At 38.6% G+C, this 240061-nt stretch overlaps 4 protein-coding genes and 1 long non-coding RNA gene across 14 annotated transcripts; 3 read left to right on the top strand and 2 right to left on the bottom strand.

The window, feature by feature from the left end:
- Positions 1-3872: 3872 nt before the first annotated feature.
- On the top strand, positions 3873-72188 carry LOC127634117 (protein FAM102A-like). Of its 5 annotated transcripts, XM_052113525.1 has the most exons (14): positions 3875-4115; positions 4301-4374; positions 4460-4757; positions 35410-35530; positions 36040-36069; positions 62970-63164; positions 65524-65574; positions 65723-65877; positions 66847-66971; positions 67158-67192; positions 67295-67350; positions 67843-67955; positions 68447-68606; positions 71213-72188. In XM_052113525.1, exons 3-14 carry the CDS (start codon positions 4615-4617, stop codon positions 71664-71666), a joined length of 1638 nt encoding a protein of 545 aa, XP_051969485.1. In that variant the 5' UTR covers positions 3875-4115; positions 4301-4374; positions 4460-4614; the 3' UTR covers positions 71667-72188. The 5 variants fall into 5 exon arrangements, with proteins under 5 accessions (XP_051969497.1, XP_051969485.1, XP_051969498.1 ...); XM_052113537.1 differs by lacking the exons at positions 62970-63164; positions 65524-65574; positions 65723-65877; ... (4 more) ...; positions 68447-68606; positions 71213-72188 and adding exons at positions 44614-44730; positions 46189-46235; positions 46522-46673; ... (3 more) ...; positions 48805-48874; positions 49428-53198 and having other exon boundaries at positions 3873-4115; XM_052113538.1 differs by lacking the exons at positions 62970-63164; positions 65524-65574; positions 65723-65877; ... (4 more) ...; positions 68447-68606; positions 71213-72188 and adding exons at positions 44614-44730; positions 46189-46235; positions 46522-46673; ... (3 more) ...; positions 48805-48874; positions 49428-53198 and having other exon boundaries at positions 3879-4115.
- On the top strand, positions 57143-59479 carry LOC127634214 (uncharacterized). The gene is made up of 3 exons (XR_007969333.1): positions 57143-57350; positions 57673-57762; positions 59431-59479. It is a non-coding gene; the product is annotated as an uncharacterized LOC127634214 (long non-coding RNA).
- Positions 72189-73446: 1258 nt separating the features above from the next.
- Positions 73447-97310, top strand: LOC127634161 (endophilin-B2-like). 6 transcript variants are annotated; one of them, XM_052113580.1, is made up of 12 exons: positions 73447-73576; positions 75307-75448; positions 78205-78333; positions 79810-79943; positions 81939-82031; positions 84358-84420; positions 88013-88036; positions 89121-89210; positions 89314-89414; positions 92065-92079; positions 95216-95462; positions 95682-97310. In XM_052113580.1, exons 1-12 carry the CDS (start codon positions 73514-73516, stop codon positions 95787-95789), a joined length of 1209 nt encoding a protein of 402 aa, XP_051969540.1. In that variant the 5' UTR covers positions 73447-73513; the 3' UTR covers positions 95790-97310. The 6 variants fall into 6 exon arrangements, with proteins under 6 accessions (XP_051969540.1, XP_051969566.1, XP_051969557.1 ...); XM_052113606.1 differs by lacking the exon at positions 84358-84420 and having other exon boundaries at positions 73499-73576; XM_052113597.1 differs by lacking the exon at positions 88013-88036 and having other exon boundaries at positions 73499-73576.
- Positions 97311-98290: 980 nt separating this feature from the next.
- On the bottom strand, positions 98291-104390 carry LOC127634204 (uncharacterized). The gene is made up of 4 exons (XM_052113667.1): positions 104260-104390; positions 103554-103587; positions 101158-101235; positions 98291-100960 (listed from the first exon to the last, which is right to left on the bottom strand). The coding sequence occupies exons 1-4, from the start codon at positions 104359-104361 to the stop codon at positions 100536-100538; spliced, it is 639 nt and encodes a 212-aa protein (XP_051969627.1). The 5' UTR covers positions 104362-104390; the 3' UTR covers positions 98291-100535.
- Positions 104391-111507: 7117 nt separating this feature from the next.
- On the bottom strand, positions 111508-237544 carry LOC127634110 (multiple epidermal growth factor-like domains protein 9). Its single transcript, XM_052113518.1, has 6 exons — positions 236912-237544; positions 197863-198061; positions 162268-162404; positions 145954-146103; positions 118576-118845; positions 111508-113850 (listed from the first exon to the last, which is right to left on the bottom strand). The coding sequence occupies exons 1-6, from the start codon at positions 237423-237425 to the stop codon at positions 113408-113410; spliced, it is 1713 nt and encodes a 570-aa protein (XP_051969478.1). The 5' UTR covers positions 237426-237544; the 3' UTR covers positions 111508-113407.
- Positions 237545-240061: the final 2517 nt, after the last annotated feature.

The following is a 240061-nucleotide window of genomic DNA, read 5'->3' as shown; positions in this document are numbered from 1 at the left end:
CCATCCTGTACAATTTCCTGCAGGTGTGATATTCGGATGTACCGATCCTGTGCAGGTGTTGTTACACGTGGTCTGCCACTGCAAGGACGATCAGCGGTCCTTCCTGTCTCCCTGTAGTGCTGTCTTAAGCGTCTTACAGTAAAGACATTGCAATTTATTGCCCTGGCCACATCTGCAGTCCTCATGCTTCCATGCAGCATGCCCAAGGCACGTTCACGCAGATGAGCAGGGACCCTGGGCATCTGATCTTAATTGTCTACCGTCTGTAAGCTGTTAGTGTCTTAACGACCATTCCGCAGCTGCATGTTCATTAATTGTTTATGGTTCATTGAACAAGCATGGAAAACATTGTTTAAACCATTTACAATAAAGATCTGAAAAGTTATTTGGATTTTAAATTCTTTAAAATACAGTTTCTTTTTTTGCTGAGTTAATATATATACATATATATACTATAGTGTAAGGTAATGTGTTCTTTCTGGACATTCTGGACATTAAAAAAAGTTATATAAACATAAGATACACAAATCAGTGTATTATTAACACCAGATTTGAACACTATATTTTATTAGTCTATCTTATGTAGACAAAATACATTCTACTGTAAACTAAAAACTGAGGTCTTTTTATGAAAAATAAAATATAAACGTGACAAATTGAAGTAATTTCTCTATCATTAATGTAATATGCATATCAAATGAACATGTGAAAATATTAACTATATCATTTAATTAGGATTCTTTTTTTATTAATGCAAAATTACAATATTTATCTGCCTATTATAAAATTATATATATATATATATTGCAACAGCTCCCGAGTGTTCTCTGACGCATGGAATTTACGCCAGCGTCTGAAATCGCTCACTCATTTCGTTCAGTCACTGCTGAACTATTGTGCACTCACAGCCATTCACTATATAGGAAATAGTGAATGAGTGAACGAGTGGGCGATTTCAGACACAGCACACTCCAGTTTCTGAGCTGGGGGGAAAAACATGGCGGAAGGCTTACATTTTTATTTTAATAATCGCTTTTTTCTGATTGTCAACGGCGGATCACTTGCTTATCATGGATATATAGAATCACTTTTAAGTCTGATGTGTAGAACCTGTTCAAAAAGTTGTTTTATTTAATTTTCCAGAGATGTGGAATTACTCCTATTCAATTTATTGTTTTAGAATAAGAGTCTCTTAAATATCAAGACAGGAAAGAATAATATAATGCACATTTCTGTAGCTTCTAAGATTGCTTATATTTATTGATATAGCAACATTCGGTCTAAATGTGCAATGTATACCTGCTGAAGTGTGGCTGTGTGTAATTTATAACTATTTTGCAAATATATGTTGCTATTGTTCTTTCCAGGGGTGCTGCCAGGAATTTTGGGCCCCATGACAAAAAAATCTAATTGGGCCCCTTCTGCGCAGCTGTTGTCACCACATCTCTAGGGCCTAACTTTACATAAACCATCAAAAAACCATCAAAAGCTTTACATAACTCTAATCAAAGGCTTGCAACTGTCTTGTTTCTTGTAGTTCAATACTAGTACTAGCACAATATTTACTGCTAGTGATTTGTAAATGCAAGCCTGCATACAGTATGCAGTTCACTCTTTGATGCAAGATTAAAAGCCACCGTAAAAAAGGCAATCCTTTACAGTCTCAATGTATTTTTATTGTAAAATTAATGACAGATTATATAAAAAAAGAAAAAACTAAATATATATTAACTTTTTATTCAAAGTAAATTAACATCATCATCTCAAAACAATGAAAACAGCAGATTTTTGAACTTAACTGCACATATATGCCAACAACAAAATAAAGTTGACGTGTAAAATGGAATTTTCACATCAGGGTTATTATAGTGCTACAAAACAGATCAATTGATCACTAAATCAATAGGTTTTGAGGTTTGGAATATGGTCATAAACTTAAACTACATGAAATATAGGCTAACTACGGAAGAGGATTAGGGCCAAGCAATAATAAAAAAATAAAACCATCTCGAGATTAAAGTCATTATAATGCGAGATTAAACTCGTTAAATTTCGAGAAAAAAGTCGAAATACAATCTTGAGAATAAACTCATTAAATATCGAGAATAAAGTCATTATAATGCGAGATTAAACTCGTTAAATTTCGAGAAAAAAGTCGAAATACAATCTTGAGAATAAACTCATTAAATATCGAGAATAAAGTCTTTAATCTCGAGATGGCTTTATTTGTATTTATTATTGCTTGGCCCTAATCCTCTTCCGTAGCTAACACCTGCAGCTAGCTAACTTTTTTTTTTTTAGCTAGCTAGCTTATTTCACTAGAGACTAGCGCAACGAGTCATAATCTGAAGACCACGCCCACAAACCGTTTTTTGGTGTCGACAGCTTATAAAAAAATATTTCTGGGTTATTTAGCTTGTTTGCTGTATACCTTGTCACACAGCAGCTTTTAGACATTGTTTTGTTTTTTTGTTATAAGTCATAAATGACAAGGAGGCAGTCTCTCGCAATGCAAAGTCAATGGAGACGGTTGGATTGTTCCGTGGCCGCTCTGTCTCTATGGACAACAGGTTAATACCACTCACAGACTAAAGGCTACCCACCTTTCTTGGTGAAAAACTGGGTTACAGATTGACACCATTTCCTTTGTCTTTCCTCTCTCTCTTTTCTCTCTTTCCTTTTTTGGAAACCAGATTTTCTTATAACTATTCAACATTGTAATCTGTGTTTCTGGCGCATCGACTAACCGTCATTCACTCACTGATGAGCGCGCTAAGGCAGGACCAAACCATTTCATGCAGATACAGGGGGATGGTCGGTCAATATGGATGTTTACTTTTTGGTCAATGGGGATATTTAACTTTTATTGCCAAAATAAGTAAAATCAAAGACATAATGAATTTTATTATTATTTGAAATATACTCAATGATGATGGTTTATATAGTGTATAATATAATAAAATAAATTTAATTAATTAAATTAGTTTTTACCTATTTGTTGGGGCCCCTGTCATTCAGGGGACCTTGGAATGGTTCTAACTTTTCCCCCCTATACGGCGCCCCTGGTTCTTTCTATACATTTTACTGTGTTCTAATATTTATTTGTTCTATTAACTAAAGATATCAAACAATGGAGTTTTGTTGCTACAGTCATATGTGCACTTTGTTTTTCAGAGGTTTTTCATTATTTAATTCTTTTTTTGTCAGCGTGTTGCTTGAATTTATTTAATAAAAACAAATATTCAATGGTTAGTTTAAAGTGTTTTCCTTTACCCTGTCTGTCAATGCCATGACTTTTTAAAATAATAATCTGTAAAACTGCATGTAAATAAAACAAATACTGTAAAAAAAAAATGCGTCATCTGCTTGAAGTCTGTCCCAAATGCACACTTTTACCAATCATGCCCCCTCATGGACTTGCTGACAAGTGCCCCATCGGTCTGCCCGCACTCAGAGGAAGAACACAAGGGCGGATACATTTAATCAGGACCACAACCGATGAAAATATTGTGGGTACAGTTTTTTTTCAATGCCACGGGATGGCGCTATGTTACTTTTAGAACAAAACGCAAGCACATCTTGTTCTGATTTAACACATGCGTACAAATTAATTATTTTTGATGATAATTGTGATCCTTTAAACCCTCAACACTCCTTAAAACATTTATTTCAACCGTCCTAAAACCTACTCCCAGTAAATATAATAGGCTATCGACCAATCAGTAAAGCCAGAAAGATCACCTGCTACGTCATGACAAATATTAGCAACACGTATGAACTAAAAACTAGTTAATTGTGTGTGATGAGTTTAAATGTCGACAATGTGGATGTAACGGGAGTTAAAAACGGTCTATGTAAATTAGTGGCTGGATTTAGTGAAATCCACGCATCCATGGAGGCGGCGCTTCATGAAGTTCAGTTCACTAAAGTGCCAGAGGTTACAGTTTCAGTCAGTCTAGAGCAGTCTGGCTTTGATTCGACGCTTAACTCTTGATTTTTGTGCACGGTTAGTTCTGTCGATAGGATTAACATCTGATTAGTATCACGGGTTGTTTTGCGAGTAGTTTCGTCCCGGTGATTTCAGTCCTGCTGCCACATGAAAACAGTTCATCGACGTAAGTATCTTATTCAGAGCCTTATTTAAAATTGGTATGATCATTTTGCGAATGTTTTCGTAAACTCTCAAGGATCCCACTACATTTTGCGCTGCTTTATTGAAATGGTGCCGTTGGGTTCACCTGTATTTTGCTCACGCCTGTATATAATGGACTTCTCACTTGGGAATGTGTTTACATCTTAGGAGAAACGTATCCTTCCCACTGGGCTGCACAGAGGAGAGGCAGACTGCCTTTACATTGGTTTTAGGGTTTTAAGGTATTTTCCCTATTTTCATGTGTCTGTCATATGTGTCTGTCTGAGCAACATGGGTTTGATTTTCTCTGACTGTATTTCACCTTAGGTTTCTTTGGACATATGAGTTTTCTCAGAAATGTTGAACCAAAACACATACATTGACAAGGACTTCCAAGCACCAGATTAAAAAGAAGACGCATCCATATCCTTGTATTTGTCTACCTCTGTCTTCATACAACCAAAGTCCAGTGTCAAAGTGTCATGGCGTTTTTAATGAAAAAGAAGTTCAAGTTTCAAACGCACTTCACTCTGGAGGAGCTCACGGCTGTGCCGTTTATCAACGGGATGCTCTTCTGCAAATTCAGATTGTTGGATGGAGGAGACTTTTCCATTTCTTCATCCAGGTAAGATTTGATGTAAACCGCGCAAACATTTACTACAGTAAGTAACCATAGTTACTGCCTATATATATATATATATATATATATATATATATATATATATATATATATATATATATATATATATATATATATATATTATTATTATTACTATATATATTATTTATTATTATGACAGTTTTTTTTTTTTACAGTTTTCGTTAGGGGAATCATTAAAACAAGTCTATAAAATGTCAGATTCTTACACCGTTTGAAGTTAATCCCATATTAAATTAAAGGAATATTCCAGGTTCAGTACAAGTTATGATAAATCGACACATCGCGGTACACCGAATAACGAAATAAAGCTACTCCAAAACATTTAAAACTGTACGATACCTTTTTGTTAATTTTGGTACCATATTAAAGTATGCTGCCATTAGCTAAATGTAATATGAGATATTTTAAAATAATAAAAAAACACCCTTGATATGGCCAAGTGATTAAACAGCAGGAGGATGTAATTTAATAAAATAATATACAGTCACATGTGCTGCTTGCCACAGAATGAATGAGAGGCTCTGCTCCGTCATCTCCTTCACACATGCAGGCGCGTTCACACACACGCACGCAACACACACTACTACTGCTTGATATTCATGCAGTGTGTCCAATAGTATCCATCTGCAGAGCCGCAGAGTGTTTAGTTTATAAACGTCTGTGAACTCTTACATTTTTCACTGGAGATTTCAGCTTGCAAAATTAAGCTCTCAGCTCTCGTTTCAGCAAGCTTTATTTAACTGGATGCGTGAAATTGAGGACATTGCAACAAATCAACATAGTGGCAATAATACTCATAATAATAATAATAATAATAATAATGTTATATTATTAGTATATTATTAGTGTTGTTATCTGTAAGCAATATAAAAAAACCTGAATACTGGTACTGAATATTAGCATGTTGTGATTCAGCCAAGGCAGCTTCTGGTAATCAGATTGTTTTCATTAATACTGTAAAGCTCTGTTGTGCATCCTTTTTTTTTTTTTTTAACCAAAAGTAATTATTTATAAATTATTATATTTTCATTTGATCAAAGCTGTACAGTATGTATTTGATTAAACATAACTTGATCATAAAATTTAATTGAAACATTTAACATGGAATGCAGAAAAATTTAAACAAAGTTTTTTTTTTGTCAATCCTTTTCTGTGTAATTTCATTACACAGTTAGTATCGATACCGAGGTACCAGGGCTGGTATCGTACCGAAGCCAAAATTTAGGTATCAGAGCAACCCTAATTGACAGCATTTGTGGCATAATGTTGATTACAATATAAATGATTTAAATCGTCCCTCCTTTTCTTAATAAAAAGAAAAGATCGATGTTACAGTAAGACACTTACAATGGAAGTGAATGGGGCCAATTTTTGAGGGTTAAGGCAGAAATGTGAAGCTTATAATTTTAGAAAAGCATTTACATTAATTCTGCTGTTAAAACTCATGCATTATTTGTGCTGTAAAATGGTTTAAATAATTTTTTTTCAGTCATTTTAGGGGTTGTTGCCATTACAACGTAACGAAATTGTAAAATTGGCTATAACTTTAGTTAGTGATTTTTATCACACTTGAATCATGTTAACATGCATATTGTTTATGTCTTGTGGTTATTCTTTTGAAATGGTGAGTATTTTATTGTTTACGAATTGGCCCCCATTCACTGCCGTTATAAGTGCCTCACTGTCACCTAAATTTTAGCTTTTTTTAAAGCAAAGGAGGGGTAAGTAAAATTTTTGTGGTAATCAATAGTATGCTACAAATGCTGTCGACTGACTTGTATTGAACCCGGAATATTCCTTTAAGAATTTACAGTAGAAAGATAGGTGACATGACATGTTAAGCAGTGGAGAGCTTTACCTTAGCCCATAACATATTTCTTTTCTCTAATTCTTGAATAATATTATGAAAGAGTTTGCATTCATTTTAATTGAGAGACTGCGTTGTATATTTGTGCTTGAAATAGCTAAATCATGATATTAACTTAAAGGTGCTATATGTAATATTTTTACTGTACTAAATCATAAAATGACCATATAATGTCATTAGAGGATTAGGAAACATGCCAAGTTGAAATACTGGCTACACTGATAACAATGCTACAGCCACTATATTCTAATTTGAAGTTTCCATTATGGCCGGCCAGCTAAAAAAACACCATGACCAGAGGCATAGTAAAACAAGGATACATATTGGAGATGCCTTTGGAAGATGGAGACACCTTAAAGCCCAGAAATCCTGTAAAAAGGATGCTGAGTTGGCTAATTTGCATGTTCTCATTCTGGGAACCCGCATGAGGTTTGAATCTGGGGAGGGGCAGACAACTCTCAAATATTTAGAATTTTGACTGCAGTACCCATTTCAAATGCTTGTTGTCAATCTTGCCTATAGTGCCTTTTATGCCCATGATGTTTGTCAACTTCTCTGTACCAATAACTGAAGTAACAGGTATTTTGGTGGAAACAATGGTTGCCATGCTAAATGATTTTATAAGGAAGATGGTTGGGAGAAGAAATGCTCTTTAAAGCCTTTTTTATTGGTGTCTTTTAGTTAATCTAAAAGTGTAGATTAATACTTGTTTGAGATGTCATCTTTGGAGTAGGTTTCATGAGGAGCTCCCCTTTAGACCATTAGTCCGCACCAATGGTCTTTTTATTTGAGTCCATAAAATGCACTTAGAAGTCCACAAAGGTTGTAGGTCTCTTCACCAGCAGATCTCTCATATTTTTTTCACAGTCAGGGTCAAACCATTATGCCATTCTTTTTGTTGTTTACACATGGTAAATTTGCTCCTTTAATCACACAGACAGACTGAATTCCACCAAATTACATCCATTTTCATAACATTAAGGTCAGATTTGGCGATTTCTTTAATTCCATGATACAGGTAAGTCTAAAACGGGGCTGCAATGCTCTGTGGAATAAGATGATAACAAACAGATATCAGCCATACGGCTGTTTATAAATAGAGTTTTAAGTCCTTTGTAGGTTAGAGACACAGATGGGCAAGTCTTATCAGATGCAACCCAATTACAACAATGAAGGTTTTACATGTAGTACGTTGAGTGAATAAAGCAGTCCAATGAGTTGAAATTCCTGCATGGGAAAGCAAAAAAAAAAGAAAAAACCTTTTCATCATTTGCAGTGTGCATTTCATCATTGTATGATCAAATTAAGGTTTTATTCTATCAAAACTCTCACAGTTTTGTAGCCATGTGATATGGTTGTTAAGAGCACCAACAGCTAAGCTTTGACAATAGAATGTCCTCCAAAGAGCAAACAAAAAGCAATAACTCTGACATATTTTTGGACTCTAGTTGTTCTGAAGTTATTTTTAGTGGCATATGACTCGTGGTGGCGTATTGTATGGGCGCATTGATTAACGGTGCCAGGCACAGGCCACAGTGTACAGTGAGTGCTTGCACTGTGATGCCCTCTGCATTCACTGTGCACAATGCCTTGTGGGTCTAACATGAGGCAGAAGAGTGTTATGTCATGAATGTTCCAACATCACTATCCCTCAGATGGACAGAGAGAGGGAGAGAAAGAAGTTAGACTGGATAGAAGTTGGAACAGGTTGTGCATTAAAGTCAAGGGAGAATAAAATGAAAACTATAAGACAGGTATAGAGATAGGAATTGGAAATGGAATGCAAGATTGATGTGGGCAATGCATGAAGGAGAGAAAGAGCAGAATAAGATGGTGCGATAGAGAATATGAAACACAAGACAGAGGCTTCAGTGATAGTCTAGACAGAGAGCTGTTTGTCTGAATAAGCCATGGTCCAGTTTCCCTCTGCCCTCCTCTTCATTGTTTTGTTTCTCAATCTCTCACATTTCTCCATGCTTCTCCCCTTTTTATCAGTGTAGCTTGAGTTGATGGAGAGCTTGATTAACTAGAGTGAGCTCTCCAGTTGCAGTGAATTTATAGATATCCTTACGGGAGAGATCACCGATAGGTTCACGGTTTAGTTTACAGCAAGTAACCAATAAGGTACAGTTCTCTTCATCAGAATGTTGCAGGTTTAAGGAACGTTCCAGGTCAATACAAATAAAGCTTAGTTGACAGCATTTGTGACAAAATGTTGCTAACTACCAAAAATAGTTTAGACTTGTTCCTCGTATAAAACAATTAAAGAAATCGCAGAACAGTATGGCACTTGCAGTGGGGATGAATGCACAGTAAAATGCACAGTTTCAAACGTATAGCCAAAACACATACGTGGAAACATGATTTAAGTGTGATTAAATCACTTACTAACCTTATCTAAGTGAAATTATATCCAATATTACAACTTTGTTGCTGTGACTACTTGACGTCAGTAAACCCTGTAATCCCAGTAGGGCTGTATGTAAGTGTATTTTGCATATAAGTGTATTTTTTTCACTTGGTTAGACAAAATATGCTTATATTCAAGATCTATGCGTAAAGCTGCGTATTGCCAATTTTTCATGATAAGAAATGCACAGTGACATATATTATAATTCAGTAAATCGTGAGCCACCACGTTATAATCTAGCTGCATTAAGCATGCGCTCAAGGAATGAGCGTACTCGTGATAGTGTTCATAAGCCGGGTGCAGTTTCAATCTCTCCCCCTTTGATCGGGACACTTCATGTGACTCATGAGAAATGCCAGTTTTGGAGTTTGTACATGATCTCCTTCTGTATTATTTAAACTTTATTAAAGCAATAATGCATTAAATATAACTGCATTAAAGATGTAACAAGGGGATGCTTCCTTTAAAAATGCTTGACATGCAAGTTTGCTTCAGCTGAGCAGCAGCTCCCGCTCCACTTATTCCATAACAAGAGTGCTTCAGTATTTACTTATTTTGTATTTTTGCATTATAATGCCATCATACTTTGCTATCTTGCATCAGGACTGTGAGCTGTGTAATTAATTCTTCCTCTCTTCAGTCAGGTGCGAGCTGTAGTGTTGCTCTCGCGCATTATTATTAGAGTTTAATGTCATCTCAAGTTACGTTAAATGAGATCATCAGATGACTATTCGACAACGGAAATTGTTGTCGATAATGTCGACTAATCATTTCAGCATTAAATCCCAGTAAGCAGTTTTATCACACAACATTTTTTTTTCCATGTATAATGTTTACTTCTTGTGACTACATTTTAGAACGGTTTGTTTTTGAATGATTATAGACTGGCCCATTTCACTTCCATAGTAAGTGCCTTCCTGAAACTGCTTTTTTTTGTTGTTGTTGTTGCCTTTTTTATATTTAATATCTTTTAAAGAAACGGGGGACATTCGGAATTATTTTCTGTGGTATTTAACATTATGCCCAAAAATCAATCGATCTTAACTTGCACTAAAACTGCACATTCAAAAATTAAATCTGATCAGTGAGCTGCTTTTGTTGTTAGTTTAATGATTTGATAGCTAAATTTGATCACTGATGTTGATTTATTAGTTTATACATTAAATTGTTTTTAAAGATTTATGCATTTCAGTTTCATAAAAAAAATCCATCAAATTGAATAGAGTAATCTTTTCAAATTGTTCCCTTGGGAAAAGACTGTTAAATTGCAAATTTGTTGGATTCGCTTAATCAATGAGGTTAGATGTGACAGATTTGCAATTTATGAATAAATATCAATGGTTGTATTATGGGACTTTTCCACTGCACTGTACAGCTCTACCTGACTCTGCTTGCTTTTTGGGGCATTTCCACTGTGGATAATACCTGGTACTTTTTTAGTACCGCCTCGGTCGAGGTTCCAAGCGAGCCGAGGTGATACTAAATGTGACGCCAAAACCCTGCGAGAATCGTCACTACCAGCGTCAATGGATTTGTGACATGGGACATCAACCTGCTAGTTTTAAAGTTAGCAACAGCAACAGCAGTATCATTTGTTCATGCAACTTTCCAATTGTAAAAAGAAATGGCTGTTTCGCAAAACCACGCTGTAGTCAATAAATGATTTGCAGACCTTCCTCTTGTTAGCGACGAACAAAATGACGCGAAACGAAAAAGTCTCGGACCTACCAACAGTGTAGGGAAAAGTAAAAAAAACATTTAAAGTGACTACAAAACCATCAAGGACCACAACAACCGAAGTGGTTCAAACAGAAGAAAGTGGAAGTGGTTCGGCCAAATGGATGCTATCTATGGCAAAAGACCGGCGAGCAATGGGAGGGAGAGTGCCCTGGACTCGGCCAAGGCGGAGGATGATGGTACGTTTTGTTACGTTAAATCTGTATTCTGTTTGAAAGCTTCACTTTATTTAGTAGAGCAGCTATTAGAAAGCTTGATTATAAAACAACCAGGCCAATTTAACTGTTACACTTGTGTAAAACCATCATGCAACATCTGCTTTATTCAGCACAATGAGCTAGCCTGGTTTTTGTTTATGGTCAGTAATGTTTGTGTCACGTTATGATGATATCACTGCAGTAGAGGCTGCACAACTATGACGATCATCCTATAATCCCACCCATGTTGAGGCGGCAGTAAACTGCAGTGGAAAAGCAAGCTCAGAAAAGTAAAGCGAGCAGTCGAGCCGAACCAGTACGTGCAGTGGAAAGGTGCCATTACAAGAACTAATATTAAACCATGTTATACAGCATCAGTATAGAATTACTATCATTGTTTAAGATCTTGCCTCTTTAAGCTAATCTTGGACTCGTTCTGCAGCATTTCTTCAATTTTGTTTGGATCCGGTCTGGGAGAAATTGGATCAACATGATGATAAATTTGAGGATGTGAACACAAAAGCTATTTCTTTCCTGGGGCTGTCCAGGCTTGCTGAGCGGACAGAGGGCAGTGGAGCATGAAGGAAAGGGGAGCTGATATGACTGCTTTTTAATGATAGGCCTGCACAGAGGCAGGCACATGCAGTTCGTTATAAATCCAATTAATATATAAAAAAAACACTATAGGTGTAATGCATCAACTTATCACCCAGTAGAGAGACGGCTATAAACCTTTATTGCTGCCGCTGGCTGGCCATCAAATATTTGGGTGTTTTCTATTTGTTATTAGAACCAGAACCCTAATGGATTTTGATGAAAGGTTGTAGTGTGAACAACACATCATTCTTGTTGTGGATTTTCCTTAACCGTGTCATTATTGTGGTTCATGGTGATAGAGGTTCTTGGAGAAGTGGTTGCTAAGGAAACTGTTGTGTGTGAATGAGTGTGGGTGTGCCCTACCCTCTCGATTCCTGCCAGTTTGTGATAAAATTGCTTATGTAATTTTAATCATTGTAGGCATGCTGCTCTATTACTTCCTGTTCTGTACCTCTGATTTTGACAGATTAATCGGTCCCTGCGATATATTGGTTGACCACTAATTATCGGCCTATTTGACTGATAACAGAAGTTACCCTTCTATCTGTTCCAAAATCTACAGACAGCTTTTCATTGTATAATTGTTTTGTTTTCAAATTTGAGTGAGTTTTGAGAAAATTATTTGTTTTTATGGCATTATAATGACCATCGGCCACCTTAATCTCTAATGGCATCAGCCAATGTAAAATCCATGTTGATGTCGATGACTGCATTATATAACCATTTTTATTTGTAATAATTTAATGCTGATTTGCATTCTTTAATGAACAGAAATAACAGGGCTAAAGAGAGCATCCAGAGTTTTTTTCTGCTCCGTGTGGTTTATGTCGGCTTTGATAAATCAAGCTGAACCTCATTCCTGAGATTCCACTGGAAGAGTTACACCCCAGAAGAGACTCACTGATTATACTAATGGGCAATGTGAGATTATGAAAACAAATTATTGCTTTTATCACTGGCTAGAACCCATTCATGTTCTTTAATGACTGTTTGAGTTCAGTTTCTTAGCAACAGATTATCAAATGAAACCTTTGAGCTCTTGGAAGAATTAGCAGCAATTGTGCTGCACAAGTTAATATGAACCTGTGAGGCACTTTATGTATATACCACATGCATGAACGCAGCCATAAAAATTATTACGCAAACGCACACCCTTCAAGGGCAAGTAAGTTAGTAAGATGTGTTCCATACCTTGTGTGTGTGTTGTTTGTGAGATATGGCAGAGTGAATGGCTAGTAAATCATCATCTCAGGTTAAATCAAAATTAGAGCCCCATTTGACCCTTGGCTAAGCCCCACCTTAAGTTCATCTGCCCAATCCTGTTTAGCAACTGTTGCTCTGCCGCCATTACTCTGACATACATTTGCTATTTTTCAATGACAGCCTATGCAGTAATGTGTGTGTGTGTGTGTGTGTGTGTGTGTGTGTGTGTGAGTGTGAGTGTGTGTGTGTGTGTGAGTACTTTTAAGTGGGATTTTATAAAAATAATAATAATGATAAAAAAAAAGTTGTTGCTGGGTAATTTGTAAAAGTGTCACGAGTTACCCAGGGAGGCTACGCACATTTATTTTTTTCTTTTTTAAATCTTTACATAACTCCAGAGAAGAGCATGTTATGGATTAATCGGTGTCAGCCCTCATTTCCAAATGAATTTATAACATCTGCAGTGGCACCTACATTTGCTCCAAGGTAAATTAAAGCCAATAACTGAATGTTAACTCATTTATGTATTGATTCAAGTCATAGTTAATGTGTTCGTACAAACAGTTCACAGCATCAAAATAAATGTGTTTTATGAGACATAATAAAAAGCTCTGTTCACTTATGCTACTGTTATTGGATGTGTAATCTCTCTTAAATGAAGTTTGTCTTTATTCTGATACACAAGTCTCCACAGTTTTTTTTTTTTTTATAATTTTTTTTTTTAATTATGGTGTAAGTTAACAATTTATTTGACAAAAAACTTAAAATAAATATGCATTACAATGCCACTCTTCATATCAGCTCATGTAAAAATATTATCCATTTTATGAGAATTTTGAAAAAACTGCATCTTCACGGCAGTCTCCCATTCATTCTAATGGGGAGTTCTGCAGAGTTTGTCAGAGCAAGCAACAGTAACCAAGGGGGGCAAAGCTAAGTGAAGGGTCAATAAGCAGGATTTAGGCTGCAAGTTGGTTGTGGTAGACTAGTGTTTTCAACTAACTGAGAAGTCTTTCTCTGGCTGTTTTCCTGGATTTCTCATACACCCAGAATCACATTTATGTATCAATTACATTTATATGATATGTTATATGTCTTCTCTGAAATCCCAGTTGCTGCTCATTCATTTTAATTTCCCCTGTTGACCAACTGGGCATAATGGTATGAAGTGCTTATATCTCGCCACAATGCGCAAACAAACACACACAACCCAAACAAACTCAACACATGCACAACCCATGCATCGATGCTAATTAAAAAAACATTGCAAATTATATTTACACTCTCTCACATTTCCACGCTAAATAGTGTGTTATTTGCATTATGGTGTCAAGAATGGCGATTCTCTCGTCACATATTATGTTCATTTTTCTTAGCACAAAGATGTTGATTGACTTTGAGCAGTGCATCACACACTTGGATGTACACATGCAGTTACATTTTCAAATGGTCCATGAAGATCCTGTAAGATCGGTATTGGGGTGTTGCAGAGGGCATCTAAAGTTCAGTGCTTATGGTGAGTAGTTCAGTTACTGCCATATGCTGCTGCCACTGCCTTTGGCCTGCTTACACAGCACACACAGACAGAAGGGCAAGGGTCTCGTCCTGTCCAGGCCAGCGTGTCATTGGGCTGCAACTGCTCAATGAGATAGCAGCTGAGATTGAAAGCAGTGCACCTGCTCTCAGCAGGGGCAGACTGAGCCACTAAACGGCCTCCTGTAAACACTCAATGCAACCGATTGCTGGAAACCAAACAGATGTAGATAAACTGTTTGGGCATCATGGAAGTAAACAACTGGACTTTGCACTGTCCCTCTTTGGATGTCGGCTACTGTTTTACAGAGATCGCTTATTACAGTGACATTTATGACTTGTGCTTTCTAAGGCATGTAACTTATCCTGCAACGGTTGTGCTACAGACATTGAGACCTCAAATCATGAGGCTTTTTTTTTGGACAGGTGTACTATTACTTTTCTAAGCATGTCAGGTTTGTTATTTTCTTCTGGAAAATGATAAAATGGGACAAAATAATCAAGTTGACTGAGGTAGCTGAGGCATATTTAGGGACCTGTACAGTATGTAACCACCTAATATTCACTCAGAACTGTCTAACAAACACCTAGCAGAGGTGAGCTTTATATGGGCAAGCACCACTCATATTTTCTTCAGAAGAAGTAAAATCTTGTTCTGCTATAAGCCTGGTTTATACTTTGGAAGGAGCAAAACGAGCGAACGAAGCTGGCATTTATAGTCGTTTTAAAACTATTTTAGGGTGATGTCAGTGTGTTTTAATGTGCTCTTCCAGCCACAATTAAATCCTATAATGCAGGTTTTTCTGTGGACCACCGCTTTTAGCGTTGTTCCGCTTATTTGCTTTATTAAACTTGTCACGGCCCCTTTCACTTTTAAAAACTCCAATCTCTCTACTCATTTGCTGTTGCCGTACCGCACTGTCTTTGAGTCTGTGTTGCAAATCATGTAAAACATCTCAGCTGGCATGTGCAATTGTAAATAAAAAATGTCACGTTCAAACCACACCCACGATTAGTTTTAACTAATCATCAACGCTCTTTGACCAACCAAGTTCTTATAGGTCAAGAATTTCAGAGATCTGCGTGAACAGGACTAATATCACCAAATTATCACATTGTCAGAACATAAACGTCACTGCATTTCATAATTTTTAGGTGAACTAAGCAAAGCCTGTTTGCCCAGTAAATATAAATGCGCCTTTACAGGTGTGTGTTCTTTTGTTTATCCATACACACTCATACTAACATTCTCTTCCTTTATATTATTTCTCTTTTTTTTTCTTTACAAACACAAATGTGCCAACACCATAATTATTCACCCATGCATCTTCTTTAGTTGTGCACCTGAGGTTATTGTTCTACAGTTAAGTAGAAGGTTGTTTTTTTTTTTTAATCATGCAAGGCGCAAGTAGTAAAATTTATATTTTTAAAGAAATATAAAAAATGCAAGGTCTGACATCTATCTTTTCAGTAATCCTGGTCATCGCTATCCCTAAAAAAATCCTCACTTCATCTTCATCTCACTTCATTCACCTCACGTTTTTATTTTATATCTCATTTACTTATGCGGTCATGAGTCTATGGTCTTATGAAAAAAAATAGGGAAGAAAGGGAAGACCGAAAACAATGCGAGTGCCATCTGGAATTGAGTTCCACACAGAAGTAGGCTAAATGAAGTCCTGAATTAACAGGAGAGTGGAGAAACAGATAGATATGAAGAGAGGATTTACTTCACAAAACATGACCGGCCCTTTCCCTTTATCACTCAAGAGCTTTTTAGGAGAGTGTTTTGTTTGTTTTTAGACAAACTTCAATTATTACTCACACTACCTTACACTACAGATCTGTCTGTAAGACTTTACACTGTTTAAAGAGTTATGGTCTCATAGCTCTTTCACAGCTATATTATGCTCCCTGGTTTTGCATGGTCATGTTTCAAAGTTCAGTTTTCAGGTGTTTCAGGGTTTCACAGATAGAGCTTTGAGAACATCCAGTTTTTCCACTTTGATTACAGACACACTTGTGCATACAAATCTCCACACTTTGACCACTTAATAAACACATTTCCCATCCACCCCATGAGTCCATGGCTCTTATCATGTTAAGTTCTGAAATCTTTAGTCAGCCTGTTTTAAAACTCTGTCAAACTCAAAACCTTAAAACATGATCTCTGGCATATGTCTATACATTATACAAAGTATAAATTACAATCCTTGATATTGTATAGCCTAATATTATGTTAATGTTGCCACACCAGCGAACTGCTTTGTTTTTTGTAAGCTTAGGGCAAAGCTCATATGAAATGTACAGTCCTGAACAGGCAGATACATGATATTGTTACCATTCTGGTGATTGTAGTACATTCCTTGATTCATTTTATTGTCGTATTCTTTATATCAGTGTGCTTGGATAGACATTTTTAACTATAGTGTAGTAGGGCTGGGCGATATGGCTTCAGAAATGATATCTCAATATTTTTCAGCAAATTGACGATATTCGATATATGTATATCTCGATAAATATGTTTTTGCTCTGAAATGGGGAAAAAAAAGTGCATTTTTAATTTTTTTTTCAACCATAATTTAATCTAACAGCCAAAAGTAGAATTAATATTTGAAAGGCTTTAAATATCTATATAAAATTGAACGCATGTTTCTCTCAAAATTACCACAAGGGTGAGTAAAATTTTATAATTTTCATTGATTTGCACATTTATGCTTATATTTAACATACAATCATATATAGGAGCTTAATACAATTCTTATTTGTCTTCATATATTTTTATTCAAACATTTTTATTTCTGAATGAACCAGGTGTGCAGAAACCAGATGAATATTGCATAGTACACCGTTATTACTGTGGATCCCAATTAAGTTTAATATTATAAAAAAAATACTGAATTATTATTTTCAGGATAAGATTTGTTAAAGATAAATTCATATTGTAAAGGAGTTAATATAAAGGAGGAGGTGAGAACCGGCTTGACAATATAAATTATATTTTAATTATAAACTTAGGGTGGGGCCGGGTGTGCGGAATCACGACCAGGCCCCGCCCTCCGCCCTACCACTTAGAAATATATTTGTGGCAGGGCGGAGGGCGGGCCTGGTCGTGATTCCGCACACCCGGCCCCACCCTCCGCCCTGCCACAAATATATTTCTGTCCTATTTACCTCACCCTATCTTGGGGTTTTTATTTTGACACTGCAAGTGCAGTCTTGTTTATTTCACCTTCACCAGGAGCTTTTATTATGAAATGGAAAGTGCATTGTTTGTTTGACAGTTATGAGTTTCGCATCTTGTGAACTACCGTCAAACTCTCCTTTAGTGTTCCGCAGATGTAGATATGTATTATAATGGTTACTAGCAGTTGGAATTGCACGAATGCTTTAACCTGCTGTAGTACTTCACAATGCAGGTGAACTGCACTAAAACATGAGTCCATGAGCCCCCGTGCATGCATACAGATCAGCGTGTCGCCGGTTCATCCTGAAGCGCATACAGACTATGTTTATCTGTATTTAATCGCAGCCTTTGGCAGTTAATAATCACATATGATCATATTGCCATTGTGATGTTATTTAGATTAATAATACAGCCCTGAAGGATCATGAAATTAGTTTACTGATGCACTCTATGAAACTTAAAGGCCAAATAAAAAGGCTCATTAAAATAATGGCAATAGTCACAATATTGTTGAATTTTATATCATCAGCAACATTATTGCGATTTTATATTGTGGATATTCTATGTATCGCACAGCCCTATAATGTAGCTCTAGCGTAGTGTTTGTGTGTCTGGAACTAATGCTGTTTGAAAGATTTTGATTATTTTAAATGAATGCTTGTACCATCAAAGCACAGCGCAGGTGTCTTGATATTTCATCATTCGCACTGAGCCTCAATCAAAGCCTTTTTTCAGGGAGTACCTGCCACAATATAAAGAAAACTTTTGCTGATTTTATTGGCCTGACTTCTGAAGTGCCTATTTCTTCATCTTATATTTGCATTCTGGCTCTGAGACACTGAAGGAAAGAAATTACAAGAGTGTACCCCACTGCTCAACTAAAAAGCAGGATGTTTTGTTTAAATGACTTGTTCGGTTCTCTATACAGATTTTGTTTCCATGACTGTTTAGACTTGCCTTTTTCTCACCCCCAATGATGCATTTTGTGGTTTTACTTCTTTCTGCATGTTAAGGCTGTAATCATTGTGCTTTATCTTGTTTTTGTTCTTTAATCCATTACTATCCACTTCAGATGCATTTGATGTCATGCACAACGGCTGTGCTCTGATTGCTATCTAAGAGCGGCAAATCCTCTGTGCTACTCAGAATTTGGACTGTGCAGCGAAACATTAATGGACAAGCATAAGATCAAAGGTCAAATTCTTTTAAAGGCATGAAATCGGCTGCTGCTCTTCAGGGTTGGTCTGCTCAATTCCTCTTTACCACTGAGTCATTATCTCAACCCGCCACCATGACTCCTCATACATCCAATCATAGACACATGTTAGCTTGTACCTGGCACTATGTTATGTGAATACTATGTCTTTGCAAAGTACACACATGTGCCATTAAAGTTGAACTGTGTAATTTCTGCACCACTAGTCACCAAATAGGGCTGCATAATAATTATGGGATTCAAAGAGGTTTTTGGAACACTTCCCCTCAGTCAGTCCTGCCTAAAACTCAAGCCATTGGTTTACCAGTCGTCCTGTTTCAGGCTGCTCATACAAACAGCAATATTTTGAATGTGCTACATTGCCACAGTACATTTACAGTTATGTACATTTATTCATTTGGCAGACGCTTTTATCCAAAGCAACTTACAAAAGTGGAAAAATATAAGCGAATCATCTTAAGGAGACATTGGTATGAAAAGTGCCATACTACAAAGTTTCACTAGCATCAAAATAGTATTCAAAACAGATTTAAGTGCAAAAAGATTTTTTTTTTTATTTTTTTAAGTGACTGGATAAGTGCTGATGGAAAAGATGTGTTTTAAGTCATTTTTTGAAGACAGCGAGTGAGTCAGCTTCACAGATGGTGTTGGGAAGGTCATTCAAGGGGAAGTTGGGAAAGTCAAGTCCGGGATAGTGTTTTGGTGCCTCTGTGTTGGTAGGCGACGTTCCTTAGTCGACTGCAGGCTTCTGGTGGGCGTGTAGCTCTGCAGCAATTATTTTGGGTATGCTGGAGCAGACACGGTGACTGTTTTGTATGCCAGCATCAGAGCCTTGAATTTAATATGTGCATCAACTGGCTGCCAGTGGAGAGAGACAAAGAGTGGTGTAACGTGCGCTTTCTTTGGTTCATTAAAGACCAGACGTGCTGCTGCATTCTGGATCATTTACAGAGGTCTAATTGCACATGTAGGGAGGCATGCAATGAGAGAGATACAGTAGTCCAGCCTAGTTATGACAAGTGACTGAACAAGCAATTGTGTGGCATGTTCAGAGAGGAAGGGTCTTCCTGATATTGTAGAGTGTAAATTTACATGATCTTGCGGTCTTTGAGATGTGGTCTGTGAAATTTATCTTGTTATCGATGGTTACCCCTAGATTTCTGACCGTTTTGGAAGGCAATATTGTAGTTGTACCCAGCTGCATGGTGATGTTCTGTTCAACAGCAGTGTTGGTTGGAAAGACAAGGTGATGTTCCGTCATCCAGGCCGAGATGTCTGCCAGGCAGGTAGCGATTCGAGCAGTCACTGTGGTGTCATACACTTATGACCACAATGACATAAGAACACTTGGATCCTTCTCTAGATCACTAACAGCAACAACAACAACAACATTAATGCCTTCTGAACAAAAAAAGCTCAACAGTTTCTCAGGAATATTAAGGGAACCTGGGAATAATCAACCAGTTGCTTAAAGTGCAAACTGTTTGTATCCGTCAACCCCACACTCCCATTTTGAGCAGCAATGCTCTTCTCTCCACCCCTTCATTTTCTTATTTGTTTTTCTTTTTGGGTCTCTCCCTGTTTTAGTCAGCTGAGAGAGCCTGAGTCCATCCCGCTCCAATCACAAACACATGAAAGAGAGAGGAAGGGAAAATTGGCCTTCACAGGCTATGGTGATATCAATAAAAATGTGAATAACATCTGGAAACACTGAACGTCTCTCTGGTTGCTATAAAGATGGAGAGTTGGTTTAAATTTTTAAATATTCCAGATTTCAATTTGGTCTAGTAACTCTGAACATATAACTGTCCACTGGTTGGTATTGGTTTTCCTGAAGCCTTTTTTTATTTTAATTTAAATTGAAATCAGTTCAGTCTCACATTTGTTTGTTCTATGAGACCAGAGCGCACACAGTATTTTATGTTTGGCTGTTGTGTGTGTATTTGTAAATTGTTTTTATGAGAGTGACATATTTCCAATAAAGAGTGAGTTTCACATCTGCATTGGTTTATGTTTCTGGCTAAGCTCTGAGCATCTGGTCTGTTCCATGTGTTCTGATCCATTCCAGTGGAGTGAGTGATACTCTAGCCGTGACTGTGAAATCTGAAAGCACTTGGAGCCTGTGAGAGAACCTGATTGATTTCTACTTAATTATGCTTTGACAGAACAACAGTGATGTGGACAACAGCTCTGATCTTTCTGCGCTGTATTCTTGAATATTGTTCTCTAGCACCAAACATGCATAATATCTGCCCTGTCCCGCTCCGCACGCGTTGAACCTTTCCCCTGCATGTGTGTAGACGTGAAGCGCCGCATGAGTTAATGTTGTTTCAAAGCACCTTTTAGACCAAAAAGGTTTTCCCTTCTAAATGTATCTTTATTAATCAGTATGTTACGAGCCTTTAATAATAAACAAATCGATTTCTGTTCTAATTTTGTGAAAATTAATTAGATGTCTGGAATGGATAAGGAAAGACTAAAATTACTAGTTGGTAGACTAGTCTCTCACTTTAATGAAAATATACAAATGTTTTTTAAATAAAAAAAATAAATAAAAAGTTTTCAAAATGTTCCCTCGGGACACCCCTGAACCCACATTCAGCATCATTCCACAGTCACAAGGGCTTCTATGCCGCCATACTTGGGTATTTGAATATAAATAAATATAAAAAATATTTAATTTGAATGTAAAAATATTCCAACAAATACTGGACTGATGTAACTATGCTTCAGAACAAACAGATGATCTTTTAACATTCAATTTCAATTGATAATTGGTAAATTATCCCGCAGACCCCACTGCTTTGGCCGTCTCTGGACCCCCTGTGCAGATTTGTAGAGACTATTTTGACCGTTTTAGAATTTTTTTTTCTTCCATCAACTTTGGAAAAAAAAAAAGAAAGTAAGTGCAATGTGTAAATGTATATCGTGATAAATATTGAACAATATGAAAAATATTATCGTGATAACATTTTTGACCATATCACCCTGCCCTATGGTCTCCATGCCTACCTGTGTCTCTTATGTAACAGCCAAACACTGATAATGTCAAGAGACACCTGGCTAGTATTTGCATATCTTATCAGAGAGTAAAATAACAATCATAGAGGGAAAGAACCAAAGTTGAATGTTCCAATGTTCAGTTTGTGTGAGAGTCTGTGTTGCCATAATTATATAAAAAAGTCTGTTTTGGAATTAAAAGAACAGTTTCCTTTTGTACATTTTATGTTCAATTCCTGTGTGTACATGTGGATGTCTGTGTTTTTATGTGAATGATATCTCTGCGATAACAGTGCAGCAGGCTGCATTACATCAAATACTGTATATCTTAATGTCATTCTTGACAGTCTTCTCTAAACTAGAAGATGAAGGAGAGAAAGACCATGTTTGTCTCCATCTACTCCAGGGCTACTCAACTTCGGAAAGGTCAGGGGCCACAAAGCTGGATCCCTGTAACCTCGAGGGCTGAACTCTTAATTATTTTATGATTAGAGCATCTCCAAAACGACAGGTCTTGTGGAGTGTTCAGAGTATGCGGTGGTTAGTACCTACCAAAGTTGGTCCAGGGAAGGACAATGGGCTCCCAAGTCTCATTGATGCGCATGAGAGAAGTCTAGCCCGTCTGGTTTGATCCCACAGTAGAGCTACTGTTGCACAGACTGCTGAAAAACGTAATGCTGGCCATGATAGAAAGGTGGCATAACACACTGTGCGTCGCAGCTTGCTGCGTAAACGCAGACTGGTCAGAGTGCCCATGCTGACCCCTGTCCACTGCCGAAAGCATTGTATACATGGGGAAGAGATGGCAGCAGGATGCACTATAGGAAGAAGGCAGGCCGGCGGAGGCAGTGTGATGCTTTGGACAATGTTCTGCTGGGAAACCTTGGGTCCTGGCATTCATGTGGATGTAGATTGTTGCAGACCATGTACACCCCTTCATGGCAACAGTTTTCCCTGATGGAAGTGGCCTCTTTCAGCAGTATAATGTGCCCTGCCACACAGTAAAAATTGTTCAGGAATGGTTTAAGGAGCATGACAAAGAGTTCAAGGTGTTGACTTGGCCTCCAAATTCCCCATATCTCAATCCGATTGAGCATTTATGGAATGTGCTGGACTAACAAGTCTGATCCATGGAGGCCCCATCTCGCAACTTACAGATATTCTTCTAAAAATCTTAATTTGTGTTTTGCAAAAGAAAGAAAGTCATACACACCTGGGATAGCATGAGGGTGAGTAAATGATGAGTGAATGGTCATTTTTGGGTCAACTACCCCTTTTAGTAATTATTTTAAACATAAAGGGTGTAACAGTTCGAGATCAGATCTGTTGTCTCTGTGATTCTCAACTAACAAACACAATGAGTGTTTGTTTTACCAGAGATGTGTTCAATCATGTTACTTAATTTTGTTATTTTGTTTTTATTTAGCTTTTGTATATTCTTTGTATTTGTGTTGTAGCGCTTTGATTGTGAGAAAGGCGCTTTATAAAGTAAATGTTTTATTATAAAATCAAGAGCGATTATATCCAATATTAGCACCAAAATTCCTTAAGTGACAAGTCATAAAGATTTGTTTACCCCCCCTTAGCGTTTTGCGCCGAAGTAACGCAGATCTCAAAAAGGCATTTGTGTGATTTCAATGGCGTCGCTGCAGAAAAAACAAATATTTCGTAAATACTGTTGTCATGACGAGTACATATCTCTGAGATATTCAAGAGATCGGACAGACTTGCGCCGGGTTGACTCTGAAGTGAGCGTGCATGTTTGATCGACAGACCGTACATGAGCGTACATGTCTTGTGTATGAACGCACGCAGATCGACTGCCAGGTTGTTGTTGCTGTACATCAACTTGTAGTTTTCCATCTATTGTGATTCAGCAATGTAGAGAGCCAGCATAAATTCTCATGAAAATGAACACCTCACAATTCATAGAGAATTTGAAAGGCTGCTGATACATATATCTGTTCTACTCCGGCTGAATGCTGCCAACAGCCTTTCAGTGGTCATCAGGTGTTGGATTGATCATTACAATAATTTCGTTCAAATATGGAAATATGCATTTGCAGTATGTAAGCCTAATATGGATACAGATACAAGGCTTTATTACCAATTAATTAAACTCCTGTTAGTTTTACCATAAGTGGCTAATTAATTCTAATTAATTAACCTTTGACCACTAATTAAACTGAGCTGCCTTTGGAACAGAATAATCCTTTTATAACTCAATGTTATTTTTAATTAAACACATGGGTTTGTGTGTTTTTGTTTGTATTGTTTAATAAGCTCTGAGATCTCAGAAGGTAAATTAACTAATTAAGTTCAGTGCAAAGGGGAGTTCATTTGGTCAGCCAATACCATAATGGCATTTACAATACACCTTTTCTTTTCAAGGCAAGTAAATACACATGACATGCTTTCTCTTTCAAAGCGATGTGCATGGGTTATTCATAAAATTTGAAATGGATTTTAGTTCCACTTAGGCCAAAATAAATTCTTCTTTTAGATACAATCTTGCAAGTCCATTAATCCTGACTTTTGCATAGCTGACTCTTAAAAAGATAGGTTAGAACTTGTTTAAGGTCATTGCAACTGGTGCGGGAGAGGTAGATTTGTGTTTTGGTTGTCCCCCCAAATGGTACTTGATGCCAGCATTCATAAAGTAGTTTCTGGGAGTATGGATTACACAACCACCTTCTTCTTGGACTTCTTCCCCTACCACAGGTAAAACCTAATCGCAGTACATGAAAGATTTCAGTTGCAAAGAGATTTTGACAAACCAGTTACATAATGCAATCAAAATGCACAACCTTCTGTAGGATGTAAAATGATTTAACCTTGTTACATTTTGTTTGAGAGGACTCCACTTGGTATTTGATCTCTTAGTTACTCTTTTCTGTCTCTCACGTTAGTTTCTCTATCATACTGTCTCCGACATGCTAACAAGCAAAGAATGTTAATGTAGAAATTATTGCCATCAGTCTCCAACATAAAGACAAAAAGTCCTGTAGTAAATAATTCAAAATTACATTAGTTTTTTTTAGCTATCTAAATGGGGACACACCAAAGACACCAAAGAGTAAAAAAATCTTAATGAGCCTACATATTGGCTTCATTTTCTATATGCAAAATATATATACTTATTTGTGTCTTCCTTTAACACAAACCCTAAATGGAAACTTGTTTAGCTTTACTTTTCTTTCTTTTTTTATACTACTACATACAAAAGGGGTCCAATAATCTTTATCCAGATGTTTGTGTGGATCTACAGGAGAATGGGATTTAATTACTGGCCTGGATTAACTCTCTATCCAAAAAGATGGGCCCAGAGAAATTCATGGGTTGGAATTTAGGCTACAGCGGAGTGTGCAGAAATGGCGTAACCAATAATACACTTCATTCAGATGATTTTGAAAAGCATTAGTCTCTGTGTTTACTTAAAAGGGCAAAGATGGAATGGCACCAGGGAGATTGCTAAATAAAGTCTCATTTTCAAGCATTGATTCTACTGCAGCTCAGGATGCTGTCACAAGGTGAAACCCATCTAAACTCTGAAATATGCTTAACAACCAGTGTGGTTAATAGCACTATACCATCATCACTGTAGTCTTTGCATTTTAACACAAAAGCAATAACAACAGTGTTCATCGTGGGGTTGAAAAGTCACTGTGTAGGTGTTTGTGAGGAATTATCTTAACATTGCAGTATTTGCTCTGGGAGAAGATGAATGATCTCGTTGGAAAGACTGGAATGCTAGTTCTTAAGCCAAAAGAATGTCATACCTCACACTTACACTCGAGTAGAGATTTCTGTGACTGTATCTAGAAAAAATAAATAAATATCAATAATCCCCAAAGAATGTACATTTTTACACATCTTTAACCAAATGCATTATTTTCATAATAAAAATCTTCCTCCTTATAAATAATTTGGATGTGTATCGAAATGGCATTTAAATGTAGATGTGTCGTTCTTTTTGAGAAAGCAAACAAAAGTTATTTTGTAAAAAAAAAAAAACTAGCATTTAAACCCTTCAGAAATCCTTGCCCCATATATTTCCATTGTGAGTGCATTACTGATAACATGGTTTTTGTTTGTTTTTACAAGATAACTGAACTTTTTTTTGTGGATGATGCTACTGTTGGTACTAGACAACCTGTATTGAACCCAGCACATTCTTTTATGTTTTCCTGTGTGCATTTCTTTCATTTGAACCTCCAGGGTTCCCACAGTCGTTGAAAACCAGGAAATATCAGGTCATTTGAAAATTGTGTTTTCCAGGCCTAGAGAAGCCATGGGAATTAATACATTAATTGTAGATATAATCGTATAGAGTAAAACCTTCTTGCTACCTTTAGTAATGTATGATTTGTCAGTGAATCATTATTTGAAGTTATTTTTATTCTTTGCAATGAATAAGTCAAAATAGTGCACAAATTGGTCTAAATGATTTTTAAAATCTTTATTTTTAAAATATGTATCCTGCCATCACAAACTCCTGGAAAGGTAATTAAACATAATTGAAATTCATTGGTCAAAAAGAGTGTGAACCCTATGTAACTCGGATACATGAGTGTCAATGAATGTGCTCGCATTCAGGGATCACCCTTTTTTTGGATGCTACACTAAACTAATGAGCGCTGTACGTTGATGAAATATAGATATCAACTAGGGCTGGGGGATATGTCTTAAAAAAAATTTTATATCTTGATATTTTTCAGCCTATTGACGATATTCGATATACATCTCAATAATTATGTATTTGCTCTAAAATGGATAAAAAGGGTTTTGGATTTTTTATTTTTATCAGAGGAACCATAATTTCATCCAAACAGCCATTGTAGCCAAGTAGATTAAATATTTTAAAGACATTTAAATACAAATTGAATAAATGGTGTTTAATTAAATAAATTCAATCATTTTCATTGATACACAATTAATATTTCATACACAATGATGCATAGTACATTAATAAAAAGCATTATCTTCAAATGTTTTTACTAATATGTTTTTGTGTACAACAAGGTGATGAACAAGTTGTGCAAAGCTACTTCACTTATTTTTAAAACCCCAGTTCATAATACTAAATTATTACTGTGGGACACGTCAGGATTATTATTATAATATAATTTTCAATTATCATTATTCTGATTTAGATTTGTGTTAAAAAAAAAAAGTAATATATTTCTGTCCTGTTTACTTCACCTTCAACTGGGGGCTTTTATTTTGACACCAAAAGTGCTGTCATATTTACTTACACTTCATGAGCTTTTATTTCGACACAAAAGGCAATATGCATTTGAAAGTTTACAATGTTCTACATTTCCTGAAATGCCATTATCTCCTCTTCTGTTATTCTGTGACACATTTTTAGATTTGTATAATAATTTGTAACTGTTACTAATATTTGGAATTGTGCGAATGCTTGAACTCGTGTTACTTTGATTACACAATGCATGTGAACTGAGAGCATCGCTATGCGCATGCACACAGATCAGCACATCACCAGTTTGTTCTGAATCTTTCTTGTGTCTTTCTTTAATCACAGCCTTTTGTGGATTAATAATCACGTGTGATTAACTTGCCATTTTTGTTATTTTGTTTTATTGTGCAGCCCTGAAGGATCATGAAATTAGTCTACTGATGCGCTCTTTATGAAACTTAATAGCCAAATGAAAGCACATTAAAATCATGGAGATATTCACGATATTGGTCAAATTTACATCATCAGCAAAATGATCACGATTATATAGTTAATTTTCAATATATCGCCCAGCCCTAATATCAACCACACACGTTTTAAGATGCAGCACGTGTCTTGTATCCCACATGCTGTCACAGAATGAAACGGACGTTTATTGAAATGCTGCAATAGTGCAGTGGTAATAAACCCCAGGCGCAGCTAAAGAGGCAGGTATTTATACGTCTCCTCAACGTGTGGGCAGAAACCGTTTCCAAAAAGAGACTTGCATTTCCATGAAATATATTTGGGGACCAAATATCCCCACAAGTATACCAAAACCCTACCGCTAATCGAAATCGTAACTATAACAAATCAGGTAGAGCTTTCCTCATAAATATGAGTGAGTCTTCACCTGCTATACTGCATTTTGGAAATCCACCTGCGTTGGAGACGAAATGAGGAAATAAGTGATCTTTAAGAATTTCATTATTTGAGTAGTTTCTTTCTCTTCTCCTTTACCGTTTGCCATGTCAACAAGATTGACCAGAGGTTGTTTTGCGATCGACATGTCAATCATGATCGACGTAATGTGCACCACTGGATTAAAGGTCCCAATAGTTTCTTTTTGGAACTATCGGTTATTGGCAAAAATCTATGTGGATGATAGTTTAGTTTTTTCTTTCTCATCAATAAACCTCATCTGGGGAAATGTGTATTTGTATAACTCTTCATCTGGTGAAATATATAAAGCTTAATTTTGTAAATGCATAAGAGCATTTTCAATAGAGCCAAGTCTGTATCATTGTAAAATAAGATGGGCTTGTTCATATTTAAAAGTCCTGCTTTATACACAAACTCCTTTTTTCTGATTATTATTGGGATTTTGGTTGTACAATATAAAAAAACTTATTTTCAAATTTTTCCATTTTGGAGCCTCCGTGTCTGTGCCCTTCATAGTAAGAAAAGACAAAAAATAAAACAATCATTCTACAAATCGGCCGATTAATCAGTTATCAACCTTTTGCACCACCTTAATTATCGATATTGTCTAAATCCACTTCACTAAAGGGTTTCTGTTTCGGTTATGTATAGGGGTAAGGTTGGGGGATAGAAAATATGATTAGCTCAGTCAGTACAAAACAATAGAAGTCAAAGGAAAATATAATATAGAAATACAATATAAAAATACATACAAGTGAATGTGAGCATATTTTATTAATACACCCACCATTTCGTGCTCTAATTAGACCCTACTAGTGAGCTCACCTTACAAGTGATCACCACATATCCACGTCATATCCATTGTTCTGCATTACCGCAGTGCACAGAATGATGTTTGTATATCACTGAAGTAGGTCATCAGATTGTTCTGATCGAATGTGGTTTAATTATACTTGGGTTCATGTTTCTCATCCCTCCCTCTTCTTCTCACGGATGTGCTCTGTTATTTATTTCTTACTGAATGTTTGCACCTGTTTTTGTGGATGTAAGTAAATGTGTGTTCTGTATTACTCATATTGTCATTCTTCTTTCCAGCTTGATTGCCTCCTTTTATCATTTCAGTTCTCCCTTGATTCAGATGAGAAATGCATCTGTTGCCTCTGTTCGCTGTTACAGATTTTACACTGATGTGTGGATTATTTCTGTGCATCCATTTGCATTCAGTTAAAGTTGACATAGTTTCTGAGCAGCGCTTTTGACATACAAGAGTTCACTGTATTATGTAGACTACTAGATATGCTCTAACTTTCAGAACTCAAAGTTTTTTTACAATACGATGCACATGATGGAACATAAGTTTAGCATCCATCGTTTTTTCATTTAAGAGTAAAGGTGTTAATTAGGGTTTTATATTTGTTCGGGTTTGAAATTATCATAGTACTTGTCAATGGGGGTCATTCCATCTTGTCCAATAATTGTAAAGTTGGTTGTTTAACCATTTTAAATTTTCTTTGCGTGATTACCTCTATGTATTGTTATTGCAAAACTACCAGTTTTTATTTATACAGCGGTTTACGTAAATCTCAAAATATCAGCTCGGATAGTCCTAGCTCCTTGGAACCAAAACTGATCTGCGACTTGAACCCTTACCATTATAAATTGACCCCAAATTGGAAAGTATGAGAAATTGAGCATACCATTAGGACTTAAGTATTAAGTCTAAGGAACAAGAATGTGCAAAATGTATATTTATTTACATGCACCTTGCAATGTGCTCTAGAGGTCAGTTTTAGTTCAAAGGAGCTAGGAATATCCTGAGCCGAGATATTGAGGTTTACGTAAACTGCTGTATAACCAAAATGTGTCATGTGCCATGGCACAAAGATGGCCGTTGTGGTTAAACCAAGTAAAATAAAAAGAATACTGATGGTTTTTATATAACAATACATAGAGGTAATCACTCCAAAATTTTTTTGAAAATTATAAATGGTCAAGCAAACCTCTATTGGACCACTTTTGATGGGCTGACCCGATGTCGAATGTACAAAAGTGTGGAATATGCCCCCTTTTAAAGCTGTTTACTTTCTAAACCTCTCCCTTTCAACAAATGATCCGTGTCTTCGGAAGCTGTTAGCTGTTATTTACATTGTTTCTTCACATGCAGGTGTCTTAGATGTTCTCTGTTGTGTTTCGTAATGTCATCAGTCTGGGCTCATTCAGAGCCTTTTTGCACCTGTCTGCATGCTTTGAAGTTTTTACAATTTTGAGAGTGTGAGAGAGTGTGAGAGAGTGTGAGAGAGGTAGGGTGTGTCTGTTCTTAGGTCATCAGTTTGTTTCTGTTTGCTTTGGGTTCAATGTCTCTTGTTGGCATCCACATCACTTAGCATGCTCATGCTTCCTTCATGGGCAGCAGTGGAGTGGAAACAGGAGTTCAGATTATGTAACATTGACTCAGTAGTTCAACTTTCTGCATTGACATGACAAATCACAGTTACACCTGTGGGATTGGCCTTGCATATCAATAGAGACTAACTGTATTTTGTGTGTGTGTGTGTGTGTGTGTGTGTGTGTGTGTGTGTGTGTGTGTGTGTGTGTGTGTGTGTGTGTGTGTGTGTGTGTGTGTGTGCGTGTGTGTACGTGTACAGAAAGATAAAAAAAAGTAAATTGTATTGAAATTACTTTCTATTTGAAGTTTTATTTTAATTTTTCTTTACTATTTTTCTGTTTCCTTGGTTTACAGCATTTTATACACTACATTTATATATGTGTACACTCTGTGTGAACGTATAGAACAGTATTTCAGTGTTGCTCAGTATATGGTTGTATTTAAAGAAGGCCTGTGTCAACAGTAACAAACCTGTGCATGCTTTCTCTGTTTACTTGGATAGAAACCAATGGAATCGAGCCAATAGTGTGAAATTGAATTTGCATATAAGGTTAGAGGCCATATGGAGCTTTATTTCCTGATGGTATTTTACATCAGTTCAGAAGTTTTTGATCGGATGTCATAAGCCACTCGTATCGGCTTTCACAAATAATTTTTCTTTTTGGCTCAGTCATTTTCAGCTGCAAATGCGAGGGAAATGCTCACATTGTAAAGCCCTGGTCATATAATCACCTCTCCAAATGTCCATCTGATTCCTAATGTGACTTAGTGGGACCAAGTATATTTGTTTAGAGCTTGTCCAGATTTTGCAGTTATACTGTGTGTATTATGATATGTTCGGATTCACATGAATACCTCAATTTGGTAAAGTTATGTGATCAAGACTACTGGTGAACAGTATTGAGTCATATTCCCTTTCCTCTTGCCTTCTCTTATGTTCATTCCTTCAAGGTCAACTCTACAACTCTGCCTTTCCGTACATTGTAGGAAATGTATTGCCATCATATCAACACTTCTAGCCAGACAGGTAGATTCAATTTGCCCCCTTTCACAAGCAAAGGTTATTGCAAATGGCAAGAAGTCTTACTGGAGCAACAGTCCTCTTAAATCTGAATTTACTGAGAAAATCTGAGCAGTGCTTTTCCACCATCGGGCTGAAGGGTTCTGATCATGGGGAGTAATCATTCCAGTATCATTTCCACTTGAGCACGGATGAGTATGGTACGATTACAAATGGTTACCGGCCTGGAATTATCTATTTTCATCCTGATTTCGCAGCATCACCATAGAAAAAAGAAACCGTAATTGTACCAGCGATCCCAGAATGGTATGGAACGGCACAGTTCTGCAACAAGGACAATTAGTGATAGTGGACTGATGGTGGATGTGGCTTTGAGGCAGGAGACACAATCCTTATAATACTGTATTCATAGCATTCACCAGTAATTTAATGTAATTTCACTTTGAATAAAATACTTCTTGGCCTTTAGAAACCCTTTGAATAGGGGAAGATATTAAGCAAACAAGTCTTCGTTTGGCTTAATAAAGCAACATCTGCAGAGGAATTCAAACAAAAGGCATGACACCAGACCGAACTACACACCACAGATGATCAAGGCAGGGATTTCAAAACACGTCTTCAAAGAACGACCTAATGATGTAATTGTTTTGTTAATGAGCCGCAAGTCCAGAGAGGGCAAATTCTTGTTTATTGAACTTTAATTTGGTCTGTGAGGGTTTACCATTGAATGCGCTGGTTCTCATTTGATTACGTTGTTGAATGCCTTCATCAGGGGGGACAATGGTCCTAGCTCATCGGCCATCCATTGTAGGAATTAAACCTACAACTTATTAGTTACCAGGTCAGATCTTTAACCATTTTGTCACATCACACCAGTACATTTGAGTTCAACAAAGTTCCAATTTCTATTGGATTTTATGGTTTGTTAATTACAGATGGCCATTTTCTCTTTTATCAAAGTTTATTTGGAATTAGCAACATTATTTAAAAGCAGTTTTATGAGCTCCATTATAATATCATAGTCTTTAATATCTTTCAGGCAGTTGTTACAGCAAAGTTAGATTTTTTTCATTGTGGCAAAAGTGATTTTGCAGACATTTATCACTTGTGAAGTTACTCATAGTACATCTAATGTGTGGTTCGTGACAACAGCTTTGTAGTGGCTCTTGTGAACAGAGTCATTGGAGTTCTATAATGGATCCTTGTGGAACAAGAGGAAACTTGAGCTCTAATCAGCATCTAAGAGGAATAGAACAGGTGTCTCGAGATGCACTTTTAAAAGTCAAACTGTTTTTAACTTCATGTCTGAATGTGCTGTTCAAGGGTCAAGAAGCAGTAAGATACCTCGCAATGGTCAAAGACGTCCATCTAGTGCAATTCTAAGTAGAAAAACTATGAAAAAAAAATTGCTTATGAAAAATAACAATTCTGTGTGAATGGCAACTAAGAATGTATGTGTGCCAGAAAAGAAACCAAATTAAAGACATTGTTACAAATTCATTGAACTGGACATAGCTTTATCCTTCTGTCTTGTGCTCTTGCTCTAGTTTAGAGCTTTAGTATCACTGAATTCAAAGTTACCAGGAAACTCAACTGTACTGCCTTTCAAAGCTCTTATCAGAGTTAATTGGTTTGTATTTCCAGTCATGCTTTGTCACAGTGGTTTTACAGACTGCTATTAGCACTTGTTTTGGCAATAGACAAAGAAAAAGATGGAAAACATGAAGACTGAAAAATATTTGGCTAATTAGCCACAACTGTAAAAAAAGATCATGTGCTTGATCAACCCTGTTTTTCCTCATGGGTCTTCCCATCCCCTATTCCACAGGAACTGTTTTACTTCTGACATTTGGAAATGAAACAATGTAATATTCTTCTCAGATCTTCATACAACCAGTAAAGCTTTGATATGATCTTTGAGTCATTTGCAAGCTGTGTGCAGAGAGGTGCTTGTGAGTGTTGCCGAAGACCTTGTGAAGTTCTGGTGTTACTAAGAGAACAGAAAGGAAGCACTTTCTCACTCGATTGAACAAAAGAATGGGATGTTCTTCAAGCTCTTACAGAACTTTGAGCCAGGTGCCATAACTCCAGACATGTCTGTATGCCATGTGAAGCAATTTTGGAAGACCCTCTCAGCTTAAATTTTGTAATTGATTTAAAAACCAAAATAATTTGGTTTAGCATTATTAACAATTTGCTTTGAAATGTCTCTGATAGACGATCTCATTCAGATAACTAATGTTGTATTAACTGTTTAGTCTAGGATACAAATGTAGGAAACCATCTTTGATATCAGAATTATCTAGTTGATTCTGACGTGACTTGTAGCCCATGGATACTTTGTGTGTGTGTGTGTGTGTGGGGGGGTCAGCCCATTCAGGGTCACAATCCAGCTAATGGATATGCCATTATCCGCACTCTTTTTCCCTGGCACGCTGGCGGATATCAGGGACAGATGCCTTGGAAACAAGCCCAAGGTAAAGAAAGGACAGAAAAATCTGCCTTCAAGCACCATAGGATATGAAGGATAACAGTGTGAAAACGGCAGTTCAAACCTTAAAATCAAAGAGCTTATATCTAGTGGGTCAAAATTGCTTGGCTTTGTGATTGCAGTCTACATATTAAAGGTATAGTTCTTTTTCACTTTTACATCTGAAAGTCACATGTGGTGCCTGTTTAGTTTCACATTTGAAAGTTAGCGGAGATTTAGAGTAAAAAAGGACTTCAATATTGTTCTGTTTCACACCCACACCTATCATATTGCTTCTGGAGATATATATTTAACCACTGGAGTCATAAGGACCTACAGACCTGAGAAATTCTTCTAAAAATCTTAATTTGTGTTCTGCAGAAGAATGAAAGTCATACTCATCATTTACTCGCCCTCATGCCATCCTATATGAGAATAAAAAAAAAATGTGGTTGAATCTTATGAATCGCATTTCATAAGATTATTGCATTCAGCGCCTTTACTATATTAAAGTACCAAAGAGGACCATTATGTATGTGATCTCAAGACATAGTTACGTCGTTGTCTTCCAGGGCTGGATATTACAACTACAGAATATAAATTTGTTTACAGATTTTGTTACGAATCCAAGGAAAAATGTCTAGTATATGTGTACCATTTACTAAACGGAAAATTCTACAATCACGGAGGAAATTATGTCATTTGGGCTTGGGAAGATATAAGGTTAGTAAATGATGACCACATTTTTATTTTTGGGTGAACACTTCCTTTTAATATTCTGAAAAGTGAGAAAGACCCTTTGGAAAGTTTTAATGAAAATGAGGGAGATGTAATGGAGCTGCAGAATGCCGAAATAAAGGAGGATGTTACTGAAAGTAAAACAGAAAGTGAAGGGAGGGAATTAGGGGACACTGACCCACTTTCTTCGAAGGGTTCAGCAGAAGAGGGGATGAAAGGATGAGAATGAGGATCTTTGGCATTTCGTCACACTACAGATGACTTCTGCCACAGTACAGCTTCGTCTGTGAATGAAGGCTCATCAGCTTCTGTATTCTGATCTTTAGGACTTTAGTGTTCTGGACAAAGTTCTGTTGTTTCGAAAAGATGGACTGTTCTGAAAAGTGATTAATCCCAGTGATTAGTGAAGATTGCACAACTATTCAGCATCTATGGTCAGTCTTTCGCAATGGGTTGTGACCTTTTAAACTTGCCAAGCCACTTGTGTTGTTCATTTGATTCATTGTGTTATTTGTTTCATCTGAGGTCTCCTCAGAAATATTCCACTGACTGCATTTACTGGTGCTGTTTATATGTAGGCCAGTGTGTATAATCACAACTCAACATAAGTGCAAATTCTAAAAAGTGCCACAATGAAGTGATCGGAATAACAATTCTTTTTCTAGCTTTTGTTTATATGCTGGCTGCCACACACATACACAAATGAAACCATCATTCACAGTCTCGAAGAAACGTACAGTATTTACATTGTCACATTTTGTGACTTCTACAAGGATTGGTGGTGTACAGTTGCATCATTCACATAAAGATGAATTAAGATTTCTTATGACATTTGATGAATTTAAAACATTTATAGAATGATTACAGGAAAATTATATTATTTATAACAAACCTCTCCATTCATATCTCTCCTGCTCTTTTTCCTCTCTACAGGCAAGAGGTACAGGAGAACTGTGTTCGCTGGCGAAAGAAGTTCTCCTTTGTGTGTAAGATGAGTGCCAGTCCTACAACTGGGGTCCTTGACCCCTGCATTTGCAGAGTGTCTGTGCGTAAGGTTAGTTGTATTCACCCACAAGATATTATGAAACAACAACACCCGTCACAGCAATACTACCTTTTATAAATGAGCAAAGATTAACCAGATGTTTTGCCAAAAGTCCTACAAAGAAATTTAGACATTGATTTCTGATATATTTTCAAAGCCCTCTGGGTATTTGTCTTTATTGAAGGGATAGCTACTCTTAAATAAAAATAAAATTCTGTAATTTACTCATGTTAGGTATAATGACAGCCTCAGTCACCATTCACTTTCATTATATGGAAAAAAAAGAAAAGTTGCAATATAAGTGAATGATGACTGATTTTGGGTGTCCTAGCCCATTAACAAACAGATTATGCAGGCATTAGGTGAACTCAGTTGTTTGGTTTAACTAATTGAGGGTAGCTGCTATCTCATGGTTTCCTTTGTTCGCATGAAACTTAACTCACTTTGCCTCAAAGCATCACCATAGCAATGGCAAACATATTGCATAACAGATCTCTCCCTCTCTTTTATCCTTGTAGGAGCTTAAAGGTGGAAAGACATTTTCAAAGGTAGGAGCCTTTCTCCTTTCTCTCCACACACTCGCTTCTCTCTTGTTTCTTTCATTTTCTTCTCTTTCTCTACACATTTTTTCTTTCTCTCATACTGTCACTAATGGAAGGCCTTGTATTCCATCACAGAATTCTCTCTCATGCTCTCTTAAGAAAGGTCTTCTTTTCTTCTCGGGGCCTTATTTGTTTATAAACACAAAGCTCTAATGAAACCCATACATAAGCACAAGTATACATACTTACAGATATAAGCAGGGAAACCACATATACAGGAAATACTGCATAAGCAAGTAATGCTTATAATGGGTGTAATGCAATGAGTGACTAGTTTATAGGAGGTTAGTCTCAGGGATTTTTGCTACACAGGTAAGCTATTCAATGATCTGACCCGGGCCTGTCATCAAAACAGTCCCCACCCAGGAATCCAGAGGTGTAAGTCCAGTATTTACACATTTTGTAAATATACAGAAGCAGACATTCCTGTTGTCATCCTAAAGTAATAGTGCAAAATATTCAAGCGATCAAGGATTATAGCTAATAGCTCATCACACATTTCAAATAATTAGAGGAACAGCTGACATAGCCTGTACATCTTGTGTGTCAACAAACAATGGATGTGGGACAAAACATCCCTTAACTGTTTCACCCTTCAAAGCACTTTCACAGCCCTGAGTCACCTGATGTTTCTGTAGAACTACACCTTTTGCTGAAAGCCTGACTCAAAAGGTGATTTTTATTTTTAATGATGATAAGCAAAATATACTGCACTTAACCTTTCGGGACATTTTTGTTTTTTTGATCATTTTGGCTGTGTTTAATGCCAAAGGCATACATTTTGCCAAATGTGTGTGTTTTTTGGGGGAAATTTTTATATTTCAACCTCAATTCCTATAATACATTTATAATGCACTGTGCTCACAAAATAGTTATTCTCCGGACCTTAAGGACAAAAATGTCAAATTTGATCCCAGTGCCATCAAAGCATAAAATCATGAATTCTATGTTATTATTCTTTCATTCCGGATCACTGGCTTTAAAATTAACATTTTTTATATTTTCCACCAGTTGCACCATTTTCCGCACGTTTAGCCTATTGAGCAAATACATGCTTTTTTTTCTATTTTCTGTTTGCTGTATTATAGAGCATTGCAGGCCAGTTGAGTAAATGATTGTGAGAGTGAGTGAGAGTGAGAGTGATATTTTTATGGCAGTATTTTGATCCTCTAAGGTTCTTGGTGTGTGTTTTTTTTATTTTGTTTTTAATATTTTTATTTGAAACTGCACAGAAAATAATAATGCATCAAAATCAGTGTTGTTGCTAATCATTGACATATCCCAGACTGTGATAATCCAAAAAACAATTCCCCTTAGCATTTAGTATATGGAAAATAATATTTAATTTATTTTTTTGTTCTTGGAAGGCTGCTCAAGCCTTACCAAAAATAGAAACACATAATATAGAAACCACGCAGTGACTCCTTGATTGAGGAGAAACATGACACTCATACTTGGTTGTGCTGCTGGTTGTTTATACATGTGATATACTGTGATGTTGCTGACACAACAAAAGGTATGGTCATCATGGCCAAATTACTGCAGAGAGATTTGTATGTGTAATGAGTTACAGCAGAATGTTTTGTTTGGGATGGTGCATCCATGTCCTATTCTCTTGATTTACTGATCCCTTACATCCTTGCCAGGAGAAGTGTCACAACACTCTGCTGACTCAGGAAAATCAGGGAATGAGGGAGGTCAAATCTATGGACTGTATCCGGGAGTGAGGGAGAATCACAGGAAGGAGGGGGTGGATATGACCTTTAGGGAAAGTGGTAGCCATTTGAATGTTACATCGACAGTTGTTTGCTTCTTTATTTATTGAACTCATTGAACTGAAATGAGTTGCAGTTAGGGCTGTCAATCGATTCAAATTTTTAATCAAATTAATTACATGGTGTCCCGATTTAATTAATCGCGATTAATCACATATACCAATATTTGCTGAGAAAGCCCCTCATATAACAATAACTCTATATATATATATATATATATATATATATATATATATATATATATATATATATATATATATATATATACATATATATACATATACATACATACATACATACAGTGGGTACGGAAAGTATTCAGACCCCCTTAAATTTTTCACTCTTTGTTATATTGCAGCCATTGGCTAAAATCATTTAAGTTCATTTTTTTTCCTCATTATTGTACACACAGCACCCCATATTTGACAGAAAAACACAGAATTGTTGACATTTTTGCACATTTATTAAAAAAGAAAAACTGAAATATCACATGGTCCTAAGTATTCAGACCCTTTGCTGTGACACTCATATATTTAACTCAGGTGCTGTCCATTTCTTCTGATCATCCTTGAGATGGTTCTACACCTTCAATTGAGTCCAGCTGTGTTTGATTATACTGATTGGACTTGATTAGGAAAGCCACACACCTGTCTATATAAGACCTTACGGCTCACAGTGCATGTCAGAGCAAATGAGAATCATGAGGTCAAAGGAACTGCCTGAAGAGCTCAGAGACAGAATTGTGGCAAGGCACAGATCTGGCCAAGGTTACAAAAAAAATTCTGCTACCCTTAATGTTCATAAGAGCACAGTGGCCTCCATAATCCTTAAATGGAAGACGTTTAGGACGACCAGAACCCTTCCTAGAGCTGGCCGTCCGGCCAAACTGAGCTATCGGGGGAGAAGAGCCTTGGTGAGAGAGGTAAAGAAGAACCCAAAGATCACTGTGGCTGAGCTCCAGAGATGCAGACGGGAGATGGGAGAAAGTTGTAGTAAGTCAACCATCACTGCAGCCATCCACCAGTCGGGGCTTTATGGCAGAGTGGCCCGACGGAAGCCTCTCCTCAGTGCAAGACACCTGAAGGACTCCAAGATGGTGTTAAATAAGATTCTCTGGTCTGATGAGACCAAGATAGAACTTTTTGGCCTTAATTCTAAGCAGTATGTGTGGAGAAAACCAGGCACTGCTCATCACCTGTCCAATACAGTCTCAACAGTGAAGCATGGTGGTGGCAGCATCATGCTGTGGGGGGTGTTTTTCAGCTGCAGGGACAGGACGGCTGGTTGCAATCGAGGGAAAGATGAATGCGGCCAAGTACAGGGATATCCTGGACGAAAACCTTCTCCAGAGTGCTCTGGACCTCAGACTGGGCCGAAGGTTCACCTTCCAACAAGACAATGACCCTAAGCAGACCGCTAAAATAACGAAGGAGTGGCTTCACAACAACTCCGTGACTGTTCTTGAATGGCCCAGCCAGAGCCCTGACTTAAACCCAATTGAGCATCTCTGGAGAGACCTGAAAATGGCTGTCCACCAACGTTTACCATCCAACCTGACAGAACTGGAGAGGATCTGCAAGGAGGAATGGCAGAGGATACCCAAATCCAGATGTGAAAAACTTGTTGTATCTTTCCCATAAAGACTCATGGCTGTATTAGATCAAAAGGGTGCTTCTACTAAATACTGAACAAAGGGTCTGAATACTTAGGACCATGTGATATTTCAGTTTTTCTTTTTTAATAAATGTGCAAAAATGTCAACAATTCTGTGTTTTTCTGTCAATATGGGGTGCTGTGTGTACAATAATGAGGAAAAAAAATGAACTTAAATGATTTTAGCAAATGGCTGCAATATAACAAAGAGTGAAAAATTTAAGGGGGTCTGAATACTTTCCATACCCACTGTATATTTATATATATATAATTATACATAGTTATCTTTAAATTTTTCAAAATTATATATATATATATATATATACACACTCACCTAAAGGATTATTAGGAACACCATACTAATACTGTGTTTGACCCCTTTCGCCTTCAGAACTGCCTTAATTCTACGTGGCATTGATTCAACAAGGTGCTGAAAGCATTCTTTAGAAATGTTGGCCCATATTGAAAGGATAGCATCTTGCAGTTGATGGAGATTTGTGGGATGCACATCCAGGGCACGAAGCTCCCGTTCCACCACATCCCAAAGATGCTCTATTGGGTTGAGATCTGGTGACTGTGGGGGCCATTTTAGTACAGTGAACTCAGTGTCATGTTCAAGAAACCAATTTGAAATGATTCGAGCTTTGTTACATGGTGCATTATCCTGCTGGAAGTAGCCATCAGAGGATGGGTACATGGTGGCCATAAAGGGATGGACATGGTCAGAAACAATGCTCAGGTAGGCCGTGGCATTTAAACGATGCCCAATTGGCACTAAGGGGCCTAAAGTGTTCCAAGAAAACATCCCCCACACCATTACACCACCACCACCAGCCTGCACAGTGGAAACAAGGCATGATGGATCCATGTTCTCATTCTGTTTACGCCAAATTCTGACTCTACCATCTGAATGTCTCAACAGAAATCGAGACTCATCAGACCAGGCAACATTTTTCCAGTCTTCAACTGTCCAATTTTGGTGAGCTCTTGCAAATTGTAGCCTCTTTTTCCTATTTGTAGTGGAGATGAGTGGTACCCGGTGGAGTCTTCTGCTGTTGCAATCTTCACAAATGCTTTGCTGCATACCTTGGTTGTAATGAGTGGTTATTTCAGCCAAAGTTGCTCTTCTATCAGCTTGAATCAGTCGGCCAATTCTCCTCTGACCTCTAGCATCAACAAGGCATTTATAAATACTCAGACCGGCCCGTCTGGCACCAACAACCATGCCACGCTCAAAATTGCTTAAATCACCTTTCTTTCCCATTCTGACATTCAGTTTGCAGTTCAGGAGATTGTCTTGACCAGGACCACACCCCTAAATGCATTGAATCAACTGCCATGTGATTGGTTGATTAGATAATTGCATTAATGAGAAATTGAACAGGTGTTCCTAATAATCCTTTAGGTAGGTGTGTGTGTGTGTGTGTGTGTGTGTGTGTGTGTGTGTGTGTGTGTGTGTGTGTGTGTGTATATATATATATATATATATATATATATATATATATATATATATATATATATATATGTGTGTATATATGTATATATGCATCATAAACCTCGTGAAGACTGGCTAGTAATGTCTAGAAAGGAGAAGTGTGCCAGTCACAGAGGAAACCGTTTGTTCTTAAGGTGGTAGAGGATATGCATATGCACGCTAGATAAGGGCTCTCACACATGCACAGATCCATTAGAAGATGGGGGGAAAATACTACTAATGTACACCATAACACCTGGGTCTGCTTGAAAAATATTTCTGGGGTACAGTTCGATGCTAATATGAACGCAATCGTAACAAATCGCGGAAGTGAACCTCTATTGATGACATATAATTTGCATCTTTGCAGGCTCCCGATCTCAACTGTTATGTTTAATGCATTTCTCATACCAGCTTGTCCAAATAAATCCCTTCAGAGAGCAGCTCACATTCTTCACATCCCTTGCAACACATTCGCGGGCTTGTAGCAGACAAACACTAATATTCTTCACATCATTGCACATTCAACGCATCTGTGGCAGACAAACATAATTGTTGTTTTGTGCATGTAAAGTTTTGTTGGAAAATCCAAAGAGATTAATACTTTAACACAGCGAAGCTGATGTCTACTTGAGTTGTTGCCTAGTTCCAGTGCTAAACCGCTGCCGCTTGTACTCGTGTTGAAGATGTAATCGGACCATGGTTCAGAACCAAAAAATATTATGTGAAGAGACTAGCGGGGACAGGGGGAGGGCAGAGGATACAAACTCTGGTTCGGGCCAAGAAATCGAGTGTGAAAGCACCCTAAATGTCTTTTGAGGTTCAATGGATTAATGATCTGGAATGCTTTTTTTTTTTTTACCATGAAAAACACATTTTGGTTTGTATAAACCATATTTTTAGTACCTTGCATATTGTGTGTTTTTTTTTTTTTTCTTCATATTTTTTAAGGGTGTCACAACTGATCCATGCTCACGTTTGTTTATTTGGAAGCACAGCTATGGAGGACTAAACCTGCATAAATAATAAATGAATAAATGTAATAATCCAAAAATAAATAAATGAATAAATGTCTTGATAAAACAAATATAATTAGTTTTTAATTAAATTTATTCCTGAATTTATTATTGTATGACTTTATTCCTTTATTATTTTCTATATTTATTTTTATTCTTTTTAGCTTTTAATTATTTATTCATTTATTTTGCATATTTTTTTATTTATGTGTTAATTTATTTTTTATATTTATTTATTCCCACATATATTTATTTCCATATTTATATATTCCCATATATATTTATTTATTTTTACTTTTCTGTGTGCAACATGTAAATGAGGGAGGCGGTCCTTGCGGAGCTCCAGTGCATCATTGGTTAAGAGCTCAATAGTATTATCGGAAGCAGATGGATGTCCCACCTTAACACACCCTGACTCGCACAGATTTAGAATATGCAGGGAAACGTTTTGCAGAGAGTTTAACAATCCAGGATGTGCTTCTACATTCATACCGGTATACAGCTCTCCTAAAACATCAATTAGCACATCTACTCTAAATGAAACAGTCATTTGATGCGTGATTATCCACTTCATTCGCATGTCGCGCTACTCTCTAGATATGAAGCGTCAGCTATAGATTTATATACATACATAAACGATCAGGGAAATGAAGCATGGTTGTATCTTTTACAATGAACAATCATAACAACAGAAAACAATATTAGGGATTTGCAGATATCAAAATATGAAGTTATATACACAGAAAAAAAAGAAAAGGACAAGGTTAAATCATATCATTTATGAAACTTGCTCATTTTGTGGATTTGTTGAAGAAACCGCTCCCCATTTATTTTGTTATTTTAGTATAACCAATAAATCTTGACTGAAGCTGTTATGTTTATAGCCCCACAAATAGCTATAGTTTACACGCGATATAGCTATGACCTAGTGTCACATCAAAACAAGTCAAGAGTAATCGAGCACACGCTTCATATAATAAGCCAATGGTAAGCAGGAGCCACCCACATCATTATCATACAAGAGACAGAAATGTAAGAATAAATACAAAAATAAATACATGTGGGAATATTTAAATATAGAAATAAATACATGTGGGAATAAATAAATATAAAAATAAATGAATGCATAAATAAATAATAAAAAAAACAAATGAAAGAATAATTTTTTTTTAAAGAATAAAAATAAAAAGAGAAAATAATAAATAAAGGAAAAAAAAGTCATACAAAAATAAATTCAGGAATAACTTTCATTAAAAACAAATTATATTTGTTTTATCAAGACATTTATCCTTTATTTATTTTCTTATTATTACATTTATTTATTTATGTATTTATTTATTATTTTTGCATGTTTAGTCCTCCATACACAGCCTTTGACATCAAAGACAAAAGATATGGGATGCGTTTTCTCCTTTTTTTAAAAGGTTGATAAGTCCATATTTTGCTGTCCGGACTATGCACAATTATATGGTTATTTGCATTTAGCATTGCTTCCATAACCATATTACATCAGATCTGTGACCCATTTTTTGGTTGCGACCCATCAGTTGAGAAACACTGCAATTCCACAATTTTGACATTTTAGTTTGCACATTTGATAATAAAACATCAGTCTGTGAGTGATATCATATGGGTCTTGTGTGGATTTATGTGGTGAAATTCTTCTTCCCTTGAATTTGCTGCAATATCACACATCATTGATGTTTTAAGGCCAGTTGGTCATGTGCATGAGCACTGACTGTGTTTGTGTAGGGCATCTATCTGTTAAAGGAATTGTATTAATAACCCATAAATCATTAACCAAAGGATAATGGAAGCTTTTGAGCAAGAACCAGTGAGAAAAAAGAGACTTAAAATAAGATCAGAGAAATATATATATATGTATATATAGAAAAATATTAAGAGAAAAAAGTGAATGCATGGGAGTCATGTGATGGACAATCCTTTATTGACTAAGAGAGCAGAGTGATATTTCATGCATGATTGACTCTGCCAGCTACATATGCCTTTAGTTATGTAAGAGCACTCTTAATGTTAACTCTTTCCCTCTGCTTCATACACAAACCCTCACAGCAGCATAGCTGCTTTCACACAGAATGATTGCACAATTTAACAGTCCTCAGATCTTTATCCAAGATGAACAGCTGTTCCTTGCTTTTACTCAGAATAGAATGTAAATTGTCTACAAATTGGGGAGAAAAGCTTGATATAAAAGCAAGATTGCTTGGAAAAGCACTACAGTGTTAGAAAAACAATGTTATTTTAAGCTCCAGATTTGTATCCAAACTAATTATTGGTGTCATGCTTGGTGAACAACTTGGTTCTGGAAAGTTTATGGCTCATCTTTTGTTGTATGGCTGAAATCATGCTTTAACAATGCTTTATGTTAGAGCTGTGGTGCAGTGGGCTGCACAGATGCTCAGCATAAAAGAGCTCTTTGCCTACGGGGGCCCAAGTTCGAGTCCAAATTGAGTCTTGTCAGTATCCCGCTACCCCTCTTTGAACGCTACATTCCTGTCCACACTCTACTGTCCTATAAATAAAAGGCTTTATATTATTCTCCAATCTCCAGCTGGGCTTTGCTGACCTCAACTTGGCAGAGTTTGCTGGTTCAGGCTCCACTGTTCGCTGCTGTATACTGGAGGGCTACAACACGAAGAACACTCGGCAGGACAACTCCATACTCAAGGTGTGTATGCAATCTGTTTGTGTTTGGTGCAGGCTTGTGAGTGTTGTGCGATGTCCATCCCTTATCTAATTTCAAAAGGAACACTTTGAAAACCAGTTTGATTAATGATACCAGCGTAGATGTCCTTTCCAGTTAAATTTCAAAACAAAATGCAAACAGATGTGTTCTTATTCATGATATACATCCAGTTGCATACAGATGCAATCGTTAATAAAAGTTACAGTATTAGGGCAGATTAGAACATCGAGCTCCTTGTTCTAGATGCTAAAAGTTTTGCAAAAATTTGACTCCTCCATATATTTATCTGCTGACTAACAAAATATCAGGTTAGAAGGATCAAGTCGGTAATTTTAAAATGTGAAATATGTATTGGATGCTTGAACTGAATCAAAACAGTAGAAGATTTTTTGACATTTATATGCTCCTAACCTAATTAATATTCATGTGTTTCGGGAGCCTGGGTATCTCAGCGAGTATTGACGCTGACTACCACCCCTGAAGTCGCGAGTTCGAATACAGGGTGTGCTGAGTGACTCCAGCCAGGTCTCCTAACCAACAAAATTGGCCCGGTTGCTAGGGAGGGTAGAGTCACATGGCGTAACCTCCTCGTGGTCGCAATTAGCGGTTCTCTCTCGATGGGGCACGTGGTAAATTGTGCATGAATCACGGAGAGTAGCATGAGTCTCTGCTGTGTCATGCACAACGAGCCACGTGATGAGATGCGCGGATTGACTGTCTCAGAAGCGGAGGCAACTGAGACTTGTCCTCTGCCACCTGGATTGAAGTGAGTAAACATACAACCACGAGGACCTACTAAGTAGTGGGAATTGGGCATTTCAAATTGGGGAGAAAAGGGGATAATAAAAATAAATTGCCCCAGTGCCCCACCCTCACCCAAAAGTGTCCCCACCACATTTTAAAACAAAGTCACAGCCATGGAAACCAGTCATGCATTAACAAGCCATCCTGACCAGTTGAAACTCTGAATAAAACAATGCCTCGTTCATCTTAAAGGGCCATCAACCACTTTCTCATTCCTAGCTTTATAATCACCTTTTTAGCCTATTATAAAATGAGGCAGGACAGCAGAATTGGCAGTGTTTAAGGAGATATATAGAACAACAAGCACAACAGTCATCTAGAGCAACTACCCTGTGTGTGAGAGACATGTGAATGGCCAAACCCTGTTATGAGTCCTTTTAATGACAGACTGACTCACTGTCTCTTAAGACGTGTCCGTTGGAAAGAAAGAAAATCAATAAAAAAAAAAACATGTGAAACATTTAATCATGGATATTTTTGCTATTTTTACTCATTTTGAACTACATTTCATGTTAAGGTTCCCATGTGCAGTCTAGTTATTATTTTAATCAGAATGATTTAAGATTTTGATAAGCTAGTTATTATTATAAATGATTGAGACTGTGATAATTTATATATTTTCTCCTCTCTTCCCAGGTTACCATTGGTATGACTCTTCTCTCTGGAGATCCCTGCTTTAAAACGTGAGTGTGTTTCATATCACTCCAAGCCGGCTTCTCATCTAGGTTCAGTTCGATTACTGAAAATGTTTATACTTTTCTAGAATACCCTTCTAAAGTTTTACTGGATATATTGGTTCTCTCTAGTTGAAAGTGCATGGTGATGGGAAATTTTTGGAGTCTCAATCCATGTTCAGTGTTTATCACCCACTCCTCTTTATATTTCAAACAGTGAGGGGTACATATCTTAAACATTAATTAGTAGAGAGAACATGTACTTGCCTCCTGACATATATCTCATCTTCCCCAGGCCTGTGAGCACAGTTAAGACAATTGCCATAGCCGGACAGGACCCTTCTCTGCAGCTGGACCGCAAGGGAGAGGGCACTGCTGATCACTCTGTGCCAACTCTTGCTAGCAACTCTCGCCGATCGCTCAAAAACAGACCTGTGAACAACTCTGGTAAGACACCAGCAATTACTGTACCTTGGCCATTGTGACTGAGATCTTGATTATTTAAAGAACTTTAATATATGTATGTATGAATGATTTATCATTTTGTTTTCGATGAAATTGGAGAGGTAGACTACTGCAGATTAAGGCAGACATATGTTATGAGTACTTTTTAAAGACTATCTTGAAATTAGTGTTCATTTTTTACTATTACTCTCTTCTTAAAAAGGACGAATAGTACGGCTTTACTCAGATTTGGAGGACTATAATTGTAGCGTGTTGAGCAGAGACTGTTTGTTTTCAGGAGGCCTTCAGGAGGGGTTGGAGGAGAACCTGTGTAGTCCAGAAGAGGTTTTCCACACAGGACACTCGCGGAACTCTAGCTTTGCCAGCCAGCAGAGCAAAATCTCAGGTGGGATTCTGAGCACGATCAAAACAACATCAGGTACAGATTATAGATGATTACGGTAAAACAAACAGCATTAAACTACACTTCTAACATTTACGTTACGGAGTGGTGGTGGCAATGTGGGCTAAAGCACATAATTGTTAATCAGAAGGTCGCTGGTTCGATCCCCACAGCCACCATCATTGTGTCCTTGAGCAAGGCACTTAAATCCAGGTTGCTCCAGGGGGATTGTCCCTGTAATAATTGCACTGTAAGTCGCTTTGGATAAAAGCGTCTGCCAAATGCATAAATGTAAATGTACGTTTAATCATTTAGTGGATGCTTTTATCCAAAGTGACTTACAAATTTGGAAAATCACAAGTTTATTTGAATTCAGTGAAATTCTTCAGTTTAACCTCACAACCTCACACTAAAATTTTTTTTATATATTTTTTATTTTATCTTTTGTTTATTTCTTTCAACTTTTCCTAAATTTAAAGACCAGCAAAGAGATTTTCAGGCCGGAAAATTTGTTAAATCTTAAAAGGCAATGGAAAGTCAGGGAAATAGAATATACAGTTTTATAGATATGCTCTCTCTCTCTATAACATACAGTATTTCATTGGCTGGAAATTGCTCTTTGTGAGTGTGATCTCTAGAAAATTATAATTTTTTAAATCCTTATCCTGGAAAAATCTGACAAAATCATGGAAATTCATTGGTCAAAAGGTGTGAGAACCCTGTAAAGAAAAGAACAGCTCACATTCTTTTGTTTGACTTTACAGAAAAAAATATACCTGCACAACTTAAAATGCAACCTTATTTATTTACCTATGTTTCAAGGTATCTTGACCACTGAAGTGTCTGTTAATAAATAAGCTTGGATTTGGAGTTATATATTTTTCTGTATTTATGCCATAACTGCACCTCAAACTTTTATGTGTGCCTTTACTTTAGTGTCTTTTCTAAGGAACTTTTGTTAGTCTCTCTCAAAACTGCTGACATCAAAAGTAGTGACTTACACACTGTCTTGTGGCATATACTTGTTCTCCACACAGGCTACAGCACAGAGTACTCACGCTCATCCAGCCTGACGGATCTCTCCCAGTACCGGTGCAACCCCTTAACCAGCAGCAGCAGCAACACATCAGGATGGACGGCTACAGTTATTGAGAGCCCTGTAGTGTCTGATAAAGAGCCTGTAAAACCAGAGAGGCCCCCACGTCCCCCTCGCCCTGCTCTGCCCCCAAACAGACTCCCAAGGTGTGGAGTTAATGGCAGCACTCTCACAAGTTACTTTGCTGCTGACAGATATATCATTGTAAATGTATAACATAATTACAATGGTCATTCATGTAATTTTTTTAAATAAAAGATATTAGATTGGCAGCAATCAGAGTCTTGATTTGAAATATATTAAGCATATATGTTCCAAATAGGAGAAAACAGGACTCTGTGGAGAGCCAGCCCTCCTGGGTGGATGACACACGGATTGATGCAGATGATATTGTAGAGAAGATCGTCCAGAGTCAGAACTTTTCTGATTTCAGCAACAATGAAGGTGCATTAACAAGCAATCAAGCAGTATTTGATAATAAGTGTTACTTTATTAACTTCACTTGGCCCAGCCCTCAGTTTGTAATTAATTTGCATTTAAAGCACTGATACAGTTGCTGGGCATTACCAACTTTATATGTACCATTGAAGAGTTCCCATTTCTGAAGCTGTTTATTCTGTCACTTCCTCTCACAGACAGCAATTTAACACTGTTCATCAGTAGGGATGGTACCACAGCTCTAAGTGGCATTCAGCTGGTAAACAGGTAAACTGATGCTTTATTATGTCCGCTATGTCTTGTTGCAAAGAACATATTGTTAAAATATGTGACTCTTAAAGGTGCAAGCGATTTTAGCGTTCTGAAGCTTTCACATAACCGAGCCATTGGATTAGCCATGCCCACTTATTCAAAACCTCCGCCCTCCAAAGATAATTTTGAGACCAAGACCAAGCAAAAGAGTAGGATTGTTTGTTCCTGAGGCTGTCAAATTCAACAGTGGCACAAACATTATGAATCATATCCTAAATGATCCGCTTCAAATACAACACTACGAGAACGAGCAAAATTATTGACAGGTGAAAAGCGTCAATGTCCGCGGTCCGCCGACAACTTTTTGTTTGCCGTTTACAAAGTCTACAGCTGTCATAGAGACTGGTGAGATATCTCAAGAGACTTATTTCATTAATATCTTTTTTTTGCACACTTACAGTTTTTGCAAAGTTTTCCATGAAAAGATTTGCTTACAGCACTTTAAGTTATTTGAGTATCTACACTGGAAATTGTAAGTCTGTGTTTTATTCCATGTTTTTTTTTGCAGGGTGTCTGCCGGTGTGTTTGAACCAGTGGTGATTGAGAGCCATTAGGTCTCTGGAGGGTCTCTGGAGGCACTGCCACGCTTTTTTTATTTTAAAATGATGGCGAGAGTAAGACAGGAACTGTATGTCAGACTGGGCATCTGACTTCACATCTTGATTTTCCTTTCTTATTTCAACTGATTTTAAAACAGTGTACTCACATATTGCAACATTAACACCCTAATCATGCATTACATTTGCTGAAAACAGTGGTGGGTGCTTTCTTTTAAATAGAGTAGCTCTATTTAAGAATGAATCTTCATAAATGTTTTACAGCTGATTCTATGAATATAAACTACTTGATATGCCTTAAGAAAATGAGGCACGATGGGAGCTTCAGTCTAACACTGTGAAATATAATTTGAGTGGAGTCCCAAGGGTTTAGACTAAAAATATATTGTTATATTAAAGCTAGTCTTTCAGATCTTATTTAATTGTTTTAATGTGGAATGTTTCTTTGCCTTTTCTGTACAGTGTAGTTCACACCTGTATTATACACTCAGTTAAGGTTAAAAACCACTCAAATCTATTTGCCCTTGCACACTTTGTAATACTGATGCAGTTTTGTCCACTCTAGTTAGTAATCAGTACATTAGCCTGTGTTAAACATATATGCCGGAAGTAATGTATGGCTGGCCATACAAACTTGTCAGGCTAGGAAATTATGTTGGCCATTCCCCCAATACTGACCTGTTTTCAGTGTTCTAAATTGATGTGTTTGTGTGTGTGTACATGTTTATACTACATTGTGGGGTAAATTGATAGTAAAACCTGAGATCACGTACCTTATGTGGCCCATACAGCGGTCCCCATGAGGGAAATGGCTCATTAAACATATTTAACTAAAGGAAATTGAAAATCAAAAAGGTTTCTGTGAGGGTTAGGTTTAGGGGTAGGGGATAGAAATTATAATTAGATCTGTATAAAATCCATAAAAAGCATGGAAGTCTATGGAGAGTCCTCACAATGATATAAAAACAAGTGTGTGGGGTGGGGGGGCTGAAGTGGGAAATGGTTCACATGCATGTTCCAGCTGGACTGGTGAACAAGACAAATATACAGCTGACTTTCTTTCTCTTTCACTTTCTTTCTCCCTAATGTTCTACAATTCCCAATTTGTTTCTCCCTGTGTGTCTGCCTTTCTTTTTCTCTGTCAGTATTTTTGTCTCTGTGTGTCACTGTTTAAATTACTGTGCTGAAGGTTCATGTGACATTGAGTTTCAACTATGACAGCACTGCATTGTCGCTATTAACATACAGCTTGATGCAGATGAATGTTTAACAGTAAAGTGAAGTTATTTATATAGTATTCTCTTGATAGGGTCTTTTCAGTATCACAATCTGTTAGTTACAATCCAGAAATACACTAAGTGCATTGTGTGGCTTATAGCTAAGTGGCACTGAGAAAAGACTATCTTTTATCTAGCAGTCGTCCTGTATACACGTTACAGTGCATAGCTGTGAAAATTAATAGTTTGTAGGGTTAGATCAGACACTGGCTCATAGTCATGCGACTGTCCTTGGTAACCTCTGTATTTCTGGCCATTACCTAGTGAGGGTTTTCCATTTAGTGTTTGTATCATGTCCAGTGTATTGCTTGTTTGTTATCTAGTTCGCTAGCCATGTTCTTAACCGTAGAAAGGAATCTTTCTCAGTTGATCTGAGAGCATTCAGTAGATTTAAAAAAAAACTGACGTTGTGAGCTCTGCACACATTTTGTTGTCACTTGAGAGAAAAGTGCAATGTAGGCCTGTTCTTTTGCAAAAGCCCATTTTATTGAATACATTCAGGGAAATTAGCCCTAAACGTATCATTCTGTCTAGTGCCTTCAAATTTCATGCATTTTCAACTAAGATTAATTCTTAATCCGAGTCTGTGGCATGAGCCCAGCTGCTTTACTGCAGGATTTTAAAACAATAGCTGTTATTTTAGTACTCCTGAAAATGCCAAATAACACTATTTTTGAAAGGGCAAAATAAATGACTGTCCAATAAAGCCTAGTGTTCTGGATGTTTCCACTTAGCTAGTGTAAAGGGATTCTCTGAAGACACTGAAAAACAGATCTAATTGTTTTCATTGTTTACTCTTTGCACCTCTTTTGTCTACTTTGATATATAAAATTTATTAGCAACTTCTTTTAACTCTTTGTTTTTCTTCTTTTTTTTTTTTTGCATTTTCAAACCAGCAGGCTGGTTCATTGGCATCTTTGTTCTTTCAGGAGGGATTTTTTGAAACCTTGTTGTTGAATAATTATATAATGTCTAACATTGTGATGGCATGCAAACATTATCTATGATTGTTATTGTCTTTCTCTACACTCTCTTAAAAACACTTTTATAATGTTAAAGTTTTTTTTTCCGCAATTGAGTGTAATCTGTGATTTTTCTAATGCGGAGGAGTAAATACAGTATACTTGATTTAAGGGACAATGTAATTTAAAGTTATATGTACATTTCAGCAATCTGGAGCTTACATTTTTTTTTTTATTTAAGTGTGTGCTACACTTCAATCTGCACACAAAATTTAGCAAACATTTTTATTTAAAATATATTTTAAATGTTTTGATATATATATATATTTAAAAGAAACACCACACAGAGCATCACAGACATAAAAATACTGAAACCTCAGGTGATCTACAGTGTGCGTGCATGTGTGTGCGTGCATGTGAGATATAGATAGATAGATAGATAGATAGATAGATATAAGTACTGTGTAAAAGTTTTAGGCTCTTGAGAAAAATGTTGCATAGTGAGGATGTCTTCAAAAATAATGACAAATAGTTTTCATTGATCAATTAATGTCATACAAATTCCAGTAAACATAAAAAAAGCTAAATCAATATTTGGTGTGACCATCTTTGCCTTTAAAACAGCACCAATTCTCCTAGGGACACCTGGACACAGTTTTTCTTGGTTGTTGACAGATAGGATTTTCCAAGCTTCTTGGAGAATTCACCACAGTTCTTCTTTCTATTTAGGCTGTCTCTTTATGTAATCTCAGACTGACACGATGTTCAGTGGGGGGCAATGGCATCTGTTGCAGGGCTCCTTGTTCTTCTTTTCTATTTGCAAAGTAATGTTTGGGAGTCTAACATTTATATTTCCTATTGACACACTAAAGCTAAAGATAAATAACCATCTTAAGACAAATGTTTTTGTGAAACATCTTCAGTGCCTAAAACTTTTGCACAGTTGTGCGTACGTGTGTATGTATATATATGTATTGTGTGTGTGTGTGCGTGTGTGTGCGTGTGTGTGTGTGTGTGTGTGTGTGTGTGTGTGTGTGTGTGTGTATGCGTTCACTACAGCAGCACTTAAGTAACTAATGGCACACATTTTTCAGAATGTTGATCATTGTTTCTCCTTTTGCCTTTGTGAAGTTTGCAAGCGATGCACTTAAGTCTCACAGAAAGACTTCAGCATCCATATTAATTACAACAAAATGGAAAAACAAAATTCTGGAGATTTCTTTCAAAATGTTTGACATAAATTAATTTACCACTAAAGTACTATGGAAATTAATGTATTTTTCTGATATCGTGACAAATATTTATATTTTAAGATCACACATGAGCAATGTGATATTGCTCTAAAGTTTTGTTGGTCTCATGTTTGGTTTAGGGCATGGAGTGGAAAACTGAATTTCATTGGACCTAAACTATATTCTACACTCAATGTGAATGTTTATTTAATGTAACTGGCAGGGGAAGTTATCTATATATGTTATTTTGGAGAAATAAATATAATATTTGTTTGATCATAATACATCAGTGTTGTGTGACTTATTTTGGTAATGATCTCGCAACATCCTGTGACTTATCCACCTGAACTGTGATTTACTTCATTATCAATTGTGTATTATGCATTGTAAGCACACAGATCACATTTATCCTAAGCCTACATATGAAAAAACAATTTTTAGATCAGACCAAGCACTGATTATACAGTACATTCATATTTCATTTAGCAAGTGATGAATCCATTAGAGAGAAAGAATCCACATAATAAAGCTTAAAAACATTTCTGTTATTTACAAATAAATTCACGGAAACCCGATGTGATACACACACACACACACACACACACAAAAAATCCTGTTGTTTTTACAAATATTTTACAGCTGTGGTTGCCAGAATAATTATGTAAAAAATGCAGTAAAGATTTAATAAAACTTTACAGAACAACCTGTAAATGTTACAGTTTAAAACTGTTTACATGACCACAATGGCACTGTAAAAAGAAAAAGTTAAATTTACAGTAAGAAAATTGTCATTAACCTTCTGAAACTGTCAAATCTTCTTTTCTCTCTATAATGTATTGTTAATCATCATACTAACTACAGTAATGAGGCTATCCAACTCATGAACAGTTAAACTGCCCCGTTGAGCAATAATGATGTGCAATACACAGTTAAGTCTCTTTATATTATCCAACATATCCACTTCTGCCATTACATACTTTGCTCTGTACATAATATACTGTATTTTTGTTCTTTATATAACAGATTGGTAATAGATTAGCACTACGTGTGTGTATGGGGGTATGTATGAAGGTGAGTGTATGTATCTATATGTATAATTACAGGTGAAACTCGAAAAATTAGAATATCGTGCAAAAGTTCATTAATTTCAGTAATTCAACTTAAAAGGTGAAACTAATATATTATATAGACTCATTACAAGCAAAGTAAGATATTTCAAGCCTTTATTTGATATAATTTTGATGATTATGGCTTACAGCTTATGAAAACCCCAAATTCAGACTCTCAGAAAATTAGAATATTGTGAAAAGGTTCAGTATTGTAGGCTCAAAGTGTCACACTCTAATCAGCTAAACACCTGCAAAGGGTTCCTGAGCCTTTAAATGGTCTCTCAGTCTGGTTCAGTTGAATTCACAATCATGGGGAAGACTGCTGACCTGACAGTTGTGCAGAAAACCATCATTGACACCCTCCACAAGGAGGGAAAGCCTCAAAAGGTAATTGCAAAAGAAGTTGGATGTTCTCAAAGTGCTGTATCAAAGCACATTAATAGAAAGTTAAGTGGAAGGGAAAAGTGTGGAAGAAAAAGGTGCACAAGCAGCAGGGATGACCGTAGCCTGGAGAGGATTATCAGGAAAAGGCCATTCAAATGTGTGGGGAGCTTCACAAGGAGTGGACTGAGGCTGGAGTTACTGCATCAAGAGCCACCACACACAGGCGGGTCCTGGACATGGGCTTCAAATGTCAAACGTCTTACCTGGGCTAAAGAAAAAAGAACTGGTCTGTTGCTCAGTGGTCCAAAGTCCTCTTTTCTGATGAGAGCAAATTTTGCATCTCATTTGGAAACCAAGGTCCCAGAGTCTGGAGGAAGAATGGAGAGGCACACAATCCAAGATGCTTGAAGTCCAATGTGAAGTTTCCACAGTCTGTGTTGGTTTGGGGAGCCATGTCATCGGCTGGTGTTGGTCCACTGTGCTTTATTAAGTCCAGAGTCAACGCAGCCGTCTACCGGAACATTTTAGAGCACTTCATGCTTCCTTCAGCAGACAAGCTTTATGGAGATGCTGACTTCATTTTCCAGCAGGACTTGGCACCTGCCCACACTGCCAAAAGTACCAAAACCTGGTTCAATGACCATGGTATTACTGTCCTTGATTGGCCAGCAAACTCGCCTGACCTGAACCCCATAGAGAATCTATGGGGCATTGCTAAGAGAAAGATGAGAGACATGAGACCAAACAATGCAGAAGAGCTGAAGGCCGCTATTGAAGCATCTTGGTCTTCCATAACACCTCAGCAGTGCCACAGGCTGATAGCATCCATGCCACGCCGCATTGAGGCAGTAATTAATGCAAAAGGGGCCCAAACCAAGTACTGAGTACATATGCATGATTATACTTTTCAGAGGGCCGACATTTCTGTATTTAAAATCCTTTTTTTTTATTGATTTCATGTAATATTCTAATTTTCTGAGATTCTGAATTTGGGGTTTTCATAAGCTGTATGCATTATGAAATAATCATCAAAATTATATCAAATAAAGGCTTGAAATATCTTACTTTGCTTGTAATGAGTCTATATAATATATTAGTTTTACCTTTTAAGTTGAATTACTGAAATTAATGAACTTTTGCACAATATTCTAATTTTTCGAGTTTCACCTGTATTTATTTTTATTCTTTCTTTTTTTTTTTTTTAATTACCCATGTCTTGCTGCTGTTTTTGTATTGTTGTACACTGGAAGCTCCTGTGACCAAGACAAATTCCTCGTATGTGTAAGCATATTTGGCAATAAAGCTGATTCTGAATAGTGGCGCTTCTGGAGCGATGTCCAATACATATGTGGAGACATCGCTCAGTGTCACTCACACAAACACTAAACACCATCAGGGTAACGCATGTGAATTTAAACTATAAATAATCATTAACTAAACTACATCAAATATAACACTGAACACCAGAGAAGTATTAAAATAAGAAGAAACAACTATTCCCATAAAATATAATTAAATGTGATGGGTGACACAGGGAATTCTGGGAACGCCCAATTACTGTTTTTCAATTTACTGTAAACACATGTACTCTCTTGATAAGCATAATGTACATTTCTACCATAGATTATACAGGAAAATCTTACTTTTAACATTCTATTTTCAAATCTACTGTAATGTCTTTTAAAATATATCTAAAAATGTACTGTATATTTTACAGTTAATATCCGTTAATCAATTTACGTTTTATTTCTGTAGCATTTTTTAAAAGGTTTATACTACCGTTAAAATGACATATAGTCCAAAAGAGAGGGGAAGCTCGCACACAATGTTTAGATTTGTTCCAGTATTTTTCAGGATCATCCGCTCTTTATATGCACATTATCTAAAAATATTCGAGCTTTTTAATTAAATCAGACAGTTTCACGTCATATAATAATAATGATGGACGATTATAGAACGGGACACTCCATCAGAAAGAATCCCGATGGATATTTCACTCAAAATCTTTACATCCCCTGGGAATGAAAGAAGATTTGTCCCTCAGCTGTGTTGAATCGTGGTATATTTGCAAATATAACTATGCACAGTTTACTTTTGGAAATACGTATACAGTTTTGAATATCGGGTGAATGTGTCAATGTGTCTATAACATTTCGCAAATTGACATTTTAAGTCAATTATATTAGGACAAATACGGTAAATACTCGTTGTAACTGGAATCAGGTGCTGGTGCTATTGTTAACGGGACAGTGATGACGATGTAAATCGAAAACTGTGTGTCTTTGGACTTTTTAGCTTCTCAATAAACTAACATTGTAAGGTTTTTTCTGCACATTGTGTGCGAGCTTCCCCTCTCTTTTGAACTATAGGATTTGTTTAGCTTTCGCGCCAAAGCTACTTGGAAATAGGCTATAAGCTCTTTCAGTATTTGGCACGGACCTCTACAGCTTTAGCTCTGCTGTTGGTTTACTACCGTTAAAATGACAGAAATGTTTAGTGTAGGCTATGCATGGTTAGCTTTATTGGAATAACTGCCATGTAGCGCCCTCATCTGGTGAATAATATTAATGCAGTCGTTAAATGAAATAAAAATACTACATTTCCCAGTACAACGTCTCTTGTTACCAGGAAGCACAGCTTATAACCAGGAAATTGTTGTTGCAGGGGAAGTGGCGCGTTCATTATGGTAAGAGTGAATACAATTGAAAGTGCTTTGATCGTTGTAGTTTTCATGCGAAAGCAGATATTAAACCTGTTAATATTTTACATATTTGTAAGTTACCGTGTAGTTCGTAGTTTTTAATTTTAGTTTGCATACTAACTTTCTAGTAAAAATAAAGAATTTGCTACGTTATAGGTTACACAACGGCATATTATTCCTTCTAAAATCTGTAGAGTCCGTGAAGTCAGGTAGACCAAAAAAATCATTCACTATCAATTATAGATATTGATAATTAAGTAGCGAACACTGCTTAGTGTTAAAATAATGAATAAGTAGTCCTGCAACATACATCTCAAGACCAGTTTTATTGACAGCTCTTCATATACACTCCATTAATGGGAATTAAATGGGAGATTGATGCTTGCATGAAACACTGTTTTTCTCAGTGTGGACTACATTGGGCTGACAAAACATTATTTTTACAACACATTTACATTTTGTTTTAGATGCATTCAGTCATATTCGCTTGTATATAATGTGTGCTAACTCTGAAAACAACATTTCTTTTAGGCAACCGGGTCAGATCAAGCTGTTGGTTTTGGACTTGTCAGCTTTAGTCTGTTGCTGTTTATATACTACACCATTTGGGTCATAGTCTTGGTAAGGATTTTTAGAATGGAGTTACTATTTGCACTAGGTGTAAAGATGGTGTAAATTTGCTTTTTGTCATGCGGACAACCTGGGCTCGATTCCCTTTTTTTGTCTCACTTTTCTCCATCCTGTTTACTATCTCCACTCTTAATATTTCCTTTAATTTTCTATTTATGATATACACTACCGTTCAAAAGTTTAGGGTCACTTACTCATTCATTATTATGTATTTATTTTCACATTTTATAATAATAGTAAAGTCATCACAACTATGGGTAAATAGAAATAAATCAAAAATGTGTTATATTTTAGCATCTTTAAAGTGGCTACACTTTGCCTAGAATTTGCAGAAATGGACTCTTGGCATTTTCTCAACCAACTTCTTGAGGGATCATCCTGGGATGCTTTTTAAATTGTATTTATTATATGCTGGGCACTTAGTGGCCGCTTTTCTTAATTATTTGATTCAAGTGATCCATTTCAAAACCCAATTTTAGTTTTGTAATTAAATTAATATGGTGGCACAATTATATTTTTGTCTACAAAAGTAATTTCAAACATTTAAGCATACGCCTTCAGATCAAAAGGTTTTTAAGATCATGAGAAACATTTCAGACAAAATAACCCCAAAATTGAGTGTGTGTGTGTGTGAAATATAAGGTTGAAAATTACCAATGGTTTTACTATACTAATACCGTATTAACCATGTTTTTGGCGGAATCCATAGTTTTAATACTATTAACCATGGTGTTACTACAGTAATAGTGTTAATATAGTAACCAGTGGTTCTACTTAATGATTTTACTACAAAATGCCATGGTCATACTATATTTGTATGGGAAGGTTAGGGTTAAGTTTAGGTGTTAGTGTATGTTGTCTGTGAAATAAACACGCTGTAGTGGTGCCACTAAATTGTATGTTTGTTTTTCATTAAGAGTGCCAATAGTATCTGACACTTAGTGGAAAGAAGATGCTTTTTTCACAACATTTAAATGCCAGGAAATTACTCTTTTCCAATGGCTTAACACATTTCCTAAAACCTATTATGCAGTTCTCAAAACTCTAAACAAAACCACAAACTCAACAAAATAAAACACTTCATTCAGAAGTACATTATTTCCTTTCATCTAATCCAAAAAACCTCAAACTTCTGACTGGTGTATGAGCAGTTTTGCATACTGGTTTTACAATGGGGAGGATTGTGTGTAAACCGTGTTAGGGCTATAATGACATGATGGTTTTGAAGCTTCTGCTTTCCACCAAACACCCTGTGTAAAATGCTGAATTTGTGCTTTGAGTTGTGAAAAATGGGTTTAACAGATTTGCAACTTAAGTGAAGCACAGAAATAGTGTTTGTAGTTTTGAAAATTGCATTATGTTTTATGATTCTTGGCTAATAGATTGTATTAGTGTGAATTATTATGTAATCAATTGAGAAACTGATGTTCACTTTTTGATCTGGAATCTTAAATGTAATTTTTGGCAATGTAGGAGTTATGAGTCTCCAGAGTCAGGGAGTAAACTCCTAGCAAAGTTTTATTCTGTTTATTATATTATTATTATTTATATGGAGGCACAATAGCTTAAACACTGTTGTACTGCTATATGATTTCAATGAAAGTAGCTTTGTGTACAAAACACTGGACATTGACAGGAACTCTTCTGCTCTAATTCCAGCCTTTTGTAGACAGTGACCATATGATTCACAGTTATTTTCTTCCACGTGGATATTCAGTCATCCTTCCTGGAGTTGCAGCATTAATTCTCATACTTCTTGTTGGTGAGTAAAGCAAGATATATGTATTACAAAGCATGTGTGCAACATTGAGATTTCATTTATTTCATTCATTTACTCTAAATTTAATGTTATCATCATTAATGGCCATCATTTTAATACTTCAGTTACTATCTGTAAGTCTACTGTAGTAACCACATGTACCCCTTTTTTCAGGCACTTTCATAGGGATTGTAACTTGGAAGATGCAAAAGCCTAAAAAAGTTGATTAAGACACTCCAGGTTGTAGTTTTTCATCTGATCACAAGAACAAATGGTGTTGGATTCACTCATGTACCACTTCCTGAACAGAGCCACGCAACAATGTATTCCAAAGCTTGCTGTTCTACACTCTGGGCTCCAGTCAATCTGTTAATGAATATAATTTCATAAAACAATCAGGGCATTTTTAAACATGTAGTTACATTTTAGTCAACGGGGTATTGCACATTCAGTGGTCATAATCTTGACTTAAGAACATACTAGTCATGAGATGCTTAACTTTGGAGAATTCTTTGTGTAGTCAGTGAAGTAAAATAACAATTTTAGCACCTATTTGGGAAAGACCTGCGTGCAGTTGAATGTGGATAAAGCATAATGGGACAAGGGATGTTTTTTTTGTCATGCTTGAAGTTTGGGAACCATTGAAGCCAATATTTAATTAGATGCATTTTCGAAAATGCTGTTCTCTTTGTAAATAGACTTAATTTTAAAGGAAGAGTGCTTGAATGCAATTGCTAAATAATTCTGGACAATGATTAGAATGCACACATTTTTGTTATATCACACATAATCCAGCATCAAATTAAACAGGACATATGCAAACACTTCTTTAGTTTCATGTTTTCTTTTTCTTTTCTTTTTTTCTAGTTCTGTCATTTGTTTCATAATTACATTTGTATGAAGTTTTATTGTCATAGATAGATAGTATATTTTGACATGCACACTACAAAATGTTACAATATATGTATTGACTAAATAAACATGTATTAGAGGAATATTCTGGCAGTTGAGCTCAGTCAACTGCATTTGTGGCATAATGTTGATTACAACAAAAATTAGTTTCAACCTGTCCTTCATTTAAAAAAAATAAAAATAATAATAAACAAAAACTCTGGATTACAGTAAGGAGTAAGCAATTTACAATAGAAGTGTGTGGGGCCAATCCATAAAGAATGTAAGAATTAAAAGTATAGCCACAAGACAAACAATATGTATGGAACTTTAAGGCACAAATAATAAACTCGTTCTAACAGAGGATTTAATGTAAAATGTACGTTTCAAAATGTTTGCCTTTAAACACTCCAAAATTGTTCCTTTCATTTCTTTCTTTTTTTTGCAATATTATGCCACAAATGCTGTCAATTGAGTTTTTGTACTGAACTCGGAATATTCATTTTATAAGGCATCTTAAATCTATTACATTTGAAATAATTTTACCCTATGCTCATTTTTGGATTCTGGCCCATCAGTTGCTAAAGTGCAGTGCGGATCTGAGCACAGGGGTTCACTACATTACAGACTGTGGGATGGGCTGCTGCAGTCGCCTCGCGGTCACTCTCATGAGAGGGGTTGATCGCGCGAACTCATCTGTCTTTCTGCCTCACTCAATGTTTTTCAGCAACGACCTGCAGAGACTTTTACATGTATGAGCGTTTCCATCATGACTCAAACTGAGGTATGTACTCATCATTTTTTTTTAAGACGAACGGTTGTTTCTTTCATTGTCGAATCCAAGGTAAACTCACGGGCGATGTCCAAGTTGCTCTGATATCTGATGATGATGAGCTCGCACTTTTCCTGTTTGTATTTACTGTTCATTTACAATGCACATCAGATACAGATCTTGCCAGATTCACATTAATAAAATTCGGGGTGAAAAAGAGTTCAAATTAGATTGAAAAATTTAATTTGTTCAGGCAAAGCAGCTGACTGCATAACTGAAAACAAATAATCTTCTGTCCGATTAATTCTTCTCAGTCACTATATATATATTATAGACTGGTAAAAAAAACAAACAAAAAAAAACATTTAGCTAGGAGGAAACACCAAAATGGGTATTTGTTGAACTGTAAAAATGAGCCAAAGTTATCTACAGTGGTTTACAACTATGGTTTCCTTATGGGAAAACGACACACTGGTGGCATAAAGGAACAGTATTTTTAATTTTTTTTTGTAGCTGATGGCATGTCAGATTTGTGCTGTGCTCTCATAGTGCTGCACTCTCTGGTAATTGGGGGATTTAAATAACTAAGTATTTTCCTGTTCGGTACAGACGATCTCTGAGGCACTTGAAGAGAAACATGGTTCCCTCTTCTGTTGTTAAGAAGACATACACTGTGTTCAAGATCTCCTGTTTCAAATCACATGTGCTTAATATGGTGACAACAACTATGATGACAAATACATCTGTCATTGGTAACATCATTGTGACAGAGCGGGGCCGGGTCCTGATTTTACACATCAGGCCCCTTATCAGGCTAATCAAGCCTCCAAGAGGGGTAAAGGCCGACTGCAGACGGTGGTGAAACCGAGAGATAGAGCGTTTATGGGCAGCTGTCCATCCGATGTGTGTTTGTGTCTTTTGGTTTCAGTTTTACATTAAAATATCATTTACATTGTCAAGCCGGTTCTTGCCTCCTCTTTTCCAAAATATTCCAATTTATTTTTTCAAGAGTTTCAGACTTTGATATGATGGACAAATGCTTTAAAACAAAATTGTTTCACTGGTTCATTTAAAAAAAAAAAGAAAGAAAGAAAACACAATAAAGCTTATTCAAAAATACTTATGACAATGTTTCTTTTTCCAAGAATTCCAGCTTTTAATGAGACAAATTAATTAATAGGTTTTTTAATTTAACCCTCTCCAGATGGTTACAGCACATTTTTGATTGTTTTGTATTGTACACTGTAAGTATTGTAACTGATTGTGTGAACTGCTTTTTAATGTATTTTTGCTTTTTGCCCCTCGAAGGCACAGGAATCTTGTAAACATGTATTTTATTTGATTTTTGTTTCACTGTTGCCAAGCAACCATTTGTCATAAAATAAAATTGAGGTGACAATTTACACACTATATTAGAGTATAAAGATAATTAAAGATTTTGGGAAATCTCAATTGATGAATGCAGTTTTCTTTGCCATGTTGACATATGTTCTTTTTCTAAACAGGAAGTTTGGGCAACACATATCGAAGGGATCATCACCTTTTATTTTTTTCAAATAGCCACCAGGCTTTATATACGTCACAGCCATGAACCATGGCATTAGGGGGAGGGACATTCTCATTCTAGAGAGCATTTAATTGGACCAAAATCTGTGTAGTGCAAGATGAGTCATCAGTATTTTTGGTCCATTTTCACAGAAGAAAGAGACTGTATGGGTCAAGGGATCTAACCAACAGGTGTATTCCTTACAAATACATGAATATCATGTGTTGCAGATGGAAATGTCAGGGGCAAATGTGAGCCGACACAGCCGCACAGTGAAGAGGAGGCAGTGGGGAGGGCTGAGGCAGCAGTGTAAACTGCTGGGTCTGTTTGAGATCGACCAGCAGCATGAGTTCTACAGCCTCACCTGTATGATGAAAGAAGGACTGTGTGCTGCTGTGCAGAACACAATTGACAACCCTTTACCCGTGAGTATACCCATGTTTATCAACCGATTCAGTCCCTATTATATAGCACTTCCATCTTCAAGAAATGATTACAGAGCAAAGACTGTCAAAACCACTGTTGAAATCACTGGTTTTAAAAAAGGAAATTTATAGAGGACTTTTAAATAACCATAAGAGCTATAAATTAGTCTAGATTTTCAGTGCCATTTTCCTTAACCTTTCCTTGAATAGAAATGAATAGAGTTGAGATCATGCAATAACTATACTTAATATTGAAGTGCTAGTAAAACAAAAGATGAGAGAAACAAAAAATCTTTGGGATGATCAAAGACCTCCAAGGATACAGACATGTTCCATTTACCATGAATTGGTATGAAGCTCCACTGAAAGGGCCATGTTTATTTTGGTATGTCCATGGAGACTGTGTGTTTGTGGTGGTGAAGGTAGAACAACACTTTGCTATGTTTTAGTTTGATCAATGCCATTTTTATCCTGGTAATTATCTCTGGAGTATTTAGGTTACAAACACCATTGTATTGCACACATTAGGGAGGAGGGACAGAGAATTCAAACAATGCACTGGACCAAAGAGTGCATGGTAGTACCACGAGAGAGGCCACAAAATGTTGTAGCAAAAATCAGTAGTTTTTATTAATCATAAAAAAGGAGAATATGTTCAAAGTAGTTTTCTAAACAAATACAATTAAGTAATAAGTTACAAGATTGTGAATATAATCACTTCAAAAAGGGTAATGTTATGCACTCAAGTGCTTTACTGCTGTTATTAAAAGGATACTACATAAATATCACCAACAAATTAACATTAAAAGTTATTTTATTAAGTAACTTCCTTATTTAGCACCATCCTTCCACTAAAATATTTATTCCCTTGATAGAACCAGTTCTCTAAGGGTGCTTCATAATATTGTACAGTATGCAGTATCTAGGTGAACACTGTGGATTTTAGCAGGGCTGTAGCAATGTTTTGACCAATTATCCAGGACCAGAACTATCAGTGATTTAATAACAAATAATACACAATATGTACAGTATCTATACAATGTTTTCTGAGATATAGGGAAAGTACATTTTAACTATAAACTGAACTGGTATTTCTAAGACATTTGTTTTTTCACACATCGAAACACGTTTCTTAATTTTTCACAAATCATTATAATGTCTCCCCTAACAAAACTTTTGAGTTCTGTCAAACATGATGCGAATGTTATGCAAGCATGCTGCAAACTTGCCACAAATTCGCTAATCACTATTTTCACATGCAACTGAGCTTGGCAGTAAACTCTTTACTGTCGTCAAAGGTTTGCTACTGGTTCACCGCTACGTTTGAAGAACTGCAAACTTCTGGCAAACATTTGTGGCGAATCCAAGCTCATTTGCGTATGAAAATAATACAATTCTGGAAATTCACGGTACATTTGCAGCAAATTGGTCAGATCTCTATATTTTTTGTAAGGGTCTCCCTGCACCCCTGGATATATTTCAGTTTAATGCACTTAAATATAAAATTAACATGTTTAGACATAGAGCATTGACTATTTACACGCTTTTGCTTTATTGGCATTACATATTGCTAAAGCATAAAACAAAAGGTAAATATAATTATGATAATTAGAAATAATAATAAAAACAATAAGGAAATAAATAAGTTGATGATAATAATAATAATAAAAGGGAAATAATAAAATGGGGAGGGGGGTATAAATAAAGATACTTTATACTTTATACCCATCAAGTAGTATCAAGTAACAGATCAGGTGGTGCATAGTGGACATGTTCACTGATTGTGTTCTCTAAATGTATGGCACTTGTGCAAATGATTGGCCACTATGGAGGAAGTGGTTCCTTCACCAAGTAAGATTTTAAATGGATATTTCTCATTGAGTGATTGAAACTCAGGGATAGACATTTGTTAAATTTTTTGATAGATGTCCCCTTTAAAGGTAAACCTTTCATGTAGCTTCCTATTGCCATTGTAAGAGATTCACACAAACGTTTCCAGGCCTGAACCTGCCATTGAGGCAAACTCGGCAGCATGCCCTGATTTTCATCCCCTCAAACTTCATATAATATGGTGTGGTTGCACTCATAGTCATGTGCTTGTTTGCTAACATAAACACAGACACACACAGAGATGATTTTGCAGACCCCTGAATCTATTGAATTCAGTCTGCTTATGCAGCAGTATAACTCATGAATGTGCTGCCTGTTGTTTGGGGCTTAAAGCACTTGTTACAAGTATCTCACTCAACACTACAAAAATAAAATCACTGTATCTGATGCCTGCAAAAGTATGTTATCCACTAAAATCTAAGTATCATTACTTAGTATCACTACTTCAAATTGTATCCTTTATTTTTAGGATGAACTGTCTGAGGATGACTACAATCTTGAGGTTACACAAATCTATAAGGTACGTTAAAGGTAAAAGTGGAAACTGCTTACTGCATTTCAGGATATTTACTGTACTGGTAAAAATGTGACATTATGACTAAGCAACTGTTGATCATGTTCCTGTTTGCATGCTGAATTTGTACTGTTGTATTCATGCCTTTGTGAAGGACTTCAGGATGGAGACGTATGCTGGGCCGGTGTTCGCCACTATGCGATGCTCCCTTGGGATGACAGAGAAGGAATATCAGCATTCCCTCTCCTCAGAAGGCAGCTATCTGCAATTCATCAGCAATTCCAAGAGCAAGGCAGACTTCTTCCTAACGTGAGTTGCCTCACACGCAGGGAGCTTATGCACTACAGTCTGTGTAACTAGAAAAGTAAAGAGACCTCTCATCGAAAAATAAATGAGAGAAAATGCAGTGCTCAATATGGTGGCTGTAAGAATGGAAGTCCCACATTATAAGCCAGTTAAAAGAGCCAGTTGCCTTTTCGATAGAGACATAAGCCTGTTTAATTTACTCTTAATGTGCATTAGTTGGACCAGCCTAAAAAAGCTTTTAGTGTGATTTGTGCTTAAGAATAAAAATGTATGGTACCACTGTTGTCAGATTTTATTGCTGAATTTAAATGCTATTGAAAAATAATTTTGACAAAAATATCTGGAGATTTCGTTCTTTCCCAATTCATTTATGACTGGAAAAAAAAGCTGCCTAAGACATAGCCAAGATGGCCAGATAAACTGACTTCCCTGAAAGGGACTTTGATATGCATATCATAACTCCGATTTTATCCTGATTGCGAAGTGTTCCACAATTCATAACGGCAGCCTATTTTCGCTTTCCGGTCTCCAATGTTTTCATTTGCATCAGCTTGTGTTTTTAGCAGATAGTGTAATGTTTAGCAACTTAAATTTGTAAAAAATTGCCTTAAAGCAAGTTGCTCCATAGTTACGATACTTGAACAGTTCCAATGACCATTTTTGACAGTGCGTCACCTGTCAAAGTTTTAAGGAGTGGGTGGATGATGTGAAGCTTTGGACCCAGGTTAGTTACATTGATAAAATAAACTACTTCAAATTGTTATGAAAGCCAAGAACTGCACAAGTTGAACTAATTTTTATACCCTAACCCAATACCAAGCATTCGCTATCTGAAATGCTTGAATTGGTTGTTGCATTGCTTCTTATGATGTACGGAGCCAGAAAACAATCCAGCGGCAATTTGAATCATTATGGCAATGCCCGTGGTTGGTCAGCTCTTTCTCTCTTTTCATGCCTCACCTCTCTTCTCAGTAATGACAAGCGGTTCTTCTTAAAGACACAGAGTAAAAGAGAAGTGCGATTTCTCTTGTCTAACTTGAGAATCTACATGGAACATCTGGAGAAGTACCCACACTCACTGCTTGTCAAATTTTTAGGTGAGAACTCGAGAGCCGGTAAATTACCATTAGACATTTATTGATATTACTGGTCATTATAATATATTATGAATGAAAGATTTGCAGGTATAATACATGATCATTTACAAGAGAAGGCTTGTAACCCTAAATGCTTAACCTTTTATTATGTCCATTTAAGAAATCTTCGTGCTTTTTAACTTACAGGTGTTCACAGGATCAAAATTCCACATCAGAAGATGGTAGCTATTTTATTTAGCTTTAATTTCCAGTGAATATCATTAATGCTTTTAATGGATTGTGAATATACATGTTATAAAACTGTATTTGTTTTCTGTATGTAGAAGTACTTTATTGTGATGCAAAGTGTTTTCTACCCGGATGACAGAATCACTGCAAGGTAAGACTTACAAACTCAATCAATGCTTCTTGTAATAAATGGAAAAATCACTGTGTCCATTTAACATCTTTTAATTATTTAATGAAATGAGAAATCTCTCCATCACACTTGAAGAGATATTTGAGGTTCATCTTGACTCACTAATTCACATTCTTTCAATAAGTTGTCATAGAATTGCTTTGCCTTTGAGCTGTTTAGTCTTTAGTCTAATGGTGAGCATAATGGTCCCCTTGAATTTGAACTATGCTTCCTAACCTTTTGTCTCTTCCTCAACAAAGAGTCGCATTAAACATCCATTAGTCTCAAATGATTAGCATGTAAACTTTATACTTACATTGATCTAAAATACAGTTTCACAAGCCTCTCCTAAAGTAGATTAGATCCAATCCATCTTCCACTTAGAAAACGTATGTGGCAGAGATTCCACACACCTCCTCATGTAAACCACCCCATAGCTCCATTAATACTTTATTTCTCTAAATGTTTCACTAGGTATGATATTAAGGGCTGTGAGGTGAGCCGGTGGACAGACCCAGCCCCTGAAGGCTGCCAGATCATTGTTGTTCTGAAGGATGTCAATTTTGAGGGGCAGTTCATTAAGCTTGGTAAGCTCTATATAATTTTCAGACTATTTGATGCAATTCTGCTGGGAGAATACTTCTGATTTCTTAAGTCAATGGAGCTTTACAGTCATGACATCAATTTGAAGACCAACCCAGGTGGCCAGCCATAGATTTTCCCCCAGCCCTAAGGATTTTCATTTGGGATTTTAGAATAGCGGTCTTCATTTAATGAGAAAAATAAAGGTCTGTGGTTAGCATTACTTGAAGAGACTTTCATGTTTTGTTCTACAAAATAATGTAAACACATTTATACCGCAAGTTGCTGACAAGTTGCTACATAAAGACTACAATGGTTGTTCAATTTGTCAAACATGAAAACATCCTTTTTGTAGTTGAGAATTAAAATTCTCTTCTGGGTTTTATGATTACAAAATAAATTGCTCAACAAGAGATTAAAAAACTTTGGGCTGGAACCCTTTTTAAGTCAAAGCTGATCAAAGAAATTCTGATGATTTTCATTGTGTATATGGCAGATCACCAGCGTCCATGGCTCATTCGCCAGGTGGAACTTGACACATCCTTTCTACAGACGCTCAATGTGTTGGACTACAGTCTTTTGCTGGCCCATCAGCCCCTCCACCAGGATGAACGCCAGAGTCTATCTTTCCCAACACTCATCATGCGCACCAAAAAGTGAGCTTAAATGTGCTAGATCATGCAATACAACAGTGAAAATATAAAGATTCTTAAGTGTAGTATTACTGCCTCCTAGCTCTAAATATGTCATATTGATCACTGTGAATAGTGAATAGAAACTTAAGGTGATGCCCATGTTATGTTGTGCTCTTAACACAATATGCTCTCATTATATTAAAAAAGTACTGTATATTGAATTGAAAAATAATAATATTGGGATTTTTGAATAGAGTGGATATAAAAAGTCTACACACCCTTGTTAAAACAGCAGGTTTTTGTGATATAAAAAATGAAACAAAGATAAATCATATCAGAATTATTGCACCTTTAATGTAAAAATTACAACCTGAAAAACAAAGTGACACATTTCAGAGAACAAAAATAAAAATAAAATAGAATAACTTAGAATAACTTAACTGCATAAGTGTGCACACACTTTTATAATTGGGTATGTGGCTGTGTTCAGAATCAACCAATCATTAAGCTCATGGGAATAGCACACACCCATCTTCACCTGAAGTGACTCTTATTACCTCCAAATAAATCTCTTCTTGGTTGCATGCTACTACAAGAGCCATGGGCCACAAAGAGCATACAAAGCATTAATGGGATTTCATTGTTGAAAGGTATCCTTCAGGCTACAATGTTCTAAGGCATTAGCTATACCATGGAACAACAGTGAAGACTGTCATCATCAAGTAGAGAAAGTATGGCATAACAGTGACATTATCAAGAACAGGAGGTCCCTCCAAAATTGACGAGACGACAAAGAGGAAACTGGCCAGGGAGGCTGTCAAGATGCCAACAGCAACATTAAAGGAGATACAGCTCTTTCTGGCAAGTACTGGTTGCTACATACATGTGACAACTATCTCCCATATTCTTCATCTGTCTGGGCTATGGGGCAGGGTGGCAAGACGCCAGCCTTAAGACGACAAAAAAAAAAAGGCTGGCTAAACTTAAAAACCTGCAAAAACCTATATCCAGTCTCCCCAAACCATGTGGAAAAATGTGTTATGGTCTGATGAGACCAAGATTGAACTTTTTGCCCAAAATTGTAAAAGGTTTCTTTGGCACAAAAACAACACAGCACATCAGCAAAAGAACACCATACCCATAGTGAAGCATGGTGGTGGCAGCATCATGCTTTGGGGCTGCTTTTCTTGCATCATTTTGAGAGAATCATGAATAGTTCCAAGTACCAGTCAATTTTGGCACAGAACCTTCTGGCGTCTGCTAAAAAGCTGAAAATGGCTTCAGCAAAAAAAGATTAATGTTGGAATGGCCCAGCCAGAGCCCAGACCTGAATCCTATAGAAAATCTGTGGGGGGACCTGAAAAGGGCCGTACACAGGAGATGCCCTCACAATTTGACAGATCTGGAACGTTTTTGCAAAGAAGAGTGGTAAAATATTCCCAAGTCAAGATGTGCCAAGCTAATAGACTCTTGTCCAAACAGACTTAGTGCTGTAATAAAACAATGGGTGCTTCAACTAAGTATTAGTTCAGGGATGTGCACACTTATACAGGTTATTTTAAGTTTTTTTCTTCTCTGAAATGTCACTTTGGTTTAGAGTGGCACTGCATAGTTTGCCATTTTTACATTTAAAGGTGCAAAAATTCTGATATGATTTATAATTTTTTACTTTACATCACAAAAACCTGCTGTTTTAACTGGGGTGTGTAGACTTTTTATATCCACTGTACATAGTTGGTATCTGTCAACAATGGCAGTACGTTAGAATCCACAAATTTAAATGGTAGTTCACCCAAACAATGAAAATTCTGTCATCAACTCACCTTCATTTTGTTCCAAACTCTTGAATTTTGACTTACTTTCTTCTGTGGAACACAAAATAAATTGTATTTATTTTTCTCTGTCAAGGTCAAATATAGTCTGACTCTTATATACAGTATAAGATGATCAGCACAATCCCACCCAGTCAACTGAATGCAATGCATGTGCTTGCATCTACATTTTGTCAGTATTTTAGGCACACACAGAATATGACATGAGAACTCCAGAATATTCATGTTTGATTATGCTTTCATGGTTTCTTCTGGCTACCTCTTATCTCAGTTTAGTATTTAAGGATAACAAGCTTCACCCTGACTGTGACTTAATGTTAACATTAATTATCATGTTCACCTCTGTTTTCTGATCCTTATTTTTCTCCTCCACTCAGCCAATGGCAGGGAGTCATGTACGTTAAACAACATCTAGCTTCAATATCATTGTCAAATTATTGACACAAAGAAATAACTAAATTACTAGACTAAACTACAATCAGGTAAATAACAATGAGACTAAAAATAAAATGTATGCTTTTAAAATGCATTTGTCACACAGCAGAACTTTTTAAGTTAACTGCAAATAAGCTTAGAATTTATTAAAATGTAAAAACTTTACTCATATCATCTTGTATATTTACCCATCACTCAAAAGCATGGAAAGTCCAGGTGAATTAATCTGCTGTAGAAAAACAGCAGTCGAAAAAGAGCTTTAACCCAGAAATAATAATATGTTCATTTGAATGTAAAGAGTTAGCTAACATACGTTGTTTTATTCTTTCTGTTCCTCTCACCCTCTCTGGCTGGCTGTAGGTCAGTGAATGCAGCCTCCAGTCCAACACATCCCACTACACCCACTGTTCCAGAGGTGGTGGCAGAGGAAGACGCCGCTCTCCTCTCCTCAGAATTAAATTGTGCTACAACAGAGTGTCATATAACAGAAACACATTATGGCAATGGTGGAACAGACAATGGAAGTCTTACAATAGAAAATATTGCCAATCTACAATCTTCAGCCGATCTACAAGTGTTCCAGGCCCAGAACCGGAGACTGCTTCCTAACTTCAAGAACCCACTTCACGTCATTGATGGAGCAGAGCAGCGTTACTTTATTGGGATCATCGACATCTTCACTGTTTATGGATTCAAAAAGAGGCTTGAATATCTGTGGAAGAGACTGATAAACCCAGGACGAACATTCTCCACAGTCAGCCCTCCAGACTACTGCCACAGGCTATGCCAGTGGGTTCAAGACCATACCAAATAGCATACCAAATAAAGACAGACAGAGTGAATGACGGAAGATGTGCTATAGTGCTCTCATGCCTGTGCCATACGTACCTCATACGCAAGCACAGGATTACCAGAATGTACATTTGAGGGATATGTTTGTACTCTAAATGGTTTGTTCACCCAAAATGTTTTATTCTGTCATCATGTACCCTCACTCATATTGTTACAAACCCATATTAATTTATTGCTTCCATGGAACATCAAAGGAGATGTAAATGGCAGAATGACTACTTCAGTCACCATTCTCTTTCATTGCAGCTTTTTCCATTCAATGATAGTGATTGGTGACTGAGTCTGTTGGTCCCTAACATTCTGTCTAACATCTTTTGTATTCCACAGGCAAGAAAAAAAAACTTGTATACAGTAGGTCTGATAACATAGAGGTGAGTAAATTATGATAGACGTTTAGATTTTGGGTGAGCTATCCTTTTAAGACCAGTTCAGAGTATCTGTATTTGATTCGCTTGTTATTCAAATAAAGATAATGCGATTACTCCTTGGAACAATGTATTTCCTGAAAAGTTACAATTTTTAACCAACAGTTGCAGAAAAAGTATGTTAATCTTTTGGATTTATGAGATTTCTCCATAAATTACTCATTAAACTTGATCTGCTCTTCAACTAAGTCACAGCAATAGACAAACACAGTGTGCTTAAACACCTAAAAATGCCTTCAGAAGCTATATGATAGGTATGGGTGAGGAACATATCAGTAATAAAGTCCTTTTTCCCCCATTATAAATCTCCACTTTCCCTGAATCATTCTAAATGCACATTGCCACCTGGTCAACGCTGGAGATTTTTAGTAAATAGAGACTTGAATATTGATCTGTTTCTCACCGACACCTTTCATGTTGCCTTTATATGCATTTTGGACCTTCGGAGTTCGGGCCACCATTCACTTGCATTAAATGGACCTACTGAGCAGATATATTCTTCTAAAATCTTTGTTTGTGTTCTGCAGAAGAAAATCATCTAGCATATACACAAACATTTTATATTGGACTATGCTGTACTATACTGTACCCTGGCTTAGATAAACATCATGTGAATAAGTATTTTAGATGCTTTGTCTATCACAGTATGCACTGTGCATCTGGGGAAAAAAGTAGCTTAAATGTAGCAAGCTAATTTTGGCCTGTAGCTTGTAGTGTAACTTGATACTTTCTCTCAAGTGTAGCTTTTAGCTTACTGTAATGCATTTTTTCTGTTGAGCAGTTGGTAGCTTAGACTGCTACATTTTTGAGTAGCTTGCCCAACACTTAGTAGGCCTATGAGCATGGGTAAATGATAAATGATGAGAGAATTAAAAATGTGTTTATAGGTGAATTATCCCTTTAAGGCCATCTAGTTGTCTTGTCTGAGGAAAGTATTGATAAAAAATGTTGTGGAGCTGAAATCTTTGACTACATGGTCTTCTATTTAGTACTAAGTTGTGAGTTCCAGAAGATTTACAAATAAGAAAGTGGGGAGTAATAAGGGAAGGTATATGATTTGAGAAATGCCAAATATATACTAATTTTATATTTAAACGAAATTTGAAAAATGTTGCCCTTAATTATTCATTTAATTCATAATTATTATATTATATTATATTATATTATATTATATTATATTATATTATATTATGTCACATTTGACCATGACTAGAACGGAACCGAATCCAGGCAGAGTGGAAGATGTCCGATGGAACTGATGGTACGCTCATTAAACTCCAGGCTGCGCTGTCGATACAATCTCTTCCAGCACAATCGATCAGGTTGCAGGGGCAATCAACAAGCTGATGTAGCTGAAACGAACAGGAGTGAAAACGCTGACACGATGGATTTCAATGTCAAGAAACTTGCGTCGGATGCAGGTGTCTTCTTCACTCGTGCTGTTCAGGTATGAAATGAGTCGATGCTTTCCCACCGTTACTTTACGTTTGTTGTCTTCATCAGTAAGTGACGTGCGTCAGGGGATGTGCGCAGCGGGGCTCGAGCGAATGAATGAACATCTTCGCTCTGTTGCCCTTTATAAATCTTTACGAGAACATTCAGAACAGCCGCTTGCTGTATTTATTGATCATAGTTTAAGCGAACATTTCCTATGTCATTTCGCGACGATCTCTATTTTCCTCGCCATTGTAAGCCGATAGACGCAAGCCAAGACCGTATCCATTATTAATGGCTGTTCATGTGATAGTCAGCTGAATTTTCCCTATTACTGTCCAACACACAGCCTGGTTCAAAACCCTGATCGCTAGACAACCTTTTATCAGTTCTCTTATTCTATACTTATTTCATGGGAGTAGAAATCTCCCCTTGAGGAATATGTTATTGTTGGACAAAAAAATTATTAATCTATTAAATAAATAATTGTAGTCATTATTAAAGTGTATAACAAAGACATTATACCAACTTATTTAAAAATTATTTATTATTATTATTATTATTCGTTAGTTAATTAATTAGTTCATTTATTTATTATTGTCCAAAAATTAAGCGTAGGATATCAAAATATTCCCACATGTGTACAGAGCACTGAAAGATGTCTTGTCAGTGCTGGTGTGTATGTTTACATGTTTGCATGTGGATGCTCCACATAAAGCATAAAAAGTTTCCAGATTTACAATTCATTTTCTATTCCTGTTTCAAGGTGTAGAAATAATAATATAAATAATTTTCTATAAAATGTAGCTTACACATAAAATAAAATATACCCACTTGTCACAAGATACTGTTTAGTGTTGTTATTGTGGTGAGCTCCAAAAGGCAAATTAATCTGTTTTCAACAGAATGCTGTTAATGCGAGTTCCAGCTCATGGATGACTTGTATTCAAAGCTATTTTTTTCCTTCTCAAGATTTTAAGTTAAAGTTTACAGAAGGGGAGGTATATATTGTTGGTGCTGTAACTGGTCACCATTGAGCTGTAACTGATCACACTCATTTTTAAAAGTACAAATATGCATATTCTCTTAAGTTAAATTGTATGTGTAATCATTCTGAAAGAACAGATTTTTTAATTAACAAAAAAAAGGAAAAAAAAATCTTTCATTATAAATTAAAATATTAATTAAAAAATGATTTAGATGAAGCATAGCATGACTCACTGCATTTCACTGCTGTCATTACATTTCATGTCAACTATATTTGATCACATCTTAGATATAGGGATAAAATGTGGCATGTTTTAGAAAATTATTCATGTTTTTCTGCACTCAAATGTGGTGTGTTTGATTTACGGCATTTATTGCTATTGAGTTGAACTGTCAAAAGGTGTAAAAATCAATACCCAAAAGGAGAATGTCATTGTTCCATGAATAATCATCAGAGTTCTTCTCTCTGTCTTGCTGAGAATATTCAGTCTCTGAAGAATACGAGAGCATACACATTACCAAAAAGACTTGAATTAGAATTTGCTCATTAATTGTTGATGGGTAAATATTACACTTTTTGTGTAGCTCTGTGAGAAATCACTTGAGTCATTCAGAAAGAGAAAAATTATGCATGTTTTCCAAATTGAGTTGCTGATATTCTAGTTGCTGTTGCCTTTGTGTATTGAAACATTTAGAGTGATGCTTGTACAGTGTTATACAGTGCAGAGAGATTTAATTGTTTTGGATATTTTCCAGTACACAGAGGAGAAGCTTGGTCAGGCAGAGAAGACTGAACTAGATGCCCACCTGGAGAACTTGATTGCCCGAGCAGACTGCACCAAAAACTGGACCGAGAAGATCTTCCGACAGACTGAGGTGCTGCTTCAACCCAACCCAAGTAAGACTTTACATAGGCTTTATTAGAACTTTAAGATGTGTGGGGGGTCCAACCTAAGCCCATGCATTGCAATTTCAGAGGAAAAATGTAATGATACAATTCTTAAATTGATGTCGGTTTGAAATGTGTGGTCTTCTTGACTTGTCAACATATGCTACAGTATGTTTAGAAATGTCTCTTGTTGTTGACATTGCCATTAACATTTACTTGTGGTATTAGGACCAACACATTTTGAATGTTTGTTGACATCTAAATCAATCCACATCAAATTGACCATTTGCTTTGATTACACCACTGTGTCAGAAAGAAAGCAAAGACACAATTTAACACCTGTGAAAAAGTCATTAGTTTTATTTGAGAATGTCTGCATAACCGCTCTACAGCCTGCTAGTGAAATATGATGCCACCACTAAACATATTAAAACAGTGTCACTGTGTTAGGTAACATGTTATGTGAATGTATTTTCTTTGTTGTTTTGTTCTTTTTTTTCTCTCCTTTGCCTCCAATCAATGTGATAAATTAAGGTTAATTTACTGCCAGCCGTCAGTATTGTGAAATAGATCCTGACAGGGTGATCAGGACTTGCATTATTTTGCCTATTATGTTTCAGACCCTTTAGCAATCTTGATGAGACTCTGGAGTGCATTTCACATACTTAAGATTTTTGATAAGTCTTCAAGGTACTTATGGTCTAGTGATTGTGTGCTAGTAAGAACGCTAACCGTTTTTTTTTTTCTTTTCTAATTCTCTACATGCTCCAGTTGACCAAACTGGTAAGTCTGTCTTTACCCCCAGTGACATGTGCTTTGGGTCACCCAGATAATCCTTTCTCCAAATGATTGATATTTAGTATTAGAGGAAACTTTTGGAGCTGGTTTGTTTGCAGACTTAGGGTGGATATCTTTGTAATATATGATAATTCTTGATGTAAATATATTATGCAAATGTATTTGAAAAGGGTTAGTTCACCCAAAAATTCTAACTCTCACATAATTTACTTACCCTCATGTTGGTCCAAACCCACATTACTTTTTTCTGCAGTAGACAAAAGGAAACAGAATGACAGAATTTTCATTTTTGGGTGAACTATCCCTTTTTGGTATGATGCTCTTATAAGTTTGAAACTTGTAAGCTTATTTGTTAAACATTGTCAGGTTTTAGCCAGACTGACTACGCTCATACTTCTGTTCTTCTAACGTCTTGACCACATGTTCATAGTTGGCCTCTTCACATCCTGTTGGCAACACTGTGTTCAGATTTGGAAAGGATTGAATACTGACAAAGAATATTATTCTTAGTCATTTTGCCATTAAAAAGCCACATGGATTTTTGTGTCTGCATCTGTGATATCTTCTTCAAAGACATCTGTTTTGTTTGATCTGTGAGTGCTTTGTTTTCTGAAACACCAGAATCAATTACATTTTTAGGGGGGAAAAAAACGCATGCTATGCGCAACGACTGTGCACTATGTCTTATCCAATTTTCATGAGAGCACTAATTCTGAGTGCAATTATAATGCCTGTGCAAAGCGCAATTGGGTATTGGTGGGAGTGTTTGCAACATCTGCAGGTGTATGTGTGAAAACTGTGGGTGTATTGTATGTTAATGAAGTGGCGTAAAGCGCAATTTGCTCTTTTCCTGAAAAATAGGTAATTGCGCTGAGAGTAAGATGTTTCAAAAGCAGGTCTGTTTTTAGCACAAGCCTAAATTCAGTTCCAGCGTTTGCATTTTGGAGATTCCACGAGCAGGTTGTAATAAAGTTAATGTCCAAACTCTGGAAATATTGTGGAATACCACATTATGTCCCAGAAAATAGCCATTTTATGTTTTGTTTTGTTTTGTTTTTTAGATTTGTGTTAAACTATTTATAGGTCATGGTGTATTTTTTCAATAAGTATTTTTATATTTATATTTACAAGTTGGTGAGGGTAAAATATTTGGATTTGGTATGATTTTTATTGTTGGTTTGATGCTTTATTATTTTGATTATATTTTCATTTAGTCTGAAGTGAAATTTGAATTTAGAAATATTTTTGGTGATATTTTTTTCACGTTTCAATAAATGAATTCATAGAAAAATCCCAGACATTCAACAAGAATGCAGATAATGCACAAAAGAATGCAAGTTCATTTTTCTATTCTGCTGGTCCATTTACACTACCAACTTCTTATGAATGTGCGGTCTTTGTTTATATTGCTTGTGCTTGAGGGAATGGACTAATAGGACACAGCACTAACCTTTGGATCCTCTGAATTTAATTGTACTTGACCCAGCCTATTAGCGCTTTGCACGTGCGATTTCACCAAATCCACTTGCGCCAAGACTTAGCGGATGCTTGCACTGAAATACCAAAACTTCATGGCCATGCCCACTGACTTTGCATGTATGACTAATGGCAAAGTGCTGTGCTTAGTGCTAGCACTCTTAAAATAGGGCCCTAGATATTTGTGATACTATGATGACAAATTCCTGAGTTAATTTTCTGTGCAATCAATACAGAGCAGTCATACTGTACATCCCTGTGTATTTAAGAAATCAATTGTCTTTCTTAATTTTAATTATTGGGGTTTGGTTTCTCCCCATCCCCCTTTTACCCCCCAATTTACTGGTTGTTGATTATTGGTTTCAATTGGTTAAACCTCTTGAGGGGCAAGATTCTTGAACTCTTGGGGTTCGTACAGTATGTGGGAATAAGTTTATTGGAGGCTTCAATAAACCATGATGTCCTTCTCACTAATGTGAATCTTTGATTAGGTGCCCGTATTGAAGAGTTCTTCTATGAGAAATTGGACCGAAAGATTCCATCCAGAACCACCAATGCAGAACTGCTGGGCCAGTATATGCAGGATGCTGCAAAGGACTTTGGACCAGGAACTTCATATGGTTTGTACAATCATCCAGAACAGCAAAATAAATCACTGTGACCTTACTCTGAAGGAGGTAAGGAGTTACATGGTAAAATGGCTAGTTAAAAGAAGCTTCGAGGTACTCCGTCATGCTGTATTGTGAATATAGTCATTAACTGTGGTATTTTAGCAGGACTGGTGTACTGGATTGACCAGTCAGCATCAAGAACCAGACCTATCCATTTTACAATACAATATACACAATTTAAAGTGACTATGGATCACTTTGTTACAGAGTTTGTACATGCAGTTACACTGAGACTTCATCAATGTTTCTTTGGCTGTTATGGGAATGCCTCATGCTTGTCTCTGCCTATACCAGATATACAGTAACATACTCTATGTCCTCCTTATTCTCCTCTCCTCTTTTTCCAGTTTCCTACTGTTTGGATTCTAGCATGATGACAGAAAAATTCTCCGTCCCTTTGTATGTTCTTTTTCCCCACCTGTGTCTATGTTGACCAAGTAAAATGGATAGATTAAGCGTAATTTAAAATTGAAATATTTAGTTGTCACTTTCTCACCCTCATGTTGTTACAAAAAAAACCTGTATGAGTTTTCCTGTGGAACACAAAAGAAGATGTTAGTCAGAATGCTGTCACCATACACTTTAATTGTATGGAAAAAAGATGTGTTGAAATTGAAGGGTGCCTGAGGCTATTATTAGTTGTAAGATTCTGCCTAACATCTCCTTTTGTGCTCTGCCCATTTCCAATCACTAGATGGCACACTTGCCATGTCTTAACAGAGATGAAGCATATGATGGACACAGTAAATTGTATTTAGGTTGTCCTGACAACTGACATGTGACTTGTTTTTGTCTAGCCCATTTCTTTGCAATGGCATGATTTGTAATTAATTAGTATACCACAAAGTCAATGTTCGTGCCAAACATCTAAATGAGATGCTTGTCGCGCTAAGTCTCAAAAAAGTTAATTGAGCTAAATAATGGGGGCTCTGCGAGTACTGATGCTGATTACCACCCAAATTTGCCCGATTGCTAAGGAGAGTAAAGACACATGGGGTAACCTCCTTGTGGTCGCTATAATGTGTCGTTCTCGGTGGGGCACGTGGTGAGTTGCGCGTGGTTAACGTGGAGAATAGCGTGGGCCTTTACACGCATTACGTCTCCGCGGTAATGCGCTCAACAAGCAACGTGATAAGATGTGCAGATTGGCGGTCTCAGACGCGAAGGCAACTGAGAGTCATCCTCCGCCACCCAGATTGAGGTGAGTCACTTTGCCACGATGAGGACTTGGAGTGTATTGGGAATTGGGCATTCCAAATTGGAGAGAAAAACAAACAAACAATTGAGCTAAAAAATTATTTGCCGCTGTAACACCTCAATTCTCCACAGAGAATTAAGTGCTGTCCTGTTCCATCCGATCCCATCCTATCCTACAATTTATTACAAATTAGTAATGTCCTTTTTTGTGAATTTTTATGGTTTCAGGCAGTACTTTGATCACTGTGGGAGAGTTTCAGAGGAGATTGGGTGCAGCAGAGAGGGAATTCCTACAGACATCAGCCATCAACTTTCTCACACCTCTGAGGAACTTTCTAGAAGGTGACTGGAAAACAATTTCGGTGAGTTGTGCAATTCTCAGATGATCAGTGGAAGATGATGGAATCATGCTCCGATCTCATTGGCTGGCTCCTACACAACATGCGGAGTCAGGGTGCGCATATTTTTATCAGTCCGTCACGAAACAATATTTGTAGATTTACATCAATGAAATAGTTGGTGCTTATTAACTTTAAATTAAATTAAGTTCTGAACACAAAGTTTAGGTGTTGTATGTACAATATTAGATGGAGCCTATTGCACCATTATTTGAATGGGCTTCCTCTTTGTTGTATGCAGGTCTGTCTTTGTTGTGCCTTCGGTTTCAGATTTACCTGCACCTACGCACTTATGATGGTCCCTTTATATTTAGCCAGAATAAAGCTACAGTGCACCAGACTTTATGGCAATAGTCAGAAGTCTCACTTGCAAGACTTGTGAAATTCTCAGCACCAGATTTTGACAAGCTGGTCAAAAAACATGATTTAGGAAAACTGCTGGCTTCCTGAAATGGCTGACAAGGAATATACAGTATATTCCTATATATGTGGGATATTACTGATCAGTGGACCAGCACAAAGTGTAAGCCACATAAAGTTTCAGGCTTTTGTTGAGATGATCATCATGCTGATAAATAGATAAAGCAGAGCACCGCATGTAACATCATAGTTTCCAAGATTATACACATCAAATAAAAATTAAAAGATATCCCCAAAATAAGGTGACCAAGTCTAACTGTACGTTCACACCAGAAGCGGCGAGAGCGTCAAAATTCGCTCTGGCTGCCCTGCCTTCGACGCTCAAGGACGCTCGTGGACGCTCTGGCGTAGTTGAAATAGGCAGCAACGTTTGTTCAGAATGCTTTGTTTTGTGAACTATATTTAAAGGGGCCGCAATTTAATGATCCAGACATGTCGACCATTTACTTTTTGCCGACCTATCACAAGTAGCGTATATCCTCATGTACTCTTTAAAATGTGAAAATAATTAATCGATCGATGGCAGTAAGTAATTAAAATTATAGTTGTTTGTTATAAAAAATAAAATACATTTGTAGTAATAACTGTGGTCTTGGTCATATATTACAGGGAAACCCGTCACGGCAATAATTAGTTTCTCCTCCATTTTATCTTCGAACGAATGCTTGGTGGGAACCAAAGTTTACACGGTTGTGTTCTCTAGACTTCGCTAGAGCGGAGCACTTCTATATTCCAATAGGTTGCCGCCGAACCGCGTCACAGCTCATTACCATAATGTTGACTGCACTTGAACTTCCATCTGACACCCACGCCGCCCAAGACTCGCCGCGCCGCTTCTCGCCGCGGAGAGACGCTGGCTGTCATTGAAAATGAATGACTTCCGGTCGATTTGACGCTCTCGCCGCCTCTGGTGTGAACGTACGGTGAGAAAATCTAGAAAATTACATCAGACACTAGGGACAAAATCATAATTGTTGATTACTTCCTTTTTGATATTGTAATTGCAATTATTGGTAACGCTTTGCAATAAGCTTCTATTTGTTTACATTAGTTAATGCTTTGGGCAACTTATTATGCACAAAATATTTTACAATATTTTCTGGTTAGTGTTAATTTACAAAATGCAATGTTTCATAATTATTTCATGTTACTTCTTAATGCATTGAATAATATTACCATATACAACATTTAATTGAATTAAATTAGGATGTGTTATTGAAATTAACCAAGATTAAAATTAAGTTAATTTTAAAGAGTTACCCAATTATCAATTTTGAGTAACAGAATTTGCGTTCAAATACTGACTTTGTGTGGATCAACTGGATGTCACATTATTTATGTAGGCTACATGTACAGGTCAAGTATTGCTGTTTTTACAGATGTTCATCATACATGACTGATAAGCCTAAATACTTTTATAAACCCCTCTGATTTGCCAATGCATTCATGCACATAACAGAAAATAAGACCATTATCATTGGAAACAATCAAGCTTGTGTCCCAATGGATTTTACACAAAGCGTTGTGTTTTATTTTCAGAAAGAGAGAAGGCTTCTGGAGAATCGGCGCCTTGACCTGGATGTTTGCAAAGCCCGGCTCAAGAAGGCAAAATTAGCTGAGGCCAAGGCTGCTGTAAGCTTTATTTTCACATTCTTTATGAGCCTGTGCCTATTTTCCCCTCTTGGTCCTTTCGCCAGTCCCCTAGCCCACTTTCTTATTTTAATCAATCCACTAATTGCAATCTCTGAAATTTTAGGTAACACTTTTGTGCTATGAAGCACTCAAGGATTCAGAACCCTTAAATGACAAATTAGCAAATACCTATACATCCTAAAGAGTGCACACCTGGCTGCGGTTAAAACTGAAGCCTGAGGTTATCCCGTATACCTGATTGCCTAGATTACATTTTTTAGGTCACAGGGGTATTTCTTATGGGCACTCTATATTGGTAATTATTGCACGTGAAGGAAGGTTTGAATTCTGTCAGGGGAAGCTTTGAGTCAGCGGGTGAATATAAACAAACATGATTTACAGATAACCCCTTTGTTTCCTTTCATTTATGTTTTTGGTTCCATTTGATCCCTGCAGTGATTCAGGATTTTTCTTTTCTTAGTAGTTACTTAACAGATGGGTCACAGGCCCTTTTATCGTTTTAGTTTTCTTAGTTGATTGCTTGTGATTGTATGTTTTTAGGCCTTGTAGGACAATGGGTGATTTCCCCTTTGTGAAATTGTATTTCCATAACATGTTCTGATATTGAAGTGCATTAGTTCAACATCCTTTGTTGAAACTATTCAAATGTCATCAGGAAAGCAGCAGTCTGGGTACCTCTCTATAAATCACTCAGAGTAACCTTTGTTCTTTATGGGTATGAATATAGGAATAGTCTTATGACTCAACCATGATTTTTTTCTGCGACCTGCTAAAGGTAAATTTTTGTCTTTTCAGACTTTTTCTTTTTCCTTGTGTGCACTAACATGTCTTTCTGTTGTCATTTGCACAGTGTGAGGGAGATGTGAGTATCCCTGTGTCTGTGTGTGTGTGTGTGTGTGTGTGTGTGTGTGTGTGTGTGTGTGTTTACTCAACTCTTTCATTTTTTGCTGCCTCCTATTAGCAATCACTTGTAAAGATGTGATATTTGGCCCATCTGCCTCCTTTGTGGTGCCTTAAAAAGCAAACAGAGGAATTATTAATGGCACTGTCTAACCATGACATGTCAAATAACAATAGCATGTTTTGGTTCAAACTAAATGGATATATATAATTTGTACATAACATGGTGTGTCACAGTATAGAGCAGGGCTTTCTATCCGGCCAATCACAGAACGCCAGAGATTCATGATGGAACTGCAGGGGTGGTCGTGAGATTGTGATACTGCTGCCAAATTACATAGATGATTATATTTTGAAATAAAATGTGTAAAAGGAATAACAAAATATAATTGATTATTCTGATCTTATATAGAAACATTTTGTATTTTGAATTTGTAATACATAATATTTGATCAAAGGTTTTGTAATTTCAGGGGGTACAAGTAAAAAAATAAATAAAGTGGGAATCACACATTTGGGAAACCTTGTTTATAGAGTATGGTGTAGTTTATACTTTTTAAAAACATCAAACCCCATTAGTCAAATGTGTTATATGTTTCAATTCATTCTATTGATTGTGTAGATGTACTATTAATAACATTAAACTCTCAAATGCTTCAATTAATAAGTGAAGGGGAGTGTGTTTGTGTTTAACATATTGGGAGTCTATTTGATGAAGATTCAGTCCACATTTAACAAGAATCTTGGCTACATTGAATCCGTATTGCAAAATCATTTATCTAAAAGAGCATGTTAAGACACATTGCCAGCAGAACATTGTGATCTTTATGATAGTGCTGCAGACACTACAAATTATTATAAAATCTTTGTTTTTTTTATCTTATTTATACTATATGACTATACTATACAGAACTAAATATTAAGTGTTTTGAAAAACATTGTTTTTAACAAACATATCTGAACATATTTGGGGAAAGTTGTGTGGGAGAAATTATTTCACTTTGCAATTTTTTCCACTATATTTGTAGACATGGAAAAATAAAAACAGTGACTCCTCTAAGATGAATTATCTTACAAAGGGAATCATTATGTTCTCATTAAAGAAATTTACATCTCAGCAAACAGTGTTGGGAAAAATTACTTTTAAAAGTAATGTGTTTTACAATAATGCTTTATTAGTTAGGGGTTGTTATACAGTAGTCTAGTTTTTTTTTAATTCTGTTTCTATTTTATTATCAAGTTTCTCTTTCCGTTTAGTTTCATTAGTCATTAGTTTTCACTCTCTGATTTTTAGTTTTATTTGATTTATTATCACTAATATATTTTAATAACATAATTGCTCTGAGTTAGTTTATGTTGAGGCATGATTCTTTGTAAAACTTTGTTTTTCCCCCTTCACCTGTAGGCAGCACCTGACTTTCAGGAGACTAGGCCACGCAATTATGTTCTGTCTGCCAGTGCATCTGCGGTAAGAAGGCTGCAGAACCCTATCATTAGAATTCTGGGTGGGGGGTGGGGGGGTTATTCCCCACATTCTTTTCTTATACATGACCCTTATGTGCAGTTATACTTCTACCAATATTTAAACAAAACAAGGAGGGAATTTGCATTTTTAAAATGTATTTGCATTGCAGAGGCACACTTACAATACAAATATATAGTCCGTTCTACAGGGGGGGTGGTGTATCCCAGTGGTTTAACCCCAGCTGGTAGCAGAGAGTTTAAAGGTTAAAACCCTAGGGCTGTCGCTTTAGGTAAATAGGCTATATACACACACACACACATATATAATATATATATATATATATATATTCTGTAGTATAATTTTTTTTTCCACAATACAGAATAATAGAAAAGTTATCAAAACTATGGAATAACCTAAATGTAAATATGGGAATTAAGTTGTGACTAAACAAAATCTAAATTGTGTTATTTTTTAGCATCTTCAAAGTATTCACCCTTTGCCTAGATTTTGTAGACATGTACTCTTGACATTTTCTCAACCAACTTCTTGAGGGATCACCCTGGGATGCTTTTTAAACAGTATTCCCATCCATGTTGGGCACTTATTGGCTGCTTTTCATCAATTTCAAAAACTAGAAATTTTTTATAATGAAATGAATTAATGTGGTGGCACAATTATATTTTTGTCTACAAAACAAATTTCAAACATTTAAGCATACACCTTCAGATCAAAAGATAAAGATCATGAGAAACATTTGACCGGTTGTGTGTGTGTGTGTGTGTGTGTGTGTGTGTGTGTGTATGTATATATATGTATATATATATATATATATATATATATATATATATATATCACACACATACATACACACACACAACCGGTCAAATGTTTCTCATGATCTTTATCTTTTGATCTGAAGGTGTATGCTTAAATGTTTGAGCATATATATATATATATAAAAATAAAATGACAATTCAAGAAAATTATGGCATAAATTAAATCTACATACAGCATGTCAAGACTGCATAAATAATATTTTGCCATTTTTATTGTGAAGCTGAGAGGTAACATTAGTAAGACAACCCATAATATCATATTGAAGTCACATTTCTTACACAGAATATATACTGTATATATAGATACACCGATCAGCCACAACATTAAAACCACCTGCCTAATATTGTGTAGGTCCCCCTCGTGCTGCCAAAACAATGCCAACCAGCATCTCAAAATAACAATTTCAGATTATATTCTTCTTGCCACAACTGTACAGTGTGGTTATCTTAGTTACTGTAGACTTTGTCATTTTTAAACATTTAGGCCATTCTCTGTTGACCTCTCTCATCAACAAAGCATTTCAGTCCACAGAACTGCCTCTCACTGGATGTTTTTTGTTTTTGGCACCATTCTGAGTAAATTCTAGAAACTGTTGTGTGTGAAAATAATCACCAATAATCATGCCTCGCTCCAAATCACTGAGATCAAATTATTCCCCATTCTGATGGTTGATGTGAACATTAACTGATGCTCCTGACCCATATCTGTATGATTTTATGCACTGTGCTGATTGGCTGATTAGATAATCCATGGATAATTGTTGGTTCCAGATGGGCTGGTTTAAGTATTTCTATAACTGCTGATCTCCTGGGATTTTCACACACATCAGCATCGGATGATGCCAAAAACTAAAAACATCTAGTGAGCGAGATATATATATATATATGACTGTATGGACATCAACTAATGGAGAGAATTGTAGTATGGTCATATTTTTTGTGTCTCTGCAATGCAATTCAGGTCTGATGAGTTAAATAATAATAATAAAAAGAAATCCCCACTATTACACCTAACAGCTTTGTGCCCTGTAACATCATCTACCCTTTGAAATTTGTAGAGAATCCTAGGGAATGATGGTTAAATTGTGCAGATGATTTTTACCATCAATGAAACGTTACTCTCTTTCTGTTGCCCCACCAACTTACTTTTTCATTCCTCACAGTGTGATAGTGAATTTGGTGAATCAGAACTGATTGACAGAATTAAGGTTTGAATTTGCAGTAAAGCCTTAATTTAACCCCCTTATAGTGTAGTGTGCATAAAGAGGTGCTATCTTTATTGTCTGTGCTTCAACATAGATCAGAGATGATCGCGTCTGCTTTGAAATATTTTCTGTGATGTCCCAGTTTTCTTTAAACTAGTCCTTTGTAAGTTTTCTGATATTGTCTCTTTTGCATTTCCCTTCTTCATTGTTTCCAATTTTAAGTGGTGTGTGTGTGTGTGTGTGTGTGTGTGTGTGTGTGTGTGTGTGTGTGTGTGAGTGAGTGAGTGATTTAAATGTTTTGGTGATGAATGATGCAATACATGCATATTCAGTCCCTATAACATTGATGACCTATAATAATGGTTATATGTTGTTATATACAGTACCAATCAAAAGCCTGGACATACCTACTAATTCTTTATTATTATTAGGAAATGTATCAAAAGTGTAAAACAACACATGGAAGAACTGGGAAGTATAATATATATGTGTGTGCGTACTGTATATACTGTATATATAACCGCATATTTTAGATTCTTCAAACCTTTGCCTAGATTACAGTTCTGCACACTCAAAGCATCTTCTCAACTGGCTTCAAGTATTCAGCAGGGATTCTTGAAATCTTGAAGTTGTTCTCATATATGTTGGGCTCTTGTTAGTTGCTTTTCCTTCACTCTCTCTGGACCAACGCATCCATTTTGGGAAAAAATAAAAATTTGTAAAGAAAATCATGCATATGTTTTATTTGTAATAAAAATGAAGCATTTAGCATTTAACCATAAGCAAAACCTGTCAACGTTTGATTGGTTCTGTATGCTTAATTATATAGTTGAAGAAATAAGGTTTGCTTAAAGTGTTCTGAATGCATACTGACTTCATGTATTGTGTTAGTCGAAATGTGAAAGTCCCCTGCAAGGAAAATTTGCAGGTGATTGCAAAATAATTGGCATCTTTTATTCTTTCACTTTTGTTTTAAAGTAATTTGTGTAACCATTTTTGATCTTATGCCATTGTAGCGTTTGTATCATTAGACATTTTATGGTCTTGACATAGTGACTTCAGGAACCTGTGGTGCCAGTGTGTCTAATTACATTCAAATGTCTCTTTATATCTCAAGATCCCATGGAGGTTAGCTACACACTATTTTTATTTAGTTAGTTTTTAAGCAAAATATTTAGTTGCATTACTTTATATTGAAGCCATTATTTTCTTCATTTCAGGGTTCCTATGGAAGTAAAATAAAAAATAGAATAACCTGAAAATATCAGGGAATTTCAAAAGTTATGCTTCTAGCTCTAGAATATTTATCTGCTAGAAATTGCTCTCTATAAGATTGATGTCTATTAAACCATTTTGCTAAATCCTTATCCAGTATTGAAAAATGACTTTAGTCATTGAAACTAATTTATCAAACAATGTGGGAACCCTTTTGGAATTTAACCTACATTGAGAATTAGCCAACATGGGTCTATTTGCAAAGAGTGAAACGGACAGACTCGCAGTATGTATGATGTCATCATTGTTCTTCTCTTGTCATTATGCTGCGTGTTCCAGCTCTTGAGTGCAGAAGTGGATAAAGTAAGTATAAGGCACATCTTCCTTTTTCACCTGTTCTCATACAACAACAGATGCATGACTCTATTTTACACATGCAATAGTTTGCAGTATTTCTCAGGGAGTGAATAAATTTCTGCGTAATAATTCACGTAATACATTTTTGTGTAATTATAAATGGAATCATTCACGCTCATATGATGGTCTTCTGTCTCCCACCTCTCCATATTTCCTTGTTTACACAAATCTATCTATCGGTCTATAAAAACTAAATCTGATGGCCTGTGTGAATGACTACTCTGTTAAGCACCATTAGTGAATGTCAGATCGAGATTTCACTCTTTAATTATTTTATGTTCTTTGCAAAAGCTTAGACTCATGTTTAATGTATGTTTTGCATTGGCATTAATGTCTGATTAATCAGTAAAGTTAAGCAGTTTTCATCAAATGCTGAATAGTCTACTTTAGCCAATACAGACATCTTTGTCACAGCAACACAACTACAGAATTTAGCATTATTATAGTTTTCTTTCTGTTTCAGGGGAAGATTTCCACTTAGCTAGAAATTCTATATTTTCATCCGTAGTATGACTGGTTTTAAATGAATACATGCTGTATATTTTCAAATTACTTGACTTTTTTTAATTACTTCGTTCCATCTTGTGACTGACAAGAAAATGTAGAGCCTTCACAGGCTTTGTCTCTTGCAGCGTTGATCACCAGCTGAAATCCATGTGCCATGTCATTCCTAAATAATTAAAAAAAATTCATGAATGTGGTGACATGGCTTAGAGGTTAGAGCACATGCAAAGCACGTGTTGAGCCATGGTGGTCATGTGGGTTTGCGTGTGGCCTGCATCACATGCTGATTACATTCCCCCATTCTACCCATGATTTCTTCTACTGTCTCTATCAATAAAGGATAATAAGAGTGAAACAATGACAAATACAATTTCTTGTGTTACTACTTGAAATCTTTTGTTCCCAGTTTTTTATTATTTTTTATTATTATTTAACTCTGCTGTATTAAACAATTTGCAGGCCACTTTTTAGATGATGTGCCTTATTGTTTTTCTTTTTTGTGTGTGTATGTTTGTGGCTCCACAAGGCAGAGCACGAGTTGCGTGTGGCTCAGACTGAGTTTGACAGGCAGGCAGAGGTGACACGCCTCCTATTGGAGGGGATCAGCAGCACACATGTGAGTACATGTGGTCCACAGACTAGAAACAGGGTGGACATTATATCTTTGGAGTGCTGGAAAACTATGAAATAAGAGACTGAATGCTATCCTCCAATTGCAGGTGAACCACTTGCGCTGTCTGCATGAGTTTGCAGAAGCTCAGGCTGCTTACTATGCACAGTGTCACAAGCACATGCAGGACCTTCAGAAAGAGCTGAGCAGGTAAGAGACCAACTGAAGGGTTGCAAATATTGTCATACATTAGGATAGTTGATCATAAATAAAGGAATTTGAAACGTTTTTATTAAAATGTGGCTGCATACTACCATTCCCTCAGTGAAATCTGCTGGTGGTGAAATCTTTACCCCAGCCATTGATATTAATAATGCTTTTAAAGAATTCTATCTGGAACTTTATAGTTCCATGTCTTCGTGGAAGATGTTAGAAACTTTGTGGAACCATTAGAACTCCCTAAACTGACGACTGAGCAAAAACATTCTCTTGATTCTGAGATAAACTTGTAGGAGCTTGGTGAGGTAATTAAATCTCTCGCTGTAGATGTCCCCCTCTCTTATTTCAAGCAATTTGATAGCATAGCTAAGTCCTTCATTTGGAATGGTAAACGTCCTAGATTACATTTCAATAAGTTACATAGACCAATTGACAAAGGTGGGCTAGGCCTACCCAAGATTTTGCTTTATTATTATGCATTCGTCTCAGACATTTGGCTGATTGGTCGCTTCCACCTGAGAGACCCCTTCCACCTGAGAGACCCCTTCCTTGGTTTTGTATTGAACAGGAAATTCTTGCCCCAATTTTGCCATTGCAAAGCCTTTCTATCATACTAACCGGAGAAGTTAAGTTACACCCCGTTACCCTCGCATTTGCACTCATTATGGACAAAAGTGTTGAGTGTTTCATTCGGATGTTTATTTAACCCTTCTTGGTCTAAGGGGTCTTAAGTCCGCCTGGCATTATTTTGATATTTTGGCTTCTGGAATGGTCAATTTTCATAGCAGAGTGAAGAGAGTCATATTTCTGGATTCTATAGATTCTCATCTACAATGTGGATGCATTGTAAATACACTTCTTGAGACATTTGTACATGTTCTGATGTGATATATCACCAAAAAATACAAAAACGGAAATTCAATTTTGTTGTTTTTATTATATAAAAAATATTAAACATAAATGAATAATGAATTTTACAACAAATATTTATTCCTCAAAGGCTTTAGAACAACTTCAAAAGAAATTGGGTGAAAAAATATAAAGAAACAAAACAACTATTTACATTTCTGTGACTATAGTCACCATAAGTTTTTTTTTTGGTTGAAAAACATAAGAAAATATAATAGGGAAAAAAACGTTCATTTGACTGGAATAGAATCTGTATAAATGGAGTAATATCCAAAAACACCACAAGATGGAACTGTTTACTGCATTTGAATGCTTGATGTGCTTTTCATCAGTCATTAGGTGCCACAGGCTCTGGCTGTAGGAATTTCACACCCCTCCCCCCTTTTACTCCAATGACATCTGACAACATCATTCTTTGTTTTTGGTCTGTGATTGGTTCACACACACACACACACACACACACACACACAGGTCTGTGACTGGTTCACAAACACACACAGCTCTGTGATTGGTTTACACACACCAACAGCATTTTATATCATTAGATAAAATAAAGTACAATGTCTTTGTTTTGCGGTAAAATCTATAATAATAATGCTATAGATTTGCACTAAAATACGGAAGGCTTATCATTCGCGGAGGTCAACACAGTCTATGCAGTCGAATGGCAGCTTTGTCATAAAAAAAAAAGTAAGTTAATACCTTGATCCATTCCGAAGTTATTAATAGATATGTCAGGGGTGCGCACTTTGACGCTCTAGTGCGTCAGGCGACTTTGAAGATGTTGTCTCGAGCATATGGCTGAGCTCCAAATTACATATTCCCCTTTTTGCTGGTCAGAGTGGATCTGGTGAGGGGAGTTACTACACTCGGTGACCTATGTGAGAGTGGGGTGTTGAGATCCTTGCTCCTAAAGCAGCAGATACTCTGGGAGTGGTGATTACTACTTTTGGAAAAGGTCATGAGTCATCAATGTATTACTCCCTGTTAATTCAGAGTCTGGGGGATGGAGCTTTAACTTCTATCAAGAGAGAATGGGAGAAAGATTTAAACTTGGTATTGGAGAGATGTAATGGTGCACCTTTTGCAATTCAATTGTTTCTATTGGACCCCCTCTAGATTGTATAGGCTTGGTCTTAAAGACACACCCACCTACTGGCGATGTCAATCAGAGGATGGAGTGTTTTTGGGGTGTGTTAAGATCCAAGAATTTTGGTTGAAGATTCAGAGTTTTAGGTGTGTGGTATTGGGCACTTACATTTTATTTTGCCCCAGCCTCTGTATTTTAGGTGATGGTGCAGTCATCAATATAGAGAATAAGCACATAAAAACTGGGTTTATATATATATATATATATATATATATATATATATATATATATATTAGGTAAAATAGTGGTGGTTAAAAATGTATTCTGTTTATGTTTTGCTTTTCTTTGTTTAATAGATGAATCATAAAATAATGTTAATCATAAAAACAAATGTGGCAGCATACTACAAGATTTGTATGAAATTTCACTCTCTATCGATTTGTGTATTTTTAATATACAAGTATGAATATTTTAGGTATGATATATGATGACTTGTGGCAAAAAGCACTATAAGTGAACAAAATTGTCACACGTAGACATTATTATTTCTAGTTAAGGCAATCACAAGACTTTCTGTGCAGTTTCCCATTCATGGATCCACTTTGACCCGATGTTTCTGCTCTTTCTTTCCTGTGTTGCCAGTGCAAACAGAGATACGTAAGTAACTGATTCCATCCCATTGAAAAAGGAAGGAAGATTACTGACTAAATTTAAGTGATTGCATTCATGTAACAAAGTGTGTTAAAGTTACCTTTCATACAGTTTCATGATGAATATGTCCCCGTATCGACTTTTTGCCTGCATCATGAAAATGTCATTGTCATGCCATTCTCACCTTCTGTCATAGGCTCACATGTGTTCGACCACAATATGTTTCATTATATTATGAGTATATATGTTTAGTTACATTATGCTATTGTAAAAATTATTTTAGATCCCCTAACCCATGCCCACCCTAAATTTAACCAATAATTTAACAATATAACTAACTAACAATATAGAAGACGTAACAAGCAGATTTAAGTACAGTCATCATTTATTTCAACAAATAACAAAAAAAAGCACTATGAATGTATTCTAAACAACCTAAACGAAAGTCCTCTAAATAGAGCAGTGCCCCCCACGGCACCTCAACCACTGAAAAATAGATAAACAAATATGCAAATAAAATGTTTAATATTGATGTAAATATTAACAAATTAAAATACTGTAGACTTCGTGTTCAAAAAGCACCTTTAGTTACAAAGGGGTTTACCTCTTATACTAAACCTGAGTTCAGTTAGTTATGGTATGGTATGATACTTGCAATTGCCTTGGCTGTTGAGAGAGCTTGGATGCAGTCACAGGAGAATGTCCTGATGGTTCCTCGAGTCGATGGTGTTCAAATTGCAATCAATTTCTTCCGTGTTAATATAAGAAATTATGATGAACCGTGGTGTTCATTGACTCTATGGTCGAGGTAGTTACACATGGCTTGATGTGTTGAGGCCTGCCGGGTGGTCCCGGTCCCACATGAACAGCATAAGAGAGTCTGGGGAAAGAGAGTGAGTAAGAGGCTGGACGTGTCTTTTAACTTCTGATGGAGGTCCCTCCTCTCGAGTCTGGCTTGACCAATGAGAAATGTGCAATTTCCAAGTGGGACATTTTCCTTTTGTTTCCATTTGCATGATTGGAGTTAGTTTAAGCCCCTTTATGCTCTGATTAATATAGCAAGGATACAATGCATGCTGTCAGAATTATATATATTCCATTGTGCAGGATGTCACACAAGGATTCATTTGGTAGGAAACATGATACTAAATAATTTTACAGTAGCTGGTAGTCCTGTCATAAGTCATGCATAAAACAGTATACAGTAAAATACAAGACAGTGATGATCATATATACAATGTCCTGGGGATATACATGTGAATTTATAGTTTCTCTATAAATGAATGAAGAAAAGTCTGTGTTCTGGGCTTTATGCCCATTTCCTATGGGGTAAAGGTGTGCTCTAGGATGCAGCTAACCTCCCCCGCTTGGAATGTCACTTGATGTCCACTAGTTGCTGGACCTTGTAAAGACAGTGTAAAGGCTTGATAATGATCAGTGGGGGAGCAGACATAACGGAGCTTGTGCCTACTTGGACCTTTGCTTGTTAAAGTATTGAGACATCTGTTGGCTTATTCATTAAATAATGAATAATTGTGTGTCTGATTGGTCCAAATGCTACATATACACACTTTCAAACATTGTTGTCCTATAGAGGAAAGCGAGCGACGTCAAAGGTGCAAGAAGATCAGACACGCATCCGTCACCCAAGGCTGGAAGGCTGTGGTGGACTCCCTGGTTGTTTGTGCCTCCTGGAGTGGTGTTTGTGCCATGGCGGATGATGTAGACAGTTGCAAGGTTCAGGTTCCTAGGCTTATGCAGCAGGTGTCAAGGCAGCAGGTGCCTTGGCAGTGTCACCTTTCATCCTGAAGTCAGTTTGTTTGGGACAGGTGTTTGTTTGTGGTTGCAGAAGATGGTTATGGAAGTTGTGTAGTATAGAGTTTCAGACTGACCTAGTACTGGTGGCAAGAGGGCCGCAGGTGGTTGTTCATCCTCAGTTCTGCGCCTAGTCAAGAGGCTTCTGAAGTCTGCAGTGACACTCTACTCTGCCAGCGGTGCCGACTTGAGCTTGCCCGAGTTGTGTTGGGCACGGTGTCGGAGGTTTGTTCTTCCCAGTGCTCCTCTGGTGAGTTCTGTTCAAGGAGCTCTTTTGCTAGTGTCAGCAGCACCTGCAACACAGAAGTAGGCATGTCCTGCTGTCTCTCTGCAGCCTCCGTTCAGCACTGGTGTGAAGGGTGTGGATGGGGACGCTGTGATAGATGGCTGTGGGACATACTGTGGGGTTTGCAGGTTGAGGGTGTTATTTTCCATGGCTCCTCACAACAGTTGGTCTGGTACCTGGATCTGTTGCCATGGTGACTGTTCTGCCCTCTGCTGGCAGCTTTTTGTTGAAGGGTCTTGCATTGTGGCAATGCAGGGTGCCTTCTGGTGCCAGCACTATTTTTAATTGTTGGTGTATGTAAACAAGCACTAGCTGGACGTCTTTGACCATTTGGATGCGTTTCTGGCGATCTGCGCCTTAGCGCACCTATGTGTGTGCTTCTTATTTCATTGTGCTATAGACTGTGTATATGCAGATAATATCTATGTGGACTGCTTGTGAACCTGTAATAATGCAATTCAAGCTTTGCAAAGGAACTGTTATTAAAAAATGGGTTAGTTAAAAACACTTGGACTTTGACCGCAGTAAACCGTGAGTATACGGTTTCATTTATTAATATTTCAAATGTCATGACTGTTGGAAAGTTTATGGTGCTGATATGCTTGAGTGAACAGTATTCGGATGCAATGTGTTGGGTGTAAATTATGTGTTAACCCTGAAAAATTTGTTTTATAATGTTGTGGAGAGCTTGTTTATTCTTTTCCGACTGTAAATGGCTGTGTTTGAGGGGCAATCAGAACAGTGGCCGTTAATGCTGAGGTCAAAACCAAGCGTTTCAGTCAGAGGGCCAGAGATAGGTGGAAAATTATTATTTGTTATTAAACAATGACAGTTTTGGTGCAAAAAACCCTTAATGACATTATCAGTGGATTTTAGGGAAGATTATGAAATTATATTTAAAATAAAATAGCATTTCATGACCCATTTAATGTCTGCATGTGCATTTGTGTAAATTTATTTTATGTAAATTCACATATATTATCAATAACTAGGAAGTCAATTCAAGATATACATTTGATAGTATGTTTGTTTCCTTTCCAGGTTTCCTGATGCTTTTGCTGTTAACGCCTCTACGTCAGGAATGTCACCAGCACCTGCTCCCCTTCCCACTGCCACCCTGCCTGGGGTTTCTTCACCTAGCCGTCCCCCCAATGGCTCCAATGCTCTTGAGTCCAACACGCTGAAGATTGAGGAGGTGAAGCCACCAGCCACTGGTACTCGCAAGGCCAAAGTGCTTTATGATTATGATGCTGCAGATACAAGTGAACTTTCCCTTTTCGCTGATGAGGTAGGAAATTATCAAAATATAAAACCTATTTTCAACATTCAACAGTCTGTAACAATTCATTATATGAGTGTCTGGGGAAATTTAGTAATGTAGTTAGAGTACATTAATGGCACTCATAGTGTGATTAGATTGGTTAGTCTGAGCCACCGCTTCCCATTGTACCCATTAGTCAGCCCAAAGCACAATGTGTTCATTTGTTTTTCCTCTATTATTCCTTAGCTGATTACTGTGTACACTGTGCCTGGCATGGATCCAGACTGGCTTATTGGAGAACGAGGCAACCAGAAAGGCAAAGTACCTGTTACATACCTGGAGCTCCTAAGCTAGATGCCCCCACTCTTGACAGAGTCATATTGAATTATGCATGAACAAATATACAAGCACTCCTGAACACAGTGAATTTGTCTTTTTTTTTTTTTTTAAATACCTAGATTTATATCTAGGTCTGTCCTGTTCTGATGTTACAGTGCTCAAATACTGATTTCTGTTTTTGTAGGCCCTGATTATGTTCCATGTATGTTATTTCATTTGAACTACCTTGCATAGTTTCTTAAATACCTGTTTTTATTTCTTCAATGATCCTGTCACTGCTAGATTTTTATGAAGTCTTTATTACTCTCAAAGTGTCTTCAAAAGTTAGGAAGAAAAACAAAAGTTAACACATTTTTTTGTTTTTGTGTTGGTGATTGATGTGTGTGTGAGGACAGTATGTGTGTGAGAGTGTGTTCTATTAGATCATGTTCTTTAAAAAATATCCTGGCTTCACGTGTTTATTGTATGTAATGTCTCATTTACCATGCTTGTATTCCGTGGTGGCTGCATACTACAAACTGAGGAGGTGGAAAACTGAGGCATTTATGTGTTTTGTTGATGGTTGACAAGTTTGTAAACGTAATGAGTCCAGTTATATTGTGATTAACTGTGATCTAATCATATTCAGAAGACTGGTTTTCTTTTCCATTAGGACTTTTCATTCACATTCACTCAGTCGGCGCATTCCCACTTTCATATCCGTGTTCTATGCTTGTTCAAAATTAGCGATGCATATTGAATGAATAAAACTTCAATATAACGAGTAGTTTTACTTGGTCTTAAACTAAACTCTTTCTAATTGGGGTTGCTGTCCAATCACTGCACTGCAAGTTGTCCAGAGTTATTCAGTCAATACAGCTATGAGAAAGACATTAGAGTGACTTGGCAAAATACACAAGGTCATGTTTTTCTTTAAATCATTATCTGCCTGTTAATGCAAGAAAAAGGAATTTCTTTGATTTTGTTTAAAAATTGTCCTGAGCAGTGAGAGCTATGTATGAAAATATTTGGAAATGTACAAAATTTAACTTGATGAAAAGGCTTCTAGTGGATTGAATTTAACAGATTTTTTTTATTTCTTAAGTACGCGTCCTTCAGGTCTACCGCCTCGAACCAATCTTGATGCTGGATGCACGTCAAAATGTGCTTCTGCGTCAGCATCTAGAATGATGAAATAAGGTCTGTGAAACCAGTCTCATCTCGGCTGGAGGGACAGGATCTGTCACGCCCTTCCTTATTAGGAGGACCGAGAACACAGCAGAACCGGAGCGGGACTAATCGCATAGCGGAGTCGAATGGTTCTGGCCAGCCAGCACTACGGGTTGGAAGTGATGAGGCGGCCGCGCTGAGGGGACCCTCAAAGCACTTAACTTACTCTGCGCACCCGGCATAATGCGGCCCGATAACTGAGTAGGAGGGGTCTCAGGCCGAGAGATTCATCACCTGGGGTGTGGTTTGTGTGGTTTGTGTGTGCGAAAGCATGTGGGCCACGTCCGTGATGCCCAGGCTGCGAGCACCAGGTGTCCAGTAACCGCAGGGGTGGGGACCGTGAACGCTGTGACCAGAAGACAAAGGAAACTGGGGGGGGGAGGTGGGAAGGAAACAAGGTATTTACCTCCCGGCCCTCCTTTAGGGGAGGTCTGGTTACCAGCTCCGAAGTTCAAGCAGATGTCTCAGTCCTCTGGTGGCCATCTCAGGGGTGCTTAGGAGCCCCCTTGGGGGTCTTCGCGGCCAGCCGAGAAGCAAGGGGGGTGTCCCTCTCCGGCGGGGGGCTCTACTCGGGGCCGAGAGCAGTTTGCTGTTTGCGTCACCGCAGGGGAACGCCCTTGGCGGACAGATGGGATACGGACTCTTGAACCGTGCCAGGGCAGGAAGTGCTGGATCACCTTTGTGAAACACCATTATCACCTTGTCTGTTGTCTCACCACTGAGAACTGCTGGGCAAAGTGCTCAACGGTGTCGCCAAAGAGGCCGACCTGGGACCAATGCTTCGTAGAGTGGTGAATGGATGGCAGTAGTATTCAGCTTGCTGTTAATACAACCGCTCGGCTCTGAAGAAAAAGTCTGAATGAACCTGCTTCCAATCTCCCCTTTATACCCGTATGTCTGGGGGGTGGCAGGCAAATTCAACACACCAATTTCTCATTGGCCTTTTCTCAAAGATCTGAAGGTGAATCGGGTTCCCAAGAGTGACCCCTAGTGTCACTATTCGACACAACGTCGAAGTGAGTGACAGAAGGGGAACTGTCTGACAGTTTGTCTAAGAACTTTGGTCATGCCTCACAGAGATGTATTTCTCTTCACTGAAAAACATATTCACCGACATATTTGGCTTTGGCACAAATTATTGTGACACATTTACACATTTTTAAAACATACAGTACAGCATTTAACATTGTTCAGGTGTACTAGGGCACTGTGCTGTTAACACTGAAAATACACTCAAAGATTACAGTCACAAACGCCTCACCATCAGAGTCCTTTGCTGTATAATGAAGGTCAACCATTGCAAACATTGTTTTTTCTTTGTGTACTTTTTATGTTAACTACATTATGTTAAGATCTCTATGAAATTAACAGGTGGAGCTGAAAATCTCAAGCTTTCAAAAAAGCTCAACACAACTTGCATTGATACCTGTAACCAGGGCTGTAGCCAGGTAATCTGGACCCCTTTCCTATTAAAAAATATAGTTTCAAATTTGTTGTAGGACCCTGTGTACCTCTAGGCCCCTCGAATCATTACCACCTTTCACCCCACTACGGCCCTGCCTGTATCTATGGGCATGGACAGTGCTATCATGATGACATCAGAAATAGATGACTAAATGAGATAAAGGCTTTTTCACAATATTTACTCCTGTGTTTATGTTTGTAGGCCATATTCATTTACAGTTAATTTAGTTATTACTATTAAGGGGAAAGTCATAGATAGATAGATAGAATTGTAGGTTTTATTTAGTTGAAAACACTTGTGATAGTTACTTTCAAAAAGTATGCTACAAAAACAGAAATATTCAATTGCTATTTCTTCATTACCATGACTAAATTTACAATTTGACCACTCATCGGAAACCCAGTAACTTTAGACTTGGCTTGATTCTTATGTCATGCCAATCAAAACATTATGAAAGTGTCTGCCACAAGAGGGCTTTACTTACCTCAACATCCTCATAACATAAATTACAGAGCTTGGTTAAAACACAGGAAGCATTTAGATGAGCAACATGAGACATTTTGAATGTGGATTTTTTTTGTTGTTTTTCATACAATGCATTACATAATCTATTTGAGACACTATAAAACTTCAGTTCAACTGTAGTTATCCATTCAACATATAACACAAACACTTTTCTAATACACTATATTTATGTATAATGTATGTCCTTTGTCACAACAATGTGAAAAAATCAGCAGGCATGTAATGGGAGCTACTACATGTTACTTTATTTATAATTAAAAGTTTAAATAAAAATATTACAACTTATAAATATATTCTGTTTATACATTTGAGAACAGTGAAAACAGTCAATTTTAGTCACTCAGAATGAACAATAACCTTATTAGTATAAAAGTAGACAATATATTAAGTTATATGGGCCTAGCTGTATGAGTTGAACACAAACCTCAAAACACTTCAAAAAAGTAAATAATTCTATTCCCTTTTTTTAAATACATTCTTCAAATGTGACCAACTGCCTTGGCTCATTTGAATACAACAACTGTATGTTAATTTACCTTCAATTTTTCCTTAATAAAAAAAAAATAAAAAATTGGCTTGCTCCACTTGCTGGAGATAAAGCATTCCAGTGTCTTATTCTTATGAAAACAGTTGATGTAGATCAGCTTAATATGACTTGCTTGACTGATCGGATTAGTGTGACTCACTAGCAGTATATAACTAGTGGTAACCTGTGTGAAAAAACCACCCATAAAAATCAATACCAAGACCAGCCATCCAACACCCCTATCAGAAAACATTCCATCATATTCATCTATCATCTATTTAACTTGTATTTTTATAAATAACAATGCTGAGTTTCTTGCCTTATAGAAGCACAAATGTATAGCATTAAGGCTCTATAGCCTTAAAATTTTTATGATACATTTATCATTTACATCATCATACCTTGATATGATGTTGGACAAAATGTGAAGATAGGATGTCATTACAGGTTGTTACATTCAGCTGTCGATGATTCAAATATTCTATATATGAAAATGCATTTCATTGAAAAACTACTCACTCCGAATTAGCTTACTACTTCTGTTTTGGAATACAACATTGTTTGTATTTGTTTTTTTGGCAGTGATGACATCCGTTATGATGACGTACTTAGTACAGTCTCTTCAAAATCAGGCATCAACGGTACCTCTTGCCCTTTTTCATTTTGACTCATAAAAAAACTGAAACAAAACAAAGCTCACTTATATATATCACTTGAGAGGAAAATGTGTCATGCTTCCGAGAAGATCATGAGATGTGATCTTCATGTTTCGAAAGGAAATAAAAGAAAGAAAAAAACACCAAGAAAGTATCACAACCCCTACGCAATCCATGTTAATGTCAATGCGCATTTCCTAGTACAACAGCTGGAAGATCTCAGATGTTTGATCTTGATACCACGTTGAAATTTTTAGTTTAAAGCTTAACAGGAATATAAACTGCAAGAACGGTTGCCACCGTTAAAATCGGACATGGATTTAGGTGTTCATCTGGGACAATCACTCATCTACGCAATATTTTCACCAATGCTCCACTGTCTACCAGCTGTCTGACCATTTAAGGAAAGTGATATAGGTGGAGATGGGACGAGCATCGATGTTCACCATATCACTTGGAAATGCTCGCACTGATAATTGGTTTGCCAATTTCATGTTCATCAGAAGAAAAGTGTGGAGCTTTGCATCTTGCACCGTGTTGGCACTCACCATCTGAGTGTCATGTGCGGCAGCAAATATCTGTGTATTTTCACCATAGTTGAAATCCACTAGAAGTTTAAGCTCTACAGGAGAGCTGCTGTTACTTTGAGTCTTCAACTTGAAGTTGACCTGTATGTAGACCAGGTAAACACCACTCTCTCGAATGACTATCCACATGTGTTCGTTATCCAGAATACTCTCATTCCTGTGTTCCTCCCACTCATCCGTCCACTTTAAATGACCACTTGTCTGATTGTAATGATAAGCTAGAAGAAAATCAAAGACAGGGATACATATAGCAAGAGTTATCTTTACGTTGTGGAATCAGAAAGGTGATTGATATATATGAAAATATGTCATCTGGCACTTATAATGTGAAAATGTAACTTTATGCAAAAAGGATTTTGTTAATAAACATATGGCTTAGACAACATATGCAGTTTTTATTACATTAATGAATCACCTTTTAAAAGCCAATACTCTCGAGAGGGTTGACGTCTGAACATACTCTCAGTGGCTGTCTGATCGAACAGAGAAGAAGCTAGATGAAAAGAAACATTTGTTTGTCAGATATCCATTTTGAATCAATGCTGAAAAAAACAAAAACTATTACTGCATGCATAAATATGCTATTAAGAGGGGCACAGGAAGTGATACAGCGCTGAAGTGGACCACAAAAAACTTCCAGAAATGCACAGTGACACACCCAGAGCACAACTGCAACCAAAGAATCTTACAATAGACTCCCAGAAGACACAAAAAAGCACAAATGTCTAAGTTCCCTAAAATGTCATTTCAATATATAGGGAGTATTTAATACATAGTGTTCCAAAGAACATATGTAGGAAACTGTCACAACTCTAAATATAACTCACAGGCACTTTATCTTTCTGTCTAATCCTATCCCTACCAAAAATGTAACATGGTACTTCTTTTGGCCAAAATACCATACTTATTTGTTACAATTATTCTTGCTAGTATATAACAATTATAAATGTATAAAAGATTATTTATTTTACTGTCTGTGTAAGAAGCTTCTTTCTGTCATTTTAATTTATTTTTGAATCCTTATTATCATTTATATTTTAGATTACTCAAACCAATTGTCTGCAGTAACTATCTGCAACTACAGAATTTTTGAGGAAACTGATTTCTATAAAAAATGTATGAGTACCAGAATTTTTGTTAACTTTTCTTTCCCATTTATTTATTTATAAACATATCTTTATTACGAGGATTAACCCCTTGAGATGAAGCATCTCGTTTTCGAGGGGGTCCTCCAATACATCAAAGCAAAAAAAAAAAAAAAAAAAAAACAGCAGAGCAAATATCACGGTCAAAAACCGCACAACAAAACACAACAACACACACACACCAGCTCACAATGCTCAACCCCACCCCAACCAACATGATCCCTATAGATAACATGATAGAGAAACAACCACATGACTAGCATTGCACAAGGTCAAGGACTAAGAGTAATACAAAAAGAAAAAAAATATATAAATTGAGGATAAAAATAACAATAATAATAAATAAATGAATAAAAATGAAGACATAAAAATTAGAATTAATAAACACATGACTAATGAAGCCCATGGTCAAACAAACAAAACTAGAAACAAAGACAAATATTCTGAAGATATTCCCCGAGAGCCCTTCGAAACGCTGTAAGTGAAGTTAAAGAACGGATAAAAAGAGGAAGATTGTTCCAATCATATGGAGCCTTAAAACAAAATGCATATTTCCCTACTTGTTTTTTAACTCTAGGAACAACAAAAAAATCTGATCATTGTATCGCAGGCTGTATAGCGAATTATAAAGCACCAAGTGTTGCTTGAGATAAACTGGATAATTCAAGTAAAAACTTTTAAAAATAAACTGTAACCAGTGAGACTGTCTCCTGGCAGAAGGGGCCAACCAGGACAACTGTCTGTATAACACACAGTGGTGTGTCCTGAAGGGACAACGGAGAACAAAACGGCAAAGACTGTTGTAGACAACATCAATGGAATGCAAACAAGAAGCAGGAGAGTTCTGATAAATAATGTCGGCATAGTCCAAAATAGGCAGAAGCAGCTGTAAGACTATTCTTTTCCTGACCGGAAAATTAAAACATTTAACAGATTGATAAAGTATTTTAAGACGAGAGTAAAGTTTGTTTGTCAATGCTTGTACATGAGTTTTGAAAGATAAATCAGTTTCCAACCAAACACCAAGATATTTAAAGGTCTCAGTTGACTCTAAAGGAGAGGAATCAAGAAAACAAAGATTAAGGTTGTTTTCACCTATATCCAAGGTTTTTCTATGGAATAATAAAGAGTAGGACTTTGATTTATTAAGGAGAAGTTTATTTGCCAATAGCCACTGCTGTATAGAATTAAAGTCATACTGTAAAGCGAGGTTTATCCCGGAGATAGTGGGTTTACTACAGTAAATGACTGTATCATCGGCATAAAGATGAATATTACAGTCTGTACAACATAATGGCATGTCATTAATAAAAATAGAAAATAATAATGGTCCCAAAGAAGAACCTTGAGGGATGCCTTTTACTATACCTGTATAATCTGACTGACAACCCCTGTAGGACACACCCTGACGACGATGATGAAAATAGCTATTAAACCAGAGTAAAGATGATCTCGCGAGACCAATAGCATGCAATTTATCTAACAGAATATAGTGATCAACTAAATCCAATAAATAAAAAAGAGCTATCACATTTAAAGAGCTATCACATGTTTCTGGATGAAACATGATCTAGTCTAGGTCAATATAAAACCACGTGCAAGAAAAATGCACATATTCACAAATTACACAAGCAACAGGCTTATTGGCGATATGTGGTAAACTTACCATTACGGATGTTACATCTTTGGCATTCCGGCACCTGTTGAAGTTATGGAAAGTCATATCATCATGTCATGTACATTTCTCTACAAAACAGAGAGCAAGCTGACTAAATGCCGTTCACAATGAACACGTTATTGCGTCCGTCCCCGCTGTTTTTTTTTTTTTATGTATTTGTATTTTTATTGTTGTTTTCTATGTAAACATTCGCTAGACAGACGTCTTTGATAGTTGTCCGCGTTTTTAGAAGCCGTGCCAGGATAATAAACTCCTGTTAAACTGTCAAGTGTTGAAAATCTCGAGGCACCTGCGCAAATACACGTTTGGTGTGAACGGCCCTTGATATAAGAACAATAGTACGGTTTTAATAGTAAGTCTTTATTTACAAACATGCCCCCTTAACCATGTAACTTGACCATCCGTGGTTCTCAAAGGGAATTACTAAAGTAGGTTTCTTGCAGAAAACGTTTTTTTTTCGGCACAAGAAGCATCTGTAAACTGAGGCTCGTTTAGACAACTTTTCTCTCATTCATTTTGACAAAGTTGTGCTTCAAATTGTAAATTATACCGGTTCAGAAAATTCTTTGGTTATCTTCATAATAATAATAATAATCTAAAACCGATCATGCATTTTATTAAGTTATATAAGTCTTAAATAACAAAATTTGTTTTCGAAATGAAAGTTTAAGGCAGCAGATCCTGGTATATTTACCTTCGGCAGAAAAACATATGTCAAGCATGACGCAATTAAAATAACGACAAAAACTATGCATGTCCATGTTACATGCACTCTGGCGGTGCGCGCCGTCTCCATGCCTGCTCCTCAAGATGCTGAATAACCGCAGTCTCAGACTGGAAGTGTCTCTTGTGCATACCGGATAAAGTAGTCGACTGTAATCAGTTTTGGGTCTCCCACGCATTCAACACTACGCTATTAACTCCGCTTCACCTGTGGGTGAGACAAGGGTGGATGTGAACTTATGTGACAGTAAAGAAATGTGGCTTTCACTACAGGCTTTTAACTTATATCTTAGCTCAATAGTCAAAAGTTTTATTTTATTTCTGTTTTTATTAACTATCCACACTAAACCATTATCATTTAAGTTGCTTTTAAATATGAAACGTAACCTTGTACAGGTGCTGGTCATATAATTAGAATATCATCAAAAAGTTGATTTATTTCAGTAATTCCATTCAAAAAGTGAAACTTGGATAATGTATACATTCATTACACACAGACTGATATATTTCAAGTGTTCATTCCTTTTAATTTTGATGATTATAACTGACAACTAATGAAAAACCCCAAAATCAGTATCTCTGAAAATTAGAATATTGTGAAAAGGTTCAGTATTGAAGACACCGGGTGCCACAATCTAATCAGCTAATTAACTCAAAACACCTGCAAAGGCCTTTAAATGGTCTCTCAGTCTAGTTCTGTAGGCTACACAATCATGGGGAAGACTGCTGACTTGACAGCTGTCCAAAAGACGACCATTGACACCTTGCACAAGGAGGGTAAGACACAAAAGGTCATTGCTAAAGAGGTTGGCTGTTCACAGAGCTCTGTGTCCAAGCACATTAATAGAGAGGCGAAGGGAAGGAATAGATGTGGTAGAAAAAAAAGTGTACAAGCAATAGGGATAACCGCACCCTGGAGAGGATTGTGAAACAACCCATTCAAAAATGTGGGGGAGATTCACAAAGAGTGGACTGCAGCTGGAGTCAGTGCGTCAGGAACCACCACGCACAGACGTATGCAAGACATGGATTTCAGCTGTCGCATTCCTTGTGTCAAGCTACTCTTGAACAAGATACCACGTCAGAAGCATCTCGCCTGGGGTAAAGACAAAAAGGACTGGACTGCTGCTGAGTGGTCCAAAGTTATGTTCTCTGATGAAAGTAAATGTTGCATTTCCTTTGGAAATCAAGGTCCCAGAGTCTGGAGGAAGAGAGGAGAGGCACACAATCCAAGATGCTTGAAGTCCAGTGTAAAGTTTCCACAGTCAGTGATGGTTTGGGGTGCCATGTCATCTGCTGGTGTTGGTTCACTGTGTTTTCTGAGGTCCAAGGTCAACGCAGCCATCTACCAGGAAGTTTTAGAGCACTTCATGCTTCCTGCTGCTGACCAACTTTATGGAGATGCAGATTTCATTTTCCAACAGGACTTGGCACCTGCACACAGTGCCAAAGCTACCAGTACCTGGTTTAAGGACCATGGTATCCCTGTTCTTAATTGGCCAGCAAACTCACCTGACCTTAACCCTATAGAAAATCTATGGGGTATTGTGAAGAGGAAGATGCGATACGCCAGACCCAACAATGCAGAAGAGCTGAAGGCCACTATCAGAGCAACCTGGGCTCTCATAACACCCGAGCAGTGCCACAGACTGATCGACTCCATGCCATGCCGCATTGCTGCAGTAATTCAGGCAAAAGGAGCCCCAACTAAGTATTGAGTGCTGTACATGCTCATACTTTTCATGTTCATACTTTTCAGTTGGCCAACATTTCTAAAAATCCTTTTTTTGTATTGGTCTTAAGTAATATTCAAATTTTTGGAGATACTGAATTTGAGATTTTCATTAGTTGTCAGTTTTAATGAAATAAACATTTGAAATATATCAGTCTGTAATGAATGAATATAATGTCCAAGTTTCACTTTTTGAATGGAATTACATTTTACATTTACATTTATGCATTTTGGAATGCAAAGCGACTTACAGTGCAATTATTACAGGGACAATCCCCCCGGAGCAACCTGGAGTTAAGTGCCTTGCTCAAGGACACAATGGTGGTGGACGTGGGGTTAGAACCTGTGACCTTCTGATTAACAGCCCTGTGCTTTAGCCACTACGTCAGTATGAATAACTGAAATAAATCAACTTTTTGATGATATTCTAATTATATGACCAGCACCTGTGTATATATAAAGTAGGCCTACTGTGCAAAAGTTTTAGGCCCTTGTAAAAATGTTGCATAGTGAGGATATCTTCAAAAATAATTGCATAAATACTTTTCATTCCTCATTTAACATCATACAAAGTCCAGTAAACATCCATCCATCCATCGTCAACCGCTTATCCTGTGTACAGGGTCGCGGGGGGCTGGAGCCTATCCCAGCTAACATTGGGCGAAAGGCGGGGGACACCCTGGACAGGTTGCCAGTCCATCGCAGGGCCACACATAGACAGACATACACTCACACTCACCTCCACATCTCCAATAAACATAAAAAAGCAAAATCGATATTCAGTGTGACCACCTTTGCCTTTAAAACTGTCTAACATTTATATTTCTTATTGACACTAAAGCTGAAGATATAAATAACCATCTTAAGACAAATGCTTTTGTGAAACATCTTATGTGTGTGTATGTGTATGTATATATATATATATATACACACACACACACACACACACACAAGCACGGTACTTTGCAAATGTAAATTTTTCTCTAAAACATTTGTCTTGAAACAGTTATTTATTCTGCTTTTGGTGAAACTATGTACAGTTTAATTATTACATATGTACATGCACAGCTAATCCAAATACAAGGACAACATTATTAGATGTAAAAATGTATCAGTTGTTTCCAATTCTTCACTAAATTATTTTTAGGTATGATGTTTTTATACAGATTTGATGTTGCCGGTTTTGACTGAGAAGCAGATCTGTAATTAAAATTATACTTGAATTAAGTTTATGCCCGTTATGATTTTTATGCTGATAAATTCACCACACCGGGAAAAAAAAAATTATGGCTTATTTTCACTTATTTTGGTGAGGCAAGTGGCTTATTTTTGGCTTGTTTCTCTTGCGAGATCTGGCAACACAACAACTGGCATTTCATCCACACTTATCAGAGTAATGCCATTATAAAAAGAACATAATTAACCGTTCTTATGTTTTATTCCAACCAATTACCTTTTGGAAAGGAGGTTGCAGAATAAACCGGAACGTAAAAAATATTGTTTTTAATCAGAACGAACTGAAATTAAAATAAATTTGTTTTCAGTCCCTGCAAGAGACCACCCTTTTGTTTTTTTCCCCTTGCTAATGTTAACTGGAAGCCATAAGATATATCTGTGATCAGTCATGCAAACAATGTCATGACATCCATGTTCCCATTGGATGTGGGTGTTAGCAGCATGAGCAAAAGATATGCTTGGGTCTTTAGGGAGATACAACCTTATTATAAGCATCTGCAGCTCATCGTTTGATTCCGCCACAAATTGTTTTCCAGTAATATTTCTTTGATATGACTCACATTTTAGACTCACATCGGTTACTCTGTTTACATAAGTCACAAAATAAATTTCCAAAAGAGGGCAGTTTCCCAGATTATATCAAAGTAAGAAAAGTAAATGCCCGCAAACGTCTTCCATTTCGAAGGCCTACGGGCCTCTATGATGCCACGATGACATCAAATTCCACCCGTCAGCATTCTGTTGGCTAAGCAACGTGGATTTCCGGCACCATGTGTTCAGATTAATGTAAATGGAGAAAGGTCACAAAACCAGACTCAAGATTTGTGATGCACAATGAGGATTCACATCTCCATCTATGGCTCAACCTTAAGGTACTTGATTTGTTTTGTCAATACATTAACAATACAACTCAACATTAAAAAAGCAAAGGCTACAGGGGCTTCAGTGTGGGGGTTTACATTACATTTTGCAAAGCCACTGCATGTGGGATTGAGGATGATCTTGGCAAGAACCTCAGCATCTCTCACTGTACATTATGTCATGGTAACAGTATTTACAGGAAGACAAGTGAGAGGCAGGAAAGAGTCTTAGAACATCAGTTTGTTTCCACTCGATGTGCTCTCCATTAGCAAAATGGAAAAATGCAGTGTTAACTGGGACAGGAGATTGGTGTCAATCATATTTTTTTTTTTTTAAATCACTCCTACAGATTATCTGCCCTAAATCATAGCTTTGTGTTTGACAATATCGATAGCTGATATTATTCCCATATGACATTTCCATGACAGAATAAAGTGAGTGAAGTAATGTGTACATGAAATAGTTTCAATATATGTTTCATATGTCACAATATATTATGGCTAATTTATATATTATAGTCTATCTATCTAACATTAAGTAAAGCACTTTGCCAAATGTGAGATTTCCACATATGATTAAACTACTCAAGCAGCATTATCACAACATCCCTTCTTGTATGCATTTTAATGGCAAGGTTATTCCTTTTATAGTGATGTACAGCGTCCAAATACTAAATATATATTGAAGTGAGTTTGAAATGCACTTTATGTTGATGCATGTAGCGTAACAATGCAGGTATTAAGTTAAAATGTTGATTTAATAATTTGTTTTTATTTAAGGACCCTGATGAAAATTAACCATGGTTTTACTAGAGTAATAGTGCAGTAACAATGACTGCTGACATGACATGGTTTTCTGAGCAAAAATCATGGTTTTGATACAATTAAGCATTAATAACATAATGTATTTTCCATATAGTAACCATGATTTTACAATACTGTATATTATAACCATGACAGTAACCATGTTGATTTTGTGGTTACTATGATAAGTATGGATATTATTATTGTTATTATGGTTACTGTTGTAAAACCATGATTGTTATTTAAGGGCAAACCTGTTGAAGTGTTTACCAAATAGACCATATATGGTCTGCACTTTTATATATATATATATATATATACATACACACACACAGTTGAAGTAAGAAGTTTACATACACTTAGGTTGAAGTCATTAAATCAAATTTTTAACCACTCCACATATTTCATATTAGCCGTATTTACACTTACTACCACCTCTGGAGTTGTGAGTTTGAATCCAGGGTGTGCTGAGTGATTCCAGCCAGGTCTTCCAAGCAACCAAATTGTTCCGTTTGCTAAGGAGGGTAGAGTCACATGGGGTAACCTTTGTGGTCGCTATAATGTGGCTCTCGCTCTCTATGGGGTGCGTTGTGAGTAGTGCATGGATGCCGCGGAGAATAGCGTGAAGCCTCCACACGCACTATGTCTCCACGGTAATGCGCTCAACAAGCCACGTGATAAGATGCATGGAATGATGGTCTCAGATGCAGAGGCAACTAAGATTCGTCCTCCGCGGCCTAGATTGAGGCGAGTCACTACGCCACCACTAGGACTTAGAGCGCATTGGGAATTGGGCATTCCAAATTGGGGAGAAAAAGGGGAGAATATAAACAAAAAAGAAAAGAAAAAAGACATCTACTTTGTGCATGAAAGTAATTTCCAACAATTGTTTACAGACAGATTGTTTCACTTTTAATTGACTAGATCACAATTCCAGTTGGTCAGAATTTTACATACACTAAGTTACCTGTGCATTTAAGCAGCTTGGAAAATTCCAGATAATTATGTCAAGCCTTTAGACAATTAGCCACTGAGCTTCTGATATGAGGTGTACTGAATTGGAGGTGTACCTGTGGATGTATTTTAAGGCCTACCATCAAACTCAGTTCCACTTTGCTTGGCATTATGGGAAAATCAAAATAAATCAGCCAAAAAATAGAAAAGAAAAAAAAAAAATCAAATTTGGTTGGTTAGGACACCTGGCTGGTGTCACTCAGCATGCCTTGGATTTGAACTTGCGACTCCAGGAGTGGTAGTCAGCGTCTTTACACGCTGAGTTACCCAGGCCCCTTGACCTACCATTTTTTAGATTTTTTTATCTTTCTCCAATCAAGTAGATAGGAGCTGCACTGGCATGACAGGAAATAGCCTCCCGAAAGTGTTCCAAAGATGGCTGACAGTGGACTGACTTGCCAGGAAGATGATGATTTCACCCAACACTGCTCAAAAACACTTCTAAAAGCTCCTGTAAATGCAAGGAAACAATGGGAAGCCTCACTAGCTAGAAGCTGAAAGGAATATAAACTGAAAAATGACTCAGAACCTGTTGTTTGTTAGTATGACCCCTTAATTAATACCCAGAAGGTGTGGGAGGTTGCAAGAATACTCCCCAGCTAACTACTTGACCTTTGAGAAGTATGTGAATTAAAGATGTTAACATTTATGTGGGCTGGGGATTTATTGCTGGATTATTTTTCAGGATTATGTAAAAATCTCAATTAATAAGTTAAAATCATATATAAATAAAATACTATGTAATTGTAAATGGCAAGATCACAAGCACAACTCTATCAAAAGTAAAATGCAATACACAGAGAAAACCATTCACAATGGAGCTTTCTAATCTCTCTATCTGCACAGTGCAGACAGTGTTTTTCCAGTGTTTGGTTATTCAGTATTGGTAAAATCATAATCACTCTGTGGGTTATAAACTATCAAAGAGGAATTTAATGTGACTCAGAATCAATAACAATCTTGTACAAATGGGGAAAATCAGCATTAGGTATACAGTAACTCAAACAAGGTTTAAGTAGCCTACATTTGTTATTGTAAACTAATCTAAGAGCTGTGTGTGGGCTGCATTTTAATAACTTATTAAATGAATTATTTTAATGGTATGTATTATCTATTTACTTACCTTTTTTTTATAAATAATCTGTAGTAAAAATAAATACAAAACCCTCTCTGAATTAAGGCACTAAATTTAACGTACCATCGTGATTCTTGCATAGATGATCTCATCAGAAACACATGGTTCATAAATGAAAGTGATGAGTATACTGAACAAAAAGAAAGAAAGTGCTCTGAGCAATAACGTTCTAATCTGTACATGTAAAAAAGGAGTACACAGTCATGTTTTAACCTTTGTTTGATATTTGTGGTCTCACTAAAGGAATAAAGAAATATGACAAATTGACTCAAGTTGACTCATTTGATAGGTATGATTTAGAACATTGTATTCAACATAAATTTGTGGAGTTTGAGTAAAAGTATTAAACATATGAGTAATAAGTGATAGTCCAATATTTAAGTGCCTCTCTTTAAAAACAAACAAACACTTGTTTACTCTGGGTTGTCCATTCCATTAATTACAATGCAAACATATGTTTAGTTAGTCAAGAATGTAAAGAAATACTCCGCATATTCCAAAATGTGTTAGACACAAAGTCGCAAAACCTGCTTTTATTTAAATATTTCACAGAGTTAGCTGTGTTGTGAGTGCAGTGCACTATGTATAATGCACAATCTATAAAATGGTCTCTGTTCATTTAAAACACCATTAAAACAGTTGTTCAAATGTATTTTCTGTGTGTGCAAGTATTCTGGACACAGAAACAAGGCAATTTATCTTGTTCCTGGTCGCCACATGTACCGATACGATAGCAGCCTCCTCATGACAACCATTCTGTACATCTCATATTTACATAAATCTGTTTAAACACATCTCAGAATGATGACTTCATGACTGTGGAGATGAGAAGAAAGCTGAAAAGTACATATTGCAAGAGTAATCTGAGATGCAGACAGAGATAAACAATTTTTCTTGTCTTCAAGTTTGGGCCAACACCTTCCAACTTTTACATGTTGATATAGATTATAGATTTGTTTACATTCTTACACACCCTTTTTGAACATGCACTTAGTCATATACAGTAATAGATTACTACTTTCAGGACCCACACACTCAAATATGTGCACTCATTCATCCATTGAACCTCTCTCATATTGTTTTAACCTGTTCTGCAGTGATTGATTAATATGTCATTGCTGTTCGAATGAACAGGCAAGAATGAATGTTGCTCATCTGATATTATTTGTTCCCCTGCTCTGTACACCTGTTGCGAAATGGATACCAACTGAGCCTATGTTTTAAAATCATCAACTTGAAAGAGAGAGGTCCATCCAAAATAAATAATAATGATTAAAAAAAAACTTGTTACACTCACCCAATCTGACAGATTGTGTTTTCAAAAGTCTTGAAAATAAATATATTATATACCAATAATATTCCAAAATACATGGAACAGTCCTCTGAATTCTCTTTGCTGTAGTAAAACTGTAACAAGAACTAGTCAGACTTTCTCCTACAACACAGATCCTCTTTGGCCTAAAAAGAAATCATCTATTGTTGTAATTCGGTTTGTTAGAAAGCGTCTGCCATAATACCTTATAATAAAGGCATAAATCATTAAGCATTTATCACTCAGTGTAATGTACTTCCATTATAAATTACATCACACAGTATTTCAGGCCCTATGTAACGCTGCCCCCTAAAGTCAAGCATGTGTATGGTGTCCTTGTTTTGTAGCAACATTAAAAGTGGGGATGCACCCAAGTTCAGCTTGTATTATGGTGAGGTTTGCACAATAAAAACAAAATCCATCCTGAGTTTTTTTTTTTTTTTTTTTTTATAAATAAATGTCCTCTCCATGTGTTTAAAACATTCTTTGCATTTACAAACGATCAAGTGAATGGACATAATGCTACCGGCAAGTATGCATTGGCATATCAGCATTTCTTTGAATTCAAATAATGTTGATAAGAAATTGATTAATCTATCCATCCATGCCTCAATGTCTTTACATCGCAACTCAAACAGACATGCTTCAGTCTCTAATATTCTGGCTCACATTAGTAAATTAGTTTCTGCTTCTTTGCTCCTTCTTCAGCATCTTTTAGATTTGACTTTCCAAATGTCTTCAATTCTTTTGTTAACTTAGCCTTTCAGTTAGGCTGCACGGCAGATGTTCCTCTCTTTCTTGTCATTCCATCATTATCTTTCCCATCTTTTGATTTATTGGAGTGCTTATGAGTGAGTGTTTGCATTATGTGTGCACATTCCTCCTGAGACTTGTGACACTAGGCCTTTTTCAGTGCAATAAAATGGGGGGTCCACATGTCCATGGGTCCACTACCTGCCCTCTATTGGGCCAGCGCTGGCATAGCAACCAGTTCCAGGCAGAGTGCAATGGAACACTCGACATCAATTACACCATATACAAACTACCAGGACTGGTTAAAGCAAGTTGTCCATTGCCCATATCACTCACTTCATCCTCTAAAAGCCCTGATACGTCAGCATTTGGAATGCTATCGTGATAGCTGCTGAAGCTTATATTGTCCTCCTTCAGCTCAATGGTCCAGAAGGGGGCGTTCAGCTTGCGGTTTTGGTACTCTCTGTAAGTGTACACGCCGCCCACCACAGCCATCAGAGCTACCACCAAAATGATGATGACGGCAAGGACAATGATGTTAAACTGATTCCATGGGAGTGGAGTCACTGTGGCAGTGGTGGTGTTGAGGGTGCTGGCTAGGCTGGTCAGCAGGGTAGTGGAGGAGGTGGTGGTAAATTTGACAGTAGAATTGAGGCTGGAGGTCATGGTGGTGTAGTGAAACCAGTGGGTAGTGCTTGAAGGAGTAGAGTGGATGACTGCAGACAGAGCCAGAGAAGGAGCAGCAGGCAGAAGGAGAGAGAAAGATGGACAGTGTAAATCATTAGCAGCTATTACAATACAGTATTCATTATTTAATGACTATCTATAATACATGCAACTGATTGGTCCATCACAGTATTCTGAGTTCAAATGAGTTTGTATGATGGCTTCAAAATAGCATAATTGACCGCTACTTGTTATTAATATTTTCATAAATAACACAAAACTGCCTTAAAATGCAAGTGAATGGTGATCCGAATACTGAAGCTCCAAAAATCACAGACAGTCAGCATAAAAGTCATCCATACGACACCAGCTGTTAAATACATTTCTTCTAAAGAGACATGATCGCTTTTGGTGCTAAAAATATAAATATTTAAGTACTTTTTAAACTCTAAATCATGCTTCCAGTCGGCAGTGGTACATGCGCATTGGAAACATGCGAGATACGAAACACTGAGGCACTTCTGGCAGAGTCACAGCCAGAAGAGCAGCGCTGTTTACAACTGAGGAGGAACACTGTACAGTAGCTTGGTTGATTTTTAGTTTCGATCAGTTATTATCTATTTCTATCCCTCACAATAGTGTGTTTGTGTGCTTATCCTGAATGTCTCAACCGAGTGGAGATTACCTCGGTATCCATGGCAATGCGAATACTTCACACGAGAGACCGCTTGTACTCCACCCTCTCCTGAAGCGTTGGATTATAGTTCAAAAGTACTTGATAAAAAGTATTGATCTATTTTTGCACCAAAAGTGATTGTATCGCTTTAGAAGACATTAATTTAAGTCGAATCGATGACGTTTATGCTGACTGTCTGTGATTTTTTTGACCTTCAAATGAGAAATTGCCATTCACTTGCATTTTAAGGACTGAGCTAAGACTTTTTTCAATTTTTCTTCAAATGTGTTCTGGTGAAGAAAGAAAGTCGTACACACCTGGGATATCAAGAGTGTGAGTAAATAATTAGAGAATTAACATTTTTGGGTGAACTATTCCTTTATGTGTTACAGGCAGACAGAAAGGAAAAAGAGAGAGAAAGATGGAGAGAGGAGTATAAAGTATTTACAGTATAAAGCACTTGACAAAATCCCCATATGACTGATAAACAAGACCCGATTACCCTATCAGAGTTTAATTTGCCATAATTGATCAGCTAACTGTATACTGTCCCTTCTTAACTAACTTAACAGCAATATGGCCTGCAAATAATTCTACATCTACACATTTTATTATAACATCTGATGTATGGCATTCCACTGTAGCTTTTAGTTATAATGCTTTATCTCTTTTATACCTATAGAATCATGCAAGTTCAAACTAAAAGTTAACATCATTGCCAGTGAATGGATTCTATTGTAGCAGTACAGCAGCACTCTGTAAACATATGGCATGTACTTGCATGTTTTAAATGAAATGTAATACACATGAGAGGGAGACAGAAGTGAAGAAAGAGAAAATAAGGAGAGAGTGAAAAAGGGTGAGAGCAGCACATGTGGAAAAGTAGTGTAATGTAGAGAACAGATGCTGCACACTGGTACAAGGTTTACAGGCAGGACTCATTCCATCTGTTCAGTAGAACAGACAACTTTGGTAAGAGAATGTCAAACTGTACTCACAACAGAAACTTGTGTAGATAAAGACTATAATCCTATTTAAACACTGAAATGGTATATTCACACAAGAAAAAGTTTGAAAAGAATAGTTTCATTGTGGGAAACACTCATTTCAACCAATATAATTTCTGGCTGCCTATACATTATGGAGCTCTACAGCATAGTGTAGAAAGTTACAATGAGACAATATCAATGAATGGCAACATGGTTGTTTTCTTTAGGCCCAGGTATACTTCACTTTTGTGTGTTCCCGATCAGCTCACGTCTGGTCGATCGTGTCGCCTTTGTGAGTATACTCTTCTTACCACGAGCGAATAGAAACATGTTTGACGCATGCCAACTACAACTTCTTTGTGATACCCTTTTAATAGTGTCAATGGCAAGCGCATGCGCCGAAGTTGCGCACAGATGATGACCGGCCCGTGAGTCAGGTCAGGCCAGATTATGACAAAATGTATTTCACGCATACTGTGCGCGGAGCGATCACCAAAGTGGATGCGCCAAGTATACTTTGGCCTTTAGAATGAATAGTTTACAGATGAATTTTGGGAGTCAGAGAGCCGAGTCATTCTACAACACATGCTCTCTTCTTGTCTTTAAAAAAAAACCTCACAGTTCCTTAACACACAAGCAATTTTCATTTATCTCACAAAATAAGTGCGTAAATATAAATTGGTCATAATTCAATCACCATCATGTCGTTCCAAGCCCTTCTTTCTAATGCTAAACAAATAAGGACATGTTTCAATGAACACCTCAGTCCAGTGGTGTTTTCTGTGAGGAGGCAAGAGGCAGTGCCTACTCAAAAAATCATTAAGGTGAGAAAAAATAAATGACAGTACATAAATAAAACGCATAAAATACCACGAAATGTGAGCTCAAATCATGTGTATAACAGTCATATTTTCAAAGTAACTGTGTAATAGCAACACCAGCGGATAACGTTTCAGAGGGAATCAGCATCTCTAAGGCCACCCTCATCACGCATTGCATGACAAGTCACGTGAGGAGAGACATTGCCTCAACTTTGTACTGATTCGTTCAATACACTGTTAATCAATCAATGCCATAGTGCCCGCTGCCTCTCAAGCTCTCGTTCTCAAAGCGGGTCTCCGCAGATTGCTATGAATGGGATGAGCTGATGGAAGTGGAGAGATACAGTATTTACACAGTGAGGAACTAACTCCACTTTTGGTCACGTCCAAATCAAAGTGAACTTAAAATTACTTTGTTGTGTCAGTGAGCAATGTTATTCAAGGATATTTTTTGTGCCACACGGTTGTAATATTTACGAAAAAATAAAATAAAAACACATTACAGGCCATACAAATTGTGGTTCTTTAAAAAAATATTCTATATTTGACAGTTTAGTTTTAGTTTGACAACTGAATCATCGAAGTGGTGTCTAAACAAATGAATTAGTTAAAAAGTTTATTAAATGAAAATATAATTATTTTAATTAATAATTATTTTTTTTAAACATAACATTCTTTTTATCAAATGAAGTGCCTTTCTATAGAATCCTCACAGCACAATCTGAAACAACACTGGAGATATTTTTGTCAAATGAGGTTCTGCACAACAGAACATCACAAATGTGAGATATTGCTTTAGTATTATTATTTAATTTAATTAAACATGATGTTTTTTCCCATTTCACGCTTTCATTAAAATTTAGCTTAAATTTTGCATTTCTGTGTGTTTTTGTGATTTCAAATGGTTTGCATTTCTCTCACCTTGATTCTCACTGATTCTTGGAAACTGCGATTTTAAGAGCTCAAGCTTTAAGAGCTTTGCGCTCGCGCTGCTCTGTCTATTGAGCCGTATCCATCAACAGAGCCATACAGGTGCATTAGCCGAGGTTGTGCCTCCGCCTGTGTATTTGATGCTGCTAAACCGTGATACAAATGATTAAAATGAACCGCGGTACAACTGCGTACCAACCTGTATAATCGAGAACCAACTGATATACTCCAAGTCTAAATAAACATTTTAATGCAAAAGTAACTTGACAATAGATTTTTTTTTTATAGCCCCCGTTAAAAACCCTAGTACTAGACACATACGCACACACCCAGAGCGTGTGTGAGGCTCATGAAAGGTGTTTTAAGTGTACAAACTGCTGGCTTCACACATTCATTTTGAAGCTTGCAGCACATGCAGATTATATATGAGATGTTAAAAAGAGGTCATGACTCGCTGTAGTCATTAAAAATTCCAGGGCACAACTCGTATAGTGTAGGGGTGTAACTCCGTTGTCCTGGCCAAATTCCCCCCCATTGGCCCTTCTCAATCATGGCCTCCAAATAATCCCCATCCATGAATTGTCTCTATCAGTCCACTCTCTCCTCTCCACCAATAGCTGGTGTGTGGTGAGCGTACTGGCGCACTATTGCTGCTGTCGCATCATCCAGGTAGATGCTGCACACTAGTGGTGGTTGAGGAGTTCCCTGTGTAAAGTGCTTTGAGTGTAGTGTCAGAAAAGCGCTATAGAAATGTAACGTTCATTAATTAATTCATATTTATTAATTCATCCTTTTGCGGTTTATTAATCACACTTGGACATATTGAGATTTTTATTTGATTGATTGTGCATTCAAACATAAATTTTTGTCCCAAATATGTAAAATTCCATGACATTCCACATATTATAGCTAATGCATTTTTTTATTAATGGATTCAGTGATTCCATCCATGTTTTCCGCATTTAGGTGTTTTTCAAATTTTCCATGATTTTTTCATGACTGGAAAAAAGCATTGCAAAATTCCAGGATTTCCAGGATGTGTTGGAACCTTGGAACGTCTTGAATGGGAAAACAGAAGTTTCCAAAATTGTTGGTCAAGATTATGGGCGATTTGCCCTTTTAAATGCAAGGCAGGATTTCCATTCCTACATCCACCACATTGAGCATACTGATGCCTCTATTAAAAGGTGATTGGCTCTTTTACTGTAACTGTAAAGAGGGACTACAGTTGCAATATATAGCGTTTCAAATGTTCTCATTCAGACATATACATGTGGTTCTCATTCAGACATATACATTTCCTCATCATATGTCTCTGGTATTAAAACATGTGACGACAAAGCTGGCTTTGGCTCTCACCTTTAGGAGTGCAGTTCCTGGCGAGCGCGTCCCCTGTAAAGCCCTCTGCGCAGCGCTCACAGTGCAGGCCTGTAGTGTTGTTGATGCAGCTCAGGCAGTGGCCAATGTCCGGGTGACATATCTGAGGGAAGGTGTGGGGGTCTGCGTTCCCACTGCAGTTACAGGGAATGCAGATGCTGTCGGCATTGTAGAAGCCATCACTACACTGCTCACAATTAGGACCCTGGTACTCTGGCTTGCACTGATTACAGACAGGCTGGCCACTCGAGTCTAGAGATACACACAAAGAAAGAGGTTATAGACTAGTTTCACCCCATCAATACAGGCTGGATTGAAGAAACAAAGCAAAGCATAACCTTCTTTAACTGAAATGACCAATGGACCTCTGCTATGACAAAGGCACTTCAGTCTCCAGAGATACTGTAACTTGGCCACCAGATGGCAGAATCTTTTTAGAATGGTGATGGTAGAGCAGCTGAATGAATTTCAAAAACATGAAGGGCAAAGTGGAGATTTGGTACCAAGGTATTTATTTTTATATCAGTATAAATTAAATTAAATTTGTCAAATTAACTTCTTAAAAGGTTTTTTTCACACTTGAAATAGTTAACCCTGGGTCGTTCTAAGCCCTGGAAAAGCAATATAATCCTGGCTTATCTTATCTTAAACAATCTTTTTTCTTTCTTTTTGTCTGATAACATTCCTAAGGTGTTTATCACATCAAACTGTCAAAATAAAATAAAGACGAAATTCTCAGTTAATCCCTCAATTGCGCACAGGGAACAGTACTAAAACAAATGAACGTGCTTACTCATTACTCATCAGGGTGCATACATGAATGTATAAATTTGCTTTTTTAATTTCTAAGAACCCAAACATGTTATTGAGCTTTCAATTGTTGTGTAGTCATAGGAAAGAAATGTCTTATGCTAGGCAGATACTGAAAATAGACTTATGGTGTGACCTGTCACTGCAATTTAAATAGCAGGCAATAAAATGTGACTTCATAAAAACAGCATTATGTTTATATGATTACCGAGAAAGAACTGAGGAACTACTGAGAAATAAGTATATTGTATTTTGAAGTACCAACTAAATGCTGACATATGAGCAATTTGAAATTGGAGGACATAACTGACAAAAATATCAGTTTTGGACAGAAAGGGAATGTGCCAACCTCTGCTCATTTAAAGTGATGACTTTATTTAAAAAAACTATCAGAAGAACTGATTTTTAAAACATGAATGAGCAAAATACACATACATTCCCTTCTTTCAGAAGAAGTCATCAGTAACTGAGATGCGTGGATGCATGAACAGGCTTGCCTTTCAATCGATTATGGCCCACTTTTTTTAACCAGTCATGTACTAAACCTTTGAATACAAAACTCACTAAAGATTTCCCTCCCTCCATCAACCATCAAGACTCAAAAACTGTGTATATGATGGAGAGGAATCTGTGTTTAATGAAGTGATTTTCTGAAGTGCCAGAAAATGGAGGGAAAATATTTCAAGACTGGATGAAAGAATACATTTTATGACATGGCCCACTGAAGCAGAGATAAAATGAAAGGGAGAGAGAACCAATGAGGGGGAGGAAGAAAGAAAGGGATTGTTAAAGCAAAAACCATATTCAACCATACATACATACATACATACATATATATATACATACATACATACATACATATATATACATACATATATATATATATATATATATATATATATATATATACATACATACATACATACATACATACATATATATATATATATATATATATATATATATATATATATATATATATATATATATATGAGAGAGAGAGAGAGAGAGAGAGAGAGAGAGAAGACAAAGGCAGAGAGACATGCAATAAGACAGACTTTCTGTAGAATAGTACCTGCTGTGAATCAAATGGATCTAGAAGCAAGGCAGATTTTATGATACATACAGAGAGGGTGGTGAACAGAGGTCGGTAGAGTAGCCAAAAACTGTACTCAAGTAAAAGTACAATTACTTTAAAAATAAATAATTACTCAAGTAGAAGTAAAAGTACTAACTTAACTTAAAGTACTTGAGTAAGAGCAAGAAAGTATCCAAATAAAAGAGCACTCAAGTAGTGAGTAACTTGTTACTTTCACAAATGACATAATAGATGTTTACTCCCCAATATTCCATTACATAATACACATTTAATATGCATTACAGAATTATTATTAATGGAAATTCTGTCACCATCATGTTGTTCCAAACCCGTTTGACTTTCTTCCAAGAAACACAATGAGATTTTAGAGTCACTATTTACTTCCAGTGAACGTTTTTTTTTCTCTCCATATTTTGAAAGTGAATGGTGCCGGAGACTGTTCGTCCCAAACATTTTGTCTAACATATTTTGTGTTCCAGATATTACAAAGGGTCACACGGGTTTGGAACAATATGAGGGTAGGGAAATGATGACAAAATATTAAATTATGGCTGAGCTATCACTTTAAAGGGATAGTTCACCTAAAAAATATTATTCTCTCATCATTTACTCACTCATGTTCATGACATCCCAGATATGAATGACTTCCTTTCTTCTGCAGAACAGAAGATTTTTAGAAGGATATTTTAGCTCTGTACCTAGGCCAAAATGTTGATGCTCCAAAAAGCACATAAAGTCAGCATAAAAGTAATCCATAAGATTCCAGTTGTTCAATCCATATTTTCAGAAGTGATGTGATAGGTGTGGGTTAAAAACCGATCAATATTTGTAATTTCTTGCTAGACATTCTTCTCCCTACTCAGCAGGGGCAGAGAAAAATGTGAATCACCAAAAACACGTGAAGAAGAATGTGAAAGTGATGTATTTCTATGTTTTTCAACCACACTGTATAAATACATCTACTAATGCCTCTGGACACATCTTCAGTTTATGTGCCCAGAATCATTTGGTGTTTCGGGTCTTTCAACATCATACACCCTCCTCCAGGTGACCCAACGTGGGTTGATCAGACCCCAGCTTGTGTCCAGATGGCTAGCTACTCATGACTCCATGGGTCACCAATTTTGATACACAACCATCTTGAGGCCCTCTCCGCCGCTTCGGTGGTACTGCAGATGGCTCTCCTCTTCCTCTCTCCCTCAATGCCCAACTTGCTGAAAGCTCTGGCTAATGAATGGGGTGAGAATACCCTGCATCCTACCTCCACTGGGAGACACCTCGCTCTCCAGTTGCTGACCAATCCTGCGTACTTGGAGAGCTTCCTTTCAAAGGCCTCATTCAAGCAATCTTCCCAAGGGACTGTCAGCTCCAGCAGCACAGCTTGCTTAGTGGACTCAGACACAAGGACAATTACAGGGTAGTGGCTGAAATAGGGTTAGGGAACTTCAGCTGCCATTCAAGGTCCACCAGCAGCTGCCAGTCCCTTGCAGAGTTCAGGATGCCTGCAGATGTTCCTTTTGATAATTTGTTGCTCCCCAGCTCTGACAAATGCAATGGTCTGCTTGAAGGGCTGGGCCCTCTTTGCCCACTCAACTCCTGTGCTGATGGCTTCAGTGATGGTCTTCAGGACCTGATCATGCATCCATCGGTACCATCTTTTTCCAATTGCCTTTGTACAGCAGCTGAGGATGTGCTCCAAGGTTCCACGTTGGTGACTCTACTTTCCCCATATGTGCAGATTTGATGGGCTTGGAAACACATCGTAAACTGCCTGGATGAGAAATGTTATGTGGTGTGGCTCGGCTTTCCAAAACTCAGCCCAAGTCACTTTTCTCCCGACCACATTCTCCCATCTTGTCCAAGCTTCCTGTTGCTTCATTCCCATCGCCTAACAGGTTCTTGTCTCCTCCACTGTTGCTCTCACCTCCTCCTGGACTAAGCATCACCTTTCCTTTCCTCTGCTGGAGTTCATTTGGGGAAATGGAAAGGATCCTAGCCCAGATCGGCCTCGTGTGACCACTCCCACCAACCTCCTGTGCCGTAGCCTTGCCTCTGCTTCCTGGACAGTATCTTCAGCCCTCTACTTCCTGCCAATCATCACTTGGAGCCCTGCTTTAGCCACCTTTGGATCACACAAGTCCCTGTACTGTACCACTTCTCTAGATCTTGTTACCTTGAATTCCTCCTCCAATGATTTGAAATGTAGTTGCAGTTTATTGTGGTGTCCATAATGTGCAATGCTGCTCATGGTCTTTGACAGCCCAAGCCATCTCCTGAGGTGGTTACTGACACTCCTCTCCAAGGCTTCGACTGTCGTGATCGGAACTGCATAGATGAGGAGGGGCCACAGAATTCTGGGAAGAATGCCATGTTGATAAACCCAGGCTTTGAACTTCCCAGGTAGGCCAGATTTGTCCACGGATTTCAGCCAGCCATCCAACTCTGTGCAGGATGACTGTATGGATGAGGTCTCTCTTAGAGAGCAGTCAAGAACCTTGCCTAAGCACTTGACTGGCTTTCCTGTAATGGTTGGGATGGCTTCGCCGTTGATGTTTAACCAGAACTTGTCTTCCACCTTGCTTTTCCTCAGCACCATCGATCTTGATTTGGCTGGTTTGAAACACATCCAGGCCCACTCCACCAGCTTCTCAAGCCCCTGCAGAATCCACCAGCAGCCTGGGACTGATTCCGTGGTGACTGTGATGTCATCTAAGAATGCCCTGATGGATGGTTACCGTTGGGCGGAATTCATTTGGGGCCCTCTACACTCTGTTCAGTATACTTTGTGAGCATATTTATGGCTAAGGAGAACAGTGTCATAGAGATAATGCATCCTGTGATGATGCCGATCTCCACCTTGTGCCACCTTGATGCACTTTCTCCTGAAGAGACCCTCATCCTGAAGTTGCTGTAGTAACCAGCGATGAGGTCTCTGATCCTGCTGGGGACGTTGTATTTGGTCTGCACCAACATGTGTGGAATGGAGCCATATGCATTTGCCAGATCAAGCCACAAAGCTGACAGGTTGCCCTTATTCTCTCTGGCATCCCTGATGAGCTGTGTCACAACACCGGTATGTTCCAGACAGCCTTGCATCCCTGAAATGCTGCCCTTCTTGACTGATGTGTTGATATAGGTGTTCTTTGCCAAGTAGGCCAATTGGAAATGGCACTAAAGAAGACCTTCACCTAAACACTCAGAAGGGAGATGGCTCGGAACTGAGCTATCTGGGTGGAGTTTTCCTCCCTTGGGATCCACACCCCTTCAGCCACTCTCCACTGTTCTGGGATCTTCCCCCTTCTCCAGCAGACTCACAGGATCTTCCACAGATGCAGCAGGAGTTTGGGACAATTCTTGTACAATTTGCACAAAGTGCTGCTTGGTCCTGGAGTCGAGCATGCTTTACGAACGACCTATCTGACTTCCTTCAGCTGCAGCTCTGACATGTCGAACTGCACATCCGGTTCAGGGGGGTCTATCAGAATGTTGCACTCTTCTAACTCCTGCTCTCTTTCAGGGTTGCTATACATCTTCTTCAAATGTTGCTCTATGTTATCCTGAGAACAGATCAGTCTCCCACTGCGCTTCTGCTCCAGCAACTCCTTAGTGATCTTGAAGGGGTTTCTTATGAAGGCAGCATGCTTACAGGCCCTTTCACGCCACCGCCTCCAATGCCACTCTGCCCTGTGGAGGACCCTGATCATCTTACATAGGATGCACATCAGCTGGGCCAAGCTAATACATTTTTCCTCTGCTGCCTCCTTGTAGTGAGAATTCAGCACTTTCCTCTCCCTCCCTTCACTGCCTCCAGAATCTCATTGACATCAGTCATGTTAGCTGCCGGCAATTTGATCCACCTCCTGCTAGATTTGCATTTAGGGGGATTCATCTGCAACACTTGTAGGATCCTTGCACTGTGGGGTGACTCCGGACCTCTCTCCTCCTGTCTCTCACCAGGTTGAACACCTGTGCATTGTGCTGCTCTTGCTTCCACCAAACTCTTTATCCTTGCTTGGTGGATCTTCAAACCTCGCTCATTCTTGCAAATCTTTCCTCATGCAGACTGCTTCCTCGTGGTCATTTGTTCACTGCATGTGTCTATGCTGCTGTGTCCATCTGACTTATGTGATTTTGTTTAGTTTTAAGATGTTGCCACCCTATTCCCTTGCATTGTATGGACCTACAGAGCTGAGAAATTCTTCAAATCTTCCATTCAAAAGAGTTCTGTAAAGCAGTACCAGTACTCTCTAAATGCAGAGTATGCAGCATAGTGCATATGGCACCAAACCCGGTCTTGGAACATTCACTGTGTCTGAAACAGCTCCCTATCCACTATATAGTGCACTAGTGTTGTCAAAAGTACCGGTACTTCGGTACCAAGTCGATACTAAAACAAAAAAGTTACGGTACCAGTGTTTCTGCAGTACCAAGCACCGAATCTATCCGGTACCAGCGCACAGTATGACTGACACATGACAGCTTTAAAATGCTCACAGGCTTATTTTGAATTCATGCTCTGTTACTTCTTGTACACTGAAAAGGACAATTAATCAAATTAAAATCATGTCATGCCCTAGTATGATTTATTAAACAGATAAAGGCTGCAATCTTACTGTGGAAGAGATGTGTACGTTAAATAAATCCAACCTCTCGCCCACTAGAAACTCCACAAACTTTGAGAATCATTCACGTTGTGTGAGATGACAAAGCAGATCACTTATCCATTGTGAATCATGTAAAATATATATTTATATAATTAAAATCACAGCATCTGCACTCTAATCTCAGCTCAGCATTATTTATATCGCATTTAAAACAACAGTTAACAAAAGTGGGTCACAGTAATACAATTTAAAACTTAACAACATTTCAAAATGACCACATACACAAACACCAGTAATCTAAAATACAAACACTCCAAAACTGTGTTCTACATTTCATTCGTCAGACTTAAAGGCCAGTATAAAAAGATGAGACTTCAGACGTGACTTAAAAGTCTTCAATGATCACACTGCGCAGTGTTGCAAACTGTTTATCCAGAAAAGTGAAGCATACGCACTGATCTATATAGATCATTGAGCATATGGCAAAAAACACATCATAATAAAAGCAGGATTCAAAATAAAATCTAGATACCTGAAATTGAATAAAAATATATTACAACTAGTATAGTAAAATTTTACATTCTCTGTAATAATAATACTTAATCATAGTATCACAAGCAAGACATCTGTTGAATAAAAGTTTGGCAAAAAAAAAAATGCAATGACATGTTAAAAAGTTTTATGTTCCCTTGTTAAAAGTTTTAAGAATTTATTGATTAGACACCATTTTGATGACGAAATTAAATTAAACTTTAAAAAAAATTTCTATCATTATTAACATAATTAAAACTAACTAAACTGATGTGTTCAATAGCACATTATCATATTAGCATATTTTTGCTGTGGTATCGAAATTGGTATCGAGAACCGTGAAATTGAACTGGTATTGGTACCGTGACAACACTATAGTGCACTATTTCGGGTGTCCACCATTTTGTAGGAGTGTCTGAATTCTGAGTGAGCCATTCGTTCACTATTTTGTTTCACTAATTCTTACCCACAATGCACTCACAATACAATTTAAGGACACTCGACAACAGTTAATTGCCCACAATCCACACAGGGAAGATGTAAAAGCTGGGAGTTTACTGCTTTCTTCATGCATGCAATGTTTTATACATTAATGATTTGTAATGTATTAAATTACAAATCATGACTATCAAAATTACATAATAACATATAGTGAGGCAAAACACACAGATACATTTTAAAATGTACTCTTTATTTGATAAAATGTGTTTGCGCTTTATATTAACACACAGTATATATTAAAAATGACAAGCAGAATGAAGATTTATTGTATTAATATATTATTTAATAAGAATAACAAGTAAGGCCCTAGTATTTTAAAAGTACAAATATGACTTTGTTTCTGTGACAGCCCCAGAGCTCCGACAATCGGTGTATACGTCAGCGTCCAAATTCACAAATTTTGTTCACTCACTGCTGAGATATAGTGCACTAACTGCCATTCACTATATAGGAATTAGTGAATCAGTGAACGATTTCGGACACAGCCACTCTCTTCGCCATACGATTGCCTCGCGCCCACACATCTCTCATGTGCGTGACTCGCGCCCCTTGTTGTGCATGCGCAGAAATGCTGTCTGTTCGTGCTCCAGTTGACAATCACGCAAACGGCAGAGCAAAAGGCATTTACTCTTAACTTCAATGTTTACATAGATTTACACAGTTAATCCGCCCGAAGTAGCTGCAATACTTTCCAGTAAATTAGTAAATACCGCTCATGACATGATATATTGCTGCACTTATTTAAAAATGTACACTTAAAAATGGATGTTATAAGAGCACAGTTACATTATCACCCTGAAAATTACCATTACTACACAGAAAAGCCTGCGTTAGCATTTGAGCCAAAACTTACCTCAACATGCTGCCTTAAGTTGAAGCTGTGATTTTAATCTTGAAATATCTTTCGTCTTGGTGTTAACTGAAGGCATTGTATGACAAAACTATTCTTTTTTCACTGTGCGGAGTGAAGAAAGTGTTTCACTTTAAAGAGTTTGATGCTACAGCAGTGACAACTTGAATGATAGTCTGTGTCAGCGTGCGCAGCTGTGTGAACTTCCGCTCTCATAAAAGTCCCGTTCAACAATCTCTCAATAAATTACACATTAACTAAAATTAAATCCAGTAATGTACCAACAGGATAGCCTGCTGGTAAAGAAGAAAAAGTAAAACAATTTCATTAGAAATGTATTTGAGTGAGGGTAAAACATTCCCACTTAATCCAACTCTAAAAGTATTATTTTTATTTTTTTTTTTAAAGTTACTCAAGTAAATGAGTAAATGCAGTGCATTACTACCCACCTCTGGCAGTGAATAAGGGGGGGCTCTACGACCCTCCTATCACCATTCTCCAGACTTAGCCAACAGCAGGATATAAAATCAAAACCTCCAGATTCACACCTAAGGACTACTCCATTAGAAGAGACAATTTTACATACTTCTCAAGAATGAGAGCAATACCTATCAGAGCAAGATAATGAAACAAAGGACAGAGAGAGTCTGCGGCAGAGCAAAGAGCCCAATTAGATATACATTACCACCACAGAGAACAGGGAAAAAAATAAATCTAAACTCTTAAAAGGTCTCTTTCTTACATAAAATTAAAAGGTTTAATACAGAAAGTATAAGAACATTCATGCAAAGAGAAAAGCTGCAAAGCTGTTGGCGGTGTAAATTTGATTAATTTGACCTGTTGGATTAAAACAAATGTAAACACACACACACAAACACACACACACACACACACACACACACACACACACAGTGTGTGGAGGCTTCACGCTATTCTCCGCAGCATCCACGCACAACTTATCACATGCTCCACCGACTCATAATTGTGCCACCGGAAGCAGCCTGTGGAGTGTCGTGGCTTTAAGCGTGTTGTTTTTCACACAACATTTGCTTTCACTTGACGCACTGCTCAGACAGGAATAGACATGCATACAGCCTGAGAGCAGCAGGGTTAACCAATAGTACATGCAGTTCACTGACACGGCTCATAGTGGCCAATGCCAATAACAACATTGTCTTATGAGACAATCTTTATATCGGCTTTCTCCAAAAGTTCACAATGGAGCTTCCTCCAAAGCTTCCAGAACTTCTTGACCAACAATCTTCCAGTGACTGGTTTTAGGCGGTGTATACCTTTCATGATCCTACTTATGACAGGATGTGAGAATATCTGGAATTGATTGTGTTGGGGTTAAAAATCTGTTCTTTGGTTCATTATAAAACCTTGTGAAATGAACCAATGACCCCTCTGTATTTTCTGGATGTGAAAGTATGCATCCTTTAGATCGATTGATGTGAACCAATCTTCGCTCTAAACAGAATAAAGCAGGGATTTGTGTGTCAGCATTCAGAATCTGTAATTCTTCAGGTAATTGTTTAAAAATCTGAGGTCTAAGACAGCCCCCCCCTAACAGTTTTTCAACAGTAGGTGCACTGAAAAAGGGCTTGTAGCTTGGATTGAGACCGAAAGACAACCGGTGGAACAGAGCGGCAATATCATCACAATTATAACAACTGACACTACTGGCAGATAACATGTCAACCAGTGCTAGGTCATTTCCAAAATAAATTCAGCCAGAATATGCAAACAAAACATGCCTTTCATAACGTAAATACAGCACTGGCAAGAAGAGCAGAGAGAGACTCCATTTAAAAGGTGCAACTTGTAAAGACATTATTGGCAGAGGAAATTTCCACAGTAGCTGGAGGAAAAAATAATGGATGATGTCACAAGCTACAAACATATAAACAAGAACTTAATATCACCGAACTTACATTTTAGACATTTATTTGGCAATTTGTTTTACCTATTTTAGTTTCAAACAAACCCAAAGCAGGATCAACCAAGTAACTTAGGGGCTTTCACACTTGGTTCGATTGCCTGTTCCGAACCAGAGTTCGATTGCTCCCCCCTCCCCCCGATGGACTGTGTTCACATTATATATTTGTATCTGAACCGAGGTACGCTTGCGTCATCAAGCTGCAGCTGGTGCGTAATCGTGTTGCTTGATAACCGCGAAATGAAAACGCGTCAAAATTCAATGAATAGACTTGCTCGGTTCACATTTGTTCTTCTTTTTTTTAAACTTTGGTTTTGTTTTCAACATCAAGATACAGAAACACACTTGCGTCTGTCTGCCGCAAAAATACTGAAATCGTTCAAAAGACAGCGGGCTGTCCGCCGAAGACAATTTTTGCGAAGGCAAGCAGAAATCATCTCTCTGCTTGCAGTGCGTGTGCGTCAATCCCGCGTTTCGTCAAGGTAAGTGTATACACACACACACACGCACACACGCACGCACGCATGCATGCACGAAAGTAAACCCTTACCGCTCATTTTGAAAGTGATGCGTGTGAGACTGACGACCACTTTATACGTCATCAATAGCGGTTCACTTCCGCGGTTTGGTTCGATTGCGTTCATATCAGCAGCGAACCGTACTGGAGTTCACATGAACCGTACCCCAGACCACCTTTTTAAGCGGACCAGAGTACGGTTCGCGGGTGCGCACCCGAGTTCGGAAGACAGCGTTCACATCATGCAAACGAACCGAACTCTGACGTCATTCGAACCGGGGTGCGCACCAAAAGTGCTAGTGTGAAAGCCCCCTAAGAAACACACAGACTGTCTGGAACGCCACATAAACAAAGGCAGAGATACAGTAGAAACAGTGAAGCACCCCCAGTGCAGTTATACTAAATATCAGCAGGACTTGGAATGTTCATTGTCCAATCTGTTTACCTGACTTGAACCAACTATATCATTTCTAATATAATATACACTGGCAGCCAAAAGTTTGAATAATGTACAGATTTTGCTCTTATGGAAAGAAATTGGCAAATTAATTCATCAATTAATGGCATTCAACTAATCACAAAGTATAGTCAAGACATTACTGATGTAAAAAACAGCACCATCACATAACTTTGCAACCGGAAGCAGCCTGTGGAGTGTCGTGGCTTTAAGCTTGTTGTTTTTCACACATTTGCTTTCACTGGATGCACTGTGCTCAGACAGGTACAGACATGCATACTGTTACAGTCATTCCAGCCGTTGTCACCTACTGACTCCACAACATGAATAAAAATATACTGAAGTTACCAAAGTTCATTCATAATATAGAGGATGATTCGAGAAACAGACTTATTATACAGTAGTACACATAATAATTTCACATTCCAATAATTTTATTTTTTTACAAATCATAAACATGCTATAGACACATCCACGCATAGCTGAAGTACTTTTCTGCTCACTGTCTATGAGAATATACTAAAATATGAATATCAATTCTCGCTACATTTTGACATCTAACAGTGTATCTTTTATTTGATCACACTCTGACTTTTACAAGGCTGGTCATAAACAGAACAACACTGGCAAATAAAAAGGGTTTTCATAGACTTATTGAATCAAAGCTGAAGATCTTTGGGTTATGGTTGTAACCAAGGTTCTCTGAAGGAGATGTGTGAGATATCTCAAGTAGGAACACACCTCTTGCATGGTCATCCGTGAAGCCCAATGCAATCACGCCTATGCTGGTCAGTGCACCAGGGAAGCCCCGCCCCTTCCCTATATAATTAGTAATACTGGCCCAAAATGGAATATGTTACAGCTCTTCCGAGCAGATATATATTGGGCCCTCTGGGGAGATTTCTCCCTCATCTCCCTCAGAGAACAGAGGTTGCAACTGTAACCCAAAGTTCTCTTTCGGTCGACTCGTTCAACATCTCAATATGGGATATAGAAAACGCGCATATATTCAGTCCTCAGAGCAGACCTACCATATCCGGTTTATAGAAAATTACGAATGTGTGCGGGGAGGCCCAATCGGCTGCCACACAGACATTCTCCATGGAGGTTCCTTAAAATAGAGCCCAAGCAGCAGCCATTCCCCTTGTGGAATGGGCTCTCACGCCCTCTGATAATGACTGTCCCTATAAAGATTTTGTTTTGACAATGTCTTACACCTCACTGGGTTTGCAAAGCACACAAACAGATTATCGAGATACATCAATATTATAAGCAATACTTCTTGGAAATCTATTGTGTTTAGAACCCACTGAGAGTCTGTGCACTTTGCCAAATGTGTAGATTGGCCTTTAAATTCCCTATTTAAATGCCATTTTAGGCTTTCCTGGTGCACTGGCCAGCAGCCTGTTGGTTGCACAGGGCTTCATGGATGACCATGCAAGAGTCATGTCCTATAGTGAGATGTCGAACGAGTCGACCAAAAGAGAACCGGTGGAACAGAGCAGGCAACAACATCACAATTATACCAACTGACACTACTGAAAGATAACAAGGCAACCAGTGCTAGGTAATTTCCAATGCAAATTCAGCCAGAATATGCAAATAAAAAATGCATTTCATAAAGTAAATCCAGCACTGGCAAGAGAGACTCTATTTAAAAGGAGTCACTTGCAAAGACATTAATGGCAGAGGAAATTTCCACAGTAGCTGGAGGAAAAAATCATGGATGATGTCACAAGCTACAGACGTAAACAAGAAGTTAATATCACCTAACTTACATATTAGACATTTATTCAGCCATTTTTTAAAAACATTTTTTTTTTAACTTATTTTTGTTTCAAACAAACCCAAAGCAGGATCAACTGAGTAACTGAGAAACACACAGACTGGCAGAATGTCTGGAATGCCACATTAACAGTCAGGCAGAGATTCAGTAGAAACAGCAAAGCGCCACAGTGCAGCTATAATAAATATCAGCAGCTCTTGGAATGTTGCTTTTCCAATCTGTTTACCTCACTTGAACCGACTGTATAAGTTATAATATAATATAATATACACTGGCAGCCAAAAGTTTGAATAATGTACAGATTTTGCTCATATGGAAAGAAAGTACAGTCAGGACATTACTGATGTAAAAAACTGCAACATCACTATTTGAAATAAGTCATTTTTGATCAAATTTCCAGCAGCCATCACTCCAACACCTTATCGTAATCATGCTAAATTGCAAATTTTGTACTAGAAAATCACTTGCCATTACATCAAGCACAGTGAGAAAGCCATTTGGTTCGTTAAATGAAGCTTAACATTGTCTTTGTGTTTGTTTTTGTGTTGCCACAGTATGCAAAGCATGTCTTAAGGTCAATATTACATAAAAAATGGCTTTCTCTCCAAACTCATCAGTCAATCATTGTTTTGAGGAATGAAAGCTAAACAATGCTTGAAACTGCCAAAAAACTGAAGATTTCATACAAAGGTGTACACTACATCAGGATCTATGGACAGGGGGACAACATTTTCCAAATTGGGCCCCATCCCAACGGGGGGAGGGGGTTAAACTGTGCGGAGTGCTTGTACATGCTCATTGGATACAAAAAACTAATATTCTAATAAAGAACGTTGTCTTACTCTTAATGATTTTTTTTTTTTTCTAAATAATTGCTAAAAATAAATTATAATTTTTGTATATAATATTTTTTTTCTAGAGTAGCAACAGTAATGTTTACAACAGCAAGTCAAGTCAGGTCAAGTGGTTTTTATTGTCATTCAACCATATACAGTTAGTACAGTGCACAGCGAAATGAGAGAATGTTCCTCCAGGACCATGGTGCTACATAAATCATCATAGGACAAACACAGAACTATATGAGACTACACAGACTAGATAACATTTCTACAAGTGCATGCACAAACGTGTGCAAAAAGTATGGGACAGTACAATAAATGACTAAAAGGAACAGGACAATAGGCAATGTAAGAGCCAGTGCAGCACCTACCAGTACACATTTGTAATCTGAGTAGTGCAAAAAGATGACACTTTCTAAAATGCTAAATGTAAACATAACATACTATGAAATAGTGTTCTATGGACATAGCAGTTTTTGAAGAAGCAGCCAGGTATAACATGACAATGAATTAAAGTGCAACTCTGGAAATGTGCAAAAGTTGAATGGTGTACAGGTGTGTGTGTATGTCAGACTAGTACCTGAGTATTGAGGAGTCTGATGGCTTGGGGCAAGAAGCTGTTACACAGTCTGGCTGTGAGGGCCTGAATGCTTTGGTACCTCTTGCCAGACGACAGGAGGGTGAAGAGTTTGTGTGAGAGGTGTGTGGGGTCATCTACAATGCTGGTTGCTTTGCGGATGCAGCGTTTTGTGTTTGATGGAGGGAAGAGAGACCCTGATTATATTCTCAGCTGTCCTCACTATCCTCTGCAGGGCTTTGCATTCTGAAACAGTGCAAGTTCCAAACCAGGCAGTTATGCAGCTGCTCAGGATGCTCTCAGTAGTCCCTCTATAGAATGTAGTGAGGATAGGGGGTGGGAGATGTGCTTTTTTCAGCCTTCTAAGAAAGTAGAGATGCTGCTGGGCTTTCTTGGTAATAGAGCTAGTGTTGAGGGACCAGGTGAGGTTCTCCGCCAAGGAATTTGGTGCTCTTGACGATCTCCACAGAGGAGCCATCGATGTTCAGCATAGAGTGGTCACTCAGTGCTCTCAAGTCAACAACCATCTCTTTTGTTTTGTCCACATTCAGAGACAGCTTGTTGGCTCTACACCAGTCCATTAGCCGCTGCACCTGTACTCTGTATGCAGACTCATCATTCTTGCTGATGAGAACCACCACAGTCGTGTCATCGGCAAACTTGATGATGTGGTTTGAGCTGTGCATTGCTGCACAGTCATGAGTCAGCAGAGTGAACAGCAGTGGACTGAGCACATAGCCCTGGGCGGCCCCAGTGCTCAGTGTGGTGGTGGTGGAGATGCTGTTCCTGATCCGAACTGACTGAGGTCTCCCAGTCAGGAAGTCCAGGATCCAGTTGCAGAGGGAGGTGTCAGGTCCAGCAGGTTCAGCTTTCCAATCAGGTGCCGTGGAATGATTGTGTTGAATGCTGAGCTGCAGTCTATGAACAGCATTCGAACGTATGAGTCCTTTTTATCTAGGAGGGTGAAGGCCAGATGGAGGGTGGTGGCGATGACGTCGTCTGATTAATGGTTGGGATGATACGCAAACTGAAGTGGGTCTAGTGAGGAAGGCAGCTAGGTCTTAATGTGCCTCATGACGAGCCTCTCGAAGCACTTCATGATGATGGGTCTGAGTGCGAAGGGATGGTAGTCATTGAGGCAGGACACTGAAGACTTCTTTGGCATGGGGACGATAGTGGTGGCCTTGAAGCATGTGTGAACGACGGCGCTGCTCAGAGAGATGTTGAAGATGTCGTTAAGAACATCTGCCAGCTGGTCTGCACATCCTCTGAGCACTTTGCCAGGATTATTGTCTGGTCCAGCAGCCTTCCGTGGGTTGACTGAACGTAAAGTTTTCCCTCACATCGGCCGTGGTAAGACAGAGCACCTGGTCATTGGGAGGAGGGGTGGTCTTCCTCACCACCAGGTCGTTCTGCACCTCAAACCGAGCGTAGATGTCGTTCAGCACATCTGGGAGGAAGGCATCTTTGTCACAGGCAACTGATGTTGTCCTGTAGTTGGTGATGGCCTGGATGCTCTGCCACATGTGCCGCGTGTCACCGCTGTCCTGGGAGAGAGTGTGGATTCTCTGTGCGTGTGTGCGCTATGCCTTTCTGATGGCCCGGGACTGTTTGGCCCTCAATGTTCTTAGGGCTGCCTTGTCACCTGCTCTGAAGGCGGAGTCTCGGGTCCTCAGCAGCACGCACACCTAAGCAATCATCAATGGCTTCTGGTTGGCGCGTGTGGTGATGGTCTGGGAGAAAGTGACATCATCAAAGTACTTGCTGATGTAGCTGACCACTGATGCTCTGTATTCCTCCAAGTTGGTAGAGTCAGCATATGTTGCAGCCTCCCTGAACATGTGCCAGTCAGTACACTCAAAACAGTCCTGAAGAGCAGAGATGGCTCCTGCTGGCCAGGGTTTCACCTGCTTCTGAAGTGGTTTTGTGCACCTGACGAGCAGTCTGTATTCTGGAATTAGCATAACAGAGATGTGGTCTGAGTAGCCGAGGTGGGGGCAGGGCTCCATCCGGTATGCGCCTGGGATGTTTGTGTAAACAAGATCAAGCCTGTTCACCACTCTTGTTGCAAAGTCCACATGCTGATGGAATTTAGGGAGTACTGTCTTGAGATTTGCATGGTTGAAATCTCCGGCGACAATAAACAGTCCGTCAGGGTGAGCATTCTGCAATTCGCTAATAGCCCCATACAGTTCACTTAGCATTAGTGCTGGGGGAATGTAAACTCTGGTTATTATGACAGTGGTGAATTCCCGTGGTAAATAAAAAGGTCTGCAACTAACAGTCACAAGCTCCACCAGCGATGAGCATTAGCTAGAGACTAGCATAGAGTTCTTGCTCCATTCCGTGTTGATGTAAACACACAAGCAAACGAGTCTTACCGCACAGAGCTGCATTTCTCTTGGCATTAAATGAGGAGAGCCCGTCTAGCTGAATGGCGTCTCTGTGAAAACAAAGACACATCTGTCTCTAAACTCACGCTGCATAGCCTGCTGGAGTCGGATGTAGTCCAGTTTATTGTCCAGGGAACAAATATTTGAGAGCAGGTTAGATGGGAGAGTCGGCCGGCTAAGGTTTGTTTTTAGCCTACCCTTGACCCACACCCTCTTGCCGCGCTTCCGCTTCCTCGCACACCGCATTACGCATCAGCCGATGCCGAGGACTGGAGGCCTGGTCTCCGCAGCAAGCCGAGGTCACGTAGCTTCTCCTGCAGATCATCATGCAGTTTGGTTGTTGCATGCATCTTATCAAAGTCACTATATAAACTCAATATCTCACTGGAAACAAATCTAAAATGTCAATAAAATAATTGTATACAATGGCTGTGAAGAAAGCAGGGAAGGCTGTCATCAAGGGGCTGTGTTTGATGTCAATCAAACTGCGTACACGTGGGTCAAGTGCAGGTGGACCTGTCACCGTCTTTGCTGCCTAATAGGGGTGTAACGGTATGATAACAGTCACAAACATTACCACGGTATTACAGTTTTATGGTATTTCATGTCTTAATTATACTGATTAGGATTTTAGAAAAGTTCTGAAAAAATGAGAAGATTTCAACGGTATAATAACTATCCGTTTTAAAACAGAGGTATATTGTGAAACCTTGAAACGGTTACATCCCTACTGCCTACATGGCAGGAAAATTGCGATGTTAATTATTTTAGGTGAGGCATATTGACCCTAGTCAGAGCCCGCATTACATTAGCTGCACAATGCACATCATGTGTTCCACACATCTGATTGGCCAGGTGTTTCAACCGCACCATTTACACAATAACAGCGGGGGGATGGGGATCAGAATCAGATGACAAGGTGAAATATGTTTTAATGATAACAATTAATGTATTTATCATGTAAATACATATAGATTCTATTTTCAATGATATAAGTCAGTAAGTAAATTGTTGTAATTGATCCTATTAAGGGTCAACTATAGACCTATGCATGGGCCCCCCTGGGCCTTGGGACTAGGGTCATCTGTACCCTTTGACCCCCCCTGACAGCAGGCTTGACTACAGTCTTCAAAAACAAAGGAGAAGGCTCTAACAAGGACAGAAAGAGATGTGAAAGGCCCAGATGTACAACTAAACATGAGAATAAGTACATCACAGTCTCTAGTTTGACAAAGAGACGCCTCACATGCCCTAAGCTGACAGCTTCATTGAATTCTACCCGCTCAACACCAGTTTCATGTACAACAGTAATGTGAAGACTCGGGGGTGCAGGCCTTATGGGAAGAATTGCAAAGAAAAAGCCACTTTTGAAACAGAAAAACAAAAAGAAAAGGTTGGAGTGGGCAAAGAAATACAGACATTGGACAACAGATAATTAGAAAAGAGTGTTATGGATCTTAACCCCATTGAGCTTTTGTGGGATCAGTTAGGATAAGGTGCGTGAGAAGTGCCCGACAAGACAGCCACATCTATAGCAAGTGCTACAGGAAGCATGGGGTGAAATGTCACATGAGTATCTGGACAAACTGACAGCTAGAATGCCAAAGAGCTGCAAAGCTCTGATTGCTGCACGTGGAGGATTTTTTTTAATGAGAATTCTTTGAAGTTGTAAGTGATCTCCTCTCTTCGGGGTGCTGTTCTCCTCCAGACCAGCAGAGGGCGTTGCCCCTGGGCCTCCCATGCAATGCTACTCTCCACTCCTGCAGATGGCACCAACGCCCCTAACCTGCTTCAACCATCTGCTCATCAACCCTCATTCCCTTCACCTGTGTTTTACCCTATGACCAGTTCTCAGATAAGTCTTTTCCCTGTTGTACTTATTGACCCTTGTGTCTCTTTTATTTCTCAGTTTTTGTGGAAGCTCGGCTTACCCAGTTTATTTGTACTTTTTGACCCTTGTGTGTCCTTTTGTTTCTCAGTTTTTTTGGAAGCTCGGCTACTCTTCTGGTTTCCACCCCCAGTCCAATGGCCAGACTAAGAGAGTCAACCAAGACATTGAGAGGGCTCTAAGATGTCTGGTCTCCGATAACCACTCTACCTGGAGTCCTCGATTAATCTGATCGAGGACCATTCTTCCCTAGGCATGTCCCCCTTTGAATGTCTGTACGGTTCCCCCCCTCTCTCTGTTACCCGGACAGGAGCCAGAGGTGGAAGTCCCTGCTGCCACACAGCTGGTCCGTCGGTGCCGACATTCTTGGCAGAGAGCACGGGCTGCGTTACTGAAAGCCGCCCGACAACAACAGAAGCAGGCTAATCGACGTCGGAGGTTGGGTCCCACACTTCGTCCAGGGCAAAGTGTCTGACTATCTACCCAAGATCTTCCTCTGCAGGTGGAGTCCCGAAAGCTGGCTCCACGCTACATTGGCCCATTCAAGGTCCTCAAGAAGATCAACCCTGTTTCCCACCGACTCTGTCTGCCCAGGTCCATGAAGGTTCACCCCACTTTTTATGTTTCATGCTTAACCTGTTGTTTGCTCCACTCTGTCTCCTGTTAGGAAGCCTGCCCCAGTACCTCCTGTCATTGATGGTCAACCAGCATACACCGTCCGTAGACTGCTGGATTCTCGCCGGGTCCGGGGACAACCCAATATCTGGTGGACTGGGAGGGCTACGGCCCGGAGGAGCGGACCTGGGTCCCCGCTCGAGACATCCTCGATCCCTCCCTCATCGCGGAGTTCCACCAATCCCGAGGGAACTGACTGGAGAACGTCAGGAGCCGTTCCTAGGGGAGGGACTCCTGTAAAGGATCTCCTCTTCGGGGTGCTGTTCTCCTCCAGACCAGCAGAGGGGATTCCCCCTGGTTCTCCCATGCAATGCTCCTCTCCACTCCTGCAGATGGCACCAACGCCCCTAACCTGCTTCAACCATCTGCTTCTCAACCCTCATTCCCTTCACCTGTGTTTTACCCTATATAAGTCTGTTTGTTTCTCCCCTTTGTGTTCAGTCTTCAGCCTTTGTTCCGTGTTCCTCCCATGACCAGTTCTCAGATAAGTCTTTTCCCTGTTGTACTTATTGACCCTTGTGTCTCTTTTGTTTCTCAGTTTTTGTGGAAGATTGGCTTACCCTGTTTATTTGTACTTTGATTATCTCTACTATTAAAAGATTATATTTTTTTGGAAGAAACGCAAGTTTCAAGACTATTTGCTCTTCTGCTCTTGGGTTCAACTATTGGGGAGTTAGCTCAGTTGACACTTGAGCACCACAGACCCGGGTTCGATCCCAGCCTACGGCAGCCCCGTTACGGAAGTAGTTTAAGAAGTTCTGAACAATAGTCATTTTTCATGTTATTTATGTCCTGACTCTACATTGTGATCAGTTGAATGCCATTTTGGTGAATAAAAGTACCAATTTCTTTCCGTAAGAGCAAAATCTGAACACTATTGCAAACTTTTGGCTGCCAGTTTAATTCCAGAACTTTTTTTTTTTTTAATGATTTATTTATACATTTTAAGATACATAACAAACACACAAAAAAAAGACACTGCAATAAGCAAAAATGAACAAATACACTAAAGTAAAAATTAAATAAAAAGATATATATATATATATATATATATATATATATATATATATATATATATATATATATATATATATAAAATAATTGCAATCGTACAATATATTGACCAAGCAATATAGGATTAGTATGTACATATAGGCCGGCGGCTGAGGGGAACTGGGTGTGGGGGGACGGGGCAAATCAAACACAAAGAGCAGGGTCAAGTTGGAGAGTTTGGACATGTGCAAGAAGGGGCTGCCAGAACTTGACAAAAATGGTGCTAGGTCAGTGAAGAGCGGATCTAATTTTCTCTAATTTCATAAAATAGAGAACATCTCTTACCTAGCGGGTGTGAGACTGAGAGAGGACACTTCCAATTCAACAGAATTACACGTCTTGCCAAAAGAGTTGAAAAAGCTACAAAATCTGAGAAGTGAGAAGGCAAACAAACCAGTAATTGGACAGGGTGGGATATCCACCGAGGTAATGGCTGACAACGAGACGAAAGTTAGCTTCCAAAAGGTAGACAGGGCAGGGCAGGTCCAAACCATATGGATTAGAGTAGCTGAACCAGAATGACACCTGTCACACTCAGGGTCAATAGAACATTCTTGTATTCTTGAGATATTTCAGAGTTCTTTGAATAAAAAACTTTCAATGGACCCATAATTTATACATCGTATCCAAATTCCAGACAGAGCAAATAAGGTCCTTGTCTCCCACAAAACCTGACAAATTGTCACTGACAACTGGTTTGAAATAGACATTCATTCGCAACGGCTATAAATATTCATGAGACACTCTGTAGGAGAGATATCTAAAGAGAGACTAAATGAAACCAAGGGAAACAATAGGGTTAAATACTGTATATGTCCTGTGTTGCAAGACTGGAATAAAGAGAGTCAAATAATTACAGATTATTAAAACTCAGTGATATTCATATCCCTCCTCCAGCCTTTCCATCAAACAATACATTTGACAAAAATGTCTAATGACAGATGGGAGAGCTTAATCTGTGCCTGTCAGTTGTGTTCCACTTACAGGATCTTACCAAATCATGTATGTGCAAAGACCTAATGGGTTTTGATTCAACAATGCACAACAGAAAGAGCTGTGCCATGTGACAGTAAAAATATTTATCTCACTAAAATAATAATAGTGAATAAAATAAGTTCCACTCAGTGAGACACATTTGTAGATTCAGACAGAGCGCTGAGCACAGTTGATTAATTAATGACACTAAGCAAATCCAGTCATTTCGAGACATCAAATACATTTTTCTCTGATGTAGAAATTCTAGCCTAACCCAAGCTAGCCAATGTAAGAGCTTATTTATTCCCACTTATAAAAGAGATACTTCTGGTCCTGGACGCTGGTAAGTCAAAGTGTTTCAACCATGCTAAAATGCACAATATAGCAACAGCTATGACATGAAACACCTGTTCACCTATCTTCTCTGTGATTATCACTCTCTGCAAAGCACCAATAGAGGCCTTAGTTTACATGTTAGGGACCATATCTTCTAACAGAAGCTTAGCACATAATGAAATTGTTTGAAAAAAATTAATAAATGAATTTTACATTTATGTAGCACTTCTATGACAATACACTCAAAGCACTTTACATGAGGAACAGGGGACTTTCCTCAACCACCACTAGTGTGCAGCATCCACCTGGATGCAATGGAAGCCACAGTGCGCTCACCACACCAGCTGTTGGTGGAGAGGAGATGGTAGAGTGATAGAGCCAATTCATGGATGGGGAAAATAAGGAGGCCATGATTGATAATGGCTAATCAGGGAATTTGGTCTGAACACCCCTACACCCCTACTCTTAACGAGAACTGCCCTGGAATTTTACAAACCACAGAGGGCCAGGATCTCAGTTTAACATCTCATCCAAAGGACAGTGGCTTTTTACAGTATAGCATCCCCATCACTATACTGGGGCCATTTTATAAAGGCATTAAGGTACTCAAGGCCATGCTATATCGTGGAAAAAGCCAAGGCCTCTCGACCGTATTGCATTAAAGAGCAGAGCAAAGATTTAAAAACAGTAAAAGAAACGGACAAGTCTGGGAATTAAATCTAAAAATGGTAACAGACATACAGTATATTAGATGTAAGAATTTAACCATTATATTGGTAATAAGCAGGCCCTCACAAAATGAAAATATACAACACCAACCAATCATATTATGTACCCTTGTCTCCTTCAAAATCCTCATATTTCCTTTCTTCAGTCAATGACAAAATGTATTTATCAATTACAATCATGGCAACAGGTCCAAATGTATGGTTATATTCAGATATGGTGTTTGGATCAGAGGTTAAAATTACTAAATATACTATGAACGCACAAATCCGGAAGTTTCTATTTTTTGTTGTACTCAAAAGGGCTTTTTACAATACTACCATGCTTGCTTTAGGGTCTGTGTTAAGTGTTAAACGTCTTTGTTAGGTGTACATTTGCGTCAACACACATTTTGTTAAACAAGGAAGAAATGAAACAATGTGGACTACAATGATACAAGGAAAGCGTATGTGATTGGTTGGTGTATAAGTTGTAAATTTCTTACTAATTTGCCAGCCTGTACTATTCTTTCAAATTACTAGATCAGGTTGGCCCGTGTTGTCTGTATGCATTTACTTTGTACTGTATATTGTCATTTTAATGATCAGTGTATCCTGTGTAAGCTTTACAAATTAAAAATAAAATAACTTGAACTTGATTTAATACATACTTTCTATCTTAGATTTTATGTGTGACACCTTGGGCATGGAACAAACCAACATATTTAGACACACACAAACTCCTGTCTCAACATCAGTGTTCATGATTCCGGTGATGAGATGGTGGGTGGCAAGTCTTTAAATTTGGCTGTGAGTGCTGAGGGATGTGTCCAGACTATAGATGACTATGGAGAGAGGCAGAGTCACTCAAGAACAGCAGGATGATGACTTAAACTGGATTACATGAGTCAAACAGAAGTTGTGCTTTGAGGTGTCTGTCATTTCCTCTCTCTGTAATACGGAATGCATACTAAATGTTGGGTGTCTCCACAAAGCTAGAATATGCAGTGTTAATAAAATGTATCAATATGTAATATATATGTAATTCTGAAGTAGAGTATGGCAGCTTTTTTTCTGTTTTTCTTTCTAGTGTATAGAAATATATAATTTTATATAAAAAACATTTGCCCGTATATTTTGACAAAAGTTTGTGCAAAGCAAGTCATTAGAAAATAAATAAATAAAAATAACAAAACATTCTGAAAACAATTCTATGTACACCTTATTTGCTGTCATTAAATATTTAAGCAATATCACATGAGCAAGAGGTAAGTAATCACAGCAGTAGGTAATAACAGTAATGCTGATTTAGGGCCATTATAGCACAATTGGTAGTGTGATATTGCTTATATACAATAGTTTAATGAGTAAGTAAATTGAAAAGAAATATGATAAACTGAGTACGGTCATACAAAACGCATTTGTGCATGGAACTACTTTCTTACGCGACAGATCACAATCTTGCTGGTTCAAACCAAATGATGCATAGAAGCCTAAGATAGTAATTAAAAAAATGTAACTTTATAACTAGTATCACGGCTTGGGCTGTTTCTGACAAGTTATTGGAGAAACAAGGATGTGTGTGTGTTTAAGAGAGAGGGAGAGAGAGATGAAGCATGTGCAATCACCTGTTGCCACTCCCAAGCAGAGATGCTGTAGTGCAGGGGTGGGCAACTATTTTGGTAAAGGGGCCACATCGGGCTTTAAGTTGTGCATATGGGGCCACATTGTATTCCTTTTGAGATACAATGTTCTGCATTGATTTGGTTTTTGTAACTTTTAAGCCCAGAAATATTGGGTAATGGGACTATTCTGCAATTGCCTAAAGTATTGAATTGCTCTACAAATGTAGATACTTTTCTATCAGGCATTAAAAAAACAAAATAAAGGCTTATCTTATATTTTACCACCTCTACTTCCCTGTTAATGTATTATTCAATTTAACAATCTGTATACATCAGGGGTCTGTTTTAATAAAAAATAATAATATTTGGAAATTTATAGAACTTTAAATGTTTGGGCAAAGCGGGTGAGTTTATCTAAAACATTACCTGTTTAAAGGCTAAAAGTGTCATGATGCTGGTCTCCTCGATGGTTTGACTTTCAGCACACAACTGAATAACACAACTGCATGACTATGATAAATGATTACTGCAAGAGTTAGATTAACATACAGGTGCGAAGGGACTTCAACATTTATAAATTGCACAAATAAAAAATACATTTACATGTCTCTGGCTTGCTTTTGCTCGCATGTCGATGATGCCGAGATCAACTTTTATATTTAATTTAATCACTGAGAAGGTTTACCTGCAAAGTAGCACCAAACATCACAAGCAGCCTCAAGAGTAGCCATATAACAATAAGAGTATTGCACTACAGATGGCTAAATTTGTTCAAAGGAGAAAGCGAGACGTGCAAGGTTGCCAGATTGTACAAAATAAGTGTAACATTAGGGAGAATATTTCCAATTTGCGCAAGTATAAATCTGAAACTGGGGGTGTTGCGTCTCTTATCTGGCAACCCTGAGCATGTTAAACGCTTGTGGAGATGGTGATGTCCCAATGCAAGTTAACTGAAATATCCAATGAAAAATAAAAATGCTTTTATGATAAATGAGCCATGTGGAACATTAACACCATGTGGATGGCCGCATGTTGCCCATGTCTGCTGTAGTGTGTTAGTCAGCTTTCTGAAGATAATTTCATTTTGGTCAAATACATCCTATTTTCTCAGTGTGAAAATAGCACTCCAAGCGGGGGTATTCCTCCCTATTTTGCGGTAGCAAGAGTCATTCACTACTATAGAAAATCGCAATGTCCTCTCCGATGTGGAAACTCTGGTAAAACATAAGTGCCTTGCTGCGTTTGTGTAATTAAACAGTGTGTTGTGTCTCTCAGCTGTGACGAGCATTAATGCTGAAGTTGTTAGTTTAAAGCTGTTTAAAGCTATTTTTAAACCTAGTTTTAGTAGTGTAGTAGTAATCCGAGTGTAGTGCTGATGAATGAAAACACTGATTGACACTGACTCACTTCACTTCACATCACCTGAACTGGCTTATATTATGCACAAAAATGGTCTTTGCCACCACCTGCTGGCTAAAATCACAAAAATAAATATAAAGAGACATATAGCTCTTAACACATCTGTACTGCAATTACACTTTATTAGTTAATTATATCAATTGATATAATAAAATTAGTTTAAAACTGCATGACCACAAGTGGAGTGATACACACAGTGAAGCGTCCAAGTGCTGATGTTCTGAAAGTACTTATGGAACTTCTCATCCAATCAGATCGGAACTAACTGTTGTATATTAAATTATATACAGTACATTGACCACTCTGTTCTCTAGATATTGGTATGGGCCTTTAGAGAGCACAAGGCTTGCCAATCCCCAGGTTGACACTAATCAGCCAAAAAGGTTTACAGTATATACTCAAATCAGCAATACATCTACATCAGTAGTTGTGGATGCTGGGACTTGAACCGGCAACCTTACGATCACAGCAGCAGAGCTAATGCCCCCCACTGTGCATTGTAGGGTGTAAACTAATGATCTAAGCCATGTACTCTGTTCTGGTGGAGTGACCTTTTCAACACGAACACATGTGAATTATTCACTTCCTTCCTACTATTGGTGCTTTTGACATTTTGCATATTGAATATATGCTGTTCAAAATCAAGTATATTTTTGGGACGCTCTCTGGTGTCAATATTATTGGAACATGTCCATAGTTAATGTGACGAACTCCACCAATGGTTTACTTTGCCTGTGAATTTTAAGGGCAACTGATTTCAGACATCCACTATATATAGAAGTATGAAATGGCAGTACATTTTTTTTTCTCTTTTGACAGTATAATTGAGGTGAGGGCAAATTTTAGAAAGTAAGTGATTCTAACTTGCAGCTGATGAACAGGTGCCTGAAAAGTAGTTTAATACTAGTTTAATAAAGACTGTTAAGATTGGCAAAACCCACACTCCAAATATTACCATACGTCTCAAATCCAAGAGCAGATGACGAGTGAGTATGGCACTGTAGTTATGGTCCATTGACAGAGGAAAGGACAGGTGTTAATCGGGGATCTTAGAAGTGATATTTAGCCATAGAATTTACATTACAAGCATAAATTAACAAAGTGACTGTATGTTTATGCCATAGTTTATGCCATAGTCCCCCCTTTGTTACCCCCAAAAAATCTATTGTGAAACCATACTGTAACAGCTCTGCACACACACATGCAGAACACTGAGCAAGCACCTGCTCTTTTGCTGGTGTATGTGGTATTTTTTTATTGACGGGTCTATTTCTTTTTACACCTGTTTTTATGACTTTGGGAATGCTATTGCTGCTGTCAGCATACCCAGCATCCCACTCACAAATAAACAGATCATACAACATACCTCACAAACATATTGCAAGTAAAATCAGACTACAGAGACTGACCAATCTGAAAAAGACACAAGAAACTCCCTCATACATTCTCACCTTTATATTTCATATCCTGTGTGGATTATATTCCTCCTGCTCAGAGAAGAGGCCAAGACAGGAAAAAAAAAGTGTCCAGTTTCACTTTCACTTAAAATAAACCTCTCCTCTCTTAAATGTCAATGTTCACCCACCTAGAAATTCAGGCAGCAGGCAGCTGCTCAGAATGATGCAAGGCATGTAATCCAAAACAGATGGGAGGGGTGCACCCTGCTTATTTCCAGATGTGGAGATCTCCAGCAGCAACCAGACCAAGAAGAGCTGAATAATAAAGTTAGCAGGCTATGCTAATGGGCAATGCTAGCCTGTTGTGCATGTGGGAAGGACTCACCCAGCCTACAGCTGCCTGTGGAGGTGACGCTGGAGCAGGGGCAGGGGATGCAAGCATCTGTTGCAGGAGACCCAGTCCTTCGGTAGAAATTATACCTGCAGTTTTCGCAGCTTGGTCCGTCGGTGTTGTCTTGGCAGTTCACGCAGATGCCTGATAGAACACGGGGAGGGAGAGAGGGATGAGTAAACAGACCTAGAGTGGTGACTGACAGGACTTTGGTCCAGTGAGATGGATGACAGTGGAACAGAGTCCTAACAGGTGTAGACATAAAACAAATGGTGACATCTAAGGCGTGTTTCTAAGGAGTGTGCAGGACTGCAACACATGAAACAAGGAAGGAACTTCTTTCATACCCCGCCCAAGTATGTGCAAATCTAAAGATAAAATGCAAACACAGTATTAGGAAAACAAATAAAAAGACACATTAACATTTAAGAGTGAGATCTTTGTGTGTGCCAATAACATTTAGGGGAATTCTTTAAGGTGTAAGGGGAAAACATCTTTCTTATGATGTTGATTTAACATACTGTTTGAAAGCTAAAAGGAAGGAGAACTCAGTTTCTATAAGTGATTGCATAATTCACAGAGGAAGCATGAGAAACCACACACACACACACACACACACACACACACACATCACACACACACACACACACACACACACACACACACACACACACACACACACACACACACACACACACACACACACATATGTTGGTCTACCTATCATTATGAGGACTTTCCATAGACATAATGACTTTTATACTGTACAAACTATAGATTCTATCCTCTAAACCTAACACAACCCCTAAACCTAACCCTCACAGAAAACCTTCTGCATTTTTACATTTTCAATAAAACATTGTTTAGTATGATTTTTAAGCGATTTGAATTATGGGGACACTAGAAATGTCCTCATAAATCACATTTATAGAATAATACCCTTGTAATTACTAATTTGTAACTTACAAAATTGTCCTCGTAAATCACAAAAACACGCGCACACACACACACACACACACACACACACACACACACACACACACACACACACACACACACACACACACACACACGTACGTATCAATAGTAAAAATCAATCTATAATCAATCTATCAAACAATCAACCTAATTGGGAAAAACTGACCAGGTGAAAAACTGACCTAAACAAGCTGAGACGGCTACATTTACACATTGTGCTTGGGATTGACAACTGCATTTATTTACAAGTGTGAGTCTTGAAATTTATGATTTTCAGTAAAGCTGCTTTGAAATTATGTGTTTTGTGAAAGGCACTATACAAATAAAAATGACTTGACCGGTTCAGTAGAAGTTTGAATACTGTCTGTATGAACGAACAACCAAAATCACAACCGTATTCTAAAAGCTGTAACCATACTGACAGTGGCTAAAAGATGGCGACGTCCATGACACCGGCATGTCTTATCACAATTGCTGCCACATTATTAAATAAATGAGACTAATTGAAGTGTGAGTTCATCCATCAGATCATAATTAACCTAGAGCAGCTTTGAATGTGTTTTTACTGAGTACAGATTGCAGCTTTTTTTTCACGTGGCTCGTGCTGTTTGGATACAGCTCCCCGTCTCCATGAGTTAACGAAACCCCACATGAAACATACGAGACACAAGCGTGTACAGTGCAGGGTGGCTTCCACTGTACATGATGTAACTAACAACTAGTTGTCCAGTACGGTTCCGTTCACACAGCACAGGTTTGCTGAAAATGCGGTTGTGAGACATGAAAATTGCGGGTGATGCTGTGTGAACATGGCCCATGGTTTGATTTTCTAAGCCTGAAAGAAAAAGCAGATACACTGCATAGTAATGAATGTGCGGAATGAAATACCAGAGAGAATGGCAGGAGAGGAACGTGGTGTTGTTAACAGGATCAGACAGCGTTTTCGCGCATGACGAGAATCTTTTGATTCACATGCTGATGAACACCTGTGCTATTGATGTCCAAAGACATTTCTCTCTCTGTTGTATGTTAGGCTTCTTGCATTTACTGTCCTTTTATCCTTCTTTTCTTATAAAACACCACTTCTTGCACAATGCAAGGAAATGCTTTCCTCTATACAAATCATTTGGACATTCAAACCAAAAGAGTACAAGCACATATTTTAAGCTAAGAATTTACAAAAAACTTGGTCCTAAATTACTATTGAAGATATGCTGTTCAAAATCAAGTATATTTTTGGGACGCTCTCTGGTGTCAATATTAGTGGAACATGTCCATAGTTAATGTGACGAACTCCACCAATGGTTTACTTTGCCTGTGAATTTTAAGGGCAACTGATTTCAGACATCCACTAAAGATCACATTTCACAAAAAAAAATCACAAAGTTTAACACAAAAGTTTAAAAATTAGGGTTAGGGTTAAATTCTATTCTGCAAATTCAGATGGAGTTGACATTTGAATATTTTTTCCATCTTAACCTGAACCAGTTGAAGCTGCCTCTAAACTAAAATGCCAAAATCTAATCGCAAAGTATTAACAGAAATGATCATAATGGGAATGACAGAGTTGACATGTTGAAGCTGTGACCATAGAGACTTAAACACTGTTTGCTTTAAATATGAAACAATATAAAACTTACTAGACCATGTGTTCTACTGTTGCACCCATCATGAGATGGAAGTGGGAAAGGGGTCCTCAGAGTTATTGGGCATTTTTACACCTAGTTTGTAAGCACTCCAAGCACACTCAGAGCGGTATAACATGTAAATGTGAACAACCCAAGTGGTCTCATACCCCACCTAAAAGGACCCACAAGCAAACCGTACTCAGACCACCGAGGTTGTCTGTGTACAGTTCATTTGTTGGTCCTTTTGTGGTTCGATTGATTTGTGCGATGTGAAAGCAAAGAGGTACTATTCTAAGCCATGTACTCAATAATTCAACATGAACACATGTGAATTATTCACTTCCTTCCTACTATTGGTGCTTTTGACATTTTTATATATTGACTTTGTTTAGTAGTGGATCCCAGTAAAACACTGTTTCCACATTAGCTCTATTGAGATGTCCAGCAGGCCTGCAGTATAATCTCTAGAGCTGGAGTATACAGTCTGGCTTATGCCACATTATGCTCTTTAGAGAGCTTGGTTAATAAAAGTGTGGCCTTGATGTGTAAATGGGGAATTAATTTCACATTCCTGTGCTCCTCTGTACCTCATCAGGCTAAAAAAATCAGGGATTTTATGATATAAATACCTTGTGGCTTGCCATACATAGCTGCATTAAATATAATTTGCATGCGAAAATATAATTTAAAGTTGACTTTATGTTTACTTTGATTGGCCGTTTAACATTTTTTCTGTAATTTCTTTCATTGGGACAGGCTAATTTACATGTGCTTCCAAGTATAGAGCATTCATTAAAAATCATTCAAATTCTATTGTTTAAAAATATAAGTAATGAATGTCCCGAGTATACTTTTTTTTTTTTTTTTTTTTAAGATTTAACATTTTTAGTTTTTATAATTTTGTTAAAAAACTAAATTTGGATCCCAGTGTTTTAAATAATTTCCGACCTATATTAAAATGTATATTTTTATTGAAAGTACTTTTGATAAAGTGCTTTGTCTCAGCTTGATCCTTTTTATTAGATGATGATTTATGATGTTTTGGATACATTTCAGGCTTGAGAACGTACCACAGCACAGAGTCTGCTCTACTTAATGTAAATAATTATATATTGCTGGCTGTTGATTCTGGTCATGCAGTGGTTCTGATTCTGCTTGACCTAAGTGCTGCTTTCGACACAGTCAATCATGACATTTTGTTAGGGCTTTTGGATGGTTGGCATCTGAGTTACTGCTTTAAATAGGTTCAAGTCTTATTTAACTGAGAGGACCTTTTGCATTAATATTGGAAGTTTGTGTTCTTCATCAGCACCCCTTAAGCTGGGTCCACACTGTCAGCTACTTTGTCGCTGCATGTCGCCAGTGGCTGGCGGTTAGGTCGCTAGTGGTGTGTATGGAGAGTCTAAACAGCACTGTACCTTTACAACTAATATTGTTATTAAAATATTAGGATCACGTGAGCTCTACTCTCTTTTCTCGTATTGGCAGTCGCTCCTAAAATTGTCCATTAGGTTCTATTTTCTGCAAGCATAATATTTCTATCCATTTCTATGCAGATGACACACTCTTTCAATTCCCTCCTTCAGTGCCTGGAAAATGTTAAGTTGCGACACACATTCATGAGGTTACGGACCCTGAGGCTAAGGTTAGTGCTTTTACTTCCACTGTCAGGTCTATCCTGGACAAAACTGTTCCCTTAAAGAAAGTTTATATTAATAATAATGACAAACCTCGGATGACCGTACAAATTAAAGATCTGATAAAAGAGAGACAGTATGCATCTTGCTCTGGCAATAAAACCTGCTATAGGAATCTAAAATCAATGAATGCCAAAAAAATTAAGAATGCAAAGAAAGAATACTAAAAGAACGAGGTAGAAGTACTACGATGCACTAAACCAAAACAGTGGTTTAAATCTGTGAAGGCATTAATGGGGATGGAAGGAGATAGGAGAGATGTGGTGTCTCAGGATTATAACATTTTGCAACATGAGTGTGACACCTTGGCTAAACATTTTGCTTCTGTTTGGGATCAAGTGATCCACACTTCTCCCACTGAGGAAGATGTTATACATAAGCTGTCAAATGGTAGAATACCTCCCCTGAGTATCGGGCAAGTTGTGCTTAGACTCAGCAAAATGAATGCTGCGGAGCTATTGACAAAGCTGTTCCTAAAAAAGCAAAGCCCAGTTTTCCAGCAGATTACCGCCAGATCTCAATCAGCTGTGTTGGGAAAGTGTATGAAGGAATCCTCAGAGATGCCATTCTGGAGGATACAGTCACAAAGATTGCTCCATCGCAACATGGTTTTATGGCCCAGGAGTAAAACTAAAAAGACATGAACTTCCTTTTATTCCTCGTGCTCCAATTTATTTTTATATGTGACATATACATGGTACTTGATGACTTTACTGTAAGATGTTTTAAAGCATTTTAGGTTGTGCTTGCCAATATAAAAGTTGATTGGTCTTTTATTTGATGTGCATTTAAAATGTTTTATGAATGGTGTAGTTCCCTATCGAGAGGTCTCTCCTATTGCGTAAGTAGCTTACGCTGTGGGAAAACTCAGTTTCTCGAGAAATATTGAAGTCTTTATGTAAAACGCATTGCAGCTGCACAGCAGACAGCAATGAGCGAGGCAGCTCGGTCATTGGCTGTGCTGCAGCAACTTGCTCGAACCAATGATGGGGCGACTCTGAACGCGCGACCAATGGGCGCGTGCTTCGCACTCGCGCGCTCAGAGCCCGCCAAGATGGGCGTGGCTTAGGGCTATATATTAGGCGCCCCGTCATGAGAGTTCTTTAGATTAAATCTCCTTCAGCAAAGACCTTCTCTTTGCTGGATCCTCCGGATTGTTGGAGTCTTTCGCCCGCCGTCGAAAAGCCTACAGCAGGACCGCTAAGAGGACGCCGGCGCCTTCAGCCACCTTCGAAGCCTTCTGCTACGCCATCCGGCGCGCATCACTATATCCTTTTACTGCAAGCGCTCGCCTCTGCGATGCTTTTTGATTGAGTAAAAGAGTAATTTTTCAAGGCGTTGTTGCAAATGCCTTCAGCCTGCGCCTCGTGCAGAGGCCCTCTTCCTGACGGGGATCGTCACATCATTTGCACTCGCTGCCTGGGACCTGACCACGCAGAAGCTGCTCTCACTCGAGGCGGATGCCCCGAATGTGACTCCCTGGGCCTCACCGAGCTGCGTGCTCCCTTTGCCGCCTTCGCCGCGAACGAGCCTGCTACCACCGTGCTGCCGTCCCCTCTGTTCGAGCCGCGCAAGAAAAAGCGCCGCTCACGGAGGCCGCCAGAGCACGCGGACTTCAGTGACGTCACGCCGGGCCAGTCCCCGCGTGCTTCACCACTACCCGAGAACTCCCCGCCGCCAGTCCATTTCAACAACAGATCTTGGATTATCAGCCATCTAGAATGCCTGGGTCTGAGAATCAATTTTGCAAAGAGCGTGCTATCCCCCAGCCAGAATATCTCTTTTCTGGGAATAGTGCTAGACTCAGTGCAGATGACAGCGCGCCTCTCATCAGAGCGCGCGCTCTCTATTTGACGCCTTGCAACATCATTCAGAGCGAGTAGCGCCCATCAAACGATTTCAAAGAGTGCTCGGTCTCATGGCCTCGGCATCAGCTGTACTCCAGCTAGGATTGTTGCACATGCGTCCTCTCCAGCGCTGGCGTGGCGCTCAGGCGTGGCGCTCAGGCCACTTTTTGATCAGAGCGAATCATGTATAAAATCCCTGACGCCCTGGAAAGCCGTCAACTGGTATCAAACCGGCGTGAGTCTGGGCGTGAATACGCGGAGAAAAATGATCACGACAGATGCCTCCAAAACAGGATGGGGGGCCCTTTACGAGGGCAGGCCTGTCTCCGGCTTTTGGTCAAACCCGGAAAAGCACCTACATATAAACTGTCTGGAAATGAAAGCGGTCGCCTTGGCTCTCAGAGCCCTGCTTCCGTACCTGAAAAACGAACACGTCCTGGTCCGAGCGGACAACATGACGGTAGTTTCAGTATATAAATCGCCAGGGTGGACTCAGGTCGAGCTCCCTGCACTCTATGGCCAGGGAGCTCATCTTATGGTCACAGCACCACCTGCGCTCGCTGAAAGCAGCGCATGTGCCAGGCGCCCTGAACCAGGGAGCGGACATGCTGTCCAGAGACAAGGTTCTCCCAGGAGAATGGTCTCTCCACCCCCTGACGGTTCAGTGGTTATGGCAAACCTTTGGCGAGGCAGAGGTCGACCTCTTCGCCTCCAGGGAAAATGCGCACTGCCCCCTTTTCTTCTCAAAGAGCACGGACGCGCTCGCCCAAGTCTGGCCGAGCTGCCCCTTGTATGTTTTTCCCCCGATCGCGATGCTACCTCAGGTCATCAGTCGGATCAGGGAAGTGAAATGTGCAAAGCTCCTGGTAGCCCCACTCTGGAAAAACCAGACGTGGTTTCCAGAACTGATGCAGATGATGCAATCTGCCCCATGGCCGATTCCGTTGAGGCTAGACCTCCTCAGGCAGGCCAACGGGATGATTCTTCATCCCCGGCCCGATCTGTGGGCCCTCCATGCATGGCCCCTCAATGGGTTCCCAAGAACCTCCCCAGTGGAGTTTTGAGAACCATCACTGAGGCGCGAGCGCCCTCTACGAGGCGCTTATATGCCCAAAAGTGGAAAGTGTTCAGTGACTGGTGTGATACCAAGAGCTTGAACCCCAAATCGTGCGAGATACCAAGTGTACCTCCACGCTCAAAGTCTATGTGGCTGCCATAGCGGCGTCACACAATCCTGATAAAGGATGTTCATTAGGGAAAAACAACCTAATCATTTGTTTCCTAAGAGGCGCAAGGAGGATGAACCCTCCTCGTCCCCCTCAGTGCCGATCTGGGACCTGGCCCACGGTCCTGGGCGACTCAAGAGTGCCCGTTCGAACCTCTCCGAACCGTGCACCTTAAACAGCTCTCACTCAAAACTGCGCTCTTGCTGGCGCTCGCCTCAGTCAAGAGAGTGGGCGACCTGCACGTGCTGTCATCAAGCGCTGCTTGCCTGGAATTTGGACCTAACGACTGCAGAGTTCTCCTTAGGCCAAAGCACGGGTATATTCCTAAAGTGCTCTCCACACCCTTCAGAGTACAGGTGATATCTCTGGCAGCGCTATCGTCCCCAGCAGACGAAAGCGATGCTAATTTACTCTGCCCGGTCAGGGTGCTCAGAGTATATTTGGAACGTTTTGCCCTGTTCAGACAGACGGAACAATTATTCGTATGCTTTGGCGGCCGCACTAAATGTCTCGCAGTTTCAAAGCAAAGAATATCGCACTGGATAGTGGATGCTATAGCGCTGGCTTATGAAGTCAAGGGCCTTCAATGCCCCTTAGGCGTCAGAGCTCACTCTACGAGGAGCATGGCCTCCTCGTGGGCGTGGTCGAGTGGGATACCCATTGAAGATATTTGTGCAGCGGCAGGCTGGGCCTCACCTTCGACATTTATCAGGTTTTATAACCTACAGGTCCCCTCATTGCATTCCAACATTCTATCAGCCTGACTATAGAATGGACTGGAGTATGTATATGCTGAGCATTATCTCCTCCCTTATAGGTCCGTCTCTGACTGACTTAAAGGATTTTTTATGCATATCAGTACATAAAAAACTCAGTACATAAGATATGTGCTTGTGTTTGTACTATGAGCACCCCACCATGAACCACCTTGGAAGGCGCTCTATACTATCCCATTACGTAGCTCGCCGTTGGCCGGCACGTGGAATAATCACTTTGCTTTAAGGCTCAGGCATCTGCCTCTGGCTTTATAGACCGAAGTCAGCACGCACGGCGTTTTGCATGGCGTTCCCATAGCGTAAGCTACTTACGCAATAGGAGAGACCTCTCGATAGGGAACGACTCGGTTACTAACGTAAACTCGGTTCCCTGAGAGGAGGGAAGGAGTATTGCGTAAGCTGCCGTGCTAGTGCTTGGTCAGTTCACTTCAGTCGATTGAACCTAAAGAACTCGCATGACGGGGCGCCTAATATATAGCCCTAAGCCACGGCCATCTTGGCGGGCTCTGAGCGCGTGGCCTGGCACGCGCCCATTGGTCGCAGCGTTCAGAGTCGCCCGTCATTGGTTCGAGCAAGTTGCTGCAGCACAGCCAATGACCGAGCTGCCTCGGCTCATTGCTGTCTGCTGTGCAGCTGCAATGCGTTTTACATAAAGACTTCAATATTTCTCGAGAAACGGAGTTTTCCCATAGCGTAAGCTACTTACGCAATACTCGTTTCCTCCTCTCAGGGAACCGAGGTTACGTTAGTAACCGAGTCGTTATGATGCATGATTATGTGTTATGTTTGACACATTTCAGGTTGTAAATGGAACAACGTTCAGGTCACATTCAGGAAAAGTAACTGTTTCTGTTCTTTTTTTTGTGCTTCAATATCCTGCCATGTCAAACTTGAAATTAAATTAAATTAAATAAGTTGTGGTTGGCGAGAATCTTTCTCCAGCTTAATAATGATAAGACAGAATATATTGTTTTTGGTTCTCCTACTTCCACCAATGAGATCAAGAACAGATTAACTTCTATTTCAATGAATGTGTCTGACCATGTTAAAAGTCTTGGTGTAACCTTTGACCCAGCCTTGACATATTATAACCAAATAAACAGTGTTGTAAAAGGTAGCTCCTTTCAACTGAGTGGTAAATCTAAACTGAAATCTATTTTATCTGTTAAAGATCTGGAATCTTTATGCATTTACTGTATATGGGAATTTCACAGTACCGTCTGTCCTGCCTGCAACTGGTAAAGAATGCAGCTACAAGGCTTATGACTGGTAATAAAAAGAGGGAACATACTACACCAGTGCTGGCATCTCTCCACTGGTTACCAATTCAATACAGAATTGAGTTTAAGGTGTTATTTATTTTTAAGGCACTGCATGGTTCAGCTCCACAATACATTGTGTATCTTATCTGTCCCCATCAGACTTCAAGACCTCTGAGGTATTCCAGTCAAATGCTACTGTTTGTCCCCTGTTCACGATTTAAATCTAAAGGTGATCATGCCTTCTCTGTTGTTGCTCCCAAACTTTGGAACTGTCTTCTTTTAACTATTAGATCCTCATCAACTATAGTGACTTTTAAATGTAGTCTTACAACCTTTTTTTATTTTTTTTTTATTTGGCATTTGAATCAGAGCAATAACAATGGTGTTGATGAGTCTTTTGTCTTATGTTTTTGATTTCATGTTATTATATGTCTTATAAGCAGGGCCGGCCCGTGGCATAGGCGGAATAGGCAAATGCTAGGGGCGCCGCCCACCCCTTGGGGCGCCTGAGCGTCCAAAGGAGTTTTTATTTTTTAATACTACAGATTAAAAAAAACAAAAAATACTTTTTATATATATATATATATATATATATATAAAAATGTTTTTATTTTTTTAATCTGATCTTATATATATATATATATATATATATATATATATATATATATATATATATAAAAAGCGATCATCCACAAAAATATAACTACTTTGCTTTCCTGATCCACCCGGTCCGAGTGACGTATCAATCTCCCCTACGCCCTGCTGCACTTAAAGACATCCATTACCTGTTTGATATTGTGACGGATGGCCGAATTCACAGATAAATTATCATTATGTCAAAAGACCGAAGCCCTCTGGTGCCCAGGGAAGAAAAAAAGAAGAGAAGAGGAAGAAAAACGGGATAAAGATAGAGGTAATGAATGTGATGTATTTGTTTATCTATGTTGCATTATGCATAAGTTAGCAGTTAGTTTGACGATCGATGCTAGTAACGTTTGCTAATTTGAAATAGCTTATCATGACAGTTAGTTGAACTTGTGCACTATTTTATGGTATTTTTATTTGAATTGGCTAAATTAGTAATGTGTAGTTAGTAGGACATTGCTACCATCTAACTGTTACTGGAAAACAAACACTTTCAAAACTAATTTTTTGAAAATGTAACTACTGTATGTATGCTAGAGAAGTGCTCAATACAGTTTTGTGCATGAATACCAGATGTAATTATTCTTGCTGTTTGTGTGTTTAATTGTAGTATTTAGTATTTGATTTGAATTCAACCTCTAATAAATGCATAAAAGAGCACATATGTGCGTTATAGCTCATAACCACATCACAAATCGAGAATCCATAATATCTTTCTTTATATTTAAAACATTTTCAGACCTTTTTTTCCTCATAAAATTGAATTGGTGTTATCTTTTGAACTCTTGGCATGAAAACAAACATGAGGTTTCAAATGATATATAGTTTGATCAATATTACTTTAGGTTTTTATTAAGATATTATTGTTGTTAAATTTGGAGTGCTCCTCAACTTTCCCAACATGTCCAAAGAAGAGTTGGTAGAGCACTGTCAGACCCTGAGCACAGCTTTAAGTCATGATGGACAGCCAGATATTGATGGCAGGGAACTTGTATTGGAAATGCAAAACTTTCCACATCTGCCATCAAAAAACATGACAAACATTGAGCTCCTGACTTTCCTGCACAAGAAGAAGCTGATGGAAATTTACCCCAATATGTGGGTCGCTCTGAGAATCTCTGCCACTCTACTCTTTACCGTCGCTGCTGCTGAAAGGAGCTTCTCTAAGCTCAAACTGATTAAAAACTACCTGAGATCTACAATGGCTCAAGAACGTATCAGTGGACTTTCAGTCATTAGCATAAATCATGTGGTCTCCCAACAGCTGTCTTATGATGATATCATAGATGACTTTGCTGCTAGGAAGGCAAGGAGAGTAAGGCTGTAGAACATTTGCTACATTTTGCATTCCAGTTTGTGTATAGTTATTTATTTTTTTGTGTATCTTTTTGTTTCTGTATTTTTTTTCCCCGCAATAATCTTATAATATAAATGTATTTATATTATATTTATAATTTAGTTGTGTGTGTGTTTGTTTCCAAAATATTTTCAAAATAAAAAAAACAAGACAAAGCTGCACAGTTTGTTTCTGAGTGAGTGTATGAACACAATGATCAGTGGTGGAATTGTCTGTGATTCCAGGGGCACCAGGTGAAATCTTGCCTAGGGCAGCAAATTGGCCAGGGCCGGCCCTGCTTATAAGTTTTCTTATATGCTTTCTTTGAATTGTGTTATTCGGGAAAGCACTTTGGTCAATGGAAGTTGTTTTTAAATGTGCTATAAAAATAAAATTGTATTGTAATGTTTTTAGATTTTTAACATAAAGAACATGTTTTGTCCCTTATCTCAAGAATCTGTATGTTATATTAACTTTCAGTCAGTAAGTGAGTCAGAGGCTAATAGAGTAATTTTTAAGATTGATTCAAACTTGAGTTCATAAGGATTTTTTTTTTTTTACCAATTTATTAAAACAACTGGCTCACACTTCACTGGTCATGTTTGTTTGTTTTTGCATGGAGCAAATAAAGACAATATAACATGCGTCTATTTATAGCCTTTGTATTATTTTGCAGTTTATTTATCCAGTTTTTTATTGCAATACATTTAGTTTAGACCACAAACTCTAAAATCGTGTGAAAAATAATTTATTTTGCAGTGGCGCAATAGAATCAGCAGTGGTCCCAACCCTGCCACAGACTAACGGTACAGGAAACAATGTAGAAAGGACATCAAGAACAGTTGGCCCTTTATAACATCATGGTTTGTATTGAGTTGGTGTTCCTTGAGTCTGATTGTAGATCCGTTTTACTGTTTCTAGACAAGGTTAAGGTTAGACTGCGTGAACTAAAAGCTTGCTATAGATCAGATGCAGAAAGTCTATATATATGTGAGTGTGTGTGTGCATATATACTGTATATATATATGCACACACACACACATATATATGCACGGACAAACACAGTGGGCCCACAATATATTTGGACACTTAATCTGAACTTAAAAGATCATGAATTCCATTTGAGAACAAAACATCAAACCAATGTGCATTTATTGTAAAGAAATATAAAATACGGTAAGCACACTTTTTGAGCAGAACATTTAACAAAAATAAGCTTGTTAATTTTAAATTATAAAACAACAGATATATTGTTTAAAATTAATACAAAAATTATTTGGACACTTGATAATGGCTTCAATAAAGCATTTTAGTTTGTAATCCTTTCGTTTGCAGAACTTATTGACAAAATCTGCGCATAGAATAAACAAGTATTTGTAAAAGCTGTGGTGAAAGCTTCCTCCAGGTTTCAGCCACCAAAGCTTTCCGTTCATCCACACAAGAGCTCGAAAATCTGACATGTTCTTCTACATTGCATCTCCTAGGTGCTCTATGGAGTTTTTTTATTGAAAAGTATTCTTTCAATAGATGGCTGGCATGCATTGGATCGTTATCCTATTGAAAGTGCCACTTATGCGTCTTAAATTATTTCTTCACAGATTTCTAAAATTTTGCATCCAGAATTTCTCTGTACACGTCAGACTTCATGATTCCATCAATGACCACAAGCTCACTGACACCACTATAAGAGAAACAGCACCAGACTCTAAAGTTTCCACCTCTGTGGTTTACAGACCCTTAGTGCAGTGTGACTGGAATTCTTCCCGTTTGCTGGCTGTAGGATTCAGAACAAAGTGCAACAGAAGTTCAGAACAAAGTGCAACAGAAGATCTGCACCTAGAGATCTCTTGGTACACTTTAACAGCTCAAATTGTGCTAATGCAACACTTTCCATTTGACTCATTCCAAGGGCATACATGAGTAATGAGACTGGTCTGAGGCACTAGTTGGGGCAATATGACTCCTGCTGTGCTTTCTGACGAAATGACAGAAAGAAATCGGAAGCTCTCTGTGCTTGTCTGTGTACGTATATTATTGGCTTTTAGAAGGCCAGTAGGGTGAGCAGGATGAATGTTGACAAGAACATTCAACACCAACAACAAAAAACAAAACAACAACTGACATTCAAAGATCAATTGAGAAATCAAACAATTAGAAATTTGGGCTGTCAAGCTTATGTTTCAGATTATCATTATAAAAATAAGTTGTTACTTAACATGTATGTAACATTCAAAACTGAATATTAAATCAAGCTGGCAAAGTTACTGCTGAATAGTTTTTTTTTTTTTTTTTTAAATAGAATGCCTTTTCATAAAGCCTTTTCCATAAAAGACTGAAACAGATATGGAATGCTCTGCCTGAGAAAATGGTCCAAGCTTTGAGAAATTCTTTCTTAAGGCTTTAAAGTTCCCCAATGCACTGAACTCTTAGGAGCAATTCGTTAAGTTGCAGCATTACCCCTGGCAAGCATTGTAAAATGACACTCCAAATTCAAACTATATTAAATTTGATTAGAGCTGTCAGTAGATTAAAATGTTTAATCACGATTAATCTCATGATTTCTCATAGTTAATTGCGATTAATGTCTTAATGTGAAATTTGAATCTATATTCATGTCCTGTCAAAATGCATTTATTTCCTTCTTTGGGAAGAATGCAATATAACAAAACAATGTTTAACAGTAATGCTTTATTAACATTATCAACCTCCACAGAACAAAGACAGTAATTAACTAAACTAGAACCAATACAAGTAACATTAAACATTTACCGAAGTATAAGTGGGATGTTGACTGATTGATAGAACTACTATTCGTGCATTAAATCTCTTTAACCCTCATCCTCAACAATATTTACAGTCACTAGGTTAAATTAGGTAAAGACATTAGTGTCTTTTCACTTTGTATTTGGAATGCACATGATTTGTTTCAGGGCAGCAAGTGCCGCATTGAACTCCATATGAAAAGCACGTCTTGTTCTACTTTTAGCTCTGGTATTGCCGATGGAAATAATTCATCCGAATTGTCACGTAATCATTAGCTGACACTTCAGAACATCGGCGGCAACAGGTACAAAGTTGAAATTATGTTACATTTGAGCGGAGCATCAACAGACCCTCCATGTGGTAAAATGCTGACTTACAAAAGATGCAAAGAACTTGAATTTTGTCACAAGTCCCATCAGCATTTGTTTTATTAGAGGTCCTTTCTTACTGTTGTATGTTTGTTTGTAGTGTGTAACCGAGTGAAATGTCCCCACTGGACACATCGCGAGGGTTCCACCCTCTAACGAGTGTTCAGAACTCACACGGAGCTGAATAAAATGTCAAAATCTAGTGTCCAATCGGTACAAGCCTTTATCACGATTAAAATATGACATATTTCCAGTCCATGATTACTAGACAATTTAAAATCAAAACAATGCAAGAGACATTGATTCTGTGGGTATCTATACTGTATGCATTGAGTTGTATGTTCCAACGTCAACAGCATATCATGAAATTCGATAATGCATGGCAGTGCTTTTCATCTAGAGATTAAAGCGGTGCATGATGCTTGTGCTGAGTGATGCGTTGAAGCGCTGATGCAATTCATATGAAAGGCACTTTACAGACAGACAGATCCTGAGAGGAGCACTGACAGTGTGTACTGTGTCAGAGATCTTTGAGCTTGTACTGTATGGTGTGAGACATACTGTTTAGGTTTAAGCTCTGCAGTGCAGTCAGTAAATGTAGCAGCACAAAAGTGCTTATGTGTGGTTGTTTAGTCAGAGTGATGACTTGGCTCCCGGGTGTCAGCATCAACACCAGCCTTTGGTTGCTGCTTTGGATGAAGTTGGCAAAAAACCTCTTTCATAATAAAGATCCACTGTTGCAATGCACTTTTAATCCCTTTTCTAATGCTTTTACTTTTGAATCTACAATGTACAATGTGAGTCTCAAGGGGGGGTGAATTATTTTGATTCCGACTTCAGATTCAAATTCTCTAACAAATTATTCAGACTGATTTATAAACCTGTCATTGAAAATAAATGACACAATAGAAGGATTTGCTTACAAATTCGACACCACTGTGAGCAAGCGTTACTCTAGTCTGTACAGTAGTAATGTCTTGCTGATATAATGTTTTAGAGCAGAGCACAACTAGAACAATGTATATGCACTATAGAATATTTCCATTACTTTTCCAGGCCTGGAAAACACAACTTCCCGTTAATCTGTACACTATGACATTTTGTCTTCGAACAAGACATTTAAATGAATAGTTCACCTCCAAATGTATAATCTTCTTATCATTTACTCACCCTTATGCCATTTAAAACTCATATGGCTTTCTTTCTTATGCGGAACACAAACAAAGTTTTTGTCATACATATAGTTAATCCATTCAAGTTAATGAGGTCTAAAAATTCCATGTCCAAAAATTACATGAAGGCAATCCGTTTGACTTGAGTGATTTATCCATGTCTTCTGAAACAATACAATCGGTCTTGGATGAGAAATCTGCCCATTTACAAGTGCTCTGCGCATGCATCAAGTACGAGAAAGTGTAATCGTATCACTTCAGAAGACATGGATTAAACCACTTAAATCATTTGGATTATCTTTATGCTGACTTTATGTCCTTTTTGAAGCTTGGAAGTTTTGGACCCCATTGTGTTCTGCATAAGAAAGAAATTCATACAAGTTTGAGATGGCATAAGGGTGAGAGAATAATTATGAGAATAATTATTTTTGGGTCATTCTTTTAATCTCAGTTTGATCAGTGGGATAAAGTGTCAACTAAATAACTTATTAGTTAGCTAGCTAAGGTGTAGTTTCTGCACATGAAGGATCTTAAAATCAAGAATTACCATCCAAAGGGTTGTGTGACAATTTGTGTCTCTGTGCATCAGGCGTAGATTAGGGTGACTCACCTGATGGGTGGCAGTAGCTGCTGTGATTATTGCACTGGCATGGTTGACATCCCGTGCTGCTGAAGTGCGAAAAGCCTGGGTGGCAGTCATCACACTTGTCCCCGTGCACTCCCATCTTGCACATACACATGCCTGAACTGTGAGAGAATACAGAGAAATAGTTGGAGTTAGATAGACTTTAAAAGACAAACAGAGAGAAAGACTAAATGTTTTAAAAGGACAGTTTGAAGTATCCCTCAAAAGCAAGACATACTGTAGGTTAAAGCTTTTTTACACATCAAAACACCAGGTTTCCTCTGAACTGCCAGAATGGCTACTCCCATTATTAGATCCGCTCTGTCAAGGCTAAAGCAACTTCTGTTAGATATAATGTGGTACACTGCTGGGGATTGATTACTTGATTGATTACTACAATAATCTACATTCAGATCGTCAATCGATGCATGTTGCCAAACAATGCTTGGTCGGAAATGACACATTTTTAGAATTAATTATAATTACAACAATAAAACCCAATGTTCATCTCCAATCCAAAATACAGTACAAATCTTTACCTATTTTTAGCTCCAAAAATCTAGCTACCAAATCCAGATCCACAATCTCCTGGACAGACACGTTGTCAAATTTAAGAAACCTTTTTACCAAATGTAACATATAATGATACATTGCATCAAGTAGTAAAGAATCGTAATCTAATTGAATCATTGTCAGAGCAAATATGTAATGTACTGTACAATATGATTACAGTTAGTCACATTTAGGAATACATTATATGAAATGATCATGGTTTATGTGGACAACAAATACCCAAACGCATTTTGTTTACACTGGACTAAGCATCATGTGCCCTGTACGTCCTGTTTGTGATCCCAAATGACATAATTAAATTAGGATTTTAGCTGTAGACATTTTTTTTTTATTCTGATTTTTTAACGATTTCATAAGCCTCCCCCAGAAGAAAAATAATCTGTCTGCATTAATCAAGTGTGTAATGTGTGTAATCAGATGTTAATCTCTCATGCAGAGCATTTCCACTTTGGGGTGCCATGGTTATAAAACTCTGTGTAGTTTTTTTTTATGTTAATACGCTTTCTCCTATCCCAGAGACAAGTTGATATCCTCGAAAAGTGTACCATGACTCTGTGGGATTTTCAGATTCCGCAGCGTTAGTTTGAGTATCCTGACAAGCAAGACTCAACAACATTGACTCCACCAATGGCATGAGATCATGGGTGAGTCTACCTGCTAGTTTGACCAATGAAAGATGGATGGCGCTTTCAGGGAAAGCTGTTTAAAAACAATGATTCTATTTGCATCTGGCATGATTTAAAACCCTGTTTTTATGAATCATTGTTTATATAAACATATTTATTTAGCTTATTTTGGAGCAGATTTTCTCACTTTACCTTGGACTCACAACACTGCATATTTTAGATCTCTCCCTGATCTACATAGATTTCACTCCTGGTTCCATTTATGAGATTGTGATCAGGTCTTTGATGGTCTGCATCAGATCACCAACTAATGACTAATCTTTTAAGAAAAAAAAAAAAAAGACATCCCAGAAGATATTTTTGGAAAATGTTGGACACCCAGACATGTGTTAGTTTGAATTTTATATCAAACATTGGAATCATTATTATGATTTTACATTTGCAGACAAGAATATTATGTAAGTACATTTCCCTGTTAAATAATAATAAAGCAAGCCAGATCCTCTCCAGTTCCTCTTTACTTAGAAAGAGCATCTCAAAGGTCTTTCAGCCAGTCTCTTTGAGCTATAAGCATCAGTCAATAACCTTGCAATCACGTCTAGAGAGAACTGAGCTATGACTGTAACCCATCCACTTTGTATGAAGAATACAGAGAGAGAGAGAAGACGAATTTATGCAGCTCGCTTCTTATGTGGAACATTCTAAAGTTTTGGAACAAAATTCTGGAAGTTTGTCATCCCAAATGCCATAATTAAATTAGGATTTTAGCTTTAGATGTTTCTTTATTCTAATTTTGAAATGAGTATTTATTTAAAGCTGCTGGGTGTAATTTTGATACTACTTTCTCTTATCTCATCTATATGTGCAGAGTCAAACTGTACTGGACCGAGAGAAAACAATAAAAATGCAGAATCATATTTTACTGAACTGCACTGGCTGCAAACCTAACCTGTTAAAAACCTCAGATTTAACACTGAGGGTGTTAGAATGTTGAGGTTTCCATGAAAACAACACCTCAGATGACTAGAAATCACCTTGTTGTTATTACAGTGAAAGTCTACTATAATCATCAGGGCAACAATCCCCCACAAAAGACAAGCATTAAATGATTGTTGTAAATCTTGTTTGTATGGTGTTTTGAGATGTATTATTATAAAAATGTTATGTATTTCTACTGGGCTAGGTTGTCTTGTATTGTGGTGTGCACATTGTTTTGATCGATCTCTGTATCTTATATCATTAAAAAAAGAGATATGAGATAAGCGATAAGATACAGATATGCTCTGGCGACAGCCCTGCTTTCCTTAATAATTTCCATTTAGAACAGGCTATTATTTGCTCTTATCTGTCCTGCAAAAAAAATCCTATTGTTATCAAGTGTTTTTGACTTGTTTTCTATTTAAAATAGTCCAAATTCAAAAAACATTTACTTAAAGCAACATATAAGGTATTTAGACTTGCTTAAATAGAATGTATCTTAAGTACAAGTGTATTTTGTATATAAGTGTATTTTTTCAATTGGTTATACATCTGTGAGTGCAGTAAAGAAAAAATATACTTATATTCAAGATATATTCTCCAAAAGCAAGTCTAAATATCTTATATGCTGCTTCTCAGGTGATATTTAGATATTTTAAAATATTAGTATTTTTAATATTATATTCAACATTCTCAGATAACAATTCTACTGGGTAGCTCAGCGAGTATTGGCGCTGACTACCACTCCTGGAGTTGCGAGTTCGAATACAGGGTGTGCTGAGTGACTCCAGCCAGGTCTCCTAAGCAACCAAATTGGCCTGGTTGCTAGCGAGGGTAGAGTCACATGGGGTAACCTCCTCGTGGTCGCGATTAGGGGTTCTCGCTCTCAATGGAGCGCATGGTAATTTGTGCGTGGATCGTGGAGAGTAGCATGAGCCTCCACATGCGGAGTCTCCGCGGTGTCATGCACGACGTGCCACGTGATAAGATGCATGGATTGATGGTCTCAAAAGTGGAGGCAACTGAGACTTGTCCTCCGCCACCCAGATTGAGGTGAGTAACCTACTAAGTAGTGGGAATTGGGCATTCCAAATTGGGAGAAATGGGGATAAAAAATACAAATAAAATTATGCAATGTCGGGGTGTTTCCTTAAAGAGCTCCTGCTCTGCTTATTCCACAATGAGAGTGCTTCTGAATTTAATAATTTTGTATTTTTGTATTATAATTCCTTCTTTCTTTGTGATCTACATCATCTGAAACTATTTGGAAATTTTAGAGTTCATCTGGACTGTGAGCTGTGTAATTCTTCCTCTCTTCAGTCAGGCACGAACAGCCATGCTGCTCTCACGTGTTATAATTAGAATGTAATGTGATCTCATGTTACGTTAAGATGTTGAGATCAAATGACTATTTGACAACTAACTATTTTTGTCGACAATTTTTTAATGTCGACGTTGTCAATGACGTCAACTAAACGTTTCAGATTTGGCTTTTGGAAAAATAGATTAAGGTTTTCAACTTGATTGTGTGTACTGTACACAATGTTTTTTGCCTGTGTCCTGAGGGTTTCTTGCTTTTAGAGTTGTCGGTTACAAAATTTCTGTTTAAACGAAAGTGAAATTAGTCAATGTGCACATCCCTAGTTTATGCATTGTGGCAGATTAAAAATGTGAATATATGTTGTATTAATGGTAATATTTAATATATTGTTTGTTTCACCATCATTGAACAGACAGTCCACAGTAATCCATTCCATTTATCAAACTATCTGTTAATTGTTGGTCTATTGGTCTACCATTGTGTATTGTGACTTTCCATGTTGGCCCTGAGACTGCAGTAGCATTGCCCTGACTGCAGCAGTGTAAAGAGGCCATTGTTGGGGTGACTGGGATTATTAACAATTTTCCTGGCCTTGGTCCAGCTCCTTTCAGTGTAGATGTCTTCAAGTTTGGGAAAAGCACACTGGGTGATCTGCTCAGCTAACCTCACCACTCTGTGCAGGTTTTTTGCTCCTGCAGGTACTTCGAGGGGCCTCGTTGATCCTAAAGGGGTTGCAAGCATTTCCAGATTCCATAGGTTTACGTTTTCCATTTGGCAGATGCTTTTATCCAAAGCGAATTACAGTGCACTTATTCCAGGGACAATCCCTCCAGAGCAATCTGGAGTTAAGTGTCCTTGATCAAAGACACAATGGTGGTGGCTGTGGGGACAGAACCGGCAACCTTCTGTTTAGCAGTTCTGTGCTTTAGCCCACTTCCACTACTTATATTGACCACTATCAGCTCCTTTGTCTTGGCAGGTTCTCCATCTTTTCAAGGTAAGCATTCCTACCATTGTCAGTGATTTTCATTGAGTATTCTAATAATTAATGTAGAGCATTCAAGGATGTGCTATAATGAAATCCATATGCGTGAGGCCAGTCAGTTATATTAACTGGCATTTATGCACACTATGCAGGGAAAGGGTGGATTATGAATCTGGTGGTCATTGCTTTAGCACTTTTCTACTTCCTTCCAGACTATTTAAGGGCAGAGTGGTTTGAGGCCTGGGTGGTTTGGAACCTCTCATGTATAACCCAGTTTTACTGCAGTAGTTGGGTATGTCAATCTCTGAATTAAACTGTAAGATCCAAAAGGTTTTTAAAGCAGTTCTCTCAACCTACTGAGTGCTCTGCACTCTGTTTCATGTCTGATGAGAATAAACTCTGACATTGTGTAATATCACAATTGAATATAAGAGTCTCCTTTAGTACCACTTAAACAGTACAGATCCAAAGTGGTTTGGAACAATTCTCTCAAACTTCTGAATTCTCTCACTGTACTGAGAGCTGACAGCTATCTAAATGCAGACAAACGATAGAAAGATATTTTGAACAAGCTTTTCAGTATCAACAAGTGCTCTTTCATGGCAGCATCTTAAATCTTGGGCAATTAATACCCCAAATAAACAAATTAATATAAAAACTAAGAGCTCAAACGCATGACTACCACAAAACTTTAGAGCAGCACCTGCTGAAGATGTCATGAATTTCAGTCTCTCTCTCTCCTCCTCCCTCTCACCCTCACACACACACACAAGGTTTTATTCGCACTGAGAAAATAAACACAACTCCCCTGGGTCATTACAGACAGACCATAATGGGCTGGTGCAATATAAGGGTATCTCCTGATCTACTTTAACTTAATTATATTAGAGAAATACAATGAACAATCAGTCAGCTCTCCTTCAATACCTTAAATAAGATCTATTTCTATATTTACTTGGATGTAAAATGGACTGCTGCCTACATTGCTCACTGACACTATTATTGACACTGGTGTCGTTCTAGATTAATAACTTTATCACTGAATGCTGTTGCCTTTATCCTGCCACAAACCCTTCCAAAAAATAAAACCCTTTCAGTTGTTGGAAATAATGACTGTGGGTAACAGTCAAATGGATGACAGCAGCTTGCTTATTTAAGATGTGCCATCATTCACTAGGATATTTCAGGGACATTTTCTTAAAAGAGAGTCTTGTGCAGAGATTTTAGCTTGTGAATACGAGAAAACGAATCAAGCATAAGAAAATGTAACCTCTTATTTCAAGGAAAAACAATTAGTATACCCAGAATTAATTCTGGAAATCAAGTTTATTCAAACTGTTCGTCTTTGAAAAGGTTTGTTGAAAAGGGTTGCTGTCTTGCCCCTAAAGTGAGGCGAAGCATTTGGGCAGCTGGCATAAAATTCCTTTTGGACATTAAAATGTCCTGTGGGGTGGCATGTTGTACTCCATCTTAATTTTTTTTAAAACTACATTTTGTTAATGGCTTTGCAATTATTGACCTCATATTAAATGGGAGACTAAATTTAGTTTTTTGTATTTATAAAAATTGTTTTGTCACACTGCAGGACCATTTAAAATAAAAAATAAAAATTAAATGTATTAAAATGGCGAACAACTTAAAAGAAACTGTGACCTAAGAAGCTTTTAACCAAAAATTTTACCTAAAATATTGACGTTGACCAAAAAAAAAAAAACAGCTCAAAAACAGCTCAAAAACAGTGCATTTAATGTGTTACCTAGCCATTTACTGTATCTTTTTTAACTGTTTAGCCATCAGACTTGAAGGAACAAGCCACAGCCTCCAGACCACAAGCAAGAGCCAAAGGTTGTTTGTTCAATGGAAAGCAAACACCATTAACCAGCAAAAGTAAATGCAAAGTAACTTGGAGCAATGGATTCCAGAGCAGACCTGGTATGTAAAAGTAGCATATTTAAAAATGCTTGTTTTCAGGGAGAAAATACTGATTGGGTGGAGGGCACTGGGAGAGTGGGCTGAACAAAGACACACTGTGCTTGGAGCAGAGCTGGAGATTGTTCTGCCTGCAGGACAGGACTGGCAAGAGTGAAGTCAGTGAGCTGTCAAAGACACAATGAAAGGAGTGAAAAGGAGGAAATTATCAAAAAGATAGGATGTGATGAGTGCTCATCAAAGGGGCTCTGAGTTCTTTTAGTGCTGGTACCTGGACGAGTAGGTCTATACTAGATATAGGGCTGGGCGATATGGCCAAAATTGTTATCACGATAATCTTTTTCATACTGTTCGATATCTATATATATCACTATATACATTTACAAATTGCATTCTCTTTTTTTTTTTAAATTTCAAAGTTGACGGAAGAAAAGAAGAAAGAATTAATTCTAAACAGTCAAAATAGTCTCTACAAAACTGCACAGGGGGTCCAGAGACGGCCAAAGCGTTGGGGTCTGCGGGATCTTTTACCAATTTTACCGTCTTTTACCGTTTATCAATTGAAAATGAATGTTAAAAGATCATCTGTTTGTTCTGAAGCATAGTTACATCAGTCCAGTATTTGTTGGAATATTTTATTTTTACATTAAAATTAAATATTTTTTATATTTCTTTAGATTCAGATACCCAAGTATGGGGGCATAGAAGCCCTTGTGACTGTGGAATGATGCTGAATGTGGGTTCAGGGGTGTCCCGAGGGAACATTTTGAAAACTTTTTCTTTTTTTTTTTATTTAAAAAACATTTGTATATTTTCATTAAAGTGAGAGACTAGTCTACCAACTAGTAATTTTAGTCTTTCCTTATCCATTCCAGACATCCAATTAATTTTCACAATATTAGAACAGAAATCAATTTGTTTATTATTAAAGGCTCGTAACATGCTGATTAATAAAGATACATTTAGAAGGGAAAAACATTTTGGTCTAAAAGGTGCTTTGAAACCACGTTAACTGCGGTGCTTCATTTCTCCACACATGCAGGGAAAAGATGCAACGCGTGCGAAATTGTACAGGGTAGAATTAAGCATGTTTGGTGCTAGAGAATAATATTCAAGATTACAGCGCAGAAAGATCAGAGCTGTTGTCCACATCACTGTTGTCCTGTCGCGCTCTTTACTAGAGATGATGAGAGGGGCAAACGTTGCCATGAAGTCTTGCGGTGCAAATGGAATCAATCTGGTGTCCGACATAACCCAATCGTTAGCAAGGCAGCTAGCATTAGCAAGTTCATCCAGTCTGACCCTACGTTACCACTGGTGCATTGTGAGCGAAGCTGAGAGCATTTTCAATTAAATCCTATGAAAGCCATAATAAACGCCCAGTCACACCAAAAATGATAACTATAACGATAACTATAAAGATAACTGTATTAGCATACACACCTACAGATGATAACTTTCTGTTTATTCTATGTGCGCACTGCAGTTATGTTCACAGTCAAGAAAATGGATGTAGATGACCTGCTACTGCTCTATGAAAACCAAAAGAAAAACAGACGTATACATCTTCAAAGGAGACAAGACAATGTTGTCCGCATTAGCACTGGATACCTGAGGTAATTTTATGCTACCAGCTTGCGCTAGCTTTTCATCTCCATTAATACTGAAGAAAAATGCAGAAAAACATTGCCGGTTCTTGAGCAGGAGTTTCCATTTCATTTGTGTGTGTAATAAAAGGCAATCCAAAGCTGGAATGAGTGCACATTGCGGCTTGAGCCCTTTAAAGCTGGATGGATTTTGACTGGCTGTCAGTGTTTTTATTATTCATCACTTGGAAAAAATTAAAAATCACTCTGAAAGTGATCCAAACTATATCATTCCACGGTGTTGTTATAGTTATAGTTGTGGTGTGAACTTCGCCATTCGCTTACAGTAAGAAAGTTTTTAACAACTTTAAGGTTATAGTTATTGTAATACTTCTTGGTGTGAACAGGTCTTAAGTCACAGTGTTGTTGAGTAATAAGTGTACTACGATTAACCTAAGCAATGAAGAATCAAATTACAATATTTGGTCTATCGCAAATTAAAAAAGAATCAAGCATGTAATACATAATATGTAATTCTGTTAAATTTTGGTATCCTAGTACCACAATAATATTGTTTCACAGGACTATGCTGATGTTGCCATTTTAGATTTTGTACTCATTTACAAATTTGCTCTCACCTGGAGGCACACTCAGTAAGGGGAACTTTTTTAATGTTTAATTTCCATAAGATTAAAGTCCACTGGGTGCTCTGCATCAATGACACAATGGCTGACTCCTGATTTGAGGGGTAGCCGCTCTTCATAAAGCTGACCATACGTGAATGAGCTGGAGCTGAGCCATTTATCAGTACACAGCCCACAGACAGGATTAGTGGTTTCTCTCCCTCTCACTTCTCTGCCTCTCTGTATGGAGAGGCATCTGACAAACTTCCATTCAGTCACATCAGGAAACCTTCAAGACTTGAACAGGAGGAAAGACATTTGTTGTCAAATGATCACTCTTTAAGTCTGCTAGAAATGTGAACAGATGAGGCATTTAACAGTGTGATGATTAAGTCTTTTTTCATCCCAATCAAAAATAAACCCTTCCATAATGCAGATTTTTGTTTCCTTTGGCAAGCATCATGGTTTTGCCTGGCTTTTGACTAGGCCACACAGCAGGCTAAATTAATCCTCCTCACAGGGAAGAGATATCAGCAGCCACGTGTTTTATCTTATCCAAATAAAAACAGAAATGGAAAATGGCAAAAGAAGTCATTTTGTGCTCTACAGTGTAGTGAGAATCACCCTGGCACCAACTGAAAAGAACTGGGCCTCACACAAGATCTTCTGTATCATCAACACAAGGAACACACAGTTGTAAAAAAAGAAACTAATATTTACAAAAAGATAAACAAGAACAAATATCAAAAACTAAAAAATGGAAAGAATATTGTGGCAGGGCGGAGGGCGGGGCCGGGTCGTGATCCTACCCACTCGGTCCCGTATTAGGCTAATCAAGCCTCTGAGGTTTAAAGGTCGACTGCAGTGGATTGTGCGGGAGAGAGAGACATAGTTAGCGGACATGTCCGTCATGTGTGTGTTTATGTTGTCTTTTAAGTTTCTCATTAAATTATTATTTATATTGAAAAGCCAGTTCTCGCCTCCTCCTTTCCATTGATCCCGTTACACTGGTGCCGAAGCCCGGGAAGGAGGAGGGATACGCCGTAGTATAGTTCTTGCCACTACCATCCACCCCAACGGAGCAGCCGCGGCCATCTGCCGGGGGACGAGGAGCCCAGCCGCCTGAACGAGGAAGATTTACCCATGAACGTGAAGAGATGATGAACTGTTGCAAAGTTCTTAAGCCAAAGATGTAAGTGTATCCTCTCTACTATTAGTGTACAGATTTCGTAATGTTCTGAACTAGTTATCATATTTATCATAATTAGCAAATAAATGATTTAATGGCTCTAAGACAATATGGTTTTAATCTGTTCAGCTAATTAAACAGATTCTAATGACAACCTGGTGAGACAACATTGCTTGATGAATATAAGGTAGGTGGGACACTGACTGACTGTACTAGAAGGCAGATTGTTAACATCCTTGCAGCACTTATGGTTGCACTTACAAAAAGTATTTGGATTATAGTGAAAAATTGTTTACTTGTTCAGACATTTTTGTATCTGAAGATCAGGTAACAAGTTCTCTCTCCAAACAAGCATTAGCAAATGTCTAATTTTACTCTAACTGTGCAAATGGTCACAACCCTCGTCTTAATCTTTCATGTGGGTTTGCCTAGTCTCTGTTATCACTAATGTCATGCATATTTCATTGTTACAGTGTTTGCCCCAGTGAGACTGCAATTTAACATTTTTGAAGCACAGATGTTCATAAGGTCCATACTAATTTGAATGATGTTATCACATTTTAGAGACAACTGCCAAATCACCCAGGGAGCAGAGAGCTGCCATAGGCTAGAGGCCATGCTGTAGGACGAGGGGCTGGAGTCGCAATCATACAGCCAACTTCAAACCATCAACTCTCCATGGGCTAATGAATAGATCATTTAGAACTCACAGCAGACTGAAACAAAATGGACAATGAGGAGTGGGAGGAACAGAGAGAGAGAGAGAGAGAGAGAGAGAGAGAGAATGAAAATGGGGTGTCTCAAATGCCTCAAGCTTTTTGCAAGATACCAGCTACTGAAAATATTTAATATTCAAAATATCTGGCCATATCGACATTTCGTAATCGGCCAACAAACTGATTGTAAAGTGGTAATTTCACCTATAGTGTCAGTTCCAAAATCTACTGATTAATGTTTTTTTTTTCTCTCAAAAGTTGTGTAAATTATAGCTTTGTGAAACTATAATTTTTTTTTTATCAAAATGAGTTCTACATGCTTCGTTCTACATATCGCTGCAGTTTTCTGGTGAAATAAACAAGTTTTATTCATTTTCACGCAGATTGCAGATTGACACAGCAGATTGATGATTCATAAAAGATTTTGCTCTGTTCCCCACTCAAAAAAATCATATCACTTCAAAACTCTTTTACTATAATGCATGATTTTAAAGAATAAAATAACACCTGCATAACATAACCAACTGAATATACAAGCTTACACAAGTATGACTCACTTGACCAGGATCGTGGTCATCAAAGCACCCAAGTAAACAAGTCAGCCAAGTGTCATAGAAGCGCCACGTCATTTGATTTGTAAAAATGGTGTCACAGTCTCACAATTTTTTACAAGATTAGGCTGAAATCTTTCGTAAACATTGTTTAGATCTTTTCACTTATTTCCAAAAATGTTTATGTTTCTCTCATTTCCTATCATTACATTGTATAATCATAATTTTGCAAAACATAATTGTCTTGAGACAACCCTCCAGCCACTTTACAAACTGTTCCTACACTTCTGTACATATCTATTCTACAGTGTGAAGAATAAAGAGCAGAAGGTAAATACTGGAATTCATATTGTTTTTGCACTCAGGAACATTGCAAAGCAGGAACAGAAGAACAGTGTTCTTGGGTATAATGGCTCACATCTGTTCCAGCACAGAGCACCTGCATCTCGATCAGTGTTCCCAGAGAACCCAGAGGAAGAATGCAGACTAACCACACTCTATTTCTGTAATGTTTCCACCTGGTATGCCATGCATGCTGTTCACACTTTGCCTGAGAAAAAGCCAGACATACCAAGACTGTATCTGATGTGCACATTTTGTGGTGAAAATCCGATCACCAGGGTTGTGCACCATTCAGAAATGAATGATATTCAATTGCTGAATTTGGATTTAATTTGAAGTGAGGTAGCAAAAAGTATGTAGATTTCAATTAAGAAAGTAGAATAAAAATGGAATGAAATTCAAAGAAATTCATATGACTGTTTTTATGTTTATTTTTTAATAACATATTTGATTTTTCAGTATAACATTCAGTATAGCATTTCAAATTGGGTATTGTTTTTGCTAAGCAGCTTTCAGGAACGCAGAGCAGAGAGTTGGATTACTGCATGTATTTGAGTTCAAATTGGATGACACAAAATGTTTTTGGATGTGGTTCAGTAAAGTTCTTAAAGTTACTAGATTTGAATATGTATTTGTTAAATTTGTCAATTTAAGATGTAATATGTACAGCTAATATTAAGTAAAAGTCATGGCAGGTTGACATTTTAAGTTTGGTTAATTTGCTTTAAATTAAGTAGATGCAAAACTTCAATACAAAAGCAATACAATTTAATTTCCTTAAGTTCTAAAAACACATCACATTTACAGTATTAATAATGAATAATAAATATAATAAAATGTAATAATGTTCAAAATGCCACCTATAGAAATTTGTATTTAATTTATTTCACAATATTTAATAGATTTTCATTTAAATACATTTTCATACAATTCTTTTAAGACAATGAAGCTGACGTTCCAACAATTTACTTACAACTAGTGCAATTAAATTCTGTATATAATCTCTTCACTGGAAATGTTCCTCAGCGCTTACTGGGATTTCACCAACTACGACATGCTCCTGGGATAAACATTCTTTTGTTCCTAGCACATTCTTATCAATAAATATATTTTATCGGCATCGGTCAATCAATTTTCCCATTTGGCCGATTTGTTTCTTGAGGGCGCCGAAAATCTTCTGCTTGTATTTGAAGCGACTGAGACATGTAAATGACATGCTTCAATTTGTTGTTACGTGCCATCGTGTTACTACAATAATAAACCAGTGTGCAACACAGTCTAATTTAAACGGCCTGCATATCAGAGCCACGGCAGATGTATTTGAGCTCATAATGTTAAAGTGCTTGCGGTTTCATTCTCCCTCTCTCTCCTCAACAGTTTCCTGTACATTTTAACTGTCTTGTCTAATGATAAAAAGGCAAACATCAATAAAACGAATACCATAAACTCTCTGCAAATATGCACATATTTCATTCAAACAGATGTTATAAACAAACCTCACAAAGCTTAAGCAGATCCAGCATCCGGTGGAGAGCTCATTTATTTACCTCTAAAGCGCGTATTCTATCAGCCACTCCTCAGCAGTTCCCTGTAAATTGTAAGTTACTTTTCTAATGATAAAAGGCAAATATCAATAAAACTTCTAATAAATACCGTTTACAAATATGCTGATATCTAGTTTAAAAAGATGTAATTCACGAACCTCATAAAAATCCAGTGTTTTCTTCCCGTCGAGTGCTCATCTAATATCTTACTCTGAAGTGCTTATTCTACTGTGTCAGCCAGAATCAAAACTTATCGATCAGGATGAAAGTTCCTCTGATTCACAAATCATAAAGGTCACTCTGTGACAATCCAAGCAGGAGATCCATTTAAACTGTCAGGAGATTGCTGCTCGCACAGGATCTGCACATGAGCGCATGAGAGCAACTTCAAAGTAAAAGCGCTTCACGTGTGCTATGAGTAATTTCAATGTTACATGTTGTTTTATTCACTGTGTACTGTATATGCAATTAGCTTGATTTGTTTGTTTATTTTATTTGAAAATGCGATTGCTAACATCGACATGACATCCATGGTTGCTGAACTACTGCGTGTACTGTTATTTCCTTCTTCCTAATATATTAACAATTTCTTCATGTGCAAATAAATTACTCAAATTCGATGATTACACAGAAATCTATCTACCATTTAAAATACAATATATATTTTTTAGATATTTTTTTTTACTAATGTAAAGTTCTTTGTGAAATTGAGTATAGTGCTAAATAAGAGTTTATAATTCTTTATATTTATGTTATTTACTATATTAAATTGTGTGATATATCGGCATTGTATCTGCCTATCTGCCACACTGTTCTCTGGATATCGGCCATTAAAAACCCCATATCAGTCAACATCTAGTCATAATACCAAAATTTCAATAGTTTATTAGTGGAATTCCAATATTAGTGGAATTTTATGATTCTCCACATCAATTCCGATACCACAGCAAAAAACAAATATGGCATTGAACACACATTTTTTTCTAGTTAATAATGTTGTTTGATTAATACTGACAACATAATACACAGCGGCAGACCTATTGGGCTGCATTTACACCACCTAATGCACAGATCAGATATTTTGACACAGATGCAACTTTTTTTGGGTTCTGTCAGTTTACATTATCGAGTTAAATTGAATGTGCCTCAACAAGACAAGCATTTTCACCAAGAATTGCATTTGACCATTCACACATGAATTTGCCTCTGATTTTTCATGAAGTTAATAGTTAGGACTATTGTTTGACAGGACAGTTGCTCCAGGACAAACAAAAGACTTTGAATCAAGGAACACACTCTCTTTGGTAAAATCATGGTCACCAAAACAAAAATATAAACAGGCCATCTAGGTTTGTACCACACCGTTTCTTCATTTCAGTTTTTATAATGACAATATTAAATTCTCATGTGGTATTAAGGTCAAAGCCTTTAGCTCAACAAAAACAGCTGCACACATCCAAATAGAGGTAACTAGATAAGTTAGCGGATAAAGAGGTGATTTTTATGATCAATCGGAACTTGCTAAAAGAATGGGTATATTTCATATCTACAATGTAGCACCAACCAGTACAAGATCCAGCTAGGAGACAAATGAATGTGATCACACAGGGCTTTTAATGGTTTCTCTACCTTTCATTTTTCTGTTTCCTATCCCCCTTCCAACAAACAAGATGCTGATGGAGCATGACTGGCCAATGCTGCAGAAGAATGGAGACAGATTGCTGAAGGGGCATTATGTGGGAGGGATGTATCAGTATACTCTGTGCCAGTCTATCTGTTCAGATCTCAATTAAACTCCAAGCGACAGCCTCTGCTGTCATTTCCACAAGACAAAGCTTTCAGCAGCTACAGCAAAGGATTAAACTAACGTTATTCCATTTTTAAATGCTGATATTATCTGTTTCTATCAAGATTATAAGATTAGTTTTCTGAAATCAAAGCTTCCAAATGTGATCAAAGCAAACAAATACTAAATTATCCTCAAAGGAATTTGTCACACAGATAAAGTAGACACACAAGTGCACTGGAGATATTTGGCCAAAGCTAAGACAGAAATCTCAAAAACAGTTGGTCAAAATTACGATCAAAGAACATATTTCAAATCAGCAGCAAAATCTGCCAACACTGTACTTTTTAAAATCAGATTATGCTAAAAAACAAAATTTTCCCAACCTGTATAGCTAATGCATGTTCCTGAGTTGGCTGACAGGCGTTATCTGTATATAAAAGTTGATTGGCTCTTTTGCATTTGGCCAGGTCTTCCTTTCCACATCCGTTGACCGTTAGGTACTCCAATTTCTCCAATTCATTTTAATAGAAGTAACTCATCTCTACTAAATAGTCTCTGACTGTTCTAGAGACTTGTTTTTAATATATACTGTATATATTTTTTGCTATTACACTTTAGTTTAGAATGCCACAATCAATCGATCGATCGATAGACAGACAGACAAAATATATTTAGACAACAGTTATTTCTGGCCCTCGAATCTGATTGGACAAGAGACATTTTATACATGCACACATACATGCATACATACACACGGAAGTTCGTCCTTCGTTTTCGAAGAAGACCAGCTTTCGTCACCATCGTAGAGTAGGGAAGGGAAGATATGTTCATTGATCAGCAACACTGTGTCGTTGGTGAACGCGCAAGTGTCTGACCAGCACAATGCATGCTCTGAACGTCCGGTTGCAGTGGGGGCAAACCGGAAGTGGTGCAGCAGCAGTGGCAATTGGGATTCAGGTTCGTCCTTTTCTTTTTTGTTGTTTTTCTTTGGCTGCAGCAATCCAACTGGCTTCGAAGTTGGTGGCTCCTGATTTTACAGCAGTCCCCCAGGCGTTGCAATCCTGCATGTTTGCTTCCCAGTTGTTGGGGTCAATCCCGAAATCCTTGAGTGTTTTCTTCACATACACACACACACACACACACACACACACACACACACACACACACACACACACACACACACACACTGTATATAGACAACAGAATCCGATTGGACAGGAGACATTCTGTGAAATTATATGAAGACAATGTACCAGCTGTACAAGTAACATGCTTAGTCAAAGCAACAAGCATGTTTAAATATACACTAACTTGTTGGCTATTGGACAACTAGGTGACCACAGTGACCCATTCCAAGTCCTGTTGTCAGACACGGGCAATGAATAGCAGACCATAATGATCTACTTTACATTTCAAGGTTTCATCACCTTGTAAAATTGCTCCTGGAAACAGCAGAAAACCATCAAAGTTGCATTCACTGGCAACAGAGCCAGGGAAATTATAAATTTCAAGGATATGGCTCATAGGAAGATAGTGTTAATACAAGCTCTCTGATGCATCCAGGTCAATCACTGTGCTGTCAGGCTCAGGAATAATGGATAGGCATCATATGCGAGAGAGTGATCTGTTCTGTGGGTGCTTTACAAAATGTAACACATAATCAAAGCATTGGAAAGCAATTTAGTTTTTTTCTAAGAGGATTTATCTATGAGATTAAACATAAAATATTTGGAGTAATGCATGAAAAGTTCCTAACATCAAAAACATAACATTTGTATGTTTTATAAGTCACATTGCACAGAAGTCATGCTTCTTCCTTTGTGTTTTTAAAAAGATTTTGCAAGGTTAGGTAACATTTGCGCTAGGGCTGGAGGATATGTAAAGAAAATTTTTGCAACAACTGCCTTAAAAAAATATTGCATCCGATTACATCGTCAATCCCCCTGCCGAGTGTCCCGAATTTGTGTTTTTATTGCGTTTTAGTAATACATTTAATACTGCCTAAAATAAAAAATATTTTTAGGTTCAAGGTGAACGTGTTTTGTATTATTTTATGAATTAATCACTTTCTTCGTTTATGTAATACAAAGATATATATTACTGAACCTGCAAAGCTGTGTTCAAAATGCATGCCAACCGAGTGGAAATAAAGTGAACTAAACTCACAGCACCACCTGAGATGATCGAAGATCATTTGCAGCATTCTCATAGACAACATTATTCTTGCAGACAGTTTTCAGATGTATGAAACAAAGAAAAAATTTGTGAAAACTCTTTACATGTGCTTGTTCCATGAGACAGGATTGTGCTTCATGCCTCTGAACAAATGTTTTTTGCTTTAACATAAACAAAAAGACATTTCTAAATTCAAATAGCACTTTACAAAAATGCAATAAAACAACAAATTGATCAAAAATCGTATTTAACCATCTCCCCAAACCCAAACCTTTACCGTCTCCAACGGCTCCATTTGCATCACAGAATCCGCAATGCATGCCAACCACAAAGAAATAAAGTGAATTAGCAGCACCTCCTGAGATGATCGGAGAACATTTGCAACATTCTAACAGACGACATTATTCTTGTAAACAGTTTTCAGATGAAAGAGAAAAAAAGACTGATAACTCTTGCTTGTTCCACGAGACAGAGTCGTGCTTCACGCCTCTGAACAAACAGCGAATCAGACACGAGCATTGGTGGCTTTTCTTTTGTTTGTTCTTAAAAATATAATAAAGTGTGTTTATTCAAGTGTATGTCATTGTGAATAACAGCATTTCTTGTCATGTGTCACTGTGAGACATCTTGCAGGTCACCTACCTATTAGATGAGCAAAATTACTCACGCATGAAATATCTGCATTTGGACGAGGAGCTCTTGAACTGGATTCAGCCTCGTCACATTTGGCAGGTGGCAGGTGCTAGTTTCACACCCTGGCCACTGATTAATATATTTGCCGACTTCCCAGATCCATGGTTTTGTCATTTCCCAATATTGTCAAACATCATCTGTTCGCAATTGGCATCAGGATCTTTGCAAGATATCATCGAAATCCGATTACATAGTCATATCGCCCAGCCCTAATTTGCGCAAGGAGGGCCATGCAGCTCTCTTCAAACCACATCATTTAGATTACCGAAACATGAAAAAAAACCAACTCATGAACAAGCAAATGCTCTCACTAAACTGCAGCAGAACAGAAAAATGTCAACATATGACATCACTGTAATAACTCCACTGTGACCCACAAGGCCCCAATCCTTTTTTCTACACATATTGAAAAACGTATGACTAAGCTACAAAAATGTTTTCCAAAAATATACAGTGCCATGTGTGTGAAATGTATGTCTGATAACAGTCTTTTAAGCATAGACTAGACTTATGCACTGTTATCTGGCAGACAGTGGCATCACTGTGGTCTGTGGTTAAACCACTGTGAGCTCATATTAAGACAGTCTGTGCTATGGTCAGTGTTTTTATTCCCATGCATCATGTCTAGTGCGTCTACATCTACTCTGCTCTTAGCACAAATTCAGTGACTCTCACTGGGGTTTCCAGAATCTTATTCATTCAATGCAGATTTACTATGAATCTCTAACCTGACCCCAAGGTACAGTAAGTGATCCACAGCAAGTCCCATCCCACTCCCTCTGTTTTCAGCAGTGCCTGGAGCACATGGCTGGAGTGGCAGAACAAAGAGAAATAGAGCATTGTGTTGACTGCTGCTCTTGCTGTGTAGCATCAGGGAGGGCTGATTTACGAAGAACAGGGCTGCAATATTTTCCTCAGCTGAAAACAGTGTAAAAGTAATAAAATAATTCTCCAAACCTGTTAATAACATCAACATAGCTGAAGGTAGGAAACAAATGGAGAAAAGTTTAAATGTTACTTACAGTTTGGTGGAATATCATAATTTATATTCTAAGGGTAGAGAAATCTGATTTAATATTGGATAAAAAAACAAAACAAGTGAAAACAAACTAAAATCTAAAATATGGCTTTAGCAATTGTTTAACACCAACCTACTGGTTTGTTTCAGAAGACATTAATTGATTGACTGGAGTCATGTGGATTACTTTAATGCTGCCTAAATATGTCTTTTGGACTGTCAAATAGCCACCAGCCTGATAGCACCCATAAACTTGCATTGTGTGGACAAAAAGAGCTGAAGTGTGCTAATAAAAATCTACACATCGGTTCTGCTGAAGAAGGAAAGTCATACAGTAAACTGAGTACTGCTACTATTCCATTCACCTCTTCAGAAGCGTGAGCTGTTGGATATACGGTGCATTCCAGCGGCTTTCTCTCCACTCTGCACTCCACTGCAGACTACGCCCCTGGCGCTTCGACAGCGCTTTAGAGGAGTATATTTCCTCTGTTAGGGCAGGAACATTGACATTGAACGTCTTTTTAAAGATGCGCCTTTTTAAAGATGTACTTCGTCTCTGTGCAGTTCCTGGATGCGGTCGTTACCTCTCCGTCTCTGACGGTCACGATCACTGCCTCACGTGCTGGGCCAAAATCACATTGAGGAAGCGTTCGTGGATGGTTCATGTTTTCATTGTCCCCCCCGCCGGTCCTTCTACCTACAGGTACAAGGCCACCCTGGTTGATGCTGAAGGCGATTCGGGGGGTTCAATGGGTATGGTTCCGCCAGGTAATCCCCCACTGTCCGCCCAATCTCCGGTACACTCGTTTGCTCCTGTCCAATTCTGGGATGAGACAGGCAGCTTGCCTCAGTGCCAGCCTAATGTCTATTTCGAAGCTCGGATGAGATGTTGATGCAGGATGAGGAGCAGGTCATTCTCGTGGCTCCGTATTGGCCCACCCATACCTGGTTCTCGGACCTCATGCTCCTCACGACAGCACCTCCCTGACAAATTCCACTGAGGCAGGACCTTCTTTCTCAGGGACGGGGCACCCTCTGGCACCCACGCCCAGACCTCTGGAATCTCCATGTCTGGTCCCTGGATGGGACGTGGAAGACCTAACTGGTCTCCTGCCCACAGTGGTTAACACGATCACTTTGGCCAGATCTCCTTCTATAAGGCAGCTGTGTTCCCTGAAGTGACGTATCTTCGCTAAGTGGTGTTCTTCCTGTTGCGAAGACCCCAAAAGTTGTGCAGCTGGGTCAGTGTTTTCCTTCCTGCAGGAGTAGTTGGACTGGCGGCTGTTCCCCTCCACTCTCAAGGTCTATGTAGCTGCTATAGCAGCACACCACAACACTGTTGAAGGTAAGTCTCTCGGTAAGCATGACCTGATCATCAGGTTCCTGAGAGGTGCCTAGGCAGTGCTTTTTTCCTTCATGGGACCTCTTCGTGGTCTTTTTAGGCCTATGGAGAGTCCTGTTTTAGCCCCTAGAGTCAGTCTCATTGAAGACCGCACTCACTTCCATCAAGAGGCTCAGGGACCTGCAAGCGTTCTCTGTGGTCTCCGTGGGGTCTTTTCCCCCTGAAAGAATAGGAAGGAACTAGAACGCCTTCCCCGAAGTATTTTATGAGTATTTAAAGGCCCCAGCCAAATAAAATTTTCTGTGGAGAGAAACGGCCGCAGCTGGTGCGGCCTGCTCCCATACTAAATACACCCCCTCCGGGTTACTGGGAACTACACTACGTTTTTGGGGCATCTGGGAAGGCTACGTGCAGTCCGTGTGCATCTGTTACTACGCTCACAGTAGCTTGCCTACACCTGCATCGGCAGTTCATGTAACATAGTTCAGCCATGTGGCGTTTCATATAGGGACCCCTAGTGTCACTACATCAACAGATCTGTCATAACCTTTGTTCCCTGATGGAGGGAACGAGACGTTGTGTCCCTCTTGCCACAGGCTGTACTACACAGTTGTAATGGCATTTGACCTTGTCTCGGCTCCTCAGTGCAAAACCTGAATGAATCTGCATTCCAGCTCCCTTTTATACCTGTATGTCGGGGGGAGTGGCATGCAAATTCTATTTGCCAATTCTCATTGGCCTTTTCTCATAGATCTGAAGGTGCCTGGGGCTCTCAAGATCGACCCCTAGTGTCACTACATCAAAACAACGTCTTGTTCCCCCATCAGGAAATGGAGGTTACGACTGTAACAGAGACGTTTGCTGCTGGAACCGTAGGACAACGAAACTTGAAATAAACCCACATGTATGCACTCTGATTCAATAGTTGATGGACTTTAGGACACTGTTTAAATGGCAAGCCATTCAATGTATAATACAAAGGTAAACACACAGCTCTGGCCAAAAAGTTCATGTTTCATGTACAAGTACGTGATTGAAGTTCCGTCACACTCTGCTCGGGTATGTGTCCCTTACCTCAAATTCCTTGAGCGACTGACAATTTGTTCCTGCTAGTGTAACTATTTACAAGCTTAAGCCTAATTTCATTTAATGTGAAATGTCCAGCCTAATTTTCCATAAAAAAATTCTAGTGAGCATTATGTTTTGCAAACTTGTGCTTGTCAGTGTTTAATGCATCAATGTGATGTTACTGTGCAATAAATAATTCGGAACTATGATGAAAATAATATGTCCAATTTTGCAGTTGCAAGTTTTATTGTTTCCGTGAGGAATACTTCAAATGTACTCAAATCGAAGGACAAATGCAGTACGTGATTACAGCATTTACAGCCAAAGTAGGTTTATACAAACATATTTCCCACTGAAAAATCTCACTTTTATTTATTTTATTAAAGTGAAGGAAATCGAAAGAAGAATAAAAAAAAATCAGAGTAAATGCTCTAATATAAGGTAAAATGTATAAACGGCAATACTGTAGATTTACAGAGATGCTTGTAATTTTGGTCTGATATTTATAGTTGATATACACTACCGGTCAAAAGTTTGGAAACACTTACTCATTATTATTTTTTTTTTTTTTTTCTTCTTCACATTTTAGAATAACAGTAAAGTCATCAAAACTATGGAATAACATAAATGGAGCTATGGTAAATATGTTGTGACTAAACTAAGTCCAAAATAAATCAAAACTGTGTTATATTTTAGCATCTTCAAAGTAGTCACCCTTTCCCTAGAATTTGCATTGAATTTCTTAACCAATTTCTTGAGGTATCACCCTGGGATGCTTTTTAAAGAGAGAATGAGTTCCCATCTATGTTGGGCACTTATTGGCTGCTTTTCTTTATTATTTGGTCCAAGTCATCAAATTAAATAACTTTTTTTTTAAATTAAATTGTAGTTTTATAATTAAATAAATGAATATGGGGGCACAATTATATTTTTGTATACAAAACTAATTTCAAACATTTAAGCATATATCTTCAGATCAAAACATTTTTAAGATCATGAGAAATATTTCAGTCAAGTGTTTCAAAAGTTTTGACCATTAGAGTAATTATGCTATACATGCAAATGGCAAACTCTACTATAATCAGTTGAATTAATAGTCTTATACACTCTGTGTGAGGAGCGCTATTTGCGCAACACAAAAACGTACAGTACTGCCTTTATAGAGCGTTCCTAATTGGTCATGCTCCATTTCAGGCAGCTGCCTAATTAGGCGGTAGACACTGGACAGCAAGGCAGTGAAAGAGAGCATGCTAAAATAGAAAAAGAAGAAGTGAGAGGTAGCAAGAATGGGAACAGGATGTGGTGTTGTTCTGAAGGAAACTTTTAGAGCTGTCACTTAAGAAGTGACACCATACTATCAGTGAGCAGTGTCTTGACCTGTGCTATAAATACAGTAATAGAGCAAGGCAAGATGCACAGTAGGGCTGCTCGATTATGGCAAAAATCATAACAATGATTATTTTGGTCAATATTGAGATCACGATTACTAACGCGATACAACATAAAACTACTACTGGTCTTCACTGTATGACTATAATACATTAATACTTCTTAAAGCTACTAAAGTTATTCAGTGAATGTTTTCTTATTTTCTTGTTATGGTTGTTTGATTATTATAACGACAAACTAGACGGCAGCAGGTCTATAAGTTTACTTTTATATTAACAAGTCCAACATTTGAATACAATTCCGCTTTTTTTCTCCGCTGTATACAATAACTTAAGACTAGAGGACGACCGATTAATCGGCCGGCCGATTAATCGGCCGATTTTTTTTGCATTTTTTACATAATCGGCATCGGCCAATATCCACGCATATCAAGCCGATTATTAGGCAGGCGCATCTGTGGGCAGCCTAGTGTTGTTGTGGAACACGTGTTCGACACACGCTGCCCCTAGAGTCATTTTCCAGCAGAGTGAGCAGACCTCATCCAGTGTCTAAGGAAGGAGCTAAGTTCCTTGGAGAAAACAGTAAGGGTTAAATTTGTATAACTTCTTTAGATTTAATTAAAAATGTTTGATATGTTACTGCCAACTTCAAGAAAAAAACGTGACAAACTGCATTTACATGCCAGTGGCTGATTACAGAGATTCTTAATCGCATTGTGCGAAGTTTGGTCACATATGCGAGTGATTTACCAACATTGCAGACGGCTGTTTTATTATTATTATTATTTGTATTATTATTATTATAAGAGACAGGAGCCAAAAACAATCATGAAAGTATAAGGTTTGACATTTTGCTAAGTTTAAAAACAAGCAATTTCTGCAGTTTGTTTTCAATAAATGCTCTTTTCTTCTGCTGAGGAGAAAGTGTTATGTACTGAAAGCCATAATATGTTTTCATAGTACATCAAGCTCTTTTGTCTCAAAAGATCAGATCAATGAAAATGTGATTCCTCGTAATATGACCCCTTTAAAAGTTTGAATCAAGTATCGATTTCCCACAGTTCCTATTCAAATGACAACCACTGGGTATTACTTGTAATAATTAATAATCATTATGTCTATGGCAACCCTAAAAGTACAAATGGAAATCAGAGGAGACTAAAAGCCTCAAAATAATTTCTTTAAAAAAGCCCTCTGAACAGCTGTTCTATGATGAGACTTTTAGCTGTGTAATCCTGTTTTTGGGTAATCAGTCAGGCTTCAGCATCCATCAGCACTATCTGCTGCTTTTTTGTGCAATGCAGCATTTCTAAGATTATGTTTTATTGTGACTTACACAGAACATACACAGTGCTATTTTCGGCCATCATGCGAGCTTTCGACCGATTTTTTGCTATTGGAAGAAATTGTGTGGACATCGTTCATGCTCATGTGGTTGCGGCCCGCATCACGCGAGTGAAACCGAGAGGCTAACGAGCAACTTACACCGATAATTTTTAAACATGTAGACGAAATTTGGCACTGGAGGCTGTGTGTGGTGAACAATCCGACTTGGGGGTTCAACCTGAAATCAGGAGAAGACGTTACAACTTGCACAATCTATGAAAACTGAGTGTTCACAAAACTTTTACACATTTGTAGAAAATAGGCATGTTACAAGTGTGCTATTTCCATATTACTCACAACATCACTAAAGATTCTACAGAAAGGTCATAGGCCTACCCTTTTCTACACTTTATACAAATCCTTTCATTTGTAAAATTTCTGTCATTGTTTATTTTTATCCGTCATATTTTCATTTCATTTCAGTTCTGGGGCTATATTCAGGGGCATGTACACAGTAGTGGATATATGGATATGATTTTATATGTTTTATTTTTACTCCCCAAGCGCAACTCTGGTAAAACAAAGGACAGTTTTGCCTGTCAATCTCCTGCTGTGCAAAATTAAGATTTAAAAACTTTGTCGGCTACGTGCGTCTTTAAAGCACATTCACATGGACAAGACTTCACAGATCTTCAGTATGTCTGATTTCAACATGCAGTGACAGATGAGAAGCAGGCACATCTGAAGCACAATTATACAGGGAGCCTACTCCACTAAAATAACTCAGAATTCTGCTCTAAATATCATGTTTGCGCTTACAATATTTCAAAGTTGAATGGTCAGAAATGGTGTGCTGAATTTATGAACTATCTTTTTCAACTTGTACTTTTTGTGTGCTTTATTATCATTTATAACTGGCAGTAACACGGGCATATATTGATGTATGCAGTCATGAAATCAGACAGCCTTACTTCGAAATTCAAATCTGTCAAATGGCAGACAGTACTTTGAATAATAATCAGTACATACATCAGTCAATGTATGTATGCTATTACTGCCACAAAGAATAAAAATCTCCCCCTCTGACTTTGTTTTATAACGACAAATAGCACAAACATTTATGCAATTGCTTCTGAATTTGGTAGGCCGTAAATTGTGTCATGTACCACTGCATCTGTATTATTATCAGACAAACTAACTCACATACACACACACACACACACACACACACACACACACACACACATATTTATGTGTGAAACGCAAGACCATTTACATAATTAACTAGCTGAATTGTGCTGCATCAGAGTCAGACATAGATTGTGTTCCACATGGCTTTAGCTGCATGATGATGATGATTCAGATTGAGTGTTAGCCTAAATATGAAGCCCAACACAGTGGCAAAATTAATTACAAGTAAATACAAATTTCTGGTCTCAAACGAAACACCATTGGATTACTAATTGTTTTCTATACATTCAGTGCTTGAAGTGGAAGAAAAAAGGGCAGGTACTCTCTTTGTTAATATTAAACATAATTTATTTGGGGGTAAATAAATGATACTGTGAGACTGTTTTTGTACTGTGAGACTGTATGTGCTGAGGCAAGGGTGTGGTCAGGCATTCGTCTGTGGAGAGAGCAAGCGGTAAGGGTTGTCACCTGAGATGAATTGCTGATAATTGCTGTGTCTTTGTTTGCAGTGGGGATGGGGGGCACAAAAGGGGCCACACCTCAGAGTGTGGGAGAGAGAGCCCAGCTGAAGCTACGAGTGTGTTGACAGCTGCCAGTCCTACTGCAAATGTAGCTTAAAACTGAAGAAAAAAGCATTATGTCTGTTCTTCCCTTTTCTCTATCCTCCCATTAAATAAGGGGAAATTAGCCTTAATTAAGAATTTGCACACAGGAGCCAGATACTTGTGCAGATAATAATTATTAGAAACGGTGAGCAAACTGATTTGATGATGTTCAGGATTGTGAACGCTGAGACACACCTGTATGTAGAACGAAACACTGTCAGGATATGCATTGGCAGGTTTAGTGACACTTCACATAGTCTGGGACATTCTATAATGTGAAAAATTTAGAGAAACTTGAAAAACGCTTAATGTGGCTCAAAGTACTAAAACGAGCCCAGAATCTGAATGCAACGTGCAAAGTTGCGCTTTAAGCGGTTTCTCCGCATAGAAAACTGCTATAAACAAAACACTTATCATGGCTTAATGTACAAAGATTTAATTTTTCTAGGCTTTTGAGTTGTGTATATTAGCTGATATTATTTCTGTAACAGCTTTGACATTTTTTAAGTACGTCATTTTGACACAGAAACTAAACAATTTGCATAAGTACATTTGAGTGAATAAGATGCAATAAAATGTGCTCACCTAAATGATGCTGGTTCACGTTTTCACGAGAAGAGTGTAACTGTTTGAACTATACCCAGACCAACTTAAACACACACATTCTGGTCCGGAACCAGTAATGCTGTTGCACGTGCTGAGTGTTGTTTAACTCACTGCTGAGTTTTGTGCAGACAGCGCTCACATATATGGAAGGTCAGATAAAAGTGATTGGCGGGCCTTATCGAATCACTGATTTACATTAAATAAAGAAATGACATCATACCGGGAGACTCTGAGAAGTGGTGGTACACAAGAAAATCTGCGGGTACTCTGCTGACTAAATTACAGAAGTGCAGGTACTGCATACCTGTGAGTGTCATACCACAGTAAGAGAGTCTCAGTCTCAGACAGCATGTACACTTCAATTTACAGACCTTATGATGCATATGCACACAAAAAAGGCAAGATTGGCAAAAATCACTAGTTACAATCTGATTGGCAGACAGAAAGTTTTCAGGGTAGATTGCAAAGAAAAAAGTTCTGTTTAAAAGGTACCAGACTGCTGCAAGGAATGCTAGCCAAGATTAAATTGTTGCTGGATCAGTCACTCTATGAGATTTAAAAAAATGGTTGATTGCTCTACATGTCAGTCAGACAGATTCTTCCAGTCAAAGTGGGCAGTTCTTGGCCAGAATAAGTTACAATGTGGAGCAGACTTTATGTCGATAGTCAAAAGACTTGCTATGTGAAACTTCAGCAAAAATAATTCTGCATATGTTTTCTTAAATTAAGACAAGACTAATGCTGTGATTTAGTGTCATGACTATAGTCTACTGGGATGTACAAGGTGACTGACATTTGAGTTAAAGGCAATTGAGTCACCAATTATTGGCTCCTTATTTTTTTTTTTATAAGAAACATTTCCAGTAAGGGTAGGAAGTGAAGTAAAGTCAGACTTGAAATTCAGGAACATCTAGGGCAAGCAGGAAGTACAGATTACCCATAGTGTGTTATTAAAGTGTTAAAAGCTTGGAGGAAGGCCTCAAATAAAATGAGCCCATTTACAAAAAAAGAAAAAAATGCTGAGGGAGAATTTAAGTCTTCTCATTTGTCATCCGTCTTTAGACAGTTTGGTTTCCACAAAATGGATCCATGAAACAGATGAGCTGCTGTAATTGTTTGTTGTCCGAGGAAACTAGCAAACTATCAAGTTAACACAAATACCTTGCTTTTGTGAATATATGAGGGTTTGAAGTAGTTGTCAAAGTAAGAATTATGTATTAGATCCAAATGAGACAGTAATGTGTTAAGTGAAAAGAACTCTTTTACTCTCTTTACTTTATGTTAACGTGTGTAATATATATTCAATTCATGAAATTAATGTAATTGAAGTTACATATATTCTCTTAATTATGTACATATATTCTCTTAATTACGGCTCGTAAAAGTGGTTATTTATTGGACTTAATGCTGACGCGGAAGCGGCAGCGGAAGTGGTGGCCATCGTGTGAAGCCCTCCTTGTGTGAAGACCTACTTGGGTAAAGACCAGCGAGTCTACCTGTGCGAGTCCACCGAGCAAGGACACTGACAAGGCTCCACTCACCAAAGCACTTAAGTATTTTTCTATTCTATCTCTTTTATTATTTTACTTATATATACATACTATCATGTCTAGTTCACTAATAACACATGCCTTCAAGCACATCCCTGTTATCTGTTGTAGACCGTTCACAAGATACAGATGCAAGACAAAACGCAACCCACACAACCTACGGCCGCTTTGCACTTCAACACCTGCTCCACTCTCATTCTCAGTGGGACTCTGGAACTGCCAGTCTGCTGTGAACAAAGCTGCCTTCATTCCAGCTTTCGCCACGCAGTCCACCCTCAGCATCCTGGCACTGACAGAGACATGGATACGTCCTGAGGATACAGCAACACCTGCTGCTCTCTCTAACAACTTCTCCTTCTCCCACACCCCTCGACATACTGGTAGGGGTGGGGGAACAGGTTTGCTCATTCATAATAACTGGACTTTTTCACCACACGCTTCACTATGTAACAATACATCTTTTGAATTCCATGCCATTACTACAATGCAACCCACAAAATTACATGTTGTTGTCATCTATCGCCCCCCAGGTCAGCTGACAAGCTTTCTTGAGGAATTGGATGTCCTGCTGTCCTCCTTGCCAGAGGATGGCAAGCCACTTGTGGTACTTGGTGATTTCAACATACACCAGGACAAACCCCAGGCCATTGAACTGAATACTCTTCTGGCCTCATTTGACTTGGAAAGACTACACACCACAGCAACTCACAGGTCGGGCAACCAGCTGGACCTCATTTTTACACGTAACTGTACCACCTCTAATATTCTTGTTACACCATTACATGTTTCTGATCACTACTTTGTTCAATTCAACATGATTCTCCCATCCATTGTAAAACCGACCCCACCTTTGGTTTCCTTTCGCCGTAACCTCCGTTCCCTCTCACCCTCTCGCCTTTCCACTGATGTCTCTGCCTCTCTTCCCACAATAAATGTATTTTCCATGCTTGATGTGAACACTGCCACAGACACACTTAGCTCTACTTTACAACCTGTCTAGACAACATCTGTCCTCTATCCTCTAGACCAGCACGGACTGCACCACCCAGCCCCTGGCTGTCTGACGTCTTCGTGAACATCGGACTGATCTCAGGGCATCTGAGAGGAGATGGGGGAAATCTAAAGATCCAGCTGATCTAGGTAAATATCAGCTTCTGCTCGCAACATTTTCAAATAACGTTAAAACTGCAAAAACTTCATATTACCAGACCAAGATCAACAGCACCACAGACACTCGTAGCTTGTTTAGAACATTTAACACACTTCTCTGCCCTCCCCCTCCACCACCTGACACATCACTGACAGCAGATATATTCGTCACATTTTTTACTGATAAGGTTACAGCCATCAGCAATACATTCACAGCACCACACCCTGTCAAACACCTGGCTCCTGTATGCAACCCTTCTTTCCCTATGTTCTCTCCTTTAACTGACACTGAGGTCTCTAAACTCCTCCTCTCCAACCACCCCACAACCTGTTCCCTTGACCCCATTCCATCACACCTTCTTCAGGCCATCTCTCCGTCCATCCTACCGGCACTTACACACATAATTAACACATCCCTTCTTGCAGGCACTTTTCCCACTACATTTAAGCAGGCTGGAGTAACCCCACTGCTGAAAAAACCTGCACTTAACCCCACACAGATAGAACACTACAGCCCAGTCTCTCTCATCCCATTCATGGCAAAAACACTTGAAAGGGCAGTTTTCAATCTCTCACAGAACAAGCTGCTGGATGACAATCAGTCGGGCTTCAAAAGTGGACACTCCACTGAGACTGCCCTGCTGTCTGTCATCGAGTCGCTGAGACAGGCGAGAGCTGAATCGAGATCATCCGTTCTGATTTTGCTGGACCTTTCTGCTGCCTTTGACACAGTCAACCATCAGATCCTACTCTCCACCCTCTCTAAACTGGGTATCACTGGAACTGTGCTTGACTGGTTCAACTCTTATCTCTCAGAAAGGTCCTTTGAGGTAGCATGGAGAGGGGAAGTATCCAAGCCACACAAGTTACTTACTGGGGTACCTCAGGGATCAGTGCTTGGGCCACTTCTCTTCTCCATATACACAACATCACTGGGACCCATCATCCAGTCACATGGTTTCTCTTACCACTGCTACGCTGATGACACGCAACTCTACTTGTCTTTCCAGCCCAACGACACCACAGTGACCGTTCGAATCGCTGCCTGTCTGGCAGACATCTCGGCCTGGATGAAGGAACACCACCTTCAACTCAACCCTGCCAAGACCGAACTCCTTGTCTTTCCAGCCAACCCAGCTGTTGAACACAACATCACCGTGCAGCTGGGTCCAACTACAGTTTCGCCTTCCAAAGCGGTCCGAAATCTAGGGGTAACCATTGATGATGAGCTAAATTTCACAGACCACATTTCAAAAACTGCAAGATCTTGTAGATTTACACTCTACAATATCAGGAAGATAAGACCCTTCCTCTCTGTACATGCCACACAACTGCTCGTTCAGTCCCTTGTCATAACTAGACTGGACTACTGTAACGCTCTCATTGCAGGCCTTCCTGCATGTGCTATTAGACCTCTCCAAATGATCCAGAATGCAGCAGCACGTCTGGTCTTTAATGAACCTAAGAGAGCACATGTTACACCACTCTTTGTCTCTCTCCACTGGCTGCCGGTTCATGCATGTTTTAAATTCAAGGCCCTGATGCTGGCATATAAAACAGTCACTGGGTCTGCTCCAGCATACCTAAAAACATTTATGCAGAGCTACGTTCCCACTAGAAGCCTGCGGTCGGCTAAGGAACGTCGCCTTGTCGTACCAAAACAAAGAGGCACCAAAACACTTTCCCGGACTTTCAGTTTCATCATACCACGGTGGTAGAATGACCTTCCCAACTCAATCCGGGAAGCTAACTCACTCTCTATCTTCAAAAAACGGCTAAAAACACATCTTTTCCAAAAGCACTTAACCGGTCAATAAAAAAAAAAAAAAAAAAATATTTACATTTCTTGTTGCACTTAAATCTGTTTTGTATACTATTATGATGATAGTGAAACTTTGTAATATGGCACTTTTTGTACCACTGTCTCCCTAAGATGATTCGCTGATGTTCTTCCTCTTTTGTAAGTCGCTTTGGATAAAAGCGTCTGCCAAATGAATAAATGTAAATGTAAATGTAAGTCTCCAGTCAAGGGACATTTTGTAGGAAAAGGTACGAATGACAATGTGACCAAATTAGTTGGACGTTTTCTTTAATTTCTTACTCTTTTTGTAGCATGAAATATTACCTTTTTGCCAAACAAAAATTACCACAACAACAGTCCTAGATACCAAATTATTCCACTGTCTACATTCCGTATAGGCTACATATAATTATAGTGTCTTTCAGCATATGACTTGGGCCTCATGCTCATGGTAAATATTTGAGGTTGAAAATGTCCCTTATAACCTAATGCAGCAGTGCATGTCAGAAAGCAAAGCATTGTCAAAAGGCAACAAGACATTTTTGGCAAAATTTGGCTTTTGTAAACTGGCTGATCCAGTTTTGTGGATTCTCTTGGTGAAATGGGATGAGGATACTGCTCAAGAGTCGAGAGGCAGTAAAGTGTGAGCTCTAGTTCATTTAGCATTCTCTAAACACTCTGGGGCAGCCAGGAATGTGAAAACTACCAATTTCCACAGGATCAGACTTCCACAACCAAATGACTTGCAGCTCTCAGAAGCTGCCTTTGGTCTTACAGCTAAGGAAATGGCTTGAGGTTTGGAACATGACCAGAGAAGAGTTCTCTAAAGCTATTGGTGTGAAACTCAGTGTTGTGTGCTGATTCCTCAACAGAGCACATTACTAACACATAAATTAGATAAATATTTCTGATGTTACATGTAAGAAAGAATGTATATTCAGTGATTGCGGTCTTCTCTTTCCCCCCCAATCATGCAACATTTCACCACAAAGTTTCCACCAAAACTTTCTTGATGTATATATAGCAATTTCAGTTCAGACAATTTGGCCGACTCACAGTTCTTCACCATTTTATTTTAATTCAGCAATCTGATTATGATGCCTCCTCAGCTCCCATCACATTACATTATGATACGATACTACTTTATTCATCCCCAGGGGGAAACTGAGGCGTTACAGCAGAGAAATAATTATGAAAACAGAGTAGAAATACCATAAATACAACATAATATGAATAACGAATATGAGAGAAAACAATGAGAATAAAGAATCAATACAGTAAACATAAATATGAATTAAAGAATATAACTATGATGTTGTGGAAACATGACAAACATGTGCTATGTTTTTTGCAAAAAAGCACAACGTTTGTAAAAAATCTCTCAAACACAAAAACACACACACCTCACAATTTCCATCAAAAAAATGTATATATAATATAAAATATTCTGAAAATGTTTTCTAATGCGCTATTCAGTGGCAGTTACCATTCCCTTCCAATAACTAGCAAGAATCCCAGCATCTAATTCCCAAGAGAGAGCCCTGTTCTAAAAAAACAGAATACCATGCAAAAATCTAATTTTAATATTTCACTTAGTCTTGGTGTCTGACTTCTGCACCACTACTAGCATCACTAATAGGAAGATATTTTTTTTTTTTTTAAGTTTCCAGAACACTGTCATTGGTCGGACGAGATAGCCCCGTCATAAATTCACACCAATGGTCGAGTCAGTGTTGTTTTGTAGTGCTAATCAGGATGCTTAAACAAACAGAGCAATGTTTTAAAAGCACCACAGAGCCTCTGCGTTAACACTCTTCAAGAGAATCAACCTACAAATGGCTTTCTTATCACTGCCTTTGCATATTAAGCTGGGATAGGAGAAAGTATTTTTACAATGAAAAAATTGCACACATCACCTTTAAAATGTTTTCGACACTAAAGCTTCTCCAAACTGCATCTCTTTCTTGCCTTAAAATGCACATTTAAGTCAAACAAAACGAGTAAAGCAGGGCTTTCTGAATGACTGATTCGATACTACAGTTGAAGTCAGAAGATCACATACACCTTAGCCAAATACATTTAAACTCAGTTTTTCACAATTCCTGACATTTAATTTAATTCCCTGTCTTAGGTGAGTTAGGATAACTACTTTATTTTAAGAAGGTGAAATGTCAGAATAATAGTAGAGAGAATTATTTATTTCAGCTTTTATTTCTTTCATCACATTCCCAGTGGCTCAAAAGTTTACATACACTTTGTTAGTATTTGGGAGCATTGCCTTTAAAATGTTTAAGTTGGATCAAACATTTTGGGTTGCCGTCCTCATGCTTCTCACAATAAGTTGCTTTCCTCCAGACAGAACTATTGTTACTGAGTCAGGTTTGTAGGCCTCCTTGCTCACCGAAGCATTGGCTTCTACCATGCTGAGCAACCTTTCAGGTTATGTCAATACAGGACTTGTTTTATGGTGGATATAGATACTTGTCTATCTGTTTCCTCCAGCATCTTTACAAGCCCCTTTGCTGTTGTTCTGGGATTTATTTGCACTATTTTGAAGCAAACTATGTTCATCTCTAGGATACAGAATGCGTCTTCTTCCTGTGATGGCTGCATGGTCCAATGGTGTTTATACTAGCATACTATTGTTTGTACAGATGAACGTGATACCTTCGGGCATTTGGAAATTGCTCCCAAGGATGAACCAGACTTGTGGAGGTCCACAATTTTTTTCTGAGGTCTTGGCAGATTTCTTTTGATTTTCCCATGATGTCGAGCAAAGAGGCACTGAGTTTGAAGGTAGGCCTTAAAATACATCCACAGGTACACCTCCTATCAGAGGCTAATAGTCTAAAAGCTTGACATAATTATCTGGAATTTTCCAAGCTGCTTAAATGCACAGGTAACTTAGTATATGTAAACTTCTGACACTCTGTAATTATGATATAGTCAATTAAAAGTGAAACAATCTGTCTGTAAAAAATTGTTGGAAAAATCACTTGAATCATGCACAAAGTAGATCTCCTAAACAAATTTCCAAAACTATAGTTTGCTAATTTGAAATCTATGGAGTGGTTCAAAAATTCATTTAATGACTTCATTTTCAAAAGTGTATGTAAACTTCTGACTTCAACTGTATGTACTGTTATGGAAACTCCTTACAGCCAGTGTTCTGAAAGGGAGTGGGAATACTGTGACTTATGAAGCTTTTCTCCATGTCAGGGGAAGCAGAGAGGGGCTGCAGTCTTTGAGCTGCTGCAAATCAAACACAAGTGGATGGCTGAGTCTTGCAAGACTGCGGCTATCCCGTTTCCATCTGCAGCCGTCCGCTGTGAGAATGCTATAATTACTCCACGTGTGGAGTCACAGTGCAGACAGTCCAATGCTAACTTTACCCTTGCGCAGTGGTCTGCTTTACACAAAGATATTTGTACATATTAAGCAAAAACCTTGTACATGAGTGTGGGTGCATTGCATACAGACATCTGAGCAGACACTGAATTTGGTCTGGTCTGAGTCAATAAAGCATGAAATGTAAACAGCCAAGAATTGTTTACTAAGATGCTGTAGAAAGAGTGGACATCATTTTAAGAGATCACTGTCTACATAAGTCTACATTTTACTCGTAGTTTATTGCATACAAGAAAATCATTATTTTTGCTAATGAATACATACACACTATTACATTTTCAGGGTTGTTTTTTGATCCTATTTCTTTTGCTCGCTAATCCTAATTTCATAGCTAAACTTTTATGTACACTAAACAGAACTGAGCAATATTTTCACACTTTTTCCTTTAATTTAACAGTCACAGTTCTAAAAATGTTTTGTGGCTTGCTATGGCAATATTGTCAACAGGTGCACAAAATAACAATGTCAATGCTAAAAGATATGACACACACACACAAACATGCTCAGACAGAATACTCTGAATGTACTCTGAGACTAATATACCCGGAGGTTCACTGGGGAAAAAAACACAGGTGCTTAACTGGTGACATCCTGTCATAATGATACAATAAGTGTGACATGATTGCTGCAGTTTGTTGGGAACCTGACAAAGTAGAGGGGTAGGGAAAATCCAGTAGCAACACCACTGCAGTGCAGAGATTCATCTCCATGCAAGGTAACTGCTTTTTCACGATGTCACATAAAAGTCATACATGACAAATACAGACTAAAAGTCTGAATCAGGCATGGGAAATGAAATGTAGCATGAAATATTACCAGACAGCAATGACACATACAGTAGCTGTTTGAGATCACAAGTTCAAATCAACTAAGTTTTGCTAATGCGCTAAATGTTGACTAATAACAGAGCACATTAGCAAAAATGCTACTTAATGCATGGGACATTTAAAGAAAACAAATAAATAAATAAAAATAGATGCTGGGAAAACAGTCCAAATAAACCCAAATTGACCCTCTAAAGAGTTAATCCACCACAAAACAATCTCTCTTAAATGGACATTATTTAATGTATATTCATATAAATGTACTTTGTGTTAAATTACCCTGGGATAAAAAAAAAAAACCCAAGCAAACTAGTAAATGCTGCTGCATGGAGTTTCAAATACATCTGCTGAGACAGTGGCAGTAAATTTAGAACTCTGCCGTAATCCATCTCTCTCTATTTTTTCCGCCTCTTTTTGAAAGTTGTGGAAATGCAAAAATTGATTTTTTTTTTGTTTAGCTTGTGGAACAAAGGGGAATGGGCTACCTCCCATTTACCTTTATATGCAAGTGGCACCATTTATGTTACTTCCCTGTTCCAAACCCACGATTGTAAAAAGTGCCCATTTTGAAAAGGGTCAAAGTGTATGAGGAACTTTTCCATTTCATGAGCCACCATGATTCCCAGACTAATGAATCAAACAAAGGTGATGTGATGGTCTATGAAGAGCAGATACAGTACTCACCTATTGCAGAGTAGGCTCACGGCTCCATCGGAGTCACAGCCACAGGCCTGGCAGCCACTGGTCCCATTGGTGAAATACCTATCCTCACATTCATCACACTGGTGACCCGTGTATCCAGTTATGCACACACACTGACCCGTGAATGGGTCACAGGTATCCGGGCCCACTGAACCCTCGGCACTGCAGTTGCATTGAGGACCTGTGTAAGAGACAAGAGAGATATTTTGACAACATGTTGGTTTCCTTTTCAGTGTGAAAAGGCAAGAGTTTATCATCATGGTTGGAAAAATCAGTCAGACTGATTTTAGAGAGATTTTTTTGTAACATTGTAACATTTATTATAATTCTCTTGCTGACAGTATGACCTTGAGCAAGAGATGATGTCAGCAAGTGGCGGTGCACAATCTCATTTAACCCTTTCCACACAGATATTATTCATCTGAACATGGCACAATTGAAAAAAAAAAAAACTATAACAAAACAGGTATCACACCTAGGGATGTGCACGAGTAGTCGAAATATTAATTATTAATATTCGTTCTGCAATAATTATTCGAATAGTAAAAATACTATTCGGATTTCGCAAAATTTTGCGTTGCTGGCCATATATACAGTGAGATGCATGTTAAATCCTGAACACACAAACTAAAACTGGCAGTTATAACAGAATACACTGGGTGGAGCTGTTGAGTGTGGACATTTGTTGAGCAAACGGTTCAGAATACGTCAGTACATTCAGATGGACACCAGAAAAGCGGGTTATTGTCAGAGTGTGGCTTACTGTAAGAAAGCTGGGTTCCGGTTTAAATGTACTGGATAAGCGACTCTCATATATGTGCAGCTCGTCAGAATGCAGTGTCCCTGTTGCAACGTAATCTCTGTGACTCTTCTGTAAACAATAAACATGGCATCCAAGAAAGACTATGCTAGCTGAGGTAAGGGACATTCCATCATTTAAACTGGTGTGTATAAATGAGTAGTTTTCTGAGCAAGTGGATATGCTTGCAACAAAAACACGACATGAGATACAATATAAACATGATAACTATTATATGCCGAGTCTTTATACTCATCCTTTATGTTAACTGCGAAAGTCTACTTCATTAGTGGTTCGCTTTGCGTGAGCTTATATTCTTTCATTCTAATCTTTTTTGTTTTGTTTTCACGCATTGCTTGTTTAAATATATATCTAAAAAAAAAAAACAAAAAAAACAGGACATGATATAAGCTTGTTTTGATTATAATTAGAAGCTTGTTTTTTTATGGTGACGTAACCTTTATCCATCCATCCATCTTCAACCGCTTATCCGAAGTCGGGTCGCGGGGGCAGCTGCTCCAGCAGGGGGCCCCAAACTTCCCTATCCCAAGCCACATTAATCAACTCTGACTGGGGGACCCCGAGGCCTTCCCAGGCCAGTGTGGAGATGTAATCTCTCCACCTAGTCCTGGGTCTTCCCCGAGGCCTCCTCCCAGCTGGACGTGCCTGAAAAACCTCCCTAGGGAGGCGGCCAGGGGGCATCCTTACCAGATGCCCAAACCACCTGAACTGACTCCTTTCAACGCAAAGGAGCAGCGGCTCTACTCCGAGCTCCTCACGCATGACTGAGCTCCTCACCCTATCTCTAAGGGAGAAACCCGCCACCCTTCTGAGGAAGCCCATTTCGGCCACTTGTACTCGCGACCTAGTTCTTTCGGTCATGACCCAACCTTCATGACCATAGGTGAGGGTAGGAACAAAAATTGACCGGTAGATCGAGAGCTTTGCCTTTCGGCTCAGCTCTCTTTTCGTGACAACGGTGCGATAGAGCGAGTGCAATACCGCCCCCGCTGCTCCGATTCTCCGGCCAACCTCCCGCTCCATTGTCCCCTCACTCGTGAACAAGACCCCGAGGTACTTGAACTCCTTCACTTGGGGCAAAACCTCATTCCCTACTGTTTCCTGCTGAGAACCATGGCCTCAGATTTAGAGGTGCTAATCCTCATCCCAGCTGCTTCACACTCGACTGCCAAGCGATCCAGTGAGAGCTGAAGGTCACGGACCGATGATGACATGAAGACAACATCATCTGCAAAAAGCAGCGATGAGATCCCCAGCCCACCGAACCACACACCTTCCCCACCCCGACTACGCCTCGATATCCTGTCCATGAATATCACAAACAGGATTGGTGACAAAGCGCAGCCTTGGCGGAGACCAACCCCCACATGGAATGAACTCGACTTCGTGCCGAGGACCCGGACACAGCTCTCGCTTTGGACGTACAGGGATTGGATCAGCCCTAAGAAGGGATCCCCCACCCCGTACTCCAGCAGCACCTCCCACAGTATCTCCCGGGGACCCGGTCATACGCCTTCTCCAGATCCACAAAACACATGTAGACCGGATGGGCATACTCCCAGGCCCCCTCCAGGATCCTTGCGAGAGTAAAGATCTGGTCCGTCGTTCCACGGCCAGGACGAAAACCGCATTGTTCCTCTTCAATCCGAGGTTCGACAATCGGCCAAACCCTCCTCTTCAGCACCTTGGAGTAAACTTTACCAGGGAGGCTGAGAAGTGTGATACCCCTGTAGTTGGCACACACTCTCTGATCCCCCTTTTTGAAGAGGGGAACCACCACCCCGTTCTGCCACTCCTTAGGCACTGTCCCAGATTTCCACGCAATGTTGAAGAGGCGTGTCATCCATGACACCCCCTCCACATCCAAAGCTTTCAGCATTTCTGGTCGGATCTCATCAATCCCCGGGGCTTTGCCACTGCGGGATTCAGCACCTTATCCACCTCTCCGGGAACCAGCACCTTATCGTGGTGGAGAGGTTTGTGTGCCCTTATGATCCTGAGGGTTGTGTTGTCTGGAGCCATGTGCTCCTGGTAGGGTCTCCCAAGGCAAAGTGGTCTCAGGTGAGGGGCCAGACTAAGAATGGTTCACAAATGACTCATGGATAAAACGGTAAGAGGAGGAGTTACCCTGCCCGGAGGAAGCCCGGGGCCCCCGTCTGGAGCCAGGCCCAGATGGAGGGCTCGTCGGCGAGCGCCTGGTGGCCGGGCTTGTCACGGAGCCCGGCAGGGCACAGCCCGAAGAAGTGACGTGGAACCCCCCTCTACATCCCTTGGGCCCACCACCCATTGGAGGAAACGCAGGAGTCGGGTGCGCTGTCATATGGGCGGCAGTGAAGGCCGTGGGCCACAACGGACCAGACCCGGGCAGCAAAGGCTTGCTCTGGGGATGTGGAATGTCACTGGGGGGAAGGAGCCGGAACTAGTGAGGGAGGTGGAGCGTTACCAGTTGGATCTGGTGGGGCTTACATTGACGCACAGTTTTGGCTCTGGATCCTTACTCCTGGATAGGGGATGGACTCTATTCTTCTCTGGAGTTTCCCAGGGTGTGAGGCGACGGGCGGGTGTGGGGATACTCACGAGTCCCCGGCTGAGCGCCACTACGTTGGAGTTTACCCCGGTGGACGAGAGAGTCGCCTCCCTACGCCTACGGGTTGTGGGGGGGAAAACTCTGACCGTTGTCTGTGCATATGCACCGAACAGCAGTTCAGAGTATTCGGCCTTCTTGGAGACCCTGAATGGAGTCCTGAATAGGGCCCCAGTAGGGGACTCCATAGTGATGCTGGGTGACTTCAACGCACATGTGGGAAATGACAGGGACACCTGGAAAGGCGTGATTGGGAGGAACGGCCTCCCTGATCTGAACTCAAGTGGATGTTTGTTATTAGACTTCTGTGCTAGTCATGGATTATCTATAACAAACACCATGTTCGAACATAAGGATGCTCATAAGTGTACGTGGTACCAGAGCACCCTAGGCCGAAGGTCGATGATCGATTTTGTAATCGTGTCGTCGGATCTGAGGCCATATGTTTTGGACACTCGGGTAAAGAGAGGGGCAGAGCTGTCAACCGATCACCATCTGGTGGTGAGTTGGGTCAGGGGGTGGGGAAAGACTCTGGACAGACCTGGGAAGCCCAAGCGAGTAGTGCGGGTGAACTGGGAATGTTTGGAGGAGATCTCTGTCCACGACATCTTCAACTCACACCTCCGGCGGAGCTTTTCAGGCATCCCTGCGGAGGTTGGGGACATTGAACCGGAGTGGGCAATGTTCAAAGCTTCCATTGCCGAAGCCGCGGTGGAAAGCTGCGGCCTCAAGGTTTTAGGTGCCGCAAGGGGTGGTAATCCTTGAACACCGTGGTGGACACTGGTGGTCAGGGAAGCCGTCCGACTGAAGAAAGAGGCCTTCCGGGATTTGTTGTCCCGGAGGTCTCCGGAGGCAGTTGCAAGGTACCGACAGGCCCGAAGGGCTGCGGCCTCGGCCGTGAGGGAGGCAAAGCAGTGGGTGTGGGAAAAGTTCGGAGAAGCCATGGAGAAGGACTTTCGGTCCGCACCAAAGTGCTTAAGGAGGGGGAAACGGGGAACCATTCAAGCTGTATACAGCAAAGATGGGACGCTGTTGACCTCAACTGAGGAGGTTATTGGGCGGTGGAAGGAACACTTTGAAGAACTCCTAAATCCCAACACGCCCTCTATGGTAGAGGCAGAGACGGAGGATGATGGGGGATCAGATTCTATTTCCCTGGGGGAGGTCACTGAGGTAGTCAAACGTAACCTTTATGACTAAAAAAATATATTTTACAATGTCTCTTTCTCATTAATTACCTTCACTTAAATAATAGAATTTTCAAATATTTGTTTTTTATGAGCTTAAATATTTGAATACCAAATTAATGATAAACGCCCATCCCTAATCACACCCTTTGGAAATGATGTGCAAAGTGCACATTTTATTGCCAGTGGGGCAGAGGTACCTCTAAAGTTTACTGAACAAGAAGGATGTGAGAATGTGATGAAATAGGGAATGCTGGTACGCCAGCTTGCTAAAAACAGTCTGTACTTGGCTATTGAATTGGACTGTTGAATGTTCTAAAGCATTTACAGATGACTTGAGTCTGGACAGTCCAGTTATCAGCTCTCCCAGTACAAACTGTTCTCTCCTGTCTACGGCAACATCTCTGATCAGTCTGCAAGTTAGGGAAACACTATAACCCCAATATATGCTTAAAACATGCTTAAGACATTGTTCCTACATTGCAATACATTTTATGGTGTTCATAAAAAAAAAAAGAGTAACTCTCAGTAACTCTAGACCTACAGCAGCAGTAACCTTATAGGGTACATCTAATACAATCAGCAATATTACAGAGGTCGCCAAGAGGCTGTCAGCGAAATTACTTGCTCCCAGAGGCAGAAAAGTGAGCAGAACAAAGAGGCCTCATTAAAGCACCATTCATCTGCCTGTGCTGCAATATTAGCGTGCTGTGTAGCAATCCCAGAGATTATCTGAGAAATTACATTACATACATACTGTGTTCAAAGTACAGATTGGTATAGCCAGCAAGGACACGATAGGATACGTATTGCGATACACATGTCACAATTCAATATATTGTGATTAGGCATGTAACAATACACAAATTTCACGATACGACAATAGCCTCACCTCTGGTTTTACGATGATCCAATATTATTTAGCGGCTTAAGCAAAAATCTATCGTTTTCACTTTGCATGTAAACTTTACTGGCATTGTTACTAGATAAGCAGATAATTAAAAGTCTCATGTAGGTTCGGGTTTCTTACGTTTTTGTTTTTTTGTATAAGCTGTTTTTGATATCTCATATTTTACAAGCGTCTTGCGGTGCATGTCACGCTCAGTGTCGGCTGGGAGAGGCGGCTGTTAAACTTACTGCTGCCGTTACTGCCTCACAAATCCACTGATTTGCGTGGTGATGTCTCCGTAAATAAAATGACATGTTTAATGTACTGTAGCACCAGGACATGACACCGTTGTTTGGCAAATTCAACAAGCTGTAGGCCTACTGCTACAGTACAATCTACTTGCTGTTTGCTATCAATCTTGTACGATCTTGAAGTGTGTTGCTATGTTATCCAGCGAGCGCTCAGCGACGCTTCCCCGGTCTGGAGACTGTTGAGCAGCTCTCAATATTGCTCTGATTGGTTTTAATTACACTATAATGTGATTCGTTTATGTATTGTACGATACATATGTTATTGAATAGTGAGCGTTGTATCCTACAATACAATGCAATACAATATTTTGTACATCCCTAATCACGATACACGACGATACATACTATATGATACGTTTGATAATGGCGATACATCAATACATCATCATTCGATTCCAAATAATTTGGTTGTTTCAGTAATAATGTCCATTTTGCTTACAATGCAAGAAATTATTTTTCAATCTAGGTAGTGCTATTATTAATTATACAGGGGACCTTCTAACTTGGTAAATTATGGAAATATACATTTTACAAATTTTATTTTATCATTAGTTTTTCATCATTATGGTCACATTTTAACTTTTTAAAATATACAATTCCATGTATTCCAATAAATATGATGTAGGGTTCATACAATTTAAGAAGTTAAATTCAAGGACTTTCAAGGACTTTTAAAGGACTATGCTTGAGATGTCATTAAAGCAAATTATTTTTGTTAATTTTAAATATTGTAACCATTCAGTTAATTATTTTTATAATACACCACTTATTACAAGTAAAACAATGAGCATCTTCTCACAGTAAAATTGTTTGGTTCATTCATGACGAAATTGATGTGCAATTGTAGTGTGCTCCCTTAAAACGCACTTCGCTTTCCAACAAAAGTGAATAACTGGGTTCGTAAACAGTAGTCCATATGTGCTGTGTTCCATGTTTTCTAAAGTCACACAACAGATTTATGTGAGGAACTGACCGAAATTGCAAATGGGTCATATTTCCTCCAATAAGGAAGAGTCCTGAGAAATGCAAGCTTGTAGTACCACCTGTTTATTCCAGAGGGCAGCAAGTGAAATTTCAGTTGTATGAGCAACGCGCAGTTTACACAGTGAAGAACACTTCAGTAGGCAGAACAACACGTTCTTGCGTTCAAAACACTTGAAGGAGCGCAAATGCGAACTAAGGTATCTCAAGATGTGTTTAAAGATTGAGTATTAAACTATATTTAACTTGAAACAGTGACCGAAACATTTTATGTTTATGATGCAACGCACCCGAGATGCTACACAAGCATGTCTGACGATGGATTGAGATTTGGAAATTACCCATAAATATTTAATCACGAATAAAATCAAAGACATTTCCTTCAAACTTCTTTATAAGTACTACCTCACAAATTATTTTCTTGTAGAGAGATTTAATTGTGATGTCGATATATTCTGTACATTTTGTGGTCTGCAGGCGGAAACATTTTTTCATTTATTTTGGAGTTGTCCCTACTTGTTTTTGGTCTGATTTCTGCAAGATTGTTCGAGATCATATTATTCCCAGCTTTCAACTTTGTTTTGAAAATGTTTTATTAGCTATGGCATGTCTCTTCATAAGGAATATTATTAGATTAATTTTCTGCTTTTGTTGGCAAAGTTTAGTATTCATAAATGTAAGTATGGTGGTTATAAACCATTAGTTTTAATTTTTAATTCAGAGGTTCAGCAATACCCAAGAACAAATTCCAATTTTAGTAACAAGAAAGCTGTATTGAAATATGTAAACAATTTAATATTTTTATTAAACTGTTTATTTATTTATTTTCCTTTTTGTTATTGTTTGTTTTAATATACCTCTTGGCTCTAGATGTAAAAGTTTTATAAACATTAATAAAAAAAATATTTTTTAAATGTCTGACGTAGGTGTAAATTGACGGGTCCTTAAATAAGCCCTCATAATAAATCTCCCACTGATTTACAAATTCACTTGTGAAATGGATTTCTGTGAACTGTATATTATATATATATATATATATATATATATATATATATATATATAATTTTTAAACATTTAAAGATAACTATGTATAATTATATATTGATATCAATATGTATAATCTTTATATATTGAATTATTGTTATATAAGGGGCTTTCACAGCAAATATTTGTATATGCGATTAATTAATCGGGACACCATGTAATAAATTCAATCAAAAATGTAAATCGATTGACAGCCCTAATATATAATATATATAAAACCATGGGATCATGCAGCCCAAACCATGGGATCACAAAGCTACCAAATACTAACAAAGTGTATGTAAACTTTTGAGCCACTGGGAATGTGATGAAAGAAATAAAAGTTGAAATAAATAATTACCTTTACTATTATCCTGACATTTCACATTCTTAAAATAAAGTAGTGATCCTAACTGCCCTAAGACAGGGAATGTTTGCTACGTTTAAATGTCAGGACTTGTGAGTTTAAAAGTATTTGGCTAAGGTGTATGTGAAATTTAGGGATTTCCCTGCCTCTGCTTTTGATATCCCCCCATCTTGTCATTTATTTACTTTTTATCACCGGAGGGGATACGTTTTATCGCTGTTTCTAGTCAGACTGAATGCATTTACTATATCCAACAGTAGATGGTGCTATTAAGTAAAGGCCTATTTGGATGTGATTCGTTTTCAGGGCAAATGTCTGTAATGTTAACTTTCAATTTTACAGAGATGGGTGCATAAACTCACTGCATTTACACACTGATGTCACAAGTAAATAACCCATTAGAAAATGTATAGATGTGCCGATTAATTATCAATTCATATTTAATGAACATATGCTGTAGCCTATCTGGGATTATTAGAAGAAATTGATTGGAATACCTGAAATACCTACCTAAATACAAGACAACTGTTGACAATAGTGGGCCTGAAATCCTATCCACAATATTTTCATCGAGGCCACTATATTTTGACAGGTGGGCGGAACTTCTGGTTGGCTAGCGTAAGTATTGTTTTGTGTACAGTCGTAGCAGTTAGCTAGCGTTTCCTACTGTGAGATTCTTGCTTTTAAAACATTGTAATATGTTTTTGAAAATTTCTCGGACAATGTGAAGTTAATCACTGGCGAGCAAAACTAAAGCTAAACAGTACTGATGTTTATTTAGCTATTTATTTTATGTTTATTAATTCTTCATTTAAGTAGTCAGCAATTGACTGATACTAAACAGTACTGATGTTTATTTAGCTATTTATTTTATTTTTATTTATTCTTTATTTTAATGGTCAGCATTTTACTGATACTAAACATAAAATACTGATTTTTATTTAGCTATTTATTGAATTTTGATTTATTCTTAATTTAAATGGTCAGCAACCTACTGTACAGATACTGAACATACAGTACTGATGTTTAAGTTATTTGTTGTACCTTTATTTATTCTTTATTTTCTCAGAGTTCATTTCTATAATTTATTGACCATGTATAATAGTAATGTAAAATATTCTTTGCTAAAAATATTCGTTTAAGAAAGCAGCCAACGGAGTACATTTGCATAGTCATATCGGTGCAAAATAGGTAAACAATCCACATAGAAAAGGTCTGCTTTCATTCCAGCTCAGAAATGAACTCTATCGGCAACCAAATTGATAATCAGTGAATTTTCCCCCTCTAAAATCAGTAATGTAATGTATCGGTCTCAAAATCCCATATCGGTTGGGCTCTATTTGTCTTTGTGTTTATTTTTTATTTGCCACAGTATGCAAAAGACCGGCATGTCTTAAGGTCAATATTAGGTCAAAATGGCAAAAAAAAAAAAAAAAAAAACTGCTTTCTCTAGAAACTCAGTCAATCATTATTTGAGGAATGAAGGCTATACCATGTTTGAAATTGCCAAAAATGTCAGATTTCATACACAGCTGTGCACTACATTCTTCAAAGACAAAGGACAACTGGCTCTAACTAGGACAGAAAGAGATGTGGAAGGCCAGGTGTACAACTAAACAAGAGGATAAGTACATCAGAGTCTCTAGTTTGAGAAATAGATGCCTCAAATGTCCTCAGCTGACAGCTTCATTGAATTCTACCCGCTCAACACCAGTTTCATGTACAACTGTAAATAGAAGACACAGGGGTGCAGCCCTTATGGGAAGAATGGCAAAGAAAAAAACACTTTTGAAACAGAAAAACAAAAAGATAAGGTTAGAGTGGGCAAAGCAACACAGACATTGGACAACAAGTAATTGGAAAAGAGTTTTATGGGTCTTAACCCCACTGAGCTTTTGTGAAAACAGCTAGACTGTAAGGTGTTTGAGAAGTGCCCGACAAGACAGTCACATCTATGGCAAGTGCTACAGGAAGCGTGGGGTAAAATGTTCCAGAGTACCTGGAAACTGACAGCTAGAATGCCAAGAATCTGCATGGGGAGGATTTTTTGGATGAAAACTCTATGAACATTTTCTTTTTTCAACGTTATTAATGTCCTGACTATACATTGTGATCAGTACCAATTTCTTTACAAAAGAGCAAAATATGTAAATTATTTTGTGATCAAAGCTGAATTTTCAGCATCATTACTGCAGTCTTCAGTCACATGATCCTTCCGAAATCATAATATGCTTATTTTCTAATATGGGCATATTTACATCCCATTTGACATATTTACACCTCAACACATATTTGCAAGCTTTATTGATGATAATGAGGCATTATAAACACTAGTTAAAATATTATCTAAGCGTATATATTTTTTTTTATATCATATTACATATCATATTTATATCATACAGCATAAAATTGAAATACCTGCTTTAGCTGAAACAGCATTTAAATGTAACTAAAACTTGCTTATTAGGACATATTTCAAATGTCAGTACTCTGAATCCTGGCTGGCAAGTCTGGAAACAGTCCCACTAGTAAAATATGTACATGTTTATATAAAATAGCATGTCAGCTAATGAAAACTAAATGACTTACTCGTCCGAAATTGTATCCTCAGCTGGATCAAGTCTCTCTTCAAAATACAAACATTCATCAGAGTCCCGCTCTTCTTTTGAGGAAAATGTTAACTCTTCCTTAATATCCTGGAGCTTTCTCGCCTGTGTATCATTACAAACGTGCAGAAAAATGAATTAAATGTGTATACAACCTCACAGTCGGGGGCGTGAACATTTGCCTTGATTGTCTCAGCACATTAGCGTATGAATGGCGCGCTCTGCTGGTGGTTGTGATCACATTACAGGTAATGAGATGGACCGGTAACAACTGTACATTGCTTTGTTTCAAACAGACTGCATTGCAGGAGAATATTGGTTTTAAATTTTAAGTAGACAAATACAAAATAGACATTTTAATCTTTCTTTAAACATATGTTTCATGTTTGTGTGATAAGTATTCGCAGAGTTTCAGTTCATTTTTCAAGTCAAGTCAAGTGGTTTTTATTGTCGTTTCAACCATATACAGTTAGTACAGTACACAGCAAAACGAGACAACGTTCCTCCAGGACCATGGTGCTACATAAAAACAACAAAGGACCAACATAGGACCACATGAGACTACACAACGAAATAAAATACCTATATAAACTACCTATATATACCTATATAAAGTGCACGTGCAAACATGTGCAAAAAGTACAGGACAGTACAACAAATTACTGACAATGAACAGGACAATAGACAGTGCAGCGCCGACCAGTACTCAGTAGTGCAAAAAGATGACAGTTTCTAAAAATGTAAACATAACTGTGGCAGCGGGGGCGTGGTCAAGCGCCTGTCCGGGAGAGAAAAGCGGTAAGGGCGCTCACACCTGAGCCAAATTATGTCTAACACCTGTCTCTAATTGCAGTAGAGCGAGGAGAGCGGATAAAAGGCCAGCAGCCACAGAGCATGGGGAGAGAGAGACCGACAGCAAACCCAGCGTTTGAGTCCTTATTGTATTGTGTGTGTGTATGTTACTACTGCTGTCACCAAAAAGGGAATTAAAAGGCTTACCGTGTGCTGAAGGCCTGTTTCCTGTCCTCCATCCTTTAACTGTTCTACACTGGTGCCGAAACCCGGGAAGCTATTAGGAACACCTGTTCTTGTTCCAAATTATGGAACAGAATCACCCCATAGAGTCCTCCCAGCTGGCGGAAGTCCCTCGCTACTCTTCATCAGGGCCACCAACAGGCTCTGGTGGAGCTCCGACAGGACCAGGATCGCCGGTTCTTTGAGATAATGCGGGCTCAAGCAGAGGACCGGCTTGCCATCCGGAGCCTCCTCAGCCAGGAGGCTGCCCCAGACGCAGCCGCGACCCCGGACCCCCGCGTCACCCTGCCCCCGCCCTCGCTACAGAAGATGGGGCCGGCAGATGATCCAGAGGCGTTCCTGGACCTCTTCGAACGCACGGCGGAAATTTGGGGTTGGCCCCGCGACCAGTGGGCAGCCCGCCTCGTCCCTCTCTTGTCCGGGGAAGCACAGCTCGCGGCACAACAGCTGCTGGCAGCAAGCCTCCTGGCTTACACCGATCTGAGGAGAGCCATCCTGCAACGGGTTGGTCGGAGTCCGGAAGAAAGTCGCCAGCTCTTCCGGGCCTTGAAGCTGGATAAATCCGACCGCCCGTTTGCGTTCGCCCAGCGGCTCCGTGATGCCTGTCGGAGGTGGCTGCTCGCGCGGGACCGCAACGTCGAGGAGCTAGTCGATCAGGTGGTACTGGAGCAGTTTGTCCAGCGTTTGCCCCGGAAAACGGCGGAGTGGGTCCAGTGCCACCGCCCGGCGTCGCTGGAGGAAGCCGTGCGACTCGCGGAGGACCACATGGCGGCGATTCCCAGGGCGGATGAGCCCTCTCTCCCTCCCTCCCCTTCCCCTGTGCCTTCCCCTGTTTTTCTTCCCTCCCCTCTTCCCTCTCGCTCTGCTCTCTCCCCAGGGCCCGTTCCTGCCCCCCGCAGGCGCGGAGGACTCATGAGACCAGCTTCCCGGCCGTGGGAACACCCGCCTAGCCCTTCCCCGTCCTTCAGCCGCTCTCCTCCTCAGGTGGGGGCACCAGCCAGCACGGGTGCGGCCGTAGCGCCTGGGCCGGTCTGCTGGAGGTGCGGAGACCCGGACCACTTCCGGGATCAGTGTCCGCTGATGGAAATAGGGACAGTGGTGCGGGTCTCCGATGTCCCGCAGGCTGCCCCTGATCGGGCTGGAGCGTACCGGATTCCGGTAAGGATCCAGGGGGGTACATACCAAGCTTTGTTGGATACCGGCTGTAACCAGACCACCATCCACCAACGCTTGGTTCAACCCGGGGCTCTGGGCTCAGCTAAACTGGTGAGGGTGAGGTGTGTGCATGGGGATATTCACAAGTATCCCGTGGTGACTCTGGCGATCAAATTCCGGGGAGAAAGACATAGTGTGGAGGCAGCGGTTAGTTCCCGCCTCACCCATCCGCTAATTTTGGGTACTGATTGGCCGAATTTTAGAAAGTTATTGGAGGGAGTTTGTGCGGATGGGTCCTGCATGAAAGTGAAGGGATGTGTGATGTGCGATGCTTTGGCGGGGGAGGCGGAGCCGGGGCCGTCCTCTGCTGCTCCGAATGACGTGGGAAGGGGCGAGGTGGTCGCCCCTCCTCTCCGGGAATTCCCGGAGGGGGACTTCCCCTTGGAGCAGTCGCGGGATGAAACCCTTAAGCACGCTTTTGACCAAGTGAGAGTAATCGATGGTCAACAACTCCGGCCGGGTGTCGCCGTTTCATATCCGTATTTTTCGCTTATTAAAGATCGGTTATACAGAGTGACGCAGGACGCTCAAACAAAGGAGGAAGTAACGCAATTATTGATTCCACGGAGCCGCCGGGAAATGGTTTTCCAGGCGGCTCACTATAATCCCATGGCCGGTCACCTAGGGGAACGGAAAACACTTCTCCGTCTAATAGCCCGTTTCTATTGGCCGGGCATTGGCGGTGACGTCCGCAGGTGGTGTGCGGCGTGCCGTGAATGTCAGCTGGTAAACCCACCGGCCACCCCAAAAGCGCCATTGTGCCCTCTACCATTAATCGAGGTCCCCTTCGAAAGAATTGGGATGGACCTCGTCGGGCCATTAGAACGGTCAGCACGCGGACATCGCTTCGTGTTAGTCCTAGTGGATTACGCGACGCGATATGCGGAAGCAGTGCCTCTGAGCAACATCTCAGCACGTAGTGTTGCCGGGGCACTCTTCAAGATAATCTCCCGGGTGGGGGTTCCGAAAGAAATCCTCACCGATCAAGGCACGACTTTTATGTCACGAACACTTCGCGAACTTTACGAGCTCTTGGGCATCAAATCGATTCGCACTAGCGTTTACCATCCTCAGACAGATGGCCTAGTGGAACGATTTAATAAAACGCTCAAGAACATGATTCAGTAAATTGCGTACACGATGACGCTAGAAATTGGGATAAGTGGCTAGACCCCCTGTTGTTTGCAGTACGAGAGGTCCCGCAAGCCTCCACCGGGTTCTCCCGTTTGAGCTGCTGTACAGGCGACGCCCCGCGGTGTCCTTGACGTCATCCGCGGCGTGGGAGGAGGGACCTTCTAATAGTAAAAATGAAATTCAGTTCGTTCTCGATCTTAGAGCAAAACTCCACACACTGGGGCAACTAACACAGGAGAATTTGCTCCAAGCTCAAGAACGCCAACGCCGGCTGTATAACAGGGGTGCTCGCCTACGGGAATTTGCACCGGGAGACAAGGTACTCGTATTACTCCCAACATCGAGCTCTAAATTACTCGCCAAGTGGCAAGGACCCTTTGAGGTCACACGACGAGTGGGGGATCTCGATTATGAAGTTAAACGTACCGATAGAGGGGGCGCGCGTCAAATTTATCACCTCAACCTCCTGAAATTATGGAGGGAGGAGGCGGCCTCTGTGACGTTGGCCACGGTAGTTCCAGAGAGGGCGGAGCTCGGACCGGAGGTAAACAAAAACTACAATCTCAACACTCCGGTTACTTGTGGAGACAAACTCTCACCGCGGCAGCTCACAGAGGTTTCTGAATTACAAAAAGAATTTGCGGATGTGTTTTCCCCTCTACCGGGCCGTACAAACATCATACAGCACCACATCGAGACCGAGCCGGGCGCGGTGGTGCGTTGCCGCCCCTATCGCTTACCCGAACATAAAAAGAAAATAGTACGGGAAGAATTAGATGCGATGCTTGATATGGGCGTAATAGAGGAATCCCACAGTGATTGGTCCAGCCCGGTTGTTCTTGTTCCCAAGAGTGATGGGTCTGTTCGATTCTGTGTGGACTACAGAAAAGTCAACGTGGTGTCTAAATTTGACGCGTACCCAATGCCCCGTGTTGATGAACTGCTCGATCGGTTAGGTACTGCTCGATTTTATTCGACCTTGGATTTAACGAAGGGTTATTGGCAGATCCCCTTGACACCAATGTCCCGTGAGAAAACAGCCTTCACTACGCCGTTTGGATTACACCAATTTGTGACGCTTCCTTTCGGTTTGTTTGGGGCACCAGCCACGTTTCAGCGACTCATGGATCGGATCCTCAGACCGCACACCGCGTACGCCGCTGCCTATTTAGATGATATTATCATTTATAGCAATGATTGGCAGCGGCACATGCAACATCTGAGGGCCGTCCTGAGATCGCTGCGGCGGCGGGCTCACAGCAAACCCCAAGAAGTGCTGCGGTTGAGCGTGTGGAGGTACGGTATCTGGGGTTCCACTTGGGTCATGGCCAGGTGCGTCCCCAAATTGATAAGACCACGGCGATTGCGACTTGCCCTAGACCTAAGACCAAAAAGGGGGTGAGGCAGTTCCTGGGGCTGGCTGGCTATTACAGAAGATTTGTGCCTAATTATTCGGACGTCACCAGCCCGCTGACTGACCTCACTAAAAAGGGGCTCCAGATCCGGTCCAATGGTCAGAGCAGTGCCAACAGGCGTTTACGCAGATTAAAGCTGCACTTTGTGGGGGGCCGCTTTTGCATGCACCTGACTTCTCTCTCCCTTTTGTATTGCAGACGGACGCTTCAGACAGAGGGCTGGGGGCCGTACTCTGCAGGTGGTGGAGGGAGAGGAGCCCGGTGCTGTGCATTAGCCGAAAGCTCTCCTTAAGGGAGACTAAGTACAGCACCGTAGAGAAGGAGTGTCTGGCCATCAAGTGGGCGGTCCTCACCCTCCGATACTACCTGCTGGGGGGGGCCTTCACCCTCTGCTCGGATCATGCCCCACTGCAGTGGCTCCACCGCATGAAAGATACTAACGCCCGGATCACCCGTTGGTATCTGGCCCTCCAGCCTTTTAAGTTCAAGGTGGTCCACAGACCGGGGTGCAGATGGCTGCCGCTGACTTCCTCTCCAGAAATGGGGGAGTGGTAGGCAGGTCGGATGACGCCCGGCCTGAGTCGGGCGGTGGGGGTATGTGGCAGCGGGGCGTGGTCAAGCGCCCGTCCGGGAGAGAAAGCGGTAAGGGCGCTCACACCTGAGCCAAATTATGTCTAACACCTGTCTCTAATTGCAGTAGAGCGAGGAGAGCGGATAAAAGGCCAGCAGCCACAGAGCATGGGGAGAGAGAGACCGACAGCAAACCCAGCGTTTGAGTCCTTATTGTATTGTGTGTGTGTATGTTACTACTGCTGTCACCAAAAAGGGAATTAACAGGCTTACCGTGTGCTGAAGACCTGTTTCCTGTCCTCCATCCTTTAACTGTTCTACAATAACATACTATGAGATAATATTCTATGCACATAGCAGTTATTGAGGTAGCAGACAGTTATAAAGAGACAGTTATTAAAGTGCAACTCAGGACACGTGTGTGTCAAACCAGTCTCTGAGTATTGAGAAGTCTGATGGCTTGGGGGAAGAAGCTGTTACACAGTCTGGCCGTGAGGGCCTGAATGCTTCGGTACCTCTTGCCAGACAGGAGGAGGGTAAAGAGTTTGTGTGAGGGGTGTGTGGGGTCGTCCACAATGCTGGTTGCTTTGCAGATACAGTGTTTTTTGTAAATGTCTTTGATGGAGGGAAGAGAGACCCCAATGATCTTCTCAGCTGTCCTCACTATCCTCTGCAGGGCTTTGCGGTCCGAAACGGTGCAAGTCCCAAACCAGGCAGTGATGCAGCTGCTCAGGATGCTCTCAATAGTCCCTCTATAGAATGTAGTGAGGATGGGGGTTGGGAGATGTGCTTTCCTCAGCCTTCGAAGAAAGTAGAGACGCTGCTGGGCTTTCTTGGTGATAGAGCTGGTGTTGAGGGACCAGGTGAGGTTCTCCGCCAGGTGAACACCAAGGAATTTGGTGCTCTTGACGATCTCCACAGAGGAGCCGTCGATGTTCAGCGGAGTGTGTTCACCTTGTGCTCTCCTAAAGTCAACAACCATCCCTTTTGTTTTGTCGACATTCAGGGACAGGTTATTGGCTCTACACCAGTTCGTCAGCCGCTGCACCTCCTCTCTGTATGCTGACTCGTTGTTCTTGCTGATGAGACCCACCACGGTCGTGTCATCGGCGAACTTGATGATGTGATTCGAGCTGTGCATTGCTGCACAGTCGTGAGTCAGCAGAGTGAACAGCAGTGGACTGAGCACACAGCCCTGGGGGGCCCCAGTGCTCAGTGTGGTGGTGGTGGAGATGCTGTTCCCGATCCGGACTGACTGAGGTCTCCCATTCAGGAAGTCCAGGATCCAGTTGCAGAGGGAGGTGTCCAGGCCCAGCAGGTTCTGCTTTCCAATCAAGTGCTGGGGAATGATTGTGTTGAATGCTGAGCTGAAATCTATGAACAGCATTCGAACGTATGAGTCCTTATTGTCTAGGTGGGTGAGGGCCAGATGGAGGGTTGTGGTGATGGCATCGTCCGTTGAACGGTTTGAACGATACGCAAACTGCAGTGGGTCTAGTGAGGGGGGCAGCTGGGTCTTAATCTGCCTCATGGCGAGCCTCTCGAAGCACTTGTGACGTGTTTCTGAAATATGCTTGTGAACACAGAGACTGCTGAAAGCTCACCCTTTTTATTTTCTTTATTTGACAAAAGCACAAGGTTTTGTTGTTATTGTGAGTGTACACAAATAAAAGTAGACCCTTTATAGTCTCTAATGATGTCTTACACTTATCTGCATACCCAAAAATGACAGAGTATTTTAAGTTGTTCTGCTGTAATGACGAAAATATCCAGCAGGACGCGCCGGCGCGTCTGTCGACCCCAGAGAGTTAAAAATGTATTTTTCATTAGGGAGATTATTTAAAAATTATTTGTCTCAAGAATCACAATATGTAAAAATATGTAATCTATTTATTCCTAGCCCTAATCTTTAGTATTGATACAATAGCATAAGAAAAAAGTATTACAATATAATGATATTTGATCAAATCAACACAGCCTTAGTTCAAAGCACAAATACTCATAAATCTGGGTAAAATGGGAGCAGGTGGTTTGTCCCAGAGGAAAAGCAGCTGAAGTAAAAAATTTGCTGAAATTTGCAGTTATGATCATTTCAGTGTATAGGGTGTGTGAAAGAAAAAAGGGCAGGGAGGGACATTTATTTTTTATAAATTTAGGATTTGCTTGTACTGTCTAACTGAATACCAAATGCAAGACACAGGTCTCTTGCAAAATTTCAAGAACCAAATTTTGATGGGCAGAAATGGCAATGTGTTCCAACGACTGTAACGGTAGTTGAAATGAAATAAGTTTGAATGTTTTAAAAAATAGTTTATAAAAACTTTAATTAGTTATGCATGCAGTTTTTATGACCACATATGGAATATTTGCACTTGCATTTCTCACAGTGCAGCCCATTGAAATGGACTAGAGACATAAATTTTTTTTTTAAGAAATGGTGACTAGTTACAGCATCTAAAACATCCACTTTCCCATATACTCAAATTAACCTGTATGTGAACACATCTGGATGATATTATGCACACATATACTCCTTTTTCTCTTCTCCTAACAGTTTAGCATATTGCAAGCACAATTCCAGAGAAGTGCATTTCTGCAGTCTGTCATTATTTTACAGTGACCTCCCACTGGACCAGAGTGTGAACACATGACACACACACACACACACACACACACACACACACACACACACACACACACACACACAAAAGGTACAATGACGCAATGAGAGAAATGGAGCGCTGTGATATATTTAGCAGAGGCTCACAAAGTGTACAGTTCCCATTGCTGACTGGGGGCAATCTGATCTAAATCAGAGGTGACCTTGCTGAAGATCAGATTACACAATAGGAGAGCTCTGCCAGACACAGTCACAAAAACATTTTACTCATCCCTTAATGGAAATATAAAGTCTAGGTTACGGATGTAACCTTCATTCCCTGATGGAGGGAACGAGACGTTGTGTGGAAGAAGCAACACAAGGGGTCTCTCTTGAGCGCCGAATATACCTATGATCTATGACAAAAGGCCAATGAGAAGTTGGCAGACAGAATTTGCATGTCCCGCCCCCAGACATACGGGTATAAAATTGGGGAAATACGTCTGTTTCATTCAGGATTTTTCTGAGGAGCCGGAAATGGTCCAGCTACAAAAGTGGCTTGGCTCGGCGACGTGGCCGGGAGGACACGTCTCGTTCCCTCCATCAGGGAACGGAGGTTACATCCGTAACCTAGACGTTCCCCGTCTGTTGCTCACTTTGATGTTGTGTTTAATCACGCCTATTTAAATCACGCCATGCGCTGAGCCGTGTACGTGTACTGCTGACACAGGAGTGGGAAGGTACTTGACGTGGCAAAACGACCAGCTGTATCAGACTGCATGTACCAATGCCCCATAAAGTCGTCGGAATCTATTCCTATTCCAATACAGGGCAGATCTGAGTACCCGCAGTGGATTGGGTTGGCGAATTCCTCCGCTGAATTGCGGACCCAGAGGGCTAGGGAGGAGTCATCTAGGGAGCCGAGTGAGTGGGATCACCTGGGAGAAAAAGCGCATGGTTTTACTTCAACCGAGGGAAAGGGCGCTAGGTGCAAGCGATCCACCCGGTCAGTCCATCAGCTTGTTACCGAGATCTACTGGCTCGGACCTGAGAAAACAAGGGAAGAAACTGACTCTACCTAATATATTAGGTGTTGCCCAACCCGCTGCTCTGCATATGTCTGCCAGGGAGGTGCCTCTGGCCAGTCCCCACGAGGACGCAACACTCCTTGTGGAGTGTGCTCGGACCCGCAGGGGGGGGGGGGGCACGGCCTGGGTGCGATAGGCCAATGGCCAGTGCGTCCACCACCCAGTGGGAGAGCCTCTGTTTGGAGACAGCGTTCCCTTTTTCGCTGCAAACCAAAGCAGACAAAGAGCTGCACAGAACGTCTAAAGCTCTGCGTGCGGTCCAAATAGGTACGCAAAACATGTACCGGACACAGCAACGAAGGGGCTGGGTCTGCCTCCTCCTGGGGCAGCGCTTGCCCGGCCGTGGTCTTAGGATCACATGTGTCTGCCGGACCGAACTCCAGGCATGTGACGTTGACATAGAATGCTTGCAGGTCCCTGACCCTCACAGCGTGGCTGTGAGCACACACAGACCCAAGGAACCAATCGTCCAGCCGCGACGGCTGTAGGGAGGATGGAGGTTCCAGTCCAGCCCCATGCTGGCGGTGGCACGGGCAAGCATGTCGGACATCTGGGCGTCAGGCTCAGCCAGGGCGCACTGGCTCGAAGGCGGCAGCCCAGGCAAGTTATCCGCGTCAAATGCCGGACCACTCTGCGATGTAGCGGTGAGCTCATAGCCAGGCTGGCTGTGAGGCGAGCCGCTGTTGCCTCGAGCCCGGACGGAAGTCAACGAGCGTGCCGGGGGCGGGTGGATGGACTGGGGCATACCCGGCAAAACAGAGTCCGTTGCCATCCCCAGAACGCCTCCATCAACAGCCGTGTCATCCTCAATCCCGTGGGAATTGGTTGAAGGAAAGCCGCGACCGCAACGTTGCCATGGTCATGTTCTCGCAATGAGAACATGAACCATCCACAAACACTGCCTCGGTGTGATCGCAGCCCAGACACACGAGACAGCGCCTGTGGCTGTCTGAAGCCAAGAGCACTCTACCGCATCCAGGAACTACACAGGGGCGGAAAGGCATCTTTATAAAGACGCGTCATGAAAAGGACATTCAATGCCGCTGTGTATTGCTCTTTTAGAGGAAAATACTCTTTTAGAGAAAATCACTCTTTTAACAAATACTCTTTTAGTTTGCGCTGTCAACGCGCCCAGGGGCAAACTGAACTGCAGTGCAGAGAAGGAGAAAGCCGCTGAAGTGCACCATCTTCAAGTACAGTGAATGTGATGGTCAACATGATTCATGAATATAGGTGATGGCAGTGACATATATTCAAGGTTTTGGCCTATTCATAAATTTTTACTAGGGATGTAACGATATACTCCGAGCCGGTTGAAAATCGATGAAAATATGCGATGACTCGTGTCGGTTGAGATGTTAAAGGAATCGCGATACACGTTTTAAACAGCAGGGGCACTGAAGCAGTATATTTTTACCTTGCTTTACAGGCGCGATAGCAGCGAACAAGTTGTAGCGTTAAACAGTAACAAACATGGCGGCGGCAAGTGTAGATCTTGATCTTGAGGATGCCCCATCTTCATTCAAATCGGAGGCATTTTGGCTTTCCGAAGACTAAAAATGAAAGCGGTGAGGTGGTAACAGACAAAACAAAAACTGTGTGCAGATACTGCAAGAAGATGTTAATATACACCAATAGCACAACAAACATGATGCAGCATACAAACAGTCACCACAGTGAGAAGCTCCAGTCACCGCCATCTGCACGTAAAAACCTATTAGTAGGCCAAACCACTCTGATCGGCGGATTTGTAGCCCCACTTGCGGCGACGAGTGCAAGAGCCAAGGAGATCACAAGGTGTATCAGTGTTTTACTGGCAAAAGATATGAGGCCGTTTTCGGTCGTAGAAAATGAAGGATTTAGGTTACTCGTCAACACACCAGCGCATTACAGGGAAACAAAATCTAAGGTAGTTGAGACCCTCAGAAAAGCATATAGTGTATCAATTACAACCGACAGCTGGACCTCCAGGGCTACCCAGAGTTATCTTACAGTCACAGCCCATGTGATAACCAATGAGTAGGAGATGGTTAATTTTGTTCTCCAAACTCACCCATTGTTCGAAACACACACCGGAGCTAATATTGCTGAAGTTTTAAAATCAGCTGTGAGTGAATGGGGGCTTAAAGGCCAACCATGGAATTGCTGTGGTCACGGACAACGCGAGGAATATGGATGTTGCTGTCAGAGAGGCTGGGCTGGCCCCCCATGTCAGGTGTTTTGCCCACACTTTGAACTTAGCCAGCCAAGCGGGTTTGAGTGTACCCCGCGTGAGCCGTTTGTTGGGCAGAGTGAGGCGCATTGCTGCCTTCTTTCACCGAAGCTCCACAGCCACAGCTGCGCTCGCAGCCAAACAGATACTACTAGAGCTTCCAGCGCACAAGTTAATGATCGATGTCACTACACGCTGGAACAGCAGTCTGGATATGATCGAACGCTATTTCGAACAGCAAGCGGCTGTGACAACAACTCTCCTGCGCAACGACGTTCGACGAAATGTCCGTGACATCGATACTTTGGATGGCTCAGACATCCGTGATGCGGAGGACATGGTGAGGTTTCTAAAGCCAAAACGGCCACCACTGTGCTGTGTGACGAAAAAAATCCAACTGTGTCTCTCATTGTGCCCTTAAAGCATATGATCGAGCAAAACATCCAACGAAGAAGACTCCCTCACTGTGAGCAACATGAAGAGAGCTATACTGAACAACCTTTACAACAGATACACTTCAGAGTACAACCACCTGCTGGAGTGCACCGCATTAGACCCCAGATTCCGGGCTCTGCCTCATCTAGAGAAAGACAAACGTGAGGATGTATTCCACAGACTGAAGGAGAAAGCTGTGCTGATGTTGCAGAATCAGGTACTGTATTTATTTTACTCTTTTACTTGTATTTATTTTTTTATAATTTATTGATTTGTATGGCATATTTTTCTAAATGTGTTTCTAAATGTGTTCAAAAGTAATGATACAAATGATAACAAATGACATTAAAATCTTGCCTTTATAACAATGTGAACCCCTGTCAATGTTGTACTTAGATTTTACTTAGTCTTTTTATTTCTGCTATTCCTCTGTGCAGGATTAGGGCAAAGAAGGTGCCAGTGGCCACCCCCCTGCAGCAGAGCAGTCTCTTGACCAGACAGACAGAGCAGGAGCTGAGCTGAAACAACCTCCTTATAAGAAAATAGCATTGGAAGATCTCCTTGGAGGGACTTTCGATGAACCAGTTGCACAGCACATCAGACAGATTGATGCAGAAATTAATAAGTACAGAGGTGAAACATCCATTTCCCTAAATAGCGGTCCACTCAAGTGGTGGAAAGAGAATGCTAGGCTATACCCACTGCTATCCAGTATAGCAAACGCATATCTCTCCACACCAGCCACCTCTGTCCCTAGTGAAAGGGTTTTTTCATCAGCAGGGGACATTGTGAATGTGCAGAGATCTCAGCTTCTGCCAGAAAATGTGGATATGCTGATATTTCTTAAAAAAAAAATTATATTTCTAAGCTAGGAAAGAGCACAGGCAAAGCCTTAGTTTTTTTGTATTTATTTTATTTGGGATTTGTTTTTAAAATGTCAATTTAGTTTTGTTATTTGACAAAGATATTTCAGTTTCACAAAGAAATGTGCAGCATTTTGTCTGAGTGAGAAATAATAAAAGGACACTTTTTCATTTATTTTAAATCTCATTTTGTTAAAAAAAAAATTGTGAGAAAATCGTACCGTGAAACCAGTATCGTGAATCGTATCGCATCGCGAGTTGAGTGAATCATTACATGCCTAATTTTTACTTGTCTGGTTGTGCTCTAACACAACCATAAACATGTTGAGACAAGACTTGGAGTGTTTGTGGTATGACATTAAGAATTTGATCCTTCATTACTGAGTATTTGGAGAATACAGGAAATGAGGTTAGCAGTTAGCACAGACATCTGATCACAATGATGGTTGAATTGAATGATTAAAACTAGAGCAGCACGATGTATCAAATGAATTGGAATATTGCAAATGTACATATCACCATCTGAAGAAATGACACTTTGCAAAGTGTCATTTCTTCAGTGTTGTCACATGAAAAGATATAATCAAATATTTACATAAATGTGAGGGACGTACTCACTTTTCTGAGATACTGTGTATATATATATATATCTATATCTATATCTATATCTATATATATATATATATATATATATATATATATATATATACCATGTATTTTAAAAACTAATCCCCAGACTTATTAGTTATCAGTTTTCTTTTTTCTTCTTCAGGTTTCTATCTTGCTTTTGAATAACTAAATCAAGCAGTTTTGTAATTTGGCAACTAAAAACAGGCATTTGGAAACTAATGGTTCCATAGTCATTTTAGTGTGGATCCCTGTAGGTTTGTGATCTCTGGAATAGACAGTCCTTTTTTTCTCAATTAACTTCAGAATATTTAGGTGGTGGGGGTTCTGATGTTACACATGCTCCTATGACATCATCATAGGATTATTGCATATCGCATTATCCAACAACTTATTCCATATTGCTCATTTCCTCAATCTTGTGAAGCCCTACACATACGTTGATAATTCAATGGCTATATCAAACCGGGCTGGGTGCATAAACCTAAATCCAACTGTGGCACCTTCTTGGAAATACCAGCTCCAGCACAATCTGTTTGTTTCATTTCTACTATGATGGAGCAGCTTCCAATGTTCAAAAATGACAGACATCAAGTGACAGCGACACTCTACAGGCACCATGGCAGAATTCAGGTCAGCGTCAGGCCATTACAGTAAATGAGGGCTGTCATCTAATGCAGCAAAAGACTCCTCATGATCAATGACATGACAAAGAGCTGGTGAATGAAGCCATCAATTGTGCTAATTCACACGTCTCTCCCTGTACTTAAATAGAAAAAAAGGTTTAAAAAAAAGCAGGTAAAACAAAATATAACTGTCAAATAGGTAAGATTCTACTATAAGTGATTTTCACTAAAACTAATTCAGAACCATTTCAGCACTTCAAAATAATTTGTGACAAAGTACAAGGACCTGAGTTGCCATAATGTGTTTTGAAAAGCAAGATTTAAAGTAGTGGTCAACCGATATACTGCAGAGTCTAATAAATCGGCCGATATTCAGAATTTATTATTCTCAGCTTTGGCCGTCAAATTTTCCCCATTGGCCGATTTGTTTCTTGAGGGTGCAAAGAATCACCTACTTACATGTGAAGTGACTGAGACATGTAAATGGCAAGGTTAGTTTTGTTGTTACGTGCCATTGTGTTACTACAATAATAAACCGGTGTGCAACACTGTCTAATTTAAACAGTTCGCATATCAGAGCCGCAGCAGATGCATTTGAGCTCATAATGTTAAAGTGCTCACCAGTTTCATTCTCCCACTCTCTCCTCAACAGTTCGCTGTAACTTTTAACTGTCTTGTCTAATGATAAAAAGGCAAAAATCAAAAAAATTATATCATATACCATCTGCAAATATGCAGATATCTCGTTTAAATGGATGTAATTCACGAACGTTTTCTTCCCTTTAAGTGCTCATCTTACATCTTCCTCTGAAGCACATATTCTATGAGCCAGAATCAAAACATCAGGATCACTATCGAAATTTCCTCTGGTTCACAAATCATGACAAATCATGAAACCAAGTAGGCGATCCAGGCCGTTTAAACTGTCTGGAGATTGCTGCTCACACAGGAGCTGCACATGAGCGCACGAGAGCAACTTCAAAGTAAAAGCGCTTCATATGTGCTACGAGTAAATGTCTTTTTCACGGTGTACTGTATGTGCAATTAGTTTGATTTGGTATTTTTTGAGAAAATGTGATTGCTAACATGGACATGCCATCCATGGTTGCTGGACTACTGTTTCCTTCTTCCTAATATATTAACAAAATTCTATCTACCATTTAAAATACAAAAAATATAATTTTTTACAAAGTTAAAGTTCAGTGTGAAATTTAGTACATATATAGTGCTAAATAAGCAATTTTATGATTATGTTATTTACTGTATTAAATTGTGCGATATATCATAGCCACCCTGATGTCTGGATATCGGCATCGGACATTAAAAAACCCATATCAGTCGATCACTAATTTAAAGTACTTAAAGATTTTAAGTACCTCAAAAGTCAAAACACACATTATATTAAAAGGTGAATAGAGAAACTGAGTCTGCAAATTTGTGAACCTAAGGTCTATGCCTTTTTTGTGATATTTAGGGATGTCAGACATAATGGTCTGCATGCTTGGGCAATTGTCCATGATCAGATTCAGGATTCAGTAGCTTTGGCATTGTTGCATAAGAATGTTATAGGACACTTATGTAACATGGCCCAATGAGTGTACAGGCCCCTGGGAGAGCATGCTGACTACTCAGGGTGAGCAGCATGGTGTCAAGTGTGAGGGAGCCACTGTCACCCTGCATTTCCTTCCACATACCAGATTGTCTGACACTGGAAAGAGTATGATATTAGGCTTCATCTTCATCAGGGAGAAGCAGAAAACATTAAAAAAAAATTCTCATACTGTCAAACATTCACTAGAAAACTTAACTGTAAAGCTCAATAAAAAGCCTATCAACTTAAAATAAATAAAAAATGGCAGTAAATACTTATAAGCCAGCTAAAGGCGAACTTGTGTGATAACCCTATATAGTGTCACATCAATATTTATGTTGGTGTGACTCAAAATTAACACATTACTTACAGCATAATTTTACATTTACCATCAGAATAGCCAGTGGTGTGGTGTAAGTTCTGAGCTCGAAACAGAAAAACAAAATCGGGCTTAAACCTCACACGGGGCAATGCATGAACTTTCACCATTGTGTTCTAGAGCAAGGCACTTAAAAGGAACATTCCGGGTTCAATACAAGTTCCGCTCAATTGACAGCACTTGTGGAATAATATTATTTCCCCAACAAAAATACAAATAAAAAAAAAAAAATAATAATAATAAAAAAAAAAATAATATATATTTTTTTATATATATATTAGGGATGGGCATTCATCAGTAATTTGGTATTCGAATATTTAAGCTCATAAAAACGAATATTGTAATAGTCTATTATTTAAATGAATGTAATTAATGAGAAAGAGACATTGTAAAATAATGTTTTTAGTCATAAAGTTTACATCACCATTAAAAAAAACAAGCTTCTAATTATAATCAAAAAGCTTATATCATGTCCTGTGTTATATATATATATATATTATTTGTCAAATAAATAAATCAGCCACAACACAGCACACACACACACACACACACACACACAAACAAAATGCATGAGTGATACAATAACACATCCACAATGCGTAACACACATGCGCACAAACACACACATAGGAATGAAAAGGTGAAACTTTAACAGCATTTTTTTTATAGAATTTGTCAAATAAAATCAGCCATAATGCAGAACACACACAGAAATAAAGGGGTGAGACATAGCACATCCAGAACAGAGAACACACACAGACACACGCGCGCACGCACGCACACACACACACACACACACACACACACACACACACTGAAAGTGTGAGGCAATAACACTTGGCAGACACATGCTCACACACATGCACGCACACACAGACGCACACAGTCGGACACATCAAAGGCTGAGTTTGAGACAGTTGATTTTTTCCACTGCGAGAAAGTTTACGCTTAGGGGTGGGAGCAAAATATTATTCTAAGCCTTATGTTTGTACACAAGATTAATTATCACTGTTCATTCCTGTTCATTTCAGTTTATTGCTGTTGGTTTTATTGACATTTTAATTAATTAATTTGATTGATTTATTGAATTGGGCTGTTTGAAATAAATGATAGGTAACAAAAATCTTACTCTTAAGTCTTCTCTTTGTAACACCATGATTTGTAATCATAAAGTGGCATCATTGCAAAACTTGACTCTTCAAAACACCTCAAAACCAAAAAAAAATGCTAAACTTGTGATATAGTGAAAAAAGTTTTTTTTTTTATGTCCCTAATGTCTAAACATATATCCAAATGGAGAACTTGTGATAAGATCTAAAAAAAATCTGTTTTCTACAATGAGTGGACCTCTGCAGCAATCCACTTGTTATAGTTGTTATTTCAGGTCATTTTAATTTAAAAGTTTTTTTTTTTTTTTTTTTTTCAGCAGATGGAAGCAATCTGCCCCTAATGCATGATGTCTTTTTCATATTTTCTCCCTGAATTAAAATGAGAAATGATTATCTTCACTGAAGTGAATCGAACATAAAATGTTCTTCCTTTATATGAAAATTCATGGTGTTGTTTTAGTCATTTAGAGGTAAATAAGGTAAAAATGACAGTTAATGTTTGTGGTCAAATTGGACCCCAAAGACCACAAGTATGCACCTGTAATGAAGGGTGCACAAGGGTTAAAATGCAGAAATACAAAGCTTCTAATTTTAAAGAAGCACTTTAATTAATTTGTCAGGTTAAACTAATTTATTAAATGAGCAGTACAGTTGTTTACATCTTTGTTAACCAGAATTACAGGACTTACGCCATTAACTTTACACAGAAAAGGTTAGAAAGCAATTTATCACACTAAAATCATGTTAACACGCATATTGTATAGCATCTTAAATTTGAATGTATTTTGAGTATTTTAACGTTTACAGATTGGCACTGTTCACTTTGATTCTAAGTGACACACCATAACACATATATACATATACATATACATGTGTGTGTGTGTGTGTGTGTGTATATATATATATATATTTTTTTTTTTTTTTTTTAAGAAAAGGAGGGACAAGACAAAATAAATGTTTGTGGTAATCAACAGTATGCCACAAATGCTTTAGATTGAACTTAACTTGTATTGAACCAGGAATATTCCTTTAACATCAGGTTGCATGTCACTCTGGATGAAAGTGTCAGCTCAATTTACATATGATTATACATATGTAAATCTTACTCTAAAAGTCATAATATCTATGCAAAATATATGCAATTCATCAGTGCACTTTTGGATAATCAACTGACAGGCAATGGAACAAATAAATGAATAAAATTGTATATAATATACACAAGGAGATGGCGTGTTGGCGGTTTAGTGTTGTAGATTTTCCGTAAGGGTTGCAAATGCCATCTGATAAATTTAGTGGTAAAATTGACAAGCATAACGCCTAAAGGTAATGCAAGCAAATAATTTGCATGCGGTTTGCAATAGCTACACTGGGAACTTGGCAGTGACATACAGCAGATATTGTTGACATTTGTAGGACAAAATACTTATTTGTTGTTAATATAAGGAATATCAATGAGTTGTGCAAAATGGACATAAAAGTAGTATAAAGGCCCAATTGTGCTCTTGAGTATGTGATGAAATTTACATGAACACTGTAACGTTTTTGCAAAACTTAACTTACGTGCTTCATTACACGTTTGGCTGCAGTTCCCCTCATGAACGCCGCGTCATAGCTAACACTATCGGGTTATCCCCGCTGCGTAGCCAATCTCTGAAACTCTTTAAAAACTCACCTATTTTAATTGACAGATAGCTCTTTGTGACCAATGGATACCTGAATATTAAAGTTAAAATAACACCATTCTAAGTAGAAGTTGATTTTATATGTTAGTTTTATAAAAATGCTAGCTGCACTAAGTTTAAATGCATTAAGCTGAAGACATCTTTTAGTTACTTTGACGTTTTTGGTGTTACTCAGAGGACAGGATATAAATTTAAGTCTTTTGATCTAATAATGCTTAATGTGACCATCAGATAGAAATAAAAAAACTCTGTCGTTTTTTTACCCTTGCTACAGTATATACCAGTGGGGATTTCTTTAAGACTGCAAGGGAAGCTCAGCTTCCCCTATAATGTCAAAAAAATAATGGTCAAATATGTACTATTGTGTAAACAATTTATTGACTAAAAATGCGTTAGAACACGTTCATCTCGAAGACGAGTTCGTTCAGAATCAGCTACATTACATATAGCAGGTCGGCTGACTCGATTTACTTCTCATACATTCCCGTAGCGTCAGTGCATTTCCCTGTTGAAGCCGAGCGTCCATTGACTTCAATGGGGCTGCTCTGAACAGTTTTTTTCAGTGCTCCGAAAATAGACGGTCATTGGATAAATGCTGCGATTATGTCCGCCCACGGACGCTCAGCGTCTCTGGGGGTGAATGAGGAGTGGGCTGGCCCGGACTCCGGGCTTCCGCGTGATGATTGGAGGATCTGTCGAAAGACTGCATCTCCTTTTGATTGACAGCGAATCTGTACTATAAGAAGTCACTGAAGCTATTTCGCGCTCAGACCCATCGCGGATTTCTCAAGTGTAGTCGAAAGACAAACTGCTGCAACCTATTTCTTTATATTTGTTTGGCGAAATTGCTAGTCAATTTGCATAATACATTTCACACAATTATACACCACATTCCTTGTTTCAGTTTTACCAAGTTTAATATATTTTGTTTTACAGCGTTCGTTTGTTCGTTCATTCATTCATACAGTAGGCTAGGCTAGCGTCGTACGGGTGAAACTGCGCACGATGGCAGACGGTGCTAATATTGTCGACCTGATTTTGGCGAAGCCATTTGAAAGTCTTCCTTACGAGGAAAAAATTTGAATTAAACAGCAGGGCAGATCAACACCTAAGATTGATTTAGTGCAAAAAATAGGGTAAATAAGTTTATAATGTAGGCCGAAAATGAGCTTCCCCTCTTTGAAAGACCAGCAGCCGCCACTGGTATATACATCACCTGGGCCTTATTCTGATTTCCTTGGTGAATTTGCAAATGTTTTATCAGATCTTGTAGTTACTGTAGATAAAGTTTTAATTGTTGGTGACTTCAACATTCACATAGATAAAGGATAATGAAACATTGGGATTAGCATTTATTTAAGTGAACTTCTGCAGTTAACTCTCTTGGAGTCAAAATGTAACAGGACCAACTCATCGCCATAATCTTATGCTAGATTCAATTCTATCATATGGAGTTGATGTTGATAAAATAGAAATTCTGCCGCAGAGCGATGATATCTCAGATCATTACCTCGTCTCTTGTATGCTGCAATCAGCTAATGTTACTCAATCTACACCAAGCTATCATTCAGGTAGAACTATTCTTTTGATGACTAAAGATAGCTTCACTAATAATCTTCCAAATCTATCTCATACACAGGTTAAACCCCAAAGCCTAGAAGAACTTGATGAAATAACAGAAAATATAAAGAGCCATCTCTAGCACTCTTGACAGTGTAGCCCCCCTTCGATTAAAGAAAATTAAAGAAAAACACCCTGCACCATGGTGCAATGATCACAGTCATGCTCTCAAGAGAGCAGCTCGGAAAATGGAGCACAAGTGGAAGAATACTAAATAAGAGGTTGTAAGACCGTCACAGGAAGGAGGACACAGGAAACGAGGGTGTGAACTAAAGGTAAGGCTTTTATTTGCCGTTTTCTCTCTCACAGATACACAGTAAACAAAACAGTATACAAGTGCACTGGGTTGGCTTGTGGGGCTCTCTCTCTCGACTGCAGGCTCTGTGTCTGCTTTTATGCCGCTCTCCTCGTGCTCACTGGAATTAGAGACAGGTGTTAGGCATAATTTAGCTCAGGTGTAAGCGCCCTTACCGCTTTCCTCTCCTGGACTGGCACTTGACCACGCCCCCGCTGCCACAGAGGTATTTCACGGTGCATGGAAGGATAGTGTCTGGCACTAAAAAAATGCCAGGTCAGCATATTTTAGAAAACTCATAAAAAATAACCACAACAATCTTAGGTGTTTATTTATTACTGTGGCTTTATTGGTTAGGAATATAGCCAAAACATAACCAGATATTAAGTTACAGCACAAGAGTAATGACTTCATGAATTTCTTTACTGATAAAATTGAAATAATCAGAAAAAAATGAAATTATGCAATCATCCGTCATAGCGCCTGAGAAAAAAAAGTGTCTCATAATTTTCCTCACATGCAACTTCAATCCTTCACTGTCATAGGTCATGAAGAGTTAACAACAATAATCTTAACATCAAAAGCCACATATTTGTTAGATCCAATACAAACCAAGCTCTTAACCATATGGGGTCTGAGGGTGTTTTTGGCCCTGGAGATGTTTTGACATGCCTTGAAATTTTTGCTTTTTTTAGTTGCTTAAAAACACATTAGTGGCTAAAGTCTGATAACACTGTATTCAGCACAAACTGGGCTACAATAATATGTGAGCAACATATGTGTACATGTTTATATTTGTGAGAAAATAACGTTTATACATGGATAAAAACAAAAAATGTAAGTCATTGAAATAAGGCCATATAACACATACTAAACATTTGTCCACAAGACATTTGAGAACTGGATCTTGTAGCCTAGAGTTTGTGCTACAAAATTATGTGAAAACCATCCTGATCACTCATTCATACAAAACAATTTAGTCATTTAACTTTTGTAAGACACTTTTAGTGTTAGAAAGGTTATATGCGAGGAGGCGTGAACTGTCATGAATATTGATGTATTTCACACCCGAGGAGACAAAAGACCCCTCCCCGGGGCCTATCCATGAGGAATGTGACAGAAAGAGAATGAATGTGAGGAGACTTTATGATCAAAATCAAGTTTTATGTTAAAAGAAGTACTCTGACTATACATATTCTTTACATAAAGAACCTTTCTTAATTTTAGACCTACACTACCATTTAAAAGAAGTCTCTTCTGCTCACCAAGACTGCATTTATTTGATCCAAAATACAGTAAAAACAGTTTTCTATTTGAATATATAGTAGAATGCAATTTGTGATCAAAGCTGAATTTTCAGCATCATTACGGCAGTCTTCAATCACATGATCCTACCGAAATCATAATATGCTAATTTTCTAATATGGGCATATTTACATCCCATTTGACACATTTACAACCCAACACATATTTGCAAGCACAAGCTTTATTGATGATAATAAGGCAGCATAAACACTAGTTAAAATATTATTTAAACATTCATATTATTTATATATCGTATTACATATCATATTTATATCATACAGCATACAATTTAAATACCTGCTTTAGCCGAAAACAACATTTAAGTGTAACTAAAACTTGCCTATTAGGACATATTTTAAATTTCAATACTCTGAATCCTGGCTGGCAAGTTTGGAAACAGTCCCGCTAGTAAAATATGTACATGTTTATATAAAATAACATGTCAACTAATATGCAAGTAAAACTAAATGACATACTCATCCGAAATTGTATCCTCGGCTGGATCAAGTCTCTCTTCAAAATGCAAAAGTTCATCCCGCTCTTCTTCTGAGGAAAATTTGAACTCTTTGTCACTATCCAGGAGTTTCCTCACTTGTTTATCATGCCATTTTCAAAATGCGCTGAAAAGTGAACAAACTTGATGTTTTGAAGGCACAGTCGGGGCATTTACCATTTGCATTGATCGCCTCACACATTATAGTATGAATAGCGCCCTCTGCCCGTGGCCACATTAGGGATAATTAGCTGAGCCAGGAGAAACTGTACATTGCTTTGTTTCATACAGATTAAATTGCAGGAGTATATTTGTTTTAAATTTGAATTGTTTTATTTAAAATTACACATGTTTCATGTTTGTGTGATAAGTATTCGCAGTTTCAGTTAATTTTGGTGACGTGTTTCAGAAATATGCTCGCGAACACAGAGACTGCTGAAAGCTCGCCTTTTTATTTTCTTTATTTTACAAAATCACAAGGTTTTGTTGTTATTGTGAGTGTACATAACTAAAAGTAGACCCTTTATAGTCTCTGATGATGTCTTACACTTATCTGTATGCCCCAAAATGACAGAGTATTTTAAGTTGTTTCCGCTGTAATGACGAAAACATTCATCAGGACGCGCCGGCATGACTGTCAACCCTAGAGGATTAAAAGAGATATTCCCAGAAATATCAGAACCTCTTCTTAATATTATTAACTCCTCGCTATCCTTAGGACATGTCCCAAGAAACGTTAAAATGGCAGTTATCAAACCGCTTATTAAGAAGCCACAACTTGATCCTGAAAAATTGGCTAATTATAGACCGATTTCAAATCTCTCGTTTATGTCGAAAATACTAGAAAAGGTAGTATCCTCCCAAATATGTTCATATCTACAGAGAAATAGTATGAACAATTTCAGTCAGGATTTAGGCCTCAACACAGTACAGAGACTGCACTTATCAGTTACAAATGACTTGCTCTCATCTGATCACGGCTGCATTTCACTTCTAGTGCTTTTAGATCTTAGTGCTGCATTCGACATCATAGATCACAACATTCTCTTGAATAGGCTTTAGAATTATATTGGCATTTGTGGACTTGTATTAGCATGGTTTAGGTCCTATTTAGCAGACTGCTACCACTTGTAAATGAGGAATTGTCAAACAAAACAAAAGTAAAATATGGCGTGCCACATGGATCAGTTTTAGGGCCTCTGCTTTTCTCCTTGTATATGCTTCCCCTGGGAGATATTATCAGGAATCATGGAATAAGTTTTCACTGTTATGACAACGATACCCAACATTATATTTCTTAAACTTGATGAGATTTCACAATTCTCCAAATTAGCAGAGTGTATCAATGAAAAAAGATTGGATGGCCTGAAATGTCCTTCTACACAATTCCGACCAAACTGAGGTACTAATTATTGGACCAAAACCTCAAAAAAATCAAACCCTAAAATATCATTTGACTCTCGCTGGATGTACAGTTACATCATCTTCAGCAGCGAAGAACTTATTATATGTGATATTTGATACCAATCTGTCCTTTGAAAATAAAATTGCCAATGTTTGCAGAACAGCATTCTTTCACCTAAGAAATATTGCTAAATTACGACACAAGCTCTTGGTTGCTGATACCGAAAAACAAATTAATGCGTTCATGACCTCAAGACTACATTATTGTAATATATTACTGGGAGGATATCTAGCAATATACAATAAATAAACTTAAATTGGTTCAAAATGCAGCAACCAATGTGCTGACGAAAACCAAGAAATATGATCATATTAGCCCCATTTTATGGTCGTTACATTGGCTACCCACTAAATTTCATATTAATTAAAAAATTCTGTTAACTACATACAAAGCTTTGAATGGTCTAGCTCCGCAGTACTTAAGTGACCTTCTACCATGCTATATTCCATCATGTTCATTACGATCACAAAATTCTGGCCTGTTAATATTCCTAGTATATCAAAATCCACAAAAGGTGGTAGATCCTTTTCATATTTGGTTCCTAAACTATGGAATAGTCTCCCTAACACTGTTCGAGATGCAGACACACTCTCTCAGTTTAAGTCTAGACTAAAGACTCATCTATTTAGCCAGGCATACACCTGATTTATCATTCAACTCACAATTAGGCTGCTTTATTTAGGTCATCCTGAACCAAAAACCAGAAACAGTGATCATGATCTATAACTCTGCAATAAATTGAATAGCATCTATGCTAATATAATTGCATTTGTTTCCCTGTCTCAACCTCGAGATCACCAGAACCGGCTGGATTGACTCCACTGCTACGTGTTGCTGTGTGATGACTAACAGCAGCCGGTGTCAGCTAAACACCACTTCAGTCTTTTACAATGGACTTCAGAGGATGAACTGATGCCAACTCCAACCATAAGACATGGGATACTTCATATGCCATTGCCTGAACCTTGGATTTAGGATAGACCTCACCGAAATTTCCAGCCATTTCCATTTCCATTTCTCTGCCTCCATCACCTTGGTCTAATGATGGACTACACTCTTGAAATGGAATACATAGACTAACAATTAATTGCCAACAAAACACTTCATCAGCCAACAAACAAAAGGACAATGCATCTATGTGAACTTCGGTAGTTAATCCAGGATGTACTTCAAAGACATTTGTCATTAATCTTACAGTTCAAACTAAATCTTTGTTTAAATACTGACACTTAACACTTACTTAGTTTAATTGTTTTAAACCATGACTTGCACTATACACAAGTAATATTGGCATTATATTCATGATGTTAGCCAGAGAGGAACTGGCCCCCACAGTGAGTCTGGTTTCTCCCAAGGTTATTTTTCTCCATTAACCCACATCTTCTGGAGTTTTGTGCTCCTTGCCAATATTTCATAGGGCCCATGTTACTGCACTCCTGTTCATTAACCTGATGAGCAAGTACAGAGCAATCATTTGAGCCTCTGTGTGTCCTGCAGTGCTGGGGATTTATGACATGACTTTCACTGCCCTTTTCTGAAATGCTTTTTAACAAGCCACATGCTGCTCACTCATAGAGCACAATATGACATGCAATATTTCCTTCAGTGTATGTCAGAATCCCAGTTAAGGCCATTAACAGTTAATTTGTTGGCAAATATAAAAAGGAAACAACACAAGTTCACCATCAGCACTCCACATGCAACTTTCTTTGCAACCTGACAGACAGTTCAGCGATAAACCAAACTGTAATCACAATGCATTAGGCTACTTCAAGGGATAGTTCACCCAGAAATGCTCTCATCATTTACTCACCCTACTGGCATCCCAGATGTGTATGACTTTCTTTCTTCTGCAGAACACCAACAAAGATAAATAGAATATTTCAGCTCTGTAATCCATACAATGCAAGTGAATAGGTGCAACAATTTTGAAGCTCCAAAAACCACATCAATGGAGCATAAAAGTAATCTATTTGACTCCAGTGGTTAAATCCATGTATTCAGACATAATATGATAGGTATGGGTGAGAAATAGATCACTATTCAAGTCATATTCTGTTATAAATTCTCCTCCCTGCCCAGTAGGGGGCAATTTGTATGAAGAACATGAATCACCAAAAACAGTGAAATTGAAGGAAAAGGGACTTAAATTTGTATCTGTTTCTCACCCAAACCAAACCTATCTTGGCTTCAGAAGATATGGACATAAACGCTAGAGTCGCCTGGAGTACTTTTATGTTGCCCTCATGTGGATTTAGGAGCTTCAAAATGTTGGGACCCATTCACTTGCATTGTATGAACCTATGGAGCTGAGATAGACTTCTTAAAATTTTCATTTGAGTTCAGCAGAAAGTCATACATATCTGCCCAATCATAATAACAACATAACATAGAGTATATACACTTGTCACTGCAGGTGGGACAGGTCAAATTGAAGATTATGGCAGGAAACCAGAATTGACAGGCAAATCCTCCACCTTTTAAATAGGCCCAAATATAACACAAGTGTAAAGTTAGTATAATTAGATCCAGAAATCTGCTTGTGAAGGGCATTCTTGTGAATATTTAATTATCCATAGTTGGGTGGTTGACATTTAGGCATGAAAATGAGAAGGAAAATTCACACAAATTATCTGAGAAGACAATGCTTTTGTAAAAAATAAATAGCATTTTGAATGGTCTACAGTATAAGTATAATAACTTCACAACTTTTTAGACAGCTTTTGTTTTTACAGTGACTTTTTAAGTGTAGCTGTTAATTCTGAGTCTGAAACCATGTTGTGACAGAATGAGGCTAATGTTTTAGGTTCCTTATAATACTGCTGAATATGAAATAGTTTGGAAGTTCTTATGCAATCATTACTACAAAACATTCAACAAACATCACAATGACTTCAGTAGATCCTCAATATTCTGCTCATTATTTTAGTTTAATCTTTATAAGATGTTATCTGGGTCAAAGACAACTCCCTTGTCCCAGAAATGAAAGTGTCAGTTCTCTGTGGAAACAAGTACACTAAATTCACTCACCATGCTAAAAACAAAATGCAAAACACAACTGAAGTTCAATAGTCAGCCTCTCAAATATAATCAAGGAGAAAGTTACAAGGCAAAAAAAAAAGGCTTGATGCAGAGCTTGAAACATGATGACTCTCATGTTTTACTATTTATATTTAGCTGCGGAATCGGTGGGTTTAATTTGAAATACAGTATCTGCTTTTTTCCTTGATTAATGACCTCCAGTTAACAGCAATGGGCTAAACTACAAGAACAAGTCCTAAACAGACACAGGCATTTGCCTTCAGGCTGCTACACAGAATAGGATGTTTCTCAATTTTCTTTACAGTAATCCCAAACACCAGTCTCCCTGCAGTCACCACTTCCAATGAACTCCAGATTGCTACATATCACATACAGTCTTAACTGAACCTTTGATTACACCTTGAATGTCTGGTTCTCTTCTCTTTTCTTTTTGATTTATTTCATCCTACTGCTGCCGCTACACATGTCAAAGTTTAGGGTGATAGAATTTAAAGCGATAGTTCATCCTCATTTCAAACCTGTTTTACTTTCTTCCCTCAATGGAACACAAAAGGCAAAATATCAGCCTCAGTCACCGTTCACTTTTATTGCACCTTTTTTTCCAAATGGTGTAAGTGAACAGTGACTGTGGCTTTCATTCTGCCAAACATCTCCTTTATGTTTCATAGAAGAATGTCATACGGTATGGGTTTGAATCAACATTAGGTTGAGTAAATGATGACATAATTTTCACTTTGCAAGAGACAGACAACATGAATGATTATAAAACAGACAGACAACTGTCAACCAAATAATCAGATATAACAGACATAAAAGTGACATTATGTGTCCATGGTCACAAAGCCAGCTTGGCATCACCCAACTCAAGATAAACAAGTAGAGGGTTTAAGTTTTATGATTGTTTTCCTCTTTTGGCAGTCATATGGTGATTAATCACATTAAAGCAATTAAAAAGGTTGTCTCTGTGCTATTGGCCTAATCCCTAATATCCTTCTGTTTTACTGTTGGAAAGTACCGAGGTTCATGGAGAGGATGTATCTATCAAACATATGAGATCATTGTTATGATACTGACTTTTATCAGCACTACAACAAAACACACTATAGTGTCTCTGATATAACAAGATATACTGGTTTGTTTGAAAACTTTCCTGCTTATTTGCTACAAAGCAGTCGTCATAACAACTAAATAATTTTAGCTTGATCAGTTTGAATGTGCACCCTGTGACCTAGGTAATACTGCGATAAAGTATCCTTTCTCAACCTCTGTTTGTTGAGGCTAGGCTGGAATTCAAGGACACACGGGCTGCATGCTCATTTGGTGTCTGGTTGAGGAGTACAGTAGTTTAATATGAATGCACATTTGGAAGACTTGCATACTATAAACTTGCAATACAAAGCATAACACTGGTCATCTTCACATTACATGGCATTGAAAAGGTCCAGACTGGGAATTGAGCCTACCTTTCTCAGAGGTATGGAAGTGGGGCTTAGAAGTGTTGCTTACTGTCCATGAGCTGATTGCGGTATCCAGTGCAGGTGGTGTTGTGTTTTGTGTGTGATTTACTGGATAGGAGGAAGTAGGCTTAATTGTAATGTTTAGTCCTGTGGAGAATGTAGAGTTTTCTTTGACTCCACTGCGTTTGTATGTTGGGTTCATTGTTTTGGTCACAGGCGCAGCCGTGGTGGTCATCCGTAGGTGGCTAGTTTTACCAGTTGTCCTGGAGTCCTTGGTTGTGATAGTCATTATGGGAGTGAAAGGTGACAACCTGTAGTTCCTGTCGTCCTCCTGTAAGTGGTTTGGGATGGTGGTCGCCTCCAACTGGTCCTCCAATACAGCACGCGGGAGTCTCGCGCCTGGAGACCCGTCTTCATCGCTCTCGCGGTGAACAGGACGAGACGAACCAGCTGCTATGCATCCAAACAACAGTAACTCCAAAATTGAAACCAGTAACATACTGTAACACATACACGTCATTTTGTTCTTTAGCTCCCCATGTGAAAGGTTTAAAGTTTAACCTTTCGATGTAAACACATTTCTTACAACGTACTCTTTGAGTACGTAAAATGTTTCCACATGTCCACTCGCTGCGTGAACGGCGCGGTTTCACTCCGGCAGGACTGACAGTTGGAAACCCCGCCTACTATAGCCACTCCCCCAACATTCAGGATGCAAGCATTTATTTGCAGAAAATGACAACTGGTTAATATATCAGAAAAGATGCATTGTTTTCAGACCTCGAATAGTACAAAGAAAACAAGTTCATTTTCATTTTTAAACAACACAATACTGTTTTAACTTAGGAGGTGGCTTGATTCATGCATCCTTCACAAAGACGAATCTGCCCGATTCCAGCCATGCTGAAGCACCCCCCGATCATCACCGAGGTTGCATGAATCAAGCCACGTTTAAGGTTATCCTGGAAGAAAACTTGCTTCCATTTGCTCTGACAATGTTCCCCAACTCTGAGGATTGCATCCCCCCCCCCCCGATTGAAAATCAGGGTTATTCCACCAAATATTGATTTCTGAACACTTCCTAAGTTATAGCATTAGTATTGTGTTGTTAAATGAATATGAACTTGTTTTCTTTGACTTATTCTAGGTCTGAATATACTGCATCTTTATTGTTATTTTGACCAGTTGTCATTTTCTGCAAATAAATGCTCTAAATGACAATAGTTTTATTTGGAATTTGGGAGGAATGCTGTCAGTAGTTTATAAAATAAAACAAAAGTGTTCATTTTACTGAAACACATACCTAGAAATAGTAAATCCAGAGAAACTGCTAATTTTGCAGTGGTCTATATCAGAGCTATATCTGATTCTACTTAGATAAGAGCTTTAGCAATGCTAGAAATGAGGATGAAAGTTCTCAACGAGTATAAATAAACTATAATTATACAGTAATATATAATACAAATACAATTTATAGCCTACCATTCAGTGTAGCCTATAATACCTAAGTCTATATATAAGCATGGTCATCAAAATTGTAATGTCATGCAATGTAATATAAAAAAGATTTTAGAGAGTTATCGATTACAACTAAGCTGTGTTCTTCAAGGTATTTATTGCTGTGTTGTTTTGCATAATTTTTTGTTTATCATTAGGCCTAATGCAAAAATATAGTCAAAAGATATTTTAGCCTACGATTGAAGCATTTCAATTTAATTACAAAATCCCATCAAATTGAATTACGTAGCTAATCTTTAACAAAATGAATGAATAAAACTTGAATACATTTACGTTTTATTCATTTAATTTGGTTAAAGATAACGCAATACAATTTTATGACATTTTGTTATGAAATTAAAATGTGTAAATAGGCCTACTAAAAATAGCCTTAAATAATTTTTGAGTGTAAGGCAGTACAAGGGTTGCTCATAATAACATTAACTTCAACTTCAACTTTCTTGCCTGACAGGTCGTAAATGAATGCAACCCATGAACTGGAGAGTTATTGTAGACCTACTATTTGCCTCAAGGATCTCAATAATTGGGGCAAGTAGTGCACTGTAACTGTGAGCTAAAAAGCAGAAAGCTACATAATAACGGGTATGGACGTTTTTAACGGTGACTGAATTGTATCTATTCAGAATCAGACTTAATGTCTTAATTGAGAGTGAAGCTCAATGCGCCTTAATCAGGGTTCTCAAATGTTCATGTTGTAAGCAATAACGTCCTCTAGTGGTGACGCATCACGAGCACCGTGGTAGATTAAACAGCACACTCTTACCTGTCAGACAAGTGTGCTGTGCTACTGTCTGCACAAGCTCCTTCACCAAAGTGGGCAGCTGATTACGGCAAAAACCTTAATTATGGAAAAAAGCCGTTTGTATATCTGCATTAATTTGTTAATACGCCTATAGAACAGGTAACAATATATTGTGTAACTGAAATGCTTACACTTTTTTTCTTTTTTCTTTCATTACCACTGCATCCTTTTGCATAACTACGACTGCATATTAGTTGACTTTAATTCCCAAGCTGAGGAAAAAGGTATCTTCCAAAGGTAACTGTGAACAAACGACCAAATAAAAGAATAAATATAAATAAATAATGTAATAATAATAAGGAAAGTAAGAAAGAAAGAAAAGAAAGAAAGCAAGGAAAAAGATAAACAATGTTGTGTCTGTTTTGCCAGCTGAAATTGTATATTCATATTCAGAGGCACATGTGGTTTGTAAGGTGTTCAAAAACAAATCAGAAATTATATGAATGATATGATTGGTGGTTGAGATATATGCCGAAAATCATTGATGTTAAGTGAATAGTTCACTCATAATTTACTCTTGTCATTCAAGATGTGTTTGACTTCAATAAAACTTACTTTAATTTTCATTTTTGGGTGAAATATCCCTTTAAGGATATTTGATTCTAATCTAAACTGCTCTACCAACACAGGCTTAAAATGATCCCCTCAGATATTATCCCTAATATTATATAAATGCTGTGACAATCAAAAAGAGGAATTAGAACAATACGTGCTGTACATAAACTACTTCTTGTTCTCCAGTCAAATAATTTTCATGCATTTATTCTTTATAGTACATTACAAGTTTCTACACCACAGTTCAGATAGATGTAAAGGAGTCTGCCTACTGACAATAT

Source organism: Xyrauchen texanus, chromosome 4, assembly GCF_025860055.1.
Source record: "Xyrauchen texanus isolate HMW12.3.18 chromosome 4, RBS_HiC_50CHRs, whole genome shotgun sequence".
NCBI lineage: Eukaryota > Metazoa > Chordata > Actinopteri > Cypriniformes > Catostomidae > Xyrauchen > Xyrauchen texanus.
The sequence above is the reverse complement of the archived record's forward strand: the minus strand, read 5'-3'. Positions and strand labels throughout refer to the sequence as shown.

Bases quoted from the DNA above. Each gene is read 5' to 3' on its own strand.
- LOC127634117 (XM_052113525.1), top strand. From the start codon at position 4,615: ATGGCGTTTTTAATGAAAAAGAAGTTCAAGTTTCAAACGCACTTCACT. The intron at 4,758-35,409 runs GTAAGATTTGAT...TCCTCTCTACAG, and splicing joins TTTTCCATTTCTTCATCCAG to GCAAGAGGTACAGGAGAACT. The intron at 67,351-67,842 runs GTAAGACTTACA...ATGTTTCACTAG, and splicing joins GATGACAGAATCACTGCAAG to GTATGATATTAAGGGCTGTG.
- LOC127634161 (XM_052113580.1), top strand. From the start codon at position 73,514: ATGGATTTCAATGTCAAGAAACTTGCGTCGGATGCAGGTGTCTTCTTC. The intron at 84,421-88,012 runs GTAAGAAGGCTG...TGCGTGTTCCAG, and splicing joins TGTCTGCCAGTGCATCTGCG to CTCTTGAGTGCAGAAGTGGA. The intron at 95,463-95,681 runs GTAGGAAATTAT...ATTATTCCTTAG, and splicing joins TTTCCCTTTTCGCTGATGAG to CTGATTACTGTGTACACTGT.
- LOC127634204 (XM_052113667.1), bottom strand. From the start codon at position 104,361: ATGGAGACGGCGCGCACCGCCAGAGTGCATGTAACATGGACATGCATA. The intron at 103,588-104,259 runs GTAAATATACCA...TAACTTCAACAG, and splicing joins CATATGTTTTTCTGCCGAAG to GTGCCGGAATGCCAAAGATG. The intron at 101,236-103,553 runs GTAAGTTTACCA...CTTTTCATCTAG, and splicing joins AAGATGTAACATCCGTAATG to CTTCTTCTCTGTTCGATCAG.
- LOC127634110 (XM_052113518.1), bottom strand. From the start codon at position 237,425: ATGACGTGTATGTGTTACAGTATGTTACTGGTTTCAATTTTGGAGTTA. The intron at 198,062-236,911 runs GTAGGCTCAATT...TCTCTTACACAG, and splicing joins CTTCCATACCTCTGAGAAAG to GTCCTCAATGCAACTGCAGT. The intron at 113,851-118,575 runs GTGAGAGCCAAA...CTCTGTCTGCAG, and splicing joins CAGGAACTGCACTCCTAAAG to TCATCCACTCTACTCCTTCA.